Below are 288358 nucleotides of genomic sequence, written 5' to 3'. Positions count from 1 at the left end.
CATAAGTTGTAGACTCCATTAGTTCTTGCCCCACAAATTAAATAAACTTGAGCTAATGAGCAGAACTGACCCAAAAATAGAAAAGCTAATTTTTTGAGTACCTGTGTTGCAGTCATGACACATATTTTACTTAATCAATATAAATAACAACCCTGGGTAATATTCAACTCATTTTACATTTGAGCTACTTGAAATTTGTAGAGATGCAATGTTTTTCTGGGGCTACATATCTGGTGAACAGCAGAGCTTGACTCAGATCTCAAAATTTACCCTCCTTCTATGATATCAAATACTGCTCTCAGTCTTCCATACTATTTTCTGTTTAGAGATATAAAGGAATGCTTATTAGAATAATACTTTTTTTCAGAAATAGAGCCTTATATAAAATTATCATGCATCTGAAATATAAATGCACAACTAACAGACTTTAATGTGCATTGCAAGAAGTGACAACTTAGAAAAGTTTTATTCAAAAAAAGTAAGAATCTCCTCCAGAATGATACATAATAAGGTATAATTTCAAAATCTCCTTCTTTATTAAAACATATCAAACAAACATATTTAGGACATTGATAACAGTAACAAAATAACACAGACATCTAAATAAGTTCATTAAAATGCTTAAATAAATCTTTCAGAGCTAAAAATCAACAACGCATATTTCATTGATATGTATGTTTATGTATGTATGTGTGTGTGTGATCAATTTGACAACCTAGAAGTACAGTTATTCCCCTGGGAGATTTGGGAAACAGCTAAAATTGTCTTACATAAGCAGAAGATAGCATGGTGGCCAACGCACATTAGGAATACTGAAGCCCAAACTTGATTAACACCACCACAATATCTGAAATTCAAAGGTTCTATAAAATAAAGTGACTATGAAATGACTAGGTATAAAATTCCAAAATACTGAGAATAACTTCTCTACTGAATACAGGTTTAAGTTGGCATAGTTGAATAATAATAAAGTTAAAATTTTCTATCAATAAGTTCTGTCTATTCTGAAATACTATTTCACCAAGCTAGAGAAAAGAAATGAATTGTTCCTTTTTCTTTTAATATTGCCCTGTCTCAAAAGATCTTCTTCACAGCTACCAAATTTTGCTTCGTGTAATTTTGAGAACATTTTGAAATACAGATACAATTTCTAACGTGAACTGTTAAGAAACAGTGCACCCTTTGCAATATAAGCTCTTGTTCAATTTACGTCTTTGGTTTCATTGCAATCTCATTGGAAGCAGACCTCAGATTATTCAATGCCACTAAAGCAAAATTTCTTCAGGATTTTCTGATGTGTTTTGTGTTTATAAAGTCTCTTTCAGCTTGTGAAAACATCTTTAGACCCTGAGCTATGTAGTGATTAAGGGATAATTGTTAAATAAGAATTTAAATATTAATGGATATATCATGATAAATTTTTCCAATGACATCATCTGTACCATGCAGTTCCATCTTCTGACAGTAGAGACTGGGTTCCATAACTGATCGTCTAATTCAAAACAAGTTAAAATGATAAGTAAAATATATTTTTAAATCTTTTCAAATGCCTAAGTCCAGCAGGAAAGTAAGGAATATTCAGATGCCAAAAATTAAGTGAGGGCAGAAACCCAGCTAGGTATTAAGAATTTAAAACAGGTTATTCCTTGAAGGAAGCCTATTTCTGAGCTTAGGAATTTTAAGCTTTGGTTTCCATGGTTTTAAAGGTGCAGGAATAAAAAGTAATGCCCTAATAAAAGAGTTCAATACAAGGAGAGGAGAAAGAGAATGAAGTAAAGACAATATATGAAGAAATAATGACTTCAGCTTTCTAAAATTTATGGAAGACCCCTCACCACAGAATCAAAAAACCTCACAACTCTCAAGCAGAATAAAGAGAAATCCACATCACAGTGAAACTACCAAAAATCAAAGAAAAAAAGGAGGCTTTAATACAATCAGAGGGGGAATAAAAGACAGATTACCCTAAAGAGAATCATAATTACTAATAATTACATTGACAGCTGATTATCATCTATGACAATAGAACCCAAAAGACAGTAGAATTACATGTATAGAGAGTTCCCAATTGATGACGATTTGATTTTTGATTCTTTGACTTTACAATGGTGTGAAAGCAATCCACATTCAGTAGAAACCATACTTTGAATTTTAATCTTTTCCTGGGCTAGCGATATGTGATACCACACTCCCTTGGGATGCTGGGTAGTGGCAGTGAGCAGCAACTCCCAGTCATGAGGTCACAAGGGTGAACAACCAATACACTGACAACCATTCTGTACCTGTGCAATCATTCTTTTTTTCACTTTCAGTAGAGTTTTCAGTAAATTACATGAGATATTCAGTAAGTTTTGTGTTAGATGATTTTGCCCAACTGTTGGCTAATGTAAGTGTTTGAGCATGATTAAGGGATGCTAGGTTAAACTATGATGTTTGGTAAGTTAGGCATATTAAATGAACTTCAATTTAGGATATTTTCAACTTATCATGGGCTTCTCAGGTTGTAACCCCATCATAAGTCGAGGAAGATCTATCTGCTAAGAAAAACTAGCTGTTAGAATTTGAAACCCAATTTTAAAAATTAATCACATTTATTGATGTAGAATGTATTTAAAATGAACTGTATACATTTAATAAAAACCCAACTCAGTGGGTTTTTATAGATTAGCACAACTGTAAAACAACTGCCACAACTACAGAACATTTCTATCACCCCAGAAGTTTCCTCAAGCCCTTTTGCAGTATATCCCACCCTCCACCAGTAGCACCTGATAACTACTGATATATATTTTTCCTAATATAGCATTTTCTATTCTTTTTTACATGAATGGAATCATACAACATGTATTTTCGTATCTGGACGCTTTAACTTAGCATAATGATTTTGAGGTTGACCCATGTTGTATTGTGAATCAGTGGTTCATTCATTTTTATGTCTGAGTAATACTCAGTTGCATAGATATACCATATATTTTTTTATTCATTGATAGACACTTATGTTGTTTCCACTTTTTTTTTTTTACTGTGATTCCTAGCATTAAGGAATTTTATTATCAGGGGTTTTGTTTGTTTGTTTGTTTGTTTAACATCTTTATTGGGGTATAATTGCTTTACAATGGTGTGTTAGCTTCTGCTTTATAACAAAGTGAATCAGTTATACATATACATATGTTCCCATATCTCTTCCCTCTTGCATCTCCCTCCCTCCCACCCTCCCTATCCCACCCCTCCAGGCGGTCACAAAGCACTGAGCTGATCTCCCTGTGCTATGCGGCTGCTTCCCACTAACTATCTACCTTACGTTTGGTAGTGTATATATGTCCATGCCTCTCTCTCGCTTTGTCACAGCTCACCCTTCCCCCTCCCCATATCCTCAAGTCCATTCTCTAGTAGGTTTGTGTCTTTATTCCTGTCTTACCCCTAGGTTCTTCATGACATTTTTTTTTCTTAAATTCCATATATATGTGTTAGCATACGGTATTTGTCTTTCTCTTTCTGACTTACTTCAGTCTGTATGACAGACTCTAGGTCTATCCACCTCATTAAAAATAGCTCAATTTCGTTTCTTTTTATGGCTGAGTAATATTCCATTGTATATATGTGCCACATCTTCTTTATCCATTCATCCGAAGATGGGCACTTAGGTTGTTTCCATCTCCGGGCTATTGTAAATAGAGCTGCAACGAACATTTTGGTACATGACTCTTTTTGAATTATGGTTTTCTCAGGGTATATGCCCAGTAGTGGGATTGCTGGGTCGTATGGTAGTTCTATTTGTAGTTTTTTAAGGAACCTCCATACTGTTCTCCATAGTGGCTGAACCAATTCACATTCCCACCAGCAGTGCAAGAGTGTTTCCTTTTCTCCACACCCTCTCCAGCATTTATTGTTTCTAGATTTTTTGATGATGGCCATTCTGACTAGTGTGAGATGATATCTCATTGTAGTTTTGATTTGCATTTCTCTAATGATTAATGATGTTGAGCATTCTTTCATGTGCATGTTGGCAGTCTGTATATCTTCTTTGGAGAAATGTCGATTTAGGTCTTCTGACCATTTTTGGATTGGGTTGTTTGTCTTTTTGTTATTGAGCTTGATGAGCTGCTTCTAAATTTTGGAAATTAATCCTTTGTCAGTTGCTTCATTTGCAAATATTTTCTCCCATTCTGAGGGGTGTCTTTTCGTCTTGTTTATGGTTTCCTTTGCTGTGCAAAAGCTTTGAAGTTTCATTAGGTCCCATTTGTTTATCTTTGTTTTTATTTCCATTTCTCTAGGAGTTGGGTCAAAAAGGATCTTGCTGTGATTTATGTCATAGAGTGTTCTGCCTATGTTTTCCTCTAAAAGTTTCCACTTTTTGACCATTGTTATAATGAAGGCTTCTAAAGGAAGTGAGTTGCAGTAAGGGGACAACTAAGTAAAACTGTTGCTTTTTAAATAATTAAGGCATAATCTACACACAGTAAAACCACCCTTTTTAGTGAACAGCTCTATGAGTCTTGACAAGCACATATAGTTATGCAATTTGCACCACAATCAGATATAGGACAGTTCCATTACCACCACTCCCAAATTCCCCTTCCCTCTTTGTAGTGAATTCTCCCTGCACCCCCAGCCCCTGGTAACTACTGATCTATTTTTTGTCTTTTGAGTTTTGTCTTTCTCAAAACATCAAGTAAATGGAATCAAACAGTATGTAGCCTTTCAAATTTGACTTCTTTCACTTAATTTAATGTATAGGAGATTCAGCCACATTTTTATGTGTATCAGTTAGTTTGTTTCCTTTATTGTTGAATTATACTCCATTATATGTGAAACCAAAATTGCAATTCATAAAGGAAAAAATTTGATGAATTAGACTTCAAAATTAAGAACTTCTGCTATCTAAGGGGATCAAGAGGTACAAACTTCCAGTTTTAAGACAGATAAGCCAGGATATAATGTACAGCATGGAGAACGCAGTCAATAATATTGTTTTAACTTTCTATGGTGACAGATGGTATCTAGACTTACTGTGGTGATCATTTCACAATGTATATAAATGTCGAATCACCACGTTGTACACATGAAACTAATATAATGCTGCATGTCAATTTCACCTCAATTTAAAAACTTATAACCACATAAAAAAGAACTTCCACTCCTTGAAAGACGCTTTTAAGATATTTAAAAGACAAGGCATGGACTAAGAAGAAATATTTGCAAATAACATATCTGACAAAGGACTTGTATGCAGAATATATAAAGGGCTCATAAAACACAATAATATTTTTAAATTATTTAATGGGCAAAAGACTTTAACAACTACTGCACCACATAAGATATATGGTTGGCAATAAGCACATGAAAGGATTCTCAACGTCATTAGTTATCAGGGAAATGAAAATTAAAACCATAATGAAATACCACTAAACACCTATAGAATGGCTATGATTTTTTTAATTAATAATAACAAGTGATCAGAAATATGCAGAACAAATGTAACTCTCCTCAATTCCTAGTGGGAATACAAAATTTACACCCACCCAATTTAGAAAACAGTGTGGCAGTTCCATTGAACTTAAATACACATTTACTGTACAACCCAGCAATATTTATCCAAGTGAAACAAAAACTTAGATTCACTTTAAAAGCAGTATAAAAATGTTTATAGCAGCTTTATTCATAATCACCCAAAACTGGAAACAACTCAAATGTCCTTCTACTGAGGAATAGATAAAAACTATTATTTTTCAATGCTAAATTAGGCCATTTATTGGTATATAACAAGGGTTCCAAAGTTTGGTATGTGGACAAGTTATCTCATATGAAACTGTAACCTTAGTTCTACACGACTGTTTTAGAAAGTAAAGTTTGCTGTTTTGTTTTCAATTTCTCATTTTGTTGAACTATCACTTCTCTTCAAGGAAACAATAGAAAGAAGAGAAGAGAGTAGATATCTGGTGGGAATGTGTGAGATTGAAATATATGTTGGGCTAAGAAAGATGGTGAGACAGATTACTCCAGATGAGACAGTCAGCCACTGGCACTAAGCAAGTCAGCTGTGCCCTAGATTCCAAAAGCAAAGTCAATACTCAGTACACTTCTTCAGAAGTTCATGAAGGTCTTATTGACACCTGGGCTATCACAGTGTGTATCCATTTCCCAATCATTAGGCCAAAGTTGCATGCTATTAATACATTCTTAGTTCAAGACAATATTATATGTGAGCCATTCAGAGTTTCGACGTACCTAGGCATAAACCTAAACAACTTGGTTTTAAAGAAATGCTTATTGAATGCTGTCTTTGTCACCCTTAAGTTTATTTTTTTTTGAGTTGTATTTGACATATAACATTAATTTCAGGTGTATAACATAATGATTCAATATTTGTATATATTATGAAATGATCACTGCAATAAGTCTGGTTAACATCCATCACCATATATAGTTCCAATTTTTTTTTACCTGTAATGAGAAATTTTAAGATCTACTCTCTTAGCAGCTTTCAAATATGTGATACAGTATTTTTAGCTACAGTCACCATGCTGTACACTACCTCCCCAGGACTTATAACTGGAAGTTTGTATGTCACCCTTAAGTTTAAGTGCTATATTTTTTGTTCATTTCCAATTTTTAATTATTTAATGCTTCATTTTTTATAATTAATTTTCTCTAATTATTATAGAAATTCCCAATTTAATTCTCCACAACCTACTTACAGAAGTCTATGTTATACATTAGTAAGTGCAAAGCTTGTCACCTATGTGTTGTAAAAGCTTTGACAAGACCTATGTCTCATCTGGTGACAGAATCCTAGGGAGGTGGTTGGCCAGAAATATAAGGAAAAAAAGGACCAGATTTCAGGGAAGCGGGGTTGATGCAAGATAGAAGGTTCTCAACCACATCTAGGGATCATCAGAATGGTTCAAGGACACACGCTGGTGGGGGGGGATCAGTTTCACATCCTAAAAGGAGTTCCCACAGCACAATGAGAATGGGAAAACATAAAGCCGTCATCACCCACTTCAGGAGACAGAAGTCAAGCCATCTCGGTGCCTGGTCTCAGGTAACCACATGGAGGCCTCTTGCATAGATAACATGGGCAGCTGAGCTGTGGAGAAATGCTTGACTGGCACAAGCTCCAGGCTTCAGGTTCTTACGGGGCTCCTTAGTTAAGCACTTCAGGAGTGTGACATCCCTGACATCAATTGGAACACGGAAGGTACATGGCAGTTTGTGTATAACGTCTCAAGGACCACCAATCCCACCGTGCCCAGACATAGAAAGAACTGTATAGAGAGGCTAGGTTCCAGCGACCCCTGGAGGAGACAAACTGACCTGCATGGTACCAGGTTCATACCTGATCCCTGGAGTCTCAAAATCCTGCAACCAGGACAGACAGCCATCAGAAGAGTAATATTTTATAGCTTTTTAGTATTCAGCAAAGAGCAGACAGTTCATTAAAGTATTTACCCTATCTATATGCATGGTAAAGAGCTCTCAGAACATGTCTCCCAAAGCAACCTTGGGCTTATCCTCACAAGCAAATGAAGTCCAGATTTAAAAAGAGATAGTATCCAGTGTTCATTTTCCCTTGTCACTCTTATATTCTTATTTTAACCTCTATAATATAATTGTAAACTAATTGCACTTTAATGGTGAAAGAAATTGAGTCACAGGCAATCGATTCTATTTTGTCAGGTTGAAAACATATTTCCTGAGCGCACAAGATGAACGGGAAAGGTTAACACACTATTTTGATCTTTCTTAAAAATCAACTACACTGACTTAGGTTTCTCCACAGATTACATAACAAATGTTTTCCTACCAAGGTTAACTTTCTCTTAGAATTTACTAGGTAAAAATTATAGGAGAAAACAGAAGGAGAATTCCCTGGATGGACCAATCTTTTAGAAATAAAAATGGATTGTCTCATATTGTCAGAAGAATTTGAAATTAATTCTAAATTGCATCCATGTTCTAAAATAAAATGGTATTTGGAAATAGGAGTCAACTGAATGACTCTTTTCTTTGGATAAAACCATCAGAAAAGCAACATTTTGAGGAGGTAATATACCACAACAGTTAATGACAGTCTTTAAGGTCAGTAAATCTGAGTTGAAATCCCACCTCCTAATAACACCTCAAACTACGTATGTCTTCTTTAGCAATTTCCTTCTTTGCTCTAAGCTTCACTTTCCCACCAACAAGGAGACAGTGTTAATACCTACCTCTCAACTGAGCAAGTCCATTAATCTTTGTGATCTGCAGTTCCTCTAGCTATAAAAATGGACTGTTAATGCTGGTCTCAGAGACTTATTGTTAGAACTGAATGAAACCGGTTAAAACACATTAAATATAAAGAACTATATAAATATCATAATTGAGTTGCTTCCTATGATTTGTGGAACATGGTGTTATATAAATTAGTAAGTAATTAAATACTGTTTAAATATAAAATAGATATCAGACTTGGAAATTCTCTTAGCAGACAAATATTTGGGGGGATGGGAGAGTGGAGGGGGAGTAGGGAATACCTTGAGACAGTGTAAAATCCTACTTCTAATTAAACTTTTACCCACTAGTTTTAACACCCATTGATGAGTATTACCTGAAATTATTTTTCCTTTTTTTTTGCCACGCCACATGGCTTGCGGGATCTTAGTTCCCTCACCAGGGATTGATTCCAGGGCTATGGCAGTGAAAGCACAGAGGTCCTAACCACTGGACCACCAGGGAAGTCCCACCTGAAATTATTATTAATGTGGTGGTTACCAAGTGGTGATTTTCAAAAATTTTTTATCAGTCCTTCTATAATTCATTAACTTGAAATTAATTTGTAATATATGTAAACCTGGTTGATTTTTTTAAGATATCACAATAGGTTTATTGATTTTTTGAGAGATAAGTTACATTTAAAAATTTTTTACTGAGATATAATTGACATATAACACTGTATTAGTTTCAGGTTTACAACATAATGATTCAAAATTTGTATATATTGTGAAATTATCACCACAATAAGTCTAATTAACATACATCACCATAGGTAGTTACAAAAATTTTTTTGCTTTGTGATGACAACTTTTACAATCTACTTTCTTAGCAACTTTCAAATATGCAAGACAATATTAACTATAGTCACCATGCTGTATATTACAACTTCATGACATTTACTTTATAACTGGAAGTTTCTACCTTTTGAGCGCCTTCACCCATTTCACCCACCCCCCCAAACCCCCACCTCTGACAATCACCAGACAAAATCATTTAAGCCATATAAGCAAAACTAAATCTAGTTTATTTCAACATAAGTGAAACTTAACTTAGATTATTTCTTGCAAATACCTCTGATAATCATGAAAGAAACTTAAATCATCATCCTAAAAATGGTATAAGATAATCACTTTCAACCAGTCTCCTGCCATATGGAGACGCCCTACTGTGATAACCAATCATTGTACAGTTTAATGGACTTCCTGATTTTCACTTTATAAGCCATCCTGTAACTCCATGCCCCTGAACTTCATATCAGTTTTGAATTTCAAAGCTCCCAGTCGAAAACTGGTCTTACATGCACAGTAAACTTTTACTAAATACTATTTTATTGATCTGGTAGTTTTAATTTTGCTACTTCTGGAGTTTTGACAATACATATAATTATTAACATAATTAGCAGAATTATCTAGTCAGTTGTCAGACAGGGCCTTATGCAAAATAGAAAAGCTGATTTCCATTTGGAAATGGCTTGTTTGCACTATTCTTGTCCTTTCATCATTCAGTGGGTTTGTCATGGAGATAAATGTTTACCAGGCATGAACAGACAAACACATTTTACCTCCTGACCTAGTCAAATATGAATGCAGGTGGGCATGTGAGGTAAAAATGCAGCTGAACCTTGGCATTCACTAGTCCTACTTCATCAGTTTTCACCTCACGTTTCTCCCAAAAGAAAGTTTATTTTTTATTGCTTCATCTCTGCTTCCCAAACCCTAGAGTATAACATTTCTAGAGGTTTCTGCACAGCGATGAGGATTTTTCCCACACACAAAAAATGTCTCAGACTTCTGTTGTTCTGACATGTTCTTTAAATATATTTCTCCTTCAGACATCAATGCTAAACTCGAGGGTCACTTTATTTAAACTTTAAAAAAATATTTCACAGTCATGCAGAAAATTTTAATACACTTATAATGTCCCTTAAATCTTCATTTTTAATACCCCCATGTGATAGCATTCACTACTCTCACTTTTATTACAGTTGTTAAGGATGGGATGTTATTCTTAAATGGGACTTTAAGGGACTATATTACTATATATTATATATATCTATATTATATATATAGATACTACTATATTACTTTAAGGTACTATATTACTATAGACCTTAGACTTCATTGTGTTCAGGAACTGACAAATTCCTGATATTTAAGTATTTTTATGAGCCTCTGCCTGAGCATGTTGTCATCTTTGGAACTTGTATAAGGCAGGTGTAATAGCATACATAAAGGCAGAATATTTTTAATTTTTATAATAAAATATTTAATACATACAAATGTACTATATATACAGTGTAAAGAATAATACTAAAATAGGCACAATATAGCCACCACCCTACCTTTTTTTTTTGTTTTTGTTTTTATTGAAATATAGTTGATTTACAATGTTGTGTTAGTTTCAGGTGTACAGAAAAGTGATTTTGTTTATATACATATATATATATATATATATATATATATATTCTTTTTTAGATTCTTTTCCATTGCAGGTTATTACTACATATTGAGTAGAGCTCCCCATGCTATACAGTGTTCCTTGTTGGTTACCTATTTTATATATAATAGTGTGTATCTGTTAATCCCAAACTCCTAATTTATCTATCCCACCACCACCCTACTTTAAAAATAATATCAATATTTTAAAATTTTCCTCTTTGTCCATTTCATGTATCAATTACATATCCCTCCCTCCTCAACAAAACCTCTGAATTTTATAAACTGTTGTATTTATATTTAAAAGGTTGTGTTATGAATAACTTATTGAAAAACACTTGAAATACCCATGGAAAAAGAATATAATATCAAAACTAATATCTAAAAGGTGCCACTTTCTAAAGTAATTTTACATTTTATATTGAAATCCAATTTTAATATTATAAATGATATGCAGAAAATGTTGAAAGAGAGGGAAAATTACTCACAAGATAAAACAAAATTTACAGGAAAATATATTTCTTAAAGGCAATTATTTTTCCCCAGCTTTATTGAGGTAAGATTAACAAATAAAAATTGTGTATATTTAAGGTGTACAATATGATAATTTGATACACATATCCTTTGTGAAATGATTACCACAATCAAGACAATTAATACATCTATCACCTCACATAGTTACCTTTTTGTGTGTTTGGTAAAAACACTTGAGGTCTACTCTCCTAGTGAATTTCAAGGATATAATACCTCATTATTAATTATAGTCACCATGGTATACATTAGGGGTCCAGAAATTATTCTAATTGTAGTATTGGGATAATGCTGACCTTATAGGATAAGTTATAAAGTCGTGCCTCTACTTCTATCCTCTGAAACAGTTTGCAGATAATTAGTATAATTGCTTCGTTAAATGTTTGTTAGAATTCACCAGCGGGCCCATGTTGGCTTGGTACTTTCTGTTTTGGAGGGTTATTAGTTATTGATGTAATTTCTTTCATAGATATAGGCCTATTCAGATTGTCTATTGGTCTCTCTTTTTTGACTGTTCTTTATTAGAACTTTAGAATTTTCTTATCAATTTGCAAAAAGTTCTTATTTCTTTTCAACAGCTACTATACTCTGGGCCATTGGAAGCACTGATTTTCATGCATGCAGAACTTAACTGGCAGCTTATTAACTCTAAATTATCACAGGTACGTTCTCTAGAAATCTCTTTTTTTAAAATTTTGGCTGTGCCGCGGGGCTTGTGAGACCCTAGTTCCCCAACCAGGGATTGAACACGGGCCTCGGCAACGAAAGCCCAGAATCCTAACCACTGGACCACCAGGGAATTCCCCTAGAAATCTTAATATTAAAGTTATAATGGACCACACCAACTGATTGATCCAATGCCTTCAGGTTCCAGATGAGAATAGGTCACAAGGCCAGGCCAAAGAAAAAATATAAAAGAAAAGTAATATTTGATGAATACTATAAGGGAAACAATTATCACTTACTTATCCAACAAATATTTCCTGGCAGTATTACATGCCAGGCTCTGTGTTAGATGCTGGGGATTCAGACAGCTCTCCCAGACCTTATACAATTGTGGACATGACAAACAACAAACATGTAAACAGGTAGTGTGTTACAGTAATTTTAGTTTTTGGTATGTGCTCTGAAGAAAATTCAAGCAGACTAGAGGGATAGAAAGTGGTTGGAGAAAGAAGATGCTATTTTGGAAAAGGTGTCAAGCTGGGTCATCCTAAACTGATGACATTGAAAGAGAGATTTATATGAAGTGAAGGAACAAGCCATCTTATTTCATCTTAAAAGAAATAGCAAGTGAAAAAGCAAAATTCCTGTCCCAGGAATGAGCTTAGTAAGGTTGGAGACAGCTAGAAGGCCAGGGAGGCTATAATGGAATTAAAGAGAACAGTGGAAAGAGAGATGTCTAACCATTTAGAGACAAAGGACACCAAGCAATTTAAGATTCGTGGCCCAAATATTAGCAAGAGTATAATGGTCACGTGTCAAATTTTTCCTAACAGAGCATGTATCTCAGTTTTCTGCCTGTAGGCGAACGTACTCTGCCGGGACCTGAATCTCCCTGGTCACACTTTTGTTGCTTTTCAGAAGAGAAGCTTCAGGTCAGAGAGAGGTTCCCATGAGTTGTCCCACCCTTGGGGCAGGACTGTCCAGCAACATTGTTGTTTTTGTTGCACTTTTGAGTCCTGCCACTCAAAAGCAAAATTTCTGAAGCTAATGGAATACAGAGGAAGGCATCTTTTAAATCTAATACAGAATATCAGGTCCTGGTGGATGGTAGAGTGGCCAGCAGGGTGTAGGGATTAGGGACCACTGGATGTATATCCCTGGTGGCTTCGTTACTGCCCTGAGGTCCTGTACCATCCAGTATTCCCCAGTGGGTATCTTTATGGGGAGAATGGGGGTATTACAGGCTGATTGGCCTGGTCTAATAAGGCCCTGCTTAATTAGGTCCTGTATAACAGGGGCAATGTCCAACAAGGCCTCTGGATAGGGTACTATTTTCTATTGGGCCATGTATGTCTGGGTTTTAAATGGACTATCAAGGGACTGGCTCTTCCAGCTTGTCACACCCATCCCTGGGCCCAGACCCCAGGATTTACTCTGGGGAGATTGACTTATTCTGTCTGGGGAGGTTTGTCCTCAGTCATTAACATTATCATTTGTGCCCTTTATCTAAAGGGATGCCAATCTCCAACTTGTCTCCCATTAGGTGGATAGTAGCCCCCAATTTATGTGATATCTCTTCTTATGAGGGGTAGAAGGCATTCAGGGACACACAGGAAGGGATGGGTGAGTAGTGTGTATTCGTCTAATTTGCATTCTAACGACTCTATGAACGCCCGTTCTTGGGCCTTCCTTGATAGTTGCATAATTTTACAACTCTTGTGACTGAGTTTGCCAGGATCTGGTGTTCAGAATGGAGTAATGGCACCAGCGTAGACTAAGAATTTGACAGGCTCTCCCGCTACGTCCAGTGTCAGCCAGGGCTCTTCCACGGTCAATCAGAGTGCCTGCTTAGGAGCCCCTGGCCCAGCCATTCTTCATCTATTTGGACCACCTGCCTTTGAGGGTAGTGGCCGGGATCTGTTGTTTCTGTCCCCCTTCGGGGGTGGCAAGGACAATCTCCCTTCCAGTGTCCCTCTTGCTTACATATGATGTAACGATTGGGTCCTAGTTTCCTTGGCTTGCTGTCCCTCATTGGGGGCCGGGGGTCACTCAGCAGAGTTGAGAGTCTCCGTGGGCAGTTAGTCCAGATTCCCATGCTGACCGGTTGAAACTGGAGGACAACAGCCCAGAGGTGGGTTTGCCTCCAGGCCTTTTGATCCCCTGACCTTTCCTCCTCTAGATCTCGGTTATTAAACACCTAACAGGCAAAAGTATCTGGTTCCATTTCTAGTTTCTGAAGTTTATGCCTAATATCAGAAGTGCTTTAGGAAATGAAATACGACCTCGTGATTGCATTCCCTTCCAATGACTCGAGGTCAGCAGTAGAATAGATTCAGAGGCATGCCCGGAGGTGCTCCAGGAATGCCGAAGGGTTTTCTATTGGCTCCCGATTGACTTCCCTTATCTTATTCCAACTGGTTTCTTTCCAGCTGCCTGGATTCCCTTTGGGATCATATTTTGATCAGCCTGTCTCCACCCCTTCTCCATTGTCTTGGTGGTTCGTTAATCTGAAACCGCTTGATCTCCTGGTCTGAAAACAGGATGACCTGCATTGTTTCTGTTCTTTGTCGGCTTCCTCTTGGTGGCTTTTCTTCCTCTATTAGGGGTACATTGAGGAGGCTCTGCATGTTAGCCCAGATGGGGTCATGGGTCTGAGAGGTGCCCCTAATCAGATACAGGAACCCCTCTGGATCTTCCCTCAACCGCTTACTATGACTTTTCCAGTTATATAGATAAGAAGTGGTAAATGGGATGTGTACCTGGATGAGGCATCCTTCTCCACTGGGGACCTGCCTCAAGGGGAATGCTTTTCCTGGCAGGTTGTTGGATGCTGGCTGGTAATTAATCCTACTTCATATACTTGCTGGTCTGGGCTCTGGGGAAGGGGGCTGGTATGGAGGGGGGGGCCTCGGACCTGTGGCCCAAATCGGGTTATATAAAGGGAGGAGGGAGGGAGGGAGGGAGCAGTAGGAGGAGGGTTAGGGAGGAGATCAAGAAAGTCCTCAGGGGACGGCAAGGACTGGTGTTACTATTACCGCAGTGGGGGAGATCCCACACCCCTTCTGAAAGCCCTTGTTCTGATGTAAGGACACAAAACTCTGAACATGGGGAATTTCATCCATTTATTTTGTCTCTGGCATAGTAGGCCCAGTTATAAAATGGTGTTGTAATTTAGACACCTACTGATGGGCCAGCTTTCTCCATCTCCCAGCAGGTATTGGGCTAGGCTGTATTATATAGGATTTCTGGTTTGGGAAATTGGGGACCAGCACCAAACTGTTAATGGATTCCTCAAAAATCCAAAATAAGAGGCATCCAAATGGCATGAACTCTGATATAACTGGGGGTCCCCCTTGAGTTTGCAAACAGCCTGTGCTTAAGATAGGTAGTCCCTCCTCAGTCAGAATAACCCACAGGAGGTTAGAGAGGACTTGCCTCTGGCCCAGGGAAGCTTAGACATGTCGGCTCCTGACCAACTTGGTCCGTTAGGGAGAGGCACCCCAGATCGAAGTGCCAGGTGCAGTATCTCTGCACACACATCATCACCATCTTGAAATGAGTGTCGTGCGAAGCACTTCGGCACGCAGCCCGCCAAGTTGAAGTGTTGGGCGCAGCCATTTCATGTTATAAACTCTGGTTTGAAGTGCTAGGTGCAAAGCATCTGCACACAGCACCCTATGAGCAAGTGAAAGTAAGCACAAAGGAAAAGAAAAAAAGGTTAGACTTTGTTGTATTACCCAGATTCTATTTTTATTTCCCAGGAATTGTTTTTGTTTTTTTTTTTTTTGGCTGCATTGGGTCTTGGTTGCGGCACACGGGATCTTTCGTTGTGGTGTGCGGGCTTCTCTCTAGTTGTGGCTTGAGGGCTTCTCTCCAGTTGTGGCTCACGGGCTCCAGAGTGCATGGGCTCTGTAGTTGTGGCGCACGGGCTTAGTTGCCCTTCGGCCTGTGGGATCTTAGTTCATTGACCAGGATGGAACCTGCGTCCCCTGCATTGGAAGGTGGATTCTTAACCGCTGGACCACCAGGGAAGTTCCTCCCAGGAGTTTTTAATGGGCTTGGCTAATGACAAGACTGAATGGAACAGGTAGCAAAGGGAATGGAAAACACTGGGGTCATAGTTAACAGACAAAAAGATAGCACTTCCTTAGCTCCTTTTTTTCTCTCTATGGTTGTATGTACTACTTAAAAAGGAACCATGTCAGGTGGGAGAAAATAGACACAATACATTGTTATGTAAACCGCTTTTACAGATTAGATATTATATAAATTAGACTAGCCATTTGATGCTTTCATAAAATGAGTATTCAGTAAAAATTTTTTGATAAAATGAAAACACGGTTTTACATTTGTACACTTTATCCTCGCAAAAATCCTCTGAGATAAAGAAAGGGTAAGTGGCCCCCAGAAGTGATTCTTTCTGATCAAGAGATGTTATCTTTCAATTTACTAGGGGTAAGGGAATCATTTCTAAAATTTTTGCTTCAAAGACAAAGGCATTATTTTTTCCTACTGCTTATGGCATAGTTTCTTTCATATCAAACAGACATAAAATTTATCGTTTTATAATGTGATGCTCTTTTCTTTGATTAGGTTACTTCTGGGCTTCTCATAAAGGAATAATAGAATGACACTTGGGTATAATAAATGACATCAATTTTCTGATTAAAAAGTGTGAAAGGAAAATAAAAATGGAGTCGGTATTGCTAAGAGAGCTGTCCAAAGTGGAGCCAGGAGGCATTGAGAGAGTGTAGCTTACACACATCTCAGCCTGGATGGAATCTGAACTTTGACCACTTATTGTCTTAATGCAGGCATCCAGAACATCTGCCCAATGTTCCAGAAATGTATTGAATGCTTACCCTAAAATAACTCATGATAGCCTATACCCTAAGGACAAATATTTCCTTTCTTGAATCAAGGTCAGTCATAATTCTTGCCAGACAACTCTAACAACCTTGCGACTTTTGCTCCTATAAGCCCCTGACTTTCTCTTCTGCAGAACAGTCTTCTGGTTTTACCCAAATCTGTGTCTCCCAAACTGTGATTATTAGACCCCATATAAACTCTTTTCTTGTTTGCAGCCTTTTGCATTTCTTGGTTGACAAAAGACACTAATTTTCTATTAAAAAGAATTTCAGTATGCATGCTTATACATTTATGAAATACAAAATTATAATGGCTTAATAATAAATCACTTTGTAAGATTAGTGAGTTTTTCACTTAAAAACCTTCAGAATGACAACAATTGATAAATATTAGCCTGATTACTATTCTCTGGTTCCTCAGGACACTTCATACCCTGCAAATTCTTAGAGAAAGGAAAGCGCTCCAACCAGACCACTGTCCCACGTGGTTTACTCAAAACTCCAGGTCAACATTCTCACCATGGAAGGAGAGTCCACTTATTTTTGAGAATATTTTGTCTGACTGATTCCAAATATCATCATTAAAGTTTGAGATTTGGGGAGCCAATAAGTCCATGAAGTTTGTTCAGATACTTTTCAGAGGGTTCCCTCACAGAGTAAGCAATCTTGATCGGATACACACCAAAACTCTAGTTTACAAAAAAATTCACTCCCTAGTGGCCTGAAAGAGTCACTTCAGCTTCCAAATATGATTAAATTACTCCCACTATCAACACTGGGAAAATTATAACTGATAGGATTTCATGTCTTGAGATCTTTTAAGTAAAGGTTTTTATTTTTATTTTAGAATTTTAATATCTGAATGGATTCTGAATCACTTAATATTTCTTGTCTTGAATTCGCTACATTAAATTTAGACAGATTCAAATAGATACCTGAGTCACTAGATAGCTGGCTTCTGTCCCACGTTGTCCCTATATGAGGTAAACAGTTCCTATATAAAACTGTATATAAATTTAGTCACCTTGAGAATGGTATTAGAAAAGCAATCTCTGGTTTGACAAAGTTCCCCTAAATCTATCCAAAACATCATAACTAACAACATAATTTCATGGGATTTTCGAATTTGTAATGTATAAATGAATGGCTTTCTAAGAGTAAAATGTTCTAAGAAGGTAAGGTTATGACTAAAGATATTATGGTTTAAACTGAAATTTTCATTTTAAAAATACATAAAGGGGGAATTCCCTGGAGGTCCAGTGATTAGGACTCAGCACTTCCATTGCCGTGACCCAGGTTTGATCCCTGGTCTGGGAGATAAGATGCTGCAAGCTGGGTGGCATGGCCAAAAATTTTTTTAATTAAAAAATAATAATAAATAAGGAACTAGACCTTTCTGATACAGTAATTATTTGGCATAAGCAAAATGGGCCTTTAAATTCTAGAATTCTGGCATGAGGGGTGAGTGAAATGGGTGAAGGTGGTCAAAAGGTACAAACTTCCAGTTATAATAGATAAGTCATGGGGATGTCATGTGCAGCGTGGTGACCGTAGTCAGTAATATTGTATCGTATATTTGAGGCTGTTAAGAGAGTAGATCTTAAAAGTTCTCATCATAAAAAAAAATTGTAACTATGTGTGCTGGTGGATGTTACCTAGACCTATTCTGGACACCAATTTCTCATGGATGGTGTATGTATGCGGGTAAATGCATACCTACAGCTCTCTCTCTTTCTCTCCTTGGCTCTGATAAGCGATAGGTTTGCTGTCTGCTCACGTTTACAGTCTGTTGGAAAGTGAGTAATGCAGATTAGTCTCACCACTGGCCGTACATGATCTTGAGAAAAATAGCAAAAATCCTCAAAGAAATTAATACTGGAAAGTAAGAAAGTAAAGTCCTTGGAAATCAGATTATTCGGCTCTATGATGACCTTTCTAAACTTTTCACATTCTGAATGCTCCCTGGGTTCTGGGAGGCATCAGTAGCTAAAGTGAAGCTGAGAACGACGTGGTGATGCAGACACTTGGGACTAGAAGGTGACAAGATCTTGACACCTAGAGATCAGCAAAAGCGTCAGAGCACAGGAAAGGCTTGCTGTAGATGCACTGAGCCAGGGAGTGGCATGCCCCAGGGAAGGGGGGACAGAGTTTGAGTGACAGCTGGCTTCTGGATGTAAGTCCTGTCTTATCAGATAGTAACTTGGAGTGAATAGCCCAAGAGGTCTCCCAGAAAGAAACTGGGGTGCACATTTGAAGGTGTGTTGGGGCTGATAGGTTTCAGCCCCCCTTCGAGGAGGAGTGTCAGGGAAATTGAAAGAAACTCAACTGAAGTGAGACAGTTGGTAGGAAAGAACAGGGTCGAGGATTTTCAGCTTCTGCTGGGTCAGATGAATGGAACCAGTTCTCTTTTTTCTATTTTAAATAGGTCATTTTGTTTGATATAAACTCATTGGTGTGTGTGTATATATATATATATATATATATATATATATATATATATATATCTTTTAAATTCCCACAAAGTACAAAAAGAAAAATTCTCTAAGCACACAAATTGACCCAAAGGTTACATAGCTCTCAGAAAAGAAAAGAGTACGTGTTTCTTATCTATTATTGAATAGGGTGTTCTAGTTTCCCATCTTATCTTTCCAGGGTAAGTAAAGGATAACATCATTGTATTTGTGAAATCTGATTTTCCCAGGATATAGGCAACTCCCTGGGTTAAGAGACATGAACTTGTTCAGGCCTAGGTGTCAGTGCTTATTTAAAAGCCTCCCTAATGATTTTTTAAAATTAATACATCATCTGCAAATACCAAAATCACTAACTGAATTTGAGGAGCCACAAAAATGTCTTGGTACTTGTGATGTTGGGCTAGAACAATGCATTCTACCCAATAACTCAAAGATGCTGAGCCCAAAGCTCCAGGACAAAAAGCATCGGACGTTTTAGAAAGAATTTCCAATAAACACTTGTGAGTTTTCAGACAATAGTATTTCACAAAAAGTAGTTGTTCCATCATTCTAAACGGCAACAGTAATTGTAGCTACAGGCCCCCCAAGTCTTTTGTTAGCACACCATCGTATATCTACCACAAAATGCATATTCACGATGTTTTTGTGCTTACAGTGAGAGTCAGCATCCATTGACTTTTTTTAAACAAGGGTAAGAATTTAAAAAATTGTTTTTCCTGGGCTTACAGTAGCATAAAAGAACACAGGGAAATAACACACTTTCAAAAGCACTTCCGTCACACTTTCAGCTTCTAATAGTAGCATCTGCCCACGAAGATGACATTTTTGTCTTTGCTTCTCTACTCTAAATTGTTTGCCATCACAGTGTCAATCAAAAGCAAATTTTACACCCCAGGAAGATGCACAGCATAGCTTTTTCCATAGTATTTTCGAAGCCAATGAGTCTTGTCTATCAGCCAAAGTCTATATACAGTCTTATTCACACTGCAACAGGAACTTGCTTTTCAGAGTTGCTGATAGCCGTAGTTATTTTCTGCGTAGCAGGATCGCTCCCTCCTAGACTGTAGAAAGGCTTTTTTACCTTTACCAAACTGTAGAATGGCTTTTAGTTCCAATTTTGCCCCCTTGGATCCCCTTGCTTGTTACTACCTGAGCGATTTTTCTCATAAAAAGTGTAGCATTGGCAAAGCCATCCAGCAGAGGATCTTGCTTTTTAAAAAATCTCAGATTCCTTTGAGAATGCAAGAAAAACTTACGAATAATTCCCTAGAAATAAAGACACAAAGGGGATAATTGCAAATGTGTACGTGGTTTCAGGACTTCACATATTCCTGAAGTTCACCTGTTAAAACTCAGTTCGCCTGGTTAAAACTCTTGCCCACAGCTTTTGAAATGGGGTCAGTTGCCCAGGGAGGTTATTGTGCATCTGTTTTATGCTCCCCGTGTCTGCTTAGTGGCTTAAGAAGGTGACCAGTGGACAGAAAACATTTCACTATGAACTACTGTTCAAAGTGGCTGGAGTTTCATTTCCCTACAACCAGTCCCGAACACAGCATTCCATTTCTCACCCATAATTATCATTAAGGACCAAGTTTGAGATAGCCTCTTTCTCCCTCTACACACACCTTTATTTTTAGAAACTTTTCCACCCTTCCAGGAGGCCCTCAGTATCTATTTTAGCTGTGTTTTACCCCCTAGGCTACACACACAGAGACTCACTCTCTAACCCTCTGTGAATTGCTCTACCACTGCTTCCCCAACGTTCTTTTGTGGAAAAATTTCCCTTACTCTAGATTAAGTGCTGGTTGAACACAGAGATTGGCTTTCTTGCTGTGTGTCCCACATAACTCAGTTTTCCTGGTACATCTAGAAAGCATCAAAGAAGTCACTGCCAAGCCCTCCGTCAGTGTCCTTTCCCATTCTATCTTGAGGCCTTGACATTGAGAATAAGGATTCTCTTGGTTAATCTATATATCAGGTCTACCCTGCAACCTCTCTTGAACTCCCCTCATAGCCTTCTTTTTAATTTGTACTGTATTATATTGTATTTAATTAGTGATTCGTATTGTCTGATTGACTAATCTGAAGAGACTATACTCTGAATAAACCAGCAGCATTTGTTTTTTCTATACACAAAGGTCTACTCTTAGGTCAAAAGCCAGAGAAACCTGATCTCCTAGGAGTTGATGACGCTAATTGTCAAACTCTCTTCTTTACTACTGTGCAGTATCTGTGGGTTATCAATTAACCATCCAAGAAAAGAAGAAAGAATTTATTCATTTACTCATTCAAGAAATATTTATGTAGCTCCAGACTGTTATTAGACTGGAAGTATGGGAGTAGAGGGTGGGGAGATAGACAATGGCCCTTCTCTGTGGAGGTTACATTCTTGTGGAGGGAGAACAAAAATTAAACAGAGGATTGAATAGGATAATTTCAGATAATGCAAAAAAATATTTAAAAATAAAGGCCAGGGCTTCCCTGGTGGCGCAGTGGTTGAGAGTCTGCCTGCCGATGCAGGGGGCACGGGTTCGTGCCCTGGTCCGGGAGGATCCCACATGCCGTGGAGCGGCTGGGCCCGTGAGCCATGGCCGCTGGGCCTGCGCGTCTGGAGCCTGTGCTCCGCAATGGGAGAGGCCACAACAGTGAGAGGCCCGCGTACCGAAAAAAAAAATTATAAAAATAAAGGCCAGGTGACGTGCCATTAACTGGGATCGAAGTTACCCTTAGGTTTGGAAAGCAAGGAAGACCTTACTGGGGAGATGACATTTGAGTGGAGACTGATTAAACAGCCATTCATGCAAAAATCAGGGAGCAGGGCTTTCAGGGCGGTGTGAACAGCAATGGCAAAGATCTAAGACAGGACTGAAGCAGGCCGTTTATCTAGAAAGATGGTCTGTATGATTAGAACAGAGGTTAGAAAGAGCCAGTGGGAAAGTGTCATGAGATGAGCTTGGAGAGAAAGGGTTCATTCTTTTCAGCTTCAGAACAAGCGTAAGGGAGTTCCAATTTTAAATACAAACCGATGGAAAGTCAAAGCAGAGGGTGACATAATCCTATTTACGCTGAGAAGATTACTCTAGTTGTTATATGCAAATAGACTCTACTGGGGTAAGAGTAGAAACAAGAAATTAGAGAAAACGAAACACAACTACTCTGTACTAAGGAGAAACTATTATTCCTCACCCAATTTTTGAAAAGTGAACTTGCTTGGCCTCGTAACAATACAGATCCATAGAACAAAAGTCACCACCAAATCAAAACATTATAAGGATAAAAACTCCAATTGTCACTACTGTCTAATGAAATTTGTTATTCAACATATTCCTAGACAGTAGTGACAAATTGGAGTTTTTATCCTTTAATGTTTTGATTTGGTAGGTGGACCCTTTTGTTCTATGATCTGTATTGTTCGAGCCAAGCAAGTTCACTTTTCATAAATTGGCTGTGAGGAATAATAGTTTCTCCTTAGTACCCAGAGTTTAGTTGTGTTTTGACTATAGATTTTAAGCTTTTAATAACAGTAGATTGCTTATAATATTACATAATTGGATACAAACTTTTAGGAGTTTCCAAATTTTATGCAGAACAGGGATCTAAGTCTGGTAAAATGGTTTCTACTGCTATTACCGTTTCAGTCATATTAATTGCATTTTGAATAGAAGAAACTGCAGGCACAGCAAGTAGTGAAAAAAAAGAAAAGAAAATGCAAGAATGTGTTGATATGATAAAAGACCTATTTTTCATTCAACACCCCTGAATATCAGAATCTTCCAGAGCCACAGTGGAGCTCTTGCTCTAGAAGGTTTAGTATATTTATTTTTGTCCATCCTTCCACTTTCAGCAGAAGTAGTCCCACCTTTTTCATCATTGCCTACTGCCCAGTGCATCCTCATCCTGTTTTAGTGAGTTTTTCTCACTGCTGGGAGGAAAACCGGTAATCTAGAATTTTGATGGTTATTAATGTTTAAGATATTCCTCTGTCCTGATAACAAGAGCATTCAGCAACGCAAATTATGATGCAAAGACATGTGTCATTTTAATAACAGAAACTGCAGACATCACTGAATATTCCAGAAGCATAGTGATGGAAGAGGCCCCCCACACTCTGCACAGATCCTACCTCTAAAGCCCTAACCATGTCCTGCATGGAAGGTTACCTCTATCACTTGCCACGGCCATCACTGTCATTCCCACACATGGAAGAGGCTCAGCATTTGAACGTGGATCAGCTAGAGGAGAATCACCATGCAACAAGCACTGCCATATTTTTCTTCCTTACAGTTCAATCTTCCCCCAAAGTGCTATCTTTGTAACTTTAATGACTTCTTCCTCTTACCCAGTCCTTTTCCACACATCCCTGTTCTAAAATCTCAGCTCTCACAATGCCAAACAGCACTGTAAATTTTTTAGCTAATTTGCTAGTATTTTCATCATTCAGATCCAACAGGCCCAAATAAAAAAATTTAATTTCTGTCTCTGATGACATATAAGAAAAGCCAAAATATGGTGAAACGGTGGCTTTGTCAGTGCTTAATGAATACTGCACGAAAGGAATATCCTGATTTTTTCCCCATCAATCAATAGGCACACTCTCCATTTTTATATTAATCCACTCTGCATTCAGACCTAGAATTGCAGATTGAGGCTTTCAAGCCTCTATACTCATTTCCCAACGTGCTCTATTGGGTAATGTGTTTTTCCTAGACATTGAGCAATTGTCAGTCATCCCTACATTTCACTAGCTCTCTGCTAATAAGTTATTTGCTGACATGCTGATCTTTAAGTAATGTATGAAGAGAGGCACAAGTATGTGTTTTCAATGAGTCACAGAAAGCTTGAGAAAATCCAACAAAGGGTGGTGAGCAAAGGAACACTAAATTAGTTCAAGCGAAACTGACTCAGAGAAAAATGCTAATTTACTGACCCTACCAGGATCCGATTTGCTTGAGAACAGACTTCCGTGGCTGTTTCATCTAAGCTAACTTTTGACTTTTAAATTACATTCGTGACTATAGACTGTCACAGGCTCCACCCTTCAGAGCCAGGATTGGCATGGGGTTGATGACAGAGAAGAGCATCCGGGCAGGAAAGCCAGGCCTGGCTCAATAGGGGCTGTTCTCATGGTCAACCCCAACAGGGCTCCTACTTGGGGGTAGGGGGGAATGTCACCTACAGCTGAGAAGACATAACAAGCAGATGGGAGCAGCTGAGAAGGCATAACAGGCAGATGCCAGAGTTGGTCCTAATCAGGATGTCAAAGTGCAGGTCTGGGCTAGTTGGTGAAACAAATAAAGGGGTCAATGTGAGGCGGGTTGTGTCCATTTCAGATGCTGCTTGGGGGCGAAAGGTTTTCTTCTACCCACGTTGAGGTGACTTTAGGAACCATGGGTCAAGTGAAAATTGCATTGTGATCTGAAGGAAATTCTTCCCAGGATCTTTGAAGAAGCACCTGCCTTGATAAATGAAAGTGTCTTAGGGCAGGTTGACAGGCGAAAACCTGAGGCTCCAGATAAAAAATATAACGAACATTTTTCTCAGAGCCTTCATGGGAAAAACACATTGCCTGGGTGGTTTTCAGTTCCCAGGACTAAATCCCAAGATGGCTGTGTGGGTCTCTCTGGAGTCTTGTCTGTTGAAACACGTTCTTCAAAATAGCAGGCTCCTCTCCTCCTTCCCCTTTTCTGTGGGGAATTAGCAGCACTGAGGCCTTTGAGGGAAGAGGTGCAGAAGTGGTGGACTGGGGAGACAGCAGTGCGGTCAGGAGATTGGGATCGTAGAAGGGGGTTGAGCAAACAAGTCAACCTATCGGGGTTAATGGAAGCCAGGTTTCTCACTATCGGACAAGGAATTTACAGATAAAGTTGGAAAGCCATAAAGAACCCAGGTGTTGAGTTGGAATAAGGGTTATTGGTGTCAACTCATGACTTTTAACATGTACATACATGAGAAGAGATGTAGAAATAGACACTGCTGTATTTGTGTGTATGAGTGTGCATATATATGTATACACATTTTTTCTAGCCAGTCCTCCGAATGTGGGGCAGGGAAGATATAAAATGGGCATCTTTTGAGGCTAGAGTGTAAGAAAGTACTCGAGATGAGTTTAAAAAAAAAAAAATGCAGCAGGATGGGGACATGTGAACGGGATACAGGAGACAACCTTAAAGATCTCCCAGTGCCCAGAGCTGGGAAAATTTGAGCAAAGCAATAAACAGTAGTAGTAGATGATAACACAAAGAATAAAATAAATATCTATGACATGAGTAAATGATTGAATACATAAATAAATGGGAACAAAACTTTTTTTACAAAAGGATTCCAAAAATAAATGTAGCAGAAATGACAGAAATAGAAAACCATCATTAGAATGCCACAGTTGTTATTGCTGCAGGAAAATTCCACTGATGGATACTAAAATTAGTGAGCAAAACTTTTAAGGAGAAACAGGATATTAGCATAGCCTCAAAGTATCACCCCACAGTATTTATTAATTATTGTGGTGCCTGTTAATTACTACGGTTCCAGGAGGTGGAATGGGGTCCAGATTTAGTGACTAGCCTCTAATGAACAGAACGTGGAGTGGGAAATTTTGTAACTTTACAGGAGAGAAACCTGGCAGACACCACCTTAACCAAATGATCAAGGTTAATATCAACAGTATGAGTCATGTTGATGTCGTGTCCCCATTAATATGTCAAGATCAGAAGGTCACCTTACCTCTGTGGTATTCTTCCCCAAACTCCATAACCCCAGTCCAATTAATCATGAGAAATTGAGACATATTCTACAAAATACCTGACTGGTACTCAGGTAAAAGTGTTAAAATCATGAAGTACAAGGAGGGACAGAGAAACCATAAAAGACTGGACACTAAGGAGATGTAACAAATAATGCAATGTGATGTCCTCTGTGGTATCCTGGAATGGAAGAGGACATTAGTGGGAAAGCTGGTCAAATCCTAACAGTCTGCAGTTTAGCTAAGTGTTGTTCTGATGTTAATTTCTTAGTTGTGATTATGTATCAATGTTATGTAAGATGTTAACATTAAGGGAGGCTGGGGGGAAGGGTAAACCAGGACTCTGATAACTTTGCAATTCTGCACATCTAAAATTATTTCAAAATACAAATCTTCTTTAAAAGACTAGAAAAGCGGGGACTTCCCTGGGGGTCCAGCGGTTAAGACTCCACACATCCAATGCGGGGAGTGCAGGTTCGATCCTGGACCTGGTCGGAGAACTAAGATACCATATGCTAGCGCAGCCAAAAATTTTTTTTTAATTAGGAAAAAAAGGGCTAGAAAAGCAATCAAGCCACTTAGTATTTTTCAGCAAAAATTTAAAAATATAAACCACACCCTTCTTTGGTTGTTCAAATGTTGTTTCTTGTCACTCTGTTTTAAGTTTCTAATTTAATGTTTTTCTAATTAAAAACATTTTTTTTAATTTAAAAGATTGACTTAGGTCAGGAGAAAGAGAAAACAAGCCACAGACTGAGAGAAATATTTGCATAAGATATACTTGATAAAGGACTGTTATCCAAAATATACAACAAACCCTTAAAATTCAACAATAAGGCAAATAAACTAATTAAACAATGAGCAAAAGAATAGACACCTAACCAAAGAAGATATGCAGATGACAAGTAATCATATGAAAAGGTGCTCAACACCTTACATCATTAGGGAATTGCAAATTAAACAGCAATGAGATACCACTACAGATCTATTAGAATGGCCAAAATCCAAAACACTGACAACACTAAATGCTAACAAGGATGTGGGACAAGAACTCTTATTCACTGCTGGTGGGAATGTAAAATGGCACAGACACTTTGGAAGACAGTTTAACAGTTTTTATAAAACTGAACGTACTCTTACAATACAGTCTAGCAATTGTACCCCTTAGTATTTATCCAAATGAGTTTAAAACTTATGTCCACACAAAAGTCTGCACACAGATGTTTATAGCAGTTTTTATTTTTATTTATTTATTTTTATTTTTTGGCTGCATTGGGTCTTCACTGTGATGCACGGGCTTCTCGTTGTGGTGGTTTCTCTTTTTGCGGAGCACAGGCTCTAGGCGCACAGGCTTCAGTAGTGTGGCACATGGGCTCTAGAGCTCAGGCTCAGTAGTTGTGGTGCATGGGCTTAGTTGCTCCGTGGCATGTGGGATCTTCCTGGACCAGGGTTCAAACCCATGTCCCCTGCATTGGCAGGTGGATTCTTAACCACTGTGCCACCAGGGAAGTCCACAGATTTTTATAGCAGCTTTATTCATAATTGCCAAAACTTGGAAGCAACCAAGATGTTCTTCAGTAAGTGGTTAAGGATTTAGTAAACGGTGGGCATCCATACAATTAACTATATTATTCAGTGCTAAAAAGAAATTAGCTGTCAAGCCATGAGAAGATATGGGGGAAACTTAAATGTATATGACGTATTAAGTGAAAGAAGGCAATCTAAAAAGACTGTATGATTCCAACTATATGACATTCAGGAAAAGGCAAAACTATGAAGACAGTAAAAAGATCAGTGCTTGACAGAGAGTAGGGGGAGGGAAAGATGAAAAGGTCTGGCATAGAGGATTTTTTAAAAATGGACTGTATTTTTTAGAGCAGTTTGAGGTTCATAGCAAAACCGAGAGGAAGGTACAGAGATTTCCCATATACACCCTGCCCCACTCATGCCAGCTTCCCTCACTGCCAACAACCCCCACATCTGTTTCAATCAATAAACCCACATGGGAGGTTGGTTCAAGATGGCGGAGTAGTAGGACGTGCACTCACTTCTTCTTGCGGGAGCGATGGAATCACAACTAACTGCTGAACAATCATCAACAGGAAGACACTGGAACTCACCCAAAAAGATACCCCACATCCAAAGAAAAAGGAGAAGCCGCAATGAGACAGGATGAGGGGCGCAATCACAATAAAATCAAATCCAATAACCGCTGGATGGGTGACTCACAAACTGGGGAACATTTATACCATGGAAGTCCACCCACTGGAGTGAAGTTTCCGAGCCCCATGTCAGGCTTCCCAACCTGGGGGTCCGGCAACTGGAGGAGGAATTCCCAGAGAATCAAACTTTGAAGACTAGCAGGATTTGATTGCAGGACTTCGACAGGACTGGGGGAAACAGAGCCTCCACTCTTGAAGGGCACACACAAAGTAGTGTGCGCATCAGGACCCAGGGGAAGGAGCAGTGACCCCAGAGGAGACTGAACCAGACCTACCTGCTAGTGTTGGAGGGTCTCCTGCAGAGGCGGGGGGTGGATGTGGCTCACCTCGGGGACAAGGACACTGGCATCTTTACTCCAATAAAGATGTTAAAAGAGAAAAAATAAAAGAAATAGTGTATTTCCAATATAGGCAATTTGAACATCACTAATCATTAGAGAAATGCAAATCAAAACTACAGTGAGGTATCACCTCACACCAGTTAGAATGGGCATCATCAGAAAATCCACAAACAACAAATGTTGGAGGGGGTGTGGAGAAAAGGGAACCCTCTTGCACTGTTGGTGGGAATGTAAATTGATACAGCCACTATGGAGAACAGGATAGAGGTTCCTTAAAAAACTAAAAATAGAACTACCATACGACCCAGCAATCCCACTACTGGGCACATACCCTGAGAAAACCATAATTCAAAAAGAGTCATGTACCACAATGTTCATTGCAGCTCTATTTACAATAGCCAGGACATGGAAGCAACCTAAGTGTCCATCGACAGATGAATGGATAAAGAAGATGTGACACATATATACAATGGAATATTACTCAGCCATAAAAAGAAATGAAATTGAGTTATTTGTAGTGAGGTGGATGGACCTAAAGACTGTCATATAGAGTGAAGTAAGTCAGAAAGAGAAAAACAAATACCGTAAGCTAACACATATATATGGAATCTAAAAAAAAAAAAAATCGTTCGAAAGAACCTAGGGGCAGGACAGGAATAAAAACTCAGACATAGAGAATGGACCTGAGGACACGGGGAGGGGGAAGGGTAAGCTGGGATGAAGTGAGAGAGTGGCATGGACATATATACACTACCAAATGTAAATAGATAGCTAATGGGAAGCAGCCACATAGCACAGGGAGATCAGCTCGGTGCTTTGTGACCACCTAGAGGGGTGGGATAGGGAGGGTGGGAGGGAGGCTCAAGAGGGAGGGGATATGGGGATATATGTATATGTATAGCGGATTCACTTTGTTATAAAGCAGAAACTAACACACCATTGTAAAGCAATTATAATCCAATAAAGATGTTTAAAAAAAAAAGAATTATTATATGACCCAGCAATCCCACTACTGGACATACACCCAGAGAAAACCATAATTCAGAAAGACACATGCACCCCAATGTTCATTGCAGCACTATTTACAATAGCCAGGTCATGGAAGCAACCTAAATGCCCATCGACAGATGAATGGATAAAGAAGATATGGTACATATATACAATGGAATATTACTCAGCCATAAAAAGGAATGAAATTGGGTCATTTGTAGAGATGTGTATGGACCTAGAAGCTGTCATACAGAGTGAAGTAAGTCATGATCAGAAAAACAAATATTGTATATTAACGCATATATGTGGAATCTAGAAAAATGGTACAGATGAACCAATTTGCAAGGCAGAAATAGAGACACAGATGTAGAGAACAAACATATGGACACCAAGGGGGGAAAGTGGGGTGCAGCAGGGGGGTGGATGAATTGGGAGATTGGGATTGACATATATACACTAATATGTATAAAATAGATAACTAATAACCTGCTGTATAAAAAAATAAAATTCAAAAAAATAAAATAAAAAAATAAAGCTACATGAACACATCATCACCCAAAGTCCATAGCTTGCGTTACGGTTAGCTCTTGGTGTTGTATATTCTAAGGGTTCAGACAAGTGTATAATGACCTGTATTCACTATTACAGTATCATACAGACTAGTTTCACTGCCATAAAAAATCCTGTCAATGTAGGTTCATCGATTGTAACGTATGTATCATATTGGTGGTGTATGCTGGTAGTCAGGAAGGCTGTGCATGTGTGGGAAGGTGGTTTTGGGAGAACTCCCTATGCTTCTGGTAAACATTCCTATAAATCTAAAACTGCTCTAAAAAAAAAAGTATATTTTTTAAAAAAAGATTGAAGTTGGGTAATGAATGAATAAAATTTACCGAGTAAAGAAAACAACTTCATCTTTATTGATAAAGTAGTAGATTTACTGGCACACAGAGTTTGCTATATCAGGCATATTCAAAAAGCTTAGTATACATAACTTACTTAATAATCAAATTTACTTAATCATCACATTTCGATGAGGTAGCTACTTTTATAATTACTCCGGTACAGACAAGGAAACAGACCAGGGAGGTTAAGAGAGTTGCTGAGGAGGCAGAAAAATACGGAAACAGGTGAAGTCTGGTTCATACTTTCTAAGGAAACAAGAAGACAGAACTGAGGTACATTAAATTTACAAGAGATTATTTGAGCAAACAACCATTTGAATCAGGCAGTGCCAAATAGAAAGCGGTTAGGAGCACTCCATGGATAGAATCTAGGTAAAAGGCTTTTCTAGGACAGAGCAGAAGTAGAGCAAGGAAATTATCTGATTGGCTATAGTGTACTTGGCTGCTTTATTTGGGAAAACCTAATTGGCTGTTTGTGATCGGTTGTTCCTAAGTTTCCTTTCCTTAGATTCGAGTGCATTGCCTCTGGCTTAGGTTTCTGTTTGCTTACATAGGCTCCCAAGGTATTAGAGCCACCTCAGTCTAATGGTCTCCTTATTTGATTACTTTAATAGAATACAGCTAAATTTGGGGGCATTAAATAGAGTCCTACTCAAGCAAGAGTTTGGAAGTTTTATATTTTTATACTAAACTGTAATACTGACCAAAGAATCAATTTACATGGAAATACAGTTGACCCTTGAAAAATAAGGGTTTGAATTGTGAGTCCACATATACGCGGATTTCTTTCAATAAATGTATTAGAAAACTTCTTGGAGATTTGTGACAATTTGAAAAAGTCTGCAGACTAACCGTGTAGCCTAGAAATATCAAAAACATTAAGAAAAAGGTTTGTCATGAATGCATAAAATATAGGTATACACTAGTCTATCTTTATACAGGCATAAAGTAAGTGATATTTAATATAAAATTAATAATGCGTCTGTTTTTTACTGTTTTGTAACTATGCCTCCAGAGAATCACATTACCAGACATTATGCCTCTGTCTCATAATTAGAGAAACTGCTTATCAACCGATCATCACAGGTAAGTGATTTTTTTTTTAATGTAATGATATTTCCAATACTGTATTATGAATATGACTGTAATGCTGTCTGCCATAAAAGTTTTATAACCATTCATTAGTGTATAAGCTACAGTGAAGCAATCATACCAATGACACCAGGCGACCATAAAGCAAGCATATTGCTGCCTTTTTGTTATCAATGCATGAATCATTATACCTGTAAACAAATATGAATTTCTTTTTCACATTATCTTTTCATTTTTATTGTCTAGTGTTGTAATATGTACAACATCTACAGTGTTTTGTATCATATAAGACAATATTGATGTAGGTACAGACAGAATTCATCTTATAAACAGGCTTGGTAAACTTATGGTATCAATAAACACAGTACAGTCCTGTAAATGTATTTCTCTTCCATATGATTTTCTTAATAGCATTTTCTTTTTCCTAGCTTATTTTATTGTAAGAATACAGTATATTATACATATAACATACAAAACATGTGTTAATTGACTGTTAATGTTATCCGTAAGGCTTCTGGTCAACAGTAAGCTGTTAGTAGTTAAGTTTAGGGGGAGTCAAAAGTTATATGTGGATTTTTGACTGTGCAGGGGTCAGCACCTCTAACCCCTGTGTTGTTCAAGGGTCAACTGTAAAACAGAAAAGCTCATTGTTTTTTGTAGATTCAGAATGCAGTTTTCTTTCCATATGTAGTGACCTTAAACCTGTGCTTGTTTTAGAGTTGTAATGCGAGTACTCAAAAAGGGAACACTATTTCAAAAGAATGCCTATTTTATGCTAATATAAACCAAAATCCACTAATTAGTTTACATTATCAACATTTGACCCAAGGCCAATTTGATCTACAATGTTTTTATTCAAAAATTAATCATTGAAGAAGCTCAAGTCATTAGAATATGTATTATCGAGAATGTTCTTTTTGAATCTGTCACTGAGAATATGTAGATGTAAGTTAATATCCCCAATGAGAGTAAACAACCTTAACAGAGGATACAGTGCTCCCTGTGCAGAGAGTTATGGCAAGTCTAGTGAGGCAAAGAGAAGGACTAGGTGGGACTGACCTAGTGCTTTAACAAAAAGCAACCCTTTAATCAGTGTTGAAGACGAAGAAGGAACAGGAGAGGGAATAGAACGGAAAGAAAGAAAAAACAATGAGCTATTTTGCCCCTTCTTGTTCTTAACTTTTGATGGCCTCTCATTAAGAGTAAAATAAATTTCAAAGTCCTTAGCATGCCATGCTAATTCTCTAGGAATCACTAATTCCTAGGCTGCATTGCCTACCATCATTACATAGGTTCCAATTTCAAAGAATTACTCAACTTTGTTATAAAGCAGAAACTAACACACCATTGTAAAGCAATTATACCCCAATAAAGATGTTTAAAAAAAAAAAAAAAAGAATTACTCAAATTCTCCACACTCATTCTTTGCTTTCCGGCCTCAGTGCCTTTGCTCACATGTTCCGTCATCTTAAAATGTCCTCATTCAAGTTCTAATGCAAAGTCCACTCTGGCTGAAAAGCTTTCCTGGATTATATTTCATTCTCCTATTGAAATTTATCTTTCCTCCCTCTTCCAGTATTACCAATGCATTTTATACTTTTGTAAGAACCCACCACATTCTGCCTAATGCAGCAATTAGCTAAGACTGTCCTACCTCCTTTGCAGGGCTGTAATCGGAGAGTAGAGAACACATCTTACTACTCATCTTATACTTCCCAGCATACCTATTGTAATGCCTGACATGTAAAAGAATCCTAGAACCTTAAGCTCATAGTTGGAGGGAAACTTAAAGATCAAACAGTAAATGTTATAAGGTATTTTAAGAAATGTTTGATGCAAGAGTGATGGAGAGCAGATTGAGGAGAAGGGTTAGGAAAAGAAAACTAGAAAGGGCAATAGTAATAATAAATATTTATTAAAAACTTACTATGTGCCATGCAATTAGTGTATATTATCTGATTTAATTGTCACAATTCAACAAGGTAGGCACTGTTATCGTTCTCATTCTAACAGAGAAGCAAACCATGACACAAAGAGGTTAAATAATTTGCCCAAAGTTGAGCAGTTAATGAATGATGGAGCCAGAATTCAAATCCAGGCAGTTTGACTCTAATGTCTATACTTGTCAGTAAAATACAGTTCAGTAAAGGGGCTTTTCACACGTGCCGCAAGGAGAAGGAACCTTCAGGAACTGGCGAATGAAATGTAGTTTCCATCTTGCTAACCTTTGGATGCCCACACTAGGTACAATGGGTGTAATTATCTTGATGTTAAAATCCATATCCAAAATGGTCAACATTCACATAATGTTATAAAATATTCATATAATATGACATATTCAGAGAACACCTTTCTGTGGTTTTTAATACACAAATCTCCATGAAAGCGACACATTTAGTAACCAGCTCAGGATTGTAGCCACAACAGAGGAAACGCAGTGAATTTAATCAAAAGCATGTACCCAGCCATCAAGGCCCCTTCGGGAATGCTTCCTAGAAAAACCACATGTAGCTTTCGTTTTCTATCATCTGGACCTAACATAGCCCTTGTTTTTTTTCTGCTCTGTAATAATTCAAAGCACGTTGTTTGTAGGAACAATTTTTAAAAGACTAATTTTTTATAACTTTGATGCTAAGCAAATTTTTTAAATTTTCCCATTCTAATCAAATCTCAATAAAATATTCATAAACTATTGAGGCTGATAGTTTATATTTTTCCTTTTTTAACCAAATGGAATAATGCTGAGTATTGATGTCAGGTATGTTCTCTGTGGTCACAACATGGAGAAATTGTTAAGATTATTTGACGGTAGGGAATATGTAGGTCAGCTCAGGTTTCAGAAACCTTCTTAAATTCAGCCCAGTGTAATAGTAGGGCAAATTTTAAAGTTGAGCATGGAAATGCCTCAAAAACTGCAATAAGAAGTATTTGACAAGGAAGCAAAATATGTCCTCAGGTCATCTTCAATTGAACACAAACACACAGACACACACACATACACACACACACACACTTTGCCCCGACTCCCTGCCCACCACCATGTTGGGCACTTCTGGGCACACCACTCACATTGTAGTCTAAATAAATGCTCCTACTTTGTGTGCCTCCTTTTCTTTCTTGTTTATAGCCTCTTCCACTCTTTCCCAGTGCCCCCTTTTCCTAGGAAAACTAGATCTCTTGCCTTTCGTTCATATTATACAAATACCATGACAGATTTAGAGCTTAAAGATCTACCCTTCCTGCATTATAACAGGAGGAAAAAAAAACACTTTGACAAGATTAGAGCCTGAGACTGAAGGCTTTGGAATTTCAAGCGTCAGTTAGCAGGTAGAAGAAAATATCTGGGGATGTCCAAGCATCTCATCTGTAGGGAAGCAAAACTTGCCACCCCAAAATGTCTCTGGCATGTGGATTATTTTGAGCTGAAAACAAACAAGGCCCAAAAGACTCAGAAAGAAACTTTGACCTTCCCCCTTAGCTGCCTACAGAATTTAGATTAAGGGCCTATTACTGGACTAGAGCTATCACCATAGTTAACTATAGCATAAACTAGGTGTGGTAGACAGAAAGGAACCTAGCAAAGTCTGTTTGTTAAAATTCCTCTGTGTGTCCCACTGTCTCTGCCAGGCCCAGCAAACATTTGTTTACCAAACATTTGCTTTTCCATGTCAATTGCCTTCCTCCCCGTTAAAGTCCCAAATCTCTACCTCAATGTCCTCTTTGTCTTTAGCTGAAGATGGTACCTAAGGGTGAGGGTTTCAGCCATTTTGGTGAGTTAATCAGTTTTTCTGGGTCTCTCCCATGTAAACAAGCTATTAAACTTTGATTTTGTCCTGTTAATCTGTCTCAGTTCAGTTTAATTCTTAGACCAGCCAGAGGAAGCTAAAAGCGTAAGAGGAAAATTTCTTCCTCCCAACATATCCTTGGTAAAAACTCATACAGATGAGCACCTAGTCCTCTTATATTTAGCCAGCCTTTTGCTCGCTATTTTTCATTGAAACTTCAGGGTCCTCCTCCCCTTGGTTTCTTCCTTCCTTCCTTCCTTCCTTTTCTTTCTTTCATACTGAGAACAATTTTTTTAGAGACTTTATTTATTTTATTTTTGGCTGCACCATGCAGCATGCCAGATCTTAGTTCCCTGACCAGGGATCAAACCCGTGGCCCTGCAGTGGAAGCACAGAGTCTTCACCCCTGGATCACCAGGAAAGTCCCTGTCCCCTTGGTTTCTGTTGGTGAACTGGAAATATGGTGCAGGGTAAAGAGATACGGGTGGAGAACCAAAAGACCTGGGTCCAGTGTCACTGTCAGTCACTCCAGCCTCAGCCTCCCCACATCCTTAGGCCCTGTATGGGTGGTTGATTCATTGATTCATCCCCTGTTTCTAAAGCTCCAAATGTAAAATGAGAATAAGAATGACTCTCATGGGGCTGTAGTGAGTTTTGGAATTCACACCTGTAAACATTTAGCACCATCCCTGTGGCACTCCATAAATGCTAACTAGTATTGTTAAAGATCTACGAAGTTATTCGGAATTTAATCTCTAAAGAAAGTGCCCCACAACTTCTTGTTTACAACAGCTCACATTTACTCTCCCCCAGGTTTTCGTTACTCTGTTCCACTGAGATGACAGGACTCCAGATGTTATTTCTCTTCCTCAGATTACATGATACCTTTGACAGCTCACTTTCAATCAGGACTAATATGCTCTAATTGCAGACATTATCGATGCGAATGGCACTGCTTCCTGATAAATGAGCTGCCGGCACAGGGTGTCTGCCACAACATGTAGATGAGCCCAGGGAGAAGCAGTGTCATTCTGCAAATCACTCTTGGCACCCAGGATTTGGTGGATGGCACCTGGCAGTCTCCATGTTTCAGGTCACATGGCCTTGCCAATCACTGACTGTCATCAAACAAAATACCCTCATATTATTCTGCGGTTTGCTTTTGCAAAGAGATCCTTTCTAAAACAGTCCAGTTGATCCATTTCCAGGCCACTAGCAAACATAGTCACATAGTGCAGACAGAATAATAGAACATTTTGGTAGCTCTCCTGTTTTCCAGAATGAAATCAGGAAAAAGTGAAAGACCGGGTTTTGACTAAAGTTTGAGGATGAGAGTTTCCAGGGTCAGAGGAGAGACACAAACACGGCTTTAGAGTGAGAATTTTACAAGGACTTTGAATCCTCTGATTAACCTTCACAGTGAAAAGTAAGCATCATCTTTACCACAGAATTTATTCTACACCTGTTTAAAGCTTGACCATTTAACCTCTCAACTTCCCCAGCGTGTTAATATGTCACTGATGCTTCTAAATAAATAAAATGTCCAGGAATGGGGAGCTTGAGCCAAGTATTGATACAATCAGCTCAACCATCAGTGAAACTTGAAAAAGAAAAAAAAGAAAAGAGTGCATTTGATCAACTTCATTTTCGAGAACACGGACAATATTAAAGAGAGCAGTCAGAATCAGAAAGGAAAAAATTCTTTCATTTTCTCTGTTGAATTTGGAAACTTCTAGTCAGGAGTCTATTTCTTCCGCAAAGCTTCTCTGACCATGATAAGATGCTGTTGGCAGTATTAGGCCCTGGAAGATCCACCTGCCTCCATCCCGGTCTTATTTCAGTTCCTCTAACTCATTCAGTTTTTCCTCACCTCAGAGCCATCACACTGGTCCTCCTCTCAACCTGGAACATTCTCCATGCTCTCCCCCCAAAAGCTAACTCCACTTCTCCTTCAATTTCAATTTAAACATCACTCCCTCACAGTGATTATCTCAGACAGCGCCCCCTTACCCAGGTTTCCTTCCCTCACACCCTTACACTTTCACTATTGCCCCCAGGCCTCCTCTGTAATGCTCTTCATACTTGTAATGGTTTTTCAGCACGTCTCTTTCCCATGACCTATATGGTCCATGATGGCTGAGACCCAGTCTTCTTTATCTTTTCATCCCTAACCCTTAACATAGGGCCCGTCACATTTTAGGCACTTGATAAATATTTGTTGAATTAGTTGATGAAACATGAATGGATGAATTCAAGCATGTTGATGCACTTTTACAGGTGGTTGTGAATTGGCACCAGGAGACAGTTGCTTTTAGAAACATGATATCATAGGGCTTTCTCCATAGAACATTCCATGTCTAGACACCCAGGTGTATAAATGTGGCCTAAAAGATAAAAGTGAAACCAAAAGCCCCACCTTTTATATGGGGTTGTTTCCACACCAATCAAGGCTAGGAAGGAATGTTCTTTGTTAAAGCACATAGCTCCCGTGCCTTTGGCAGTGAAAGTGCAGAGTCCTAACCACTAGGCCACCAGGGAATTCCCTAAAGCACATGATTCTTTATTAAAGCAGATACTTTGACCATTTGTCAGCTTCTAAAGAGCTGAAGCGATCCAAGAATTTAACTATATCCTAAAGGGAAAGCAAAGAAGCACACAGAATAATATTAAAAATCCAGAAGTTTCATATACAAGTAAACCAGTTGTCAAGTTTAGATGGAAATGAGCAGGAAATGCAAGTGACATCAATTTCCATGGCACAGACTGCATCTCAGTCCCCTCTGGACTATGTAACCAGATCATTGTGGAGGACGAGAAGAGCCTTCTCAATTGGAGAAAAATGAAAATACACAATCTGTCCTACAAATTGGACTAGTGATAACTGTATCCACATATAGATCAGTCAGAATACTGAGAAACTGCATTGTGGCTATTCCTGGGTATAGTAACCAGGACCTGCAATAGGCTACACTATGGTAACAAATAAAACCTGAAATCTTAGTGATTTAATTCAAGTTTATTTCTCCCTCTTGCCACATGCCTCTTCTATCCTGGAGTCTTGCCATCTTCTGGCTTAAAGATTAGTTGAAATATTGGGGGAAGAAATAAACCCAGAAGTAAAACAGTTTACTTCTACTTACATTCCATGGGACAGAACTCATAACATGGTGAATCCAACTGTAAGAAAAGATGAGAAATGAAGAGGGAACATGTGGATACGAGTGTTAACTGTTTCTACCACAGTACAGTTTGGTCTTATCAAGCAATTCTGCTTTTTGACACATAGTCTTGATGGTTTAGCTAAAAGGACTATTTCCTTTATGATAATTGGATTTAGTCCAGACACTTTTTAAATATATGCTCAGAAACCCATAGCTTTGCATTTTTATTCTTTGGCATTGTATGCTAGGATATACTTAAAGTATTGTATTGTTTATTTCTACGTAACAAATGACCTTAAAACCTAGCAGCTTGAAACAGCAAACATTCATTATCTCACAGTTTCTGTGGATCAGGAATTTGGATGTGGCTTAGCTGTGTGCCTCTGGCTTAAGACCTTTCCTGAGCTTGCAGTCACACTGGCGCCTGGGGTGAGGACACATTGAGAAGGTCTGATTAGAGGAGGGTCTGCTTCTCAGGTCACTTACATGGTGATTGGCAGGATTCAGTTCCTCTCAGGTTGTTGGGCTGAGGATCCAAGTTCCTCACTGGCTGTGGGCTGGAAGCCTCCCTCAGTTCCTTGCTAAGTGTGTCACCATAGGACAGCTCATCACACAGGCGCTGGCTTTTTCCTCAGAGCAAATGAGGGCAACCAAAGATGGAAGCCACAGTCTTTTGTAACCTAATCTCAGAAATAGCAGTCACATATGTCACTTTCTATTCATTAGAAGTGAATCCCTAAGTCCAACCCACGATCAAGGGGTGAGCATTACACAAAGGCATGAACGCCAGGAGGCAGTGGTCACTGGGGGGCCATCCTGGAGGCTGCTTACCACAGCTGTTCTTCCAGGCCATCTTATTTGGGGTTATCCTTTTTCAACTCTTATATTTTGTTTCATATTTTCTTTTCAAGTTTAGGCCAGTAGGGTCACTTAAGTGCTATGAATCAGTTAAGTTTTGGAACCTCGGGTGTGACTTTCTTTTCTGGTCATGATGTTGAACGTGGCCCAAAGATGACGGAAATAGTGAAGACTCAGTCTTTGAAAACTGCAGTAGATCCAAGTTGTAAGTCATCTAAAAAGTAAGAAGTAGGGCTTTTCTTCAGCTATCTAGTGCTGTGTTATGTTATAGATACTTTCCTAATAACTCTCTTACAGGACTTGATGGTTTTTAAAATCCCACCTGATAACAGCTCTGTCAATAACAGTATCTTTGGATAAGTGAGAGGGCCTATTAGCCAAATTGAATGAAAGTGTGACAATTTATTAGCAATAACACTTAAATGGTATTTCCACTCATAGAGAACTTTGTTGCCCCTATTAGGATGTAGGTTATATGGACTAACAAGTAATCTTAAATTTTAAGTGGCATAAAACTACCAAGATTCATTTCCTGTTCCTACTATATGTCCTCCAGAGCTGAGATGGAGGGAATGAGGTTGGGCAGGGGGGTAGAATTTGCTCATTGTTGCTGCTATGAGACTCAAGCTGATTGGGAAACACTACCCCAAGCACTGGTCTCCGTGCCAGACGAAACAGCTCTGGAATATCTTGTATGAGCATTAAAGGTTTGGCCCAGAAGTGATGGGCATTATTTCTACTCTCAGTTCATTGGTCAGAATTACTAATGTGGCTTCCCAATCACAAGGAGTCAGAAAGTCCCATTTTTCTCATGTGCCCAGAATGGGAATGAACTAGAAATATTTGCAAATAACACTAATGACAACATTGCCCCCCTACTCCCAAAACCTCAGCAAATATCGCTGTGAGGAAACTTTTATCTTTGTTTTCCAACTTGAAGGTCAAATAATCCTACTACCATGTTCAAATTGGGGGTTTGTAATAATAACAATTAATATTCTTTCTTAACACCCTATATATTCTTGGAACTGCCAGCCAAACTGCTTAGACCTTCAGGTGCCCAGATGTAGGTTTTGTTGAGGCCTGGACATATTTTCTCTTGTCCCCCGTAATCTCAAACTGAGCATCATTGGTGTCTATGCAGTCTGGTGAAGGGCCTGGGTGTTTCTTTTGTACCTAAATTAAGAAATTACTGGGGACTTCCCTGGCAGGCCAGCGGTTAAGACTCGATGCTTCCACTGCAGGTGGGTGCGGGTTCGATCCCTGGTCAGTGAACTAAGATCCCACATGCCACATGGTGTGGCCAAAAAAAAAAAGGAAGAAATCACTGTTTTTTATATGTTCTTTAAATTCTAGAATATCATGTGATATATATATAGATGTTTGAGTTAGACAACATAAGACAAGGGCTAGCAAGCTTAGAATTTCTTAAAAAGTGTGTGGATTTAACCTCTAAGTATTTTGACAATAGTATATATATAATTGTATATAAAGTATTAAAATATTTTAAAATAGAATTTTATGATAATTTTTATCACTCTTTACAGTAGAGTTTTATTATCTGGTCTCCATGCTTACTCTCATTTCCTCCCTGGCCTTTACTCTATCGATGTGAATCTTTTAACACAAATTCAGATTGTACCATTCCCCTGTTCACAACCCTCCAATATGCCCCAAAAGGCTTGGAATAAAAGCCAAAGTCCTTACCATGGTTTCATATCTGGCTACATGTCTAATTTGTTATCTTACCACTTCCCCTTAGGGGCTCAGCAGAATTGGATCACGTGGCTCCCTCCATGATCATTGCACTCACCCAGCGAGAACCTCAGCTTGTACTTACTGCCCCTCTGCACTCTTCCACAGGTTCTCAAATTAGGTGTCTCCTTCACTTCATTCATATCTCTGCTTAAATTTAAAAAATCCACAGAGAGCCGTTCCCTGACCAGTTTTCCACTCCTGTTACCTTCTCCTGTTTTTCTTTATAGCGTGTATCACTGATATTACACCATATGTATATTCATTTATTCTTTCCCCTAAAATGAAAGACTTAGGAAAGCAGAAACTTTGTCTGTTTTAGTCACTACTGTGTTCACAGCACCTAGAATAACTGTTGGCACATAGGTTGAGTAAGTGGACACAGAAGAGCCATTCAATGAAGTAATTTTAGAGGAGCTCAAATCGAAAAGGAAACTCCAGAAGGGCAAGGGTGTTTTTTCCCAGCGCTGTGGATCCCTCACCTAACAAAGCGCCATGCCGCATAATAGTTTTGAAACAAGTATCTGTGGCTGAGATGAATGACCAAATTCCTCAACTGAAAAGAATCAGTGCTACTGGTCCTTAAAATGTGTAATATTTTCCCCAGCTAATACCTTCTACCTGCCTGCTAACCAGGGAAGAACAAAAAAACAAAACCGAGCAATTGGTGAGAAGCCTGACAAAGCCTTCAGAAAAGCATAAGGAGATTAGAAATTTGGAATTGTTCACCTCTAGCCTAAACTATAAGCAGAGTGGACTCAAAAAGACCTCTTAGTGGAGCTAGTCTAATCATGCAGTCACATTGTTGAATTCCTTTGAAGAAATGAACTTGAAATCCCTCTGATAATGCAGCCAGAACCCAGACGAGAAGGCAAATTTGTGTTCCTGTCCCTCCTCCCTACTCTTTCACATGACAGAAAATGCTCATCAATCATAGTGTCCTTTCCTTCTGAAGCCAGACTTGGCCCCAGAATCCTCAGCAACGCTCTCTTAAACGCCATAGCTGTCATTACTCTAGATGACATTTATGTGTCGTTTTTGCTTATTTTAGCCAGTCTTGGGCAAAATTATCAGAGACTGAGAAAGCACTGTTTTACTACCTAAAACAAAAAATACAGAACGCAGACCTCAATATACGTAAAACTAAAATCCAGAAATTAGCCTTTATTACTTTACCTCCCTATTAGTGGAGAAAGAATGATCTTCATTTGGGAAACGTGAGATCCAAGCTTTCTGTGGCAGAAAGATGATCCTCTGTAAAAGAAAGATTAAACTCGAACTCTCAAGTACATCACCTTGGATATTTCAGATCAAAGCTGTGAATGTGACGTGTATTTAAGTCTGCTCATATGTATAAGTATTTATTGTGTCTGCTGTGGAAAATATATTCCCTGGTAGGAATAGGTTATTAAGAGATGGGAAAGCTAATAGTCCCTGATGGCAACTGTACTCAGAGATGACATTTCATAATATCATAAACTCTTATAAATGATGATTGCTTAAGGAGCCTTATGTAAATTCCATCTTTTGGATGTGACATCCAAAATTCCTAATAACTAAGCCAGGTCTATTCTAAAGTTTAGTTTTGAAATTTCTTTGGGGGAAAAAATGTGTCAGTGAGCAAATTTGCAACATAAAGGGAAATGTAACAACTTTTTTTTTTACATCTTTATTGGAGTTTAGTTGCTTTACAATGGTGTGCTAGTTTCTGCTTTATAACAAAGTGAATCAGTTATACATATACATATGTTCCCATATCTCTTCCCTCTTGCATCTCCCTCCCTCCCACCCTCCCTATCCCACCCCTCTAGGTGGTCATAAACCACCGAGCTGATCTCGCTGTGCTATGCGGCTGCTTCCCACTAGCTATCTATTTTATGTTTGGTAGTGTATATATGTCCATGCCACTCTCTCGCTTTGTCACAGCTTACCCTTTCCCCTCCCCATATCCTCAAGTCCATTCTCTAGTAGGTCTGTGTCTTTATTCCTGTCTTACCCCTAGGTTCTTCATGACATTTTTTTTCCCTTAAATTTTTTCCCTTAAATATATATGTGTTAGCATACGGTATTTGTCTTTCTCTTTCTGACTTACTTCACTCTGTATGACAGTCTCTAGGTCTATCCACCTCATTACAAGTAGCTCAATTTCATTCCTTTTTATGGCTGAGTAATATTCCATTGTATATATGTGCCACATATTCTTAACCATTCATCTGATGATGGACACTTAAGTTGCTTCCATGTCCTGGTTATTGTAAATAGAGCTGCAATGAACACTGTGGTTCATGACTCTTTTTGAATTATGGTTTTCTCAGGGTATATGCCCAGTAGTGGGATTGCTGGGTCCTATGGTAGTGCTATTTGTTTTTTAAGGAACCTCCATCCTGTTCTCCATAGTGGCTGTACCAATTCACATTCCCACCAGCAGTGCAAGAGGGTTCCCTTTTCTCCACACCCTCTCCAGCATTTATTGTTTCTAGATTTTTTGATGATGGCCATTCTGACTGGTATGAGATGATAGCTCATTGTAGTTTTGATTTGCATTTCTCTAATGATTAATGATGTTGAGCATTCTTTCATGTGTTTGTTGGCAGTCTGTATATCTTCTCTGGAGAAATGTCTATTTAGGTCTTCTGCCCATTTTTGGATTAGGTTGTTTGTTTTTCTGTTACTGAGCTGCATGAGCTGCTTGTAAATTTTGGAGATTAATCCTTTGTCAGTTGCTTCGTTTGCAAATATTCTCTCCCATTCTGAGAGTTGTCTTTTGGTCTTGTTTATGGTTTCCTTTGCTGTGCAAAAGCTTTGAAGTTTCATTAGGTCCCATTTGTTTATTTTTGTTTTTATTTCCATTTCTCTAGGAGGTGGGTCAAAAAGGATCTTGCTGTGATTTATGTCATAGAGTGTTCTGCCTATGTTTTCCTCTAAGAATTTGATCGTTTCTGGCCTTACATTTGTAACAACATTTTTAACCTAGAGAGTAAGAGAATAATTTTCAAGGACTCCAGTGATGTTCATTAAGTCGAAACAATAAATGTCGATTAACAACAGGTCTTATCTATCCTTTAAAGCTGGTAGAGCAGGATCTACATTTTGGCAAGATAATTAGCAATTTATTCAAGATAACATGCAACTTGAGAACATCAAATATTTTGGACTTTTAAAAAATGTATTGTTCAGGGCTTCCCTGGTGGCGCAGTAGTTAAGAATCCGCCTGCCAATGCAGGGGACATAGGTTCAAGCCCTGGTCCTGGAAGATCCCACATGCCTTGGAGCAACTAAGTCCATGAGCCACAACTACTGAAGCCTGTGCTCCTAGAGGCTGTGCTCTGCAACAAGAGAAGCCACCGCAATGAAAAGCCCGCGCACCGCAAGGAACAGTAGCCCCCACTAGCTACAACTAGAGAAAGCCCTTGTGCAGCAATGAAGACCCAATGCAGCCAAAAATTAATTAAATAAATAATTTTTTTTTTAAGTAATAAAAATAAAAATGTATTGTTCAGGTTTTCCGTTAATGTACCTTGCCTCTCATTCCTGTGACTTTGGATAGGTGAGATGTTATCTGTAAGAAAAGAAATTTTTAAACTCATATTGAGTCTTTCAGTTACCAAATAACTAAGAACTTTCTGCAATAGGAAACTTCAATTAAATAGCCAAGAGGATTCAACAGTGCAAAATGAAATCCTTTTCTGCCATCTAGAGGACACACACTAATGGCACAGAAAATATGTCTTTAACGGCCCCTAAAGCTTAAAATAAAAAAAGATATTCTGTTTTAAAAAAGGGTGGAGGGGAGTATTTTGCTCTACGACATTATATCAGATTTCACCATAGAGAAGAAAATAACATTTTTAAAAGCAATTAAAAAAAACCCTGTGGATTAGATATGCACCAAATTGAGGTTTTACACTTTACCAAATTTGCTTGGCCCCATCTGGCCTCCAAGGCGTTGGCCACTTGCAAATGCAGCACCCAGGCCACAGCTACATCCCCTAAGAACACATTCCTGGCCACCATAAGGCAAAGAGCACAGCCTTCGTTGTGCCTGCCAGGGTGTTACCAGAGTTATCTGGGGCATCCAGGTTTGACCTCATCAGACTCAGTCAGGAATCTCAAATATTTCTGATAATATTCTAACTTGACTCTCTCCAAACGATTCATCCCAGAATTCTGCAGTAATTTCTCGTATTGCTAAGTGCAAAAAAACAAGGTGTGCCTGTACTCAGAGAACTTTATAACTGAAACAACAGTAAACATGATCTACTTTAATTTCTTCATTTTTCAGTAGAAGAAACTGAGATCAAGAGACTCTATAACTCTAAGATCACACAGTAGTTATTAGTGGAGTTTTCATGATAACACACATTGCCTACTCTTAAATCCAATGTTTTTCATTTCGTGTATCCGTTCATCCAAAAAATACTTAGCGCTTACCTACTAAGCTAAGCATTGTGATAGACACTGAGCAGGAAATGCCGCGTGGAAAAAAACACACAGCCCCTGCTCTCTAGAATCTAACAGTCTGCTGGGGATGAAACATTAATCAGAGCCATATGAAATTATGAAAGTACAGGGGACAAAGAAAGAATTTAGTGGGAACAGAACTTGGTCTGGTCCAGAAGAGCAGGTATGATTTCTGTATAGAAGTTTCTTTTTTTTTTTTTTTTTTTTTTTGTGGTATGTGGGCCTCTCACAGTTGTGGCCTTTCCCATTGCGGAGCACAGGCTCCGGACGTGCAGGCTCAGAGGCCATGGCTCACAGGTCCAGACGTTCCGTGGTATGTGGGATCTTCCTGGACCGGGGCACGAACCCGTGTCCCCTGCTTCGTCAGGAGGACTCTCAACCACTGTGCCACCAGGGAAGCCCTAGAAGTTACTTTCAAATAGAGATCCAAAAGGTAAATAGTTGTTATCTAAGCAAAGCAGGAAGAAAAGTGCATTCCTGGCAGAGTAAACATCACTTGCAAAGGCCTTGAGGTAGGAGGGAAGCTTGATGCTCTGGTGGAGCTAAAATATCAGTGAGAAACAGGTGTGAGATGAGTCTCCCTAGGCTGCATGGGGTCTAATCATCTGGCGAGGAGGAGGCCAATCACAGACAACGAGCAAGCTTTGGAGAGTTTCAAGAAGAGGATTTAGATAATCGGATTTGTGCTTTTGAAAGATTGCACTGGATCCAGTGAGTGCAGAGAGAAAGAGAACAAGAATAGACTGTGCACACACCCAATTAGGGGACAAATATGACAATAGCTTGCACTACGGCAGTGCCTGGCGCTGGAGAGGCACCATGGGATTGTGCTCTACATTAGCAGTGTCTCCTGGACCGGGCAGCACACTCCCTGCACTGTGGCACTGTAGCAAAAGGACAGACTTCTTTTCTTGAATCTGGAGCATGAAACCTTTTTATTCTCACCTTCATGGGCATATACGCAGATTGTTCCTCCCCTTTCAAAAGGAGGGGTGTCTGGTTTCTCCCAAAAAGATGTGCGTCGAAAGTTGTCTCTTAGCAGAAGATATCACCAAGGGGCTCTCATTAGAAATGCAGGGGTCTACGTGCAGATGGAATCCAGTGGGGGTCTTTGGAAGTCATAACTCACTGGCATCCACTGCTACTGAGGATTTCCCCATTAAGTAACATTTATCAGTGTCAATTGTTTTGATTCTTTGTTTTTCTCTGTTAGCTCAGATCTGAGTTATCTCCATGTCACAAGCTCCAGGAAATAAAAGGGGCGAATAGGAGATCAAAGTCTGTTAGATTTCTCCTTATCCCTGTATCTTATACCCATCACTGGGGAGCTCTGTGGGTTCTTTGCGGGGAGGATCAGTCACAGCCCTAAGCCCACCCTGGGAAAACTTTGGAGGTAGAAGATGGTCTTAAACACATTGAATGAGAGTGGTAGCCATGGCCATATGAAGGTGTTTGTTTCCAGGGAGGAATTCTGCATGGACCAAGAGGACAATGACAGGATGTGGGTACATATGTTCATTCTATTAAGTTGTGCGCATTGTTTTATGAACTTTATTAAAGTTAAGAATTCACAAAAAAGGAAATTATAACATTGAGGAAGGAACAAAAAAGACCTGGCTTACATCTGCTTTTTGTTTTGTTATGAAGCAGAAGAATCCAGAGTCCCTATTTAGCTCAGTCAGGGATACAACTGATTTATCCCCAGAACATGAAATCCTTCTCCAAGCGTCTTCTGACCACAGGGTCTCTTTTTTGAATCCAAACTCTCTTGGCTAGACAAGGGGTTTCCATCATGCCTATGCATCTCCTGAACCTTCTTTCTGGACAAAGCATATCTGCAGGGAATTCTTTCATTTCCCCTTTATTCTGTTGATAGGAGAAAATGAATCCAGAGCTAAAGTTTCTAGAACCTTCTCCATTGATAGTTAACAGCTTTAAAATGGCATATAACTCTTTTGAATCCTGGCTCTGCCACTTACTAAACTTGTGACTTTGGGCAGGCCACTTTCCCTCTCTGAGTCAGTTTCCTTATTACAGACTAGGAATAAATACATTTACCTTCATAAAGTTATTGTGGAAAAATGAGTTAATGTAATAGAGTGGTTAGCATAAGGCCTGGTGTGTGGAATGCTCAAAATAGTAGATGTCATTGTTAACTTATGACAGTTATCAGATCCTCTCAACACATTCTTAAATACTGTGGCTTGCATCTCATCTCTCCACCAGTTCCACAGTAACTGGCTATATTTGACTTCCCATCTCCTGTTGGCTCAGCAACTGGATCCAGTGCCAGAAATAATCTCATTTTCTAGTTAGGCAGAATTCAATAGGCTCTAATTTAAATGGAATGTGAAAATAATTCAGCATAGAATCAAGCAATAGATAGATTAGATGATTCCTATCGAGTTAAGATGTACCCTGACTTTGAGTTATACCTCACCTACCAAAATAAAGTGATTAATTTGAAAGAAATGACGAAATAACCAGCCCCATTCGGAGGGCATTGATTCTCTGTCATAGAACTCATGTTGCCTTTGCTACTGTTGCAGAAGAATCCTCCTAGATGACTACAGCACCAAGTCTCCAAATCCCCACAAAAATCTCAGGTCAGAGATCTCAGCCCACTGAAATGATAAATCAGCTTTGCTTAGGATTATATAATTGTTTTCTCAGTGAGAAGGGTCTTTTAAACCAAGACTGAATATATGAAGGATTAAGTAAATCAAACCCATAGTGTAATGCTTTCGTGTTAGGTTTAAGAATATTCCATGCCTATTTAGTATGTAAAACAGATGTAATATTTAAGATTTGTTATATTAGAGACTCTAACATACTAATTTATGATTCTAACTTAAAATACATAAATGGATGATTGATGTTAGATTTGTTGATTTTAAGGTAAAAGTTATTAGAAAATTTGCTGAGTGCATATTTAAGAAAAGGAGGATCTATTACATTAAATACATGTTAGATTTACTAGAATTATCTAAATATGTGAGAAGGTTTAGTAAGATTTGAAGTATTTACAATATTCAAATAATTTAAGAGTACATTTTAAAATTATTTAAGACAACTCAACTATGTTTAATAATGGGATAAATAATAATCGTGAAAATAACTGTTAATAGGTAAATAATTTAGTCCATTTTAACAGTCATTTAGAAGATGAACTTAAGATTTATAAGTGGAACTTATAAAAGTGGACAAAAGGTACAAACTTTCGGTTATAAGATAAATGGGTACTGGTATTTCTTCTTTTTTTTTTTTTTTTTGTATCTGTATGAGATAATGTTAACTAAACTTTCTGTGGTAATTAAATAATTACCACAATACATGTAAGTCATTATGCTGTACACCTTAAACATACAGTGCTGTGTGTGAATTATATCTCAATAAAACTGAAAGAAAAAAATAGTTGAACTTAAAGATGTAAGGAGCAATTAGGTTTTAAAATTTATAAACCTCAATGTAATACCTACACAGCTTTTTCTGTGAGTAAGAGCTATGGAAACCACAAATTGACTGCTTCACCCCAGTAAAACCTCTGCTAGACCTTCTAGTTCACGGATCTCAAATCGTTTGGGAAAGCAGATGTGGTCCTCTTTTAGTGTCCTCCTGCTGATGTAACTGATCACCACAGATTTAGTGATTAAAAACAGCAAAAATTTGTTCCAGAACTGTATTCTAAAATCAAGGTGCCAGCAGGGCTGCATTCCTTCTGCAGACTTCAGGGGACAAGCTTTCCTTGCCTTTCTCAGAGGCCTCCAGCATTCCTGGGCTCCCGGCCCCTTCCTCACCTCACTCCAAAATCTTGCTTCTTTCTTCACTTCTCCTACTCTTTTTTTTTTTTTTTTTTTGCGGTATCCAGGCCTCTCACTGTTGTGGCCTCTCCCATTGCGGAGCACAGGCTCCGGACGCGCAGGCTCAGCGGCCATGGCTCACGGGCCCAGCCGCTCCGCGGCATGTGGGATCTTCCCGGACCAGGGCACGAACCCGTGTCCCCTGCATCGGCAGGCGGACTCTCAACCACTGCGCCACCAGGGAAGCCCTACCTCTCCTACTCTTGATCCTGATCCTCCCGGGCCCTTTTTTAAGGGCCCTGGCAATTACATTTAGGTTTACCTAAACCATCCAGGATAACCTCCCCATCTCAAGATCCTTTTACCATGTAAGGTAGCATAGTCACAGGTTCTGGGGAGTGAATCAGTACTTCATGTGAGCTAAAGGAATGTCCAGAATCAAAACAATCTATCGTGCTGGTACTTGGCCACTTTCTGACTCAATTGTAATTTGGGAGAGTGTAGGTTAGTAACCAAACCACTGACCAGAGTTCTCTAGTTTGATTTCCCAGCAGCTATTGGTTGCAGGAGATTCTCTGCATAATCAGCCTAGTTTGAACCATCCTGCACTTTGAAATGGTAAGTCAGAGAACCTGTTCTGCCCTAGTTAGTATTTACATTGGATTTCAGGAGCCAAAAAAGATCTGTCTCTGGTTGGTTGATTCCCTTCTTTGCAACCCACTTTGTATTCCATATTTTGATGGACCAGAGTTTTAATAAAATGAAAAAAAATTTTTTTAAATTAATCCCAAACTTAGAAATAAGGCAAAAAGATTACCATACTCTTTCAAAGTCATACTAGGGCACTGTCCACCAAGTCCACTGAAAGATCATCTGATTTTTCTAGAGGAAGATGTAACTGACTTCTGCTTACTATCACTTAGGCCCCAGACTCCATAAAGTTCGATGGTAATGTGTAGAAAATTAGTTTGCAAGTTTTTCAGATTTATACTCCTTTGAATCAGCTTTGGAGCCTTCTGGTTCCTTAATCCTGACTTAAATAAATCTTTAAGTGATCACGATATAATTACATAAGTTGTTTTTAACTTTTTAAAATTATACTTTGACATCAGGCTTCCCTGCTAAGGAAAAACAAAAAATTTTGCTCCTATGAAGTATGTTCGAAGCCAGCTTGGGTTAACTATTAGAAAACCTCATGGCTATTAAGAGAACTATATAAAAATTACATGTGGAGGCTATATAGGTATCTGTTAGGTAAATTTAACCATGTGATTAGCTATAATCCACATACTGATGCTTTTATATTTGGTCATCTGTAAATTAAGAAGTAGTGTTAAAAATAGGCAGAATGTTAAAAAAAGATATTAAGAGAATGAAAAGGCAAGCCACAGACTGGGAGAAGATTGCAAATAATATATCTGATAACGGCTTCTGTGCAGAATAAACAACTCTTGAAACTCAATCATAAGAAAATCCAATTAAAAAATGAGCAAAATATTTGAACACTTTGCCAAGATCTAAAGATGGCAAAAAAGCACTTGAAAAGATGTTCATCATCATTAGTCATTACAGAAATGCAAATTAAACCCACAACGAGACACCAATTAGAATGTCTAAAATCAAAGAGTGACCAGATCAAATGTTGGTAAAAATGTAGAGCAACTCGGACCCTTATGCACCAACAGTGGGAAATGTGAAATAGTACACTTTGAAAAAGTTTGCCAGTTTCCTAAAAAGTTCAATGTACACTTACCATATGTCCCAGCCATTCCACTACTAATTTTCTTAGTTTACCCAAGAAAAGTCAAAGTAAATGTTTATACAAAGACACATGTAAAACATTCTAGCAATCCAGCCTCTTCATTTGTAATAGCTAGAAACCGGAAACCACCCAAATGTGCACTAACAGGGAGTACATAAACAAATTGTGATACATCTATACAATGGAATACTACTCAGAAATAAAAAGGAATGAACCATTGGTACAATGAAATGAATAAATCTCAAAATAATTGTGCTGAGAGATTATATACAATTCTATGAAAGCAACAGAAAGCAACTCAATGGTTATCTGGAGGTAGATAGTGGAATTGAAGGGAGGGATTACAAAGGGCACTAGGAAAATTGGCATGATGGATATGTTTACTATCTTGATTGTGGTGATTGTTTCACAGGTGTATACACACCAAAGCTTTTCAGTTTGTTCACTTTAGGAATTCCCTGGCGGTGCAATGGTTAGGACTACAAGCTTCCACTGCAGAGGGCACGGGTTCAATCCTTGGTCGGGGAACTAAGATCCCACATGCCGTGTGGCTCAGCCAAAAAAAAAAAAATTGTACACTTTAAACATGTACAGTTTAATATGTGTTAGCTACATCGACATAAAGCTGTTAAAAAACAGGCAGGATGAAACCTTATTTGGGTATGTTTCTCAGAAGAAATCGGAATGTTCAGCCACTGAAGTCCTAGAGCATAGCATAACTCGTAAGTTGAAGTACCTGAAATTCCTAAACTTCCATACAAAATTTGAACTTTGTACATATGTGTAATTCTCCAACGTAGGTATCATTCATCACATTCTCAAAGAGGTTTTTGAAAAAAGGAGTTAAAAATCACTACTTTAGAGGAATCTATATAAAGAATATAATGAAAATTGCTTATCCCACACAAATTAGAGTACCTCTCAACTTTTTAAACAAGAGCACAACTTAAGTACAATGTGTAGATTATCCCAATTACCTGTCAATGGAGTACATACTCCATTGTGTTTTTTTCCAACACCACCAAGCAATTCTCCACTTCTCAGCAGACACTGATTTGATGTCCTATAATGTAACTCAATTCTGACACTATTTACTTGGATATAGCATCAGATCCCACAGCTTACAGGCTGTACCAAAAACCTTCAACACCCACTCCCCCTCACATGCTAATCCAGAGTTCAGATTGCTACCTGTGCTTCCAACCGAACATAGGGGCTACTCTTCATTGCAGTGCACGGACTTCTCGTTGTGGTGGCTTCTCTTGTTGAGGAGCACGGGCTCTAGGCACACGGGCTTCAGTAGTTGCAGCTCATGGGCTCAGTAGTTGTGGCTCGCGGGCTCTAGAGCACAGGCTCAGTAGTGGTGGCGCATGGGCTTAGTTGCTCCGCGGCATGTGGCTCTTCCCAGACCAGGGCTCGAACCCATGTCCCCTGCACTGGCAGGCGGATTCTTAATCACTGCACCATCATGGAAGTCCCATCTCATTCTTAATCATAAAAATTCCTCTCTTTGTTTGCCTAGGTGAGTTTCTATCACTTGCAGCAAGATTGTTAAAACAAATTTTATCTTAAAAAAAAAAAACACGGTTCACGTCATATTGGAAAAGTAATTATTTATTATGACAAAAATAAAACTGTTGACTGAAAACAAATGAATGTTACACTGTATTGCACCATGACTGCAAATGAGCCAAAACCTGTCTAAAAGATGAACATTCCAGAGCAAACAGCATCCTTTCACTTGGGTAAGTAGGCATGCAAGCAACTCATTACAGCATAATTGCAGAAATAAAAAATTATGAGTACCAGTAACCTAAACTTAACATATAGAAGCATTTTATGACAGTAATAAAGTTATTAAAAATTTAAAACATGTCTTTTCAACAACCCACCATTAGAAGAACGTGCTTTGAACCACTTTCAAAAAGTGATGATGTGAATGCATTGATTTGTTTGTTCTTTTAATTTTATTAATGCTTATATGTTGAACCAACAGCACACATCTCAGTTGTTTGGTTGGGTTTAAGAAGCACAGTTTGTGGCTCTGAAAGACATTTTTTTCCTCTGTACAATACCAGGGGGCCCCCAGAGAGATCCAATTCGTAATTTGGGGCTTATTAACACCATCTTCATTTGACCAAGCTGATTAGCTAAGATACTGTTACAGTGTTTGCAGAAAGCCTGAAGCTTGATGGATAACAATAATTTGTATTTAAACCTTAAGAAATGAACATAAATATAAATAGACACTTTAATGTAGTTTTACATTCTGAGGCAAGAAGTATATAGGGCCTGCTGTTTCCTCTTTAATGCTCTAAAGCACCAATTTATGTTAAGATGGCAATGTGTAATTATAATCATTATATTCTGATAGAACAATCGCAAGAGCAAGGCTGTAACTGCTTTTAGTTTTAGTTTTTGTTTTTTTAACCATGCTCTGTACAATAGATGAATAGGGTAAAATTTATAACTATTACATAATTGGAAATATCATAACCGTCATTTTATTTCACACTTTTAATGAAATAGCAGCTCAACTTTTTTAAAAAGTCAAAATGAAAAGTTTTCATAACTACACTGAACAGTTTACTCCAAGAGAACAAAACAGGGGTTGTAGAATCCCTGCATTTCCTGAAGGAAAATGTAAGAAGATTAAAATGATTATAGTCTCTTCTGAAAAGGGCTAAAATATGCAAATAAATTATAAACATAACCAACACCAACTGATAGTCATTTGATATCTTACCAACACTGATGGAAATATATTCACAGTATAATAAAATCAATCAAATTTTAGAGTTTTTCCTTTCCCTTACTTGATTTTAATTAAACTGATTAAATATTGACTATGCACTTGCCCATGTGCTTTAATGAAGACAGTATGTGGATTTGCTACACCATGTTAGCCCTGCGAGTGGTAAACAAGAGTAAAAGAAAACAAAATCTCCAAGGAATGCTATCTCTTAGTTGTGAATTTTGCATATTTCAAATACAGTTTGGGTGAAGGGGATTTTTATGGGATTGTGCAACATCCCACAGACTGGAGCAAAGCACCGTATGTATGGACTGAAAAATGAGGTAATTTTTTAATTAAAATTTTACAAGTTTGTGCAAGAGAACATTTCCATTCTTCTAGAATTGTGTTTTCTATTCCAAAAGATATGCACAGCACATTTTATTATTTCTCCATTTCTAGGGAAGAAGGTAGATTACTGGTTTATAAAAATGCAAAAGGTGCCACTCTCTGACTACGCTCCCAAATTCTAGAAACCTGATCAGTCTTCAGCCCTTTGGTCACATTAAAAATAATATAGGCCATCCAGTTTTATAGTAAAAGACCGAATTTTCTAGTAATTTTAAGTCCTTGAATGGGGGCAATTCAGTGTTTTCATTCAAATTTTCTATTGGAGATTTTTTATCTCATATTAATCTTTACTGTCAAGTTCTTTGACTTTTGTTTCTAGGTATGCCTCTAAATCTCCAATTAACATTTCCCAAACATTTCACTAGACCTTATACATTTAAAGCTGATTTTAGGTCTGTGGAACACAATATTTTTTCTACTTTAAATTTAAAACAAAGTAGCTGAAAAAAGATTATTTTTATTGGCCTTCTCTATTTAGCTCTGGTTACCTGAAACTCTTAAAAAATACTTTTTGGGAAACTGCCTTTTAGATTTCAGTCTTCACAATAATGCTAAATGAATAAGGATGAGACATTACTGAAAAAAACTAACCTTGAATATAAAGTACTTCCAGATTTATACAGACATTTGTAAAATATTGACATCCTCACTGCACTATCCTTTTCACTACTGGAAAGTCAAACAGAACTGGAGCTTGGGGCAGCCTCTAAAGCCAATAAACTCTGAACAAACTAACCACTTGCATCCAGTTAGTAAAAGCCAGGAAAACAAGCAAGATATTTTCTAGAAGAGAGTATTTCCAATATACACTGGTGTTTTATAAGTAGATTAAATATCATCTTCTTAGCAATATGGCTTATTTTCTTATTTGCATTGTCATTAACTATTAGCTCAATTTAAGTGGAGTAGCACTTACTAGTTGATGCTTTGTTTTCTTATTTGTATTCATATACTAAATGAAATGATAATGAGGTGGCAATCAAATAATAGATAAAAATAAACGTAATTTCATATTACATGTCTTTCCCTCATTTGGTTTGGTTTTTTTTGTTTTTTGTGTTTGTTTTTTAGTTTTTAGTAGTAGTGTATAAAGGTTCAGGATTTTAAAGCCAAAAGATGTTTTGGTGCTCTAGTTTAAGTTCCTCAGTATGGGAAAAATAGTAGGAAGGCCATGAACAATAGTAATTGTCTAAGGTAAAACAGGTCACGGCCAAATTAAGATTCAAACCTACTTCTTTAGATAGCCAGCACAATATTCTACTGGATACAAGTCATCATGCTGTATCTTGAAGTGACTTTATCCTGACAAAATATAAAAGATCCTTTAGAAGGGAACTAGATATGAAATGTTTTGGATCCAAAGCCATAGATGAAAAGCTAGGCTCATTAAGTTGGTCTTCAAAGATAAATGTCAATGGAATTCATCTATTCTAGGTATAATACCAGTACATTTTTTCTACTGGTATTGTTTTACATAGTTAAGAATTTAAATGAGTGCTAGTCAGAGACAATTCCATTTATAATTTGTCCTAGGATACTACATCAAAAATATTTTTTTAAAAATAAAGCTTTTATTGTTTTAAAATTTTCTTTGCCTTGTGACTCCCCATAACTCTTCAGAGAATAATGTTTACAGCACTGCCTATATCACTCACTGTTTCCATAGGAAAATAATTATTTTCTCTTTATGCTATAGGTAATGAAAGTTAATTTATACTTAATCAAAATGACTACAGCTACAGAAGTAGCATCCATTTCAAAAGTGATTTTTAACAATGAAATTTCAATTTATTATCATTCCTCTAATGAATATAGAATAAAATTATACCTTTAAGCTACTACCAAAGAACCTAAAAGCAAAACTTTGTGTTTAATCGTGTTATTCAATAGATTATAGATATATTATTTCAAATTTTAAGGAATTAAATTAACTAACAATACAAAATATGCAGTATGTTCCCATATAAAAGGGCTTATTAATTCTAAAAGAGTTCTCAGATGGGCTTCAATAAGAAAGATGGTTAAATATGAAGAATGCAACACGTTCAAAATTAAGAAAAATGCCTTGAACTTACAAGGGTAGCAGTTACATTTTAGTTATAACAAAAGGTTTGTTAAAATTTAGTTTCTTTATCTTCAAATTAAAAACAAAATGTAGAATAATCTCCTGAAAGTAACACGGGTGGATCCCCTGCTTTCCACCACTTAGAAACTTCCGCTAGGCAATTGAGGGATTGATTAGGGAGGGTGAAAGCTGAACTATTTCATTGTTAAATTAATTACCTGCTAATATGACTTCTAAAGAACAGGTATAATACAAAATTGAGAACTTATATCAAAATATGAATAAAGGCACTAATCACAAATTTACATTTTTCATCAGACAATATCTTATAGCTGGTTGATTTTCAATAAATGTCAGAATCAATGCTTTAGTGTTAGATACGTGCTTGAGTCAAAACATTCTCTTGGAGTAAAGGGTAATCAGTTTTCATATTACTGTAAGAGGAAATATCTAATGAGAACCTATAAAATACTTTTTAAAAGTCTTACATGAATTTCCTAATTGAACTTTTCCCAATCGTTGGCACAAAACCTAGTTGGATGTTGATTTCATCTTCAACACACAGCTAACATAAATTATTTCTAATCCAAAAACAACAAACTGTTTTTCAAAAAGGATTTAGAAAATAAAATAAATTGTATTTTAAAAATCAAATTGAAAACTTGAGTTTATACTAGTAGTTTGACAAAATACAATCGACTATTAACACTTTCAATATAATGCTGATGCGGTAATATAAAAAAATAACCATATAATTTGACAGAAGAAAATGGAGCCAGCCAATCTTATTAGATACAAGAAAGATTTCATAATAACAACGAATACAGGAATATTAAATATGATTTTTCTCAGGACAGAATTCAGAGAATTATCCTCAGTATTCATGGCTAAACTATACAACCAAGATAGAAATTCTGGCAAAGTGTACTATCATAATTTCTCCTGCCCCACCACCACATACACAACACAAAGCATCCATATTGATTCATGTCTGCTTTTCTCTCATGTTCTTGATTATGCATTGTATTAAAAACAAAATTTATCCTCTACCTGGTATAGAATCACTAAGAAAAAGGTTCAGAACAAGTTTAATGAACAACTGCTTCCCAAAGCCCAGAAAGCTTTCCTCTGGTCATTTCCAGTTCCAGGGTGTGCTACCACTAAACAGAAATCAGAAAAATGCTACCACATTCAACTACATTAATTAGGCTAAATAGAATAAATCAAGTATAACTGAAAACAGCAAAATTTAAACCAACTTACGATAAAAAATATTAAAGTATCACTTTTGAACAGGTACTGATGTTCTTATGAACACTGAATCCTATTTTTGACCCAGATGAAAGAAAAATACTGCAAAAATAAAGTATTATTCTCTATGTGTGTTTTATCCCTTTCATAATAGCAAAATCACACATTTGAAATAAAGAGGATCAAAATTACAATACCTGTCCTCCCTCTTAAGGTATGCACTATTTAGATTATTGTTCATATTAGACGACTGCCTTGAAAATGTTTTAATGCTATCCAATAAGTATACTTTTGCTAGATTATGAGTTTTTAACTATTTAAAAAATTTTTAAGTTGTTAGTGTATTAAACTTGAGTCTCATAGTAATATTCTAAAACATGACTAAATTCAGCAGTTTCCTATTATCCAGCAAAAGATCTTAGAACATGAGGCATAATTATACAAATGTCAGTTGTTTCAAGCCTATTACACTACAACCTCTAACAAATTCAAGGAAAGCCATATGGTTTTTTAAGTAATATACTGCTGGTGATAGAAATGCTGTAATAGACACGATTTCAAATTCTAAGAAATAAAATGAACTGTTTGCATTCCTGCTTTAGCTATTGCCCCAAGCAGATGCGGTGCCCCTTGCAAATGGAATAGTTGAAATTTTTGCTGATAATAAAGTTGTTTGTAATTGATAGTAAAATATATTCCAAGTGTCTTGGTTTAATTTTAGTGCTGGTATGCTTTAGTAACTTCCAATTGTTATATATGCATTGAATAATGTGACATTCTTAAAAATACCAGATTTATTCAAAATATTTACTGTCAAAGTTGGGCTTTGAAATAAATATTTTATTTTGATTCATTTTTAACCAAAACGAATCCTGTGCTGCAGGAAGAAAAGTGAACTTAATTCTTTTAGATAAATAGCCTACTTAATTTCCATGCTAACAGAAACTTAAAATTATTCCATGACTTGCAATAATGTGGGGGAAATTAACTCATTTAAAGGCAGTTCTCGTGATGTTTCATCCTCCCCCTTAAATATATATCTTCTAGGCATATTTCTTTCTCATTTACAATAAGTTCCGCCCAAAAGATAAGTAGTTTACAGAGGGAGCAAATATTTAGTGCTGGGTAAGTTTGCAAACAGTACCTGATAATTTCCACTACTGCTCTGCCAAGCCATTGGTGGGGTGAGGGGGCAGTCAAGAAATGAAAGGAACTGGTCATTAAAGTTATTACAATACTTCAGAAAACATTAAACATATGATAAACATTTCTTACAAGGCAGTCGTTGAATAATTAGAATAAGCAGTCAGAAGAATTCTGTTGCTGAAAACAGTTACACATTATGTTCATCCAACTGAAGATTAGTGCATTAAAAAAAAAAAGTTAAGAAAAAATCTTTTATGTTCCAGTTCAGCTGCACTTGATTCAAGTGTTGCTCATAGAGGTTTGTGTTGTTATAAATTAAACATGCTGCTGCCTTAGCAGCCAAAGGTACTAGGAAAAATGTTCATGTCACAGAATAAATAGAGAGTCTCTTTCGAGCAAAAAGTTATCTCACACCAATCCGGGAGGTCATCCACTCTAGACCTTGGCATAACCTGAAACAAAAGACAAAAGTATTTTCAAAATGAAAAACTTTATACTTAAAAATTGAAAGTATACTTATTTTTAAGTCTTAATGCAAAAGTCGGTACTACAATAATTATTCATACATTTAACTGCCAACATTCAGGTAACACTACAATAAGTAGACTTTCTAAGTGTAAGATTATCTAAACAAAATGATACTAATCAGTTGAGAATTGTGGGAAACTGCTTTAGTCTCATCTTGAAGATACAGCTTTGGGGGTTTTGCCATTAAGACTATAACTATCCCACCCTCACCTTAAGATTAACTAAACTGGGGGCGCGGGGTTCGGGGGTTTCTGCTCCCACTGGTGAGGTGTGCCTGGAATGGTGGATGTCGCACTGCGTGCTTGGTGGCTTGGTGAATGGATGCGGGAGAAAATGGTGGCCACGTGGCTGAATGACCAGCCGGAGGTCTCCCACGCTGCAGCCACCTTGCCCAGATCAGGCCTCTGCTGATCCTGATGTGATGCCGCCTCCCTGTTCCTCCTCCTTGGAAACTTGTGCAAAGAGCTACAGCCATTCCATGGCCAGAAGATGGAGGCACCAAGATTTGGACGCAGTATACATTTTTACACTGACACTTCTCTGTCTGGCCTGATTCCCCCTTTTTTTTTTTTTTTTGCGGTATATGGGCCTCTCACTGTTGCGGCCTCTCCCGTTGCAGAGCACAGCCTCCGGACGCGCAGGCTCAGCGGCCACGGCTCACGGACCTAAATGCTCCACTGCATGTGGGATCTTCCTGGACCGGGGCACGAACCTGTGTCCCCTGCATCGGCAGGCAGACTCTCAACCACTGCGCCACCAGGGAAGCCCCTCCCCTTTTTAAAAAATTTACTGAAGTATAGTTGATTTACAATGTTGTGTTACTTTCTTCTGTACAGCAAAGTGACCCAGATATATACATATATATAAATTTTTTCATATTCTTTTCCACCATGGTCTGTCACAGAATATTGAATATATAATAGTTCCCTGTGCTGTATACAGTAGGACCTTGTCGTTTATCCATCCTATATATATCCATCCTATATATATTAGTTTGCCTCTGCTAACCCCAAACTCTCATTCCCTCCCTCCCCCTACCTTGGCAGCCACAAGTCTGTTCTCTATATCTGTGAGTCTATTTTTGTTTTGTAGATATGTTGATTTGTATTGTATTTTAGATTCCACATATTAGTGATATCATATGATATTTGTCTTTCTCTGTCTGACTTACTTCTCTTAGTATGATAATCTCTAGGTCCATCCATGTTGCTACAAAGGGCATTATTTCATTATTTTTAATGGCTGAGTACTATTCCATTCTTTAAAATGGCTGAGTACTATGTACCACATCTTTTTGTCCATGCATCTGTCGATGGACATTTAGGTTGTTTCCATGTCTTGGCTATTGTAATGTTTCCCTTTTTTGAACCATCAGACTGTGAATTCATCAGACTGTGAATACAGATGATATCTTATTCATTTTGATGATCCCAGAACCCAGAGCTAGCACTGAGTATTTATGTTGAATTGGTTCAGCCACTATGGAGAACAGTATGGAGGTTCCTTAAAAAACTACAAATAGAATTACCATATGACCCAGCAATCCCACTACTGGGCATATACCCTGAGAAAACCAAATTTCAAAAAGAGTCATGTACCAAAATGTTCATTGCAGCTCTATTTACAATAGCCCGGAGATGGAAACAACCTAAGTGCCCATCATCGGATGAATGGATAAAGAAGATGTGGCATATATATACAATGGAATATTACTCAGCCTTAAAAAGAAACGAAATTGAGCTATTTTTAATGAGATGGATAGACCTAGAGTCTGTCATACAGAGTGAAGTAAGTCAGAAAGAAAAAGACAAATACCATATGCTAACACATATATATGGAATTTAAGAAAAAAAAAATGTCATGAAGAACCTAGGGGTAAGACAGGAATAAAGACGCAGACCTACTGGAGAACGGACTTGAGGATATGGGGAGGGGGAAGGGTGAGCTTTGACAGGGCGAGAGAGAGTCATGGACATATACACACTAACAAATGTAGTAAGGTGGATAGCTAGTGGGAAGCAGCCGCATGGCACAGGGATATTAGCTCGGTGCTTTGTGACAGCCTGGAGGGGTGGGATAGGGAGAGTGGGAGGGAGGGAGACGCAAGAGGGAAGACATATGGGAACATATGTATATGTATAACTGATTCACTTTGTTATGAAGCAGAAACTAACACACCATTGTAAAGCAATTATACCCCAATAAAGATGTTAAAAATAAATAAATAAATAAATAAATAAAATGCATAACTAATATAAAAAAAGATTTATTAATAAATAAATGCTTATTTATGAAAAAAAAAGATTAACTAAACTGAAACCACTATAGAAAGACGGCAGGAATTTCACCCTACTCTCCTAAATGCTAAAGAATGGAGTGCTTATGGCCTAGTCTTAAAAGTACAGATCAAAAAACTCAACATACAGCTATTATATTACAAGCTATTTCTAGTATGAGAAATAATGAGAAGGTCAGTTTGATTTGAAGATAAATAAGTTCCTAGAGGGCTTCCCTGGTGGCGCAGTGGTTGAGAGTCCGCCTGCCAGTGCAGGGGACACGGGTTCGTGCCCCGGTCTGGAAAGATCCCACATGCCGCAGAGCAGCTGGGCCCGTGAGCCATGGCCACTGGGCCTGCGCGTCCGGAGCCTGTGCTCCGCAACGGGAGAGGCCACAACAGTGAGAGGCACGTGTACCGCAAAAAAAAAAAAAAAAAAAAAAGTTCCTAGAAATAAACTGGGTAAACCATATATAACACACTGGGTTCTCCTTGGCCTACTATGTCCAAACTCAAATTCTTAGGAAAGGAGGAATACATTAGAATGGCGTTTATCTTAAATGTTTGTTGTTTAGAAGCATGCCTCCAAAAATGACTTCTGATATATAAAGAAGATGCACTCTTGTGGAAAGCTGGGAGTTTAGGCTTAATTAAGCTCTTGCAGAAAACGTGAAATTTTTTTGAAGCTTCCTCTTTCATTCAGGTGACATTACAGTTTTTTCCCAGTTAGTGAATGATAAAAGCAAGAAATGAACAACTGAAAATCTAGACTGTGAAAACTTAATTCAAAAGTTTGTTCTTGCCCTTTTGTGGTGAAACATTCCATTTACACGAAACGTTACAAAAAATTTGTCAGTAACTTTGTTAAATTGTAATTTAACAATAGTAATTGACTAAAATTATTCCAACCTTGTAAGCCTGAGACACAATATAAAGACTATCTTTAAAAACAAAAATGGAACAGGATTAAAAGAAGAAAGAAAGTTGGCCGAAAAAAGTTGCAAGAAATTTGAAAGAAGTCATACCTCCGCTCACACGGATGAGTACTTACCCTTCTCCTGTTAAAGCACAGCAGGACTGAATGTGCCATGGATGATCCTTAATTGAACTGAGGGTGAGGTATTTAGAGATTTCAGCTGCTGTCATACACCCTTTCATATCCTGTTTATTGGCGAAGATAAGGACTGCAGCTTTCCGTAAATCCTGCAATCAACATGAAATATTTCTAATATGTGAAATATCACAATTCAAATTAAAGTAATGAAGCAGGAGGATAAAATATGCCCTACTGAACAATTATAATGAAATCTTTCTACTTTAAAATAATCAGGCACTACTATGTAATATAAAAATTTTGTTGAAATAAAAATAAATGACCTCAAATAACCATGATTTAATGATTTACTCTAACAAAGACAGATTAATATAAACTAGATATTAAAAATTATTTTTCTACTATTGGGCCAAATGGGTCAAACTAAAAGTAAAATAAACCTGAATCTGAAATAATGACTTAAAACTATACGAGCAATATTCTAATAGGCAAGTATAGTATACACTGCCAAATACTACAGAATTTCTCCAAAATTTAAAGGAGAGTACTGAAGGTAAGGGCTGAGCAATACTTACTACTTAAAGTCTTTGTACAACCTAAGCTCAGTGATTAATGTTCACTGCAGAATTGTTTATATTATCAAAACATTAGAAGTAACTTAAATGTTCATTAATAGAAGAACAGATCAAGTGTGGTATCTTCTTACAGTGAAATACTATGTAGTTGTTAAAAGGAATGAACTAAAGTTGTACATACTACCATGGATAAATCACAGTGTTGTGCAAAAACCCTCCAAAACCAAGTTACAAAAAGATTACACATACACACACACACACACACAGACACAATACCATCATATAAAGTTTTATGAACATGAAATATAATATTCTGTAGAACTGACAAGTACATAAAAATGTAGCAAAAAGATCAAGCTACGCACAGGAATAATAATCACTACTTTTAGGATGGTGGAATTCTTTTAGGATTCCCTGAGAAGCAAGGGAAGGAAATCAGATTGAAGAGGTCTCATAAGATAATTAATATCTTATATTGACTAGTGGGTGCATGAATGTGTTTTATTATCTAAGTCTTTCGTATATATGAACTATTTAGAATTAAGTGATCCCAAATTATTCACTAAAGAATTTTCAGTTATTATAAACTGTAGGGAGGAAAAAAACCTTAAATTTTCCTTTCTCTTGCCTCAATTTATCAGACTTTTAAAGGCATGACTAAGTAGTTTTAACTTAGAAAAATATTTTCAGTAATGGTATTAGTCTCCAGATTAATGTGTTCGGTTTTCTTAAGTTTGAAAAAAGTATTAAAAATTTTTGACCTCATGACTTTCATCAATTTGATATATAAAACTTTGTTAATGATGAAATAATCAACAGCAGAGGACATTAATCTTTGTGAAAAAGCTAAACCAGTGTACAGATACCTTACTCCATTTGTTTTACGTTTGCTTTTCAAAATTTACCTCGTGAGCCAACATTCTATATAATTCTTCTTTCGTAATAGCTAGTCGTTCCCTGTCAATGCTGTCAACCACAAGAATGATGAACTAGAAGACAAGTAAAAAGAAAGAAAATTAAATGGGATGTTGAAGTTTTCTGCGAAACTACTCTAAGTGCTAGAAGTACTTTCTATTATGACATCATCACTATAAAATGTCCACTGCTTTTTCATCATAGTTTATGTTATACTGAATCACATCAAGCAGTAAAATCCAAATGTTAATAAGAAAAATAACTCACAACTTCAACAAATAAAAACCATGCTGGTAAAGGTGATGTTTGAATATACAATACGCCCTAATATGTACTAAGATTTATTTTAAAATGCAGGTAAAAAAACTAATTTTTAAAAAGAAAGTTACAGTAATTTATTCTTTCACTAAAACTTAAAAGTACTCTGTAGTGGGCTTCCCTGGTGGTGCAGTGGTTGGGAGTCCCCCTGCCGATGCAGGGGACGCGGGTTCGTGCCCCGGTCCGGGAGGGTCCCACATGCCGCGGAGCGGCTCGGCCCGTGAGCCATGGCCGCTGGGCCTGCGCGTCCGGAGCCTGTGCTCCACAATGGGAGAGGCCACAACAGTGAGAGGCCCGAATACCGCAAAAAAAAAAAAAAAAAAGTACTCTGTGGTCATTCAAGCAAACAATAATTATTTAAGACAGTCTCCTGCCTACTAGAAAGAAGTTAATTTCAAAGAAAAAGAGACACATTTTTAAAACAACCAATGAATAAGACATTTTTACATAAAATATCAACAATAAAAAGGCAAGAAAAATGTGCTAAATAGAAATATATATATATACTTGGGTGTTAATAATACTCTAAAGAAGATGCAGGTGAAATTAAAGAAGAGCACAAAGAGAACAGGAGAAAGCTATTGGTAATGGTGTAAATGAAAAAAGGTGTGTTACACATTCAAAATAAAGCATCTTTGTGGGCTTCCCTGGTGGCACAGTGGTTGAGAGTCCGCCTGCCAATGCAGGGGACACGGGTTCGTGCCCCGGTCCAAGAAGATCCCACATGCCACGAAGTGGCTGGGCCCGTGAGCCATGGCTGCTGAGCCTGTGTGTCCGGGGCCTGTGCTCCGCAACAGGAGAGACCACAACAGTGAGAGGCCCCGGTACCGCAAAAAAAAAAAAAAAATCATCTTTGTTAAGAAAAATAAGAAGATACAATGAGAAAGGGCCCCTAAATTGAACATTTTATGCAGAAGAAAAAGTTAAGAAATGAGATTAAATGGTTTTGAGGGTTATAGAAGAGGAGTGAGTAAAATAAACAGACAGGAAGGGTAGAATCAGATTGTTCAAATGACTACAATTTGGGAAAGAGACAACTCGAGTAACCTGAATATAAACTAACAAGGGCTTAGAAAGAGATACAAGGAAAGAAAATAGAGGGGATAAATATAAGAAACATGGCAAAGTCAGAATAGACAGAATATGGGGAAGTAACTCTGTAAGTTAATGAGAGGAAGATGTCAGAAATTAGTCAACAATTGTAACTTGCTGTATTAAAAGGGAGACTTTTCAGCTTTTGGATGATGCCTCCATGCAAAGAATTTAAGAAGCGAGATAAGTAGGGTGAACAAAGTGGTCGGAGAAACACCACATAGATAAGATCCCTACCTGGAATCTAAGACTGCAAATGCTATGTGCCATGCTGGTGTGCTACATGAAAGGTCAAAGGATCTTTGTAGTAATTTTGATATTCTTGTAGAAATAGTTTATAAGAACATTTCATATAAATGGCATCACTAACAATGTATGTCTTTCTGGACCCATGTGAAATCTTCTAGAGTGTTGACAATTTCAAAAAACTACCATTTAGTAATGCTATCAATATACAGGGATCAGTTAGAACCAACTTTGACCTATTCACCAAAGATAACTGGTCTTTTCACACTTGGGGTTAATTCTGAGCTCTGAAAAAATAACAACAGCTATGCTAAAATGTTGTTCTTCCCTCACTCTCTAACACATTTTAGTTTCAGAATGTTATTTTACTGTAGAAATATATATTAAACTAACCTATAACCATAAATATTAGCTTACCAACCTATCCTCCCCCGCAAATAGAAAAACAATTAAGTGCGGCCACAGCTGCTGCTTATCTATGATATGCCGTCTGGTTTGACCAGTCATACACTGCACTGGAACATATACACACATACACATAGGCTATTACAATGTAAATCTAGAGGAATGCATGTTTTTTTATTTTAAAAGGCAACTTATTCACCAAAAATTCCTTGCATCAACACTTCCACCTCCTCTGCAATCCCCCTCAAAAAAAACAACCTCAAATTTTAAGAGGTTTCATTATAGAAAAAGTAATTGGCTTGGTACCTCTTTGTAAAGAAAAATTATGAATGCAATTGTGCATTAGTATTCCTGAAGATAAACCTCTCTCAATAGCACTGCATGGTTTAAAAAAAAAAACTGAGAAGAAATAAAAACAGATATAGAAGATATTCCAGATTTGTTCCCCGGGTTGACTCCAATGATGAAAATAAGTGACAAAGAATGCTAGGGGGATGGCTTGCAAATCATTTGCTTTTTAACTATAATCTCACCAAAAATTTGAATGTGCAATTCATGTTATTTGAAAATCCTATATTAAATTATGCTTAAAATATTTTATTCCTCCTCTAACTAGGGCCTCTTATAAAGTTGGGAAAGGTTATATAATTTATCTTAGTGTCTGCTTTCTCCAACAATGGAGATATTATAGTATTGCCCTGAGGATGAATTGAGAGAGCCTGACAACAGTAAGCACTCCACTAATAATAGCTCCCATTACTCTTCAGACTTGCCTTTTTTCTTTTATTTGAAAACCTCAAATTCCTTACAAAAAACGATCTTATTAAAAGGGAACTGTCACTATGCCTTATGTACAGCCTATCTGTCTTCTGGGTTTACCCGTTAATTCTTTTCATTCAGATTCCGAAGTAACTTTAGTATACCTCTGTGTTTGAGTAATACGTGTTCCAGGATGATCGCAGTGACTCTTGACCACCAATATCCCACATAAGAAAATGAGTGTTCTTCACAACTATTTCTTCAACATTGCTTCCTATGGTTGGAGATGTATGAACCACTTCATTCATTAAGCTGTTAAAAGACAGACACCATAAAAGCTCTTTTGTAAATCTTGAGAACCTGAAGCAAGTTTTATCTCTGTATTTTTATACGAATCAACCTTCCTTACCTGCACCAATGATGGTAATCACTAGCAACAAAACTAGAACCTTGGAGAACATTTGTGCAGACAAATACCTAGACAAAGAACAACTCCTGAAGAAAGGCAGTTTTTTTGTTCTTTTAATGGAATAAACTACAGACTTGATCTGGACAGAAGGGAACTGTGTGGTGTGAGTTTGCATTTTCGTGGCCAAAATGCCAATAACCCCATGCCCTGTTATCGGTTAGAGCAGAACCAATCCCCCATCCTGAAAGAGCAAGTTTCCAGGGTACTGTGTCATCAACACTTGCAAAGTAGTAACCACTGAATAGTAGGCTATCATTTTAAAGACTGTCTATGTGAGAAAAGACACTTAGCTCAACCATAAAAATCAGTGCATGCCTATTAACGAAAACTACAGTCTATGGGCAAATGAAAAGTTATTTAGAACACTGATACTCATATCACATGTATTATCATACTCATTGGTTAAGCTACATTAATTAATTCAACAAATACCTATTTGCCTATAACATGTCAGTACTATGTTGGAAGAAGTCTGCAACTCTCCCTTGGGTTTAATATATGTATTTTTGAAGCTGTGTGCAAAATTATTTCAACAATGATGACAGGTTTCTGAAATGTTCATTTCTAATGTCCAAAGGCTGTGTCATATTAAATTACACAATGGCCAATGAATGAATGTTTTAAAGAAAAATGAGTAGTTATTCAACTCTGAAACAACAAGCCATAAGTTTGTGGCTTTTTAGCAGAGTAGCTGAAAAAAACATTAAGCACTGCTTAAGTGAAGTATTTCTGGAGAGCTGCCAGCTGATGTACTTAAGATGAGGTGGGAAGAGATAAGAAGCACACAATGGAGCACTGTATTTCATAACTATTTGTTAAATGCCTGGGACACAGATCCATTTCCACTGTTTAACAAGGGTCATTTCACTGGCACTGAAAGGATAACGGGAGGTTGTCTGACAAGTGGCTGCTAAAAAATTTCCTTAAAGTATTAATGTATTTCTCTGAAAGTCTCAAGCCTCTCCCTGTTGCAAGCTGCCAAAGCAATATTTTCAGGGGCGATCTTCATTTCTTTTGATTTGACAAGTCTGGGTATGTTAAAGAATTCCAGAACTATTAGTCAGGAGAGTAGCAATAGCTTCCTAGATCGATATCAGTCTATTTTACATGGACTTCAGAGGGGGAAGAACTAAGCAAAATGTACTTTATTCCTTCCTTCCAGCACTAGAATGTGTGCTTCATTTATTTTTAGTTTAATATTAATTCTTTCTTTCAAGGCTGGAAAAAGATGAGTGTTTTTGACTGTAGCAAACATATGGCAGTTTACCTTACTCACTTTTTAATAAATTTTGTGTTTGGTAAAACACAAAACCATGTGTTTAAGTTTTCCCATTATATTATAATGGTGTCTCATTCTTATTAATGATACAAAATTAGCTCCAATAACAAAAATAATAAAAACTGTTTAAATAAACACCCATACTTACAATTGATAAAGAATGGTGGTTTTCCCTGCGTTATCCAGTCCCACTATAATTACTTTGTGTTCTACAAAGAGAAAGCAAACCATAAGCATTTAACACTGCTGCATACTTCAATTACATGCTTTCAACAATGATTATTAGTTAGCCCTCTAATGAGAATCATTCACTGGATATTTACTCCTGGAATAAGATACCAGAAATAAAGAGAACTTCATGATGTCAAGGCTACTTGCCTTAAGTGAGGCAATCTATTAGGACGTTCTCTATCCATCCCTTATAAAAGAATGAGGGAGATGGCTAAGAGGGAGGCACAAGAGAACTTTGTCACTTTTGCTGAATTTGGGGGGAAAAACCCAAATACTAAACTTGATGAGACATTATGACTTAAAATGTAAGTAAAAATAAGTGTTTTACACACCTGCTTGCCCTCTCTACCAATCACATTAGCTTTTTATCGAGTTGTTTTTACAGCCAGATGTTTTCCTACCTAAATGTACCAAGATTTTTTCTTTTCACTTTAAAATACAATTGAAAACATAAAATAAAGAGTTTTCCCTGTCAATAATAAGACACATAATTTCAACCAGTTTTCATTCCTTCCATTAATTTACAGATAAATAAGCAATTACTTAGTCTTCAAGGCTTTTTCAATCTGGGTTTTATAACTCTTTTGAGCAGATACTGTTTTCACTCTTTGTATACAACAAAAACCTCTTCAGTTCCCTCCTCTGGTGCCATCGGCTAAAAGTATCATTTCTTTCATAAGGATTTTTAAGGCCCATCTAATTATTCTGTTACTTGGTAGATATTTTGAAACATCCTTAGAACTCACAGGTCATCTTTTCTATATTTTAAACTATACAGAATATATTGAAGATTCCTTTTCCCCAGGACAGAATGCTTAAAAAGTTACTAGTGAAACTCAGCAGGGTATGCAAGGAAGTCACCATAAGAACCTCTGCACATAATCAACTGATTTGTAGTGTATCTGACACATTTCATACCAGATCCCTGCTGCTCTTGTTAACCTCTGATGAATATCAAAATTCTGATTATACATCTAATCAAATATCAGCTGATATTCCTAAAGTATCAATATTACATCAGTCAAAAAGAGGAGCCACAGTTCACAGACAAGTTCTTATATGACAAACCATCTTTCTATCTTCTCATGACCTGCATGCTATAGGCACTGTCTATATTAATGCAGGACAAATGACATGGTCCTCTGGAAGGGCTATTTTCACTATGGCAGGAGCTACTTTGTAAAAAAATAAATAAAACTTGTTTGCTTATTATAACTCAGTATCATTCTCTCTTTCTGACTCTTTTGATTTGTATCCCCTAATTTCTAATGGAGCCAATCGAAGTGTTGCCCTGTTTCTGTCCCTTACAGTGTAAGAATGAGAGCACTCTTACCAGTGGAGGAACAAACATTCTAAATTTTGGTGACAGCTGGAAACTCCACCCACCCACGATCTGGAGACCACGTGGTCCCAGCGGCTTGAGAAGGAAGCCACTAGTATAAAGGTAATCTCAACCTGGGTGCAGATACTCCTGCTGGGAGGAGGGAATGGAAAGATAGTACCAAGTAGTACCATCATTGTTGAACTCAAGTGAACACCAGGGCCATTTTCAAACGTGCCTGCCCCTGGCTTCACATTTGTATTATAATGATGATCACAGTACTGAAGGCCTGTGATGGTAAAACTCATAAATAATACATCATTTTGAAAGATTGGTCCCCCGTTTAAACTAAGTCAGGAATGACAAACCCTGAATGTAGATAGAGTATGAATTTCATTAAAGTTTCAAATGTTTGATTAACTTAAGGTTTTTTAAGGTGACTTTTCCTCCTCATTGATAGGCAAGTCTAGGAATTAAGACAAAACACAAAATTTCAACTCTGTCTTATGATGAAGTATGGATATCTATCCTTCAGGTAAACTGAGACCTATCTTCTGATGTTAAAATTGAGTTTATATAAAAAAGTAACAGTAAAGGAACAGCTAAGTGCTTAAAAGCATGAAATAAACAGAAGTTTATTTTAAATCTTTTCTTTGAAAGCTGTCTTTAACATTATCTATACAATAAGAGTAAAGTCAAGTTCAAAGAGCATTTACTAAAAAACCAAGTACAAAATAAGAGCTATTTGTACTCTATGCACAACTGTAGTTCTTCCTTCTTTTTTCAAATGCCTCTGTTGTACTTAGCTGCTACTTGAGTATGTCAGTGACCAAAGACTTCATTCAGTTCACAAATGTTAGTAAAGTTTTTACCTCTTCAAGGAACAATGAGAAAAATATGGTAAGTGACACATATTCTCCTGTTATTGAAAATAAAATTAATGTTGCTTTAAATGTCCCCAAGTGGTGGTATCTAGATTAATCAAGTATAAAGTTTCTTGAAGGTATTATTGAATCACAGTGCTCTATCAAATGTTCACATCAATACATACCAAAAGCATAACTACGATCACACAGTAGTGCATATTACTTGATGTTAAAAGGGGGCCCTCATGCTTGAAAAACATGACACAGGGGTGCTTGTTCTGTACTGCTGTCTTTCTGGTTGGGCATAATCAACAGGCCATATACAAATCTTATCTTATGTACTGAAACACAAAAGATCAACTAAGCTATGTAACTGTCAGAGTGATTTCCTATAGAGTAGCTTTGATAAAAACAATTTCCTTTGCCTGTCATAATTAACTAAAGCAGATGTGGAAAGATGGTTTTATTATGTATCTATCTAATAGGTTAAAAAAAAAACTTTCAAAATATATCAGTTATGGTTCAAGTCAGTCTCAAATTAAGGTGAGAAAGGCTTTATGCCAAAGGTAAAATTGAATTGAATTGCTGCCACTGAGAAGAACATGAACCGTTTTAACATCATTTTTATTTACAGAGCAGGAAGCAGAGATTTCCATTTCACTAAAATTGACATTTCTAAAGTTATGAGGAGAAAATTATACAATTGTATACTTTTACAACTTCAACTGCTCCTCAATATGTATATCTAAGCCATATATTCTTAACTTCCAACTCTTCAAATTACTCTCCATGAAAACAAAATATTTAGTTGACAGACTGAAACAGTTATTTCTCAGTTAACCTTAAAGAGGGCAAACTATAACATGGATAATACTAAATTCTTTATTTAGAATGGACTTCACAAATGTAATTATAGAAAATTTATTTTTTCCCAATGTTTACCAATAGCATTATTAAAAAATATATGATGTTAGAGTAATAGGCTGACCATGCTTAGGGGTAGGAATGTGTGTGTTAGGGACGGGGTGTGTACAATTTAAGATGATTTGTGGATAGCTAAATAATTTGGGGTTAAGCATTACCATAAGAATCAGAGTTATAAGGAATCCAAATGTTATACAAGTGTCTGCACACCACGAGATGGTCACTTTGGGCATCTTATTTCACGAGAAATCTCTTCCAGGAGACCAAGCTGCACCTCTCCTCATAACAAAGGTGTGAGAAGAGTATTTCCAGTGTTACTAATGATGCATCTTCAGAGCCCAACACAAAGCAAGTTTATTTACATCAAATGAAGGAAAAGGTCCCATCACAGAGCTTTTGTTTAATTTTGACCAAGTGTTTACACATAAGTTTCTCTATTGGCTTGGCTTTGGTGTTTATTCTCTTGGATTTCCTTAAAAGCCGGCTTTACTTTTCTTTTCTTTTCTTTTTTTTTTTTTAGGGAAGGCATAAAGACATGCCTTTACAGGATGAAGCTTCAAAGCAAATTAGTAAGCTCACTTGCTTGTAGACAAATACAGGTTAAATGGCTAACAAGAAAAATGATGAAAAAGGAACTTGAAAAAAAATAAGTAGAAGAAAAAAACAAGAAAAAAAAGTTTCTCCCTCTACCCAATTAAAAAAATTTTTTTTATAAACTCAGTTTGTAGTTTTAGTACAGATACCAAACAAATAGAATTTGTAGTTTTAGTACAGAATACCAAACAACGAAAACAGACTCACATGAGAAAAGCATTAGAGAAGCACTAAATATTGGCAGCGTTAATAAACTGTGAAATAATATGTTAACATTTATTTTATTATGTTAAAATTGGATATTGTTAAAATGTATGACAAAATGACTAACTTTTAATTTTGGGATATAAGATAGCCACCCAAATATCATGAAATAGGGATTGCTACCTTCTAGATACATAATACCTGCACTAAAATTGTTATATAATGAGGACAAGCCCTATGTGAACACAGAGTATGTAAACAACTATATAACTAAACAAATAAAAATGCCCTATGCCAAATCTGGTGACTTAAAATTTGAAATACTGCATTTACAGAAAATAAGTTTGCATTATTGCAATAGGTAGGTAGTAAAATGTCAGAGGATGTGATGTCACAACCTGAGACCTGAAGGCCTGGACAGCAACGAGGAGCAGTCTGCCTCTTGGAGAGAAAAGAAAGAAAAAGGAGAGCTATAAAAAACTCTGTCTTATATTATACTAATTATAGAATCATAAAATACCATAGCTTAGAAGAGACTGCAGAACGTGAGATCTACTCCTTCTCTCCCACTTCTTCATCAACAAATGTGTTACCTATATGGCAACTTTGAGGAACCCAGGTCTCCAAAAATGCACAAAACTACTGACCTGGGCCACCTTGCATATTTTACAGATAGAGAAATTACAGGCCTATGAAGTTAAAAAAAAAAAAAAAATCAACCCAAGATGCTATTTTCAGCAAAAATACACTTCAGGAATGAAGGGGAAAAAAGACATTTTCAGATAAAAGAAAACTAAGAGAATTCATTTACCTGCAAAACCACACTACAAAAATGGTAGAGTTCTTCAGCTTGAAAGGAAATTCACAAGACGGAAATTCAAAACATGAAAAATAGTAATGTGGGTAAATATAAGAGAAAATTTTACCCTCTCTTAAAACTTTAAAGAACATGTGATCGTCTATGGCAAAAATTATAACACTGTATTGTGCAGTTTATAACATATGTAGATACAATACAAATAACATGTAAGCTGTATGGGTATAAACGACAAGGAAGGAGAGTATGCAATTACATATACAGTTTCAAGGTTCTTACACTTTACAAGTGTTACATTATTAACTCTAAGTAGACCGCAAAAAGGTAAGAACGCATGTTGCGATCCCTAGAAGAACCATAAAAATAATGTGAAAAGGAATTGCTTAGAAAGTCAATAAATAAATTAAAAAAGAATTCTTAAAAAAATTAACAGTCAACCCAAAAGAAAGTGGGAAAGGAAGAATAGAGTAATAACAAAACAAACACAGATGGGACAAACAGAAAACAAATGGTAAAACAGTATACCTTAATATTTCACCATGCCATAAATCTAAGCACACTAATAAATTGGATAAACATTCCAATTAAAAGGGAGAGAATTTCACACTAGACAAAATAAACAAGATCCCAACATATGCTCTCTATAAGAGATGCACATAAAGATATAAAATATCTAAACAAAATTAACAACCACCTTAACCTAATAAACATTTATAGAACATTGCAGACAAATGCAGGATGCACATTCTTTTCAAGCACAAATGGTATATGCACCAAAACAGACCATTTAGATGAACTATAGAAAGTCTCAATAAATTTGGGGGGAAGAAAAAAAGTAAAGCTTACAGAGCATGTTTCTGACCACAATGGAATTAAATTTGGAACCAAAAATAATCTATAAAGAAAAACAAGTATGTGGAAACTATAACAACACTCATAAATAAGCCATAGTTCAAAGAAGAAATTAAAAAGAAAAAATTTAAAAAATGTTTCCAACTGAATGAAATACAATATATTAAAATCTATGGAATAAAGCTAAGGCAGTACTTAAGAGGAACATTTACAGCCAGCTGTTTATATATGAAAGGAAAAAGAAACAAAAACAATGATGTTTATATATGAAAGGAAAAAGAAACAAAAACAATGACACCCAGCTAACCCTTGAGAAGGTGGGGGGAGGGGAGTAAAGCAAACTCAAAGTAAGCAGATGGAAGGAAATAAACAACAAGAATTAGTAAATTAGAAAACAGAGAAAATTAAAATCTTTTCTTTGAAAAGATTAACAAAACAAAGATGGGACTGACACCACCTTTAAAATTTACCATGAAGTCACTGCAAGAGAAGAGAAAGTCTAGAGATGAGAATCATCTGAGTTTCAACAAAGACTCCAAAGTAATTCACTGGTAAAAAAAAGTCTTCAGTAAATTATACTGGGACAAGCAGATACCCGTGTAAAAAAATAATGAAGCCCAACCCCTATTCACATCATAACCTCAAAATAATCTGAGATGGCTCACAGACCTAAGCATAAAAGCTAAAGCTTCTAGATGAAAGGAACAGGACACAGAAAATAACAGCCATTAAAGAAAAATAATACAGAGAGAAATTGAGACTTCACCAAAACCAAAAACTTCCACTCAGCAAAAATCGCTATTAATAAAATGAATAGGGAAGCCACAGGATGGGGGTGGGGATGGAGGTATATTCACAAAACATATCTGACAAAAGACTCAATTCCGGGATATAGAAATAATTATAAAGAATAACTTTTTAGACCCCCCCCCCAAAAAAAAAACTGGCAAAGGATTTGAACATTTTGCAAAGGAAGATATACAAATGGCCAATTAGCACATGAAGAAGTGTTTAACACCCAAAAATCATCACAGAAATGCAAATTAAAACCAAAATGAGATAATAACAGTACACATCCAACAGAATAGCTAAAATTAAAATACTGGCAACGAAGCCTCAAATGTTGCTGGTGAAAGTACAAAAATGGTATAACCACTTTAGAAAACAATCTAACAGTTTCACAATATTATAACTCATCATGATGCAAATGAATAGACAACTGTGGTATATTCATGCATGGAATTACTTATAACAGATCTATGGGGAAAGCTTCCAGTGTGAAGGGCTAATATAAAAATAAATAGAAACAAACAAAAAAAAAACTAAGACACTTAGAAGACATAGCATTATGAAGCAACACCACAAGAATAAAAAAATGTAGCAAATAAAAAGTTTTTATAAATTAGAATTATGATAGCTGAAAATAGTCAATAGGATTGGAAGACAAAGGAAATATCCCAGAACTCCAAAAAAAAGAGCCAGAAAAATGGAAAAGGATAATTGATAATCAATTTAGTGCCATATGACCAATAATATTTCCAGAAAAGTAGAGGAAGAAATCCTAAATTTAAGAAAGGAAGGGAGGGAGGGATGAAGGAAGGAAAGAATTCCTACAATGGAAAAAGGTGCAACTTTGTGTTGAAAAGGTCCAATGAATGAAGACACAACAAGGCACACCTCTTTCAAATTTAAAAATACCAGGGATAAATGGAAAATTCTAATATCTACTACAAAGAGAGGGACAAAAATCAGAAAAGAATGATACTGGTCTTAACAACAACACTGGAAGCTGGAGGACAATGACAGTACCTTCAAAATTCTGAAAGAAACGTTTTCAACTTAACTATATCCAGCCCAATTATAAATCAAAAGTGAGGACAGACCAATATATCTTCAGATATTTGGAATCACAAAAAAAAATGACCACTTTGGGCAACTTTGCAGGAAATTTCTGAAGGATGTACTTCATCAAAGTAAGAGTAAAGCAAGAAAAACGTTAAGTTCTAATAAAACAGAAAAGCAAAGGAAATTTCTAGAGTGATAGATAGGAAGGACAAGTCCAGAACAGCTGTGTGGCGGGCACAGAGGAAAAACAGGTCCAATTTGGAGCAGGATGGAATACTGAGAGGGCGGGTAGGAAGGATAAATCATCTGATAGGTGTGATGTGTGTAAACTGTACAGAGAGCTTTTGGATGGCACGAAATGACTTAGCCAAATGTACAAAGAAAACTAAGGCAATGAGATATGATTATTTACTCTAGGGGGGAAAAAGCTGTAGAAAAAAGGGAAACATAATTACAGCACATTGTGGCTCAGTAGTAACAAAACTTTATAGTCACAAAAATGAAAAGATAGAGTGTGGATTAAGCCAAAATACTATACTGGGATAACAAATATAATGTTATATGTTGATTTATATCTCAATTCTTAAAAAAAAAAATTACAGTGTTTAAAATTTCCACATACGTATATTATCCAGAAATGTGGAAGTATATGCTGGGAAAAAAGTTAAGAGATTAAAGAGAGCTGACGAACACACATCATTTTCAGACTTTAGCATTATATAACTTTTTAAAAAGAATATGTATGTGTTACTTCAATATAAACTTTTTATGTTTGAAAAACAAAACAAAAAATTGAACAAAAGCTTTTGTAATGAGGATACAACAGCGAATAAGACAAAGTTCATGCCTCAAGAAGTTTATTTCTATTGAAACAGACAACAAGTAAACAAATAAACTTATCATATGATTACAGGTAGTGATAAACGTTACTCTGAATGTTGGGGAGGTAAGAGTGGTCAGGGGAGGAAAGGGCTCTCTGAGGAGTGACATTTGATCAGAAGTCTGAACCATTTGAAGGTATGAATAAAGTGGGCTCTGGAAAACAGGGAGCAGACAGTGGTAAGTTTAAGTTTGGTGTGTTTGAAACTAGCAAAAAGAACAGAATTAAGAGCAGAATACTAACAGGAGACACCAGATGTAAGCCATCAGAAGTGAAGAACAATAACGATGACATACACATTGGATATCAGTGCTCAAAATGATACCATGAAATTCACCAATGAGAAAGAAATGATGAGATAATGAAATTAAGTTAAAATGTCATAGTTTTTGGTTCTGAAAATGAACTACAATTAAAATCATATTCCATTCATTCTTAAGTCTGGATAAAACAAGAAATAGCTGACAGAAAAAGACCAAGGTCTATGAAAGTTTAAAAAGAAGTTTAAAAAAAAGGAACACTCAACTTCTGAGGTGAATCTAAAGATAGATATACACGTATGTATTTTATATAGGCATAACCTCATTTTATTGCACTTCGCAGATATTTCGTTTTATACAAATTGAAGGTTTGTGGCAACCCTGTGCTATCAGATGATAGTTAGCAATTTTTAGCAATAAAGTATTTTTAAATTAAGATATGTACATTGTTTTTTAGACATAATGCTATTGCACATTTAAAGACTGCAGTATAGCCTAAACATAACGTTTATATGCACTGGGAAACCAAAAGAAATTGTGTGACTTGTTTTATTGCAATATTCGCTTTATTTTGGTAGTCTGGAACCGAACCCACAATATCTCTGAGGTATGCCTGTACAACACACATAAACAAACACAAAGCTATATACAATAATGTCTAAAAAGATGATCAGATTTGAAATTATTTCCTTCAATTGATAAGTGCATTCAAGTAATCAGTCTTCTAGCTTAAAATCAAGCAATACAAAATCACAGAGACTAAGAACATAGTTTGTGACAGCTTTATTGAGAGGATACATGCTTTTAGTATACTTATTCCCAGAAAGGTATCAAATTTATAAGAAGATGCTTGGTGCTCTAAAATACTACAGGGAAAAATGTTGGAAGAAAGATAAGGGAAAGGAGTATTTAAGGTAATATAAGCCGTCGTCAACTCTGCCTGTACATTTGAGTCATCTTGGCATTGATGCCCACGGCGCTCCACCCCATTCTGATTTAACTGATCTGAGGTGGGGCATTGGGCATACTATGCGACCAAGACTGAGTGATTAGATGTGTCACTCTAATCACTGGATTAGATGTGTCACAGTGGTAAAAATGGAAAATGCTGAGATTGTCAGGTGATACATATAGAAAGTAAAAATACAGGACTAAAGTATCAATCTGATCACATTATTCCCCTGCTTTAAAACAACATACATGACCAAACTCTAATGGCTCGGCTCCCATGGCTTGCAGTTCAACGTCTTAGTCTCCACGCAAGGCCCTCTGTGATCTGGTTCTCCTAGCTACCTCTTCAACCTCATCTCCTCTAACTCCCCCACAGGCAAACTAAAATACAGCCAAACTAAACTATTTTCAGCTTCCCTCAATGCACCAAACTATTTCATTCCTCTCCCATTTGCGTATTAGTCCTTCTGCCTAGAATAACACAGAATGCCTTGTAAACACCTACTTATCGCTAAAGTCCAAGTATACCTTTTTTTGTAAAGTCTTCCAGGAACCACCTGAGAAAAAATTAATCACTTCCTTCTTGTTGACCATCACCATGCTTTTATACATACCTGTGAAATAATTTACCATGCTACATCTTTTTTTTCCCCAATCTGTCTCATTTACTGTTTCTTGAGTACTTTGAGAGCAAGTTATATGTAACTTTTCTGTATTTTAACCTTTGCGTCTCCTAGGCCTAACTCTGATGACTGGGTTATGGCCTATGACTAAATGTTAGTTGCATGAATAAATGGGAATAAAATGACAGAATAACCACTATGTAGTTCTAAATTTTCAACAAGGAAGTTAAAGGGAAAGAAAAATTCTAAACAGTAATGGGGATTTAAGAGGACTAAACAATTGTGTGACTACAAAAGTAGCCCATGAATGTCTTTCATCATCTGCCGAATTTTCCCTCTACATCTTTCACTCCCTTCTAGTCTGATTAAGAAAGCCTAAAAAAAACACCGAAACCAAAAAGATACACAACAGTAATAAAACAGAGAGGAGAGAAAAGGGAATGGGACAAGTTACACAGGGAGAACCAACAACTTTGGTAATGTTTTATTTCTTAAACTATGGGAAAAGATAAGCAGGTGATTATTAATCTTCATACTTTTAAACATGTCTTAAAAAGCTGCTTTACATAGTAAATTCATGTACCAAGGATTAGAAAATATAAACTACTGAAAAAAATGTATTAAATTTATGGATAATATCTATATGGAAAAAAAATGTATGGAGTTAAATTCTGGCCACTTTGAAATTACTTGATAAGTGCTATCTGCAGTAATTTCGTTTATACACACACATGTATATGCGTATACGTGTATATGCATATGCATATATCTATCTTTATTAACTTGTAACTTTGAAAAAGGCTATTTTAGTATTCTTATCGACCTACGGAACAAGTGACTAAAACCATTTCATTCTGTTCATAACTTCTTAAATCCAAAGAAAAAATACCACATTAGCAGTAACAAATTGGTATCATCATAAAACACTGGCTTTTATTACGCCCGGATATTAAATGCAAAATGAAACTATTTGAGTTTTAAAACTAGTTTCAGTTACTGAGAAAACACTCTGTTAAAAGAATGCCTAAAACTTTACCTATTCCCGGCCCTTTTTATCTGGGTATTTTCTCTCTTCAGAAGCCATCACATCTCATTCACTCTGACTCAGAACAGGTTTTACAACTTCTTGGCCCTTTGGACTTGCAACTTTTAGACGTCTCAGAACCAGTTCTAGACTAATTACGGATACGCAATATCCTACATAGAACCAAAAGCATTTCGTTTTCCAACATCGAAGAAAGGAATGAAGGGTTTAGGACGAAGATTTCCAGAAACTGGTGTATCTCAATAGGACAACTCATTCCCGAGTCCTGGAAAGCAGGCGAAATCAGAGAGAACGTGAAGGCGCACTGGCTTAAAGAGCAGGGCGCAAAACAAAGCATCATTAGTAATTAAAAAAAAAAAAAAGTTGATTGCTTTCTGGGTGGACACTTATCCTGGGGCAAGACTTAGGATGCTTAATAGAGATGGAAAAAGCCCTCCAAGTGCCTCCGGGTATCATTAGGTGCTTTCCGCTTTCCTCCTCTAAAATCCCCAGATTCTTGGTTTGGATCCAGGGACACCAAATGCCCCCTTTTCTGACATTCCATTTCTCCCAACCATCACGTTGCACCTTCTTCCAGCCTAAAATAGTGAGTTTCTACCCACCTCCTCGACTAAGTCACTTCTCTGAGTCTCAGAACGTTTGTGTCCACCTAGAAACCTGTCTCCCCTCGGCTGTCCCCTTCGGCGGCTAGACCTCTGCCTCGGATTCGAGCCGTTGCGCAGCTCCATCCTTCTCACCTTGGTTACAGAAGAGGCTCCACAGTTTAGCGAAGATCAGCCCCATCATGAGCACCTGGGCGGGCCACGGGGTTCCCTCAGCAGCAGGTGCCGCTGCGCCGGGCCCCCCACCGCGGCGCTGGCCGTGGGGAACCAAGGAGAAGCCGACTGGGACCACGCGACGACAGCACTGGTTGGCGGAGAAGCCGCGATCGGCTGCTCAGCTACCCGTCAGAAAACGCCGTGCCAAGTCCCTGCCCGAGAGTCCTTTGTTCGAGTCCACTGAGCCCAACGCCGACCCGTAGTCCCTTCGGTCTGAACCCACCTACCCACCAGAGCCTCAACCAGCCTCAAGCCCCGCCTCCGCTCCGCCTCCCCTCCCGATCCCAGGACCACCCATCTCCGGAAGGACGGGGCCGGAAGTCGGCGCGCTTACGTCAGCCCAGTCCTTCGAAGTGGCGTTTCCTCAGTTTTACTTCCGGGGGGTGAGTTCCGAGCTGCCAGAGGGGTGGAAGGTGGGGGTGTGCGTGGGAGTCGCGGAGTTTCCCAGGGTGAGCATCTCGTCCTCCTGTTTAGAAGCGGTTGCTGGTTCCCTTTCTTGAGTTTCTGCTGTCTAGCAGGTGCATCCCTGGCCCCTAAACCAGGAGACAGACTGCAGTTACTCTGAGTAGCCGCCGTTTGCTACACGGCAGTGGGGGGTGTTTTTTCTCAACTCTCACCCAGTTCAGGCTGGCGAGCAGGCTTGGGCTTGTGCCGTGATTCTTAATTCTAGATAGAATTGATTGCGAGCCGATCCATGGAATGCCAGTAGCCACAGTTCAGCTATGTGATTAACTTAAGGTCCCCCAATTTTGCTGTTATTCGGTATTTTCTTGGATTCCTCAGTCCACAAAATAAGAAAACGTATTTTGTGAAGTGTTGATTGGAAATAACTTCCTTTAATTAAAATGGAATCCTAGGAATCGCTCTTTCCAGTCAACAAAATAGAAGAAAAAGCTACAAAGTGCAAAATAGAAACTGAAATTTCAACGAAAAAATTTGAACAACTAGGGAATTAAAAAATGCATATATATAATATTCTTTAGTAAGAACTATTGTAAACTAATTTCAGAAAATTCTTGGAATAACTGGCTGCACCTGGAATTGAATTCAATTTATTACTCGGTTAACTAAGAAGTCTGCATATATATAAGACAATTTGCTACGTAATAGTTTCGTTTCCATTTTCTTTTCCGTGGTTAGAGTTTAACAAATTTAAAAGCTTCACAGACTAGGATGGAACCTAACAAATTCCCCTGAAACCAGTTGAAGGAGAGATATTAATTGAAAAGACTATGGACGTAAGTCAAGTGGTAGATTTGAACCCTGGCAGCGTGGCCTTTTAACACCCCAATATCGTTACCTGTACAAGTAAAAGTGTATGACTTATGATGTCCTCCCAGTGTTACGGTTCAAAGACCCTTTAAGACTTATACGCAAGGTAGTGTGCTTCAACATTCTGATACTAAATATTCTGATACTAAAGGCAAGTATGTACTAAGCCTATGAAAATTAACATTCACGACCATGTATTGGCCCATATATTTATGGGCCAATTATATGTATTATATATATAAGTTTATATTTAATGATTTTGTGTTTGTGTAAATAGAGGCTTAAAGGGACATTTCTAGTCCTAGTTTCAAGAAAAAAAAGTCAAACAACTAGGGAATGAAAAAATTTTTTAAACTACGTATATCTAATATTCCTCAGAAGGAACTATTACAAACTATAGATAAAACTTCGAAGAACTGGCTACAGCTGGAATTGAATTCAATTTATTACTCAATTAAGAAACATTGCGTGCACACGTGGAATGTTCACTGTGTCTTTAGAATTCTCCATGAGTCTTTTCATGTTTCTGATTATCTTCTGATACCTTTTTGTTCTGGACTATCTTTTCAAGGATATTTGTATAGCAAGTAGTTTTGAAAAATCTAGCATCTCTCTCTGGGGCAGAGGACGGATTTATTGGCTGATCATGATAATAAAGACAATGTCTCCCACCGGAAAAATGATGAGAAGGTTTGCTAGCAGCGTTTTCAGAAAAGATTAAGGATAGGGTGGAGGGAAGCTCATGGGTGGGGCCGTGAGCTGAGTGGGTTTAGTCACTCTACCCCATGGCTCATGGGAAGGTGTGAGACTAGGGCCAAAATCGGCCCCAACAGGGCCCTCCTTGAGCTTAAGGGAGGTGAGTTCCCAGAGGGGAGGGGGGAGAAAGATCAGAGTTTGCTAAACAGGGCTCCTCTCAAGGAACCCAGCTCACTGAGTCTACAGGCATCAGCTGGCCACTGTTGCTTTGCTCTACAGGAGTCAGGGCTTCGGGAACCAGCACAAATGTTGTTACTCTGGCTGCTGCTATTGCTGTGATTAATAAACGGTTCTTTGTCTCTGGCCCAGGAGTCTCATATCTTCTGCCAGTGTCTATGATACTGTGGTAGGCTGACTTGTTTTCTAACAAATAAGGAAAACTGTAGACCCTTCACAGTTCTTGACAGTTTCAGTGACGAAGATGGAATACTGACACAACATGGCTTCCTGGAACAGGAAATACAAGAGCCTCTCCACAGTCCATTTAGTTCACTTAACATGATTTGAGGGAAGTCCTTGGATTTAATAACAGCCATATTATTCAATCCAGCAATAAATAATCCTCCACTCCATTCTCTGTCACTGAGGAGGAATTAGGGAGATGGCTGCAGGCTGAGTACTGGGAGGCAGGTTCATGACTTGATTCTTGTTATCTCTCCTTGGGGTGAGGGCTAGAGTGTCGATCTGATGGTCAGCCTCACACCCATCCGATGATTACAACCAATGCTAAGATCCACCGTGGGTTAGAGGAAAGTTCTGATCCTTTTCATCCAACAATTACAGAGATACTCACCAATGCTAAATGCAAAAAGAGGGAATTTTATGTCTGCTGTGGGCAGAAACCTTGCAAATCTATAGAACTTTGGCTGGTTAGCTTGGGAGATAAGGGGAAGGCACACACATTTGTTAAGGAGGGATGGGAATAGCTTGGCCCTCTTACAGCTCAACTTCTTCTGAATTCTATCAAGCCAATCTTATATCCTTTCAGAGATGACAGTAAAAAGTCAGAGTTTTCTTGAAGTGGGTTTTGACCGTAAAGGCACTCTCTGGCCCTCTTAGTGAGAGTTCCTGAGATAGAGAAAATCCCATGGGAAATCACAGGTGAAGCACTGAATAGCATTGGGGCACTTATTGCCCTGTGTTGCATCTATGCTCTCCCCTGTCCTGGCCCCCACAGGCTGAAAGATGGGGACATAATGGGTCTTTATAAGTTTTATGAAAATCCTCTTGTCCCTCTTGCTCCTGACTGATTCTTCCAGATGAAAAGTTTGGGTGAAAGTAAAGTATCATTGGAAAGAAATATCAATAGTTTTAGTTCCTGGAATGGGACACATTTATTTTGTGGCAATGGAAGGATAGAAAAAACAAGCACCTGGGGAGGGAGCACCTTAAACACTGGGAAGTACAGAGAAATGAAGGGACATTAATATTCTTTTGTCTTTTAGAACAGCTCCAAGACTCTTCCTCACAGAGGAAGATGCCTTAGTGCAGCTCTCCCAAACTATTGCAAGATCCTTGAATTTAACTGACTCCTGGGTTGCTATCTGATACACAGCTTTGATTGCAGTTTGATTGCTATTCTCTTAATCGTACTTCTCTGTATTGGAAATAGAAGCAAATGGCCCCAGCTTCTTCACCTCCCATGGGTATCTTTAAAATTCCATTTTAGCTCCTTTTTATTTTTGAGTCACTGGCTACAACTCTTTTCCGTTTTATTTTATGGTTCAATTTAGGTTTTAGAGCATACATCTTTAACTTATTACATGTATTAGTTTCTTATGACTTCTGTTACAAATTATTACTTGGTGGCTTAAAACAAAATAAATATATTCTCTCATGAAATGTGAAATATTTCATTGAGCTAAAGTCAAAGTGTTGGCAGGGTTACACTCCCTCCAGAAGCTCTAGAAGGGAATTTGCTTCTTTCCTCTTCCAGTTCCTGGTGGCTGCTGACGTTCCTTGACTTATGACCATGTCACTCCCGTCTTTTGCCTCCCTGGTAATATTGCATTCTCTTTTTCTATGTCAAATCTCCCTCTGCCTCTTTTTTTTTCTGGCTGTGCCACGCAGGATCTTAGTTCCCTGAACAGGGATCAAACCCGTGCCCCCTACAGTGGAAGCGTGGAGTCTTAACCACTGGACTGCCAGGGAAGTCCCCCTCTGCCTCTTTCTTATAAGGACACTTGTGACGCCCAGATTATCTCAGATCTCCTCATATCAAAATCCTTAATCACATCTGCTGAGTCTTTGCCGTAAAAGGTAATGAATGTTCACAGGCTCTAGAGTTTAAGACTTTTATCTTTGGGGGCCATTATCCAGCCTACATCACAGACTGCTTTCAAATGGTATTATAACAGTTCACATATAGAATAAGAACTTTACAATGTTATATTTCCATTTCTCCCAATTGGCTTTTGTGCTATTATTGTTATACATTTTACTTTCACCTATGTTCAAAATCCTTCATCACATTGTTACTGATTTTTCTTTAAACAATTACCTTTGAGGATTTAAATAAGAAAAATATCTTTATGTATACTCACATAGTTTCCATTTTTAGTGCTCTTCAATTCTTTGACAGATCTAGATTTGCAACTGGTATCATTCTCCTGGTTGAAAGACTTCCTTCAATATTTATTTAGTGCAGGTATGCTGTTGATTAATTCTTTCAGCTTTTGTGTGTCTGACAAATTCTCTGTTTCACCTCGTTTTCTGAAAGATAATTATTCTGGCTAAAGAATTCTAGATTAACCATTTTTTTCTTTCAGTACTTTAGTAATGTTGCGCTGTCGTCTCCAGTATAGCATTTTAAAATTTTTGAGGGAATTTCCTTGCAGTCCAGTGGTTAGGACTCTGTGCTCTCACTGCTAGGGCTTGGGTCCAATCCCTGGTCTGGGAACTAAGATCCCATAAGACGTGGGGAAAGGCCAAAAAAGTAAATAAATAAAGTTTTGAAACATTTATATATTGTAACATAATTGCCACTGTGGCAATATTTAGCACCTCTATCATGTTATATAATCATAATATTATTGTCTGTATTCATTATACTGTGCATTAGATCTCTATGGCTTATGTACTACTAAGTTTGTACGCTTAAACAACATCAAACTATTCCCCTATCCTCTGGTAACCATGATTTTACTGTTTCTTTAAAAGTTTGACTTTTTTAGATTCTATATGTAAATGATACCGCACAATACTTGTCTTTGTCTATCTGGCTTATCTCACTTAGCATAACGTTGTCTTGTACTGTTTTGGAAAAAAACTCTGTGGTCATCTTTGTCTTTGTTACTTTATTTTTGTAATGTGCCTTTTTATCCTTACGGTTTATTTAAAGATTTTCTTTTTTTCACTGCTTTTAAGCAATTTGATTATGATGTGTCATGCTTCCTGTGCTTGGTGTTCACTGAGCCTCTCAGATCTGTGGAGTTATACATTTCATCATACTTAGAAAAATAGTTAGGAACCCACATGCATGTATATTATGTCATTTGAAGTTGTTCTGTGGCTCACAGAAATCCTGAATTTTTTTTCCCCCCCACAGAATCTTTTCTGTATCTTTCTTCCTGGGTGGTTTCTCTTTACTATTAGGTTTATGAATCTTTTCTTCTGTGATTGCTAACTTACTGTTTCTCTTAGCCAGTGCATTTTTTCTTCTCAGACATTTTCATTTCTGGAACGTTGATTTGAGTGCTGTCATATCTTCTATGTCTCCACTTAACATGTTCAATCTTTCCTCTAGATTCTTGAATATATGGAATACAGTTGTAGTAATTTTTTTGTCCTGTCTACCAATGTTATCATCTGTCATGACTGGGGTCATTTTGACTGATTGATTTTTATCCCATTACATTAGTATATTGTATTTTCCTCTTTCTTTGCATGATTTGCAACTTTTTATTTTTTTGGTTGTGCTGCACAGCATGTGGGATCTTACTTCCCAGATCAGGGATCGAACCTGTGTCCCCTGCAGTGGAAGTGCAGAGTCCTAACCACTGGACTGCCAGGGAATTCCCCTGCAACTTTTTTTTTTTTTTTTTTTTTGCTGTGTTGGGTCTTCGTTTCTGTGCGAGGGCTTTCTCTAGTTGTGGCAAGCGGGATCCACTCCATCGCGGTGCGCTGGCATCTCACTATTGCGGCCTCTTGTTGCGGAGCACAGGCTCCAGACGCGCAGGCTCAGTAGTTGTGGCTCATGGGCCTAGTTGCTCTGCAGCATGTGGGATCTTCCCAGACCAGGGCTCGAACCTGTGTCCCCTGCATTAGCAGGCAGATTCTCAACCACTGCGCCACCAGGGAAGCCCCCCCCCCCCCCCGCAACTTTTGATTGGATACTTGACAGTGTGATTTTTACCTTGTTGGGTGCTGGATGTTTTGATATGTGTATAAATATTCTTGAGCTCTGTTCTGGGTCTCAGTCAAGTTATTGGAAATGTTTGATTCTTTCAGGTATTACTTTGAAGATTCATTTGTCAGGTCCAGAGAAGTGTTTAGAGTAAAACTAGTTTTGACCACCTCCTGTGGCAAAATCCTTGTGAGTACTTAGGGAGTACCCATAAATTATAAAGCTTTTCACTCTAGCTGGAGAGAATATAAAATATTTCCAGCTCTTTGTGAGCTATGAGTATTGTACCCTTTGATGCTTTTAGGTGGCTCTTTCCCTAGCCTAGCATGTATGTGCCCATACATGCATACGGTGACATTAATCCGCTGTGGACTTGAAGGGGGTCCCTCTGAGAATTTATGGAGCTCTCTCACTCTTTTTCAATCTCTTCTTTAGTATTCCCTCCTCTTAACTCGAATTTCCTTGGCCTTACTGGACATCTTTTCTTCAACTCAGGGAGACTTCTGGGGTCTCCCTGGGTTCCCCCCTCTTTGCATTATGATTTGGAAACTCCTCTCTTCAGAAAGTAAGTTTAGGAAATCACAGGGCTCATCTTGTTTGTTTCCTGTTACCCAGGGATCACTGTCATTAATTGCCTGATAGCCAATATCTTGAAATTCATTGTTTCTTATATTTTGTCTGATTTTTTAGTTGGTGAGCTAGGAGGATAAACCCAGTCCCTGTTACACCATTTTGGTTGGAAGCAGAAATCTTCTTATTATCCCTTGAAGAATAATGTAAGTGGTACATGTTCATGGTACGACATGGTATTTAACATATGTACCTGAATCACTTTGTTGTACACCAGAAATTAACACATTGTAAATCAACTATAGTTCGACAACAACAAAATATTTAATAGTCTAAAAAAAAAATTTTGACTCCACAACACCTCGCAGTGAAACATTTAGACGGTGTCAGAGGAGGGCCTGGGGCTCAGGCTTTGTCGGTGTAGCCCAAGCTCTTATAGCACTAAACGGGACGTTATTTCTCGAGGCCAAAAGCCTGTAATCATCTCCGCGTGTGAGGCGTCTGGAAGTAATCGCATAGGATACCGAGGGCGCGGTGGAGGCGCGCAGCCTCTCGAAGGCCCCGCCGTTGCCGGAAGCCCTCGCCCCTCTCCCCGCGCGCGTGGGATGGGCGGCTCCCGCCCGCGGCGTCTGACGTAGGACGTCGGCGTCGTGACGTGGCGTCAACGGCCGTCCGGCGGCTGGCGTCTTATCCTCGCTGCGGCCGCCCGGGGACGCTGAAGCCCGGCGTTTCCTGGCGGCACAAATGTCCGTTTGTAAAGCAGCAGGGCTGGAGTCTGCAGGATTTGCAGGCTTCCGTCTTGAAGGAAGTCTGGGAGGCTCAGAATTTCCAGCGTTTTCACCTTTGAGCCAGCCTCGCCACGGCCAAACCACCCAGTAGCCTGACTGCCAGCAGCCTCGGCAGGTATACCGAGTGGTGGGGGACTTACCTCGTCAGCTGTGAGCGTGTTCACAGATTCCCTGGCCAAAGCATCCTTGCTTCTCTCTTCATTTCCCCCCCCCCGCGTGACTGCCTCAGCTGCGGCTGAGCTTCTCTTGTCTTGATGGAGAATTTAAGGACCGTAAACCCTATGCCTCCCACCCCCACAGTTTTGTATAATGTGTCGTTAAAGGGCTTGAAATGGATATCAAGCTAATCCTTGAAGGGAAACCAGAAAACGTTTGTCTTCGTGGTGGAAAGTGACTGATAAACTTGGGTAATTTTATGGTGATAGAGTATCCACCTCCTGGCATTGTTAGGAGAGTTAAATGGAGCAAATGTGTAAAATCCTTAAGTATTTTTTTATGTGTTCACTGCATGTAACTTTTTTTTTTAAGTTTCTGTGAACTTTCATGGATCCATTTATTAGGCCGTTTTCTAGCACCTGGTGAGTGCCCCATCCTTTTCTGTTGGTTTCTTGAAGTAGCCCACATCTCTGCCTTCCTGTCTGCAGCCTTAGGTAAAGTTTCCCTGTTCCTGTCTAAAGTGAGTTGGCGCATTCGTGCCTTAAAACCCGTTTCTTCTTGTTTACTCAAGGGTATCATCACAGCAATTCCCTCTCTCCCAGTCATACTTTTTGCTTTCTACTGAATCATTTCCATCAGCAAATTAGTTTCCTAGGGCTGCCGTAACAACGTGCCACAAAAAGGGTGGCCTAAAACAATTTATTGTGAGAGAAATTTACTATCTAACAATTCTGGAGTCTAGGAGTCTGAAATCAAGGTGTTGGTAGGGCTGTGCTCCCCCCGAAGGTTTTTCCCAGCTTCTGGTGGGTGCTGGCAATCCTTAACATTCCTTGGTTTGCAGCTGCACCCCTCCAATCTCTGCCCTTGTCATTTCGTGGCCTTCTTCCCTGTACGTCTGTGTACAAGTGTCATCACATGGCTTTCTTATAATGACGCCAGTTATTGGATTTAGGGCCCACCCTATTGCAATATGACCTCATTTTAACCTGATCACATCTGCAAAGACTGTATTTTCAAATACAGTCATATTCCCAGGTACCAGGGGTTAGGACTTGAACATATCTATTTGGGGGACACAGTTCAACCCACAACAATGGGACTAGTCTATGTGTGGAGCACTGCAGACAACAGAGAGCCAATGCTATTCTATCTTAATTTTGCCAGTCTGTCAGATAATTCCCATGGGAGGAGGAATTGTTCTGCGTCTTAATCAGCTTTGGAAAGAGAGAAGTAGGAGAATGAAAGCTTAATAAGTCCTACCCAGTCTATACTTCCTTATTCTAGCATGACATTGGTGCTGCCCTGGTATTACTCTGCTGATACCCTGGGATCAGCAAATAATAGGCTATTACTGCTTATGGAAATAATGATATATATAAAGGGCCTATATTAGCTCAAGAATGGTGGGGAAAGGTAAAAATAAAATTTTAAAGTTTTCTAAATACGTTCTTTCACTACTGCCACTGTCTTCTTCCCTTCCTTCAGCTCCTGTGCTAAATGCCCACACATAAATCACATGTCTAGGGGTTTCTCATAGGTTTGGTTTTTTTTTCTTTGTTTTGTTAGGAATGTTTCCCTCTCCATTTTGTAATTTCTCCAGAGTTGATTTTGGGATTCACCATCTTCATGGCAATTGATAGTCTGGCTATCATTTTTTTTTCTTTTTTAAAATTTTTATTTTATATTGAAGCATAGTTGATTTACAATGTTGTGTTAGTTTCAGGTGTACACCACAGTGATTCAGTTTTATGTATATTTATCTCTTCTTTTTCAAATTCTTTTTCCATTTAGGTTATTACAGAATATTGAGTAGAGTTCCCTTTGCTATACAGTAGGTTCTTGTTGGCTATCTCTTTTACTTATTCATTTATTTTGGCTGCACTGGGGCTTAGTTGCCGCATGCGGGATCTTTAGTTGTGGCATGTGGACTTCTTAGTTGTGGCATGCGAACTTTTAGTTGTGGCATGCATGTGGGATCTAGTTCCCCCACCAGGGATCGAACCCAGGCCCCCTGCATTAGGAGCACGGAGTCTTACCCACTGGACCACCAGGGAAGTCCCTGGTTATCTATTTTAAATATAGTAGTGTGTATATGTGAATCCCAAAATTTATCTACCCTCCCCCCCGCCCACCTTTCCCCTTTGGTAACTATAAGTTTGTTATTCTAAGTCTAGGAGTCTGTTTCTGTCTTGTAAATAAGTTCATTTGTATCTTTTTAAAAATAATAATTTCCCCATATAAGCGATATCATATGATATTTGTCTTTTTCTGTCTGACTTGCTTCACTTAGTATGATAATCTCCAGGTCCATTCACGTTGCTGCAAATGGCATTATTTCATTCTTTTTAATCTGCCATCATTTTTAATCTGAAATCTTAATGTTTTATTTACAGGGAGGAATAAAATTTTTTCATCTATAATTCAGAAGCTAAGTAAATAACAAAATGAAGCCAGTAAAGCATCTGTTGGCATCTAGTAGTAAATTGTCAAATGTTCCAGAATTAACATATATAAAAGGAGTATTTAATTCACCATTGTCACCTAAACCAAAGGAAAAACATAGTGCAAAATTAGTACGTGATAAACTTGAACCAATGGTCTTAAGATCTCCACCAACAGGGGAATCCATCATAAGGTATGCTTTGCCCATTCCATCAAGTAAGACAGAGGAGTTAATAGCAGAAGATGAATTGATCAGGAAAATTACCAAACATCTGAAGATGGTAAGATACTTGTTGGTGCCTGGGTTGGGGGTCCCCATGACCATCGTCAGGTTTAGTGATTTCCTTTGAGGACTCACTGGACTCAGTATATAGTCATATTGATGGCCAAGATATATTATAGTGAAAGGATTAAAAGCAAAATCAGCAAAAGGAAAAGGCACATGGGGTGAAGTCTCGAGGAAACCAGGTGCAAGTTTCCAAGATTTCTTTCCCTTTAGAGTCACACAGGACTTGCTTAATTCCTCCAACAAGTTGTTACAGCACATGTGAAATATCTACCAGAGGAGTTCACTAGAGATTCAGTGCCCAGGGTTTTATTGGAGGTTGGTCACCTAGGTACTCTCTGCCTAGCATGTACCAAAATTCCAGACTCCCTGAAGGAAAGCATGTGTTCAGCATAAATCATATAGTTGGTACAATAAGTTTAGGGACAGTGAGCCACTGTCATCAGTCAATGAATAGTGGGAACCCTCCTGAAATCCAAGTTCTGAGACACAAGCAGATCTTTCTAAGGATAGGCTTTTCTCAGTCTCATGCCTGCTCTGTAGCTCTTCTCTGCACTTTAGAAACTCTAGCTGTTAGTGTTGGGGAAAAAATTTCTTCCTTTTTTCTGAGTTCCTTGCACAGTGATCCAGAATTGAGTTGTAAATGTACCAAATACCAAGTGAGAACAATGATGAATAGCACAAATATACAAAAAAAATATAGTTCATCAAACTTCCAAAATACAAGTTTGCCCTAAGTTCAGGGGGTTAGCTCAGAGAATTTCCTTTAAAAATGTATTGCTTTCTGGTCTCTATCTCCCTATTTTCCCCACTCTCTTCAAAGAGGAAAGCCAAGTCAATTAGATTTTGAGGTAAACTTTGATGGTAAGTAGAGTTGATGCTTCAGCTGTTCATAGACTCCCTTCAACACAGAAATGGAAGAGTCATAGGGCCTATCTTCATTGCTAGGGAGGGATCAAGGCCTATTGCTCATACTCCTTCTTCAGGATGATACGAGGTGGGGCATGAGATGGAAAATTTAAGTTTATGGTACTGGTAGAAGTAAGTCTTACTGCTAAAATGGTTCTGACATAGTTGATTAAATATCTTTTTAGATTTAATGTAATATTTTTACCCTATATAAGTACATAATTTGCTTTGATTTTTCTCATAGGTTGTTTCTACTTTGGAAGAAACCTATGGATTTAACATTCCAAGTGGAGAAGAACCAGTTGTGAAGCCTGAACATGAAGGATTAACCTTTCCTGTAAGTATATGTAATGCTAATGTAGAGACATTAATACTGAAAAGGGCTAAGATTTTCTTTTAGAGTCTGTATATGTTCCTCCTAGGAAACTTGAAAGTAGTGTACTGATTTTTCCATTCTCTGCCAACACTTATCTTAAAGTTTAATTAAGGCATGTCTATATCTTTTTTTTTATTACTGAAGTATTTATTGGATTTCAATTTTAAATTTGTTTTCATGCATTTGTATATGTTCTTAAACATTTTATTTATTTATTATTATTTTTTTTTAATTCTTGTTAGTCATCCATTTTATACACATCAGTGTATACATGTCAATCCCAATCTCCCAAATCATCACACCACCGCATATCTATATCTTGAGCCTACTTTTGTTGCTAATGCATCTCTTGTTTAATATGTAAGCTTGTGGTTGGCTGTTGGTTTGCAATGTATATTCTTTATTATGTTAAGAAAGTATTCTTCTATTTATGGTTTGCTAAATAAAAAACCCCCAACATTGAAAAGATTACTGAGTTTTAGTAAATGTCTGTGTTGTGTATATTGAAATGATATAACTATTAAGGTGATTATGTGCTTCACCTTCAGTCTATTGATGAGACGAATTATTTTTACATATTTCTTAATAGTCGACTATAATACACTGTACTCGTTGGTCATTCTTCTATTTTATAATTAGTTTTGTTAGTTATGGATTGAGTTTGGCTTCATGTAATAAAATACCTATGTTGGGTCTTTCAAACCATAAACATAGTATGTTTCTCCATTTATTTGATTGATTTCATTGTCCTGTTTGATTTCTTTCTTCAGCATTCTGTAATTTTCATCATAAAGATCCTGTATATTGTTTTTCAGATTTATACATTAATATTTCATGTTTTTTGGAATGATTTTTAATGGCATTATATTTTTAATTTCAGTTTCCACCTGTTTGTTATTAGTATATAGAAATATGATTGATTTTCGTGTGTTGATCATACATCTTGCAACCTTGCTCAATGTACTTCTTTATTCTAGGAATCTTTCTGTAGATGTTTTGGGGTTTTATACATAGACAATTATGTCATCTTCAAATAAGGACAGTTTTACTTCTTCTTGTCCAATCTGAATGTTTTTATTTCCTTGTCTCTCTCTTTCTCTTTTTTTTTTTTTTTTTTTTTTGGCTGTGCCATGCTGCTTGTGGGATCTTAATTCCCTGACCAGGGACCGAACCTGTGCCCTCTGCAGTGGGAGCATGGATTCTTAACCACTGGATTGCCAGGGAAGTCCCCACATATCTTTTTTTTTTTTTTCGGTATGGGGGCCTCTCACTGTTGTGGCCTCTCCCATTGCGGAGCACAGGCTCCGGACGCGCAGGCTCAGCAGCCATGGCTCACGGGCCTAGCCACTTCGTGGCACGTGGGATCTTCCCGGACTGGGGCACGAACCCGTGTCCCCTGCATCGGCAGGCGGACTCTCAACCACTGCGCCACCAGGGAAGCCCCCACATATCTTTTTGAATTAGAGTTTTCTCTGGATATATGCCCAGGAGTGGGATTGCCGTATCATATGGTAACTCTATTTTTAGTTTTTTGAGGAAACTCCATACTGTTCTCCATGGTGGCTGCACCAATTTACATTTCCACCAACAAGGTAGGGGGGTTCCTTTTGCTCCACAGCCTCGCCAGCATATGTTATCTGTAGACTTTTTAATGATGTCCATTCTGACTAGTGTGAGGTGATATCTCATTATAGTTTTGATTTGTGTTTCTCTAATAATTAGCGATATTGAGTATCTTTTCATGTGCCTGTATGTCTTCTTTTTCATATGCCTATCTGTATGTCTTCTTTGGAGAAATGTCTATTTAGGTTTTCAGCCCATTTTTTGATTGGGTTGTTTGTTTTTCTGATATTAAGCCACATGAGCTGTTTGTGAATTTTGGAAATTAATCCCTTTTTGGTAGCATCATTTGCAAATATTTTCTCCCAGTCTGTAAGTTTGTTTTGTTGATGGTTTCCTTTACTGTGTGAAAGCTTTTAAGTTTAATTATGTCCCATTTGTTTTTGTTTCCTTTACTCTAGGAGAGGGATCCAAAAAAATATTGCTACGTTTTATGTCAAAGTGTGTTCTGCCTGTGTTTTCCTCTAGAGTTTTATAATGTCTGCCCTTACATTTAGGTCTTTAATCCATTTTGAGTTTATTTTTGTGTTACAGTGTTAGGGAGTGTTCTAATTTCATCCTTTCACATGTAGCTGTCCAGTTTTCCCAGCACCACTTATTGAAGCGGCTGTCTTTTCTCCATTGTATATTCTTGCCTCCTTTGTTGTAGATTATTTGACCATATGTGCTTGAGTTTATTTCTGGGCTTTCTGTCCTGGTCCATTAATCTATATGTCTCTTTTTGTGCCAGTACCATACTGTTTTGATTACTGTAGGTTTGTAGTATAGTCTGAAGTCAGGGAGAGTGACTTCTCAAGCTCCATTCTTCTTTCTCAGGATTGTTTTGGCTATTCGGGGTCTTTTGTGTTTCTATACAGATTTAAAAATTTTTTTGCTCTAGTTCTGTGAAGAATGGCATTGGTAATTTGATAGGAATTGCATTGAAAGCATAGATTGCCTTGGGTAGTATGGTCATTTTAACACTATTGAGTCTTCCAATCCAAGAACACAGTATATCTTTCCATCTGTTTGTGTCACCTTCAGTTTCTTTCATTAGCATCTTATAGTTTTTGGAGAACAGGTCTTTTGTTTCCTTAGGTAGGTTTATTCCTAGGTACTTTATTTTATTTTATTTTTTGATGTGATGGGGTTGTTTCCTTAATTTCTCTTTCTGATCTTTTGTTGTTAGTGTATACAAATGTGACAGATTTCTGTATATTAATTTTGTATCCTGCAACTTTACTGAATTCATTGCTGAGCTTCAGTAGTTTTCTGGTAGTGTCTTTAGGATTTTCTATGTATACTATCATGTCATCTGAAAACTGACAGTTTTACTTCTTCTTTTCTAATTTGGATTCCTTTTCTTTTTTTTGTCTGAGTGCTGTGGCTAGGACTTCCAAAACTATGTTGAGTAAAAGTGGCGAGGGTGGGCATTCTCACAGTTGAGTATTATGTTAGCTGTGGGTTGGTCATATATGGCCTTTATTATGTTGAGGGTATGTTCCCTCTATTCTTACTTTCTAAAGAGTTTTTTTTTTTAATCATAAATGGATGTTGAATTTTATCAGAAGTTTTTTCTGCATCTATTGAGATGATCATATGGTTTATATTCTTCAATTTGTTAATGTTGTGTATCACATTGATTGATTTGTGGATATTGAAAAATCCTTGCATCCCTGGGATAAATCCCACTTGGTCATATTGTATGAACCTTTTAATGTATTGTTGGAGTAGGTTTGCTCGTATTTTGAGGATTTTTGCATCTATGTTCATCAGTGATATGGGGCTGTAATTTTCTTTTTTTGTGGTATCTTTGTCTGGTTTTGGTATCAGGGTGATGGTAGCCTCATAGAATGAGTTCAGAAGTCTTCCTTCCTCTCCAGTTTTTTGCAATATTTTCAGAAGGATAGGTGTTAACTCTTCTCTAAATGTTTGGTAGAAGTCACCTGTGAAGTCATCTGGTCCTGGACTTTTGTTTTTTGGGAGTTTTTACGTTACTCTTTTAATTTCAGTTCTGATAATTGGTCTGTTCATATTTTCTCTTTGTTCTTGGTTCAAGAATTTGTCCATATCTTCTGGATTGTCCATTTTATTGGCTTATAGTTGCTTGTAGTAGTTTCATGATCCTTTGTATTTCTGTGGTGTTGGTTGTAACTTTTCCTTTTTCATTTCTGATTTTATTGATTTGGGCCCTCTCCCTTCTTTTCTTGAGTCTGGCTAAAGTTTTATCAATTTTGTTTGTTTTTTCAAAGAATTAGATTTCAGTGGTCTTGTCTATTGATTTTTTAATCTCTATTTCATTTATTTCAGCTCTGATCTTTATGATTTCTTTTCTTCTACTAACTTTTGCTTTTGTTTGTTCTTTATTCTAGTTGCTTTAGGCGTGAGGTTAGGTTGTTTGAGATTTTTCTTGTTTCCACAGGTAAGCTTGTATTGCTGTAAACTTCCCTCTGTAGAACTGCTTCTGCTGCATCCCATAGGTTTTGGATTATCATGCTTTCATTTTCATTTGTCTCTAGGTATATTTTGATTTCCTCTTTGATTTCTTCATTGAGCCACTGGTTGTTTAGCAGCATATCATTTAGCATCCATGTGTTTGTGTTTTTTGCAGTTTTTTCTTGTAGTTGATTTTTAGCCTCATAGTGTTGTGGTCAGAAAGGATGCTTGATATTTCAGTTTTCTTATATTTAGCGAGGCTTGATTTGTGGCCCTGCATGTGATCTATCCTGGATAATGTTCTGTGTGCACTTGAAAAGAATATGTATCTTGATCAAATTGATGTTCATCGTCTATTTGTGGCACCTGAATGTGGGTGGAAGAAAATCCCCAAGTCTGCTAATGGTCTCACTTTATATTTGTGATTAGTAACTCTAGTTAATTCATTTTCCCACTCTCCTGAATGACTATTTTAGTTTCCCCCTCTGTCTCTTATATGATTATAGGTTTTACCATGATAAAAAAATATGAACCTCTGAGTATGTTTAAAATGTAATGTTGAGGGATCATATTTGTCCTGGAGAACATTCTGTCAGAATTCTAACTGTATATAAGCATCTGAGGTTTATTTATCTTTGGTCAATTCTCGGATTTACAGATCACTGCTCTACTAAAAGAGATTCAGTCGTTGTGACATTTTAATATGTAACTTTTTTTCCTCAAAATTTTCTATTGCTCATTAAGTAAGGGTGAAAGACTATTATCTCTTGGCAAGTATAGTTATAATCAGAAGTCATAATTAGCATTCATTTTTTAACACAAAGCATTATTTAACGTATATTTAAGTGTGTACTTTTTCTGCTACCCCTAAATTTCAGAAGGCTAAGGCTGGAATGCTTGATTTTCTACACCTGTGTAGAGGAGAATGTGAAGAGAGACATAGCTGGGTATATGTCATTACTGAGCCACTACCCAGAATGTACTTTCTTTCTGGGAAAATTTGCTGGTATAGCATTTGGAACATGGTTTCTCATTTTATGCATTTCAAGGGACAGAAATTACATACACAAAACTATTTTCAAAAGTAGTTAAATATTCTAAAATATAGATGGATATGCATATGAATTCTGAAATAAAAGTAACTTTCTCTTTTTTTCATAAGGTTGAGAATGAACTGAATTCATTCTTGGTATGTTGTTCACAACTTGCAGCTCAGTTAGAAGCAGCAGCTAAGGAAGAACGTAATGTACGTATTCTGTGGAAACTGCTAAGCATAAAATATTACTTAATATTTTAATTATAAGCTACTAATAATAATAAAACAAGATAAACTGATAATAATTACTATTCATTATTATTAACAATCATTTTAATAATAAAATATTTAAAGTTATATTGGTTGTTTGATCTTGAATATGATAATCCAGGCAGCAATATTAGTCTAGATATAGTGCCTTAAGTAGTTATAAAGAACATTGGAGGGCTTCCCTGGTGGCGCAGCGGTTGAGAGTCCACCTGCCAATGCAGGGGACATGGGTTTGTGCCCTGGTCTGGGAAGATCCCACATGCCGCGGAGCGCCTAGGCCTGTGAGCCATGGCCGCTGAGCCTGCGTGTCTGAAGCCTGTGCTCTGCAACGGGAGAGACCACAACAGTGAGAGGCCCGTGTAACGCAAAAAAAAAAGAAAAAAAAAAGCATTGGAAAGCATTATTTATCGTAGGCATTTATGTCTGTGAATTGTCCTTTATGTACAGCATTGACTGGGTCATTAATATTTTCATATGTAGTATTTATATTTTACTGTGTTTTTTAAGTAAGTACATTTATATTACAAAAGTAATGGCATAAATAATGAAAATTTAAAAATGAAGGCATACAAAAAGAAAATAAAAGTCATCATAATCCTGTTTCCCTGAGATAACTCTTGTCAACATATTTTTGTTTACCTTCTTATTTTTCCATAGTTATACATATTATTCTTTAGAAATTAAATAATGCCATATGTATTATTTGGTAATACATTTTCTTATTTTGTGAGTTTTGAAAAATAACATTCATTGTGTTTTAGCTGATTTTGAAAGTATTATTGTGGAACATTTAAAGAAGTATGAAAAGTACATAGGAAAATAAATTATGTGTAATGTTACTCTGATGCATAAGCATTAGTAACATTATAAAATATACTTTCTCGTGTTTTGCTATATATATACACACACACACATATATATATTTATATACACACTTTTTCTAATTTTTTAATTGGGAAATGAACATAAAGTATACTCTCTTAAGCATTTTTAAGTGTACGGTTCAGTGGTGTTAAGTACATTTATATTGTGTAACCATCACTGCCTTCCACTACAGAGCTCTTTTCATCTTGCAAAACTGAAACTGTATGCATTAAACAATAACTTCCTGTGACCCCCTCTGTTTGGCCCCTAGTAATCACCCTTCTACTCTCAGTTACTATGAGGGGTTGTTTTTGTTTGTTTTGATTTCATGTATAAATGGGGTCATGAAATATTTTTCTTTCTGTGTCTGGCTTGTTTCATTTACCATAGTGTCTTACAGATTCATCAGTGTTGTCACAAATGGCAGGTTTTCCTTCTTTTTTTAATGCCTGAATAATATTCCATTTTGTATGTATATCACAATTTCTTTATCCATTCATCCATTGATGGACACTTAGACTTTTTCTATATCTTGGCTATTGTGAATAATGCTGCAAAGACCATGGGAGTGCAGATATCTTTTTGAGATACTGATTTTGTTTCCTTTGGATATATACCTGAAAGTGGGACTGCTGGATCATATGGTACTTATATTTTTAATTTTTTTTTAGAAACCTACATACTGTTTTCCATAGTTGCTATATCAATTTACACACCCACCAACAGTGCATGAGGGTTCCCTCTCTCCACATCCTTATCAGTGCTTATTTTCTCTTAATACACATTTTCACAGGTATGAGGTGATATCTCATATGATTTTAATTTGCATTTCCCTGATGATGAGTGATGTTGAACACCTTTTCATGTACCCGTTGTTCATTTGTATGTCTTATTTGGAAAAATGTCTATTCATTTTTTTATTTCTTTGCCCATTTTAAAATCAGGTTATTTGTTATTTTGCTATTGAGTTGCATGAGTTCCTTATATATTCTAGATATTAAGCCTTTTTACAGTAATATATATGGCTTGCAAATATTTGCTCCCCTTCCATAGATTGCCTTTTCATTTTGTTGATGGTTTCCTTTGATGTGTGGTGACTTTTTAATTTGATGTAGACCCATTTGTTTATTTTTTTCATTCTTTTTCAAAGTTTTATTTTTTTCTATGTATTTATTTATGTATTTATTTTGGCTGCACTGGGTCTTAGTTGCGGCATGCAAGCTTCGTGGTTGTGGCATGCAGACATCTTAGTTGTAGCATGTGGACTTCTTAGTTGTGGCATGTGGACTCTTAGTTGTGGCATGCATGTGGGATCTAGTTCCCAAAACAGGGATTGAGCCCAGGCCCTCTGCATTGGAAGCGCAGAGTCTTACCCACTGGACCACCAGGGAAGTCTTGCATTAGTTTATTTTTGCTTTTGTTAAGCTTGGGCTTTAGGTGTCATGTCCAAGAAATCATTGCCAAATCCAATTTCCTGACGCTTTTCCCCTGTGTTTTCTTCCAGCAGTTTAATAGGTTTAGATCTTGTATTCAGGTTATGGATCCATTTTGAGTTAATTTTTATACATAGTGTAAGGGAAGGATGAACTTTATTCTTTGCATGTGGATATCTAATTTTTTCAGCATTATTTGTTGACGAGATGGTTCTTTCCCCATTGGTACTCTTGTATAAAATCATTTTGCCATATATAATAGGGTTTATTTCTGGGTTTTCAATTCTGTTCCATTGGTTTATGTATCTTTTAAATTATTTTTTATTTTTATTTTAAAAAATTTCGATATTGGGCTTCCCTGGTGGTGCAGTGGTTGAGGGTCCGCCTGCCGATGCAGGGGATGCGGGTTCGTGCCCTGGTCTGGGAAGATCCCATGTGCCGCGGAGCGGCTGGGCCCGTGAACCATGGCCCATGAGCTTGTGCGTCCGGAGCCTGTGCTCCACAGCGGGAGAGGCCACAACAGTGAGAGGCCCATGTACCACAAAAAAAAAAAAAAAAAAAAAAAAAATTTAGATATCATTCACATATAACCCTGTATTAGTTTTAGGTGTACATATGTATCTATCTTTATGACAGTGCAGCACTGTCTTAATTACTTTTGCTATAGGGTATCTTGAAATCAGGAAGGTTGAGGCCTATGACTTTGTTTTGATTTTTTAAGATTGTTTTGGCAATTTGGGGGCCCTTGATATTCCATATGAATGATAGTATTTTTTCTATTTCTGCAGAAAATGCCATTGGGATTTTGATAGGGATTGCACTGGCTATTATGTACATTTTAGCAGTAGTAAGTCTTCCAATCCATGACCATGGGGTGTCTTTCCATCTATTTGTATCTTGTTTAATTTCTTTTAGCAATGTTTTATAGTTCCCTCTGTTAAAATCTTTCATCTCCGTGGTTTATTTTATTCCTAAATATTTTTATGTTTTTTGATGCTATAGTAAATTGGATTATTTTCTTAATTTTCTTTTTGGATTGGTCATTGTTAACATATACGAATGCAACTGACTTTTTTTTCCCAACATCTTTATTGGAGTATAATTGCTTTACAGTGTTTTAGTTTCTGCTGTATAACAAAGTGAATCAGCTATATGTGTACATATATCCCCATATCCCCTCCCTCTTGCATCTCCCTCCCACCCTCTCTATCCTACCGCTCTAGGTGGTCACAAAGCACTGAGCTGATCTCCTTGTGCAATGCGGCTGCTTCCCACTAGCTATCTATTTTACATTTGGTAGTGTATGTATGTCAGTGCTACTCTCTCACTTCGTCCCAGCTTACCCTTCCCCATCCCCGTGTTTTCAAGTCCATTCTATACCTCTGCATCTTTATTCCTGTTCTGCCCCTAAGTTCATCAGAACCATTTTTGTTTTTTTAGACTCCGTATATATGTGTTAGCATACGGTATTTGTTTTTCTCTCTCTGACTTATTTCACTTTGTATGAGAGACTCTAGGTTCATCCACCTCACTACAAATAACTCAATTTCGTTTCTTTTTATGGCTAAGTAATATTCCATTGTATATATGTGCCACATCTTCTTTATCCATTCATCTGTTGATGGACACTTAGGTTGCTTCCATGTCCTGGCTCTATTGTAAATAGTGCTGCAATGAACATTCTGGTGCATGGCTCTCTCTTTTTTTTTTTGCGGTACGTGGGCCTCCTACTGTTGTGGCCTCTCCTGTTGCGGAGCACAGGCTCCGGATGCACAGGCTTAGTGGCTATGGCTCATGGGCCCAGCCGCTCCACGGCATGTGGGATCTTCCCGGACCGGGGCACGAACCCGTGTCCGCTGCATCGGCAGGTGGACTCTCAACCACTGCGCCACCAGGGAAGCCCCATGACTCTTTTTGAATTATAGTTTCCTCAGGGTATAGGCCCAGTGGTGGGATTGCTGGGTCATATGGTCTATTTTTAGTTTTTTAAGGAACCTCCATACTGTTCTCTATAGTGGCTGTATCAATTTACATTCCCACTAACAGTGCAAGAGGGTTCCCTTTTCTCCACAGCCTCTCCAGCATTTATTGTTTGTAGATTTTTTTGATGATGGCCATTATGACTGGTGTGAAGTGATACCTCATTGTAGTTTTGATTTGCGTTTCTCTAATGATTAGTGATGTTGAGCATCCTTTCATGTGTTTGTTGGCAATTTGTATATCTTCTTTGGAGAAATGTCTATTTAGATCTTCTATCCTTTTTGTATTGGGTTGCTTTTTTTTAGATATTGAACTGCATGAGCTGGTTGTATATTTTGGAGATTAATCCTTTGTCAGTTCCTTCATTTGCAAATATTTTCTTCCACACTGAGGGTTTTCTTTTCACCTTGTTGGTGGTTTCCTTTGCTGTGCAAAAGCTTTGTAAGTTTCATTAGGTCCCATTTGTTTATTTTTGTTTTTATTTCCATTTCTCTAGGAGGTGGGTCAAAAAGGATCTTGCTGTGATGTATGTCAAAGATTGTTCTTCCTATGTTTTCCTCTAAGAGTTTTATAGTGTCTGGCCTTACATTTAGGTCTTTAGTCCATTTGGAGTTTATTTTAATGTATGGTGTTAGGGAGTGTTCTAATTTCATTCTTTTACATGTAGCTGTCCTGTTTTCCCAGCACCACATATTGAAGGGGCTGTCTTTCTCCACTGTATATTTTTGCTTCCTTTATCAAAATTAAGGTGACCATAAGTGCGTGGGTTTACCTCTGGGTTTTCTATCCTGTTCCATTGATCTATATTTCTGTTTTTGTGCCAACCATATTGTCTTGATTACTGTAGCTTTGTAGTATAGTCTGAAGTCTGGAAGCCTGATTCCTCCATCTCCATTTTTCTTTCTCAGGATTGCTTTGGCTATCCGGAGTCTTTTGTGTTTCCATACAAATTGTGAAATTTTTTGTTCTTGTTCTGTGAAAAATGCCATTGGCAGTTTGTTTGGGATTGCTGTGAATATGTAGATCGCTTTTGGTAGTAGAGTCATTTTCACAGTGTTGATTCTTCCATTCCAAGAACATGGTATATCTCTCCATTTGTTTGTACCACCTTTAATTTCTTTCATCAGTGTCTTATAGTTTTCTGCATACAGGTCTTTTGTCTCCTTAGGTAGGTTTATTCCTAGGCATTTTATTCTTTTTGTTGCAGTGGTAAGTGGGACTGTTTCCTTAATTTCTATTTCAGATTTTTCATCGTTCGTGTATAGGAATGCAAGAGATTTCTGTGCATTAATTTTGTATTCTGCCACTTTACCAAATTCATTGATTAGCTTTAGTAGTTTTCTGGTAGCATCTTTAGGATTCTCTATGTGTAGTATGTCATCCACAAACAGTGACAGCTTTACTTCTTCTTTTCCAATTTGGATTCCTTTTATTTCTTTTTCTTCTCTGATTGCTGTGGCTAAAACTTCCAAAACTATATTGAATAAGAGTGGTGAGAGTGGGCAACCTTGTCTTGTTCCTGATTTTAGAGGAAATGGTTTCAGATTTTCAACATTGAGAATGATGTTGGCTGTGGGTTTGTCATATATGGCCTTTATTATGTTGAGTTAAGTTCCCTCTATGCCTAGTTTCTGGAGAGTTTTTATAAATAGATGTTGAATTTTGTCAAAAGCTTTTTCTGCATCTACTGAGATTATCATATGGTTTTTATCCTTCAATTTGTTAATATGGTGTATCACATTGATTGATTTGCATATATTGAAGAATCCTTGCATTTCTTTATCAAGTGGATAAACCCCATTTGATCATGGTGTATGATCCTTTTAATGTGCTGTTGGATTCTGTTTGCTAATATTTTGTTGAGGATTTCTGCATCCATGTTCATCAGTGATATTGGCCTATAGTTTTCTTTTTTTGTAACATCTTTTTCTGGTTTTGGTATCAGGGTGATGGTGGCCTCATAGAATGAGTTTGGGAGTGTTACTCCCTTGGCTATATGTTGGAAGAGTTTAAGAAGGATAGGTGTTACCTCTTCTCTAAATGTTTGATAGTATTTGCCTGTGAATCCATCGGTCCTTGGCTTTTGCTTGTTGGAAGATGTTAAATCACAGTTTTCAATTTCAGTGCTTGTGATTGGTCTGTTTATATTTTCTATTTCTTCCTGGTTCAGTCTCAGAAGGTTGTGCTTTTCTAAGAATTTGTCCATTTCTTCCAGGTTGTCCATTTTATTGGCATTGAGTTGCTTGCAGTAATCTCTCATGGTCCTTTGTATTTCTGCAGTGTCAGTGATTATTTCTCCTTTTTCATTTCTAATTGTGTTGATTTGAGACTTTTCCTTTTTTTTCTTGATGAGTCTGGCTAGTGGTTTATCAATTTCGTTTATCTTCTCAAAGAACCAGCTTTTAGTTTTATTGATATTTGCTGATCTTTCCTTTATTTCTTTTTTATTTACTTCTGTTCTGATCTTTATGATTTCTTTCATTCTGCTAACTTTGGAGCTTTTTTTGTTCTTCTTTCTCTAATTGATTTAGGTGGTTTATTTGAGATTTTTCTTGTTTCTTGAGGTAGGATTGTATTGCTATAAACTTTCCTCTTAGAACTGCTTTTGCTATATACCATAGGTTTTGGGTCATCGTGTTTTCATTGTCATTTGTTTGTAGGTATTTTTTTATTTCCTCTTTAATTTATTCAGTCATCTCTTGGTTATTTAGTAGTGTATTGTTTAGCCTCCATGTGTTTGTGTTTTTTTACAGTGTTTTTCCTGTAATTGATATCTAGTCTCATAACGTTGTGGTCAGAACAGATACTTGATACTATTTCAGTTTTCTTAAATTTACCAAGGCTTGATTTGTGACCCAACATATGATCTATCCTGGAGAATGTTCCATGAGCACTTGAGAAGAATGTGTATTCCATTGTTTTTGGATGGAATGTCCTATAAATATCAATGAAGTCCATCTTGTTTAATGTATCATTTAAAGCTTGTGTTTCCTTATTTATTTTCATTTTGGATGATCTGTCCATTCGTGAAAGTGGGGAGTTAAAGTCCCCTCCTATGATTGTGTTATTGTCGATTCCCCTTTTATGGCTGTTAGTATTTGCCTTATGTATTGAGGTGCTCCTGTGTGCATAAATATTTATAATTGTTATTCTTGGATTGATCCCTTGATCATTATTTTGTGTCCTTCTTTGACTCTTGTAGTAGTCTTTATTTTAAAGTCTGTTTTATCTGATATGAGAATTGCTACTCCAGCTTTCTTTTGATTTCCTTTTGCGTGGAATATCTTTTTCCATCCCCTCATTTTCAGTCTGTATGTGTCCGTAGGTCTGAAGTGGGTCTCTTGTAGACAGCATATATATGGGTCTTGTTTTTGTATCCATTCAACGAGCGTGTGTCTTTTGCTTGGAGCATTTAATCCATTCACGTTTAAGGTAGTTATCGATATGTATGTTCCTCTTACCATTTTCTTAATTGTTTTGGGTTTGTTTATGTAGGTCCTTTTCTTCTCTTGTGTTTCCCACTTAGAGAAGTTCCTTTAGCGTTTGTTGTAGAGCTGGTTTGGTGGTACTGAATTCTCTTAGCTTTTGCTTGTCTGTATACCTTTGATTTCTCCATCGAATCTGAATGAGATCCTTGACGGGTAGAGTAATCTTGGTTGTAGGTTCTTCCTTTTCATCACTTTAAATATGTCATGCCACTCCCTTCTGGCTTGTAGAGTTTCTGCTGAGAAATCAGCTCTTACCCTATGGGAGTTCCCTTGTTTGTTACTTTTCCCTTGCTGCTTTCAATAATTTTTCTTTGTCTTTAATTTTTTGCAATTTGATTACTATACATCTTGGTGTGTTTCTCCTTGGGTTTATCCTGTATGGTACTCTCTGCTTTTTCTGGATTTGGGTGGCTGTTTCCCTTCCCATGTTAGGGAAGTTTTTGACTATAATCTCTTCAAATATTTTCTCGGGTCCTTTCTCTCTTTCTTCTCCTTCTGGGACCCCTTTAATGTAAATATTGTTGTGTTTAATGTTGTCCCAGATGTCCCTTAGGCTGTCTTCATTTCTTTTTATTCTTTTTTCTGTTCCGCAGCAGTGAATTCCACCATTCTGTCTACCAGGTCACTTGTCCGTTCTTCTGCCTCAGTTATTCTGCTGTTGATTCCTTCTAGTGTATTTTTCGTTTCAGTTATTGTATTGTTCATCTCTGTTTGTTCTTTAATTCTTCTAGGTAAATATTTCTTGCATCTTCTCGATCTTTGCTTCCATTCTTTTTCCGAGTTCCTGGGTCATCTTCAGTATCATTTTTCTGAATTCGTTTTCTGGAAAGTTGCCTATCTCCACTTCATTTAGTTGTCTTTTCTGGGGTTTTGTCTTGTTTCTTCATCTGGTACATAGCCCTCTGTCTTTTAATCTTGTCTGTCTTTCTGTGAATGTGGTTTTTGTTCCACAGGCTGCAGGATTATTGTTCTTGCTTCTGATGTCTGCCCTCTGGTGGATGAGGCTATCTAAGAGGCTTGTGTAAGTTTCCTGATGGGAGGGACTGGTGGTGGGTAAAGCTGGCTGTTGCTCTGGTGGGAAGATCTCAGTAAAACTTTAATCTGCTTGTCTGCTGATGGGTGGGGCTGTGTTCCTTCCCTGTTGGTTGTTTGGCCTGAGGTGACCCAACAGGGGAGCCTACCCAGGCTCTTTGGTGCAGCTAATGGTAGACTCTGGGAGGGCTCACGCCAAGGAGTACTTCCCAGAACTTCTGCTGCCAGTGTCATTGTCCTCACGGTGAGACACAGCCACGCTCCGCCTCTGCAGGCAACCCTTCAACACTAGCCAGGTAGGTCTGGTTCAGTCTCCTGTGGCATCACTGCTCCTTCCCCTGTGTCCCGATGCACACGCTACTTTGTGTGTGCTGTCCAAGAGTAGAGCTTCTGTTTCCCCAAGTCCTGTCGAAGTCTTGTAATCAAATCCCACTAGCCTTCAAAGTGTAATTCTCTAGGAACACCTGCTCTCATTGCCAGATGCCCAGGTTGGGAAGTTTGATGTGGGACTTGGAACCTTCACTCCAGTGGGTGGACTTCTGTGGTATAAATGTTCTCCAGTCTGTGAGTCACCCACCCAGCAGTTATGGGATTTGATTTTACTGTGATTGGGCCCCTCCTACCATCTCATTGTGGCTTCTCCTTTGTCTCTGGATGTGGGGTATTTTTTTTGGTGTCTTCCTGTCGATGATTGTTCTGCAGTTAGTTGTGATTCCCAGAGATCTCACAAGCGGGAGTGATAGCCCATCCTTCTACTCCGCCATCTTGAACGCAGCCTCTCCTTTAGCTCTTGAGCATGTTTAAGGCGGTAGATTTAAAGTTTTTGTCTACTAAGTCCAATATGTGAGTTTCCTCAGGGACAATGTTTGTTTATTTTTCCAAGGAATTAGTCGTACTTTCTTGTTCTTGTGAATGCTTCATAAGTTTTGTTGAAAACTAGACATTTTTAATTTTATAACTGTGGATATCAGATTTTCCTCTCCTCAAATTTTATTCTTATTTCTTGCTGTGAGTATTGATTGTTTAGTGATTTTCCTAAACTATTATTTTATAAAATAGATTTTATTTTAAGAGCAGTTTTATGCTCTCAGCAAAGCTGTGCGGATAGTACGGAGAATTCCCATATACCCCTTTTTCCCACTTGCACAGCCTCCCCTACTATCAACATTGTGCACCAGAGTGATATCTTTTTTATGAATTATGAACCTATATTGACAGCATTATCACCCAAAGTTCATAGTTTACATAAGGTTTCCTCTTGGTGTTGTACATTCTGTGGGTTTTAACTAATGTATGATGACATGCATCCACAATGATGCTATCATACAGAATAGTTTCACTGCCCTAAAAATCCTCTCTGCTCCACTTATGCATCCTTTCCTGCCCCCTAAAAATCCTGGAAGCTTCTGATTTTTATGTTTCCATAGTTTTCCTTTTTTACCATGTTGTATAGTTGGAATTATACAGTTTGGAGTGTTTTTGGATTGGCTTATTTCACTTAGTAGTAAGGATTTAAGATTCCTATATGTCTTTTCATGGATTGATAGCCCATTTGTTTTTAGTGCAGAATAATCCATTGTCTTGTGCCACAGGTTGTTTATCTATTTACCTACTGAAAGGCAGCATGCTTCCTTCCAAGTTTTAGCCATTACAAATAAAGATGCTATAAACATCTGTGTGCAGGTTTTTTTATGTCTATAAGTTTTCAATTCATTTGGGTAAACACCAAGTAGTAAGTGTATGTTTAATTACTAAAAAAATCCCTCAAAACTTGGCCCCATCCCCAGAATTTTTAACTCTCAAGCTTGTCCATGCTGAGCCTGCAGCGATTCATCATTTACACTTTAGGTTTTTGTACCCCAGTACTGTGGAAGTTTGTGCTCACAGATTTCTGCTCCAGTAATTTGTGATCTTCTGTATTGCCTGTCTCTCTAATTTTGGAGGCCATGGTTTTTGCTCTGTGACTTTAGTACTGTGATAGATTTAAGAAGATTTGTTGATTTTTAATTTGTTCAGCTTTTTACTTGTTGTTAGGACAATGTGGTGGATCTAGTCTCCTTACATGCCAAATTGGAAAATAGAAATCTAAACTATTTATTTTTCAAGTCTGTAGTTTTTGTTGTGTTTCTTCTCTCAGGTTTCTGTTCCTATAGATGTGGTCAACTAGTGGGTTTGACAAGAGATTTCCTTAAGTGCCTGGAGCCACAAAAACATAAAGAAAAGGAGGAAAAAAATATTCTCCTGGCATTTGAAGACTGGCTCTGTTTTGAGGCACTTCTTTAAAACTTAGCCAGGCTGTTTACAGAACTGCCTTAGCCTTAATTTTCTACTTGTGTGGAGCTAAAGACGAGGCAGAGGTGAAAGTTTAGTGTCTACTACGATATTTTCTGAGCATGAGTCCTGCCCTGGGCAAGTGTGTAGCTTACTAGATTCCCCCTAATATATGGGAATTTCAAAATCCTTATTTTTCCAAAATAACTCTCTCCAGTTTTTACTTCTAGGCTTTGACATGTATATCGTTTGCCTCAGCTATAATCATTTTCTCCAGGGAGCAGTGGCTTGTTTAACTACCTTTCAGTTTTTTTGAGGAATACTCTCCACTTCGCTGGTTTTCTGCCCTGAGAGAGTTCTGAGATGAAACAAAGGTAAAAGCTACAAGTCCGTCAAGCAACCTCTAGACAGGACAAAATAGAAAAACACAATTCCTCTTTTTTCCTCCAGAACTGTAATATATACCCACACCAGGAATGGAGGCTGCTGTCTTTAAGACTGCCAGTGCTCTGGGGAAGTGGGTGGGGCAAGGCTAAGTTTAAATGCCGCAAAGGTCTCCTAGCATGTTTAACCTGCATTTTTCTTGATCCATCACTATTTGGCTCCTGTAAAGCCTTCACTGTTTCCCAGAGTTTTCACAAAGTTGATTGTAACAGTTTTTGCTCACTTTTTCTTCAGTGTTTTCTGTGAAGGATAGGCCCTTGGAACTCCCTACAGCCATTTTTGCTGTCATCACTCCCTAATTCCCCAAATAGGTTTATCTTTCTGGTGGAAATTTGCAACTGACTGTGAATTTTATATAGAAGTTAAATGGACCAAGAATAACCAAGTGAGTTCTGAAGACAAAGAACAGGTGAGAGGACTTGCCCTAGCAGATATCAAGACTTGTTAGAAAGCTATATTAATTATGGTTGTGTGCTTTTGGTGCAAGGTTAGATAGACCAATGGAATTGAATAAAGGCTCAGAAATAGACCCTTTTATATATGGAAAATTTTATTAATGATAGAGAAGTAGTAGCATAATAAATGGCCCTGGAACAATGGTTATTTATAAGATAAAAATAGTTTATTCTTTATAGTATATACAAAAATCATTTTCTGATGGACTAAAGACCTAATAAAAAATCAAAAGCAATAACATATTTAGAAACAGATATAGGAGACTGTCGTTATGACCTGGAGCAAGGAACAATTACAGAAGAATATATAAGTCATAAAGAGAAAGATCGCTAAATTCAACTATATTAAAACCTCTATTGTGTAAAAAATTCATAAAGAGAAGTGCAGGAGAAGTTTCAAATAGCGGAAAATACTTAGATCACATATATCAGACAGAGGAAATCCAGAGTATATAGATAACATTTACCTGTCAGTAAGTATAAGGTAAATCAATACAAGATGCTCAAAGGAGATAAAAAAGGTGTTTGCAAAGGAGGAAATACAAGTAGCCCATAAAAATATCAAGATGTATTCTACCCTTTTAGTAATTTTTAGTATCCAGGGAATGTGATTATGGATGTTAACATCATAAAAAAGTAAAATGTTGACTTTTAAACAAGGTTTTATAAAATTCTTCCATTGAGTGCATATTTCCTTCCAGTACTGACCAACATTGCTCTACCTTTTCCCACACAGTACTCTTCAAAAATATTCTTATACTTACTTCATATTTCTCCCATTTATCTGTACTTCAGTTTGCCTTCTGCCCCCAATGTCCACTGAACTAGCCATCTGAAGATAGTAATGACTCCCCTAGTGTTAAATCAAGTGTGCATCTTTCTTGACACCTCAGCAGATTTGACATTGTTGACCATTTTGTTCTTGAAGTGCCTTTCCCTTGGCTTCTGTGGCACCCTGTGTCTATCTGGTATGTCAGTTTCATATTACTATTATTTTCCTTTTTTTTTTTTAAACATTATGCTATCTATCTTCTCTTTAGGAAGCTTTTTATAACAGCTACGTTAAATGCCAGCCCCATTAACAATTTTGTAGAGTAGGGTATTTCCTTGTTACTTTGCTTATAGCTTTTTCTTGTGTTCACTTTTCTGAGATTAACTTATTGTTTTGCTAGGTTAGAATGTGTGGTAAAATAGTTTCTGAATCTCTGAATTCTTGAAAATAGTTGCATTTTGGCTTCACATTTAAATGATAATATCTTTAAAATTAGAATGGAGGTTTAATATTTTCCCCAAGAACTTTATAGACGTTGCTCCGTAGTATCATATAATTTTTTTTCTGTTTAGTGTTATGTGTCTAATGTTGGTTTTCCTCACTTCTGGGCAATTTTCATATTCCACTTATTTTTATCAATAATGTCCTACATTCAGCAGTACCAGTAATAATTGATGATGTGTTATTGATGGTTCAGTATTTAAGAAAGCCACTGTTCTCTAGGCTTTAAGTGGTTTAAGTAATTGTAGAACCCTGACTGCAATGAGTGGATGAATTGATACATACAAGGGATTCCCATTACGTTCCCAGACAGGAAAGGAGATTTTGAGAACCTTGGAATCTCTCCACATAGTGGAAAGAATGACTTTATTGCAAGGTAGTATGCCTTATTGGCATAAATCCTTACACAGCTGAAAATATTTTCCTTCAGACGTGGACATTAATTTGCTGTGGTATGTTTTCTTGAGGGTCTCAGCCCTTTTTGCTTAGATTTATGCTTTCTTATTACTTAGTGCAGTGATTCTTAAACTTTAGCATGCAAAGGAATCAACTGGAGGGATAGATAGTTTAAATACAAATTACTGGTCCTACTTCCAGAGCTTTGGAGTCAGTAGGCTGGGGTGGGGCCTAGTAATCTGCATTACTAACAAATATGGTTGTTTAGGTGATGCTGATGCTTTTGGTTGTGGTGTCACAGTTTTTGAACTGTTGATCTAGAGTTAGTGTCAAAGAAGAGAAATTTAGACTAGCCTGATTTTTTTCAGTTAAGCAACTTTTCTTCTGCCTGAATGCATGTAATACAATTTTTCTTTAATAATGTAATTCAAAACTTTTATTTGGTTGTAATAGAGTGGGTTTGGTTGTTTTTTGTGGCAAATGTAATCAGGTTAGCATTACATTTAGTAAATGGTAAATATTGGTAGTTCGGACCGTGTGATAGGTTTTGTATATTCATTTTCTCTCATAATCTCCCAAACCAGTTCTTTGCATTTTCCATTTAAAAAATCAAGTAGTAGTGTAATATTTTATATCTTGATTCTTAGACCTTTTAGCATAGCAAAGTTATATTGAAGAAATAGTGTTCATAAGATAATGCTTTTCATTATTGTACTCTCAGCTCTATGAAAAAAATAATGCTCTTCTGAGAACTTAAATTTTATTTCTTACCTATATTAAGAAAATATATGAAATCATATATGTGAATTATTTTGGGTTTTTTAATGTAGATCTGTAACAATGGAAGATTCTTTTTCTTTTCTAGAACTAAGATGTCTATGCAAGATGTACTAAAAACTCTGTAAATATAAAAATATTGTGATTGGATTATAGATTTATAGTTATATTTTAGAAACTTGTGTATTTTGGTGATTGAAAATTTCAAGAGACTTGAATTAAATATTATATCATACATTGTGAGGAATTTTATTTTTAAATGTTTTCATTAAAACTTTATTTTCAGATTTTGGAATCTCTTTTTAAGGTATGTTCAATATATTGCCTACTAAAATTTAATACAGAAATACATATAAGTGAAAAAGAGTTTTCTAAGTTTTGAGGAAGTAAAAATAACTCCCAAACTTGCTGCTATATATATTTAAAAATTTTACGTTTCAGTTACATGTTGCCTTAGCCCCATTCTGAACCCTAAGATAAAATGATGTTTGGTGTAGGACTAATATTTGATACACACACACACACACACACACACACACACACACACACACATACTCATTTATTTCACTGCAGAAATTGACTTGTCAATATTGTTTCCTTTCTGTTCCTTCTTTTATTTAAAGTGGTTTCAGCGACAGGTCAATCAGATGGAAGAGGTAAGTGTAGCATTTCTTGTTAATTAAGTTAATATTTTGTCTCATTTGAAAACCAGTTTGAGGTATAAGTTAAAAATTTTTAATAACCATTGGTTATAATCTTTTGATTTAGGTAAAGAAGGAATAAATGGGTAGACTAAAATGTTTCTTAGTGATTTATATACAATACTTCTGCATGTATGTGGTCTACTCTGAATTTGACCAATTCTTTCTCCTAAAATTGAAAAATGGAAAATTAATTATTATTCTTTCCATAATTTACACAAAATAGTAAATAAGTGGCAAGACAAAACTTATCAACTTAAATATTTCTCCTGTATTTAAAAAGTCATGCATAATATGCTTATTCATGAAATTATATATTTGTTCTCTTTAAATTTAATGTTATTTTAATGAGTTTTTTATACTTTTATGTTCACGTGCTTTGCCACCAGTTTGAGAAATACTGGTCTCTATCCTTATTTTGGAAAAGATTTTATGTATGCTGTTAATACAGCAGAATGATTTCCAGGATAGCCTTAGGGAATTAGAGAATTATTCTAGTTCTACCTTGGCTATGTTTGTGGTTTAGTCCTTAAAGTTCTGGGAGAAGCTGCCTGTGGGGAATATGCCATGCCAGGGACCTTGCTAGGAAACCATCCATAGGGGTGGTGCTATTGAACTTTGCTGGAGGTGAGTACTACTAGTTACACTGGGTACTGCCCTAGGATTAAGCAGAGAGAGATGACAGAACTTGGAAGAAAAGCTTCTTCCTCCTCTAGTGTCTAGGGCCCTCTGCTGACAAAAGTTAACATCATGCTGCCTGTCAAGATAGAAATGTTCCACTACTATAAACAGGACAGTGAAGAATGGATTTTAGATGAGAGGCAATAAATTGATAATTGTAGCGATTGCTCTGTCACTTTTTAGGTTCAGTTTATGATTGATGTCCTCTTATTAGGGATCTTGCCTTTGTCCATAGAGTATTCATACAATTTCAGCTTCCCTTCCACCTGTTCTGCATCCCACAGTCTCAGATTTCCAGTACATTACCCAGTACTTACTTCCTGCTGTTATATCTTAATCCCATTCAGGTAACCATTACTAAAGTGAAGTCTCTGTTTTAAATTCCCAATGTTAGAATTTCTATTTGCTATGTCCTAAGACTATGGCTTCACTACTTTTCTTTTTTCAGCTCTTCCTCCCATCATAAGGATTAGAGTTCTCTTTTAAATATTTTGAATTGCCTTTAACTGATCCTGTTATAATTGTTATTTAACTTGCTTAAAATTCTTATATATTAAAATAATAAACAGAAGATTGAATTTGAGCTCTGACATGTAAAAGCCAACACTTAGCTATAATTCTGTTGCTAGGCAATTGCTCATATAATTTCACTAATATTGTGAAATATTAGTATGTGATTATAGCTATAGATAGATAAGAATAATACAATATTTATTTATATATGATAAATGAAATGATGAAATTTCTTTGAGGTATGGGAGAAAAATGAGTATTTCCTAAGTAACTGGCTAATTTTATTATTTTAGATAAGTAAAGATCAAACTTTTCCAGCAGAGTTTCCAGCACCTGATAAAACAGTCAGTGTAAGCATTGCACAAATAGTAAAGCAGGTGCACAAACTTGAAGAACTGAAAAATCGCCTTAAAGAAAGGTCTAAATTCACCTTCAAAGACATGTCATCTAAACCCAAGTAAGTAAAATGTAAGAGTTAAAAGAATTAAACAGTAAGAGTGGGTATATAATTAGTAATGAATGGAAGATAATGGTTCAGATTTTATACTATACATAGAGCTTCTAAATCAAATCAGAAGATCTAGCCAGCTTGTTCCTGTTTGAAATTTTTAATAGTTTGAAATGGGACTAGGCACTTGTGGCTATGAAAATTAAAGTTCAATTAAATTTAATTAAAAAAACAATTCTTTAGTCACACTAGCCACATTTCAAGTGCCTAGTAGCCACATGTGCCTATTGTTTGAAAGTTCTATTGGACACTGCTGGCTTTGAAATATCTGGCTTATAAACTCTTCTCTCAGTTTGATTAGGTAGCTTCCTTAATATATTTAAGGTGTAGTGAAATAGTTCATTGTTCAAGAACACCGTCATTAAAAATTGCACAGGGACAGGGATATGTTCCAAAGATTAAATTTGTACTTTTTAGTTGAGAAAATCCTTTTTTTGGTAGGTGGGAGGAAGATTCAGATGAATGATTACAAGAATACTTCCATTATCTGTTGACACTCATGTTTGATATTTGAGGTTTATCTGTCTTGAAATTAAATAGATGAATAAATCATCATCATAGAATATCTTCAGTGATTTTTTTGCACCTCCATAGTTATTTTTTCTTGTGGTGAGAACTCTTCAGATCTACTCTTTCAGCAAATTTCAGGTATACAGTACAATGGTATTATGAACAGTAAACACCATGCTAATGTTCTAAACATTAGATCTTTAGAACTTATTCAACTTATAACTGGAAGTTTGTACTTTTTGACCAACATCACATTTCCCCAATCCCCCTCAGCCCCTGGCAACCACCATTTCTGCTTTCTGGTTCTAAGAATATATATATATATCTCATTTTGTTTATCCATTCATCTATTGATGGTTACTTTCATATCCTGGTTATTGTAAATAATGCTGCAATGAACATATGAACATTGGGGAGAATATATATTTTTGAATTAGTTTTTTTGTTTTCTCTGGAAAAATACCCAGAAGTGGAATTACTAGATCATATGGCAGTACTATTTTTAATTTTTTGAGGAACCTCCATACTGTTTTCCATAGTGGCTACATCAGTTTGCATTTCTATCAACAATGCATGAAGGTTCCCTTTTCTGCACATCTTGCCCACAGTTATTTTTTTGGTCTTTTGGATGGTAACCTTTCTGACAGTTGGGAGGTGACTTCTCACTGTGGTTTTTGATTTGCATTTCCCTGATGATTAGCAGTGTTGAGCCTCTTTTCATGTGCCTGTTGGACATCTGCATGTCTTCTTTGAAAGAGTATTTATTCAGGTCCTCTGCCCATTTTTAATTGAATTGTTTTTTTGCTATTGTATGAGCTCTTTGTATATTTTGAATTTTAGCCTCTTACTAGATATATCATTTGTGAATGTCTTATCCCATTCATTAGGTTGCCTTTTTGTTTTGTTTTGCAAAGCTTTTTTTTTTTTAGTTTGATATAATTACACACGTTTATTTTTGCTTTTGTTGCCTTTGTCTGGGGACAGAGATCCAAAAAAATATTACTAAGACCACTGTCAAAGAGTTTACTGCCTGTGTTTCTTCTAGCATTTTTATGGTTTCAGGGTTTATATTTAAGTCTTTAATCCATTTTGAGTTTATTTTTGTATGTGGTGTAAGAAAGAGGTCTAGTTTCATTCTTTTTCATGTAGCTGTCCAGTTTTTCCAGCACCATTTATTGAAGAGACTATCTCTTCCCTATTGTATATTCTTGCATCCTTTGTTGTAAGAAATTGACCATATAAGCATGGGTTCATTTCTGGGCTTTCTATTCTGTTCCATTGATCTATGTGTCTCTTTTTGTGCCAGTACCATACTGTTTTGATTACTATAGCTTTGTAGCATAGTTTGAAATCACTGAGCGTGATACTGCTAGCTTTCTCAAGATTGCTTTGGCTCTTTGGGTTTTTTGTGTTTCCATACAAACTTTAGAATTATTTGTTCTGTGAAAAATGCCATTGGTACCTTGATAGGAATTGCAGTGAATCCATAGATTGCTTTAGATTATTATGGGCACGTTAGCAACATTAATTCTTCCAATCTATGAGAATGGTATATCTTTCCATTTATTTGTGTCATCTTAAATTTCTTTCATCACTCTCTTAGTTTTCATAGTACAGGTCTTTCACCTCCTTAGTTAAATTTGTTCCTAGGTATTTCATTAGTTTTGATGCAATTGCAAACGGGATTTTCTTAAGTTCTCTTTCTGATAGAGCTTTATTAATGCATAGAAATGCAACAGATATCTGTATATTAATTTTGTATTCTGCAACTTTACTGAATTTAATTATTAGTCCTAATAGTTTCTTGGTGGAGTCTTTAGAGTTTTCTATGTATAGTATCATATCATCTGCAATCAGTGACAGTTTTAAGTCTTCCTTTGCAGTTTGGATTCCTTTTATTTCTGATTGCTGTCTGATTTGTGTCTGATTCCTGTGGCTAGAATGTCCAATATTATGTTGAATAAAAGAGGCTGGATTAGGCATCCTTGTCTTGTTCCTGATCTCAAACTATTCCAAACTTGAAAAGGTCCTGACAGGAAATAAATGGAAGACTCTTTAGGTCTTCTTAAAAAGAAATGGGTTTTATTCTGATTATCATTGGGGTGGGTTTTGAGCAGAGCATAACATGATCTGACATATGTTTCAAAAGGACCATTCTGACTGCTGTGTTGAAAATTGACTATACAGGGTCAGGAGTAGAAATGGGGAGTCTAGTTGGGAGACTTTTGCAGTAATCCATGGAAGAGATGATGGTGGTTCAGATCAGGGTAGTGGTTGCGGTGGAGTTGGTGAGCTTTGAGATTCTGGACATACTTTTTTTTTTTTTTTCTGCAGTACGCTGGCCTCTCACTGTTGCGGCCTCTCCCGTTGCGGAGCACAGGCTCCAGACACACAGGCTCAGCGGCCATGGCCCACGGGCCCAGCTGCTCCGCAGCATGCGGGATCCTCCCGGACCGGGGCACGAACCCGTGTCCCCTGCGTCGGCAAGCGGACTCTCAACCACTGTGCCACCAGGGAAGCCCCGAGATTCTGGACATACTTTGAAGGTGGAGTCAGTAAATTCTCCTGATGGATTGGATATTGTGTGTGAGAGGAAAAATAGCCAAGAATGAGTTCAAGACTTTGGACTTGAGCAGCCAGAAGGATGGAATTGATACTACCTTCACTGGGGTAGGCTGTAGGTGAAGCAAGTTTTGAGGAGGCAGATCAGGGGTTCTGGTTTGAAGATACTGGAAATTCTGAGTTGCCAGAAATGTTGTTAGGCATATTTGAGGGAGCCATTACATATATGTTTTGGTGTTCGGGAGATGTGAGTTGAAAATAGGAATTGGGATGCCGTTTACATATGGATGGGACTTAACGGTAGATATATAGTGAAGGAAGTGAGTGTAAATTGAGAAGAGAGGACCAGGGACTGATCCCTGGTGCCCTTCCAACATTAAGAAGTCTGGGACAAAAGGAGGGGCTAGCAAAGGGGAATGAGGAGTGACCTAGTGAGGCAGAAAGAAAACCAGTAAATGTGCTGTCCTGTAAGATAAATGAAGAAGGAAGACTACGCAAAGGGACTGTCAATGATGTCAGGTGCTGTGGGTCAGTCAAGAAGATTAGGACTAAGAACTGACTAGTGGATTTAGAAAGGATGTCATTTGTTGACCTTGAGAAGAGCAGTTGTTTTGAGAAATCTCTGGACAGAGGGCAGTTGGGGACAGTAACCATAGACAATGCTTTGGAGTGGTTTTGTTGAAAAAGGGGGAAAAGAATAGCATAGTAGCTGGAGGGAAGTGGGGACAAAATAAGGCTCTTATAAATTAGGAAAAATAACAGAATGTTTGTATGCTAATAGGAATGACCCATTAGACAGGAAAAGATTTATGATATAAAGAGTCAAAGAGGAATTGCTGGGACAGTATCCTTGAATATGTGAGTGGAGATGAAATAGGGGCTTGAATAATTATGTATGAAACCAGGTAGGAAGGCAGAGTATCAGGGTACAGATGCTGATATAGGGTAGATGTGGTGTAGAAGCCTGTGGAAGTTCTTTTGGTTGGTTTAGTCTTCTAAGGGAAGTAGAAAGAAAGGTTATCAGGTGAAAGTGAGGATAGAATAGGAGTTTTGAGAAGAGAGATGAGGATTTGTAATAGTCACTAAATGGAAGAGTGAATGGACAGGGACATATCTTTTGATTACCTGGTGATATTGAAGGCCTACTTGAAATCATGCATTTGGAGTAAGATGTCTCTTTAATACTGTTGTCTCTGTTCAACCAATTTAGTTACCCAGTTATTTCTAATATCCTGTCTGTTGTAATGAATCATTCATAAAATCACCCTTAGCCAGCCATATAGAGTGCAAGAAACTATTTTACTATGGTATCAGATATTTTAGGAAAATGTATAATTCTGTTTTACTTAGTTTAACAGGAATCTTCAGTATAGCTTTATTTCCTTGGTTTGCTGTAATTTTTATCCATTGCTTTGCTGCCAGCCTTTCTTAGTCTATTCCCTTCTTTATTTGACAGTTCTACTCTGCTTTTATTTCCAGTCCTTTTTTTTTTTTTTTTTTTTGTGGTACGCGGGCCTCTCACTGTTGTGGTCTCTCCCATTGCGGAGCACAGGCTTCGGACGCGCAGGCTCAGCAGCCATGGCTCACGGGCCCAGCCGCTCCGCGGCATGTGGGATCTTCCTGGACCGGGGCACAAACCCGTGTCCCCTGCATCGGCAGGCGGACTCTCAACCACTGCACCACCAGGGAGGCCCTCCAGTCCTTTTTAAAGTTTCCTTTTTAATGTTTTTTTGACACTAGAAAAAAAATGGTGTGCATGTGTACGTGTATGTAATTTATATTCTTCAGGCATATACTGTCTTGTTCTTGGTGGTAATACTAAAAATATGAAGAACCAGGATAATATGGGCACCAACTCATTAGAATAAATATTAGCAGTGAAGCAGGGTTCTGTATACCATTTGTTGTGCTAAAGATTACTCCTTTAGGTTCTGGATCCTAGGAAGGTCAAGGGGTGAGGGCAGTTGGCAGACACTTGATTGGCTATTTACCCATTTACCATGGGGCAGAGCTATTTACCGATTGGATCAGGAGAATTTCAGTGTTACTGTCATACTAGTATATGAATATCTGTATGAGTATCAGACCTTTTCTCCCTTAGCAAGAAGTCAGCCTGAACAGAATTCATATTTGAGATGTCTCACTTAGTAGATCTGAGTTATAATCTTTATAAACTTCATAATCTGCCCAATTCTTTCCAATTCATTCCGCTAAACTTCTTCGGTACTTTCTATCCCCTTTCATTGTTGTATCTTAAAAACTATTTTTTAAACATGCTTTTGTTTACATTATTGGCAAGCAGTCAGGCAGCCCCAAAGTGGCAGCACAGTGGCAGCTATACGATTGGCTTGTCAAACTTCCAAATATTAGGCTGGTATGGAGACAGTGGGCACAAATGGTGTTGAATTACTTATACAGACAGCAAGAACAAGGTCAGCGTGGTGTCAGCTCCCTGTGTTCCTGGTTCCACAGGACGACACAGAGCAGCAGGGACCAGATGACAGGCCACACAAGCGATTTGTTGCTCTGCCATGAAGGAGCAAAATGTAAACTACATCCATGCAGCTTTATAGGTTTTTTTAAAATTATTTTTTATTGGAGTAGAGTTGATTTACAATGTTGTGTTAGTTTCTGCTGTATGCAGCCTTATAGTCTTAACAGAGGGCTTCAACTGGGCTGTAAAGAAGAGTGGGGTAGAAAGCTCTGTGCTCAACTGAAATTAGGGAGACAGATGAGAAGTGAGCTTGTGTTAGTCTTCCACAAGACAGGAATGGAAAACTGCCTCATGGAGACTCTTCACCAGGCTTATCTTCTCTTTCTGCAGCAGAAATTTCAGGGCATTCTACTATGATTTGGGTCTGACTGCTGTCAAGCCTATGTGGATCTGTGTAATGTTGATAGAGTGCCATGTAGAGCTCTTCCCTTATAGCATTGATTCTCAAATGGGGGATACTTTGTGCCCCAGAGGACACTTGTATGTAGACATTTTGGTTGTCACAACTAGGAGTGGGAGAATGCTACTGGCACTAGGTAGAGGTCAGAGATGCTGCATTGTAAAATGCACAGGACAGTCTCCCACAACAAAGAATTATCCAGTCTAAAATGTTGGTAGTGCCGGGGTTGAGAAACCCGTCCTACAGTGATCTCTTCCTTTGTTACTTCTTTCTTGTCCCCTATTGGTTGGCATCAAATAATATACCTAATAATTTTATTATGAATTAATCAATAATTAGTTACCAATTTAACTTAATAAGCTATTAATTTAATCATTCACATGTAAGTTTTCCTGTCAAGACTGTCACTTCCTCAAGATCAGAACCAGTCACGCACATCTACATATTTCCTATCACATGTAATAAACAGTAAATAAATATGAGTAATTTTTATGAATACCTGAATTAAATCAACTCCAAGTCATTTGTTCCCCTATCCCTAACCATATCTAGTATAGTAACTTATCCAAGTAAAACTTTACATTTATAAACAACCTTTTTTTTTTGCATTAAACATACACAAAACCCTTTTATTTTACAGTTAAAATAGAAAGTACCCATAATTAGGATGGGCTACTATTTATTATGCAGTTACTTCATTGATCTCTCCATCTGTCAATGACTAGACTTAAAGGAATGAAGGCAGTGATACTTGAGTTGGCATCAGTGGGAGCTGCATAATAGAGCCTTGGTTCAGAGGTTCAAATATATTAACCTGAGCTATCTATTGTGAGGCGTGAAATTAATTTCAGGCCATATATTAATATTAATACCTGAAATTTACATGTCTGATATGTGCTAGGTATTTTCCTAGTAACTTTACGTGTGTTCTTTGGTCCTTACAACTATAATACTTTATGAAATAAGTACTCTAATACCCCAATTTTGATAGATGAAGAAACTGAGGCTCAGGTTAAGTGACTTACGCAAGGCCACATATTTAGTAAGTGGGTAATTTACAGCAGGTTTTGAGCCAAGCAATTTGACTCTAGAACTTGTGCTCTTAACAATTGATTACACCATTAATAATATATTGGTAAAAAGAAATCTCATGGTTCTACCAAATACAGTTTTATTATTTTTGTTTATGTTGTTGTTGGTATACCTAATTATGTTCATGGAATACACAGAATTCATAGAATTACATAGTTTGACTTTTTTACTTGTTTTCTTGCTACTAGATAATTTACCTTAATGTCTGTGAATAAAGGTTAAAGAACATGTTAAATTTTATTTTACAAACTGCATATGTCTAGAGCATATATTCTAGTTCTTAAGTGTAATTTAAATGCTTAATCTTTGATAATAAATAAGTATGTTTTATTTATTGAAATCTTAACAGGGACAGTGAAATTCCACCAGAAGAAGTGCAAACTTATGAAACTGTACAGCAGAAAATTGAAGGTGATAATATTTTATACAAGTCCAGCCTTTATACGGTTTCCTAAATGCACCAACATTTTGAGACTTAAAGTTTAAAAATTTATAGCCATAAAAATTATACAATGATAAATTCAAAGATATTCAATAGCAGTTGATATTTTCAATAAAAGTTCTTATTATGTTCCAGATTCTGGGAGTGTATAAAATGAATAACACTTGGTTGTTACCCTCAAAATCCACAACATAGTAAGGATACAAGCACATTATATATCATTTTAATATAGTGTAATGCATGATAAATGTATGTGTAATTTGCAGTGAGTCCATAGAAAGCCAGCTTGTTCAACCTGAGGGAGTTATTTAGGTTTTATGCAACCTTGAAGGATGAATAGGACTTTGTCAAGTGAAGATGGGAGATATTTGGTACTTTAAGAAGAGGGTATAGCATAAGAAACAGCATAAATAGGGAAATACCACTGGAATGGTTATAAAGTATGAAGTAATAGGTAGGGGTAAGATAAGAAAGAGCCTAGGCAGAGGGATTAAATGCTTTAGGAATACTTTCTTTTTTCCCCCATATATAATAGGGAATCATTGAAGATTTTTTCTAGGGAAGTGACATGTTGAATTTTACTTTAGAGAGATTATTCTGGCCACATTGAGAAGCTAGATTTGGGGATTGAGAGTAGGAGATGGAAGTTACTGCTGTACCTTAAATGTGTGATAGGTGCCTATATTAGAGCACAAATAAAGAGAGGAAAAGGGGAAGATTTGAGAAATATTTACTGGATAAAATTGGCAAAACATGGTGATTGGATATGAAAGGAAGGGAGATTAGATGATGGTAACATTAACTAGGAGAATACAAGAGGAAAAATAAGTTTTGTTGAGAAAATGATGAGTTCATATCACTCAGTTGTTACACACATTTTTTTAGATGTTACACTTTGTTGCCTGATTGGGAAGGTCTACAGTTGTGGACAGCTCAGTTGTTTTTCTTAAAATTTTTGTTCTCTTGAATGAGTTATTAAAATAAAAACTATAAAATTTAAACTCAGTTAATAAATATAATTCATATTGAAACTCATGACAAATTCACTGTTATTTCAGAATTCATAAAAACACACTCAACTGAAGAAATTACAGGTGTTTCTGCGACTGAGCCACGTAAGTTTCCACTCATTAAGCATCTTTGTATTAATAACTTCTGTTGAGTGTATTAATTTCTATAATTTTCTATAATTTAAAGTAATAATTATGAAGTTACAACATAAATTCCCTGGAGTTTGGAGCCATACAGTTGAGCTGGCGATCAAGCAAATACTGAAATTCCTAGTTAGCTACTTGCTACCAAAAACAGACTCATTTTTAAAGAGTAACATGTTATTACTAGGAATGGAGGATTTTTTTATTGTGATGAGAATATGCTACAAAAATGTTTCAGAGGTGGTAGGCCTTTGAGGTGGAGCAGTGATAAATTTAAGAGGTCATTTGCACGTCTTGTTACTATGAATTATAGATTATCTCATATATACTGGTGGTTTGACTGCAGCTGAGTACCTATCAGTTCGTGAATATAAAGAGCTGCTAGAACTCAAACTTCTAGAATTCAAACTTCTGACTACTTGTCAACAGAAAGGAGAAACTGCCTTGCTTATGTCTTAATACTGGAGAGAATTTTGAAACAATCATATAATGTATGCTGTGGAATATATTTTTAGAAGTAGAAAATAAGATTTGGTTGAAAAAAGTTGATGGAAATCCTTCCCTCTTTCAAATTCAGCTTTAAACCCTAACGTTGCCATGTTTAAATGAAGGGTAGCTATACATTCTACATTACTCCCAAGACCTATAGAGGCTTCTGATCTGAGGCAGCCCTGCCTGACTAGGTGGGGTAGAAAGGTGCCTAGAGCTTTGGAGTAGATAGTAAAAGCCTCTCTCTGCATCAAGGGGAACCCTCTGCACATCTGTGCAGCTCTCTCTCCCTCAATCTGTGCAGCTGTCTTCCGTCTAATACTGTGCCCTGTGAATTCTAGCTGCTTTGGCCTCCCCAGGCTCTAAACTTTGTCTCTGAACTCATGGAAACCAGTAAACTTTGTCTGGGTTTCCCTTCCTTATCCTGTGGCCTGGAAACTCCAGGCAGTAAGCTGGGGTCATCATAGAGCCATCCTTTGTTTTCCTTCTGTGAGGAATTACTGCAGTGCACCTTCTGTTTTCCAGTGTCTGAATATTGCTGTTTTATATATTTTGTCCAGTTTTTAATTGGTTTAAAGTGAAAAGGTAACTCTGGTCCCTGATGAGCCATCATGGACAAAAACAGAAGTCTCTGTGCCCACTTATAGGCCAGTGGAACACATTGTCCAATCACAAAACCAAGTTCTAAAATAATAAAGTATAATAGTAGAAATTTTACTTGTATTTTTTAAGGGAAGCAGAGGACAGGGTTACATTGTACAATGTGGAGAAAACCCTTTTGCAAATTCCTCAGTTTCTTTTCCCATGGCAGCTCAGTCCCTGGGCGCCACTGGTATATGTCTACTCTTTCTCAGTACTGCCTGTTCACTTGTATACTCTTTTTCTCTTAAAAGTACCCTTTTTCATCTTCTCCAGTGAAATTTTATTCTGTTCTTCCCTTTTCATTCCCTAAATTCTATTAGATTCCATAGCCTAATCAATAAGACAAAAGTTACCTTTGAATTTCATTCTGTTTTTTGTACTATCATTTAATCTTGATGTTGCTTCATTTCATAATTAATAAACTCTTGTTTTAGAGAAGTTTTAGGTTTATAGAAAAATTGAGCAGAACGTACAGAGTTTCCATATACCCATTTTCCACCCCACTCCTCGCACAAAATTTCCTCTGTTATTAAATTTTGCATTAGCGTGGTACATTGGTTAAAACTGATAAACCAGTAGTTATACATTATTATTAACTCAAGTCCATAGTTTACATTGGGTTCAATCTTTGTGTCATACAGTTCTATGGATTGTGACAAATGCATAATGTCATGTATTCACTATTACAGTATCATACAGAATAGTTTCATTGCCCTGAAAATCCCATGTTCTCCCTATTCATCTCTCCCTCCATCCACTGAATCCCTGGTAACCACTAATCTTTTTGTTGTCCCTAGAATATTGCCTTTTCGAGAATATCATATATTTGAAATTATGCAGTCTTTTACTTAGCAATACGCATTTAAGGTTTCTCCATGTCTTTTTATGCTTTTATAGCTCATTTATTTTTATTGTTGAATAGTAATCTGTTGTATGGATGTACCATAGTTTATCTATTCATCTGTTGAAAGACGTCTATGTTGCTTCGAAGTTTTTTCAGTTATGAATAAAGCTACTATAAACAAAGGTGTTTCTACAGACAGAAGTTTTTCAGTTCATTTGGGTAGATACTAAGGAGTACAATTGCTAGATCATATAGTAAAAGTATGTTTAGTTTTGTAAGAAATTGCCAAGCTGTCCTTCACAGGGACTGTATCATTTTGCATTTTTACTAGAAACGAGCATGAGAATTTCTGGTGCTCTACATCTTTGTCAGCATTTGATGTCAGAATTTTGGATTTAAGAGATTCTAAAAGGTGCATAGTGTTATATCATTTTTTAAATTAAATTAAATTTTATCTCATTGTTTTAATTTGTGATTCCCTATAATGTTGAGCATCCTCTCATATGTTTATTTGCCATCTGTATATCTTTGGTGAGGTATTTGTTCAGATCTTTTACCTATTTTTAAATGGGGGGATCATTTGCTTCCTTATTGTTGAGTTTTAAGTTTTTTGTATATATTTGACACAAGTTCTTCATCAGATATGTGTTTTGCAAAGATGTTTTTCTCAGTTTGTGGTTTATATTTTCATTCTCTTAACAGTGTCTTTTGCAGAGCAGAAGTTTTGAATTTTAATGAAGTTGAACTTTTCTTTCGTGGATTGTGCTTTTGTTGTTGTGCCTAAAAGTCATCTTCAAACCCAATGTAACCTGGACTTTTTCCTATGTTATTTTCTAGAAATTTCATAGTTTTGCCTCTTATATTTAAATCTATGATCCATTTTGAATTGAGTCTGTGTCTAAATTAATTTTTCTTGCGTGTGAATGTACAGTTTTTCTAGCACTATTTGTTAAAAAGACTAACCTTTCTCCATTGAAATGCCTTTGTTTCTTTGCCAAAAATCAGTTGATTGTATTTGTGTGGGCCTATTTCTGGGATCTCTGTTATGTTCCATTGATCTGTTTTTCTGTTCATTGCCAATACCATACTGTCTTGATTACTGTAACTTTTTTTTTTTTTAAAGCTGTGGTTTTCTTTTTGTTGTTTTTTTTTTTTGAAGATGTTGGGGGTAGGAGTTTATTAATTAATTAATTTATTTTTGCTCTGTTGGGTCTTTGTTTCTGTGCGAGAGCTTTCTCTAGTTGTGGCAAGTGGGGGCCACTCTTCATCGCAGTGCATGGGCCTCTCACTATCGCGGCCTCTCTTGTTGTGGAGCACAGGCTCCAGACGCACAGGCTCAGTAGTTGTGGCTCACGGGCCTAGTTGCTCCGCGGCATGTGGGATCCTCCCAGACCAGGGCTCGAACCCGTGTCCCCTGCATTAGCAGGCAGATTCTCAACCACTTTGCCACCAGGGAAGCCCCTGATTACTGTAACTTTATAGTAAGTTTTTGAAGTTGGATAGTGTCACTCCTCCAACTTTGTTCTTCAGTATTGTATTCTATTCTTTGGATCTGTTGCCTTTTCACTTAAAGTTTAGAATCAGTTTGTTGATACAGTCAAAATCACTTGCTGGGTTTTTGTTGTTGTTTTTTTTTTTGTTTTTCCATGCTGTGTGGCATAGGGGATCTTAGTTCCCCAACCAGGGATTGAACCTGCACCCCCTGAAGTGGAAGCCTGGAGTCTTAACCACTGGTCTGTCAGGCAAGTCCACTCCCTGTTTTTTTTTTTTTTTTTTTTTTTGCTTGCTGGGTTTTTGATTGGGATTGCATTGAAATCTACAGATCAAATTGATGAGAACTGATGTCTTAACAGTAATGAGTCTTCCTATCCATGGACATGGAATATCTCTCCATTTATGTGTATCTTCTTTGATTTCTTTCATGAGATAGTTTTTTTTCTTAATATAAATCCTGTACATATTTATTTAGATTAATACCTAAGTATTGAGTTTTTTGGTACTAATAATGTAAATGGTGTGTTTATAATTTCAAATTCTACTTGTTTATTGTTGGTATATAAGAAAGGAATTGCAATTTACTTCTGTATATTACTCTTGTATGCTGTAATCTTTCTGTAATCACTTACTCATTGCAGGAGATTTTTGGTGATTCTTTGGGAATCACCTTTTTTATACAGGCAGTCATGCCATCTGTGAAAAAAGACAACTTTACTTCTTCCTTCTCAAACTTTATATTTTTCTTTTCTTTTCTTGTATTATTGCATTAGCTAGGACTTCTAGCATGATGTTGAGTAGGAGTGGTGAGAAGGAACATCCTTGTCTTATTCCTGATCTAGGGGGAAAGCATTTAGTATCTTAACATTAAGTATGGTGTTAGCTGTGGGTCACAGACTTAGAAAACAAACTTATGGTTACCAAAGGGAAAAGGTGGGGGGAGGGATAAATTAGGAGGTTGGGATTAATATATATACACTACTATATATGATATAATCAACAAGGACCTAGTGTATAGCACAGTGAACTCTACTCAATACTCTGTAATAACCTTTATGGAAAAAAATCTGAAAAATAATAGGTATATGTATAACTAAATCACTTTGCTGTATACCTGAAACTAATGCAACATTGTAAATCAACTGTACTCCTATATAAAATAAAAATGTTAAAAAAGTATCGTGTTAGCTGTAGGTATTTCGTTTGATTTTCTTTATCAAGTTGAGGATGTTTTATTCTGTTTCTAGTTTGCAAAGAGTTTTATGAATGGGTATTAGATTTTGTCATATGCTTTTTCTGTATCTTTTGAAATGATCATATGGACTATTGATATGATAGGTATATTAGCTGATTTTCAAATATTGACCCAGCCTTGTATAGTTGGGATAAATTTCACTTGGTTGTGGTGTATAATTTGTCCCATACCTTGTCAGATTAAATTTGCTAATATTTTGTTGGGGTTTTTGCATCTGTGTTCATGAGAGATGTTGATGCGTGGTTATCCTTGTTTGGTAATGTCTTTGTCTTGTTTTAGTATTAGAGTAATAGTGGCCTCATAAAATGAGTTAGGAAATGTTTTTCTGCTTCTTTCATCTGAAATAGATTGTAGGTAACTGGTATAGTTTTTCCTATAGGTTTGGTAGAATTTGCCAGTGCAGTTATCTGATCCTGGTGCTTTCTGTTTTGTAAGGATATCAAATTATTGATCCCGTTTATATAAGATATATATTCTATTAAGAATATCTTTTTCTCCTTGTGTGAGTTTTGGTAAATTGTGTCTTTCAAGGAATTGGTCCCTTTCATCTAAATTATCAAATTTGTTGGTATAAGTTTTTCATAATCTTTTTTATTATTTTTTGATGTCCATGGGATCTGTTGTGATGTCCCCTCTTTCATTTCTGATGTTAGTAATTTGTGTCATATCTCTTTTTTCTTAGCTTACTTATTTTCTTGATTTTTTTCAAAGAATCAGCTTTTGGTTTAATTGATTTTCTGTAATTTCCTATTTTCATTGATATCTGCTCTAATTTTTATTTCTTTTCTTCTGCTTACTTCAGATTTAATTTGGTCTTTTTTTTCCTAGTTTCCAAAGGCAGAAGCTTAGATTATTGATTTAAGATCTTCCTTCTGTTGTGATGTATTCATTAAATGCTATAAATTTCCCTTTTACTGCATTTCACAAAATTTGATGTTACATTTTCATTTTAATTTAGTTCAAAATGTATTTTAGTTTCTCTGAGACTTCTTTGTCATATGCGCTATTTAGTAGTATGTTACCTAATCTCCAAAATATGTTGGGATTTTCATGTTGTCTTTCTGGTACTGATTTTTTTTTTTCCTGGGACCTAACTATATATTGTCTGCAACTTTAAATATAAAGTTAATAATAAATAATAATAAAGATAATGGTAACATTTACCAAAAGAAAGCAGGAGTACCTATATTAATTTGAACAGAGCAGACTTTGGAGCAAAAAAAATTTATTAAGAATAAATAGGGGCGTTTAATGCTAAACGAGTCAGTTCTGCAACAAGACACAATAGTCCTCAATGTGTATGTGCCTAACAACAGAGAGTCAAAATAAATGAGGCAAAAACTGATCAACTGCAAGGAGATATAGATGAACCCACTATTATAATTGGAGACTTCAACACCATTCTATCAGAAGTAGACAGATGCAGCAGGCAGAAAATTGGTAAGGACTTAGTGAACTCAACAACACCATCATTCAGCTGGATAAAATAGACCTCAATAGACTACTTCATGCAACAAGAACAGAATATACATTATTCTCAAGCTCACACGGTATGTACACCAAAATAGATCATATTCCAGGCTATAAAATACACCTTAACAAATTAAAAAGTAGAAATCATATAATGTCTGCCTTCAGACCTCAAAACAATTAAATTAAAAATCAGTACCAGAAAGGGAATTCCCTGATGGTCCAGTGGGTAGGACTGCATGCTTTCACTGCTGAGGCCACAGGTTCAATCCCTGGTCAGGGAACTAAGATCCCTCAGGCTGTGTGGTGTGGCCAGAAAAAAAAGTCTGACAACAGTAAGTGTTTACAAGGATATGTAACTGTGAGTGAGGTATACATCGGCACAATCACTTTGAAAAATAACTTTTCTTTATCTAATTAAGTTGTGGATGTGCATACCTTTAAACTCTTTTTCTTTTTAACAGCTTTACTGAGATATTATTGACATACAACATTGTACAAGTTTAAGGTGTTTATCATAACGATTTGATACACATATATATTGTGAAGTGCTTACCAAAATAAGGTTTTTTACATATCCTTTATCTAACATAATTACCATTTTGTTGTTGGCATTGTTATGGAGAGAATATTAAAGCTCTGCTCCCATAGCAGCTTTTAAGTATACAATACAGTATTAACTGTAGTCACCATGCTGTGACCTTAGGTCCCTGGAACTTAATCATCTTATAACTGAAAGTACTCTTTGACCAATATTTCCCAATTTTCTCCACCCCACAGCTACTGGCAATCACCATTATGCTCTCTGTTTCTATCATTTCAGTGTTTTTAGAGTCTACATATAAGGAAATTATACAGTATTTGTCTTTCTCTGTCTGACTTATTTAACTAAGCATAATTCCCTCAAGGTCCATCCATGTTGTTGCAAATGGCAAGATTTCCTCTTTAATGGCTGAATAATATTCCACTGTGTGTGTGTGTGTGTGTGTGTGTGTGTGTGTGTGTGTGTGTGTGTATTTATCCATTCACTTGTCTGTGGACATTTGGGTTGTTTCCATGTCTTTGCTATTATAAATAATGCTGCAGTCAGAGTTCCCTGGTGGTCCAGTGGTTAGGACTCATGGCCTGGGTTCAATCCCTGGTCGAGAAACTAGGATCCCACAAGCCATGCAGTTTGGCCAAAAAAATGCTGCAATGGACACAGGAGAGCAGATATTGCTTTGAGATAGTGATTTCATCTTCTTTGGATATATACCCAGAAGTGAGATTCCTGGATCATATAGTAGTTTTATTTTTAATTTTTCAAGGAACCTCCATACTGTTTTCCATAGTGGCAGTACCAGTTCACATCCCCACCAATGGTGCATCAGGGTTCCCCCTTCTCCACATCCTCGTCACCATTTGTTATCTCTTGTCTGTTAGATAATAGCCATTCTAACAGGTATGAGGTGATATCTCATTGGGTTTTCATTTGCATTTCTCTGATGATTTGTGTAGCTGAGTACCTTTTCATGTACCTGTTGGCTATTTGTATGCTTTCTTCAGAAAAATGTCTATTCAAGTTCTCTGCTCATTTTTTAATCAGGTTATTATTTTTTTGCTATGGAGTTTTATGAGTTCTTTATGTAGTTTGGATATTAACCCCTTATCAGATATATGGTTTACAGATATTTTCTCCCATTCGGAAGGCTGCCTTGTCAATTTGTTGATGGTTTCCTTTTCTGTGCAGAAGCTTTTTAGTCTGAAGTAGTTTCACGTTTTTAAAAATATGTATATTTCATTGTATTCTTCAGCTTGAAAAGTTGTTTGGTTCTTTTTTATGTTTTCTATCTCTTTGTTGAACTTCTCATTTGTTCTTGTATTCTCTTCCTAATGTCATTAAATTGTTTTTCTGTGATCTCCTAGCTCTCTGAGCATATTCAGAACAATTATTTTGAATTCTTTGTTGGGCGCTTCCTGTATCTTCATTTCTTTGGGACCAGTTACTGGAGGCTTAATGTATTCCTTTGTTAGAGTCATGTCTCCCTGATTTGTTGTGATCCCTGTGTCCTTGCGTAGGCACCTGCACATTTGAAGAAGCAGCCATCTCTTCCTGACTCTATGGAGTGACTTCAGTAAGGAAGGATTTCCAACCACAGGTGGGGGAGTGCCCAAGTACGCCATCACCCCACATGTAGTGCTGTGGGTGCCAGGTGTGGGGACATGTGGTGGGATTGGCTGGGGGCATTGTGACGCACTTGCTCAGGCCATTGTAGTCCATAGCACTGACAACCGTGTGGTCCTTGGTATGTGTCTTGGGGGTCTTCAGAGGCTTCACAGGCTATTGGGGTCCTCAGCATTGTCTGCAGGTACAGCAGCAAGGAACCAGGGCAGGCAGTGGGAGTGGCCAGAGCTGGTGGTATGCACACGCTCAGTTGTGAGGGCCAGCCGCAAGTGCCTGTGTAGTGGCAGTGGCCAGGTGCAAACACACACATTGTGGCGGGGGCCAGAACAGGCAGCAAGGGCTGGAGTCAACTATGGGCACACGGGCAGCTCAGGAGTCCTGGTAGTCAGTGTGCACCACTGTGGCTTTTGGGTCTCACTACAGGCATACAGCAGTGGAGGCTGGTGATAGGCCACGGGTGTGCAGGTGCACAGGTGGAGGAGCTAGCTGCAAGTGACTACAGTGATGCAGGTCGGTGACAGAAGACAGGGCCTGATCTGGGCCCACAAGCAGCTATGGGGATCTGGCTGTTGGTGTGCTCTCCTGTGGCTGCACAGTCTCCTGATGGGTATGCATAGGGCAGTGGTGATTCGTGACGAGCTGGGCTGGGAGCATGCAGGTGTACAGCTGGAGCGGCTTAGCCCTGTGTAAGCACGTGATGGTCTACGTGAGCCACAGAGGTTTAGGCTGGTGTCTCACACTCACTCAGCCACGGAAGCTTGGGCTGGCTGCTGGCATGGTTCCTGGGCTGCAGTGATGGTGGTGGTTGGGGCAGGGGAGTAGGGAGGGACTCAGGCAGCTGGCAGCAGCTGTGGGGTGAAAGCTGGTGAGTTTTGCGGGGGTCTGCAGTGGCTGTGCTGGCCATTGGTTTCTTCAGCCGTAAAAGCTGCTGGGCTCCTCAGTGGAGCAGTCACTGGGAACTGTTGATTGTTAATCTGTTAAACTGTCAATTGTTGATCTTTGTTGGGGGACAGAGGCCAGGGTCTCCTACTCTGCTGTCTTAGTGATGTCATGTTCTTAAACTCTTGGACTACTTTCATACAAGTTTTGTTTGTAATAGTCCCCAAATTGGAGCTCTCAAATATCTGTGATGAGTAGAATGGATAAGTAAGTTGTGGTCTATTCATATATTGGAAAAGCATATCATAATGAATATGTTTGAAATCTAGCTGCTGATAACATCATTCATCTTACAAACATATTATTGACTGAATGAAGTCCTAAATATGTAGAGTATTTTCATTTATGATAAATTAAAAGCCACGAAAACTTAACTGTGTTCATTAAGGATACTAACAAGGGTAGAAAAGATATAAAGATGAGAAAAAAAAGGATAGTAGGCACCTGTAGGGTGAAGGAAAGGGTTATGAATGGAGTGGGCCACATAGAGAGCTTCTAGGATATTGACAGTCCCAGGTGCCTAATTGTTGACCTTGAGTGGTGGTTGTGTGGATGTTTGCTTTGTAATTATTCATTAAACTATAAATATATTTTTATTTATGTTTTGGTAAATATAATATAGCTCATGATTATAAAATACAAATGAATATTAAGAGAATTTATTTATATTGGGACTTTTAAAGAATGAAGCAAAGCCTAGAAACTATAGAACAAAAAAATCAGTAGATTTGGTTAAGCATAAACATTCTGTACATTAGAAAATATCAGTAAGTATATAATTAATACTAGATTGTTAACTGTATTACACACTATATGCTAGTATTAATTGGCCCCTACAAATGAGTAGTAAAAAGGCAGACAACTCAGGAGAAAAATGGACAAACATACGAACAGGCATGTTACAGAAGAAGAAATAAAAATGTCCAAAATATATGAAATGATGCTTGACCTAACTAGTATCGGGGAAATGCAAATTAATGCATGAATGTATAAGAGGCTTAATGGCCATATAGTATTCCATTTTATGGTTATGCCATAATTTATTTACTGTTCTTCTGTTGATGTTCATATAGATGATTTCTATATTTCTATTTCCATAAACAGTACTACTGTTAGCATATTTGTAAGAGTAAAAACATAGTAACAACGTGCATTTTTAGGACTGGCTAAATGAATTACAGTACATTCATAGCAATGGAGTGCTGTGTAGCTTTTAGAAAGAATAAGATAATTTTATATAAAATGCTTAGAAACATTTTCCTTGATATTTAAAATGATAAAACAAGATAAAAACACTATATGTAAATTTTATCCCATTTTTATAATCATTCTATATAACATGCATTCTAGGTGCTGTCTCATATATTTTCCCAAGAGGAAAAACCTGTCCATTGATAAATAATATGCATGCATTATTAATATTTTTTACTTACTAATAAAATACTGAAGCTTTATTATAATAGAGAAAAGAGGTCCTCCTCCCTCCACAATACACAGCAAACAACTGGATCTCCCTTTACCATTTTGGCTTCTTCAGAATGACTGTATAAGCCACTTTGTTAACCAGAGGCACTCTGCTCAGGAAAGGGCCTTAACTAGAACAGTTCAATAAGGCATGGGTTCTCTGATCTCTTTTCTTCTGTTTTAAAGTTATTCATAATGAGAACTTGAGGAAGAAGCAATTGGACCCAAGCTGTTGCATTTGGCAATGGAAGTGTAATGTTCCCATCTATACATTCTATGTTACTGAGTTGTAATTCCCAAACTAGTAGAATCATAGAGATGGGCCTGTTTTAGGGGCCTCCATAACAAATTGCCATAGACTGAGTGCATTAAACGACAGAAATTTATTTCTCACAGTTCTGGAGGCTGAGAAGTTCAAATCAGGGTTCTAGCATAGTCACGTTCTGGTGAGAGCCTTCTTCCTGTATTGCAGATGGCTGTCTTCTTGCTGTGTCCTCAAATAATGGAGAGAGAGCAGGGAGAGAGCAAGCGAGCTCTCTTGTGTCTTATGTGGCTCCATTCTCATGATTTAATTACCTCTCAAAGACCCCCATCTCTAAATATCATCATATTGGAGATTAGGGTTTTAACATATGAATTTGGGGGAACACAAATATTCAGTCCATAGCAGGGCCTTTTCTCCCTCCTGCGAACTGTAATTTCAAATTGTGACAAGAATAATAGTTAATGTTCTTTGTAACCCTTTACTGTATACAAGGCATAATTTAAAATTATGTCCTATACTATTATCAGATTAATTTTAAAATATTGTTTATTGTGCCATATTACTTTTTATGCAAGTATTTTTAATTACTCTCTCTTGCCTGTAAGCAATTCTGAATTTGATTCTTTCTTCTAAAGCTGACTTCTCCCAGTATACTCTTTGACTATTTAGGGAGTACTGACCCTCCCAAAGCAAGGCCTCTGGTTTACTTGGTTTCTTGATATACTTGATTTATTTTGTCCCCTTGATATATGTTGCACATTTCTGTTGTCTCCTCTTTATCTAGTTCTCACATATAGCAGTGAGTTATATCAGCATACAGGTATAACTTCTGCCATTTATAATACCTTTAAATGTTTTCTTTTTTTTTTTTTTAAACAGTAGAAACTTCTACAATGACTAATCGATTGAATACCATGTTGAAAATATTTGAAAATCAGGCAGATAAATTAAAGAGGTAAGCTTTTAAAATAACTCCTTTTCATCATTATAAATACAGGTGCATATTTATTTCAGATAAATTGGAAACAGAAAAGAAAATAAAACCACTATTAAAAAATTTAGTGTTGTTAACTTTTATGATATATATAATTTTAAAAGTTAAAATTATAATCATAAAGAATGTGAAATTGTATAACCACAACGGAAAATAGTATGTTAGTTCCTCAAAAAATATGATCCATTTTTTGGATCATGGAATGGAAATCCAGCAATTCCATTCCTGGGAATATACCCCTCAAAATTGAAATCAGGGTCTTGAAGAGATATTTGTACAGCTATGTTGACTGTAGCATTATTCATAGTAGCAAAGAGGTAGAAGCAACCCAAGTGTCCAATGATGGATGAATGGATAAAGAAAATGTGTTATATACATACAATGGAATAGTATTCAGTCTTAAAAAGGAAAGAAATTCTGACATATGGTACAACATGGATGCATCTTGAGGATATTAATGCTGAGTAATTATAAGCCAGTCATAAAAAGACAAAATTGTATGATTTCACTTATATGAGGCATTTAGAGTGGTCAAATTCATAGAGACAGAAAGTAGAATGGTAGTTGCCAGGGTCTGGGAAGAATCAGGAATGTGGAGTTATTTTTAATGTGTATAGAGTTTCCGTTTTACAAGATGAAAAGAGTTCTGGAGATTGATTGTACAACAATGTGAATATAATTATCACTACTGAACTGAACACTTAAAAACGGTTAATATGGTAAATTTTATGTGTATTTTACAGTTTTAAAACAGTAAAAAAATATAATCATACAAAATGTAGTTTGCGTATAGATGTTTCACTTATAGTTCTTTGTAAACTCATAAAATTCTTTTTAAAATAAATGTTTTAAATTAAAGTAAAACATATTCAGACAAGCTCACATCACAGCATTTTCAAAGAACTTTCTTTAGCATTGAAAAATTGAGAAAGTTTACATGATCAGATTTTTAAATTATCAAGTCCAAGGATCAAGATTTAATAGAAGAATATAACATAAAATGTAAAGAAAAGGATATCCTGGGCAGCTGTTGAAAATGGAACTAAAGAACTTAATGGCTTACATTAATTGGTGGTCAGGTACTTGGTATGTAATCAAGTTAGGCCTTATTTTACTTTTTCCCTCTTCTATCTCATTAGAGTCCTCCCTATCAGAAGGGTAGGGTAAGAACTTTCACAAATTTGTCAGATGAAAGCTTTTAGCATGTTCTAGGGGCATTCTTAAAGTAGGAGGCTGATTTCCATGAATATTCTTTCCTTTGGAACAGGGTATTAAAGCAGTCATATGTATTACTATTATTTATTCTAGCTCCTCATATTAGACTATGGGTACTAGTTATAACTGGTTTTAAAATTCCTGGGTGTAAAAGAAAGCAGTGGGAAGGATTAGCTGAATGGATTACTATAAAGGTGAGGATTTCCAACTTGAATTGTCTTATACACAGAATAAGCTTTGTATAATTGTCTGGTCAGAATATGCTCAGTACGTTGCTTGCTTGTCGAGAAGCATCTTGAAAGTCATTGTGGATGACCTACAGTTCTTACAGGTGGCTATATTAGTTTCACAATTGTTATATTGAAAAGCATGTCGTGTAGAATAAAATCACAAAGCAACTTTTTTCAGACTCCTTATATTCATTTATATTCACTTACTGGGGCTAGTTTTCCCTCTGCTCCTAGAAAAAGACTAGGGCAGTACCATGAGTTTTCTGATCACTCTTAGGTGATTAATTTAAATATAATTATAAGCACTGTCCTGAATTGGAAATTAAAATCCCCTGTCGGATATTAGTCAATATTTTCATTTTCATTCAAAGTTAGGATTCTCTCCCCTTTCCCTAGAGCCTACTGGGGGATGTGGTTGGCTTTTCTCTTTTCTTACCTCCTTTCTCACTAACTATTTGTATTTTCTGTTCTCCATGTTTTTGGGAAGAAAGGTAAGGTACAAAAGAAAGGTCTTATTTGACTGTCACTGCCTTCCTTCTGCATAAATTCAAATAACATAAACCAGTTTTCTGAGTATTCTCCTTAAGGTGCCTCTCTCTAATAATGGCTATCATATCCACCTCTCCCTTAAGTATTTGAGTAGGTCTCAAGGCACCAGACAGCTCTCTGTAAAGAATATTTAGAAGTACTCTTTCTAAATCTTCTTTCCTGACCCTTTTATGTTATCCATGTGGGTGAAAGGTTTTAACACTCTCCCTTCCTTGGCTGCCTACTGTTTTCTTCAGTGGTAATGGTCACCTGCCTCATTTCTTCCTCTTTTTTTTTTTTTTAATAAATTTATTTATTTATTTTTGGCTGCATTGGGTCTTTGTTGCTGTACGCGGGCTTTCTCTAATTGCAGCGAGCGGGGGCTACTCTTCTTTGCACTGCACAGGCTTCTCATTGCGGTGGCTTCTCTTGTTGTGGAGCACAGGCTCTAGGCACATGGGCTTCAGTAGTTGTGGCACGTGGGCTCAGCAGTTGTGGATCGTGGGCTCTAGAGCGCAGGCTCAGTAGTTGTGGTGCACGGGGTTAGTTGCTCTGCGGCATGTGGGATCTTCCCAGACCAGGGCTCAAACCCGTGTTTGAGCATTGGCAGGCGGATTCTTAACCACTGCACCACCAGGGAAGTCCCTCTTTTTTTTTCTTTCTTCTTGTTTTTTTTTTTTTTTTGCATTTTTTTCCACATCTTTATTGGAATATAATATTCCTCATGATATAAGCAGTGGGCTTAGAGTCTTAGTTGATGCCTCCATTTAACAACCTGTTACAGTTGTATCCTTTAACAGGCTGTGGCAAAAGTCTTAGTGCAGTTTTAAGAATTAATAATTTGGAGACTATAATGATACAACTGTTCAAAAGACACCATTTTGAAATTTGATTATGTACATTTCTTTTGTACTTATTTAAAAATTTTTGAATAGTAAATTTTTTTTGGTTAAATTCTGTTTGGGTCAGCATTTTCCATATTCAGTCAGACTGAAAAAAATTTATTGTTTAAAATACACAAAACTAAATGTATTAAAGAATGGAAATAATTAAACTTTCAAATGTTTATTTTTGGGGGTAAGTCTGTAGCATTTATACTTCTGAAGTCATTGAAGCTTAAAACTACACTAACATTTTAAGAGTATCTTGTATTTATTGAACTTCTGTCATGTGGCTGAGTGCTTGGGACAAAATCCCAACTCAAATTGGTCTGAGCAAAAGATGAATTTTATTAAGAAGACAACAGCAATATGGCTCAATTTCAGAAACAAGTATAAACCAGAACTTGAACACTATCAAGACACTTTTTCCCCCTCTGTACAAGAGCTTCATTTTCTCCTATTGCAGATCTCTTTCTTCCTTCTATTTTCTTTTTTAACTTTTTGCCTATAGGTGGGAGGCCCTGATTGCTGACAATTCCTAAATCTAATCTTTCAGTTTTAGTTACTCTGAGGGATAATATTTGAATTTCCCAAGTCTAAAAGTCCTTGGTGAGAAAATTGTCAGTGCAGCCAGAGGCAGGTGCCTATTTCTGGACCAGTCAGCTCTAATCGAAGGCTTATGGTCATGTAAGCTTTCTTAGGAATTATACTAATTCAGAGGGGTGGGGTCAGGGGGTTCCCAGAAAAAGGAGTGGCGTCTACCTATGAGGTGCTTAGTGGTAAGCAGATGTGGTGGGATGAAAACCATAATATAGGATAACATTTAGAAAAAAGGATTGTATTTCGTTATTATGGATGAATTATATAGTAACAAGTTAGGGCAATCATGCTAGTCCTTGGGGAAAGCTAATATACCTTTTTTTCAGGATCTGGTCAATGCATTGTCTAGCCGTTTGGTCTGTGGATAGTGGGAAATGGACAAGTAATCATAGACTCAGAGGACCTTGAAAAGTTCTTTCTTCAATTATGGGCCATATTGGGATTACAAGTAGAGATTGGATTGCAGGGTATTTTTTCCAAGGCATAGTACCTCTTTGGTGAAGAGAGTGTTTAGATCTGGTGACTAATCTTGGGAATGAAGTTGTCAACATCGGTGACAATATTGCCCATCATCAGAAACGTGTAGTCCTGAGGGGACAGCAGGCCTATTAAGAAATCTATCATGATGTGTTTTCTAAAGAGGCAGAAGAGTCAGAAGGAAGGATAATAAGCTGTCTTGCCTTTCAAACTGTCTTTAGCCCAGGTACATGTATCACAGGTAGGTATGTTATGTCAAAGGTGGAATTATCATAATTCCAAGGTGGCAAATTCAAAGTCTTGAATGAATTTCAGTGACCAGTTAGGGCACTGGCAAGGCAAAAGGCATCCATTTGGTTAGAAGATAATGACAGAATCTTCACTCCATGCAAAAAGTTAAATTTAATGTTTATTACAGACATAAATGTCAGAAAACAGAATCATAAATATAGGGAAGGCATTTGACTATTGAAATTAAAAGTATCTTCAGAAATGAATCAAAGTTAAAAGGTAAGCAGTGGATGAGAGAAAATATGTGTGCATATAGAAGAAAGGAGTGATAATAAGAATATAATTCCACAAAAAGGCAAACAACCTTCAAATAATAGGCAAAGTACATATATATAGAGATATTTAAGGAAGAGACAAAAATGGCCAATAAACATTTTAGGAGATGCTCAATCTGATATGTAATCAGGGAAATAGAAAGCAAAGCAGCAACAATACATTTTTTTCCCCATCAGTTTAACAAAAAGTAGAAGTTTTCTAATATCAAGTCTTGACAGAGATGTAGTGTAATAAATACTCTTAAATTGCTAGTACCATAGAAATTGCCCACTTTCAAGAACAATTTAGCATAGTTTATTTAACAATAGCAACAAAACGTTTGCCTTATTCTTTTAATCTACCCTAGAGAAAGGACTATTCTCAAGGAGGCATATGTAAAAAGAAATTTATTATATCACTGTGATAATAGCAAAAATCTAGAAAGAATTTCATTTTTTGTTAGTAGGAGTATGGCTCAATCATCTCTGGTAAAAGGATTGTAAGGGAATTCTATGAGCAACTGTATGACCACAAATTAGACAACTTACATGACCTGGACAAATTTCTAGAAAGACAGACTATACTGATTCAAGAACTGGAAAATCTGAGTATAACTGAAACAAGTAAAAAGATTCAATTACTAATTAAAATATTTCCCAACAAGAGATTCTCAGATGGCTTCACTGATGAATTCTATCAGATATTTAAAGAAGAATTAATATCACTGTTTTACAAACTCTTTCAAAATGTAGAAGAGGAGTTAATACTTCTCAACTCATGCTATGAGTCTAGTATTACTCTGATACCAAAGTCAGACCACAGTGTCACAAGAAAACTGCAGACCAATATATTATGAATATGAACACAAAAATACTCAACAAAATGCTAGCAAATAGAATCCAACAACATATAAAAAAGGTTATATACCACAAGCAGGTGGGGTTTATCCCAGGAATGCAAAGTTGGTTCAAAATGCAAATATTGTGCTTCTCTGGTGGCACAGTGGTTAAGAATCAGCCTGCCAACACAGGGGACACGGGTTCGAGCCCTGGTCCGGGAAGATCCCACATGCTGTGGAGCAGCTAAGCCCACGCACTACAACTACTGAGCCTGTGCTCTAGAGCCCATGAGCCACAACTACTGAAGCCCGCACGCCTGCACTCTGCAACAAGAGAAGCCACTGCAGTGAGAAGCCTGTGCACCACAATGAAGAGTAGCCCCCACTCGCTGCAACTAGAGAAGGTCCGCATGCAGCAACGAAGACCCAGCGCAGCCAAAAATAAATAAAATAAATAAATTTATAAAAAAATAATAAAATGCAGATATCAATAAATGTAATACATGATATTGATTGAATAAAGGAGAAAAAATCACGTGATTAGCTTACTAGACAAAGTAAAAGCATTTGACAAAATCCAATAGCCTTTTATGATAAAAAATACTCCACAAACTAGGCATAGAAGGGAACTTTCTTAATCTGATAAAGACTATCTACAAATACCTATAACTAACATCATAATATATTCTCTCTAATATATTAAAGAAAAAACTTAATGGTGAGAAAACTTAATATATTCTCTCTAAGATCAGGGACAAAATAGGACATTCTTACCACTTCTGTCGACCATTGTAATAGAGGTTCTATCTAGGGCATTTAGAGAAGAAAAGGAAATGAAAACTACCTCTTTTTGCAGATGTCATGACCTTATCTATTGACAATCCTAAGGGATCTATTAGAACTATTAGAAGTAAATTAATTTAACAAGGTTGCAATATACAAAATTCATAAATAAAAATCAATTATATTTTAATACACTAGTTGTTATGGGTTGAATTGTGCCCCCCCCCGCCACCAAATACATGTTGAAGCTCTAACTTCTAGTACCTCAGAATGAACTTAATTGGTATAGGGTCATTGTAGATGTAATTAGTTAAGATGAGGTCATAGTGGAGGGGGATGGGCCCTTAATCCAGTATGACTGGTATCCTTATAATAATATTGTAGAAGGCAAATACACACAGAGGGAAGACAGTCATGGAGGCAGAGATTGGAGTTATGCTGGGAGTACTAGAAGTTGGAAGAGGCAAAGAAGGATTCTCCCCTAGAGGTTTCAGAGGGAGCATGGCTGTACCAACACCTTAATTTTAGATTTATAGTCTCCAGAACTGTGAGTGAATAAATTCTTGTTGTTTTAAGTCACCAGTCACCCAGATTGTGACACTTTGTCATAGCACAGGATAGTAATACACTAGCAAGGAACATTCCAAAAATGAAATAAAACAATTCCATTTACAAAAGCACCAAAGAGAATGAGAATAAATTTAACAAAAGAAGTGCTAGACTTGTGCACCGAAAACTACAAAACACTGAAAGTACTTTAAAGAATACTCAAAACAGGTAGGCATCCCATTTTCATCGACTGTTAGACTTAACTAATCTTAAAACAGCAATATTTCCCAAGTTGATCTACAGATTTAATGCAATCTCTATCAAAATCCCAACTTTGTTTTTGCATGAAATGGCAAGTTGCTTTTAAAATTCACGTGGAAATACAAGGAACCCAGAATAGTCAAATCTTAAGAAGAACAATGTTGGAGGACTCATACTTTAGTGATTTTAAAACTAAATACACCTGTAGTAATTAAGACAGTGTCATACTGGCATGAGGATAGACCTATGTAGATCAATGGAATAGAATGAATGGAAATGATGTCCAGAAATAAACCATTACATTTATTTATAGTTAACTGATTGTCAGCATGGAGGCCAGGATAATTCAGTGAGGAAAGAATAGTTTTTTTAATAACTGTGCTTGGAGAACTGGATATCCATATGCAAAAGAATTAAGTTGGATCCTTTCTTTGTGCCATGCACTAAAATTAACTCAGAATTACCAAAGACCTAAATTTAAGAGCTAAAACTATAAACCTCTTAAAGAAACACAGGAGTAAATATTTTTGACTTAGAGTTAGTCAATGGTTTCTTTCTTTTAAAAATTTTTTTGGCCATACTGCATTGCACATGGGATCTTAGTTCCCCAACTAGGGATGGAACCCAGGACCCCTGCATTGGAAGCGCGGACTCTTAACCACTGGACCACCAGGAAAGTCCCAGTCAATGGTTTCTTAAATAAGATATCAAAAGCACGACCAACAACAGAAAAAAAATAGATAAACTCAACATAAAAATTAAAAATTTGTGCTGCAGGTTCTTAATACCATTAAGAATGTGAGAAGACAACTCATAGAATGTGAAAACTATTCATAAATCATGTATCTGATATGGGACTTGCACCCAGAATATACATAAGAACTCTTACACCTCAGTAATAAAAAGGATAAGTAACCATGTTTAACAATGGGCAAATAATCCGAATAGACGTTTTGCCACACAAGATATACAGATGGCCAATAAGCACATGAAAAGATACTCAACATCATTAGTCATTAGGGAATCAAAACTACAATGATATACCACTTCACAACCACTAGGATGGCTATAATAAAAATGACAGACAATAACAATTGTTGGCAAGGATGTAGAGAAATTGGTACCCTCACACATTGCTGGTACATCATGTAAGTGGTACATCTGCTATGGAACACAGTTTGTCAGTTGCTCAAAATGTTAAATATTTAGTTAACATATGACCCAGAAATTCTATTCCTATGTTTATACCTAAGATAAATGAAAACATAGGTCCACACAAAAACTTGTACATGTATGTTCATAGTAGCATTATTCATAATAGCCCAAAAGTGGAAACAACCCAAATGTCCATAAACTGATGAATGAATAAATAAAATGAGCATATTCATACAATGTAATATTATTTGGCAATAAAAAGGAACAAAGTACTGATACATGATACAAACACTATGCTAGGTGTGAGAAAACAGTCTCAAAAGACCACATACTGTGCAATTCTGTTTGTATGAAATATTCAGAATAGGCAAATCTGTGGAGACAGAAAATAGACTGACGGCTGCCAGGGCTTAGGTAGTGCTGGGAGAAATGGAGAGTGAGTGCTAATGGCTACAGCATTTCTTTCTGGGGTAATTAAAATGTGCTAAAATTAAATAGTGGTGATAGTTACTCAACTTAGTGAATATATTAAAAGCCATTGAATTGTATATTTTAAATGAGTGAATTTTATTATATGTTAATCATATCTTAATAAAGCTTTAAAAAATTCTGATTATAATGAATAAAAAAAGTCATTAGTCAAAAAAATATTGTTTATCCATACTATGGAACAGCTGTCAGCAAACTGCAGTCCATGAGTCAAATCTAGCCTGCAGCTTATTTTTGTAAATAAAGTTTTGTTAGAACATAGCCATACCCATTCATTTACCCATCATCTGTAGCTGCTTTTGCAGAGTTGGGTAGTAGTGACAGAGATCACCTGGCCTGTAAAGTCTAAAATAGTTACTATCTGACTCTTTACAGAAGAAGTTTGCCAAACCCTGCTATGGAATAAGAAGTTGTATTTAAAGGGAGTGAGAGAAATCTATGCTTACCGATATAAATAGATCTCAGAAATTGTGTTAAGTGAAAAAGTTGAGAACATCATATACAATATCATTTATGTGAAAAAGAAAACAAAACAGACATCCAGCCCACTAACAAAAAGTATAGAATTGAAAGGGTACGTGAAGTGTTATGTAAATCCATGGAACAAGTTCTGGGAAGAGACACAGCAAGCTAACAGTATCTCTAGGAAAAGCAGTGAATTTTTGGAATGCTAGTCAAAGTTTACTCTAACCTTATTTATATTAAGGTTTTTACAAAGAAAATATATAAGCATATTACATAAAAATATAAATTTAAAATTATAATACATTATAGATATTTTTGGTTTGTTTTTCAGAGCTATGGATGAGCAAGTTTTATTAGAGGCTGTAAGTATAGTGCTTTTAGTTTGAAATTGCACTTTGTCCTTGATGTTGTTAATACAGTCTAGAAATTGTCAGGATATGTCAAGAGAGTCAGTTTATTCAAGAGATTTTTATGCATATGTGAGCTGGAAAGCTTTGTCTGTTCTTCTGATTTTATTAGATTTTATTGTCACTCAGAAACACTTCACTTCTAAAATACTGAACTATAACATCCCACAGTCTTTTTCTTTTTCTAACATCTTTATTGGAGTATAATTGCTTTACAATGGTGTGTGTTAGTTTCTGCTTTATAACAAAGTGAATCAGCTATATGTATACATATATCCCCATATCCCCTCTCTCTTGCGTCTCCCTCCCACCCTCCCTATCCCACCCCTCTAGGTGGTCACAAAGCACCGAGCTGATTTCCCTCAGCTATGCGGCTGCTTCCCACTAGCTATCTATTTTACATTTGGTAGTGTATATATGTCCATGCCACTCTCTCGCTTTGTCCCTGCTTACCCTTCCCCCTCCCCGTGTCCTCAAGTCCATTCTCTATGTTTACATCTTTATTCCTGTCCTGCCCCTAGGTTCTTCAGAAGAATTTTTTTCTTTTTTTTTTAGATACCATATATATGTGTTAGCATACGGTATTTGTTTTTCTCTTTCTGACTTACTTCACTCTGTATGAGACTCTAGGTCCATCCACCTCACTACAAGTAACTCAATTTCGTTTCTTTTTATGGCTGAGCAATATTCCATTCCCACAGTCTTTTTGTTTTTTTGTGGTATGTGGGCCTCTCACCACCGTGGCCTCTCCCGTCGCGGAGCACAGGCTCCGGACGCGCAGGCCCAGCGGCCATGGCCCACGGACCCAGCCGCTCCGCGGCATGCCGGATCCTCCCGGACTAGGGCATGAACCCACCTCCCCCGTATCGGCAGGCGGACTCCCAACCACTGCGCCACCAGGGAAGCCCCTCCCACAGTCTTTTGAAATTCCACTATCACTGATAGTTCCTTTGCCTCTTTCAACACCAATTATAACTTCACTATGCAGATTAATACCAATGGTTCATTATTTTTATGAGTTAATGAAGACTTTCTTACTTTAATAATTAAGTGCCCAAATAACCTCTCTATATTGATATGTTTGCTTTTCATTATTAATGAAGTTATAATATTTCTTTTAGAAAAACACACAGATTCAAAGTGACCTCCAAGTATTGTCAGAGGAGAAACTGATGCTGGAAAATGAACTACAAAAGTTGAAGAGTACAGAGGTTAGTTAATTTTAGTGTCTGAAAATGGTATACATACCAATATTACTAATTGGTAGCAGCTGTGCTTTAAAAATAAGATAATGCTATATTCTAAATTACCTTATATTTTTAAAAATTAATTTATTTTATATTTATTTTTGGCTGCATTGGGTCTTTGTTACTGCATGCAGGCTTTCTCTAGTTCCAGCGAGTGGGGGCTACTCTTAGTTGTGGTGTGCGGGCTTCTCATTGTGGTGGCTTCTCTTGTTGCAGAGCACGGGCTCTAGGTATGTGGGCTTCAATAGTTGTGGCATGCAGGCTCAGTAGTTGTGGCTTGTAGGCTCTAGAGCGCAGGCTCAGTAGTTGTGGCACACGGGCTTAGTTGCTCTGCGGCATGTGGGATCTTCCTGGACCAGGGCTGGAATCCGTGTCCCCTGCATTGGCAGGCAGATTCTTAACCACTGTGCCACCAGGGAAGTCCTAAATTACCATATTAGCTATCAAAACTGAAAGGATGCTAATGAAAAGCAGACATAAAATTGAAACATTCTGAAAGGTATGTCTAAGCCAAATATTTAACTTTATTAAAATATCAATAAATTAGGTTTACAAATATATTTTAAATGCATTTTATTGTATTCTTTGCAACTGTGTAATGTGTGTGTCCCAGTTCACTCTTACTACATAGAGTGAATAGAAATACCAAGGATAGAATTTGTTTCCTTTTTTTTCCCTCCTCCTCTGCCATTTTTGTATAGCTTATAAATTTCAAACTATATACAATGAAGTCAAATGGTGGATTAGAAGCAAATTTTTAACTATGTAAAAATATAAGATGTATGTTTTGACACAAAATTAACATAGAATGAAGAAAAATACTCTTGAATCTACTAATGTTGGTAACTTGGTATTTCCTCCTTAGCAGAGGAGGAAGCAGAAGTAGTACCAGATTTGCTACTTAATCAGTTAGAGAAGCAGTGATCCTACATAAGTGTCAAATGTAAGACCAGGGCTGTCACATAAGTTGAATTAGGAATAGCTTCATCTAGGTATAGGTCCCAGTAGGAATAAAAATAAAAAAAATAAAAATAAAGCAGTAAATTGTCATAGTAAATGATTGAATAGTCTGGCCAAGTGTAAGGATCCAACACTTAATCATGCACTGTTAGATCCACATTCAAAATCTTTGGAGCTTCGTACATGACTTGAAAATGTTGCAGCAGTTTCTGGTTTTACTTTCTTGTACTGTTTCTTTAGATTTTGTATGTGAAAACCTAAAGAAGTATGGAAGTGTGAATGAGAAATGTGGAAGGAGCATTACTGCATATACAGTAGCAATATTATATCCACACAAAGGTGGTGACCAAGAGATCTGAGAGATAGCCTGTTTTCAGAGAAGGGGATGGTAGGAAGAGAATAATGGCTACAGAATTATGTTAAAGTCAGGATTTCTAATAACAACTATATCAATTTTCTTCCAGAGTAAGCTTTCTTTACTAACTGATATTATCTCTTAATAATTTTATTTTCATAGGCAACCAACTTTAGTAATCAAGAGCCATGTCTGCCAAATGTTAATGTGTGTCTGTTAAGGGTTTTATTTTACTTTTTGTAAGCAGGAGAAACTGACACTATTTAAAGCAAGAAATTTATTGGATGGCTAGTAGGGTAACTCAAAGAATTGAGGGAAAATTGAACAACATGTTTGGTGAGAGAACCAGGACAACTCTTAGAGTTAAAATAACAGAAATTCATGGATAGCCACTACTTCTGTCCTTTCAGGGAAATTTTAGAGAGGGAGTTTATGACTGTTTTCTTCCCATCCCTTTGGATACTGGTTCTGGAATTACTAAGCTCTACTACTTCCCTTCTACAATGTCAGTTTTTAGATGATTGTATCTTATTGGCCTTGCTTGGGGTCAGATGTCACCAAGACAGTTTGAGATGAGGGAGTTGAAGAACACTTCTAAATCTGGTGCTGTTTCTTAACAGAATGGAAAAAGGATACTGGGCACAAATATCTGGTGTCCACTGTACTTGGTAATGTTTCCCTAATTAATATCTTAGCCATTTACTTATTTCAGGTGTCAGAAAAGTTTAATGTAAAGGCCAAGTATTTTAGGTTTTGTAGAGCATAGGGTCTATGTTGCAACTACTCAAGTCTGCTTCTGTGATATGAAAATAGCCACAGAAAATACATAACTGAATGACTATGGCTGTGTTACAATAAAATATTATTTACAAAACAGGCAGCAGGGCAGATTTGGCCTATACTTTGCTGACTCCTTATTTTCTCTTTTTTGAATTTTACTTTATTTTTTTAAATACAGCAGGTTCTTATTAGTTATTATTTTATGCATATTAGTCTATATATGTCAATCCCAATCTCCCAGTTCATCCCACCACCACCACCACCACCCCACCCCACCGCTTTCCGCCCTTGGTGTCCATACGTTTGTTCTCTACATCTGTGTCTCTATTTCTGCCTTGCAAACAGGTTCATCTGTACCATTCTTCTAGATTCCACATACATGCGTTAATATACGATATTTGTTTTTCCCTTTCTGACTTACTTCACTCTGTATGACAGTCTCTAGGTCCATCCACGTCTCTACAAATGACCCAATTTCGTTCCATTTTATGGCTGAGTAATATTCCATTGTATATACGTACCACATCTTCTTTATACATTCATCTGTCAGTGGGCATTTAGGTTGCTTCCATGACCTGGCTATTGTAAATAGTGTTGCAATGAACACTGGGGTGTAAGTGTGTTTTTGAATTATGGTTTTCTCAGGGTATATGCCCAGTAGTGGGATTGCTGGGTCATATGGTAACTCTATTTTTAGTTTTTTAAGGAACCTCCATACTGTTCTCCATAGTGGCTGTATCAATTTGCATTGCCACCAACAGTGCAAGTGGGTTCCCTTTTCTCCACACCCTCTCTAGCATTTGTTGTTTGTAGATTTTCTCATGATGCCCAGTCTAACTGGTGTGAGGTGATACCTCACTGTAGTTTTGATTTGCATTTCTCTAATAATTAGTGATGTTGAGGAGCTTTTCCTGTGCCTCTTGGCCATCTGTCTTAGACATGTCTTCTCTGGAGAAGACATGTCTTCTCTGGAGAAACGTCTATTTAGGTCTTCGGCCCATTCTTGGATTGGGTCGTTTGTTTTTTTAATATTGAGCTGCATGAGCTGCTTGTATATTTTGGACATTAATCCTGTGTTGGTTCATTTGCAAATATTTTCTCCCATTTTGAGGGTTGTCGTCTCATCTTGTTTATAGTTTCCTTTGCTCTGCAAAAGCTTTTAAGTTTCATTAGGTCCCATTTGTTTATTTTTGTTTTTATTTCCATTACTCTAGGGGGTGGGTCAAAAAAGATCTTGCAGTAATTTATGTCAAAGAGTGTTCTTCCTATGTTTTCCTCTAAGAGTTTTATAGTGTCTGGTCTTATATTTAGGCCTTTAATCCATTTTGAGTTTATTTTTGTGTATGGTGTTAGGGAGGGTTCTAATTTCATTCTTTTACATTTAACTCTCCAGTTTTCCCAGCACCACTTATTGAAGAGACTCTCTTTCCTCCATTGTATATCCTTGCCTCCTTTGTCACAGATAAGTTGACCATAGGTGCATGGGTTTATCTCTGGGCTTTCTATCCTGTGCCATTGATCTGTATTTCTGTTTTTGTGCCAGTGCCATATTGTCTTGATTACTGTAGCTTTGTAGTATAGTCTGAAGGCAGGGAGTCTGATTCCTCTAGCTCCGTTTTTTTCCCTCAAGATTGCTTTGGCTATTCGGGGTCTTTTGTGTCTCCATACAAATTTTAAGATTTTTTGTTCTAGTTTTCCAAAAGATGCCACTGGTAATTTGATAGGAATTGCATTGAATCTGTAGACTGCTTTGGGTAGTATAGTCATTTTCACAAAGTTGATTCTTCCAATCCAAGAACAAGGTATATCTCTCCATCTGTTTATGTCACCTTTGATTTCTTTCATCAGTGTCTTACAGTTTTCTGAGTACAGGTCTTTTACCTCCTTAGGTAAGTTTATTCCTAAGTATTTTAGTATTTTTGTTGCAGTGGTGATGGGATTGTTTCCTTAATTTTTCTTTCTGATCTTTCATTGTTAGTGTATAGGAATGCAAGAGATTTCTGTGCATTAATTTTGTATCCTGCAGCTTTACCAAATTCATTGATCAGCTCTAGTAGCTTTCTGGTGGCATCTTTAGGATTATCTATGTATAGTATCATGTCATCTGCAAACAATGACAGTTTTACTTCTTCTTTTCCAATTTGGATTCCTTTTATTTCTTTATCTTCTCTGATTGCCATGGCTAGGGCTTCCAAAACTATGTTGAATAATAGTGGTGAGAGTGGACATCCTATGGATTTTATTCTTCAGTTTGTTAATATGGTGTATCGCACTGATTGATTTGCACGTACTGAGGAATCCTTGTATCCCTGGGATAAATCCCACTTGATCATGGTGTATTATCCTTTTAATGTGTTGTTGGATTCTGTTTGCTAGTATTTTGTTGAGGATTTTTGCATCTGTATTCATCAGTAATATTGGTCTGTAATTTTCTTTTCTTGTAGTATCTTTGTCTAGTTTTGATATCAGGGTGATGGTGGCCTTGTAGAATGAGTTTGGGAATGTTCCTTCCTCTTCAATTTTTTGGAAGAGTTTGATAAGGATGGGTGTTAGCTCTTCTCTAAATAGAACTCACCTGTGAAGCCATCTGGTCCTGGACTTTTGTTTGTTGGAAGATTTTTAATCACAGTTTCAATTTCATTACTTGTGATTGGTCTGTTCATATTTTATGTTTCTTCCTGGTTCAGTCTTGGAAGGTTATGTCTTCTAAGAATTTGTCCATTTCTTCCAGGTCTTCCATTTTATTGGCATAGAGTTGTTCATAGTAGTGTCTTATGATGCTTTGTATTTCTGCGGTGTCCTTCTTTTTCATTCTAATTTTATTGATTTGAGTCCTTTCCCTCTTTTTCTTGATGAGTCTGGCTAAAGGTTTATCAATTTTGTTTATCTTCTCAAAGAACCAGCTTTTAGTTTATTGATCTTTGCTATTGTTTTCCTTGTTTCTGTTTCATTTACTTCTGCTCTTGATCTTTATGGTTTCTTACCTTCTACAGACGTTGGGTTTTGTTTGTTCTTCTTTCTTTAGTTGCTTTAGGTGTAAGGTTAGATTGTTTATTTGCGATTTTTCTTGTCTCTTGAGGTAGGATTGTATAGCTATAAACTTCCCTCTTAAGAACTGCTTTTGCTGTATCCCTTAGGTTTTAGGTCATCGTGTTTTTATTGTCATTTGTCTCTAGGTATTTTCTGACTTCCTCTTTAATTTCTTCAGTGATCTCTTGGTTATTCAGTAACGTATTGTTTAGCCTCCATGTGTTGGTGTTTTTTACGTTTTTTCCCCTGTAATTAATTTCTAATCTCAAAGCGTTGTGGTCAGAAAAGATGCTTGATATGATTTCAATTTTCTTTAATTTACCGAGGCTTGATTTGTGACCCAAGATGTGATCTGTCCTGGAGAGCGTTCCATGTGCATTTGAGAAGAAAGTGTAATCTGCTGTTTTCAGATGGAATGTCCTATAAATACCAATTAAATCTATCTGGTCTATTGTGTCATTTAAAGCTTGTGTTTCCTTATTCATTTTCTGTCTGGGTGATCTGTCCATTGGTGTAAGTGAGGTGTTAAATTCCCCCACTATTACTATGTTACTGTCAGTTTCCTCTTGTATAGCTGTTAGCATTTGCCTTAAGTATTGAGGTGCTCTTATGTTGGGTGCATATATTATATTTATAATTGTTATATCTCCTTCTTGCATTGATCCCTTGATCATTATGTAGTGTCCTTCCTTGTGTCTTGTAACATTGTTTATTTTAAAGTCTAGTTTTCTGATATGAGTATTGCTACTCCAGCTTTCTTTTGATTTCCATTTGCATGGAATATCTTTTTCCATCCCCTCATTTTCAGTCTGTCTTTGCCCCAGGTCTGAAGTGTGTCTCCTGTAGACAGCATATATATGGATCTTGTTTTTGTATTCCATTCAGCAAGCCTGTGTCTTTTGGTTGGAGCATTTAATCCATTCACATTTAAGATAATTATTGATATGTATGTTCCTCTTACCATTTTCTTAATTGTTTTGGGTTTGTTTTTGTACGTCCTTTTCTTCACTTGTGTTTCCCACTTAGAGAAGTTTCTTTAGCATTTGTTGTAGAGCTGGTTTGGTGGTGCTGAATTCTCTTAGCTTTTGCTTGTCTGCAAAGCTTTTGATTTCTCAATCGAATCTGAATAAGATCCTTGCCAGGTAGAGTAATCTTGGTTCTTCCATTTCATTACTTTAAATATATTGTGCCACTCCGTACTGGCTTGTAGAGTTTATTCTGAGAAATCAGCTGTTAACCATACGCGAGTTCCCTTCTATGTTATTTGTTATTTTTCCCTTGTTGCTTTTAATAATTTTTCTTTGTCTTTAATTTTTGCCAGTTTGATTACTATGTGTCTTGGTGTGTTTCTCCTTGGATTTATCCTGCCTGGGACTTTCTGCGCTTCCTGGGCTTGGGTGGCTATTTCATTTCCCATGTTAGGGAAGTTTTCAAATATAATCTCTTCAAATATTTTCTCAGGTCCTTCCTCTCTCTCTTCTCCTTCTGGGACCCCTATAATGTGAATGTTGGTGTGTTTAATGTTGTCAGAGAGATGTCTTAGGCCGTCTTCATTTCTTCTCATTCTTTTTTCTTTTGTCTATTTCATGGCAGTGAATTCCACCATTCTGTCTTCCAGGTCACTTATCCATTCTTCTGCCTAAGTTATTTTGCTATTGATGCCTTCTAGTGTGTTTTTCATTTCAGTTATTGTATTGTTCATCTCTGTTTGTTCTTTAATTCTTCTGTGTGTTTGTTCTTTATTTCTTCTAGGCCTTTGTTAAACATTTCTTGCATCTTCTCGGTCTTTGCCTCCATTCTTTTACCGAGGTCTTGGATCGTCTTCACTATCATTATCCTGAATTCTGTTTTCTGGAAGGTTGCCTATCTCCACTTCATTTAGTTGTTTTTATCGGGTTTTGTCTTATTCCTTCATCTGGTACATAGTCCTCTGCGTTTTCATTTTGTCTGTCTTTCTGTGGATGTGGTTTTTGTTCCACAGGCTGCAGGGTTTTAGTTCTTCTTGCTTCTGCTGTCTGCCCTCTGGTGGATGAGGCTATCTAAGAGGCTTGTGCAAGCTTCCTGATGGGAGGGACTCTTGCCAATTTTTTTATGGCATCTTCATCATTACACAGGGCAAAGTCTGGGAAAATAACAGGAGAGCTGAGACTGTACCTGCAGCTCCCCTTGGCTCTGCAGAGTGCCAACCACAGTTACATTAGCCTGACTCCTTATTTATTCCACTTCTGCCATCACCTGGCTTTCTACTATAGCTTCCTAAATAGGAGCTCCTAGATATATATATTTTGGTATGCTATTGCTAGAAAATATTACTGCATAAAAAGATTTGTTTCTGTTCTTTCTATTCTGTTCTATTGGCGTTGTGTATTCCTACACCAATGACTGAGATCTTTAATGATTATATATTTATAGTAAGTCCTGGTATTTTGTGGGCAAGTTAACCCACCTTGTAATATATGAGAATTTTTTTGTTTTTGGTCTTTGCACTTTCTTGTAAATTTTAGAGTTAATTTGTCAAATTCTACAAGTGCACTCAAGCTGTACATCAAATTTGAGAGATTTACATATAGGATATCAATATACATCTTTTTGTTTACAAACATTAAATGCCGCAATTTTGGAAAGTTTTGTAATGCTTACAATCAGTGTTTATGATTTTCTTCATAAAGCTCTTATTCATTTTTGTTAGGTTAATCTTAGGTACTTTGTATTTTTATGCTATGTTATTTGTATCTTATAAAATATTTTAAAGCTATTGCTAGAGAAATGTAACAAATTTCTGTATATTGAATTTTCCATCTACAAACCTAGCTACACTATCATAATGGTTAGATTTTTATTTCCTACTTTCATAATTGAAGTATCTGTAAATGATTGCCTAAATTTTCTTGCTTTCCAACTTGTAATACTTTCTTCTTCTTGCCTTGCTACACTGGGAAAGACCTCTAGAATTATACTGAATGAACAGTATGAAAGCAGGCATTTTGTTTTGTTTTGTTCCTGATATTAAGGGGAATGTTTTCTTGTTTCTTGTGATTAGTCAGCCTGCCTTTCTGTCTCTCTTTCTCTTTCAAAACCGTGTATCAGGTTAAAGGATGTTTCCTCTTCCCATAATATTTTTTCATGAATATTTGTTTTTATGCTTCCTAAAATTCTTCCAGCCTCTGCCACTATTGCCTTATTTCAAAGCCATTTCTATAGTTTTAGTTATGTGTTGCAACAGCACCCTACTTTCAGGTAGCAAAATCTGTATTACTTTTTAATTTGCTGCTCAGTGGGTTGCTTTATTGGCTGCTTTAGGGTTTACAGTCTTGTTTTTAACTTACTGTAGTTTCTATTCAAATGACATTGAATCACTTTATGTATAAGAATCTTGAAACATATTTTCATTTGTCCCTTTCTGGCCTTTGTGCAATTGTTTTTATACATTTTACTGCACAACACATTGTTATTAATTTTGCTGTAAAATATTACCTTTTATAGAGATTTAAATAACAAGAAAACAGTCTTTATATTTACCCACATAATTATCATTTGTTCTTCTTTGTGTATTTTCTTATTTCTGTCTGGTATCATTTTTCTTCTCCTTGAAGGATTCTTTATCTTTTTTATTGTGCAGGGCTGCTGCTGCTGAATTCTTTCACCTCTTTGATTTCCAGACAAAAAAAAATTTCTTTTGCCATCAGTTTTGAAAGATATTTTTCCTGGATAAAGAATTCTAGGTTGAGTGGTTTAAAGATATTGCTCCTTTGTCTTCAGGCTTGCATTATTTCTTAAAAGAAATCTGTTTTCTTGTTTATTCTTGTGTGTATTCTGCTTTTCTCCGCTGTCTGCTTTTAAGATTTTCTTTTTATTGCTGCTTTTAAATAATTTGATTATGATGTATCTTGGGGGTAGTTTTTCTTGTACTGTTGTGGATTTGTGGACGTACAGTTTTCATCAAAGTTGGAAAAAATTGGCCATTATTTCTTCAAATAGTTATTCTCTTTTCCCACCCCTTCTCTCCATGAATTCCAACTGTAAGTATATTAATCCACTTGAAGTTGTCCCACAACTTACTGATGATCTGTTCGTTATTTTTCAGTCTTTTTTCCCTTTCGTTATTTTAGTATGTTTTGATTGCCAGTATATTAGATTTTTCTTAATAGGAAATATGTACCAAAACTCGTGTTTAAACTGGAAAATTATTTGGCAACCTTAACAATTCTCATTAAAAATGTATTATTATACTTATTTTCTATATTTTATAGGAATTGTTACACTTGGGGTTTAACTTGTGAGAACTTTGCTACAGTTAATTTGGTATCTGTTGGAGGTTGTGGTCTGAAATAGGAAATGATCTCCCAATACCTAATAGTGTCTATTATTAAGCTCATCTAAAATTTTCAATACTCTAATTGTCAAAGTTTTTCTATCCTTTCTTGTAGAAAATAATCCAGTACTACATAGTAGTTGAAGAATACTTTAAAACCTGTGGTCAGTTCTGCTCTAATATTTGTTTTGAAATGCAGATTTGTTACAACATGACAGAACAGTTTGAGCATAATGTGAATTTTACATTTGCTTATGCACAAATTCATCTGAAAATAGTACTAGGTGAATGTAGAAAAACAGCTTCTACAAGCTTCTTTGGTTTACCATGTGTATTGTGTACCACACCAGTCCACATATGGTGTTACAACTTTTCATCCAATTTCAGATAGCCTTCCTTCCCATACTGCCTAATAACTCACAAGTTGAAATCTGTTTGATGCTCATTTCCAAAAACAAGCTTCATGTCTTATTCAAGATAAAGAGCTATGTTTCTTGTAGTATGTATTTCTTAATCATTTAACTGTATAAAGCTGGATTAATGTTCTTATTCAGTTTTTATTTTTTTAATGTATCATCGACAGTTTTTTTGTGTTCTGTGCACCTTACCCCATTTTCCTCATATATCCTGCAGTTTTTATCATATGATTTTTCACAGTGAGGTGATTTTCAGGATGTTGTATGCAATGTTATAGCAGAACTGACTGTAATTTGTCAAGGAATTTAATTGTTTGATATGTATTAGCTTATTTGCAACTTACATTCTGTAAAGCACTATAACAAACATTCAGCCTATATCATTAATTTTGTTTTGCTTTTATTCAGATAATTTCCCTTGAAATATAGTATAGTGATTCTCAGAGTAAAATGGCAATCTTAGTAATGTGTATTATCATGTATTTACCTATAATTTATGGTCTCCTTAACTGTTTATTTCTGGCTTATATAAAACTACATAGAAAACAAAGGCTACAAGTGAGCGACAAAAGAAAACTATGAAAATGGAGAAGAAAAAAGACGAAGGAATATCTGAAGATTCAGAAGAGTAAGACATAAAGATACTTGTTAATATTTTTTACTTATAAACTTATATTTTCATTTTATACAATTTAGGATCATATAAATATAACTTATTAACAGGTTTCTAAAAAAGCATAGCATTAGCAAATATATAGTTTTATAAGCAGACCAGGATATGATTATGGGAGAAAGCTGAGAAGGAAAGAGCAAAGAACTAAAAATGGGTTAGAGTAGAATAAATCACAAGATATTCAGGAATAGGTAAACAATTAAATACAAATAATTTTAGGGAAAAAAGGATTTACAGTGTTTTCTTGATGGTTTAGCTAATGATTTGTAATTTGTATGTTAATCCCTCTCCCCATTCTGGGCTCTTCCTTTTTACTGTACTTCTTGGTTGTCTTATTTTATTAAAAAAAGTATCTGTTTTTAATGTATATGGGTTATTGTAAAGTGGCCTTGCCAAGAGAATATTTTCTTTACTAATATAAAATAACTTGTGCAGTTGGAATTTGCTTGATCAAACCCTCATATAAATATATAGCTTATTAACAAAACTATGAATTCAAACTTTATAGAGTTCCACAAATTCTGAAAAGAAATTCATCAGACAAATGGCCTTTTCTTGAGAAAAGAAAAGATGACCAGAGAAGAAAAAATGACCAATGTACTTTGGAAATCCTTTTCCCATCTCAACGTACCATATTTTAATCATACCAACGAGATGTCAGTTTGAGAAATGTTATTCAATTATTTATCATTTAACCTTTATCAATTTTATGGCTTTTAAAAATATGAATTTCTTATGAAATTTTACTTTCTTTTTTATGCAAGTATAATTGGCTTATTATATTAGTTACAGGTATATGACACAGTAATTTGATATTTTAATACATTACAAATTGATCACCATGATAAGTCTGTCGCCACACAAAGTTATTATGATGTTAATGACTATATTCCCTATGCTATACATTACACCCCATGACTTATTGATTTTATAACTGGCATTTTGTATTTCTTTATCTCCCTTACCTATTTAAATTATTCCCCTTCCCTCCTCCCCTCTGGAAACCACCAGTTTGTTCTCTGTACCTATGAGTTTGCTTCTGTTTTGCTATGTTTGTTCATTTGTTTTTTAGATTCCATATATAAGTGAAATCATACAGTATTTGTCTCTTTGTCTGACAATCCATGTTGTCGCAGATGGCAAGATTTCATTCTTTTTGTTGGTTGAGTTATATTACAACATATATATGGTATCTATATCTATATCTGTATATACACACATACATACCACATCTTCTTTAGCCATTCATCTATTGATGGGTACTTAGGTTACTTCCATATCTTGGCATTTATAAATAATTATGCAATGAACATAGGGGTGCATGTATTTTTTGGGGATAGTGTTTTTGTTTTCTTTGAAAAAATACCCAGAAGTGGACTTGATGGATCATATGGTAGTATTATTTTTAATTGTTTGAAGAACTCCCATACTTTTTTTTATAGTGACTGCACCAGTTTACATTTCCACCAACAAAGCACCAAGGGTTCCTTTTTCTCCACATCCTTGCAACACTTGTTATTTGTTGTCTTTTTGATAATAGCCATCCTGACAGGTGTAAGGTGATATCTCATTGAGGGTTTTTTTTTTTCTTTCTTTTTTTTTTTTGTGGTACACAGGCCTCTCACTGTTGTGGCCTCTCCCGTTGCGGAGCACAGGCTCCGGACGCACAGGCTCAGCGGCCATGGCTCACGGGCCCAGCCGCTCCGCGGCACGTGGGATCTTCCCAGACCGGGGCACGAACCCATGTCCCCTGTATCGGCAGGCGGACTCTCAACCACTGCGCCACCAGGGAAGCCCCTCATTGAGGTTTTAATTTGCATTTCCCTGGTGATTAGTAATGTTGAGCATCTTTTCATGCACCTGTTGGCCATCTAGACACCTTGTTTGGAAAAATGTCTATTCAGGTTCTCTGCCATTTTAAAATCAGATTTTTTGGTTTTTTTGATGTTAAGTTGTAGGAGTTCTTTGTATTTGGATATTAACTCCTTATCACATGTATCATTTGGGAATATCTTCTCCCATATAGTACGCTGACTCTTCATTCTGTTGATAGTTTGCTTTGCTGTGCAAAAGCTTTTTTCAGTTTGATGTAGTTCCATTTGTTTATTTTTCCTTTTGTTTCTCTTGCCTGAGGAGACATATACCAAAAATATGGCTAACACCAATGTTAAAGAGTGTACCACTTATGTTACCTTCTAGGAGTTTTATGGTTGCAGGCCTTATAGTTAAGTCTTTAATCCACTTTGAGTTTACTTTTGTATATGGTGTGAGAATGTAGTTCAGTTTGATTCTTCTACAATACATGTTGCTGTTCAGTTTTCCCAACATCATTAATTCAAGAGGCTGCCTTTTTCACATTGTATATTCTTGCCTCCATTGTCTTAGATTCATTGACCATATATGTATGAATTTATTTCTGGGCTCTCTACTCTGTTTCATTGAACTGTGTGTCTGTTTTTGTCCAGTGCCATGTTTTGATTACTGTATCTTTGTAGTATAGGTTGAAATCAGGGCACATGCTACCTCCAGCTCTGTTCTTTCTCAAGATTGTTTTGGCTATTTGGGGTCTTTTTGTGTTACCATAGAAATTTTAGAATTATTTGTTCTAGTTCTGTGAAAAATGCCATTGGTATTTTTATAGAGATTGTACTGAGTCTGTAGACTTCTTTTGGTAGTATGTCATTTTAACAATGTTAATTCTTCCACTCCATAAGCATAGAATATTTTTCCATTTGTTAATGTTATTTTTAATTTCTTTTATAACTTTCTTACAGGTTTCCAGGTTCAGGTCTTTTACCTCCTCAGTTAGATTTATCCCTAAGTACTTTATTCTTTTTGATACAATTATGAGTGGGATTGTTTTCTTAATTTCTTTTTCTGATAGTTTGTTGTTAGTGTGTGAAACCCAAGAGATTTCTGTATATTAATTTTGTATCCTGCAACTTTACTGAGTTCACTTATTGTTTCTAATAGTCTTTTTTGGTAGCATCTTTAGGATTTTCTAAATGTAGTATCATGTCATGTGCAAACAATGACAGTTTTATTTTTTTCTTCTCCAATTTGAATTCCTTTTATATCTTTGTCTTGTCTGATTGCTGTGGCTAGGGCTTCAGTTTCAACATTATGTTGAATAAAGGTGATGGGCATCCTTGTCTTATTCTTGATGTTAGAGGAAATGTTTTCAGCTTTTTCTTGTAGAATATGATGTTGGCTTTGGGTTTTTCATATAGTACCTTTATTATGTTGAGGTATGTTCCCTCTGTATCTACTTTGTTGAGAGTTTTTCTCATAAATGGATTTTGAACTTTGTCAAAAGCTTTTTCTGCATCTATGAAGATGATCATATGATATTTATTCTTTGTTTTGTTAACATGGTTTATTATGTTAGTTGATTTTTGGATGTCAAATTATCCTTGCAACCATAGTTAGAATCCCACTTGATCATGGTGTATGATCCTTTTAATGTATTGTTGAATTTGGTTTGCTAATATTTTGTTGAGGATTTTTGCATCTATATTTATCAGTGATATTGATTTGTAACTTTCCTTTTTTGTGGTGTCTCTATCTGGTTTTCATATCAGGGTGATGCTTGTCTAAGAATGAGTTCAGAGTGTTCCCTCCTCTTTAAATTTTTTGAATAGTTAGAGAAGGGTAAGTGTTAACTCTTTCTTAATGGTTGTTAGAACTCACCTTTGAATTGATCTGGTCATGGACTTTGGTTCATTGGGAGTTTTTTGATTAATGATTCAATTTCATTTCTGGTAATCACTCTGTTCATATTTTCTATTTCTTCCTGATTCAGTCTTGGGAAATTGTACATTTCTAGGAATTTATCCATTTTTTCTAGGTTGTCCATTTATTGTATATAATTGTTTGTACTAATCTCTTATGTATTTCTGTGGTGTCAGTTGTAATTTCTCTTTCATTTTTTATTTTATTTATTTGGGACCGCTCTTTCTTTTTTTCTTGTTTAATCTGGATAAAGTTTTGTCAGTTTTGTTTAACTTTTCAAAACCAGCTTGTAGTTTCCTTGACCTCTTTTATTTTTTCTTTTAGTCTTTATTTGATTTATTTTTGTTCCGATCTGTATCATTTATTTTCTTTTACTAATTTTGGGCTTTATTTGTTCTTCTCTTTCTAATTCCTTTAGGTGTAAGGTGAGATTGTTTATTTGAGATTTTGTGTGTTTGTTTCCTGAGGTAGGGTGCCAGATCCTGCCTCATGTGGTGGTTGCTGGCCTGCTGGTGGGCAGGGCTGGGTACCCAGGCTGGGGGTCAGGGGCTCCTTGGGCTAGTGTCAGCCTGCTGGTGAGTGGGTAAGCCCCTGGTACTAATAGTCTAGAGGGAGGATTCCAAAATGGTGCTTGAGAGCACCTTGTCCTCATGGTAGAATGAGCTCCCCAAAATGGGTGCTGCCAGCCTTTGTGTCCCCAAGGGGAGTCCCAGTTGCCTCCTACCTCTCCAGGAGGCTCTCCAAAATCAGCAAATGGGTCTGACCCTGGCTCCTTTTAAATTACCACCACTACGCTGGGACTCAGCATGTGAGATTTTGCATGTCTCAGAAGAGTGGGATCTACGTTTCCTACAGCCCTCCTGCTCTCCAATATGCAAGCCCTGTTGGCCTTCACAGGCCAACAGGGCTTGCATATTGTTCTTGAGGCTCATCTTCTCACTGTTGGACCCCTGGGGTAGGGAGTCTGGTGTGGAGCTCAGACCCCTCACTCCTTGGGGGAGAACAACTGCAATTGTGATTATCCTCCCATTTGTGGGTCACCTACCCAGGAATGTGGGTCTTCACTATACTGAGTCTTTACCCCTCCTATCCATCTCATTGTGGTTACTTCTTAATATCTTTACTTGTGGACAGTCTTTTCTGGTAGTCTTCATGGCATTCTCATCAATAGTTGCTCTGTAAATAGTTGTAATTTTGGTGTGCCTGTGGGAGGAGGTAAATTTGGGGTCTTCCTACTCCATCATTTTGGGTACACCTCTCAAAATTTCATTTCTTTAAAATGGTTTAAGTACTCATCAAGAAAGCAAAGTAGTCATGCAAATATCATAAAATATCATGATATATTTAAAAACATTTTTTTTTTTCAGGAAGAAGTCTATAGTGAAAGAGCTTAAAGTAAAAGAAGATATGCCTCAAGTCCAGGTAACACAGAATCTCTCTCTGTGCATCTAAATGTGATTAATAAGGCTCTGATAATTGTATATATAGACAATATTAGTATGTATATGAATATAGGTGTGTATGTATGTGTGTTTGTGAGTGTATATGTGTACTAAATTTCTTCCTAAGATACTTCTTTCTTGTCAGTTGACTTTTCTCAGCAAGTTTCGAAAACCAAATGTTAAATTTAGACACACTTACTGTCAAGGTTATGAAAATTACCATAGTTCACTCAATTATAGGCAGTATCATGGAGGAAAGAACATCATATTATGAGTCAGAGCAGACTTACTAGTTAAGTGACATTAGACAAGTCCCTTTAACCTACTTGAACTTCATATTTTTCATCACTAAAATGGGTAAAACAATAACTTCCCTATCTATTTTAAGAAGGTATAAGAGATGCAAGAAGCAAATAGGAAAAATTTTCAGAGATTGTAAATATAGCCCACTCTTTTTTATGTGATCCAATGAAAAGAATACAAGTAACCCTTTGTTTCATCTTGTCTTTGGTAAACTTTCTTTTGCTACAAGTTAACTTCTTAACTATCAGAGCGTCATGTCACCCATTTGGTCACTCTCATCCCATGAGTGGCTGGACTTAAGTGTCCTACAAGTATGTACCTGCATGATTCAAGAATCAAATAACATAAATTTGCAAAGAAAATGAGAGTACTGCTTGAAATACTGAATATAAAATGAACAACTTTATGGTATTAGTTTTCTATTTCTGCATAACAAGTTACCTCACATTTTGCAGCTTAAAACAATTTAAATTGTCTCATAGTTTTGAATGGCTTAGGAGTCTGAGCATGGCTAATCTGTGTCCTATGCTCAAGGCCTCACCATACAGCAGTCAAGGCGTTGGCTAGGCTCTGCTTTTTTTGGTCACTTGGGGTCCTCTTCCAAGCTTAAGTAGATGTGGCAAATTTCAGTTCTGTGCAGTTGTAGGACTGGGGCATTTAGCCATGTGGCCTTCTCCATAAGCAGTTTACATTATAACATCTCACTTCTTCTTTAAGGCCAGCAAAGAGTCTCTCTTTCTTGCTAAGACAGTCTCATGCAATATAATATGATCATAAGAGTGACACCTTATCACCTCAGCTATATAGTTGATCCTTGAACGACATGGAGGTTAGGAATGCCATCCCCTCCCTCACAGTTGAAAATTTGCATACTGCTATCTCTGCCTCAAAAACAAAGGAATTGATAAATGACTCACCAAAGGGCAGGAAGGCAAAACAGCTAGGGTAGAGTCAGGACTCAAACCCTAGTTATTTTATTTTATTATTTTTTTTGCGGTACGCGGGCCTCTCACTGTTGTGGCCTCTTCCGTTGCAGAGCACAGGCTCCAGATGCGCAGGCTCAGTGGCATGGCTCATGGGCCCAGCCACTCCGTGGCATGTGGGATCTTCCCAGACCGGGGCATGAACCTGTGTCCCCTGCATCGGCAGGTGGACTCTCAACCACTGCGCCACCAGGGAAGCCCCAAACCCTAGTTCTTTTGATTCCACATATTGTGATCTCTAATCGAACACACTTTTCCCTATATGTAGTTGATATAAAGATCTGTAAAATGAAAATACAGGTACAGTATTCATTGAAAAATATCCTTGTATAAGTGGACCCAGGCAGTTCAAACCCATGCTGTTCACAGGTCAAATATATAATACAGTCTAGTAAGTGGATTGGCATCTCATCACTGTGCAATATTCTGTTGGCTAAAAGCAAGTCACAGGTTGTATTCACACTAAAAGGAGTGGATTATACAGAGCATAACTTTAGGGATGGAGGTCATGGAGGCCATTTTAGAATTCTGCCTACCATACCAGGTGATTTTATATAGAACAGCATTTTGTGTGTATTTTAAAAACATTTATTATAATTCCATTTTTTAATTAATATTGTAAGTCTTGAAACTAGTGTTTTAGTTCATTTGGGCCATGTCTTAGTCCCTTCAGACTGCTTTAACAAAATGTCAGGGATTGGGTAGCTTATAAACAACAGAAATTTATTTCTAACAGTTCTGGGGGCTAGATGTTCAAAATCAGAGTACCAGCATGATGGGGTGAGGGTCCTCTTCTGGCTTTCAGAATTCTTGTATTCTCATATGGCAGAAGGAGAGCTTTCTCAGGCCCCTTTTATAAGGGCGTTAATCTCATTCATGAAGGCTCTGCCCTCATGACCTAATCACCTCCCAAAGGCTTTGCCTCCTAATATGATCACAGTGGGCATTAGGATTTCAACATAATGAATTTGGGGGCAGGACACAAACATTTGGACCATAGCAGGCTTCTGTAACAAAATACTTTAGACTGGGTAGCTTAAATAACAAACATTTATTTCTCACAGTTCTGGAGGTAGGGAAGTCCAAAGATCAAGTCACCAGCAGATTTGGTGTCCAGTGAGAACCTGATTCCCGGTTCATAGATGGCCATATTCTTGCTGTGTCTTTACATGGCAGAAATGGCAAAGGAGCTCTCTAGAATCTCTTTTATAGGGTGCTAATTCCATTCATGAGAGTACCACCCTCATGACCTATTCATCTTCCAGTGGCTCCACCTCCAAATACCATTACATTAGAGATTAGATTTCAGTATATGAATTTTGGGGGGCACAAGCATTCAATTTGTCGCAGATAGTGTCATTTAAATTTTTTTTCTGAATTTAAAATTAAAATTTTCTGTGTGGGTATAATTTTTTCTGGAGAAGGTCTGTGGATTTAATGAGAATTTTAAAGGAATTTGGGAATTTATCTCCCTCCTCCAAAACTCCATTATGAACTATCACTGATCTAGACCATTTTACAGAGACCAATAGAAGCTAAAATGTGACTTGCTTAGTTTAGAGAACAAATTGGTACTGAAATCTGAACTGCAAACATGGCTCTCTGAATCCTGCTTAGCATTTGCAATTATAGTCAGTCCTTGAACAACATGGGTTTGTGCTGTGAGGGCCCACTTACACATGGATTTTTTCCAATAAATATGTACTGTAGTACTACACAATCTGTGGTTGGTTGAATCTGCAGGTGTGGAACCATGTATACAAAGGGCCAGCTGTAAATTTATATGTGGATTTTCCATTGGGTGGGTTCCTGTAACCCCCATGTTTTTCAAGGGTCAGTTATAGGGAAAATGTATTCGGTTTTGCTTCCTCAGGCAGGCATGGGTATTAGAATCAGTTGGTATTATTATCTATCTGTCCAAGTAAGTATAATGTTTGTAAAATTTTTTAATAAGTCATGTAAAACTATATTTTAGTTTTTTTACATGACATAGTTTTTTTATTAGTTGTTCATTAGGGTATGGATTGGATTTTGCAGTCAGGGAGAACAACTAGAGAGTTTTTGCAATAATTTAACTCAGTGATAAACTAGTTAATTATAAGTTAAATGTATTAAGATAGAAATGTAAATAACATTTCTTATAATCCAAATTTTACTGTTGCCAAATGGAAAGGTTTAATTTTATAAAAATATTAATCCCTTAAAATTAATAAATTTACTGCATTTCTAGTCAGAATTCAAAAAGGACTTTTTTAAAAGGGAGAAATGATTTGAAGATTATGTAGAATTTACCTGTAAAATTATCTAGGAGCCTTTTAAAAAATGGTAGTTCTTTGACCAGTTTCCAAATTCCTTTTGAGATTATTGGTGCATCTATTTTTGTAGTTTATATTTTCATATAAATTTATCCATTTCTAATGGTTTTTCAAGTGTACTGCTTGAATTTTACGTTATATGTTTTTTTCTGTATCTCTATTTCTAACTTCTTTTTCTATTTACAGAAGTATTTGTTGTTTTTTTTTCCTTTCCTTTTAATCAGGTTTGTTAGGGGATTATAATTTTTATATAAAAATAGGTTTAGAGTTTCACTTAGCTATTTTACTGTTTTATTTCTTGTTGCTGTTACTGTTTGTTTTCTACTTAATTACTCTAACCTTTATTGTTATTAATTTCTTCTGCCACTTCTTATCTTTGGTTTATTTTTAGTTTCTTTTCAAATCTGTATTAGTTATATAGGTAGTTTATTTATTTTTACATTTGTTTAATTACAGTAAACAATATTGAGGCTACACATTTTTCACTGAATACAACTTCATTTGTACTTTATAGGTGTTTGAGTTTTTCTTTGTTTCACAAAAATGTTTTTAGTTCATCTTTTCATCGTTGGTTTACCTTTTTATAGAATTAACATCAGAAAATAGTACATAGAAAGTCCATACTTTTTGAAAGTTTTAAAAGGTATATTTTGTGGTCAAGTGCATATGTTTATTTCAGTTTTCTATTACTCTATAACAAAGTACACTAATATTTAGAGGTTTACTACACCAATAGTTAATTATTTCTCATTGATTTTTGGGTTGGCTGGGCTTATCGGGATGATTCTTCTGCTCCATGTTGTCCTGGGGTCACTCATGTAGCTTCATTCAGCTTTAGAATGTTTAAGATGGCTTCCTCAAATGTCTGGTGGTAAGTGGAATGGCTAAGGGCTGAATCTTTCTTTCATGTGGTTGATCATCATTTAGTAGTCAAGCCCATGTATCATTACACAGAAGCTGGACTCCAGTAGGTCAAAAGAAACTGCAAGACCCTTTAAGACCTGCACTCAGAAGCCTTAGAACATAATTTCCCCACATTTTACTGGTTAGGGGCCAGCCCAGACTCAAAGGGAGGGAAAATATATTCTACTTTTTGATGGGAGAAAGGGCATATATAGGTAGGGGTGGTACAAATTATAGATGGTCATTTTTGGAAATAGTCTATGATAGTCTTCCCTCTGGCTACATGTTAATATTTCTCCCACATGCAAAATGTACTCACCTCTTCCTTCTAAAATCTCATTACATTCTAGTTTTATCTTGAAGTCTAAGATCTTATCATCTATACCAGGTCTAGATATGGATGAGGCTTCTTGGCACAGCTCCTTTTGATCTGGAGATGTGTTATCTAAAAAGGCAAGTGGTGCAACCACTGAGGAAAACAGTATGAAGGTTCCTCATAAGACTGAAAATAGAACTGCCACATGATCCAGCAATTCCACTCCTGGGTATATATTCAAAGGAAACAGGAATATTAATTTAAAAGATACATGCACCCCAGTGTGTTCATAGTAGCATTATTTACAATAGCCAAAATATGGAAACATCCTAAGTGTCCATCAACATATGAATAGATATTATTGATATATATATCAATAATATATATATACGTGGTATATATATACATGTGTGTATATATATATTTATATATAATGGAATACTATTCAATCATAAAAAAAGAATGAAAATTTGCCATTTGCAACAACATAGATGGACCTGAAGAGTATTATGCTTAGTGAAATAAGTCAGAGAAGACAAATACTGTATGTTACCATATATATTGGAAATCTAAAAAATAAACAAATAAATATAACAAAACAGAAACAGACTCACAGATATAGAGAAAAAACTAGTGTTTATCAGTGGGGGGCAGCATAGAGGTAGCGGATTGAGAGTTACAAACTACTGTGTATGAAATACATAAGCTACAAGGATATATTGTACAGCACAGGAAACGTAGCAGAAAAAAATAAACAAACAGGCAATTTATTGTATTTTTACCACCCTCCAACACATGCCTAACATGTTACTGAGAAAAGAATAAGATGACTGCAAGAGACACTATTATTCAAAAGAGGGGAAAACAGAAAGCACATGATTCAGGGCAATTCTGAAATCCAGCCAGACACTTGTCACTAGTTCTCTTGACTCTCAGGGTGGGGAAGGTACCTAGATTAGGGTCTAGTTTTGCTTCCTGGGAATGATTTCCTAATTCATTGTTATAAGTAGCCCTTGATTTTATGGTATGGTACATTGAATCCACTGTCTGACTCATCATTCTTTTTCTGTAAGAAATGACCCATGTTTGCAGTGGAATAATTCTCTTAGCCTGCTTTCTGCTCATAAAAAATTAGGGATCTGGAGATTTCATTTTGAAATGTCCCTGTCCCTTTTAGTCTAGTATGATGGTGTTTCTCTTAAAAACTGTTTTCCCTGTATGTTATTGTGGTGCATTCTTTTTTTAATTTATTTTATTGAAGTATAGTTGATTTACAGTGTTGTGTTAATTTCTGCTGTACAGCAAAGTGATTCAGTTATATATATATACATACATACACACTCATATATGTATATATATTATTTTTCATATTCTTTTCCATTATGGTTTATTACAGGGTATTGAATATAGTTCCTTGTGCTGTACAGTAGGACCTAGTTATTTATTCATTCTGTATATAATAGTTTGCATCTGCTAATCCCAGACTCCCATGGCATCCCCACCCCCACCCCTTGGCAACCACAAGTCTTTTCTCTATGTTTATAGTCTGTTTCTGTTTCATAGATAAGTTCATTTGAGTCATATGTGTATTCTTTTACCCAAAAGTCAACATACATGATTCTTTCTAAGATAGATCTTATTTTACTTAAGTTGTTTTAGGCTTCTGCAGGACAGTACCCTCAAGATTATAAGTTCTTTTGTCTAATTAGGAGCATTTTTGAAGAATATTTAAATCTTTCTGAGATTTTAACAAAGGGTTTTATAGCACACCCTTGATTTGACTTTTACTCTGAAGCTACATTTCATTGTCAATACCATGGTTTTGATCTTTGTCCTAAAGTAATTTCTTTCTTTGAGAACTTTTTTTGAGAACGAGAGATAGTGTCCTGGACCCTCTATATATTTTCTAATTTTTGCTTTAAAATTGATCAGTTCTTTCTTTAACTCTTCTTTCTTCTTTCAGTACCTTATTATATATCCAACCCTAATATAAGCGAAACAGTTCTTTTATCATTCTGGCTGGAAATTTCCTCAGCCACATCCACAAGTTTAGTAGGTATCTTTTTAACCTTGCAAGTTACTCCAGCCCCGAGTTTTGTGAGTTGTTCTGTCACTGTGTAAAAGAGTTCCTTCCCCCCTTTCCAGCCCCCAGTATCAGTTTTCCAACCTCACTGCCTTTTATAGCCTCCACTAACAGATTGTTTGCCATTCCTCCAGGCTTCACCTATAGCCTTCTTCCTACTTTTCTGGTATCCAACAATAGCGTCTTTCCCACCCTTCAACTTCTGCTTACCTGCTGGACCCAAAGCCAGTGCTAAATGTTTTTAGTTTTTGTTGTTGCATCACCTTGCTTGCAGGTGTTTCTATTACTGCATATCAAACTACCCCCAAATTTAGTGAATTAAAACAGTAATGGTTTATTATTTCTCACAATTCATGGGTTTGCTGCACTCAGCTGGGCAGTGTCTCTGTTTGATGTCATGTTGCTTAAGGTCTGTCAAGTGGCTGCATTCATGTGGGAGCTCAGCTAGAGCTAGAAATGTCCAAGATAGTTTTTCTCACATGTCTGTTGCCCTGTCATTCACTAGTCTAGCCCAAGCTTCTTTATATGGTGACTGGGAACCGAGCAGACAAAAGCAAAAACAGTTAAGCTTGTTACAGGCTGGGATTATAAACCCTTGAAGTTTTTTCAGCTTATTCTGTAAGGAAGTCCTAGTCATTAGGCTAGTCCGTATTCAGGGGGAGGAGTGGCATAGAGTAGGAGAAATTGTCTGCAGCCATTTATGAAAGTAATCCAACACAATATTCAGTTTTTGTAAATGTTCTAATGACATAGTGCACATTTTCTATTGCTAGATATACCAGTCAACTTTTCCTTAATAACAAATTGCTCCAAAACTTAGTGATTTAAAATAGCAGATAGTCATTATTTCTCTTAGTGGCTGGATAGGTGTTCTCTCTGGGCAGGCATGGTATGTATGGAATCCCAGCTGGGGCATCTAGGACAGATAGGACCTCTTTTAGTCTTATCTTCCAGGAGACCAGCCCTGGGTAGTCTACAGAAGGATTCTCAGTAGAAAGAGAACAAAACAAAGCTGGAAGACTTTCTTGAGGCCTAAACTCAGACCTCAGATAGTGCTATTTGCATTGCATCCTATTGGCCAAAGCAAGTCACAGGCTAGCCTATTTTCAAGGGGTGAAGAAATAGATTTCACCTTTGGGAGCTACTGCAGAGAATTTATGGCTATTTGTAGTCTACCACAGTGGGGTATATATTTTTTCCCTTTCTTTCTGTCCTCCTCTTATTTCCTCTCTTTACAAAATTCAATTACATCTAGGTTATTTTAATTCTCTGTACCTTTATTAGTTAGAAAATAGGCTAGACTGCTATATAAAGAGATCCCATATAGTTCAATGGCTTAAACAAGATAGAATATTATTTTCCTCTCATTGAAAGTTTGGGTAAGTGGTTTCAGGTGGGTATAATAGTTTGATGTTTCTGGGACCCCGTCTCTTTACTTCTTGCTCTTATTTCTCATTGAAGTCTAGAAATTTTTATTACATCTTAAATTTTAAAATTTATCTCAAGGAAGTTTTATTTACCTATTTATTTTATTATTGTTTATCTTTCTTCTTCTTTTTATCCCTCTGGAACTGATATTTCAATATTATAATTCCTAGGTCTGTTCTTTTATTTTTCCCCTTTCATTTCTCCTGAAGCAATTTGTATATGTATGTTTGTGGGGTTTTTTTTAAATTATAGTTGATGTACAGTATTATGACAGTTTCAGGGGAGCTACATGGTGATTCCACATTTACATACATTATGAAATGATCACCATGATAAGTCTATTAACCACCTGTCCCCACACAAAGTTATTACAATGTTATTTACCATATTCCTTCAGTGTATGTAACATTCCCCATGGCTAATTTATTTTTTAACTGGAGGTTTGTATCTCTTGATACCCTTCACCTATTTCACTCCCCCCAACCTGGTAATCACCAATTTGTTCTTTGTATCCGAGTCTGTTTTCATTTCATTTTATTTTGTCTGTTTGTTTTGTTTTTTAGATGATAATATAAGTGAGATCATATGGTATTTGTCTTTCTCTGTCTGACTTATTTCACTTAGTATAATACACTCTAGGTCCATCCATGTTGTTCCAAATGGCAAGATTCCATTTTTTATGGCTGGGTAATAGTCCATTGTGTATGTGTATATATGTGTGTGTGTTCATCTTGCATTTTCTTTATCCATTCATTTGTTGATGGACACTTAGTTTGCTTCCATATCTTGGCTATTGTAAATAATGCTGTAATGAACATAGGGGTGCATATATTATTTGAATTAGTGGGGTTTTTTGGCAGGGTAAATACCTAGAAGTGAAAATACTGGATCATATGGCACTTCGATTTTTAATTTTTTTGAGGAATCTCCCTGCTGTTTTCCACAGTGGCTGTACCAATTTACATTCCCACCAACAGTGTATTAGGATTCCCTTTTCTTCACATCCTTGCCAACCCTTGTTATATATATATTTATTTGTTTATTTTGGCTGCACTGTGCGGCATGTGGGATATTAGTTCCCCAACCAGGCATTGAACCTGTGCCCCTTGCAGTGGAAGTGTGGAGTGTTAACCACTGCATTGCCAGGGATATCCCCAACCCTTGTTATTTCTTGTCTTTTTGATGATCATTCTGACAGGTATAAGGGAGTATCTCACTGTGGTTTTTGTGTGTATTTTCCAGATGATTAGTGATGTTGAGCATCTTTTCATGAACTGATTGGCTATCTGTATATCTTCTTTGGAAGAATGTCTTTTTAGGTACTCTGCCCATTTTTTTAATAGATTGTTTGTCTTTTTGATATTGACTTATATGAGTTCTTTGTGTATTTTGGATATTTACCCCTTATCCGATATATCATTTGCAAATATCTTCTCCCATTCAGTAGATAGCCTTATTGTTTTGTTGATACCTTCACTGCGCAGAAGCTTTTTAGTTTAATGTAATTTCGTTTGTTTATTTTTGCTTTTGTTTCCCTTCCCTGAGGAGACATATACAAAAAATGTGGCTAAGAGCAGTTTCAAAGAGGTTACTGTCTATGTTTTCTTCTAGAAGTTTTATGGTTTCAGGTCTTACATTTATGCCTTTAATCCATTTCAGGTGGATTTTTTGGTATATGGTGTGAAAAATAGTCCAGTTTGACTCTTATTCCATGCAGCTGTCCAGTATTCCAAACACCAGTTATTGAAGAGGCAGTCTTTTCCTCATTGTATATTCTTGCTTCCTTTGTCATAGATTAGTTGCCCATATAAGTGTGGCTTTAGTTTGGGGCTCTCTGTTCAGTTCCATTGATCTATGTGTCTGTTTTTGCTCCAGTACCATCCTGTTTTAATTAGTATAGCTTTGTAGTACAGTTTGAAATCAGGGGATGTGATACCTCCAGCTTATTCTTCTTTTCTCAAGATTGTTTTGGGTATTCAGGATCTTTTATGTTACCATAGAAATCTTAGAATTATTTGTCTTATTTGTGAAAAATGCCATTGATATTTTGATAGAGATTACATTGAACCCATTGAATTCCTGGGGTGGTATGGTCATTTTAACAATATTAATTCTTCCAATCCACGAACACAGAATATTTTTCCATTTGTGGAAATTCTTTCATCATTCTTATAAATTTCAGGGTATGAGTCTTTTATATTTTTGGTTAGATTTATTCCTAGGTATTATATTCTTTTTGAAGCAATTGTAATTAACATTGTTTTCTTAAGTTCTCTTTCTGATAGCTTGTTATTCTGTGTACTGATTTTGTATCCTGCAACCTTAATAGTTTTTTGGTGAAGTTTTTGGGGGTTTTTATAATAGTATTACATCATTTGCAAATAATGACAATTTTACTTCTTCCTTTACAATTTGGATTACTTTATTTTTCTTGCATAATTGCTCTAGCTAGGACTTCCAACACTGTGTTGGATAATGTGGTGAGTATGGGCATCCTTGTCTTGTTCCTGATCTTAGAGGAAAGGCTTTCAGCTTTTCACCATTGAGTATTATGTTACCTGTATGTTTGTCATACATAGCCTTTATTACATTGAGGTACATTCTCTCTATACCCACTTTGTTGAAATTTTTTATCAAAAATAAATGTTGAATTTTGTCAAGTGCTTTTCTGCATCTATTTAGATGATTATGTAATATTTATTCCTTGTTTTTTTTTAATGTGGTATATTACATTGATTGATTTTTGGATGTTAAACCATCCTAGCATCTCTGTTTGGAATCCCACTGAATCATGATGTATGATCCTTTTAATGTATTGTTGAATTTCATTTGCTAATATTTTGTAGAGAAATTTTGCATCTATGTTCATCAGTGATATTGACCTATAATTTTCTTTTTTGGAGTGTTTTTGCCTGGTTTTGGTATTGGGGTAATGCTGGCTTTGTAAAGTGCATTTGGAAATGTTCCCTCCTTCTCAATTTGTTGGAGTAATTTGAGAAGGATATGTATTAACTCTTAAAACATTTGGTAGAATTCACCTGTGAAGCCATCACATTTGGAATTTTGTTGGGAGTTTTAGAATTTTTATTTCAATTTCATTATTATAAATTGGTTTATTCATATTTTCTATTTCTTTCTGATTCAGTCTTGGAAGATTGTATGTTTCTAGAAATTTTTTCTAGGTTGTCTAATTTGTTGGCATATAATTGTTCATACTGTTCTCTTATGGTTATTTGTATTTTTGCAGTGTCAATTATAATTTCTCCTCTTTAATTTCTGATTTTATTTATTTACACACTCTTTTTTTTCTTGATGATTCTGACAAAAGTTTTGTCTGTTTTGTTTTCTTTACAAAGAACCACCTCTTAGTTTCATTGGTCTTTTATGGGTTTTTTTAGCTTCTATTTCATTTATTTCTGCACTGATAATTATTATTTCCTTCCTTCTACTAACTTTTGCTTTGTTTGTTCTTTTCCTAGTTCCTTTATATATAAAGTTATATTGTTTATTTGTGATTTTTCTTGTTTCTTAAACTAGGCCTGTATTGCTGTGAATTTCCCTTTTAGAACTGCTTCTGCTGTGTCCCATAGATTTTGGAAAGTTGTTTTTCATTTTTCTTATTTCCTCTTTGATTTCTCCATTGGCACATTGGTTGTTGAAGTAGCATGTTGTTTAGTCTCCATGTGTTTGTGTTTTTATCTAGTTTTCTTCTTGTAATTAACTTCTGGTTACATACCACTGTGGTCAGAAAAAATGCTTGGTATGCTTTCATTCTGCTTACTTTTATCCAGACTTGTTTTGTGGCCTAATATGTGATCTATCCTGGAGAATGTTCCATGTGCACTTGGAAAGAATGTATATTGTTTCTTTTGAATGGAATGTTCTGTATATATCTAGTAAGTTCATCCGATTGAATGTGTCATTTAAGGCCTGTGTTTCCTTATTGATTTTTGTCTGAATTTTCTATCCATTGATGTAAGTGGGGGTATTAAAGTCCCCTACTATTATTTTATTGCTGTTTATATCTCTCTTTATTTCTGTTAATATTTGTTTTATATATGTAGGTGCTCCTATGTTGCATGCATAAAGTTTACAAGTGTTATATTCTCTTGTTGGATTGATCTCTTTTGTTACAGTCTTTTTAAAAGTCTACTTTGTCGGATATAAGTATTGCTACCCAGCTATCTCTTTGTTTTCATTTGTATCATGTATCTTTTTCCATTCTTTCACTTCCATTTGGTAGGTTTGAGTGAGTTTCCTATAGAAACTCAGTCACTGTTTTTTTTTTTAATCCATTCAGCCACCTTATATCTTTTGAATGGAGAGTTTAGTCCTTTTACATTTAAAGTAAATTTGACATGTATGTACTTACATGTATGTTTTTTAGTTCATTATAACTTCCTGTTTGGTATTTTCTTATATTTTTTGTCTCTTTGTTGAAGGTCTCACTATGCTCATTCATTCCTTTCCTGAAATTGGTGAGCTTTTTTATGATCATTACTTTAAAATCTTTTAGGTTGAAACTCTTTTAGGTTGGTCATCTCTGTTTTATTAAGGCCTTTTTCTGGGGATTCGCCTTGGTCTATAGTGTTGAACATATATTCCTCTGTCTCTTCATTTTGCCTATTCTCTGTGTTTGTCTATAGGTATTAGGGGAAGTAACTACCTCCTGTAGTCTTGAAGGAGTGGTCTTGTGTAGGAGCTGTTCTGTGTGGCCTAAAAGTGCAATCTTCCCTGACCACAAGAGTCAGGCACTTCATGGGCATCCCTCACAGTGGGCTGCATCAACCAGCTGTGATGCAACCAAGGCTGGTGCACAGGTTTGAGTCACTTGGCTGTCCTGGTTGTAGCTAGGTCTCTGTGTGGGCTAGGTAGAACTTGGGGCCCTTGCCTGGCCAAGTTGTGGCCTGTTTACTGCATGGGCAGAGCAGGGTTCAGAACGTTTACCCATCCTGGTTTTGTGGGGGGTGCTGTTTGATTAATTCTTGAAGTGTTTCTGTTATCGATGGTGTGCCATGCCCTGTCAGTGTTCCAAGGGGAGGAATCTGATTTAACACCTAGTTTCAGGTTGATTGGATGTCAGGCCCTCAGGTAGTAGCTTTTAAAGTGTGCAGATATATACTACGCTGTGGGGCCACAATTGTAATCCCTGCTGGTCTCCAGACCAGGAGATCTGGAGGTGTCCCCTGGACAACATTTGCAAAAAGCAAAGCTCCTGATGGGTATATAAGCTCCTTTCTCGGAAGTCTTGTCAAGCTGTGGTGAGGCCAAGGGGGTACACAAACCTGATGTCTCCCTGGTTACGTTTCCTGGGAGTGTGTCCTTAGCCTCCGAAAGTGTGGTAAACCTGAAGCCTGTCCCTCAGGGTGAAGCTCCAGGCTGAGGGTGGTGGCCTGCCAATAACTGTCTCCATGTTACAGTCCCATGGAAGTCAGGAACACCAGCCCCATGGGCCACTGGGGCTAAGTGATCAGGGGGTTTCCCTTGTGTGGATTGTGTACTCCCACTGGCTTTAGCTGGGTAGCTGGAGAGTGTAGGGGGTGGGTCTTGCTCTCTTGCTTCAGGAAGGCAATGGGAAAATGACCTGACTGCCTGCCCACAGGCTTTAGCAATGCAGCATTGAGAGTGCCTTGTCTGTGTGCATGCATTGGGTTTAGACCCTGACTTCTCAGTCTTGCCACCCTCAGTTTAGGGGGCAGGGGAGTGTTGAGTCAGATTTAGGCTGGGAGAGGGATAATACCATGACTGCTTGCATTCATCAGCCCCAGCCAGAGGGAGGGGGAGTATAGTAGTTGCCTGCACTTGCAGACTTTAGCTAGGTTGCAGGAAAATGCTGTGACCATTCGTTCCTGTCCATCCTAGCCAGGGAGTGGGGGAACACTGCAGCCTCTGGAGCTCTCTGGCTTCAGTAGTGCAGTGGGGTATTGCCATGATTGGCTCACCCCTGCATCCAAGCTGTAAGCCTGTGCTAGCAGGTTACGTGGGGAGTGCAATAATGGTGTCTGACAGTGCTTCTGTTTCTGGGGAGTGTTTCTGCTGTCCACCACCCCTCCAGCTGATGCTTTTAGATTTGAAAATGACTCCCCTTCACATATAATCATGACACTTTTCAGACCGCTGTTATTTCCCTGGGTCTCCAGGTGAGTGAGACCACATGTCAACCCTTTGCGGGGAGGGAGTTCTCAGTTTTCTATAGCACTTTGGGACCATTGGATGTCAGCCCCATTTGTTTTCAAAGCAAGGCATTTCAGGGGTTCCTCTCTATGGTGTAGATCCCAGGAGCCAGGGTGCTTGATATGGGAAGCATCCCTTGCTCCTCTGGGAAAAGTGCCTGTCTGGTGAGATCCCTCTCTAAAGTGTGCTGTCATGCTGGGGGTAGGGTTTCTGGTGAGAGTGTTTCTTTGCCTCTCCTACCTGTCTTGATATAGTCCCTTTTTATTCTTTGTTGTGGAGCGCTTGTTTGGCTAGTTCTAAAGTTCTTTTCAGAGGGAACTGATCTGTATGTAGGTATATATTTGCTGATTCCATGGTAGGAGGTAAGTCCAGGCTCTTGCTGTGCCCCATCTTTAACCACCTTTCCTGTAAATTTTCTTTTCTTTTAAGAGTAAGTCTCATTTTCCTGTTTCTTCAGATTCAAATAATTCTTAATTGTATCTTGGATATTGTGAATGTCATGTTGTTGAAGCCCTGGATTCTGCTATATTCTTCTTATGATTGGTACTATTTTTGTTGATTTATTTTGCTTTAATTTATTATTAACATGATTGGGTGCAAAATGAAAATTCTGTATTTAGGCAGCAGCTTAAATCACATTTAATTTCTTATAGCTTTTGCTAGGCTGTTTAGAATCTTCCTTATGCATATATGCTTAAGGGGTCAGGGGTAGATTTGTGTAGTTTGTACAAATGGTTTGGGGCACCCTGTCTCCAGCTCCCTTCTTTGTGTGATTTCCCCTAACCTTTCCAGTGGCTGTGGTTGCCCTGAACTCTGTACCCTGGTTTGTAAGGTCTAAAAACTCAGGTTTGTTTGTTTTTTTGTTTGTTTTAATTAGCTATTAGGGTTCTGCCTGGCTCAGTGGGTTTGCCCTCAGATTAGAAGCTGGGAAACAAGGATCTTATGTAGGACTCTTCCCTTCTTCCAAGTGTCAGCTTCTCTCAAGAATCTACCTACTCTTGTTTGCTCTCTAGTGTTGATATTTGTATTTTGTTTAGAGTTTGTGGTTGTTATGTGTGGCAGGGTTTGTCCAGTAGGAACTTGCTCTGCTATACCAGAATCAAAACCGGGGACTTTTTATTTTTAACTTTTTATTTTATATTGGAGTATAGTTGATTAACAACGTTGTTTTAATTTCAGGTGTACAACAAAGTGATTCAGCTACATATACATGTATCTATTCTTCAAATTCTTTTCCCAATTAGGTTGTTAATAGAATATTGAGCAGAGTTCCCTGTGCTAGTTCCTTATTGGTTATCCATTTTAAATATAGCAGTGTGTACATGTCAATCCCAAACTCCCTAACTATCCCTTCCACCCAGCCTTCCCTTATAGTAACCATAAGTTCGTTCTCTAAGTCTGTGAGCCTGTTTCTGTTTTGTAAATAAGTTCATTTGTATCACTTTTTTTTTTGCAAATGATGTGACAAGTGATTAATCTCCATAATTTACAAACAGCTCATGTGGCTTAATATCATCAAAACAAACAACCCAATCAAAAAATGTGCAGAAAACCTAAATAGACATTTCTCCAAAGAAGGCATACAGATGGCCAAGAGACACATGAAAAGATGTTCAACATCGCTAATTATTAGAGAAATGCATCAAAACTACAATGAGATATCATCTCACACCAGTCTGAATCATCAAAAAAAAAGGAAAGAAAGAAACTGGGGATTTTAGATATGGTTCCTCAAGCTGTCTTCCATCTGATGGAGAATTTTTGAGACTTTCCATGCATAGTAGAATCTACTCATTCTCACAAAATCAGAACTATATTTCTTTCGTGTTAAGAGTAGAGTTGCTTCTTTTCTTAAAATTTGAAATATTTGTATTTAAATATTTCAGGCCTTGAGAAAAGGAGTAATGAAATGTTTACTGTAGTTATAATTTCGTAGATTCAAGGTCACTTTTCCTATGGAAAATCAATAGGAAGCTATAGCTACAGAAGTTATCCACCATTCTGCCTGAGAAATGTGCAGTAAATGTTTATGCTCAAATCATCATCTTGGCTATCTGTGCACTTTAGAAGAGTAATAATTATGATAATAAATTAATAAAAACAAAAATACCAATGAATACTTTCCCCCCATATTACATCCTAGGAAGTAGCACATGCTCTGAAAATTGAGAACAGAGTTCTTCGGGAACAACTGAAACAAGCTTTACAGGTAAAAAGATATCATGTTCCTTTGAAATTGTTAACAAGGGAAGAAAATATCTATAAACAACTTTTTAAATGAATAATTTTAACTTTATAAACTAATAGGTCTATATATTGTATGATTTTGCCAGGTTTACAGTATTCTCATTTTATGCAATGGAAATATATTAATAAAATTTAGTATGTATTCTTTCCAAAACAGTAAGCTAGAAAGAAAATTGATATACAAGCTTAAAGCAATTTATTTCTAGATACAAATGGGGTTTTTTTTGAAATTAGCGTAATTATCATAGGATATATTGAGATAAGAAACTGGTGATTTCGCAGAAGAACAATTAAGGAGGATTTGCTCATCCAAAAATCAATATAAAATATAAAAACACAGTAACTAAAGCAGTGTGGTTCTGGATTTGGTACTGAATGAAAAGTCCAGAAACAGATTCAAATGAATATAGTAATTTTATAGTTTAAGTTATTAAAATTTTTTCATAGAAGGATAAAATAGTCACAAAAGTAAACTACTGTGAAAACATTGTTGAGTTTCTAGTTAATGTAATACACTAAAATAAGTTGCGGATTGCTTTAGGATCCAAAAGTAATAAATGAACTATTAATATATTGGAAGAAACACTGAGTAACAATTACATGTCTTGGCTAGAACAAGGCTTCCTAAGCATTATACCATAAAGGAATATGTTAATATATTTGGCTATATATAAAATAAAACTTTTTATGGTTAAAAAATTCATGAGATACAAAGATAAATGGAATATCTTTACAAAATGTTTTATATCAAGATCTTTTACAAATCTACAGGAAATATGGATATTCTTCCTCCTAAATAGGCAAAGGGCACAAATAGGCAAGTCATAATTGAGAAACACACATGGTCAATAAATGCATACAAATATATTCATCCTTACTAGTTATCAAATAAATGCATTTTAAAATAGCAGAGGGATACATATTTTTTACCTACCATTTTGTTAAAAATATAAGGAACAGAAATAACCAGTATTTGTGGATTTATGCTGCTATGAGCAGTCTTTCACATACTTCTATTGTCAGTATGGATTGATACTTTTCTGGAAGAAAATACATAACCAGAATCTTAGAAAGACATAGTCTTTACAGTGAACCATTCCATTTCTAAAAACTTATTGTAAAAAAGAAAAAAAGTACAAAGATTTTGTACAAGTATGTAGAATAGAAAAATTTTAATAGCAAATTTTTAAAAATTACCAATATGTCCACTGATAAGAAATTTGCTAAATTCATTAAGGTATATTATTAAAATATATTTCTGTTAGCTATTCTGATTTGGATGTATATTTATCATCATGAAAACATACCTTATGACGTTATTTAATGAAAAGAGCATATTATGCCTCTATGTATAGTATGATCCAATCTAGATAAAAGTTTAAAAATACACATATGCACTAGCTATAATTAGAAATACTTAAAAAGAGTATATATCAACATGTTAACAGTGAGCTTTCTGTTTGTGGTGAGACTGTGAACTTTTTTCTTTCTTTCATACAAATAACTTTTGTTAATATTAAAAGTGATATTAAAAAATTTATTCTAGAAGAAATAAATTACTTTTCACATTTTCTTTTATTATTTGGCATTACAGATCTTAATTATCTTGGGTACATTCTTGTATAATGTATGCATTTTATTAACTTTTATTGTACCTGTATTATAATTAGAGCCTTAAAAAACAGTGGCCAGTAGAACCTCTTATGTATAAAAATAGCCCTTTAAGTAGAAGAGGTTTCTTCATAGTTTTTAATTTTAATTTGGATCTGTTAAACTATGGATTATACCAGTGGTTTAACTTAGTTTCCTCTAACTCTGTAAAAATAAAATTAAGAACCAGTGTGGCCATGAATATATGAAGATTCCTGAAAGTTGTCATGTTGGCAGGAAAATGTCGTAGAAATAATGCTTGACAAAGTTACTTTTTTAAAAACAGGAAGCTGAAAGAGCTAAGGAGCAACTTGGCTATTTCCAAAATCAAGAAATGGAGTTACTTAAAAGTGAGAGAAAGACCAAGACAACAGCAGAAATGCGTATTGATAAAATAAAAGTTAAAGGTGAAGATTCAAAATATATACCATTGGAGAAAGACACAAGAAAAACACTAGTGGCAGATGCAGGTGGACAAAAAGAAAATGATAAAATTAAACATCCACAGGTAAGGAAATAACCAAAACAGTAAGTGTTGTAAGAAGTTTAACCTTTTATATTATTATTTACTTCACTTGTATATTATTATTATTATTATTTTTTTTTTTTTTTGCGGTATCCGGGCCTCTCACTGTTGTGGCCTCTCCCGTTGCGGAGCAACAGGCTCTGGATGCGCAGGCCCAGCAGCCATGGCTCACGGGCCTAGCCGCTCCGTGGCATGTGGGATCTTCCCAGACCGGGGCACGAACCCGTGTCCCCTGCATTGGCAGGCGGACTCTCAACCACTGCGCCACAGGGAAGCCCTGTATATTATTTAAAAATTTTTTCTATGCACTATCTTTTGCTTGGAATTTTGCCTTTTGCTTTTTGGTTATATCAGTTCATTATTATATGGAATTTGAATCTATAAATTAACTGTGTATTGATTTTTGTGGGTTTTTGGTAATCCAGATATTTCCTTTTTTGTTCAGGACAGCTGATCCAATACAGACTTGTCAGATATAAAATAATGTTTTATCTTTAAAAATTTTTTATTGAGGTATAATTGACATACATTATATTATTTTCAGGTATACAATATGATGATTCAGTATTTACATATATTGTAACTCAATCACCACAAGTCTGGGTAACATGAATCACTATACATAATTACAGAACTTTTTTTCTTGTAATGAGAACTTTTAACATTTACTCTGTTAGCAACTTTCAAATATGCAGTGTAGTATTATTAACTGTCGTCACTATGCTGTACATTACATCCCCTAGACTTATTTTATAAGTGGAAGTTTGTACCTTTTGACTCCCTTCACCCATTTTGCCCAGCCCCCACCCCCAGTTCCTGCCTCTGGCAACTACCAATCTGTTCTCTGTATCTATGCGCTTAGTTTTTGTTTTATTTTGTGTTAGATTCCACATGTAAGTGAGATCATATGGTATTTGTCTTTCCCTGTCTGACTTATTTGACTTAGCATAATCCTCTCAAGGTCCATCCATGTTGTCACAAATGGCAAGGTTTCATTGTTTTTCATGGCTGAATAATATTTTACTGTGTGTGTGTGCACGTATGCGTGTGTGTATGCACTTACGTATGTGTGCGTGTATATATATATATATAATATTTATCTGTTCACCCAACAGTGGACACATAGGCTGTTCCCATACCTTGGCTAATGTAAATAATGCTGCATTAAACATGGGACTGCATATATCTTCTCCAGTTAGTGTTGTCATTTACTTTGGAAAAATATCCAGAAGTGGATATTTCCTGGATCATCTAGTAGTTGTATTTTTAGTTTTTCTGAGGAACCTCCATACTCTTTTCCATAGTGGCTGTACCAATTTACATTCCCACCAACAGTGCACAAGGGTTTCCTTTTACCTATTCTCACCAACACTTTGTTATTTCTTGTCTTTATGCCAATAGCAATTCTGACAGGTGTGAGGTGATGTCTCATTGTGGTTTGGATTTGCATTTCCCTGTTGATTAGTGATTTTGAGCATCTTTTCATGTACCTATTGGCCATATATATGTCTTCTTTGGAAAAATGTCTGTTCAGATCATCTGCTCATTTTTTACTCAGATTGATACTATTTTTTTTTTTGCAATTGAGTTTTATGAGTTCTTTATGTATTTTGGATATTAACCCTTTATTAGATATATGATTTTCTCCCATTTAGTAGGTTGCCATTTCATTATGTTGATAGTTTCCTTTGCTCTGCAGAAGCTTTTTCGTTTGATGTAGTTCCACTTGTTTATTTTTGCCTTTGATGTCTTGCTTTTGGTGTCAAACCCCCCAAATTCAGTAAGACCTATGTCAGGGAACTTACCGTCTATGTTTCTTTTAGAAGTTTTATAATTTCATGTCTTACATTCAAGTCTTTAATTCGTTTGGAGTTAATTTTTTTGTATGGTGTAAGAAAGTGGTCCAGTTCATTCTTTGCATGTGGTTTTCCAGTTTCCCAACACCATTCTTCAAAGAGACTCTCCTTTCTCCGTTGTATATTCTTGGCTCCTTCATCATAAATTGATTGACCATATATGTGTGGGTTTATTTCTGGGCTCTCTACTCTGTTCCATTGATCGATGTCTGTTTTTCCCCCCATATCATACTGTTTTGATTTCCATAGCTTTGTAATATCGTTTGAAGTCAGGACACATGATGCCTCCAGCTTTGTTCTTCTTTCTCAAGATTGCTTTGACTATTCAGGGTCTTTTATGGTTCCATACAAATTTCAGGATTGAAATGGTCATGTTTCCTCTTTTATTTCTGATTTTATTTATTTGAGCATTTTATCTTTTTTTCTTTGTGAGTCTAGCTAATTGTCATTTTTGTTTATCTTTTCAAAGAACCAGCTCTTGGTTTTATTGATTATTTTTTGGTCATTTCTTTAGACTCCATTTCATTATTTCTGATGGGATCTTTGTTATTTCCTTTCTTCTACGAAAGTTGGGCTTTGTTCTTCTTTTTCTCAGAGTGTAAATTTATGTTATTTATTTGAAATTTTTCTTATTTGTGAGTTAAGCATTTATTACTATGAACTTTTCTCTTAAAACTGCTTTCATTGCATCCCCTATATTTCAGTATGTTGTATATCCATTTTCTTTTGTCTCAAGGTACTGTTTTAATTTTGGTTTTGATTTCCTTTTTGACCCATTGGTTGTTCAGTAGCATGTTGTTTCATCTTCACATATTTGTACATTTTCCAGTTTTCTTGTAATTTATTTCTATTTTCATAATATTGTGGTTGGAAAAGATACTTAATATGATTTTACTCTAATCCTAACTTTGTTAAAACTTGTTTTGTGGCCTAACATGTAATCTATCCTGGAGAATGTTCTGTGTGCACTTGAGAAGAATCTGTATCCTGTTTCTTTTGAATGGAATGTTCTATATATATCTGTCAAGTTAATCTGATCTAATATGTCATTTAAAGACAATCCTTTCTTATTGATTTTCAGTTTGAATGATCTATTCGTTGATGTAAGTGGGGTATTAAAGTCCCCTACTATTATTGTATTGCTATATATTTCTCCCTTTAGGTCAATTAATAGTTGGTTTATATATTTGTTGCTCCTATATTGCATGCATAATATTACATCCTCTTGTTGGGTTGACCCCTTTATCATTATGTAATACCCTTCTTTGTCTCTTGTTATGGTTTCTGTTTCAAATTTTGTCTGATAGAAGTATAGCTACTCTAGCTTTCTTTTGGTTTCCACTTGCATGGAATATCCTTTTCCCATCACTTCACTGTCTGTGCCTTATTTCTCTCTTCCCTTGTGGTTTGCTTTCTTTAGTGGTATGCTTAGATTCATGTCTTATCATCTTTTATGTATCTACTATAGGTTTTTGCGTGGTGGTTACCTTGAGGCTTTCATGTAACAAGTTATATTTATAACAGTCTATTTTAAGTTGATAACAACTTCAGTTTAAATAAATTCTAAAGCTCTACATTTTTACTCTCCCCCTGCCATGTTTCATGTTTTGGATGTCACATTTTACATCTTTTTGTCTTGTGTATTTCTTAACTAATTATTGTGGTTGCAGTTATTTTTACTGCTTTTGACTTCTGACTTTCACACTAACTTTATAAATGATTCATTCACTACGTTTACTATATATTTACCTTTGTCAGTGAGATTCACACTTTCACATGTTTTCTTGTTACTAATTAGCACCCTTTCTTTTTAGCTTAAAGAAGTCACTAAACATTTCTTGTTAGTCTTGTTTAGTGGTGATGAGCTCCTTTGGCTTTTGCTTGTCTGGAAAACTCTCTCTATTTCAATTCTGAACAAAGATGTTGCCAGGTAGAGTACTGGATGGGAATCTTTTTCTTTCAGCACTTGGAGTATATCACAACACTCTATTCTGGCCTGTGATGTTTCTGCTGAAAAATATGCTGACTCCACTAAGTGGAGGTGGGAGATGGTAGAGCTGAAGGATCAGAAATAGGAGAGGGAGGGCAAGCTGCATTTTCACTCACGCCTGACATTGATGACACAGGTTCTGGTTCCTTGCTGGATTCAAGTCTAACTATCCTCTTGAAAAACGGTTCCAGTGATGTCTAGTTAGTAGTTCTTTTTTTCTTGTCATAGATGACATGGTAGCTCTGGATTGCATTCTGAATGGCTGCTGCAACCTTCATGTGTACTGTTCTACATTCAGATCCTATGCCTCAAAAGCTAACATTGCTTCCTCAAATAAAGAAAATCCCCTTGCCATTTCCTGCATTGTGAATCTCTTCAGTTCTTCAGTACTTCTTCTTCTTGTCACTCCACTCAATTATTTTCACTTTTGTTTCCATTATTATCACTTGGTGCTTCTTAGCAGTACCAGCTACATCACCACTGCTTTTACACTTGCTTCCGGACATCCTGGGCTTGAAATAAAGATACTGTACTGCTGTACTCTATATAGTACTGTACAGTAAAGTACACAAAAGCACAACCACTTGTAGAGGATGCACGCACATGACAGTTTACACCAGACATGTGAACTAACTTACTTGATTGGACATGCAAACGCATGTTCACATCTTTGAAAGTTCGCAATTTGAAGGTTCATATGTAGGGGACTTACTGTAGTTGATTTACAATGTTTTGTTAATTTCTGCTGTACAGCACAGTGATTCAGTTATATGTGTGTGTGTGCGTGCGTGTGTGTGTGTATATATATATATACACACACACACGCACGCACACACACACACACACACACACGCACATACATTCTTTTTCATATTCTTTTCCATTATACTTTATCACAGGTTATTGAATATAGTTCCCTGGGCTATAAATTAGGAGCTTGTGGTTTATCCATTCTGTATAATTTATCCCTCCCCTACCCTCTTTCCCCTCTGGTAACCATAAGTTTGTTTTCTGTGTCTGTGAGTCTGTTTCTGTTTTGTAGATAAGTTCATTTTTGTCACATTTTAGATTCCACATATAAGTGATATCATATGGTATGTCTTTCTCTTTCTGACTTCACTTAGTGTGATAATCTCTAGGTCCATCCATGTTGTTGCAAATGGCATTATTTCATTCTTTTTTATGGCTGAGTAATATTCCATTGTGCATATGTACCACATCTTCTTTATCCATTCAGCTGTCGATGGACATTTAGGTTGTTTCCATGTCTTGGCTATTATGAATAGTGCTGCTATGAACATAGGGGTGCATGTATCTCTTTGAATTATAATTTTGTCCAGATATGCACCCAGGAGTGTTCTGCTGGATCACATGGCAACTCTATTCTTAGTTTTTTGAGGAGCCTCCATACTGTTTTCCATAGTGGCTGCACCAGTATGCATTCCCACCAACAGTGTAGGAGGATTCCCTTTTCTCCACACCCTCTCCAGAATTTGTTATTTGTAGATATTTTTAATGATGGCCATTCTGACCAGTGTGAGGTGATACCTCATTGTAGTTTTGATTATCTTTCTCTAATAATTAGAGATGTTAGCTCTATGACTTCTGTTTGGATTTTTCTTGGATTTTTCTTACATTTTCTTTCTCTTTGTTGAAGTTCCTACTGTGTTCCATTCTCCTTAGTTTGGTGAGCGTATTATTATGACCATTACTTTGAACCCTTTCTCAGGTGTTACTTATCACTGTTTCATTAATGTTTTTTCTGTCTATTTAAAATTGAAGTATAGTTGATTTATAGTATTGTATTAGTTTCAGATGTACAACATAGTGATTTAATATTTTTATAGCTCATAATCCATTTAAAGTTATTACAAAACAATGGCTATATTTCCCTGTACTATACAGTGTATCCTTGTTGCTTATCTATTTTATACATAGTGGTTTGTATCTCTGAATGTTATTTTTGTTTGGATGGCCTTGTGTAAGGTGACCTTGTCGTTCAACCCTGCCTTAGGTCTGGGTTGTCTCTCAAACCTTTGTTGTTGTCCAAGCAGCCTATTTTAGTTGTAATAATTCTCAGTTATTGAGGGTGTTCCTAGACCAGCGTCTTAGAGAAGAGATCTCATTCCTAGATTCAGGCTGATTTGAAGTGAGACCCTCCGCTAATAGCTTTTAAAGGATGCAAATATGTACAGCCCCATGTGACTGCAAGTGTAAGCCCTGCTGGCCCCCAGAACTGGGCAAACTAGAGGTGTCCTGGGCAGCAGTCAAAAAATTGGGGCTCCAGACAAGTGTACAGGCTCCTTTCTGTGAGATACTGTTGCTGACCAGGGTCCTTGGACTCTTTAATGAATAGAAATTGATGAGGTCAGACAAGAAATTGAGGCAAGGCTTTATTGGGACTCATGCTGCAGCATGAGGGAGTAGAAACAAGTCCATGTGGTCTAATGTAGTGGTGGTCTAATGTGTAATCTAAGGCAGTGTTTCTGTATTGGTTTTCTGTCTGGATTGTCTGTCCATTTATGTGAGTGGGATGTTAAAGTCCCCTACTGTTATATTGTGTTACTGCCAGTTTCTCTCTTTATGTTTATTAATATTTGCTTTACGTATTTAGGTGCTCCTATGTTGGGTGCATATATATTTACAATTGTTTTACCTTCTTGGGTTGATCCCTTTATCATTATTTAATGCCCTTCTTTGTTTCTTGTTATAATCTCTAAGTCTATTTATTTTTGATATAAGTATTGTTACCCCAGCTTTCTTTTGCTTTCCATTTTACATGGAATACCTTTTTACATCCCCTCACTTTCAGTCTGTTGTATGTCTTAGATCTGAAGTGAGTCTCTTGTAGCCACCATATATATATATATATATATATATATATATATATATATATATATATATATATATATATGTACATAGTTTTTGTATCCATTCAGTCAGTCTGTGTCTTTTGATTGGGGCATTTATTCTGTTTACATTTAGTGCGATTATTGATTAGTATGTTCTTATTGCCATTTTGTTAATTGTTTTGGATTTGGTTTTGTAGGTCTTTTTTCCCCTTTCTTCTTTTGTTCTTTTGTGATTTGATGACAGTATTTAGTGTCATGTTTGGACTCTTTTCTCTTTGTGTGTGTGTCTATAATAGGTTTTTGGTTTGAGGTTACCATGAGATTTATATATAGGAATCTCTCAATATATATATGATTATTTACAATTTCTGATTTCTTAATTTCAAATGAATTTTAACAACCCTGTATTTTTACTTCCTTTCCCCCATGATTACTGTTTTAGACATCATCTTTTACATCTTTTTGTTTTGTGTATGCCTTAAATGCTTATTGTGAATATAGATAATTTTACTACTTTTGTCTTTTAACCTTCCTGCTAACTTTGTCTGTGGTTGATTTACTACCTTTACTGTATATTTGCCTTTATCAATGAGCTTTTTCCTTTTGTACTTTTTATGTTTCTAGTTGTTGTCTTTCCTTTTTCACATGGAGAAGTTCCCTTAACATTTCTCATAATGCTAGTTTGGTGATGCTGAACTCTTTGCTTTTACCTGGTTGTAAAACTTTTGCTCTCTCCATCAAATCTGAAAGAAAGCCTTGTGGGGTAGAGCATTTCTTGTTGTAGGTTTTCCCTTTCATCATTTAAAATATACCATGCCACTCCCATCTGGCCTATAGAGTTTCTGCTGAAAAGTTAGCTGATAGACTTACAGAAGTTGCCTTGTACCTAACTTGTTGCTTTTCCCTTGCTTTTAATATTCTCTCTTCATCTTATGTTTTCTCATTTTAATTACAGTGTGTCTTGGTATGGTCCTCTTTGGGATGATTGTGTTTGGGACTCTCTGTGCTTCCTGGACCTTGATGTGCATTTCCTTTCCCAGGCTAGGGAAGTTTTCAGCTATTATGTCTTCAGTTATGTCCTCTGCCCCTTTTTCTCTCTTCTCCTTCAGGGCTGCCTCTAATGCCAATGTTAATAGACTTGATGTTGTCTCAGAGGTCTTTTAAACTGTCTTAATTTCTTTTTTATTCTTTTTTCTTTTCATTATTCCTTTTCCAGCTCACTGTTCCATTTCTCTGTATCATTTAATCTCCTATTGATTCCTTGTAGTGTATTTTTCATTTTAGGTAGTGTATTTTTCAGCTCTATTTGGTTCTTCTTTTTATCTTCTAACTTTGTTAAGCTTCTCACTGTGTTCATTCTTCTCCCAAGTTGTTTGATTATTTTCATGATTATTACCTTGAACTTTTTGTTGGGTAGATTGCCTATTTCCATTTAACTTAGTTCTCCCTCTGGGACTTTATCTTGTTCCTTCGTTTGGAACATGTTCCTCTGTTGCCTCATGTTGCCTAGTTTTCTGTTTTTCTTTCTGTGTATCTTGGAGAAGGAGCCTTTTGTAGGAGACGTCCTATGCGTCCCAGCAGCACACTCCCCTGTGGTCACCAGAGCTGTCTGTTCTAGGAGTGACCCCTATGTGGGCAGGCTGACTACCATGAGTAGTCTCCTAGGTGTGGCTGGGCCCTGGTCTGGTTGGTTGCCAGGCCTTGCCATGTGTGGAGGCTCTCAGCCATTGGTTGACAGGGCTGTGTCATGAGGTAGCTGGCTATGGAACCCTGGGGGCTTTTAGGGCTAGTCCTGGCCCACTGGTGGGCAGAGCTGTGTTCTGGGGTGGGTGTTTGCTGGGCTGGTATTCCCAGATCTAGTGTCAGCATACTGCCACATGGGGCTGGTTCCTGACAGGGCTGGCTGAGGGGTCCAAAGTATCTCATAACTGGTGTTGGCCTGTTGGTGGATGGCACCAGGTCTTGGGGTCCTGGAGCTGGTGTCAGTGTGCTGATAGGCAGGGCTGGGGCCCAAGGTGTCCTAGGGCTAGTGCTGGCTCACTGGTGGGCAGAGCTGAATCCTGGGTAAGTCCTGGGTCTCTGGCTGTAGGTCCCTGGGAGTCCCAAAGCTGGTGTTTACTCACTGGTAGGTTGGGCTAGATCCCAGAGCCACTGGCTATGGAGCCCATGGTGTCCCAGTGCTGGTGTTGGCCTGCTGGTGAGTAGGTCCAGGGCCTAGGGGGTTGCAGCACAGGTGCTGGCCTCCTGGTGGGCAGCTGAATCTTGATAAGGTAGGCTGCAGGGTTGTGATGATCCTGGACTGGCATTTGCCCACTGGTGGTGTGGGTCAGGGCTCAAGGGGTCCCAGGGCTGGTGCCCACCCACCAGTATGTGAATCCACATCCTGGGCCTAGTTCTGACTCACTGGTAGGTCCTGGTGTCTCTGGCTGTTGGACCTAGGGGTACCGGAAGTGGTGTCAGACTGCTGATGGGCAGGGCTGGTTCATGACATAGCTAGCTGTAAGATCTGGGGTGTCCTGAAGCTTGTTTCAGTCTGATGGTGGGTGGAGCCAGTTGTCTGGGCAGCTGGCTGATGGGCCTGAGGTGGCTAATACCTGGTGTTCGTCTGCTAGTGGGTGGGGCTGGGGCCCAGGGGGTCCCAGGGCTGGTGTCTGCCTGCTGGTGGATAGGGCTATGTCCCAGGGTGGCTGTGGGCTCAGGGCATCTTAAGGCAGCTAGTGGGTATGTCCCTGCCTGGCTAGTTACTTGGCCTGAGAACCTTGGTTCCAGTTCTGACAGACTGGTGGCCAGGGCTGGGTCCCAGTGCTAATAAGCTAGAGGGAGTATTCCAAAGTGACATTTGTTCTACCAGTGTCCATGTGGTAGAAAGAGCTCCCCAAAATGGCTGACACCATTTGATGTGTCCCCCATGGTGAGCTCCAATTTCCTCCTGACTTTCTGGTAGGCTCTCCAAGATCAGCAGGTGGATCTGACTCAGGCTCCTTTCAAATTATTGCTTCTGCCATGACTCCTGGACCACGTGAGATGGTGTTTGTGCCCTTTAAGAGTAGAGTCTCTATTTCCCATAGCCTTGTGACTTTCCCGAAAGTAAGCCCCATTGACCATCAAAGCCAGATATTCTGGGGGCTTGTCTTCTTGGTGTAGGACTCCTGGGCTGGGAAGCCCAGTGTGGGGCTTGGACCTCCTGTTTCTCAGGGATAACCTCTGCCATTGTAATTATCCTCCCATTGTGGGTTACTCACTTGGGGCTATGGATCTTGACTGTACTGTGATTCCGCCCCTCTGACCTGTCTTGTTGTGGTTCCTTCTTTGTATCTTTAGTAGAAGATCTTTTCTGCTAATCATCCAGTTTTTCTCATCAATGGTTGCTCTGTAAATAGTTGTCATTTTAGTGTGCCCATTAGAGGAGGTGAGCTCAGGGTGTTCCTACTCTGCCATCTTGGCCAAGCTGAGCCTCTGTGTGCCTTTTAAAACCCAGGAGATATATTATCCTTAGCTTGTTATCTAGCATCAATTTCACATTTGTATTACTATTACTGAATAATTATAATTGCTTATTTACTATTCTTATAGATTATGAAAATGATTCTTTAGTTACAAATAAATGTTGTTCATATAATCTAATAGCAGATGTTTCGTAATTCTAAAGCTCAGAGAAGGAAAGGGCTAGCCCTGCTATTTCAGATCTTTCACAGATCCTCAAGTCTCAAGATGGATCACCTTTTTTAAACACTTCAAATGAAATTTTAACTGATGAAGATCTGTCCCATCTACTTTCATCAAAGACCCATGATAAATCACTTACAAGAATATTATTGAGCAAAGAAATTCAAAATTCACAGTCTGTTGGAACATTGCTTCAAGGGAATGAAACAGCAACAGCATCATTCATTACACCCCCTGTTGTCAAAATGAAGACTCTGGCTGCTGACATCTCAAAGGTAAGATACAGTAAAATAACTTGAAAGCTACTTATTTTAATTGCTATACTCCTTCAATATTTTGAATAAATGTTAATTAAAAACATCAATATTTTCTTATTTAAGTGGAATAAAAAGTTTGTCTTTTGATACAACCTGTTTTATATTTAGGATTTTTTTTTTTTTTTTTTGAGGTACGCAGGCCTCTCACTGTTGTGGCCTCTCCCGTTGCGGAGCACAGGCTCCGGACGCACAGGCTCAGCAGCCATGGCCCACAGGCCCAGCCGCTCCGCGGCATGTGGGATCTTCCCGGACTGGGGCACAAACCCGTGTCCCCTGCATCGGCAGGTGGACTCTCAACCACTGCGCCATCAGGGAAGCCCTAGAAAATTCTTATTTTAAAATTTGGGGAAAAAGGGAAATGATCAAATTGCTGTACATATTTAACATATATTCACAATTTTTTTATCATGGAAGTTATTAAAGTGGCCTTATAAAAATAATTTTTTAAAGCCATTTGAGTTTCTCTAGAGATTGAATCAGGTGAAAATATAAATCTAAACTAGAATCATAATAAAAAATTATTAACATGATGTATTTGGAATTATTTATGAGGAAGAATCACAATATTGCTTGGTGGGTCCCTCCACACCATTAAGTGTTCCCAGATGTCTCTCAGATCCATTAATTGTTCTCATTTTTAAATTTGATACATTCAGGAAATAATGAAAAGTAAAATGTTGCTGTAATGACATTGTAGATATAAAAGAAGGTAATTAGAGTTCTAAGATGTATGATTTTTAATTACTTATTTTAACTTTTGTAATTAAGGCTGATATTTTAGAAGAGAATTTACGAAGTAAGATTAAAAAACAAACTTACGAAGAAGCAAGAGAATTTCAAGGTAAAAAGATTTTCTGTTTTGTAAGATAAAAATGTTAATGATTGTGTGTTCCCATATTATAAGTAAATTACTAAATGTAATTTAATAATAAGTAACATTATAACACACACATATATTCTTTTCTTTTTTAATCTATTTTATTTATTTATTTTTGACTGTGTTGGGTCTTCATTGCTGTGCACAGGCTTTCTCTAGTTGTGGTGAGTGGGGGCTGCTCTTCATTGTGGTGCACGGGCTTCTCATTGCAGTGTGCGGGTTTCTCATCATGGTGGCTTCCCTTGTTGTGGAGCACAGGCTCTTGACGTGTGGGCTTCAGTAGTTGCAGCACGCGAGCTCAGTAGTTGTGGCTCACAGGCTCTAGAGCACAGTTCAGTAGTTGTGGCACATGGGCTTAGTTGCTTCGCAGCATGTGGCATCTTCCCAGACCAGGGCTCGAACCCATGTCCCCGCATTGGCAGGCGGATTCTCAACCACTGCGCCACCAGGGAAGCCCCACACATATATCCTTTTTCAGATTCTTTTCCATTATAGGTTATTATAAGATATTGAACATAGTTCCTTGTGCTATACAGTTAGCCCTTGTTTTTGGCAGTACACGGGCCTCTCACTGTTGTGGCCTCTCCCATTGCGGAGCACAGGCTCCGGATGTGCAGGCTCAGCAGCCATGACTCACGGGCCCAGCCGCTCCGTGGCATGTGGGATCTTGCCGGACTGGGGCATGAACCCGTGTCCCCTGCATCGGCAGGCGGACTGTCAACCACTACACCACCAAGGAAGCCCAGTTAGCCCTTTTTTATCTATTTTATATATAGTAATGTGTATCTACTAATCCCAAATTCCAAATTTATCTCTCCCTGCCTTTTCTCTTTGTTAACCATAAGTTTGTTTTCCATGTCTGTGAGTCTGTTTCTGTTTTATAAATAAGTTCATTTGTATCATTTTAAAAGATTACACAAATAAGTAAGATCATATGATATTTGTCTTTCTCTGTCTGACTTACTTCACTTAGTATGATAATCTGTAGGTCCATCCATGTTGCTACAAATGGCATTATTTCATTCTTTTTTTATGACTAATATTCCATTGTGTGTGTGTGTGTGTGTGTGTGTGTGTGTGTGTGTGTGTGTGGATACATATATACACACCACCTCTTTATCCATTCTGTCGATGGACATTTAGGTTGCTTCCATGTCTTGGCTGTTGTAAATAGTGCTGGTGTGAACATTGGGGTCCATGTATCTTTTTGAATTAGAGTTTTTGTCCTTTCAGATATATGCCCAGGAGTGTGATTGCTAGATCATATGGTAACTCTATTTTTAGTTTTTGAAGGGTCCTCCAGACTGTTCTCTATAGTGGCTTTACCAGTTTACATTCCCACCAACAGTGTAAGAGGGTTCCCTTTTCTCCACACCCTCTCCAGCATTTATTATTTGTAGACTTTTTGATGATGGCCACTTTGACTGATGTGACATGATACCTCATTGTAGTTTTGATTTGCATTTCTCTAGTAATTAACAGTGTTGAATATCTTTTTCTGTGTGTGATGGCCATCTGTATAACTTCTTTGAAGAAATGTCTATTTAGGTCTTCTGCCCTTTTTTGTTTAGCTTGTTTGGTTTTTTGATATTAAGCTATATGAGCTGTTTATATATTTTGGAAATTAATCCTGTGTTGCTTGCATCGTTTGCAAATATTTTCTCCCATCCTGTAGGTTGTGTCTTCATTTGGTTTATGGTTTCCTTTACTATGCAGAGACTTTCAAATTTAATTAGGTCCCATTTGTTTATTTTTGCTTTTATTTCCATTACTGTAGAAGACAGATCCAGAAAAATATTGATGCAATTTATGTCAAAGAGTGTTCTGCCCATGTTTTCCTCTAGGAGTTTTATAAATAGTATCCAGTCTTACATTTAGGTCTTTAACAACATAATGATTTGATATTTGTGTATATTGTGAAATGGTCACCACAATATGTCTAGTTAACATCCATCACCATGCATAGTTACGAAACATTTTTTCTTGTGGTGAGGACTTTAAAGATCTACTCTCTTAGCAAACTTTCAAATATTCAATACAGTATTTTAATTATAGTCATCATGCTGTACGTTATGTTGTGGTTTTGATTTGCATTTCTCTAATGATTAGTGATGTTGAGACTCTTTTCATGTACCTTTTGGCCATCTGTATATCTTTTTAGGAAAAATATCTATTCAGATCCTCTGCCCATTTTTTAATCAGATTAGTTTTTGTTGTTTTGCTATTGAGTTGTATGAGTTTTTCACATATATTACATATTAACCCCTTATCAGATACATGATTTGCAAATATTTTCTCTCATTTGATAGGTTGCCCTTTTGTTTTGTTGTTGGATTTTTGCTTTGCCAGAGCATTCCAGTTTGATGTAGTCCTACTTGTTTATATTTGCTTTTTTTGCCTTTGATTTTATTGTCAAACCCCAAAAATCATTTCCAAGACCAATGTCAAGGAGCTTACTGCCTATGTTTTCTTCTAGGAGTTTTATCATTTTAGGTCTTACATCAAGTTTTGAGTTAATTGTGTATGGTGTAAGATGGTAGTCAATTTCATTCTTTTGCACATGGCTTCCAGTTTTCCCAGCATCATTTATTGAAGAGACTGTCCTTTTCCCATTGTATATTCTTGGTTCCTTTGTCATAAATTAATTGACCATATATGTGTGGGTTTGTTCTACTTTCCCTTTTGGCTTGTTTTTGATTTCACTGGTTGTTTAAAAGTGTGTATTTAGATTCCACATCTTTGTGAATTCTCCAATTTTTTTGCTATTAATTTCTGTCTTTTTAATATTTATTTATTTATTTGGCTGCCCTATGTCTTAGTTGTGGCATGCAAGATCTTTTGCTGTGTGGCATGTGGGATCTTTTTAGTTGTGACATGTGGGATCTTTTTAGTTGCAGCATGCAAGATCTTTTAGTTGCAGTACACAGGATGTTCGTTGTGGCATGTGGGATTTTCGTCACAGCATGCGGGCTCTTAGTTGCAGCCTGCGAGATCCAGTTCCCTGACCAGGGATTGAACCCAGGCCCCCTGCATTGGGAGCACTGAATCTTAATCACTGGACTACCAGGGACCTCCCTTTGCTATTAATTTGTGGTGTCATTCCAGTGTGGTAGGAAAATATACTTGAAGATTTTAGTCTTCTTAGATTTGTTAAGACTTGTTTTTGACCTAACATGTAATCTATCCTAGAGATGGTTCTGTGTGTACTTAAGAATAATGTGTATTCTGCTGCTGGGTGAAATGTATGTACATTTGTTGGACTATAGTGGTGTTGAAATCCTCAACAACTTTATAGAGTTGTTTTCCAGAGACTTCTTTTGTTCCTTTTTTGGGGTCATATTTCCCTGTTTCTTGTTGTTCCTCGACACCTGTGTTGCTATCCGCATATTTGAAAAAACTATTTCCTCTCCTTCTCTTTACAGACTGGCTTTCTATTGTTTATTTTCTTGACTGATTTTCTTTAATTTATTTATTTGTTATTCAGGTATGATTAACATATAAGACTTCTGTTTCCTTTATTTTCACCCTCTTACACCCCCCAGCTTTATTGAGATATAATTGACATGTAACATTTTGTAAGTTTAAGGAATAAAACATGGTAATCATACACACATATGTTGCAAAATAATTGCCACAATAAGGTTAGTTAACACATCAATCATCTGAAATATTTTTTGTGGTAAGAACATTTAAGATCTACTCTTTTAATAACTTTCAAGTATGTAATACACTGTCATTAACTATAGTCACCAGGCTGTACATTAGCTCCTCAGAACTTATTTATCTTTTACCTGGAAATGTGTACCCTTTGGCCAATATCTTCCCATTTCCCCCACTTACAAGCCCATGGTAACCACCATTTTACTCTTGGTTTCTGTGAGTTTGGTTTCTATGATGTTAATATGGGCTTGTCATATAGCTTTTATTATGTTGAGGGATGTTCTTTCTATGCTCAATTTGTTGAGAACTTTTCTTGTAGTATTCTTATCTGGCTTTGGTATCAGGGTAATGCTGACCTCATAAAATGAATTAGGGGGTGTTTTCTCATCTTCAGTTTTTGGAAAACTTTTTGAAGCGTTGGTATTCTTCTCTAAATGTTTCATAGAATTCACCAGTAAACCATCTAACCCTGGGTTTTTCTTTGATGGGAGGTTTTTATTACTGATTCAGTCTCCTTAGTATTAATTGGTTTGTTCAGATTTTCTGTTTCTCCATGATTCAGTGTTGATAGACTGTATGTTTCTTGTAATTTATCAGTTTCTTCTTGATTATCCAATGGTGATGTACAATTTTTATAGTATTCTTATCCTTTTTATTTCTGTGGTGTCCATTATAATTTCTCCTCTTTGATTTTTTATTTGCTTGAGTCTTTGTTTTATTATTTCTCAGTTGAAAGGTTTCTCAATTTTGTTTAACTTAAAAAAAAACAGCTGTTACTTTATTGATTTTTGTATTATTCTTCTAGTCTCTATTTCAGCTTTGATATTTATTTCCTTTCTTCTGATAACTTTGGGCTTGGATTTTTTTCTTCTTTTTCTAGTACTTGTAAAGTTAGGTTGTTTTTTCTAAATATAGATGTTTATTGCTTTAAACTTTCTTCTTAGAACTGCTTTTGATGCATCCCATAAATTTTGGCATGTTGTTTTTATTTTCTGTTTTTTCAAGATAATTTTTTATTTTATCTCCATTTGTTCTTTGACTCACTGGTTATTTGAGAGTGTATTGTTTGAGTTGCTCTTACCTGTGAATTTTCCAGTTTTTCTCCTGTTATTGATTTCTTTTCTGCAACCATTGGGTTCAGAAAATATACTTGGTATGATTTCAGTGTTCTTAAATTTGCTAAGATTTGTTTTGTTACCTATCATATGATCTACTCTGGAGAATGTTCTGTGTGTTCTTGAAAAGCATGTATATTCTGCTGCTGCTATTGGTGGAATGTTTTGTATATGTCTGTTAGAGCTCGCTGGTCTAACGTATAGTTGAAATTCAATGTTTCCTTATTGATTTTCTGTCTAGATGATCTATCCATTGTTGAAAGTGATGTGTTGAAGTCCCCTTCTTCAACAGAACTATTTTCTCTTTTTTCCCTTCAGATCCGTTAGTATTGCTTAACATGTTTAGGTGCTCTGATGTTGGGAGCATTTATATTTATTGTTTTATTTTCTTGATGAATTGACCCCTTTATCATCATATAATTACCTTCTTTGTCTCTTGTTACAGTTTTTGAGTTAAAGTCTATTTTTTCTGATATGAGTATAGCTATACCTGCTCCCTTTTGGTTTCCATGTTGCATAGAATATCTTCTTCATCTTTTCACTTTGAGCCTATGTGTCCTTAAAGATGAAGTGAGTCTCATGGAGGCAGCATGTAGTTGAATCTTATTTTTTTATTTATCCACTCAGCCACTTTGAACATTTTGATTAGTGAATTTATTCCATTTACATTTAAAATATTTATTGAGAGGCAAGGACTTGCTAATGTGTCTTATTGTTTTCTGGTTATTTTGTATTTCCCATGTTCTTTTCTTCCTCTCTTGCTGCCTCCCTTTGTGAATTAATGATTGTCTGTAGTGGTACACTTTGATTCCCTTTTCTTTATTTTTTATGTATCAACTGTAGGATTTTGCTTGTCATTTTCATGAGGCTTACATAAAACATATTGCAGGTATAACAATCTTTTTAAGCTGATAATGTCTTAGCTTTGATTACATATAGAAATGCTACCCTTCTACTACCCCCCAATATTTTATGTTTTTGATGTAACAGTTTACCTCTTTTTGTATTGTGTATCCACTATCAAATTATTATAACTATACTTATTTTTAATAATTTTGTCCTTTAGCTTTCATACTAGAGCTGAGTGATTAACACACCACCATATTACAGTATTAGAGTTTTCTGAGTTTGCCTATATATCTATCTTTATTAGTGTTATTATATGTTCATGTGTTACTAATTAGCATTCTTTCATTTCACATTGAATAACTTTTTTTTAGCATTTTTAATATAATGCAAGTCTAGTGATGATTGACTTCCTCAGCTTTTGTTTGTCTGTGACAGTCTGTCCTTCAGTTTTGACAGATACCTTTACCAGTTAAAATATTCTTGGTTGCAAGTTTTTTTTTTCTTTCAGAACTTTGAATATATTATCCCACTATCTTCTGGCCCACAAGGCTTCTGCTGTGAAATCCACAGATAGCCTTATGAGGACTCCCTTGTATATGAGGAATTTTTTTTTCTATTGCTGGCTTTAAAATTCTCTATTTGTCTTTGATTTTAGACATTATTTAGATAATGTCTTAGAAATGATCATTTGGGGTTGAAATTTTGGGGTGACTTATTAGCTTATGAACCTGGATGTCCAAATCTCTCTCCAGATGGGAAGTTCTCAACCATTACTTTAAAATAAGCTTTCTACCCTTTCTCCCACTCTTCTCCTGAAATTCCAATAATGCATAGATTCTTTTAATGGTATACCATAGTTCAGGTAGGCTTTCTTCACTCTTTCTTATTCTTTCGTTGTTGTTGTTTTCCTTTTACTGGATAATTTAAAACAATCCATCTTCTACTTCACAGATTTTTTTCTTTAGCTTGATCCATTCTGATGTTGATACTCTTTATTACATCTTTCATTTCATTAATTGTATTCTTCAGCTCCAGAATTTCTGTTTGATTCTCTACTATGTTTTCTGTCATTCTGTTAAACTTCTTATTATGTTCATGTGTTGTTTTCCTGATTTTATTGGATTGTCTGTCTGTGTTTTCTTGTGGCTCACTGAGATTCCTTAAACATTTTTTTGAATTATCTTTCAGGCTAAGTGTAGATATTCATTTCTTTGGGGTTGGTTACTAGAGAATTATTTGTTTCTTTGATAGCGTCATGTTTCCTTGATTTTTCATATACCTTGGCATCTTGCTTTCCTGGCTTTGCATTTGAATAAGCAGGCACCTCCTTCAGTCTTTACTTATTGGCTTAATGAGAGACATACCTTCATATGTCCAATCTGCTTGGTATTCTGGGGCTTTCTCAGGCTTTTTCTAGGGATGTGCCCACTCCACACTTCTTGTCACATTTTTAGGGAGGGGGAATTCTTAAGATTATATGCCTTCTCTCAGTCCTACAAAGCCAGGCTATGTGCTGACACCCTCCCATTTGTTTACTTTCCCCAGAGTGGTGCTGAATGATAAAATTTTATGTGCTTCCTCCCAATATGGCAGAATTGAGGAAGCTTTCTGAACATGCTCACTATCTACAAAGGCTCAATCTTGCTCCCACTGAGTGTACACAAAGTGATCCAGCCATGTGGTGTGTGTGTGTGTCTGTGTGTGAGGTACACTTAGTGTTGATGGTGCCCACGGCAACTTGAGGGTATCCACAGGTGAGGCTTTCCCAGTGGCTTGTGGATGGGCTTCCTGATGATTCCACAAAGTGGTTAGTAGGATTAACATCCCTCTGATGCCTCCAAGAGTCCTGGATGCTGTTCTCCAAGCACCTCCCTACCTTCTAGTTTTTCAGTAAACCTCACCTTTCTGGATAGGGTAAGAAAGAAGTTGGGCTCTTTGGCAGCATCCTGAAGAGCTGGGAAAGCCAGTCACTCACTCACATGCTCTCACTTTCTCCCATGGGAGAAATCATAGGCCAAGAAAGTCTCTCTTGGAACTGAGCTTTGCTTCCTTGGAGTGATGTGGTTAAAGAGAAATTAGTCTTCTTATCCTCTTTATTGCATCAAATCTTGGATTTTTGTTGTTGTAGTTGCTCCAACACTGTGCCAGAACTTTTCTGCTATACTCCCAGACTTCCACAAAGACACTTTCATCTGTGGGTAATTGTAAAACTTAGTGTCCTTTGGGGAGAAGAGGGTAGAAAAGTCTTATTTTGCCATTTTGATGATATCACTCCTCTGTTTTCTTATTGATATTTTGTTTGGATGTTCTATCCATTGTTGAAAATGGGTATTGAAATCCACTGTTGTGGATTTTAGTTGTCAATGTTTGCTTCATATGTTTGGAGGTTCTGATATTGGGTGCACATATATTTATAAGTGTTATATCTTCTTGATGAATTGGCCCTTTTACTATTATATGATGTCCTTCTTTGTATCTTTTGATAGTTTTTGTTTTAAAGTCTGTTTTGTCTGATACAAGTTTTGTCACTCTTTCTCTCAGTTAGCATTTTTATGGAATATCTTTTTCATTACTTCACTTTCAGCCTGTTTATGTCTTTAAACATAAAGTTATTTTCTTATAGATGGCATATAGATGGGTCTTTAAAAAAATTGATTCAGTTTTTAAAAATTGGTATCTTTCTGTGTGTGTGTGTGTGTGTGTGTGTGTGTGTGAAAAGTAGGTATCTTTTGACTGGGGAGTGTATTTTTATTTAAAGTCATTATTGATAGGGAAAGATTTACTCTGATCATTTTGTTAATTTTTTGGGTCTCTTTTTAGCTTTCTGTCTCTGTTTTCCTCTCTTGCTCTTTCCTTTTTGTTCTATTGATTTTTTTTTAATTTTCATTACTTTCTTATTTTTTCCTACATATCTTCTATAGATATTTTCTTTGTGGTTACTATAGGGCTTACATAAAGCATTCTATAGTTATAACAGTCTATTTTATATTGACAACAATTTGATTTCAATTTCACACAATAACTCTACTGTTTTACTCTCCTTTTAATGTTCTTGTCACAAATTATATCTTTTTTACATTTTGTATTTATTAACATGTTTTTATAGTCTGTGTTTTGTATACTTTTGTGTTTCTGTTTAGATTCCATTAATTTCAGTTTGAACGACTCTCTCTGGTATTCCTTATAGGGCAGGTCTAGTGGTGATAAGCTCTCAAGCTTTTGTTTATCTGGGAAAGTCTTTATTTTTGCTTTGTTTTTTAAGAATTGTTTTGCTGGATAGAGTATTATTAGTTGGCAGGATTTTTTTTTTCTTTCAGCACTTTTAATATATCATCCCACTCCTTTGTTGTCTTCAGGGTTTCTGCTGAGTAATCTGTTGGTAGTATTGTAGGGGTTCCTTGTATGTGAGAAGTCACTTTTCTCTTACTGATTTCAAAATTCTCGCTTTGTTTTAGACTTCTGATGCTTCGATTATAATGTACCTTGGTGTGAACTTCTTTAGGTTTCCTTTTTGGAGACATTTAGGTTTCTTCAAACGGGGTATCAATTTTATCTCCCAGATTTGGGGAGTTTTAAGCGATTATTTTCAAATAAACTTTCTTTCTCTTTCTGTCTTCTTCTGAGACTCTGTAATGTGTATACTGGTTTGTTTTATAATGTACCATTTGTCCTTTCAGTTCTTTACTTTTTCATTTTTATCTTTTTTCTTTCTATGATAGGATAATTTCAAATGACCTGTCTTCAAGTTTGCTGATTCTTTCTTCTGTTTTATCAAATCTCGTATTGAACCCCTCTACTGAATTTTAAATTTCAGTTATTGTATTTTTTAGCTCCAAAATTTGTGTGGTGTTTTTTAAAGTATTTTCTCTCTCTTTGTTAAAATACTCATTTTGTTCTTGCAACATTTTACTGAGGTAGTTAAGAGTTTTTATGATGGGCATTTTGAAATCTTTGTCAGGTAATTCATATACATACATTTCTTTAAGATAAGTTTCTGGAGCCTTTTATTGGGCCATGTTTCTTTCTTCTTGCTCCTTGACACTATGTGTTAATGTCTGCACACGTGAAAAATCTACCACCTCTGTACAGACTGGATTCATACGGAGGAAAACCTTCTCCAATCAGCCAGGCTAGAGGTTCTGGAGACCTGTCACACCTATTGTGTTGATGTGTCTTCCCTGGACTTGTGTATGTAAATTCTTAATTAGAAGGGGTTCTCTTTTTTACAGGAGTTCATGATCTCTTGCTCCCTCTGGTATCTCTCTGCTGTTCTGCAGACCCTGTGGAGCAGCAGCCTACCACCCAACTCTTGTTTGTTGGTTTTGTTTTCAGCAGTCCCCAGGCTTGTAGTGTATGTGGAGGCTGGTCAGTGCTCTGAGAGATACAAGACAGGTAACAGTCCCTTGGCATAGTTCTTTGAAAAGTCTGAACATTGGACATATATTTGAGTCTTCTCCTTCCTTCCCCAGGGAGAATCTTGAAACTGTTTCTCAAATGCATTGTTCTGAGCTGGGGAGAGGAGCTTTGACTTTTGAGTGCATTACTAGTCTAAACTGTCATCTTTGTTCTTAGTGGTCCCTAAACAACTAGAATATTCTGGGTCCCATTAGTACATCAAGACAGGCAATACAGAAGCTAGGGCCTCAGGCATCCCCCTGAAAAGCTGAAATGTGGGTGAATGTTCCAATTCTTACCCTCCCCAGGAAGAAGCTGGGATTGGGGGTGGGGGTTGCCTGCTTGTATACTAGCTCATATTGAGTATACTCATTGAGTGTATACTAGCTCATATTATCACCTTTGTTCTCAGCAGCTCCCAACCTTGGGCCCTTTCCTTTCAGTGTTGAGATTCAAGCCAGACAGAAACCAGTCCCACAGTAGCCCCCCAAAAAGTCTGAGCTTTGGACACATGTTTTAGTCCTTTTCTTCACTTCCCAGGGGCAAGCTGGGAGCTGACATTTTCCTCCTGATTAGTGGTGCTGAGATAGGAGGAAGAATTATTGCTAGAGAGCGTCACAAATTTACCTTCTGGCTTCTGTGTTGCTGGTTCATCTTTGACCCATTCTGCAGGAACCTCTCACCTGGTCTCTGCATTTCTCACAAAGAGAATTGGTCCTTGTATTGTTGTTGAATTGGTATCTCCATGGGGAGGAGAGTCTAGGGTTTTCTGTTCTGCCATCTTCCTGATGTCACCGTCTTGACTTCTTAACTTAGATGTGGCCATGTGATTTCCTTAGGTCAGTTTAGCATGAATTGGTCATGTGTGGAAGCATTAGGGGCCAGTATGTGCTTCCCTTCATTCTCTCTTTTCCTTTGCTGCTGTGGCTAGGAATGTTGCAGATAGTAAGATTTATATCAGCCCTAGTTCCAAAGTGATAATGTTGAGCAGAACCTCTAGGTAAACTTTAATGAACATGGAGTAGGGACAGGAAATAGATCTTTGTATTTAAGCCACTGGAATTTTACAATTGTTTGTTACTTCAACATAATCTCACCTATCTCAGTTTATACAGTTTGCAATGATACAATCATAAATGATATGGCCGATTTTTTGTTCTTCTTTAGTTTGGGCATCAGGGTACTGTTAGCATTGTAAAATGAAATGGAGAAAAATGTGTCTTTTTCTAAATTTTTTATAGGTTATATAGCATAGATATTCTGTAATCCTTGATGGTTTCATAGACATTTCCCCTAAAACTCTTTAGCCTTATGACATTTTTAGCAGTAGATTTTCAGTATTTTCCCCTGAGGATATTAGTCTATTCAAGTTTTTTTGTATTTCATTAAATATATTTGGCAATATATTTTGTGAGAATGTTATTTACTTTGTCTAGACTTATATCACTTTTGATACAAAGATATATAAAATATTGTCTTATAATTTTAAAATATCTTCTATTTTCTATAGTTATATTCTTTTTGTATTTCTTGTATTTACTGGAAGAAGTAAAAGTAGTAGTTTAGAGCTCAGGCTCTGTAGCTGAACTTCTTGGGTATGAATTCAAGCTCAGCCAGTTATTAATCATATAACTTTGGTTAAACTAATTACCTTCTCTGTCCCTCACTTTTCTCATGTACAGATGAAGGAATAATATTTTGTGCTTCAAAGAATCATTTTGATAATTAAGACATAAACTCGAGAACTTAAAGTGGTCCCGGACAGACATTTTCACAAGTTTCTGATGGAATCCAACCTAGTTCCTTCCCTTTTAAAAAATTCAGCTTTTTACAGAACAATAACAACACTGATAACAATAGTACTGTGTTATTGACAGGCTTCTAGTGCTTCTTCAAATCCCAGAGCAATCATTCTCCTGAAATCAGAGTAGACAGAAATCATGAATTCTAATTCTAACTGGTGAATAGTGGACTGTGCCCTTGGCACTCTCTTCTTTTAAACTTCTAATTAAATTACTTTGTATGATTTTATAACTCATACTATTCTTCTTTTTTTAGTTCTAAGATTATCCTAGCATTAGCAAGTAGGAATTTATCCAAGATAATTACTATGGCTTTATGACATGACCCTAGTATGAGTAGTCATTGAGAAATTCCCTACCGTTTAGTTTAGTATGACAAGATGTCCCATGCTGTCTTGCACATTTCCTGTCTTGCACATTTCCTGTCTCATAGCTGGAATCAGCTCTTTTTCCTAGGAACCATGATTTTTTAAAATGGGAAATGTTATTAGAAACCAAGATCTGAAAACTACTTGTGCCCATTGGTACTGGGGTAGCTTTGAGGTACATTGAGCAGTCAGACTAGAAAATACAAATACACGTGTGTGTCTATATGTGTATATATATATATATTTATACACACATACATATACGTATTCATACATACATATACCTACAAACACACACATGTGTGTATGTGCATGCATATATACATAGACATATTTAGAAATTACGAGTTACTTACAGATACTTTCAATTCTAATCTGTCCCCTCAAGGCTTGTTCTTCCACTTCTGTGTGCATGTCCCTTCTTTCATAGTGTAAATCCTGACTTCGCACAACATCAGCCTATTTACTTGTTTGCTCAATCCTGTAAAACTCTAAAAATGTTTTAGAACTGACTGATTAGCTTATATCATTAGAAAAATAAACCATGTAAAATATTTCATGATTTTATTTCTCTTACCCAAGATTGAGAGTGTAGTACTGTATTCATGAGTTAGTTGGATTAGTGCCTTTTTAATTTAAGTTCAGTTGATTTATTTCTTAAGTTGCTTTCCTGTTTAGTGTACTCGTCATATTCTTGTTAATATAATTTTTTGGAATATATAGAATATCAACCTACTTTCAAAAGAGACCGAGAGAGAGGGAGAGGGAGAGGGAGAGGGAGGGACGGAGAGAGAGAGAGAGAGAGACCATCTTTTCCTGAATCCCTTCCCCTACATTCCCCAGTTTACCCCTTCTGTTGCAAGTAACCATCTATTATATCGTTTTCTGGTTTATTATTTCTGTATTTCATTTTGTAAATGAAGTGTCTCTATTTTTCTTAATTTTCCCCCTTCCCCTTCTTTCTTACCTCAGAGGTAATATGCTAGATATCTGCTTTTTCACTTTTATTTTTCACTTAACATTCTTTCTTGGAAATTCTTTCATGTCAGTTTCTAGAAAACTTTTTCATTCATTTTTACAGCTGTATATTTAGTTTATAGTATATTTCTTAGGTTATTCAAGCAATAGTCTGTGAATATTTAGCTGGTTTTGAATATTATGCAATTACAAATGATGCTCTGGTAAGTAACCTTGTGCATATGTGTCTTCATTGTTTGGCCTATGATTGTAACCTAAAGTATAAATAACCGAAGAAAACTAGAGACTAATAGAAATATATTCAAAACACTCATTAAAACTTTTCTCACAATTTTCATGTCATACCTAGCATTATGGTAATTTATTTTTAACTTTATCAAAATGAAAGAAAGTTCTGCTGTACACTTGTATAAAGTTGAAGTTTAGGTATTTCACAATAGATATATATTTTCTATTCAGTGGGCTAAATGCATTTCTTGATGTAGGTTATGATGAAGCATCAGATGAAAAGCTTATGCTTAACCATCAGGATTCAGTGTCAAAAAGCCAAACACAAGTAAAGAAACAAAGAACTTTCAAAAGGGAAAGACTCTCTAGTAAGTACAGTAATTATAAATAACTTCATATTATTTTAAATTAAACTCATCAGAAGATCTTTTTTCTTTGCTTCCTGAAGATAATATCTCAGCATATGTTTTGCAGAAATTTTACATGTTGATTTTCTTTTTCTGCGGTACGCGGGCCTCTCACTGTTGTGGCCTCTCCCTTTGCGGAGCACAGGCTCCCGACGCGCAGGCTCAGCGGCCATGGCTCACGGGCCCAGCCGCTCCGCGGCACGCGGGATCCTCCCGGACCGGGGCACAGACCCGTGTCCCCTGCATCGGCAGGCGGACTCTCAACCACTGTGCCACCAGGGAAGCCATACATGTTGATTTAAAGTATGAATACCCTAAGACAACTAGAGAGCAAAACTGAAATTATTGATACAATTTGGTTGGAATTTCTGATCATAAGACCATTTCATTCTCAGTATCCATTAAGGGCAATAATAGGTCAATAATTGTCTCACTAAGGCTGTGTACCTTTCAGCCAACCTGGGAAATTTCTGCTCCAAAAGATCAGTGGTTGCCTCTCACCTATGTCAGTGTCTTTTTGCTATAGGCTTCGATGGGTGAAAAGAGGTCAGTAACTTAAAAACCAAATGGGGATCAGGTGGGTCCGAGGGAAGGCAGCTTGAATGGCCTGATGGAAGTCCTCCAGAGCATCCTGTTGGTTGGGTCTCCACTCAGAGGTAATAGCCTTTATGCTAACCCCACAGATATGTGCCATCAAACCCCTGTGAGCAGAATGCAAATGTGTTAGTAGTCAGAGAGTCCCATCAATATTCAGACTTTTTTTTTTTTTTAATAATTTGGGGAAGGGAGGGCCAAAAGATATGCAAACATCTCCTCTAGAGTAAGATTTTTATCTGCTACCCTGGAATTTCACTTGGATACTAAGTCCTTGTCTATATTAATGACCCAGCCATGTTGCCACATATGGATCAACAGGGTGTGCAGTCCTGTGGGATGGTGCCTTTGCCTGGGCCCACCAGAAGGATGTCATCAATATAGTAGAAAGCTATTATTCCCTCTGTGAGTGGGACTTTTTCTAAGTCATGCTCTATCCATTGAAGATAGGCAGATGGGGAATTTAGGGAGCCCTGTGGAAGGACATTAGTGGCATATTCTAATTAATTCTACATAAGGGTGAACTGATCCTGGTCATTTGCACGGAGAAGGATGCTGAAAAGAGAGTTCAAGTTGTTGGTTGCTGTATATCAAGTTCCTTCACCTTGGGCAATAGCTTCTGTGACAGTCACAGTGCCAGGTTGGTACTAACACTCTGTGCAGCCTTAATTACTTAGTCTGTAGGCACCTGACGTTTTGTGCACAGGCCTGTTAAATGGAGAAATAGTCTATGGAATTTGTTGGCTTCTTTAAGCTCAGCAACAAGGGCAGTTATTTCTTTTTTACACCCAGGGAGTCAGTATTGTTTTTGGTAGATACAGGCACTAGGTTCTGGTAGTTGGGTCGCTCAAGATCTTCCACCTGCCCCATTAAAATATCCTAACTGCAGCAAATCCCGTCACAACATGAGAGTGGATGCGAGTGGTGGGTCACGTAAATAATACATCTATACCGACAATATATTCAGTAGTAGAGGCCGTAACAATGCACTGTACGGTAGTGTGGGCTGGAAAAGGTTTCTGTTTGTGGTGGTGGCCCCAAACCAGACAGCATTATCTGTTTTCCCCTCATCCTGGCGCCAGGGCTTGTGGGGATTACAGTTATCAGTGTACCGCCATCCAAAAGGCCCAAGAAATGTAATTCTCGCCTGCCTGCAATTTGTACTGGAATAGGCCCTCATATATCTTCACTGGGGATGTAGGAACCTTGGTATAACCCTATCTTGTTTTTTATTTATTTTTATTTTTTTTGTGTGGTATGCGGGCCTCTCACTGTTGTGGCCTCTCCCGTTGCGGAGCACAGGCTCCGGACGCGCAGGCTCAGCAGCCATGGCTCACGGGTCCAGCCGCTCCACGGCATGTGGGGTCTTCCCGAACCGGGGCACGAACCCGTGTCCCCTGCATCAGCAGGCGGACTCTCAACCACTGCGCCACCAGGGAAGCCCTTGTTTTTTATTTTTGAAAGCTGTGATCAGGGTCAGTGTATGTGGAGTTCTTTGATCCATCTCAGAATTCACTGATAAAGGTAGCGAGAATAGCACTTGCATTATTCATAGTGGCCACCACAAAGTGGACTGTAGTGGGGCTACATGCTGGGTCCTCATGGCCCATCATCTAACAATGAGTACCTTGGTGGAGAGCATTAGTTTACCACTGTATGGTAATCAGGCCCATAGATTTTTAGGTAAGGTCATTGCCCATAACATCCAGTAGAGGGAGCATTATTACCATTTTTACATCACTTTTTCTTTCTGGGCAGCAATTTCTGCATGCCTGAAAATTTGCCAATTAGGATCTGCCTGTGTCACAACTGACTGACACAACTTATGAGGAAATTTGATTGAGCTTGATAACCAATAGGATTCACAAAAGTGAACTTAGAAATCTGAGTCTGGTAAGACCCAAGTCTAAGTTCTCTCCAGGTCACTGGGCAAAGTGATTCCAAAGTCCTATACATTCTTTTATATTAAAGGCATGAGTCTCGGTGTCAGGACTTAGAACTAACAATAGTCACAGAGTATAACTCAGCTTTCAGGGTCTCTGATGACTTTTAGGTCTGTCTCTGGAGAACCATAGCCATTAGCTAGGGAATTGTTTCCCTAGCTCTCTTAAGAGTCCCTCTGTTAGATCTCTAATTTGACTCATCAGTGGAACTTGACCAGAGTTTGGAGGCTAAAGTGAAGGTCCAATGTTCCCTTCAAACTGAAAGTCTTATTTAACAATTTGTGAGAACTTCCTAAGAGTGCTCTGTGGCCTCCACCAGCACTTTCTGAGGCTCACAGGCTAAGTGTCCCATTGGATCCTCACACTCTTGCAGTTGATCCATTTGCAAAGTCCAAGGGTGGCCCAAATCTCTCACACCTCCTAAAAGTGTGTAGGATCTACAGCATTTGTAGGATCTACAGCATTATATTGATCACTTTGCTCACTGTACCAGTTTCTCAGAGAGCTAGAGAGCTGCCGGTTGTCAAGTTGGCCAATTAAGATAACAAACTAAACAAAGTAAAATTCTGCCTTTTTTCACTTACTCTGATAGTATAAGCAAGAATCTAAACAGAAGAGGGCTGAAGCTCTACCAGTCTTCCATTTTCCCCACAGAACAGCACTAGGCAAGGGTCAGGTGTATCATTATAGACAGGAGAGAGTGGGGGCAACATCTCACTGCCCCAAACAAAAGGCTTCTGCTGTTTTAAGGACACTGGGCCCAGGGGAAGGATGAGGAGGCAGAGTTTGGAGCAGATAAGTACTTTACACCGAATCAGACTGAGAACAGTGTCTTCCAGATCTATCTTTAAGGTGGTGTAGGTAGAGGCATCTGAATAGTACAGGTTCAGTACATCTGAACCTCTGAATGGAGGTTCCTAGGCCAGAATGCAGATAAATGTAAGATCATGGTCATCTAGAAGTGGAGGTTAAGGGTCAGCCTGACTGCAGCTACTTCTAGTGCCTGCAGTGTATACATCAAGTCAGTGTGGGGTTGGAAGCTTTTCCCTATAAGAACTGCCAGGTAGGTTTGTAATTGCTTCTGGGGCTGAAGGATCATATACAGGGTTTTGACTTGCAGTTGGAACCTCAGTGTATGTATAACACACACACACACACACACACACACGCACGCACGCACACATTCATACGTACCTATACCTACATACACATAAAAGTGAACATATATATGCATATACACATACATAGGCATATTTAGAAATTATGAGTTCTTACAGGCACCTTCAATTCCAGTTAATACCCCTAGGGCTTGTTTTTGCCTGCCTTCATTTTATATGTGGATGTCCTTCCACAGTGAGAATCCTGACTTTGAGTAACATCAACACATTTATATATTCATTCCATCCTATAATGCTTCTAAAATTGTTTCAGTCACTTAGCTGATACTAGGGAAAAAACCTACTAAATTTTTTGTGATTTTTTTTTTTTTTTTTTTTTTGCATCCCACTCTACCAAGTCTTTTACAGAAAAGGTTTCTTTTTTGTGTGTGTGGTACGCGGGCCTCTCACTGTTGTGGCCTCTCCCGTTGCAGAGCGCAGGCTCCGGACGCGCAGGCTCAGTGGCCATGGCTCACGGGCCTAGATGCTCCGCAGCACGTGGGATCCTCCCGGACTGGGGCACGAACCCGTGTCCCCTGCATTGGCAGGCAGACTCTCAACCACTGCACCACCAGGGAAACCCTAGATATTCTTTATTTCAGTTTTTTTTTCATTTATTGTTGCCTCCTAGAAATCCCTCCAATTCGTTTTATAGAGACCTTTTGCATTTCTTTTACAGTAGTAGGTACACTTGTTATACTACATCATATACCATAATTTATACTTCACCGTAGTTTATAATATATACTTTAATTTATTCAACCAATCTTCTATGCTTATATATTTTGTTGCTTTTAGCTATTTTGCAATTACACATAATACTGTAATGAAAAACTTGTACTCACACATTTTCTTTTTTTTTTTTAAGAAGTCAACATAGGTTTGTGTTTTTTTTAACATCATTATTGGAGTATAATTGCTTTGCAATGGTGTGTTAGTTTCTGCTTTATAACAAAGTGAATCAGCTATACATATACATATATCCCCATATCTCCTCCCTCTTGTGTCTCCCTCCCACCCTCCCTATCCCACCCCTCTAGGTGGTCACAAAGCACCAAGCTGATCTCCCTGTGCTGTGCGGCTGCTTCCCACTAGCTATCTATTTTACATGTGGTAGTATGTACACGTTTTCATTGTTTGGCCTATAAATATGTATTTACCTAAAGTATAAATAACACAAGAAAACTAGAAACTAATATAAAACATATTTGATGCCTAGGAATGTTTATGAAACACTGAGACCGTTTCAACATACATCTATCAAAAATGATCTCGCAATTTTCATGTGGATCTAGCATTGTGGCAATTTACTTAAAACTTTATAAAAATGAGAGAAGATGCTGCTGCATAATTATTATAAATTTGAAATTAGAGATTTCACAATAAATCTATTTTCCCATTTAAGTGGAGTGAATGTATCTCTTTTTGAAGCTCATGATAAAGTACCAGATAAGAAGCTTATGCATGAGAATCAAGATTCAGTGTCAAAAATCCAACAGCAAGTAAAGAAAGAAAGAAATCTCAGAAGGGAAGGACACACTAGTAAGTATAGTAATTATAGAAAAATTTTCAGTATTTTAAATTAAACTCATCAAATGAGCTTTTTTGTTTGGTTCATGGATATGTATTTGGGCATGTATTTTATTTTATTTTATTTTTTAAATTAAGTCAATTTATTTATTTTTAATTTTTTGACCTCACTGCATGGCATGTGGGCTCTTAGTTCCCCAACCAGGGATCAAACCCGCACCCCCTACAGTAGAAGTGCAGGGTCTTAACCACAGGACCAGCAGGGAAGTCCTGGGCATATATTTCATAGAAAATTTCTACTTTGACCTAAAGTGTTAATACCCTAAGATAATTAGAGAACAGAAATAAAAGTATTGATACCTTTTGATTGAGATTTCTAGTACTAAGATTATTTTAAGGCCTTGGGTTATGTACTCAGTATGATTCAATAACAGACCATCAACTGACTCTTAAAGGGTGTACACACTTCTGAGCTCTCTCCAGGAGATTTGGGTCTATAAGTTCAGCAGTTAACTGACCTGTCTTTTTGGACAGGTCTTTAAAGGACACTAAAGGCAGTGTCCTTTAGTCATAGTTCATAGTTGGTGAAAAAAGAAGTGCTGAGACCTGTAACTCAAACAGGAGATGTGGATCACAGGGACCAAAGGGAATGGTCAAATTCAACATCATGAGATTTTTCCATATGTTTTCTTCAAGAAATTTTATAGTTTTAGGTCTTAAGTTTCAGTCTTTAACCCATTTTGAATTAATTTTTGTGTATGATGTAAGGTAAACATCCAACTTTATTGTTTTACATGTAGATATCAGTTTATTCACCTATTTCTTGGAGACACTGTTCTTTCCCCATTGATTGGTCTTGACACCCTTATTAAAGGTCATCAACTATACATGTGAGGGTCTAAGCTCTTTAATCTATTCCATTGGTCTGTATGTCTGTCTTTATGCCCCTACCACACTATTTTGATTACCTGTGCTTTGTAATAAGTTTTGAAATTAGTAAATGCTAGACGTATAAATTTGTTATTCTTTTTCAAGATGTTTTGGCTATTTGGGATCCTTTGAGATCCTGTATAAATTTTAGCATGCGTTTTTCTACTTCTTCTGCAAAAAATGCACTTGGACTTTTATAGGGATTACACTGAATCTGTAGATTGCTTTAGGTAGTACTGAGACCTTAACTATATTAAGTTTTCAAATCCAGGAACATGGGATGTTTTTTCATTTATTTGTCTCTTCTTTAATTTCTTTCAGCAGTGTTTTTTTTAATTAATTTTAATTGGAGTATAGTTGCTTTACAATGTTGTATTAGTTTCTACTCTACAGAAAAGTGAATCAGCTATACGTATACATATATCCCCTCCTTTTTGGATTTCCTTCTCATTTAGGTCACCACAGTGCATTTAGTAGCGTTCCCTGTACTATACAGTAGGTTCTCATTAGTTGTCTATTTTATACATAGTATCAATAGTGTATATATGTCAACCCCAATCTCCCAATTCATCCCATCCCCTTCCATTCCCCCTTGGTATCCATATGTTTGTTTGCGAGTCTGTGTCTCTGTTTCTACTTTGCAAATAAGATCGTCTATACCATTTTTCTAGATTCCACATACATGCGTTAATATACGATATTTGTTTTTCTCTTTCTGGCTTCACTTCCATGTTGTGGCTATCGTCAGTAGTGCTGCACTGAACATTGGGGTGCATATAGCTTTTTGAATTTTGTTTTTCTCTGGGTATATGCCCAGTAGTGGGATTGCTGGGTCATATGGTAGTTATATTTTTAGTCTTTTAAGGAACCTCCATACTTTTCTCCATCATGGCTGTATCAATTTACATTCCCACCAACAATGCAAGAGGGTTCCGTTTTCTCCACACCCTCTTCAGCATTTACTGTTTGTAGATTTTTTTGATGATGGCCATTCTGACCAATGTGAGGTGATACCTCATTGTAGTTTTGATTTGCATTTCTCTAATAATTAGTGATGTTGAGCATCTTTTCATTTGTTTGTTGGGCATTTATATGTCTTCTTTGGAGAAATGTCTATTTAGGTCTCCATTTTTTGATTGGGTCGTTTTTTTGATATTGAGCTGCATAAGCTGTATATTTTGGAGATTAATCCTTTGTCAGTTGCTTCATTTACAAGTATCTTTTCCCATTCTGAGTGTTGTCTTTTCATCTTGTTTATGGATTCCTTTGCTGTGCAAAGGTTTTAAGTTTAATTAGGTCCCATTTGTTTATTTTTGTTTTTATTTCCATTTCTCTAGGAGGTGGGTCAAAAAAGATCTCACTGTGATTTATGTCAAAGAATGTTCTGCCTATGTTTTCCTCTAAGAGTTTTATAGTGTGTGGCCTTACATTTAGGTCTTTAATCCATTTTGAGTTTATTTTTGTGTTATGGTGTTCTAATTTCATTCTTTCACATGTAGCTGTCCGTTTTCCGAGCACGACTTATTGAAGAGGCTGTCTTTTCTCCATTGTGTATTCTTGCCTCCTTTGTCATAGGTTAGGTGACCATAGGTGCATGGGTTTATCTCTGGGCTTTCTATCCTATTCCATTGATCTATATTTATGGTTTTTTGCCAGTACCATGCTGTCTTGATTACGGTGGCTTTGTAGTGTAGTCTGAAGACAAGGAGCCTGATTTCTCTGGCTCCGTTTTATTTTTATTTTTTTACTGTTCCTTTTTTTTCTGGCTCTGTTTTTCTTTCTCAAGATTGCTTTGGCTATTTGGGGTCTTTTGTGTTTCCATACAAATTGCAAAATTTTTTGTTCTAGTTCTGTGAAAAATGCCATTGGTATTTGATAGGGATTGCATTGAATCTGTAGATTGCTTTGTGTAGTATAGTCTTTTGCACAATATTGATTCTTCCAATCCAAGAACATGGTATATCTCTCCATCTGTATCGTCTTTGATTTCTTTCATCAGTACTTTATAGTTTTGCTTGCACAGGTCTTTTGCCTCCTTAGGTAGGTTGATTTCAGCAGTGTTTTATAGTTTTCAGTTTACATGCATTTTGCCTCCTTGGTTAAGTTTATTCCTACATATTTTATTATTTTTGATGAATTGTTTTCATAGTTTACTTTTCATATTGTACATTAATAGTTTGTAAAAATGTAACTGATTTTTACATGTTGATTTTGTACCCTGAAACTTTGCTGAATTCATTTATTAATTCTGCTGGGGTTTTTTTGTGTGTGTATGCATGTGTGAATCTTTAGGGTTTTCTATGTATAAGGACATTTTATCTATGAACAGATAATTTTACTTCTTCCTTTCTAATTTTTATATCTTGTATTTCTTTTTTTGCCCAGTTGCTATTGTTAGGACTTCTAGTACTATGTTGAATAGAAGTGGTGAGAGTGGGCATCCTTGCCTTATTTTTGATCTCAAAGGAAGTTTTTAGTTTTTCACCACTGAGTGTGATGTTAGCTGTGGGCTTTGCTTATATAGTATTTATTATATGTGGGTATTTTACTTTTAATCTTAGTTTGTTGAGTGTTTTGTTTAATCATAAAAGGATGTTTAATTTTCTGTATCAGTTGAGATGGTCATGTGTGGTTTTTTTTTCCTTCATGCTATTAATGTGATGTGTCACATTAATCGATTTTCATGTATTAAATCAACCTTGCATTCCAGGAATAAATCCCACTTGGATGTGGTATTTAATCCTTTTAATGAGCTCTTGAATTCTGTTTGCTAGTATATTGTTGAGTTTTGCATCTGTGTTCATCAGGTATACTGGCCTGTAATTTTCCTTTCGTATAATCCCTTTGTCTGACTTTGGTATCAGGTTAATACTGGCTTCATAGAATGAGTTTAAAAGTTTTCCTATTCATTTTTTTGGATGAGTTTGATGAGGACTAGTGTTAATTTTGTTGTTGTTGTTGTTAATGTTTGGTAGCATTCTGCAGTGAAGCTGTCTGGTCCTGAGTTTCTATCTGTCGGGAGGTTTTTGATTACTGATTTAATCTACTAGTTACTGTTCTTTCAGATATTCTGTTTATTCATGATTCAGTTAGTAGGTTGTGTTTCTTAGAATTCATTTTTTTCTAGGTATTTCAGATAGTTGGCATACAGTTCATAATGTTCTCTTATAATAAGTTTTATTCCTATGGCATTGGTTGTAATGCCCCTTCTTTCATTTCTTATTTAATTATTTGAGTCTTTTCCCTTTTTTCTTAGCTATCTAACTAAATGTTTTCAATTTTGTTGGTCTTTTCAAAAAACCAACTCCTGGTTTTATTCATTTTCTTTATTGTTTTTCTCTTCTCTGTCTCACTTACCTCTGCTCTAATCTTTATTATTTCCTTCCTTCTGCTATCTTTGGGTATAGTTTTATCTTCTTTTTCTAGTCCCTTGAGTTGTAAAGTTAGGTTGTTTATTTGAAATATTTCTTCTTTTTTTTTTTTAGTTTCTGCCCTTTTAATTTTTTTTTTTTTATCATCTTTATTGGGGTATAATTGCTTTACAATGGTGTGTTAGTCTCTGCCCTATAACAAAGTGAATCAGCCATACATATACATATGATCCCACACGTCTTCCCTCTTGCGTCTCCCTCCCTCCCACTCTCCCCATCCCACCCCTCCAGGCTGTCCCAAAGCCCCGAGCTAATATCCCTGTGCCTTGCGGCTGCTTCCCACTAGCTATCTACCTTACTATGTTTGTTAGTGTGTATATGTCCATGACTCTCTCTCGCCCTGTCAAAACTCACCCTTCCCCCTCCCCATATCCTCAAGTCCATTCTCCAGTAGGTCTGCATCTTTATTCCTGTCTTACCCCTAGGTTCTTCTTGACATTTTTTTTCCTTAAATTCCATATATATGTGTTATCATATGGTATTTGTCTTTTTCTTTCTGACTTACTTCACTCTGTATGACAGACTCTAGGTCTATCCATCTCATTACAAATAACTCAATTTCATTTCTTTTTAAGGCTGAGTAATATTCCATTGTGTATATGTGCCACATCTTCTTTATCCATTCGTCTGATGATGGGCGCTTAGGTTGTTTCCATCTCCGGGCTATTGTAAATAGAGCTGCAATGAACATTTTGGTACATGACTCTTTTTGAATTTTGGTTTTCTCAGGGTATATGCCCAGTAGTGGGATTGCTGGGTCATATGGTAATTCTATTTGTAGTTTTTTAAGGAACCTCCATACTGTTCTCCATAGTGGCTGAACCAATTCACATTCCCACCAGCAGTGTAAGAGTGTCCCCTTTTCTCCACACCCTCTCCAGCATTTATTGTTTCTAGATTTTTTGATGATGGCCATTCTGACTGGTGTGAGATGATATCTCATTGTAGTTTTGGTTTGCATTTCTTTAATGATTAATGATGTTGAGCATTCTTTCATGTGTTTGTTGGCATTCTGTATATCTTCTTTGGAGAAATGTCTATTTAGGTCTTCTGCCCATTTTTGGATGGGGTTGTTTGTTTTTTTGTTATTGAGCTGCATGAGCTGCTTGTAAATTTTGGAGATTAATCCTTTGTCAGTTGCTTCATTTGCAAATGTTTTCTCCCATTCTGAGGGTTGTCTTTTGGTCTTGATTATGGTTTCCTTTGCTGTGCAAAAGCTTTGAAGTTTCATTAGGTCCCATTTGTTTATCTTTGTTTTTATTTCCATTACTCTAGGAGGTGGGTCAGAAAGGATCTTGCTGTGACTTATGTCATAAAGTGTTCTTCCTATGTTTTCCTCTAAGAGTTTGATAGTTTCTGGCCTTACATTTAGGTCTTTAATCCATTTTGAGCTTATTTTTGTGTATGGTGTTAGGGAGTGATCTAATCTCATACTTTTACATGTACCTGTCCAGTTTTCCCAGCACCATTTATTGAAGAGGCTGTCCTTTCTCCACTGTACATTCCTGCCTCCTTTATCAAAGATAAGGTGTCCATATGTGTGTGGGTTTATCTCTGGGCTTTCTATCCTGTTCCACTGATCTATCTTTCTGTTTTTGTGCCAGTACCATACTGTCTTCTTTTTTAATGTAAGCATTCATAGCTATAAATTTCCCTCTTAGCACTGCTTTCATTGCATTGCATATATTTTGTTATGTTGTGTTTTCATTTTCATTTGTCTCAAGATAATTTCTAATTTCTCTCGCAATTTCTACTTCACCCATTTTTTTTTTGAGAATATGTTTTTATATTTCCCACATATTTGTGGATTTTCAAGTGTTTCTGCTACTATTAATTTCTAGTTTCTTTCCATTGTGATCAGAAAAGTTATTTTGTGTAATAACAGTATCCTGGAGAATGTTCCATGTGTACTTGAGAAAAATGTATTCTGATGTTGTTAGGTGGAGGTTTTTTTGCATATATCTATAATGTCCAGTTGGCCTATAGTGTTGTTCAAATCCTCTAATTTTCTTATTGATCTTTTTTCTGGTTGTTCTTTCCACTATTGAAAATGAGGTATTGAAGTCTCCTACAATTTTTGTTTTATGGTCTATTTCTCCATTCAATCTGGTTAATGTTTTCTTCATGTATTTAGGAGTTCTCATTTCTGATGAATATATGTTTATATATATAAACACTATAATGTTTATATTTATAATGTTACATATTCCTGGAGAATTGACCTTTTTATTATCATATAATATCTTACTTTGTCTCTTTAACAGGTTTTGACTAAAGTCTTTTCTGTCTGATATTATAGTATAGCCATCACTGTTCTCTTTTGGTTATCAATTGCATGGGGTATCTGTTCCCATCCTTTCACTTTCAGTCTATATATGTCCTTAGACCTAAGTGAATCTCTTGTAGACAGCATTATAGGTGGGTCTTATTTTTTATACGTACAGCTACTCTGTGTCCAGGGAGTTTAACCCACTTGCATTGGTAGGTTGTGTGTTTCTAAGAATTTATCCATTTCTCTAGGTTATCCAATTAGTTGGCATACAGTTGGTTAGGAAAGGACTTACTTTTGCCATTTTGTTAATTATTTCCTGTATGTCTCATAGTTTTTTGCTCCTCATTTCCTATTTTACTTTCTTCCTTTGTCTTTCACTGATTTTTTTTTGGCAGTGGCATGCTTTAATTCTCTTCTCGTTTCCTTTTGTGTATTAATCTTCTCAAGCTGCCATAACTGAAAGCCATAGACAGGGTCACTTAAAAAAAAACAAAACAGAAAATTATTTATTACAGTTCTGTAGGTGAAGTCCAAAATCTAGGTGCCAGTAAGTTAGATTTCATTCTGAGATGTCTTTTCTTGGCTCATAAGTGTCCACCATCTATTGTGTACCCACATGACCTCTTTGTGTGCAAATGGAGAGAGAGAGAGAGGGAGAGAGAGAATGAAAGCTCTGATGTCTCTTTTTATTAGGGCAACAATCACATCAGATCAGGGTCTTACCCTTATGATGTCATTTAACCTTAATTACTTCCCTCCCCCCATCTCCAAAACCATCACATTGGAGGTTAGAGCTTCAACATATGAATTTTGGGAGATACAAACATGTATCCATAACATGAATAGTCTATAAATGTTTTCATTATGGTTACAATAATATATTTTATAGCAGTAACAAGTTAACTTCAAACACATACATAATTCAGTCACTAAACTGTACTCCTTTAAACCTCTTTCCCCTCACTTTATTTATTGGTGTCACAAATTACATCTTTGTATACCTGTGTGCCCATTAACATAGATTTATAGTTATTTTATGCTTTTTCTCCTAATTCTATATAAGAATTAAAAGGGAAGTTGTGCCTCAAAATTTCAGTAATATACGTTTCTACATTTGTCCATATATTTATCTTAACCAAAACCTTTATATTATCATACAGCTTCATGATGCCATCTAATATCCTTTCATTTCAACTTGAAAGACTTCCTTTAGTATTTCTGGCAGAGCAGGTCTAGTGGTATGAACTCCACCAGCTTTTGTTTATCTGTGAAAGTCTTAATTTCCCCTTCAGTTTTGAAGGACAGTTTTGCCAAATATCGTATGCTTGGTTGACAGTTTTTTTCTTTTGGCACTCTAAAAGTATCATCCCACTGTCTTATGGCCTTCAAGGTTTCTGAGAAATTCATTTATAATCTTATAGAGGCTCCCTTGCACATGACAAATTGTATTTCTCTTGCCTCTTTTAAGATTTTCTCTTTTTCCTTGACTTCTGACAGTTTGACTACATTGTGTTTCGGTGTTGGTCTCTTTGGGTTTTTCCTAGTTGGACTTTATAAAGCTTATTGAATTTGTATATCCATTTCTTTTTAAAATTTGATAAGTTTTGTCATTTCTTCAAATAAACTCTCTGCTCCTTTTTTTCTTTCTTCTCTTCTGGGACTTTCATAATGCATATCTTGGTCCACCTGATAGGGTCCCATAAATCCTTCATGCTCTCTACACTTTTCTTAATTCTTTTTTCTTTTTGCTCCTCAGATACAATGATTTCACATGACCTGTCTCCCAGTTTGCTGATTTTTTTCTGCCTGATCAAGTCTGATGGTGAACCCCTTTAGTGAATTTTTCAATTCAGTTATTATATTGCTCAGCACCAGGGTTTTTTTTTAATAGTTTCTATATCTTTGTTGATACTCTAATTTTGTTCATGCTTCATTGTCCTGATTCATTTAGTTTATATTTCTTTCAGCTCATTGAGAATCTTTAAGGCAGTTGTTAAAATTCCTTGTGAGGTAATTCACAGACCTGTGGTTTTTTAGGGTTGGTTTCTGGAACTTTATTTTCTTCCCGTAATTGGACATGTTTCCATGTTTCTTTGTATGCTTTGTCATATTTTGTTGAGATTTGGGAATTTGAAAACATAGCTGTCTCTCTCAGTCTTTTCAGATACAGGGGAACACCTTGACTAATCAGCCTGACATGGAGGTTCTGATACTTCTCAAACCTTCGCTGGGGATGTATCTTCTCTGGGCTTGTGTGTACTTTTATTCTAGTATATATGACTTTTTAATTTTTATTTTATTTTTTTTTTGTGATACGCAGGCCTCTCACTGTTGTGGCCTCTCCCGTTGCGGAGCACAGGCTCCGGACGCACAGGCTCAGTGGCCATGGCTCACGGGTCCAGCCGCTCCACGGCATGTGAGATCTTCCCAGACTGGGGCACAAACCCGTGTCCCCTGCATCGGCAGGCGGACTCTCAACCACTGCGCCACCAGGGAAGCCCTATATGACTTTTTTTTACTCTCCTAATTTCCCTAAGAGGATCTCTCCTGTTTCTTCTCAGGAGATTTTTGTTTTGGTTTCTATTGTATTCCTCTACCTGTAATCTCTTGCTCCTCCATCATTTGCAGAACTTCATAACCCCTACAGCTCTAATGTGTGACAGCACTTGCCTTTGTTTTCAGCAGTCTCCAACCTGGTATCTAACTATGGAACTGTCCCCATCAGCTTTCCAGATCAGGCAAGACAGCAACCAATGAGTCAGACAGTGCCTAGACATGCCAGAAAGTTGGATGCAAGTTTCACTCTTTTCATCCCAATGGAGGATCTGGAAATTGCGAGACTTCCTTGTGACTGTGGCACACTGTGGCACACTCTGCCAGGGAGATGGTGGGGCTAACTAAGCTGGGCAAAATGCCATGACCCTTCCTACCCTCTTTGGTACAGTTTTTCTTGGTTAGTAATTCACTTGGATGATGCAGCTTCTTAACTGGTTTCTAGAGTTCTCATAATGATATTTTGGTCTGTATATTGTTATTAACTTAGTGTCTCCATAGGGTAATGAGGGTCTGGAACTTCCTAGTCTTCCATCTTCCTGATATTTTATCCTATAATTAAGTTTTAACTTAAGTATAAAAGTCCTACGTAGGAAATATAGAGAATGATAGAAAGCACATGTGATGCCTAGGATTATTAATGAAATAATGAGACAGTTTCAATGTATACCCATTAAAACTCTTCTCTTTTCATATTAGGTCTAGCATTATGGTAATCTACTTATAAGTATATAAAATTGAGAAGAATTTATGCTGTACATTTGTTATAAATTTGAAAGTTAGGGGTTCACAATAGATCTGTTTTTCTATTTATTTGATTATATGCTTCTCTTTATGTAGCTCAGTTTGAAGTACCAGATGGAAATCTTCTCTGTGAGGATCAAGACTCAATATCAAAAGCACAAATGCAAGTAAATACACAGAGAACATTCAAAGGTAAAACATACCTTAAGTAGTATGATAATTACAGATAACTTTAAATTATTTTAATTAAACTCAGTAGAAAATATTTTTCTTTGGTTCATGAATATGCATCTGAGATTATATTTTATGCAACATTTATAGTTTCTTTGATGTTAGTTGTAAATACCCTAAGAAAATTAGAGAGCAAAAGTCGAAGTATTCATAACTTACATTGGTATTTCTGGTTGTAATATTATTTCACAGTCATAGGTCATATACTCAGACACCAAGGCTCAATCATAGGCCAATAATTTTCTCACAAAAGATGCATACCTTTCAGCAGACTGGAAGATTATAGGTCCAAAACTCCAAAGGGTGTCTGTCTGTGACCTATGGTAGTAGCCTTCTACCACAGACTGTACTTGGTGAACAGAGATGTTGCTGAGAGCTGTAACTCTAACAGCAAATGAGGATCAGAGGGCCCCAAGGGAAGGATAGCCTGAGAGGCCTGGTGGAGGGCCTCAAGTGTGTCCTCTTGGTTGTGGCCCCACTGAAAAGAGTGGCCTTTGAAGTAATCTAATAGTAATGGATGTAATGGATGCCATCAAGAACCACACATGGGGACTATGAGAGTGCAAATATCCAAATAGTCCCACCAATAGCTGGGCCTCATTTTCAGTTGTTCAAGTAGAGTGTGTCAAAGCTTGGCAGTCTTCTCCTTTGGAATGAGATGTTGTGCCCCTCACAGATTTTGACCAGTGATTTCAGTTAGGTACTGGGTAACTATGTCTTATCTGTAATAATGGTCCAGCCATGTTGCTACATATTGGTCTGTAGGACGTCTAGTTCTTGTTAAGTGGTGCCCTTGTATGGACCTATTTGGATGATGTCATCAATAGACTGGAAGGCTAGTGCTCCCTCAGGGTGTAGGACATTTCTAGGTCAAGACTGTTTGGTGAAAGATAGTTGGGGAATTTATGTAGCTTTATGGAAGGACATTAGTGAGGCATTGCAATCTATTCCCCATATGACGAACTGACCCTAATCATCCATGTGGACAGAGATACTGCGTAGGGTATTTGCACTGTCTATTACAGAATACCAAATTCTCTCACTATGGACAGTAGCTTCCATGACAGTCACAATATCAGATATAACTAGTGCCTGGGGACTACATCACTGAGCTGCCAATTATCACTGGAGTCTCTACACACACAAGGACATATGCCCAGGTCCACTGAGCTACTGAATGAAGAAACAGTCTCAGGGAGAATTTTTGCTTCATTAAGCTCATCAGTAAGGACAGTTATTTACTTTTCTTCTTCAAGCATTTGTTTTTGAGGAACAAAATACTAGATTCTGGTAGTTGAGTAGTTTCACAGTCTTCCACTTGTCTTGCTAAAGTGGTAATTTCTATCAGGGTTTGGGGTGAATGCAAGTAGGGGTTCATGTAAACAGTACTTCTATACCAATAATGCATTCAACAGTGGGGGCTATAACAATGGAGTTTTGAGGTGGCCTGAGTGGGTACACTGTTGTGGGGTCTGGGTAAGTTTCCCATTGGTGGTGGCCGTGGAGTACCACCTCGGCATTATCAGTGTCCTCCTCATCCTGGTGTCAGGGGTTGTGGTGATCACAGTCACCTATGCACCCACAGGCTTGGGAATGCAATTCTGCACATCTCCATCGAACTCTAACTTTATCATAAGTCCTCACATTCCCACTGGATATATGGGGCCCAGCCTAACCCATAGTCTTGTTTATCTTGAAAGCCGTAAAGTCTTGGTAAAAGTTGGCAGAGCATTTTGATTCATGGCAAGGATCACTGAGAAAAGCAGAAACATAGCACCTGTGTTAGTCATAGGCCACAGTAGTGGCCTGTTGGGCCTCCCTTATCCCACTACCTGGCCTTCGGGTCCTTGGTAAATATCCCATCAATCTACTCCTTTGAGACCCTGTTTTGGGGGTAACACACCCTTTGATCTCTTTAAGGCCTTTGCCCAGATGGTCCGGGGTGGTTACTAGACTACCATTTTTACATCATTCTCTCTTCTGGTCAGTCATTGCTATCTTGGCATTATTCACTATTTCTTGTCCAGAAATTTGTCAGTTAAGGTCCAGATTGTGTCGTAGACCAATTGCCCTGACCTTATTAGGGTGTTTATCGAGCTTGATGTCCAGCAATAGTGGCACAAATGAACCTAGGAACCTGAATCTGGTAAATAAAAAAAAAAACAATCTCATCATCTGCTGTCCTCATTCCCTCATTGTATATCTTAGGCACCACCAGGGTGGCTCATGGAGTCACTATTGCCTTTTCACGTATGGTTAAAACGTGTTTTACAAAGGCAAGGATGAGCCATCTGTCAGATCCACAACAGTACCCAGCTGAGGAAAGAGAGTCTTGGATGTCTGTATTTTTTCATACTCCTTTATTCCACCTCCTTGTGCAGTGTGGCCATTGTCAAGGTTCTCCAAGAAGTTTCTGTATTAGCAACCCGGCAAGGTTACATGATTACTTCTTTAACAAGATACTCCTTTAAATGTGAAGATGAACGACCCACGTCTATAAGGTCTCTTCAGGTCACTGGGTAAAGTGATCCTCAACACTCTACATTCCTTTTCATTAAATCATGAATTGCAGTAACCACTATAGCAAAGGCTGAACACAAGTTCCAGAAGCATTAGATCTAACAGTAGTCATTGAGTGCAACTCAGCATGCAGGGTCACCAACAACTTTTGATCCCATTATTTTTTTTTTTTTGCGGTACTCGGACCTCCCACCGTCGCGGCCTCTCCCACTGCGGAGCACAGGCTCCGGACACACAGGCTCAGCGGCCATGGCTCACAGGCCCAGCCACTCTGCGGCATGTGGGATCCTCCCAGACCGGGGCACGAACCCGCGTCCCCTGCATCGACAGGCGGACTCTCAACCCCTGCGCCACCAGGGAAGTAGTCAAGGAATTGCTTCCCCAGTTTTGTCAAAATCCCTGTTTGATGTTTAATTTGACCCACCCACTGGGCATCTTGGCCAGCAAAACAGGACTATTAAAATAGAAGGATCATGGGGCTTCCCTGGTGGCGCAGTGGTTGAGAGTCCACCTGCTAATGCAGGGGACACGGGTTCGTGCCCCGGTCCGGGAAGATCCCACATGCTGTGGAGCGGCTGGGCCTGTGAGCCATGGCCTCTGAGCCTGCGCGTCCGGAGCCTGTGTTCCGCAACGGGAGAGGCCACAACAGTGAGAGGCCCGCGTACCACAAAAAAAAAAAAAAAAAAAAAGAAGGATCATGTAAACAATGAAATAACACTCTCCTAAGCATGTCACACAATCTGTCAGCAGTTCCTGAGACACGTTGGCCTGAATGGTCATGTGCCCTGTGGGAACCTCAGACTCTAACAAATGACTCAGTAGTGCCCCCTTAGAGAGCCCTGAGTACTCACTAGTGCTCCTTCCAGAAAGGAATTGTGCTTCATTGACCACATTGCTCACTGTGCTAACTTGTCAGGGAGCGAGCTGCCAGTTTTTGAGTTGGTCAAGTAAGACAGCAAGTAAATTGAAAGTAAATTTAAGAATTTATTCACTTACTGTAATAGTATAAGAGTCTAAACAGGAAAGGTTCCCAGCCATACCAATATTCCATTTTCCCCCACAGAACATCATTGGATGAGGGTCAGATACATCAGTGCTGACAGGGCTGGGGTAGGGGAACATCATCTCACAACCAAAGGAGCTCCAAACAAAAGGTTCTTGCTGTTCTATAGATCTGAGAGGAGATGGAAGTGGGAAGTCTAGGAGGAGTGCAGAAGTACTGAAAACAGAGTCAGAGATAATAAAAAGGTCTACAAGGTCCAATGAAAAGGTGGTCTATATACAGGGTCTCAGCTGAGTCCTCCCCACATAAGAATGCTTCAGAATTGAGGCACTCAGACTAAGAATGCAGATATGGCCTTAGTCCATGACTGCACTAATTCCAGTGTCTGCAGTGCACTGGCTATGTCTCAGAGTGTCGTGTGGAGTATGAAGATTTCCCCCATGACAGCTGCCAGATCAAGCCTTTGTAATTGTCTAAGGTTGGGCCTGACAGATCACGCAGAAGATTTTGGCATGTTGTCAGTGCCTCAGTGTAATACATATGCATGTCCACATACAGGTACACATGATATACATATATGGATATACATATCCATATAGTCATCTTCACGTATGCTTACATACATAAACGTGCACATATATGTGTATATGCATATTCACAGACATATTTAGAAATCATGGTTTCTCAAAGACACTTTCAATTTCATTCTCTCCCCTCAAGACTTGTTCTTATCTTTCTCTATTTCCGGTGTGTATATCTTTCCTTCCACAGTGTGAATCTGACTCTGATCAACATCAGTACATTTACTCATTTGCTCTACCTTATAATGCTTCTAAAATTATTTCAGAATGTAGAACCCTAGAAAAACAAATCTACTAAAAGGATTCTGTGATTTGCAAACATAGAGAACAGATTTGTGGTTGCCAAGAGAGTGGAGGGTGGGGGTGGGATGGATTGGGAGTTTGGGATTAGCAGATGCAAACTATTATATATAGGATGGATAAACAACAAGGTCCTACTGTATAGCACAGGGAACTATATTCAATATCCTGTGATAAACCGTAATGGAAAAGAATATGAAATATATATATACATATATAACTGAGTCAATTTGCCATACAGCAGAAATTAACACAACATTGTAAATCAACTGTACTTCAATAAAATAAATTTAAAAAATAAATTCTTCAATAAACATCTTAACTTACAGTTGAAAAAGAGGAAAAAGATTTTGTGATTTGTTTACAGTTCACCCCTCTACTCTTTTGCCGAGGAGTGAGGGTGTACGTCAAATACTATATTGATGATTTACTTGCATTAGTGCTTTCTTATTTCCTTCAGTAGATTCAGTTCTTTAAATTTAGTTTCAGTTTTAGTTCCTTTTCTTACCCTTTGTAATTTAACTTTTCTGTTCATACATAATTGACACATAACATTAGTTTCATATGTACAACATACTGACTCGAGATATGTATATATTACAAAAAATATCACAATAAGTTTAGTTATCATCTATCACCACATATAGTTAAATTTTTTTTCTTGTGATGAGAATTTTTAAGATCTACTCTCTTAGGAACTTTCAAATATGCAATGCAGTATTAACTGTAGTCACCATGCTGTACATTTTATCTCCAGTACTTATTTATTTTATAACTGCAAGTTTGTACCTTTTGACCACCTTCACCCATTCACCCACCCTCTACCCCCTGCTTTTGGCAACCACCAATCTGTTCTATGAGTTTTGATATTGGTTTTGTTTTTGTTTTAATTCCACATATAATTGAGATCATACAGTATTTGTCTTTCTTTCACTGAGTTCACTTAGTATAGTGCCCTCAAAATGCATCCATGTTGTCCCAAATGGCAAGATTTCCTTCTTTTTTATGGCTAAATAATATTCCTTTGTATATATGTATACTACATTTTCTTTATCCATTCATCTGTCCATGGACGCTTAGGTTGTTTCCATGTTTTGGCTATTATATTATTATTATAAATAATGCTGCAGTGAACATAGGGGTTTAGATATCTTTTCAAGTTAGTGTTTTCATTTCCTTTAGAAAAATACCCAGAAGTGGAATTGCTGGATTGTAAGGTAGTTCTATTTTTACTTTTTTGAGGAACCTCCCATAATGTTTTCCACAGTGGCTGCACCAAATTCCCTTCCCACCAACAGTGCACAAGGGCTCCCTTTTCTCCACATTCTCACCAACACTTATTTCCTGTCTTTTTGATAACAGCCATTCTAACAGGTATGGGGTGGTATCTCATTGTGGTTTTGATATGCATTTTCCTGACGATTAATAATGTTGAGAACCTTTTCATGTACCTGTAGGCCACCTGTAATGAAACATGTCCTTTCAAATCCTCTATCCATTTCTTAATCAGATTTTTTTTCTGCTTTTGAGTTGTATGAGTTATTTCTTTATTTTGGATATTAACCCTTTGTCAGATATATGATTTGCAAATACTTTCTTCCATTCTGTAGGTTGCCATTCATTTTGTTGATATTTTCCTTTGCCGTGCAGAAGCTTTTTAGTTTGATGCAGTCTCACTTTTGGTGTCAAATCCAAAAAGTCTTCACCAAGACTGATAATGTCAGGGAGCTTACCGCTTATGTTTTCTTCTAGGAGTGTTATGGTTTCTGGTCTTACATTCAAGTCTTTAGTTGATTTTGCATTGATTTGTGTGTGTAAGATAGTGGTCCAGTTTCATTCTTTTGCATGTAGCTGTCCAGTTTTCCCAACATCATTTATTGAATAGACTATCCTGTCTTCACTCTGTATTCTTGGCTGATTTGTCATAAATTAATTGACCGTATATGTGTAGGTTTATTTCTGGAATCTCTGTTCTCTTCTATTGATTTATATGTCCATTTTTATGGCAATACCGTACTGTTTTGATTACAGTAGCTTTGTAATACACAACTGACCCTTGAACAACACAGATTTGAACTGCATGAGTCTACATATACACAGAATTTTTTCAGTAAATACATGCTATGGTACTACATAATCTGTCGTTGGTTGAATCTGTGGATGCAGAGCCATGGATATAGAGGGCCAACTGTAAAATTCTGTGTGGATTTTCGACTGTGTAGGTGGGAAGGGAGGTCAGTGCCCCTAACCCCCATGTTGTTCAAGGGTCAGCTGTAGTTTGAAATCAGGAAGTATGATGCCTCCACCTTTGTACTTTTTTCTCAAGATTGCTTTGACTATAAAGAATCTTTTGTGAGTCCATACAAATTTTAGGATTTTTTTGTTCTATTTCTGTGAAAAATGCCATTGGAAATTTAATAAAGATTGCATTTAATCCATAGCTTGCTTTGGGTGGTGTGGACATTTTAAAAATATTAATTCTTCCAGTTCACGAGCATGGAATATCTTTGCATTATTTTTGTCTTCTTTAATTTGTGTCATCAATATTTTATAGTTTCAGTATATGAATACTTTATCTCCTTTGTCAAATTTATTTTTTTCTTTTTGATGTCATTGTAAATGGGATTATTTTCTTATTTTCTCTTTCTCATAGTTTGTTGTTAGTGTATAGAAATGCAATTGATTTTTTATTTTTTTATATTGATTTTGTATGTTGCACCTTTACTGAATTCACTTATTAGTTCTAACAGCTTTTTGGTGGCGTCTTCAGGATTTTCTACATATAGCCTTTATTGGGTTGAGGTAAATTCCTTTTATCCCTAATTTATGGGAGTTTTTATCATGAAAAAGTATTGAATATTTTCAGATTTTTTTCTGCACCTGTTGAGATGATCATGTAATATTTATCCCTTGCTCTGTAATGTGGTGTATGTGTCACATTGATTGATGTTAGACCATCCTTGCCTGAGTAGAGTAAATACCATTTGGTCATGGTGTATGAGCTTTTTAATGTGCTGTTGAATTGTTTGCTAGTAGTTTGTTGAGAATTTTTGCATCTGAGTTCATCAGGGATATTGGCTTGTCATTTTCTTGTGGTGTCTTTGTTTGGCTTTGGTATCTAGGTAATGCTGGCCTCATAAAATGAATTTGGAAGTTTCTATCAGTGAATGTTTGTGTCCCCCCCATAATTCATGTGTTAAAATCCTAATGTCTAATGTAATTGTATTAGGAGTGGGGAGGTGCTTAGGTCATGAGGATGGAGCCCTCATGAGTGGGATTAGCCCATTCATGAATGGGCTAAAATTTTAGAAAAATTTTCTGCTTTTCTGTTTCATTTATTCCTGCTCTAACCTTTATTATTTCCTTCCTTCTGATAACTTTGAGTTTAGTTTATTTTTCTCTTTCTAGTTCCTTGAGGTGTAAAGTTAGGGTTTTATCTGAGGTCTTTTTTCTAGCTGCCCACAGACAATCCAGCTATGTTGATTCCTTCAGTGTTCTAATTAAGGTGAGATAGAAGTGGGCCTCTCAGGCAGCACCCTGAAAGGCTTTGAGAGCCTTATGCTCACTTCCCTCTCTCTTTCTCCCATGGGAAAAATTGTGGGTGAGGGAATCTCCCTCTGTGTTGAGCTGTGCTGACTTGGTGGAGGGGTGACATAGGTAAAGCAAAACTGTTCTTCTTACCCTTTTTAATGCAGCTGTCTAGGATGTTATGTTCCACCAGCATGCTGGAACTTCTTGAGTGGACTCTGAAGCTCTCATAAATGTATTTCATCCATGAATTGTTAAATCAGTGTTTCCATGGGCTACGGGACTGCAATCTCTTACCCTGCCGTTTTGCTGATGTCACTCCCTAAGTTATTTTAAATTAAAGTGATCAGAAGATATTTTTCTTTGGTTCATGAATCAGTATTTAAGCATATATTTTATAGCAGTTTTACACTTAGACTTCAAGTGTGAATACCCCAAGATAACTAGAGAATAAAGGCCAAAATATTCATAACTTTTGGTTGGTATTTCTAGTCATAAGACTATTTCATGGCCATGGGTCATATACTAATTATTCACCAAGGCCTTATAGCAGGCCAATAGTAGTCGCTTAAAGGGTTTGTACCTTTCATCTGACTCCAGGTGACTATGATACCAAAAGCCTAATGGGCGCCTCTGGCAGTGTCCTTCTGCCATAGGCTCTAATCAGCAAACTGAGAGTTTGCTGAGATCTGTAACTCAAACACAAATGTGTATCAGAGGAGCCAAGGGGATGGACAGAGTCAGAAACCTGTTGGAGGGCCTCTAGGACATCCTGTTGCCATGTCCTACTCAAAGGTAGAGACCAAAAATGGTATCCTAATAGACAAATGCCATCAAGATGACCACATGGTGAATGTCAAAGTACTAGTAGCTGAAAAGTTCCACCAATCTTTGGACCTCCTTTGTGTTTGTGGGGGCTTAGAGGAACTAAAGCTTGGCAGTTGTCTCCTATGGAATGACACATACTGCCTCTTCTCAGTTTACTCCCAGAGATTTCACTTGGGTACCAGGTCCTGGTACTTTTTCTATATTAATGGCCCAGACTTAACTCACATGTAAGTCCACATGCTTTCTGTGTTTGTTGGGTAATTCCCTTGCCTAGGCCTAGTGGAGGTTATTGTTAATATAGGGGGAGGCTAGGGCTCCATGTGGGAGTGGGACTTTTTCCAGGTCATGGCCTTATGGAAGGACATTAAAGGTACGTTGCAACCCATGACACGTATGGCAGACTGATCCTGATCATCCCTGTGGACAGGGATTCTGAAAGAGACATTTGTAATGTCAGTTGCTTTGTACTTGCCTCAGCTTGGGCCACAGCCTTTATGGCTGTCATAATTTCAGGTAACACTAGTAGTGCTCAAGCTGCGTGACTGCATTGAGCCTCTAATAATCAATTGAATCTCCATACACCTGAAGCCTAATCCACAGGCCAGATGGGGCTACTGAATGGAGAAATAGTCTTACAGAGAATTTTTGCTTCATTAAGCTCAGTAATGAGGAAGCTGTCTCTTTTCATCTTCTAGGGAGTTGCTTTGGTAGTCAAAGGGACTAGGTACTGATAGACTGTTAGGTTCAGACTACCTAACAGACTACCAGAGCCACTGAAATGGCCTCAGTTGTAGTATTTATGATCATGGCTTGGGGATAAGGATGGGGTGTTAAGGACGCACACTTAGACTATATAAATATACATACATATATATATATATATTGTTTTCCCTCATCTTGGTACAAAAGGACCAGGGAATGAAATTCTTCCTCACCTCCCCATTGAACTGTGACCTTGGCAAACGTCCTCATGTTCCCAGTGAGGACATAGGGACCTTGGCCTAACTCATAGTCTTGTTTATTTTTAAAGTTAAGAGGTTTGGATACAAGTAGAGAGATTTCAGGTCAAGATTCACTGGGAGGGTTGGAAGGAATATTATTTATATTAGTCATAGGAGTTGTCAGTATGTGGACTCTGTTGTGCCCCCAGTGGCCATTATCTAGTCACAAGTATCTGAAGGAGAGTCTATCAGTCTCCTCCTTGAGACCCATTGTTGGGTAACAAGACCCATAGATGTCTTTGGGAAAGACCTTAACCCAATGATCCAGGAGTAAGTACCCAATTACCATTTTTACATCACTCTGACTACTAGTGAAAAGTTAGTGTCTTGCCAGTAGCTGCTTTTTCTTTGCTTGGAAATTTTTCATTTCACACATGGATTGTGCCATGAACCAAGTGACATCACCTTATAAGAAGGTTTAATTGAGATAGGTGACCAGTGAGAGTGGCAAGAATGAACTTAAATCTGAGTCTGGTAAACAATCTCATCATTTACTTTTCTTACTTCTCATTGTCAAATCAAGAAACTATCAGGTGGCTTGCAGAGCCCCTTATAGGTGGCCGTAAGAGTAGACCAAAAAAGTTTTCCAGTGTCAGAGAGCTCACCATGATTGGACCAAACCAGTCCAAGAACAAATAATAGCTAGTAAAGGAAGGAGAAGGTCTCAGGTGTACATGACATTTCTCCCACCTACCTCCTTCTTCATCCTCCTTGGGCAAAGTAGTCATGGAAGATGTTCTGAAAGAGGGGGTTCTGCAGTAACACACCAGAAAAGGTGCTTCTGTCCTTAAATAATTTTAACAAGATTACTTTCTTTGTGGTGGAATCAAACTATCCAGATCTCTTTGGTTTCTTTGGGTCACTGGGCAAAGCAATCCTGAGGGCTCTACCTACTTTCTCATTAAATATGAGAAACATTTGTTGCATCAAGGATGTCATCACTGCCCGGGACATGTTTAGATTTAACAGTAGTCCTTGTGTCCTATTCTGCATGCAACTTTAGGTGACCAACTACATTGTTTTCTGGTTTATCTTTCCTGTATTTCCTTTTCTAAAGGTAAGTATCTTATATTTTCTTTTCATTTCCCATTCTTTTCTTTCCTAAAAGATAGCATACTTGATACCTTCTCTTTTCATTTTTTCTACAATTAACCTATCACCTAACAGTCCCTCCAAGTTAGGTTATAAGTATCTTTTTATAGCTTTATGTGTAACTCTTTGTACCACATCATACACCATAATTTGTGTTACCCTAATTTATAGTATGTACCTTGTTTTTCAACCAGTCTCACATGCTAGTACATTTAGGTGCTTTTGAGTATTTTGCAATTAAAAATGTGTAATGAATAACCTTTACATATACATTTTCATTATTTGGTCTATGAGTATATATTAACCTAAGTTATAATAATCTAAAACAAGTAGGGACTAATATAAAATATATTTGATGCCAACAAATATTTATGAAACAGTGAGTCTTACACACATTAAAATTTTCCTCACAATTTTTATGTCAGGTCTAGCATTATGGTAATTTACTTATATTTTATGTTTATAAAAATGAAAGAAAATACTGCTAAACGTGTATAAATTTGATATATAGGGATTTCACAATAGACCTGTTTTTCAGTTTAATGCACTAAATGTATCTCTTTATGTAGCTCATGATCATGTGTCAGATGAAAATCTTATGTTTAAGCATCATGACTCAGAAACAGAAATGCATGCAGAGAAACAAAAATCTTCTGGAGATGAAAGTCTCATTAGTAAGTTTAATAATTATAGATGACTTTAAATTATTTTAAATTGTACTCATCAGAAGATCCTTTTTCTTTGGTTTGTGAATATGTATTTGGGCATATTTTTTTTGAACTAGTTAAAAGAATCCTTGTATTTATTTTTTACACAGCACAAATGCAGGTGACACAGTAAGTCCATAATTCCTCACAAAACTTATTAACTTATCAACTGAGAATCTATGTTCTTAAAATCTGCATCATTCATAGCTATACACTCTATGGAATCCATTCCATAGTAGCAGAGGAGAACCTTAACTCAAGGCACCAAGTTTCCAGGCATTACTGCAAATGTCTTGTTTTCATTCTCTGATACATGCAGTCAAACTGCCTATGAAGCAAATACCAATTCACCTTAAACGCCAATGGATAAGGGAAAACAATTGGGAAACCAACATTATTCTTACATCTAAAACTGATTCTACTTGTTTACCGTGTTATATTTCTTTCCATGAACATTTTAACTTTTAATGTAGCTATAATTAATATGAATATAAATTGAAACTTAAACATAATCTCTTTCAGATTCATCTAACAATTTAGGACGTTCATATCTGTTTCATAAGTCCTAAGGAAAACAAAATGTGACCTCTAATCTAGAATATTCTTGTAATCTTTATTAAAAGTTAAATTAGAATTTTATAGCAAAGTAATATGGTCTGTATGTCCAAATTATGGATTTAAAAATTCCTTAATTTATTTAGATTAAGATACAAAGCTGATTCCCAGTATATTTCATAGAAGTGTGTTTTCATTTTTTGAACAAGCAGGGTTCAGTGGACATTTTAAGGATCTTGCTCGCATCAGCCCTGTGTATACCCAGAGATTACTGGATCCACTAAATGGACAATGAAAATTGGTCGAGGGCTTCCCTGGTGGCGCAGCGGTTGAGAGTCCGCCTGCCGATGCAGGGGACACATGTTCGTGCCCCAGTCCGGGAAGATACCACGTGCCGCGGAGCGGCTAGGCCTGTGCGCCATGGCCGCTGAGCCTGCGCGTCCGGAGCCTGTGCTCCGCAATGGGAGAGGCCATAGCAGTGAGAGGCCCGCGTACCGTAAAAAAAAAAAAAAAGAAAATTGGTCGAGGCTGTTGATGAAAGCTTCAACAGGAATCTGATACACAGACACAGACTTTATTGTTATAGTCAGTGGAACTGAAGTCTTCCTTAAAACTGTGCTTCTGATAGGCTGAAGATAGAGTAATGGACTGTTAGTTCTTTAAGCCAAAAATGCATGGATCTGTTCTACAAAGGCTTCATTCTCTGCCTGTGGTCAGTAACTTGAGGGTCTTCTGTGGATTCTGCACTGCTGACATCTTCATACTGCAAAGCTCTGCCAGCGTTATTTGCAGTATTTCTGAGGTCTAGCAAAGTCCTCTGATGTTAGTTGGGTACCTCCCTGGGAAACTGTACTGAAAAGTGCAGGATCAATGGCCGTAATAGTCTGTGGAGTAGGCTGGATAGTGTTACTTGTTACACCTGTGCTGGGAGGAACTTCTTCTGGGGTATTAGCAGGAATGTGGGCACCGGGAGGAATTTGTATTCCAGTAAAGCTGCTTGATGTCATGTTGCTTGGGTCATAAGTTGAAGATGATGGCTGAGGGGCTGAGTGGGCAGAGAGGTTGCTCCAGAATTTTCATTTTCTCCAACATCATTATCTTCTTCAATCCCACCAGGCCCTGCTTGAGGAGTCTCTCCATTCTTTAAAAAATTATGAATATATGTTGCTTTCCACCTTGCATACTTTCTGTGTTTGACATTTTCATTAGTGAGTTCTCCAACTGCTATTTTGACATCTATTAAAAGACTTTCAGTGTAGAAGAACTTGATCATGTTTCTGTGAAATCACCCAGCATGATCTTCATTATCTACATACAAAAACATTTTCAAAGCATAATTCTCCAAATGGGCAGAGCCAACTATTTCTTGAGTAACAGCTTCATTATCACCCAGCTGTTTCATAAGAGCTAACTGATCCATTAGCTTTGGTGAAAACGTCCGACATTCAGGAGTTTTACTATCAACATTCATTCCTGTTTGCATTGCATACAAATGACAGTAATAAGCCACCACAGGGGGTCCCCGCTTGTCATGCTCCTGAGCCGTCCTCAAATGATGCTGTACGCTCTAAAACTGTGGGGGCAGTGGGGGCAGCGGAGCAAGCATGGACATCTCCACTCCAGGAATCCTATTTGGGCATGTTCTTATAGAAATTTTGCACTGACGTAAAGTATGAATGCCCTAAGATAATTAGAGTACAAAAGCAAAACTGTTGATAACTTTTGGTTGGAATTTGTCGTCTTGAGACTGTTTCACAGTCGTGGGTCATGTGTTCAGTATCCCCTGAAGCCCAATAGTGGACTAATAATTGTCTCTTAAAGGGTGTGTACCTTTCAGCGAGCTGTTCCTAGAGATGATGAATTAAAAACTCCAACAGATGCCTCTGACCTGTGGCAGTGTCCTTCTGCCTTAAGCTCCAGTTGGTGAATAGATAGTTGCTGAGATCTGTAACTCAAATGGCAAAATGGATCAGAGGGGCCAAAAGGAAGGGTAGCCTAGGTGGCTTGTTGGAGGGCTTGCAGGTCATCCTCCTTGCTGTGGCCCCACTGAAAGGAAATGACCTTTCTTGTAACCCTTTAGATGGATGGCATTAAGAATGCAAGTAGATGAAGAGTTCCATCAGTCCCTGGGCTTCCTTTTTAATTGCTGGAGCAGAGAGGATCAAAGCCAGTCTTTTCCCATGGAATGAGACAATGAGACTCCATACCCAGGTCAAGCCCAGGAATTTCACTTGCGTACTTGTACGGTTTCTGTAAAAGTGGCCCAGCAAGTTGCCACTTGTGTGTCAGCAGGGTGTCCAGCCCTTGTTGGGCTGTTGTCCAGCTCCCTTCTCTGGACTCAATAGGATGACATTATCAGTAAAGTAGAGGGCTAGTCCCTCCTCTGGAAAATCTGGAGATTTTCCAGGCTTTGATACATTGATGACAGATAGGAAATTCAGATAGACTTGTGGAAGGATATGAATGGTGAATTGTACCCATTCCACATAAAGATGAACTGACTGGAATCATTCCCATTCAGAGGGATACTGAAAAGGGCGTTTGTGATATCCATTGCTGAATAACAAGTTCCCACACTCTGGACAAGTTACTACGACAGTCACACTGTCAGATACCACTGATGCCAAGGTTGTCCTGTTGATTGAACAGCCAAAATCAATTGAGTATCTGTGAACTCAAGATCAGGTACACAAGTCAAGTGAATTATTGAATAGGGATATAGTCTCAAGGAGCCTTTTGCTGCGTTAAACTCAGTAAAGAGGGCAGTTTTTCCTTTTTCTTTCCCAGGCAGATTTTTGGGAGATAGAGGTACTAGGTGCTGGTAATCGGGTAGGTTCACAATATTCTTATGCTCCTCTAACATGGCCTTAAGTGCAGTAATTTCCACCAGGGCTTGGAAGAATGAGAGTAAAGTTACGATGGTACTCTCCTGGAGAGCCCCATGGTGTCCACTAGCACTTCTGGAGGCACATTAGCCTGGCTGGTGATGTGCCCTGTGGGACCCTTTGACTCTTGCAAATGATCCAGCAGTATGCCCTGAAAGAGTCTCACTAGCACCTCTCAAAGTGCTCCTTCCAGAAAGGAATTTTTTACTTTATTGACTACTTTGTTCTCTATGCCAATCTGTCAGAGAAAGCTGCCTGTTTTGACTTGGTCAATTAAGATAGCAAGCCAAACTGAAAGTAACAATTAAGCTTTTATGTACTTCCTATAATAGTATAAGCAAGAGTCTAAACAGGAAAGGGCCCCAGCTCCACCAGTGTTTCATTTTCCCCGTGGAACCAAACCAGGCAAGGGTCAGATGTCAGTGCGGATGGGAGTAGGGGTTGGCGGAAGATTATCTCATATCTGAAGGAGCCCCAAACAAAAGGCTCTTGCCCTTTTATGACCTCAGGAACCTTGTGGATATTGATGTAGGATGGCTAGGAGTGTAAAGTCCTGAATACTGTGTAGTAACTGAGGAAAGTATCTTTAGGTTCCCCCAGTAAAGTGGTCTACACAGAGGCACCTGAAAAGCACAGTGTATCAGCTGACCCCTCCCCCTTTCACAAGGAGGCCTCTGATGGAGGCACCTGTATAGGAACCCAGAATGCATAAGAGCATGGTATGGATGGATGGGCCTTAGTCCTCCACTGAAACTACCTCCAGTGTCTAAAGTTCACTGGGTATGCATCAAATTTGGTGTGGGGTGAGAAGTATTCCCCCATGAGAACTTTCAGGTAGAGACCTTGTAATTGTCTGTGGTTGGACCTGCAAAATCAAGCAGGATTTTGAACTCCTGTATATACATATGTATACATATATATGCACATATATATACAGATATTCATACACACACCTACACTGAGTATCCTTTGTGTTTGTTGTGGTAGAGATAGAAATAAGCTTGGCTCTTTGGAGTGCTTGAAAAAAGCTTGGCCTCCTTTGTATCTTGGTGGAGGATGGAGAAGGAAAACTTAGTTTCCTTGGAGCTTGGAGTGACAGTGAACCCCTTTCCACTTTGCCCCCAGGGATTTCAGTTGGGTATTAGATCTTTATACCTTGTTTACATTAATGACCCAGCTGTGCTGTCACATGTGGGTCATCATAGAATCCAGTCTCTGTTGGGTAGTACTCTTATCTGGTTCCAGTGGAGGATGTCATCAATATAGTGGAAGTTTTAGTACTCGATCTTGGAGCAGGGCGTTTTCTAGGTCATGGGCTTGTGGAAGGACATTAAAGGTATGTTGTAACCCATTGCACATAAGGTAAACTGATCCTGGCCATTTGTGTGAACAGGAATGTTAAAAAGGGCACTTGTGATATCAGTTGCTGCATACTTACGTGACTCACCTTGAGCAGTAAACTTCTGTGAAGGTCACAGGACCATGTGATGCCAGTGTCTGGAGCTGTACTATGGCATTGAGCCAGCGGTAATCAATTGAGTCTCTAGGCACCCAAGGCCTTACACACAGAGCGCAAGGGCTTATGAATGGAGAAATAACCTCATGGAGAACTTTTGTTTCATTAAGTTCAGCAATAAGGGCAATGAGTTGTTTTTGGTTGGTAAAGGTGCTAGGCACTGGTTTTCCACATGCCCCCCTAAAATGGCCCTAAAATGCAGTAGTTCCTATCAGGCCTTAGGGGTGAGATGCACATAGAAAATACATCTAAACCAGTAATACATTCAGTCATGGAAGCCATAACAATGGAGATTTTTAGTGGTGTGTAGGGACATGCCTATAGTTGGATTTGGATAAAGATCCCATTTGGTGAGCTCAGACCAAAAACCAGTGAGCATTATCTGTTTTCTCCTCATCGTAGTGTCCGTGGTTATAGAGATCTTAGTCATATGTGCATCAGTGGCCAAAAGGCCCAGATATGCAATTCACACCTATCTCTCCATTGAACCTTAGCTCATATCCTCATATTACAACTGGGGAGATAAGAATCTTAGCCTAACCTTAATTCTTATTTATATAGAAAACGGAGAGGTTGGGTAAAAGTAATGGCAGGGGGATTGTGTCTCGGGTTCATCTCAAGATTCACTGGGAAATGCAGAGGGAAGAGCACTTGTGTTAGTCATAGGTGTCATCATCATTTGGACTCTAGAGTGTCTGTGTGTTGGGTCACCTATGAATTCCTTGGTGGAGAGTCCATCAGTGTTCTCTGTGAGTTCCCGTTGTTGAGTAACTAGACCCAGAGATTTCCTTGGGAAACCACTTAAACAGGTCATCCATAAATGGGTTCCTGATTACCATTTTTAGGTCACTTTCTTCACTGGCCAGATGATATCTATCTGTTGCTGGTTCTTCCTTTCCCTGAAATTTGTCAGTGAAGATCTGGATTGTCTTGTAAACCAATTGACATCACCTTATAAGGAGGTTTAATTGAACTAGGAAAACAGCACAGGTGGCACAAATGACACTGGAAATCTGAGTCTGGTTACCAGTCTCATCATCTACTGTTCTTGCTGCTCATTGTTGAACAAAAGGACCATCAGAGTGGCTTATCAGGCACCTTCCAGATGGTTATACGGGTGGTTAAAACACCTTTTTTCACTGTCAGGAAACTCATCATAAGTGGGCCAAACCTGAGAAAGGAGCTGGGGAAGGAGAGGGAATCAAGTGTTCACATCATTGCCCTCCCCACTTCCTTGGGCAGAGTGGCCGCTGTCAAAGCACTCTGAAAGAGGGAGTCTGTTGTGACACATCTCTTCACCAAGTTTCACAAATTACCTCCTTTTTTTTACTGGGGTATAGTTGTTTTACAATGTTGTGTTAGTTTCTAATGTACAGCGAAGTGAAGTAGAGTTCCCTGTGCTATACAGCAGGTTCTCATTAGTTATCTATACATATTAGTGTATATATGTCAATCCCAATCTCCCAATTCAGCCCGCCCCCCATTTCCCCCCTTGATGTCCATACATTTGTTTTCTGCATCTGTGACTCTATTTCTGCCTTGCAAACAGGTTCATCTGTACCGTTTTTCTAGATTCCACATATATGCCTTAATATATGATATTTGTTTTTCTCTTTCTGACTTACTTCACTCTGCATGACAGTCTCTAGGTCCATCCACATCTCTACAAATGACCCAATTTTGTTCCCTTTTATGGCTGAGTAATATTCCATTGTATATATGTACCATGTCTTCTTTATCCATTCTTCTGTCTGTCGATAGACTTTTCTCCAAAGAAGAAATACAGATGGCCAAGAGGCACATGAAAAGATGCTCAACATCACTAATTATTAGAGAAATTCAAATCAAAACTACAATGAGGTATCACCTCACACCAGTTAGAATGGGCATCATCAGAAAATCTGCAAACAATAAATGCTGGAGAGGGTGTGGAGAAAAGGGAACCCTCTTGCACTGTTGGTGGAAATGTAAATTGATACAGCCACTATGGAGAACAGTATGGATGTTTCTCAAAAAACTAAAAATAGAACTACCATATGACCCAGCAATCCCACTACTGGGCATATACCCAGAGGAAAACGGTAATTCAAAAAGACACATGCATGCCAATGTTCATTGCAACACTATTTACAGTAGTCAGGTCATGGAAGCAACAAATAACCTCCTTAATGATAGAGGAGAAGTACCCCGGTCTAACTGGTCTCGTCAAGTCACTGGCAAAGCAATCTTTTTTTTTTTTTTTTTGCGATACACGGGCCTCTCACTGTTGTGGCCTCTCCCATTGCAGAGCACAGGCTCCGGGTGCACAGGCCCAGCAGCCATGGCTCACGGGCCTAGCTGCCCCACGGCATGTGGGATCTTCCCGGACCGGGGCACAAACCCGTGTCCCCTGCATCGGCAGGCGGACTCTGAACCACCGCGCCATCAGGGAAGCCCTGGCAAAGCAATCTTGAGAGCTTTACATTCTTTTTCATTAAAAATGAGTCTCAAAAAATCACTGCATTATAGGCTGTCTTATCAATGCCAGGGACAGACTTAGCACTAACAGTAGTAGTTCAGTGAGCATGGTCTTCAGTGTCTTTGGTAACAAACTATTTTGTTTTCTGGTTTATCTTTCTTATGTTTCATTTTGTAAAGGTAACTATCTCTCTATTTTTTTTGTTTTCTTTTTGTTCTTTCCTAAAAGATAATATACTATTCTATCAGTTTTTTATTTCATTTAACATTATATACTAGACGTTCCGCCATGTTAGTTTATGGGATCTTTTTCATTCCTTTTACAGTTGTATGTACAGTTGTTTGGACCATACTGTACAGCGTAGTTGATATTACCATAGTTTATAGTATATACCTTGGTTTATGGAACCAATCTCCTACATTTCCACATGTAAGTGGTTCTGAGTATTTTACAATTGCAGATATGCTGTAATGAATAATCTTGTGCATATACCTTTTTGTGGTTTGGTTTATGACTGTGTTTTAACCTAAAGTGTTAAGAAAACTGGAGACCAAACTGGAACATATTTGAAACCCATGAATATTAATGAAATGATGAGACAGTTTCAGTACACATCCATTAAAACTCTTCTCACCATTTTCATATCAATCCAGCATTATAGTAATTTACATACAACTTTTGAAAATGTGAGAAAATGCTGAGGTACATTTGTCAGTAACTTGAAAGTATAGGATCAAACAGTGTATCTATTTTTCCTTTTATTGGACTAAATGCCTCTCTTTGTGTAGCTCATCGTAAAGTACCAGATGAAAATCCTGTGCTTGAGCATGGAGACTCAATGTCAGAAACTCAACTGGAAGTAAAGAAACAAAGACCTTCTAAAGGAGAAAGACTCAATAGTAAGTATAATAATTATAGATAACTTTATTTTAAATTAAACTATCAGAAGATTATTTTTCTTTGGTTCATGAACATGTATTTTATAGAAATCTTATACCTTGACTTAGAGTGTGAACACCCTAAGGTAACTAGAGAACAAAGGCAAAATTATTCGTACCCTTTGGTTGGTATTTCTGATCCCTTGGTCGTAGGTCAGCCACTCAGCATCTACCAAGACCCTATAACAGGTCAATAAATGTCTCTTAAAGGGTGTTTACCTTTCAGCTGACTCCTAGAGATATGGGTTTGAAAGCCGAAAGGGGTGCCTCAAGACCCCTTGTGTCAGGGGTCTTCTGCCACAGCCTCCAACTGGTAAACAGAAATGTTGCTGAGTTCTGTAACTCAAAGAGCAAATGGCGGGGGGTGGGTGGGGAAGGGCAGCCTGGTGGCCTGTCTGAGGATCTCCACGTCATCCTCTTGGTCGTGACCCCACTGAAAGGAAGAGGCCTTTCTAGTTACTCCATAGATAGGTGCCATCACGGACCATACATGGGGAATGTGACAGTGTAAGTTGCTTAATTGTCCCACCAATTGCTAGGTCTTCATTTCATTTGTGGAAGTATAGAGGACCAACGCTTGGCACACTTCTCTGGAATGAGATATCATGACCCTTACAGATCATGCTCAGGAATTTTATTAGGGTGCCAGATTACTACCTTTTCTATAATAATGACCCCACTGAGTTGCTATATGTGGGTCTGTGAGGCATCCAGTCTTTGTTTAATAGTACCCATGTTGGGCCCTAAGACAATGTCATCAATAGAGTAGAAGTCTGTTGCACCTCTGAGAGTGGGATGTTTCCATATCATCACTTTTGTGTTGATGATGTATTTCGAGAATATTGGTAGCCTTGTGGAAGTATGGTTGTGGTGTATGGCAGACCAACCCGCAAAAAGGTATACTGATCATGATCATCCACAATAAAGGGAGGCTGAAAATGGCTTTCGTTATATCAACTGCTGCATACCAAGTTCCCTCAACTTCAGACAATAGCCTGTATCACATTCACAATGTCAGATACCATAGATGTAAGGGCTACACTATGACACTGAGCTGTGTATATCAAATGAGTCTCTGTGCATCTAAAGCTGTGGGCACAAGTTGACTGAGTTATTGAATAGTTAAATAGTCTCATGGAAAACTTTCACTCCATGAAGCAGTCATTTTTCTTCCTCAGGTAGGTATTTGGGGAGAAAAAAGCACTAGGCACTGGTAATTGGATTGGTTCACAGTCTAACACATGCCAACTAAAATGGCCCTAACTGCAGCAATTCCTGTTAGGAGTTAATACAAAGCAGGGATTCACATTGACAATTCATTTATAGTAATGATAACGTATATTAATGGGGCCATAACAATGGAAATTTATAGTGATCTAAAGGGAAACACCCATCGTTGGATCTGGATAAGGATCCCATTGGTAATGGCCTCAGACCCAATGACCCGTGACCCTTACCCAGATCCCTCACCCTTACCCAGTGAACATTATGTGTTTCTCCATCATGCTGGTGTCAGGAGTTGTGATCACAGTCACATAGCCCCAGTATCCAAAAGACCCAAGAAATGCAGTTCTTTCCTACCTCCCCATTAAACGCTGACCTTAGCATAGGTCCTCATGTTCCTACTGAGGACAAAGGGACTTGGTCTAACTCATAGTCTTGTTCATTCTTGAAAGCAGAGTGTTCTTGATAAAGGTTGCTGGGCTCTCAGTCTCATGTCAAAATTCAATGGAAAGACCTGAGCAATAGCACTTGTATTAGTCATCACCCCCGCGTGGACCCCAGTTCAGCTTCCTTTCAGGCATCCCTTGGCCCACTACCAGGCCATGAGTTCCTTGGTAGTGAGCCCATCAGCCTACCTCTTTGACACCTCGTTATTGGATATTCACCCATAGATCTCTTATAGAGATCTAGGTCTAGATTGTCCAGGAGTAGGTTATTGATTACCATTTTCACATTGCTTTTACTGTTGGTCAGTCACTGCTACCTTGGCAGTAGGTGCTATTCCATATCCAACAGTTTTTGCAGTTAATGTCTAAATTGTCTAGTGCCAAATGACCTGACCTTATGAGGAGGCTTACTTGAGCTTGATACCTATCTAGCAAGGGTGGCATGAATGAATCAAGAAATCTGAGTCTGGTTAAGAATCTCACTCTCCTCACTCTATCAGTGTAGACCCTGGGACCACCAGCGTAGCACAGAGGGACACTGTCACTTCTGCAGTGGTGATCCAAACATGTTTTTCAGTGGTATAGAACTCATCACAGATTGGTCATTCTGTCAGAGCCAAAATAGTACCCAGATGAGGAAGGAGAGAGTCTCAGATGTTTGCTTTTTTTATTCCCCACTTTTCTTCCACCTCCTCAGCCAATATGACTGCTGTCAAGACTCTCTAAAGAAGTTGTTTTGTAGTGACAGGCCCAACAGTGTGTGTGACCTTCTCCTTCACCAAGTTTAACAAGATTAATCCCTTTAATATGGAGGCAAACTACCAGGTTTCTAAGATTTCTTTTGCTACTGGGTCATGCAGGGTCTCCCACAACTTTAGATCCCATCACTGGTGGACCATAAGCAGTAGCCACAAATTGCTTCCCTAGCTTTCTCAGAGTCCCTCTGGTGAATCTCTCATTTGATTGACCCAGCAGTTGTCTCAGCCAGTGAATCGAGGTCTAAAGAGAAGGAACTTTGCTCCCCCCTCAGAACTGAAAAGCCTATAAAAATAAAATAGCACTCTCCTAGAGCACCCTGTGTGGTCTGTTAGCCCTGTCCAAAGCACATTGGCCTGGCTGCCCCAGGGGGCTCTCAGACTTCTGTCTAATGATCCTATGGTACCCTCTCCCCCATCACTCCAGAAATGTCCCACTGATTTACTGAGCACATCCCAAAGTGTGCCTTCCCAAAAGGCATTGAGCTTCACTTACCCTGCTTGCTGCTCCAATCTGTCTGAGAGAGAAATGCCAGTTTTTGAGTTGGTCAATTAAAATAACAAGCCAAACTAAAAGTAACAAACCTTTGTTCACTTACCTCAATAGTTCAAGCAGTAAAGGACCCCAGCTCTAGCAATGTTCTGTTTTCCCACTTGAAACAGCAGTGGGTGAGGGTTAGATGTATCAGTGCAAACTGGTATGAGATGTAGGAGAGGATCATCTCACAGCTGAAGGAGCACCAGACAAAAGGCTCTTGCTATTTTATGGGTCCTACGCCCTCAAAAGGTAGTGGTGGGAGGGATGGGAGTAGAAACATCCTGAATACTGAATCATAACTGAGAAAAGTTTCTTCAAGCCCCGCCCACCCCCCATAAGGTAGTCTAGGCAGTGGCAGTGCCCGAACAATACAGTGTCCCAGTCAAGTCCCACCCCCGCCTCCATTTGACGGTGACTGGGCTAAGAATGCAGTGTACTTGAGAGAGTGATGGGGGCGGGAGGCCTGTGTCCCCTGCAGTGCACTGGCTATGCATCAAGTCTCTGTGGGTTGAGAAACTTCTTTTCCCCATGGTAACTGCCAGGTAATGCCTTTATAATTGTCTGTGATTGTGCCTGAAAGATCACACATGAGATCCAGCCTGGCGTCAGGTTTCTTAAGTATATTCACACTTTTATATATGTACTTGTATATACATATGTAGTTATACACATATGTTAGCCTGTATATCTACACGTGTGTATATAAACCTGCATAGACATATTTAGAATTTATGATAAATATTAGCCTGTATACCTACACGTGTGTATATAAACCTGCATAGACATATTTAGAATTTATGATAAATCTTGGAAACCTTCAATTCTACTTCATCCCCTCAGGGCTTGTTCTGCCTACTTCCATTTCATGTGTGCATGTCCTTTCTTCCACTTCGTGAATACTCTCTCTGAATAATATAACACATCTACTCATTTGGTCCATCTTGTTATGCCTATAAAATTATTTTGGAATTTCTTCGCCTATAGGTATGGAAAAACAATCCTCCTGAAAATATTTTGTCATGTGTTTACAGTCTCTCCACACTTCTGCCCATGAATGAGCATATATGTCAAATATTGTATTGATGAGTTACTTGCATTAGTACTTTTTTTCTTTCAGTAGGTTCATTTCTTTAAGTTTGCTTTCAGTTTTAGTTCCTCTTTTGTTATTTAATTTTATTTTTGAAACATGTGGAACCTGACCCTGCTTCCAAAAGTAAAAACTATACAAAAAGGTATACTTAGAGGAGTAGCATTTCTTCTTCAGTTCTCTCCCTTTTACCCTATGGGTAACCAACTACATTGTTTTCTATCTCACTTGTTTTTCATTTTGTAAAAGTAAGTATCTCTCTAATTCTCTCCCTCTCTCTCTCTCTCTCTGTCTCTCTCTGATTTCCTTATTTTCCCTTCTTCCTTACCTAGAAGGTACCACACAACTTTTCACCTTTGGGTTTTTTTTTTCCACTTGATATTATCTTCTTGAAATCCCTCCAAGTCAGTTTATAGAGGTTCATTTGATCCTTTTTACATGTCTACATACAACAGTTTGTACCATGTTATTTACCATAATTTACCAAGTTTATAGTATATGTATTAGCTTGTTTATTCTCCCATGCATGAACATTTATATGCAATTACGAATAATGCTGTAATTAGCAAATTGTACACTTGCATTTTGTTGATTGGTCTATGAAGTCTATATGATCTGTAAAATATAAATAACCTAAGAGAAATAGAGACAAATGTAAACTATGTATAATGCCTGGAAATGTTTATGAGATAATGAGAAAGAGTCAAAACACATCTATTTATTAAACTCCTCTCACAGTCTTATCAGATCTAGCATTATGGTGACTTCACTATAACTTCAGAAAAGTGAGAATGTTGCTGTATTCTTATTATAAATTTGATATATAGGGATTTATAATAGTTGTATTTTTCTATTCAGTGGACTAAGTATATCTCTTATGTAGCTCATGATAGAGCATCAGATGAAAATCTTATATGTGAGCATCAAGAACCAATGTCAAAAACCCAAATGCAAGTAAAGAGAGAAAAGACACAGTCAGTATACTAACTACAGATAACTTTAAGTTATTTAAAATTAATTACAGCTAAAGACCTTCTTCTTTGGTTCATAAATCTGTATTTTAATGGATATTTTGGAGAAATTTTATACTTTAACCTAAAGTATAAATACCCTAAGATAACTAGAGGATAAAAGCTAAAGTTATGAAACTTTTGGTCAGTATTTCTGATTGTAATATTTTTCATAGTCATGGTTCATGCACTCAGTATCCACTAAACCAATAATAGGCACATAATTGTCTCTCAAAAGGTGTGTACCTTTCACCCTACTACAGGAAATTAGGCATACAGAAGCCTAAATTAATCCACTATCTTGTGGAATTGCCTTCTTCCAAAGACTCTAAATGATGAACAGAGAAGTTGCTGAGAGCTGTATCTCAATTCATTATCAGAGGGGCCAAGGAGAAGTGTGACCTGGGAGGCCTGTTGGATGGCCTCCAGGCCATCCGCTTGAGATCCATTCAAATGTAGGTGCATTTTTGGAAACTTAATAGTTGGTTGCAGTCAGGATCCCACTGAGGGGAATGTAAGAGTGTCAGTAGCAGAATAGCTCCACAGATTTTTGGGACTCTTGTATTTGTTGTGAGTAAGAGGACAAATATTGGTGGTTATCTCCTCAAGATGATACGTATTGTGCTTTCCCACACAGTCCTTGTCCATGTCCCTGTTAATGACCCAGCTGTGTTGCTGAGTATGGGTCAACATAGCATCAGTCCCTGTAGGGTAGTACACATGCCTGGGCCCACCAGGAGGATGCCACCAATATAGTGGGCAGCTAGTTGGGAGTGGGTCTTCTTCCTGCTCATGGCCTTGTGGGAAGGACATTAAAGGTGTGTTGCAATCCATTACACAAGAGGCAAACTGATCCTGATCATCTGTGTGGACAGTGATGCTGAGAAGGGCATTTGCAATGCGAATTACTTTATACCTGTTTCCCTCAGCTTGGGCAAGAGCCTCTATGGCAGTCACAGTATCCAGTAAGGCCAGTGTCCTGATCTGTACCACAGCATTAAGCTGCCTGTAATCCAGTGTGTAGGCATGTTAGGCCATATGCACAGGTTCATTCAATTATTGAATGGAGAGGTAATCTCACAGAGATGTTTGGCTTACCTAAACTCAGCAAAGAGGGCAGGCATTTGTTTTTCTTTGCTTAGTAGTTGTTTTTGGAGACGAATCTCTAGGCACTGGTAGTCTGGTAGGTTTACAGTCTTCCATATGCCCCACTAAAATGACCCTGAGTGCAGTAGCGCTCATCACGGCTTGGTGCTGATGTGAGTTGGAGTTCACATAGAAAATACACCTGTACTCGTTAAATATTCAGTAGTGGGGGCCATAAAATAGAGGTATATAGTGTCCAAAGGCACCCCCACCATGGCCAGGTGTAAGTCTACGTCAAAAAGCATTAACTGTTTTCCTCTCATCCTGGCGTCACAGTTGTGGAGGTAACAGTCATTGGTAAACTAGTAGCCAAATGGCCCAAGGTATGCAGTCTCCCCCCACTGCCCCTATGAACTCTGAGTTGGTATATATTCTTAGGTGCCAAAGGGGACATAGGGACTTGGCCTAATCCCTAATTTTGTGTAATTTTATAAGCCAAGCATTCTGGGTAAAAATAGAGTTCTCCATTTCATCTTGAGACTGCTGGGAGGAGCAGAAGGAATAGCATGTGTATTAGTAATAAGTGTCATCACCATTTTGGTTCTCGTGGGGCTGTGTGTTGGCCCCCATGGCTCAGTACCTGTCCACAGGATGCTTGGTAGAGTCCATCCATCCCTTCCTTGAGCCTCCATTGCTGGGTAACTAGACAGTGTTTCCAGCAGCAGGGAACTCACCATGGGTGGGCGGAAATTTTCAGAAACCAAATGTCAACCAGAAGAGGAAAGGGAGTGTCTTAGGTGTTTGTGTCTTTTCTTCCCCACCCCCTTCCTTGTCCTCCTTGGACAAAGTGCTCCATGTCAGGGAACTCAGAACCAGGGGTTCTGTTGGGACACCGCCAACAAGGTGCCACTGTCCTTCACGAAGTTAACAAGAGTAGCTCCTCCATGGTGGAGTCTCTGTAGTCTCCTCAGGTTGCTGGTCAAGTGAAACTGAGAAATCTGGATCCTTTTTCATTAGACATGAGTTTCAAAACCTCACTGTTTTCATTAGACATGAGTTTCAAAACCTCACTGTATCACGGGCTATCCATCAGTGCCAGAGACAGGCTAAGAGTTAATAGTAGTCACTGGGTACAACTCAGCCAGCACTTTCTGCAGTGACTTCTGTAACCCTCCAGGTTGTCTTTTGGTTTATATTTTCTCTGTTTCATCTTTTGAAGATAAGTTATCTTTTGTCTTTTTTTTTTCCCTTTTCTTCTTTCTTTCTTAAAAGTTAGCCTGTTAAAATTCTCTCTTTCAGGTTTTTTTCCTTCATTAAGCCTTACATCCTAGAAATGCTCCCAAGTCAGTTTGTCAGGATGTTTTTCATTTCCTCTTATACCTATTTGTACAGCTGTGTGCGCTACATTATATCCCATAGTTTATATTTTCATAGTTTACATACACTACTTTAGCTTACCAATTCGTATGCTTGTATGCTTAAGTGGTTTTGAGTATTTTGCAAATACAGGTATGCTGCAGTGAATAATATTGAACATATCTATTTTCCTTGTTTGATCTGTCAGTGTGTATTAACTGAAAACATCAGGAAAACTCAGAAAACGAGAGACTAATATAAAACATATTTAAAATTAGGAATATTAATGATATGAAAAAATACTTTCCACACACACTCATTAAGACTCATAGTTTTCACATCTGATCTCGCATTATGGTGATTTACTTATAACTTCATGTAAATGGGAGAAAATACCACTGTTCTCTGCTTTAAATTTGAAATCTAGAGATCTCTTTTTTTATTTAATGGACTAAATCCTTCTCTTTATGTAGCTCAGGGTGAAGTACCAGATGGAAATCGTATGCTTGAGCATCAAGATTCTGTGTCAAAATCAGAGATTCAAGTGAAGAAACAAAGCCCTCACAAAGGGGAAAGACATATTAGTAAGTACAAAAGCTACAGAAGACTTCAAGTGATTTTAAATTAAGCTCATTACAAGACGTTTTTATTTTGGTTCACGGATACATATTTTTTGAGCATATGTTTTATAGAAATTTTACACTTTGACTAAAGTGTGAATACCATGAGATAACTAGAGAAAAACAGCAGAAATATTGAACCCTTTGGTTGGAATTTCTGTTCTTAAGATTATTTTATGACCAGAAGATGAATGCCCCAAGGCCCAATAGCAGGTGAATAATTGTCTCTCCAAAGTAGTGTGCCTTTCAGCTGACTCCAGGTAATTATGGGTACAGAAGTCCAATGGATTCCTCTACGTTTCACAGCAGGCTTTTGCCATAGGCTCCAATGGCAAACAGATGTTTCTGAGATCTGTAAATCAAGCATCAGATGGGGGTCATGGGACCTGTTGGAGGGTCCTTAGGGCACCCTCTTGGTTGTGTCCTCACTGAAAGGAAGCAGCCTTTCTGGTAACCCCATAGATGGGTGTCATCAAGGGCTCCACATGGGCAAATGAGAGTGCAAGTGGTCAAAGAATGTCACTAATTGCTGGACCGCTTTTTATTTATTGGAGTTGATTAGCCCAAGTGTGGCAGTCTTATCCTCTGGAATGAGATGTCATGCCCCTTAGAGGACATGTCCAGGAATTTCACTAAGTTACCAGGTAACTAACTGCACCTTGTGTGTACTGATGGCCCAGCCAAGAGCTACTGGTGGGTTCACAGTGCATCTAACCCTTGTTGGGGGTGTCCTTGTCTGGGCCCACTTGAATGAAAACTAGTCCTCCCTTTGAGAGCAGGCTGCTTAGACGTCATGGGCTGTGCCCTGATTATAGATATTTGAGCAATTTGGTGGCCATGTGAAGGACATTAGTAGGATATTGCAACTCCTTTCATATAAGGTTAAACTAATAACTGGGATCATTTATGTGGAGAGGCATGCAGCAAAGGGCATTTGGTTTGCATATTGAGGTCCTTCAGTTTGGAAAACAGCCTGTATGACAGTTACAGTGTAGGTACCACCGGGTCTCACCGCTGTACTATAGCACTGACCTACCAAAATCAATTGAGTCACATGTACTTGAGGCTGTGTGCAAAGATCATGTTAGTTATTCAAATGGGAAATAGTCTCATGGAGAAATTTCTGTTTATTAAGCTCAGCAGTGAGAGCAGTTTTTGTCTTTTTCTTCCCAGGAATTAGTTTAGGGAGACACAAGTGGGAGGCACTGTTTAGTCTGGAGGTTCTCAGTCTTCCACGTGCCCCTCTAAAATGCCCCTAAATACAGCAGTTCCCATGAGGGAACTGAATTCGAGTGTGGGTGCACATAGAAGATACATCTACATCATTACACATTCAGTAGTGAGGACCATAAAAATGGAGTTTTGTGGTTGCCTGAAAGGATACACTCACAGTGTAGTGTTTGACCAAGGGTGTCCTTGGTGGTGGCCTCAGATGAAAAGCCAGAGAGCTTTATCTCTTTCCCCCAGCACCTGGTGTCAGAGGCTATGGAGATCATGGTCACCTGTGCACCAGTAGCCTAAGGGCTGTAGAAATGCAGCAGTGCCCCACCCCACTTTGAATTCTGACCTTGGCATACATGCTCAGATCACCACCCGTGGCAGGAATATTTTGTGTATGTATGTGTGTGTGTATATATATTTATATATATATATATACACACACACACACACATACAACAGATATATATATAGATAGGTAGATCAATAGATATTGCCTAGAAATGTTAGTGTTACACCTTCTTTAACAAATGCCCATTAAAAATATCCTCTCAAATTTTATGTCACATCTGACATTATGGTAATTTACTTATAACTTTATCAAAATGAGAGAAAATTTTGCTGTATATATGTTATAAATTTGAAATCTAGAGATTGCATACTAGATATGTTTTTCCATGGAGGAACTAAATGCATCTCTTTATGTAGCTCATGATGACACACCAGACAAAAATCCTGTGCTTAAACATCAAGAGTCAGTGTCAGAACTCCCCACGCAAGTACAAAAACAAATAACTTCCAGAGGAGGACAACACAGTAGTAAGTATAACAATTATAGGTACCTTTAAATGTTAAAAAAGTAATCACATTAGAACTTATTTCTTTAGTTCATGAATATGTATTTGAGCATATAATTTATAGGAATTTTACACTTTGATCTAAATGTGAATACCATAAAACAACTAGAGAAGAAGAAACATTTAACATTTGGTTGGAATTTCTTGTTATAAAACTACTTCATGGTGGGACTTCTGCACTCAGTGTCCACCAAGATCCATAACTGGTCAGTAGTCTTTCAAAGGGTGTTTACTTTCAGTCAACAATAGAAGATTATGAGTCCAAAGCCAGCTGGCACCTCTGATGTGTGGCAGTGTTCTTTTGCCACAGGCTCCAATTGGCAAACAGAGAGGTTGCTGAGACCCGCAACCTAAAAGGCGGTAGATTCAAGGGGGCAAGGAAAAGGGTTGCCTGTGTAGCCCGTTGGAGGGTCTCTGGGGTATCCTGTTGTCAGGCCCCACTCAGGGTAAAGGTCTTTTTGGTTACCTGATTGATGGGTGCTGTCATCAAGGTGGCCTTGTAGGGGAAGTTGTGAGTACCAGTATCTGAATACTCCCACAAGTCATTGGGCATCCTTTGCGTTTGTTGGGGCTGAGAGCCTGAGCATGACTAAAACTAGGCAGTTATTGTCTCCGGACTGAGAGCTACTGTCCCTTCCCAGTTTATTCCCAGAAATTTCCCAGGATTCATAAGCCCTTGTGCCTTGTCCATAGTAATGTCCTAGACATGTTGCTACATGTGCGTCAAAATGGCATACAGTCCTGGTTGAGTAGTACCCTTTCCTCAACCCACTAGGAGGCATTCATTAATATATGGAAGGCTAGGGCTCCATCTGGAAGTGGGACTTCTTCCTGCTCATGGCCTTGTGGAAGGGCATTAAAGGTGTATTGCAACGCATTGCACCAAAGGCAAACTGATCCTGATCCTCTGTGTGGACAGGGATGCTGAAAAGGGTATTTGCAATGTGAATTGCTTCATACCTATTTCCCTCAGCTTGGGCAAAAGCTGTGTCAGTCAGTGTCAGGTAATGCTATTGCCATAGTTGTACTACATCACTGAGCCTGATTTTTGCTTGAGTTTCCAGGTACCCAAGGCCTTTTGCAAAGCTCAGATAATGAACCTTGGCTTCCTTAAGCACAGCAATGGGGGCAGTTTTGTTTGTTTGTTTTTGAATTCCTGAGGCAATTAATGCTGTTTTTGAGAGACAATACTGCTAGCAGGTAATAGTTTGGTAGGTTTACAGTCTTCCATATGCCCCACTAAAATGGTCTTAAATGCAATAATATCCTTTAGGCTTTAGAGTAAGTGTAATCTGGTATACATATCGATAATATATCTATAACAATAATCCATTCAGTAGTGGTGCCACAATAATGCTATGTTACACCTGTAGTCAGGCTGGGTAAGGATCTTGGTGGTGTTGGCTTCAGACAGAAAATCAGAGAGCATTATCAATTTTCTCATTCTCATTCCAGGGGATTGGGGGTCACCATCAACTGTGGACCATTACCAAAAGGCCCAAGAAATGCAATTCTCCCTCATGTGTACTCTGAACTTTGACCCTTGGCATAGGATCTCACTCCTTCACTCTGGACTTAGGAACATTGGACATTTCATAGTCTTGTTTAATCCAAAAAGTTTGGGTAAAAGTTGGTAAGGCTCTATGATTCATTTTAGAATTTACTGGAAGAAGGAAAAGAAATAGCACTTCTGTTAGTCATAGGGGTCATTATTACCTGGCATACCCTATAGGGGTTGCCATTTGGCCCCTTAAGGTATGCTACTTGGCCATGAGTTTCTAAGTAGAGAACCCATTAATCTCTTCCTTTGAGCTCCCACTGTTTAAAAAACAGACCCAGAGGTATTGGGAGAGCACTACCCAAATTCTCCACTAGTGTGTTCCCAGTTACCATTTTCATGTCACCTTATGTGATAGTCTCTCTCTGTTATTTTGGCAGTAGTTACATTTTCCCTGCCCAGGAATTTGTCAGTTAAGTTCTGGATTATGTCACTAACAGACGGACCTGATGTTATGAGGAGCTTTAATTGAGCTTGATAACCAGCAGGAGTGGCACTAATGAACCTAGAGTCTTGTTAACAATCTCATCATCCACCACTGTCACTCTCTCATTGTAGAACCAAGGGACCACCAGTGTAGTTTGCAGGGCTGCTATCCTCTGGAAACTTGTTCTAAACATGTGTTTTAGTCATAGAGAACCCATCACTGGTGGGCCAAAGCTGTCACAGCCCAAATGGTTTCTAGCTGAGGAAGAAGGACTTGAGTGTTCCTCTTAGCCTCCTTGATCAAACTTTCTGCTGTCAGACACTCCTAAGGAGGTCCACCCACGAAGTGCCACTGATCCTCACTAACTTTAAGAAGAGCTAACACCAGTCCTTCTCAAACTCTTCCAAAATTGCAGAGGGAGAAACCCTCCCAAATTCATTCTACGAAGCCACCATCACCCTGATACCAAAACCAGAAAAAGGCATCACAAAAAAAGAAAATTATAGACCAGTATCACTGATGAACATAGATGCAAAAATCCTGAACAAAATACTAGCAAACAGAATCCAACAGCACATTAAAAGGATCATACACCACGATCAAGTGGGATTTGTCCCAGGGATGCAAGGATTCTTCAATATACACAAATCAATCAGTGTGATACACCACATTAACAAATTAAGGAATAAAAACCATATGATCATCTCAATAGATGCAGAAAAGGCTGTTGACAAATTTCAACACCCATTTATGATAAAAACTCTCCATTAAATGGGCATAGAGGGAACCTACCTCAACATAATAAAGGCCATATATGACAAACCCACAGCAAGCATCATACTCAATGGTAAAAAACTGAAAGCATTTCCACTAAGATCAGGAACAAGACAGGGATGTCCACTCTAACCACTCTTATTCAACTTAATTTTGGAAGCCCTAGCCACAGCAATCAGAGAAGAAAAAGAAATAAAAGGAATCAAATTGGAAAAGAAGTAAAACTGTCACTGTTTGCCAATGACATGATATTATACATAGAAAATGCTGAAGATGCCACCAGAAAACTACTAGAACTAATCAATGAATTGGGTAAAGTTGCAGGATACAAAATTAATGAACAGAAATCTCTGGCATTCCTATACACCAACAATGAAAAATCAGAAAGAGAAATTAAGAAAACACTCCCATTTACCATTGCAACAAAAAGAATAAAATACCTAGGAATAAACCTGCCTAAGGAGGCAAAAGACTTGTATTCAGAAAACTGTAAAACACTGTTGAAAGAAATCAAAGATGACATAAACAGATGGAGAGATATACCATGTTCTTGGATTGGAAGAATCAGTGTTGTGAAAATGACTATACTGCCCAAAGCAATCTACAGATTCAGTACACTCCCTATCAGACTACCAATGGCATTCTTCACAGAATTAGAACCAAAAACCTTACAATTTGTATAGAAACACAAAAGACCCCGAATAGTCAAAGAAATCTTGAGAAAGAAAAACGGAATTGGAGGAATCAGGCTCCCTGACTTCAAACTATACCACAAAGCTACAGTAATAAAGACAGTATTGTACTGGTGCAAAAACAGCCATTCTGGCTGGTGTGAGGTGATGTCTTATTGTGGTTTTGATTTGCATTTCTCTCATAATTAGTGATGTTGAACATCTTTTCATGTACCTCTTGGCCATCTGTATGTCTTCTTTGGAGAAATGTCTATTTAGGTCTTCTGCCCATTTTTTTTTTATTGGGGTTGTTTGTTTTTATGCTATTAAGCCACATGAGCTGTTTGTAAATTTTGAAGACTAATCCCTTGTTGGTTGCTTCGTTTGCAGATATTTTCTCCCATTCTGTGAGTTGTCTTTTTGTTTTGTTTATGGTTTCCTTTGATGTGCAAAAGTTTGAGTTTAGTTAGGTCCCGTTTGTTTATTTTTGTTTTTATTTCCATTACTCTGGGAGACGGATCAAAAAAGATATTGCTGCCATTTATGTCAGAGAGTGTTCTGCCTATGTTTTCCTCTAAGAGTTTTATAGTGTCCAGTCTTACATTTAGGTCTTTAATCCATTTTGAGTTTATTTTTGTGTATGGTGTTAAAGAGTGTTCTAACTTCGTTTTTTTACATGTAGCTGTCCAGTTATCACAGCACCATTGATTGAGGAGACTGTCTTTCCTCCATTGTATAGTCTTGCCTCCTTTGTCATAGATTAATTGGCCATAGGTGCATGGGTTTATTTCTGGGCCTCCTACCCTATTCCATTGATCTATATTCCCATTTTTTTCCAGTACCATACTGTTTTAATGACTATAGTTTTGTAGTATAGTCTGACATCAGGGAGCTTGATTCCTCCAGCTCTGTTTTTCTCTCTCAAGATTGCTTTGGCTATTCGGGGTCTTTTGTGTCTCCATGCATATTTTAAGATTTTTTGTTCTAGTTCTGTGAAAAATGCCATTGGTAATTTGATAGGGATTGCATTGAATCTGTAGATTGCCTTGGATAGTATAGTCATTTTGACAATATTGATTCTGCCAAGCCAAGAATATGGTATATCTTTCCGTCTGTTTGTGTCAACTTCTGTTTCTTTCATCAGCATCTTATAATTTTCCGAGTACAGGTTTTTTGCCTCCTTAGGTAGGTTTATTTTCAGGCATTTTATTCTTTTTGATGTGATGGTAAATGGGATTGTTCCTTTAATTTCTCTTTCTGATCTTTCATTGTCAGTGTATAGATATGCAACAGATTTCTGTGTATTAATTTTGTAACCTGCAGATTTACCAAATTCTTTGATGAGCTCTAGTAGTTTTCTGGTAGCATCTTTAGGATTTTCTATCTATAGTATTATGTCATCTGCAAACAGTGACAGTTTAATTTCTTCTTTTCCAATTTGGATTTCTTTTTCTTCTCTGACTTCTGTAGCTAGGACTTCCAAAGCTATGTTGAATAAAAGTGGTGAGAGTGGACATCCTTATCTTGTTCCTGATCTTAGAAGAAATGTTTTCAGCTTTTCACCGTTGAGTTTGATGTTATCTATAGGTTTGTCGTATATGGCCTTTATTATGTTGAGGTATGTGCCCTCTATGCCCACTTTCTGGAGAGTTTTTATCACAAATAGGTGTTGAATTTTCTTAAAACCTTTTTCTGCATCTATCGAGATGATCATATGGTTTTTATTCTTCAGTTTATTGATGTGATGTATCACACTCATTGATTTGTGGATCTTGAAAAATCCTTGCATCCCTGGGGTAAATCCCCCTTGATCATGGTGTACAATCTGTTTACTATATTGTTGGATTCAGGTTGCTAGTATTTTGTTGAGGATTTTTGTGTCTGTGTTCATCAGTGATATTGGCCTGTAGTTTTCTTTTTTGTGTGGTATCCTTGTTTGGTTTTGGTATCACAGTAATGGTGGCCTCATAGAATGAGTTTGGGAGTTTTCCTTCCTCTGCAGTTTTTTGGAACAGTTTCAGGATAGGTGTTAACTCTTCTCTAAATGTTTGATAGAATTTGTCTGTGAAGCCACCTGACCCTGGACTTTCGTTTGTTGGGAGTTTTTTAATCACAGTTTCAATTTCAGTACTTATGATTGGCCTGTTCATATTTTCTGTTTCTTCCTGGTTCAATCATGGTACACTGTACGTTTCTAAGAATTTGTCCATTTCTTCCAGGCTGTCCATTTTATTGGCATATAGTTGCTTGTAGTAGTCTCTTATGATTCTTTGTATCTCTGTGGTGTCACAACTTCTCCTCTTTCATTTCTAATTTTAGTGATTTGAGTCCTCTCCTTTTTTTCTTGATGAGTCTGGTTAAAGGTTTATCAATGTTGTTTATCTTTTCAAAGAACCAGCTTTTAGTTTCATTGATCTTTGCTGTTGTTTTTTTCATCTCTATTTCATTTATTTCTTCTCTGATCGTCTACTAGCTAGGTTTTGTTTGTTTTCTTTCTCTAGTTCCTTTAGGCATAAGTTTAGGTTGTTTAATTGAGATTTTTCTTGTTTCCTGAGGTAAGATTGTATTGCTATAAAATTCCTTCTTAGAACTTTTACTGCCTCTCATAGGATCATTGTGCTTTCATGTTTATTTGTCTGTAGGCATTTTTTGGTTTCCTCTTTGACTTCTTCAGTGAGCCATTGGTTGTTTAGTTGCATATTTTTAGCCTCCACGTGTTCGTGTTTTTTACAGTTTTTTTTTCTTGTAGTTTATTTCTAATTTCATAGTGCTGTGGTCACAAAAGATGATTGATATGATTTCAGTTTTCTTAAATTTACCAAGGCTCGCTTTGTGGCCCAGCATGTGTTCAGTCCTGGTGAATGTTCTGTGTGCACATGAGAAGAATGTGCTGCTGCTTTTGGATGGAATGCTCTAGAAATATCAATTAAGTCCATCTGTCTAATGTGTCATTTAAGGCCTGTATTTCCTTATTAATTTTCTATCTGGATGAGCTGTCCATTAATGAAAGTGGGGTGTTAAAGTCCCCCACTATTACTGTGTTGCTGTTGATTTCTCCCTTTATGGCTGTTAGTATTTGCTTTATATATCAAGGTGCTCCTATATTGGGTGCATATATATTTACAGTTGTTATATCTTATTCTTGGATTAATTCGTTGATCATTATGTAGTGTCCTTCTTTGTGTCTTTATTTATTGTAGTGTCCTTCTTTGACTCTGTAAAACAGTCCTTATTTTAAAGTCTATTTTGTCTGATAGGAGTATTGCTATTCCTGCTTTCTTTTGATTTCTATTTGCGTGGAATATCTTTTTCCATCCCGTCAGTTTTAGTCTGTATGTGTCCCTAGATCTGAAGTGGGTCTCTTGCAGACAGCATGTATATGGATTTTATGTTTGTATCTATTCAGCCAGTCTGTGTCTTATGGTTGGAGCATTTAATCCGTTTATGTTTAAGGTAATTATTGATATGTATGTTCTTATTGCCTTTTTGTTACTTGTTTTGGATTTGTTTTTGTAGATCTTTTTTCTTCCCTCCCTCTTTTGTTCTCTTTGTGATTTGATGACTAACTTTAGTGTTGTGTTTGGATTCCTGGCGGGTATGGGATTTGATTTTGTGATTGTGCCCCTCCTACCATCTCGTTTTGGCTTCTTCTTTGTCTTTGGATATAGGGTATCTTTCTTTTGGTAGGTTCCAGCTTTTTTTCATTGGTGGTTGTTCAGCAGTTAGTTGTGATTTTGGTGGTTCTGTAAGAAGGGGGTGAAATCATGTCCTCCTACTCCACCATCTTGAGCTAATCCCAAGTCCTTTTCTATAGAGTTTTAAATTAAATACATCAGAAGAACTTTATCTGGTTCATAAATGTGTCTTTGTACATATATTTTATAGACGTTTTAAACTTTGACATAAAATATGAATACCCTAACAAAGCTATAGAACAAAAGCAAATGTATTCTATGTTTTGGTTGGAATTTCTTGTCCTAAGATTATTACATGACCAAGGTCATGCTCTCAAGGCCAATAACAGACCAATAATTGTCCCATAAAGGATATGCACCAACTGTCTCATAAAGGATATGCAATTTTTAGCCAGCTCTGGCAGATTGTGGACCCAAAGTCCATTGAATGCCTCTGATGTATGGTAGTGGCCTTCTGCCATAGATTCCAGTAGGCAAAGAGAGATGTTACTGAGAGTCCTAACTGAAATAGCAAACGAAAATCAGAGGGGTCCGCAAAAAGGACATCTGGGGTAGTCAGTTGAATGGCTTCCAGGGGATCCTGTCCATCAAGGCCCCAGTCAAATGTAGTCATCTTTATGGTAACCTGATTGTCGGGTGCTGTGTGATCCCTGTGAGAGTGTGGTGGTATCCGTATAGTCCCACCAATTGTTCAGATGGTTTTTATTTAGGGGGACAGAGAGGGCCGAAAACATGACAGTCATCTTCCCTGGATTATGCCCTTACAGATCATGCCCAGGAATTTTACTTCATTTTTAGGTCCATGTACCTTGTTAATAACAGCCTAGCTACATGATACTTGTAGGTGAACAGGACATCCAGTTCTTTTTGGGTAGTGCCCTTGTCTGAGCCCACTAGGATGATTTCATCAATAGAGTGGAAGGTTAGTGCTCCCTCAAGGAGCAGGACTTTTTCCAAGTCTTTACCTATGCATTATTACAGGTAGAGAATTTAGGGAGTCTCATGGAAGGACATTAGTGGTGTAATACAACCAATATTGCGTACAGCAAACTAATTCTGAACATGCATATGGAGAGGGATGCTGAGAAGGGCATTTGTGATGTCAACCACAGGACACCAAGATTCTTTATCTTGGATGATAACCTCTATAACTGTCACAATGTCAGGTACCACTGGTGCCATAGGTAGCTCTAATGCTTTGTATAACCCTAATCAGTTTAGAGTCTGGGCACCAAAGGTCTTGCACACAGTCCAGGTGGAGTTACTGAATGGAGAAATAGTTTACAGATATTTGTTGGCCTTTGAAAGCTCAACAATGAAGACAGTTGCCCCTTTTTATTACCAAGGCCTGTGACTTTGTTTTTGGTAGACAGAGGTGCTAGTTGCCAGTAGTTTGGTAGATCATAATCTTTCACATACCCCACTAAAATACCCTAACTTTAAATCTTATCTTGGTGGGGGGTGGTTAGTGCTGCTTGATATAAAAAGTACATTTCTACCAATAACATATTCGGTGGTAGAAACCACAGTAATGGAGGTTTGTAGTAGTCCAAAGGGTATTCACTCATAGTTGGGTTTGGAAAAGAGTCCTAGTTGTGGGTGGACTAAAACTACAGAGAATTAACTGTTTCCTCCTCATCCTTTTATAAGGGACTGTCGAAATCCCAGAAATTTATTCACCAGTATCCAAAAGACCCAAGAAATGCAATATTTCCCCTCCACAGTTTGAACTCTGACCTTAGCATATGTCCTCAGTTCCCCACTGGCAACATAGAGACCTTGTCTAACCTCTAGTCATGTTTATTTATGAAAGCTTAGAGGTCTGAGTAAAAGTGGGAAGGATCTGTATTGTTGGATACCACCAGGCACCATTCTTGCTAAGTTTATTAATAAGATTACTTCTTCATTAAGGAATCAAACTACCCAAGGCTCTAAGGTCTCTTCAGGTCACTGGATAAAGTGATTCCAAAGGGCTCTACATTATTTTTAATTAAAGGGACAAGCTTTAATAACTGCTGTGTTCTGGGCTCTGTTTTGGCACCAAGAATGTGCTTGTAGATAACAGTAGTCATTGGATACAGTTCAACTCACAGAGTCTCTGATTGTTGGATCCATCATCAGAGAACAATAATCAGCATCTAGGGAATTGCTTCCCTAGCTTTTTTAGAGTCCCTCTGTTGGTTCTGTAATTGGACTTACTATGGGAACTCAGCCAGGGAGTTGGGAGCTCAAGGGAAGGACCATTCCCCTGAGAACTGAAAATCTTATGTAAACAATCCATTAGCACTCCCCAAGAGTGTTTTGTGGCATCCACTGTCACTGAGAATCACTGGCATAGCTGATAATGAGCCCTGCTGGACTCATGCAGACAATCCACTAGTACTATGTCAGAGCACCCCCAAAGACTTTTTTCATATCTCCCAAAATTGCCCAGTAGAAGTTTCAGTATTTTGCTTTTCTAGAAGAGCATTGTGTTTCATTGACCGCCTGCTCAGTGTGTCAGTTTGTCAAAAAGTGAGCTGCCAGTTTTTAGTTGGTAAATTAAGACTAACTGAAAGTAACAATTAAGTATTTATTTATTTACTGAGATAGTATAAGCAAGAGCCTAAACAAGAAAGGGCCCTAGCTCCACCAATGTTTTATTTGCCCCACAGAATGGCCCAGAGGTGGGTCATGTGCATCAGAGCAGATGAGAGGAACATCTTACTGTGGACTAAGTTCCCCCAAAAGCCTCTGATGTTTTATGGACCCAAGTGCCATGAGGAAGTAGAGGAGAGAGGGCTTAGAATGGAAAAGTGTTGAACCAGAATGGAGAAAGAGTTTTTAAGGCCACCCAGTGAGATGGTCTAGGCAGAAGTTCTGAACAGTATAATGCCTCACCTGAGGTCTCCTCTGCCTCATAAGGAGTTTTCCCAATGGATACACTTGGGCTAGAATGCAGATATGCCAGTCCGGATGGATCTTAGTCCATGACTGCAACTACCTCCAACGCCTGCAGTGCACTGGCTGTGCCTCAAATATAGTATGGGGTGTGAAGTTTTTCCCCATGACAGCTGCCAGATAATTGTAATTGTAATTGAGCCTGAAAGATCACACATAGAATTTTGGCCTGGAGTCAGGCTCTCCCCAGTTTTTATATGTATACTTATACCTATTCCTATATCTATACCTATCCTGATCATCTGTGTGGACAGTGATACTGAAGAGAGAGTTTGAGATGTCGGTTGTAGTACACCAAGCTTCTCCATCTTGGGCAGTAGCCTCTGTGACAGTCCCGAAGTCAGTTAGTGCCAGTGCCCAGGGCTGCACTACAGCATTGAGCCACGATCAGTTGAGTCTCTATGCGACTGAGGCCAGGTGCACAGGTCAAACAGGGCTACTGAATGGAGAATTAGTCTCAGAAAACTGTGGCTCCATTAAGCTCAGCAATTAGGATAGCTATATCTTTTCTCTGCTAGTCCATTGATACCTTACTGGTAAACAGTAGAACTGCACAGTGTTAGGAGGGTAGGTTTATGGTCCCCACATGCCATAAAATGTCCCTAACTGCAGCAACTACCTTCAGGACTTTGGAGTGAATTCAAGCAGGGATACACTTAGACAGTACATCTGTACCAATATATATTCAATAGTGGGAGCCATTACAATGGTGGTCATAACAATTGTAATGCTGCAGTGGGGCCCACTTATAGTTGTATCTGGTAAAGGTTCTGATGGTGTTGGACTGAGACTCAAAACCAGAGAGCATTGTTTGTTTCTTCTTTGTATTAGATTCCTAGCACTGCTGTAACAAAGTACCACAAACTCATTGACTTAAAACACAGAAATTTATTGTCTCAGAGTTCTGGAGGCTAGAAGTCTGATATCAGGGTGTCAGCAGGGATGGTTACTTCTGAGGAATTGTTATTGATAATCTGTTCAATACTTCTGTTCTAGCTTTTGGTGGTTTGCTGGCAATATTTGGTGTTCTTTGGCTTCAACATTTTAAAGTATTTTTTTACAGCAGTAGCCCACTTCCCAGTACCAGAAATCTATATGAGTTTGCTTGGACTGCTATAACAAAGGACCACAAACTGAATGGCTTAAAAAAATATTGTCCTACAATCAGGATGGTAGAAGTGTGGGATTAGATATTGGTAGGGTTGTTTTCTTCTGAGGACTCGAGCAAAAAACTGTTTTTTGCCTCTGTCCTACCTTCTGGTGGTTTTCTGGCAACATTTGACATTCCTTGGCTTGTAGATTCATCACCCTGATCTATGCCTTCATCTTCACAAGGTGCTCTCCCCATATGTTTGTCTGTCTCTGTGCTCAGATTTCCCATTTTTATAAGGACTAGGACCCACTCTAATAACCTCATGTTAACTTGATTACCTCTGTAAAGACCCTATTTCTAAATAAGGTCACATTCTAAGGTACTGTGGGATTAGAATTCCCTCTTGGTAGAGGAGAAGTGGGAACAATTTAACCTATAACCTCCTCATTGTAGTGTCAGGGATTGTGGAGGCCATAGTTAACTATGCACCAGTATCCAGGAGACCCAATAAATGCGGTTCTCCCCTAGCTCCCCATTGAACTCTTAACCTGATATAGGACCACTGTTCCCCACTAGAGACATAGAAACCTTGGCCCAACCACTAGTCTTACTTATTTTTAAAAGCTGAAAAACTTGGTTAAAAGTTAATAGGGGATTTTAATTCCCCACCCCTACCCCCAGGTTCACTGGGAGGAGCAGAGGGAATAGCACTCGTATTAATCGTAAGGCCATGACCTTGCAGACTCTAGTGGAGCAGCCTAGTGGATCCCATGGCCCACTCACTCTATGACCATAAGTTCTTGGTGGGAAAGTGCATCAGTCTCCTCTTTGGGAAGCTTTTGTTGAGTAACCTAGATCCAGAGATCTCTTTGGGAAGGATCTAGCCCAAATGGTCTAAGAGGGGGAACAGGCTTACCATTTTTACATTGCTCTTTCTACTGGTTGGTCTTTGCCTTCTGGGCAGTAGCCACATTTTTTTAACTCAGTGATTTGTCAGTGAAGATCTGGACTGTTACAGAATGGTCAACGTGGCCTTGTGAGGAGGTTTAATTGAGCTCAGTAACCAGAAGAAGTTAATGTGAACAAACCTGGAAATCTGAGTCTTGTTGACAGTCTCATCATCTATTGTTCTTACCCCACATTTGTACATCTAAGACACCACTAGGGTGGCTCACAAGGAAACTATATTCACTGGAAGTATAATTCAACCATGCTGTTTAGTGGCAAGGAACTCATGGTGCATGGGGTCAAATCTCTCAGAGCCCAAATGATCTTGAGTGCTTGTATCCTTTCATCCCAGTGCCATCTTCTTCTTTAGGCAAAGTAGCTGCTGTTTTGTACTCTGAAAGTGGGGGTCACATACCAGAGGTACCATTCTCTTAGTAAGTAAAACAAGATTACCTCCTCCATCTTGGAGGCAAACTACCCAAGTCTCTGAGAGCTTCAGATTGCTGGGGTGAAGTAATCCCAAAAGGCTCTTCATTATTTTACATTTTAGGCATAAGTCCCAACAAAAATCCACTTTGTTTTAGGCTGTCTTTTGGTGCCAGGGACATGCTTACAGTTAACAGTAGTATTGGGATGCAATTCAGGGTCTCTGACAAATTTTGTTCCCATCACTGGAGGAACGAATTTTGTTCCCATCAGTAGCTAGAGAATTGCTTCCCTATGAGTGTCTCTTTTGGATCTGTAATTTGACTCATGGAGTTGAGTCAAGTTTGGGCAAGGGGGTGGAAACTAAAGGGAAGGACCGCTGTTCCCCCTTATACCTGAAAAGCTTATGTAAAAAGTCACTAGCACTCCCCAAAGAAACCCCAGGGTCCACTAGTCCTTTTTGAGACACATTAGCATGACTGATGAAGCACCCATGTGATCCATTAGTATCACTTGAGAGTGTCTGATGGACCTCTCTAACACCTCTCAAAAGTGCCCCATGGGATCTTCAGAGTTTTGCTTTCCTAGAAAGGCACTGTGCTTTACAGGCATACCTCATTTTATTGCATTTCGCAGATACTGCATTTTTTACAAATTGAAGGATTGTGGCAACCTTGCATCAAGCAAGTCTATCGGTGCCATTTTTCCAAAAGCATTTGCTCACCCCATGTCTCTGTGTCACATTTTGGTAATTCTTACAATATTCAGTCTTTTTCATTATTATTATATTTGTTATGGTGATCTGTGATCAGTGAGCTTTGATGTTATTATTGTAGTTGTTATGGGACACCACAAACCACACGCATATAGATGGCAAACTTAATTGATAAGTGTTATGTGTGTTCTGACTGCTCTACCGTCTCTCTCCCTCTCCTCCAGCCTCTCTGTTTCCTCAGACAGAACAATATTGAAATTAGGCGAATTAATAACCCTACAATGGCCTCTGTATGTTCAACTGAAAGGAGGAGTTGCACGTTAGTTTAAATCAAAAGCTAGAAGTGATTAAGCTAAGTGAGGAGGGCATGTCAAAAGCTGAGAAAGGCCAAAAGCTAGTCCTCTTGCTCCAAACTATAGCCAAGTTGTGAATGCAAAGGAAAAGTTCTTGAAGGAAACTAAAAGTGCTACTCTAGTGAACACACAAATAATAGGAAAGCGAGACAGCCTTATTGCTGATACGGATAAAATTTCAGTGGTCTGGACAGAAGATGTGAAACCAGCCACAACATTTGCTTAAGCGAAAGCCTAATCCAGAGCAAGGCCCTAACTCTCTTCAATTCTGTGAGGGCCAAGAGAGGTGAGGAAGCTACAGAAGAAAAGTTTGAAGCTAGCAGAAGTTGTCTCATGATGTTTAAGGAAAGAAGCCATCTCCATAACACAAAAGTGCAAGGGGAATCAGCAAGTGCTTACGTAGAAGCTGCAGCAAGTTACCCAGGAGATCTAGCTAAGATCATTAATGAAGGTGGCTACACTAAACATTAGATTTTCAATGTAGATGAAACGGCCCCCTATTGGAAGAAGATGCCATCTAGGACTTTCAGAGTTAGAGAGGAGAAGTCAATGCCTGGCTTCAAAACTTCAAAGTACAGGCTGACTCTTGTTAGGGGCTAATGCAGCTGGTAAGTTGAAGTTGAAGCCAATGCTCATTTATCATTCTGAAAATCCTAAGGCCCTTAAGAACTATGCTAAATCTACTCTGCCTGTGATCTGTAAATGGACAGCAAAGTCCAGATAATAGCACATGTGTTTGCAAAATGGTTTACTACATATTTTAAGCCCACTGTTGAGACCTACTGCTCAGAAGATTTCAAAATATTACTGCTCACTGATAATGCACCTGGTCACCCAAGAACTCTTCTGGAGCTGTGCAACAGGATTAATGTTTTCATGCCTGCTAACACAACATCCATCCTGCAGCCCATGGATGAAGGAGTAATTTCAATTTTCAAGTCTTATTATTTAAGAAATACATTTTGTAAAGCTATAGCTGCCATAGATAGTGATTCCTCTGATGGATCTGGGCAACGTAAATTGAAAACCTTCTGGAAAGGATTCACCAATCTAGATGCCATTAAGAACATTCACGATTCTTGGGAAGAGGTCAAAATGTCAACATTAAGGGAAGTTTGGAAGGAGTTGATTCCAGCCCTCATGGATGACTTTGAAGAATTCAAGACTTCAGTGGAGGAAGCAACTACAGATGTGATGGAAATAGCAAGAAAACTAGAATTAGAAGTAGAGACTGAAGAGGCAACTGAATTGCTAAAATCTCATGAGAAGATTTTAATGAATGAAGAGTTGCTTCTTATGGTTGAGGAAAGAAAGTGGTTTCTTGAGATGGAATCTACTCCTGGTGAAGATGATGTGAAGATTGCTGGAATGACAACAAGGGATTTAGAATATTATATAAACTTAGTTGATAAAGCAGCAGCAACTTTTGAGAGGATTGACTCTCATTTTGAAAGAAGTTCTGCATGTTATCAAACAGCATTGCATGCTACAGAGAAATCATTCATGAAAAGAAGAGTCAACCAATGAGCCAAACTTCACTGTGGTCTTATTTTAAGAAATCGCCACAGCCACCCCAGCCTTCAGCAACCACCACCCTGATCAGCCACCAGCCATCAACATCGAGGCAAGACCCTTCAGTGGCAAAAAGATTAGCACTAGCTGAAGGCTCAGATGATGGCTAGCATTTTGTAGCAATAGAGTATTTTTAAAATAAGATATGTACATTGATTTTTATAGACATAATGCTATTGCACAATTAATAGACTACTGTATCGTGTAAACATAGCTTTTATATGTGCACTGGGAAACCAAAAAATTCGTATGACTCGCTTTATTGAAATATTCGCTTTGTTGCGGGGGTCTGGAACTGAACCCATGACATCTCCAAGGTGTGCCTGTACTATCCATCCTGCTCACTGCACCAGTTTGTCAGAGAAAGCACTGCCAGTTGTTGAGTTGGTCAATTATAACAAGCCAAACTGAAAATAACAATTAAACCTTTATTCGATTACTGTGATAGCATAAGTATGAGTCTAAACAGGAAAGGTCCCAGCTTTATTATTCCATTTTTCCCCACTGAAGGCCCCAGGTAAGAGATGTTTTATCAGAAATGGTTGGGGGGTTGTCTCATTGCCAAAGGAGCCCTAAACTAAAGGCTCTTGCCATTTTATGGACCCAGGAGGTGGGGAATGCAGGAAGGTCTAGGAATGGAAAAGTAGTGAAAACTGAGTCAGATAGGAGAAAATTGTCTTCAAGGCTCCCCAGTAAGGTTGTCAAAGCAGAGTCACCTGAACAGTACAGTGTATCATTTGAGCCCTTAACTGGGGCTGTGTAAGACTGTGGTTGGCCTGGAGGGGCCTGAACCCATGAATATACTGGCTGTGCAGTCGGTCTAGTGTGGGTAGGAAGCTTTCTCCCATGGTAACTGCCAGGTAAGATGACACATAGGATTTTCACTTGGATCCACACTCCTTAGTTTTGACACACATGTACATATATTCATACACACATACATGTGCATGTGCACACATATATGCATATGTTATATGCACATATATTTTAGAAATCATGAGGACTCTCAGACACCTTCAGTTCTAGTCCCTCAGGTCTCCTTCTTGCCTTCCTCCATTTCATATGTGTATGTCCTTTCTTCCAGGGTGTTAATCCTGACTCTTAAAACATGAGCAGAGTTATGTATTTGCTTAACTCTACAGTGCTTCAACCCTTGTTACAGAATTACTTAGCACATACCACTAAAAAAAAAAGCCTACTAGGAAGATTTAGTGATTTGCTTTCTGTCTGTACCCCATACTCTTGCCCAAGTCTGAGGGTATGTTTCAACACTATTTATGACTAATTTGAATCAGTTTTTTTTTTCACCCTTCAGTAGGTTCATTTCATTATGTTTTTTCATTTCTTCTTCTTATCCTTGTTGATTTAGTTTTATTTTTGGAATGTATGGAACATTGACCTACTTCCAGAAGTAAATATTATACCAAAGGTATAATTAAGAGCGTCATTTCTTCCCCAGTCCTTCCCATGCATTCCCCAGTCCTTTCTCCCACCCTGTCTTCTGGCAGGTAACCAACTACATGATTTTTTTGCTTATCTTTTCTGTGCTTCATCTTGTAAAGTTAATATCTATTTCTCATTTCTTCCGATTACTGCTTTCTGAGCCAAAAGTTAGTGTACTAGATAACCTTTAAAATTTTTTTTCCACTTAACATTACCTCCTAGAAATTCCTCCATGTAGTTTATAAAAATCTTTTAAAATTTTTTACATAAATATGTAAAATAGTACCACATTATATACCATAGTTTATACTATACTGTAATTTATTGTATACACCTTGGTTTATTCAACCAATATCCTATTCTTGAACATTTAGGTGGTTTAAAATATTTTGCAATTACAAATAATACTGTAATGAATAACCTTGTACGCATGTATTTTTATTGTTTCATCTACTATTGTGTATTTATGTAATGTATACATACCCCAAAAGTAGAGATTAGTATGAAATATATTTGATTCCTCAAGATATCTATGAAATAATGAGACAGTTTCAGTAACACCCATTAAAATTTTTCTTACTTTCATGTAAGACCTAACATTATGGCAGTTCATTGATAACTTTAAAAATGAGAGAAAATGCTACTGTACACTTGTTATAAATTTGAAATCTAGAGATTTCACAATGGATCTGTTTTCCCATTTAGTGGACTAAATGGATCTCTTTATGTAGGTCATATTGGAGTACTGGGTGAAAATCTTATGCTTGTAAATCAAGATTCAGTGTCAAAACCCCAAATGCAAGTAGAGAAACAAATACCTTACAGAAAGGAGAGGAGTCATAGTAAGTATAATAATTATGGGTAACTCTAAATTATTTTAAACTCATCAGAAGATCTTTTTTCTTTGGTTCATGAATATGTATTTGAGTGTATATTTTATAGAAGTAAAAATAAATGACCTAAACTGTGAATACCCTAAGATAACTAGAGAACAAAATCAAAAGTGTTAATACCTTCAGATTGGAATTTCTAGTCATAAGATTATTTAACAGCCATAGGACATGCACTCAGTATCCACCAAGGACCAATAACTGTCCAATAGTATCTCAAAGTGTGTGTACCTTTTAGATGATTCTGGGTGATTACAGGTTCCAGGAAATTATGCCCAGTGGGCACTTCTGTCCAGTATCATTATTATTCAATTGACCATAGAAATACATGCTATATAGTGTATCGTATATACATATAGGTATACATAGCATATACAACGTGTTTGTGTATGTATTCTCCATTAGGTGAAGTTAATTATGTTTCTAAAGCTTTATTATAAATAAAAATATACAGACACATAATCTGTATTACATATAGATTATATATTACATAGAGATATATATATAATAAATATACACATTTTAAATTGTTATCTATTCTTAGTGAACTGAAATTTCTGTCTTTATGATGGACATTTTGTAGTAATTTTTTTGTGCCTTTAGTCTATTTTGTCTGATGTTGGTGTGGTATCTTTCTTTATGTAACTACTTGCATAGAATAATTTTTTCGTCACTTTATTTTTAACCTTTTTCTATTATTATGACTTAGCTGTATATAATTGGTTATTTTTTAATCCAATGTAACACTCTTTGTGCTTTAAATGGAGCATTGAATACATTTGTATTTACTGGAAGTATGGATATTTTGGAGGTAAGTATACCATTGCCTGTATTTTCTGTCTTTCCTACCTGATCTGCTTTTGAATCTTCTAAATTTATTTTGAATGTATTATTTATCATTTCTTTTTTTTCTCACTCATATCTGTTATGAAAATATTGCACTTAATCTTAAAATGTGAATACCTTATAAAACTATTCTTTTTGAACAGTACTCCCATTGTCTCTACACTTCACATACTCACTCTGTAATTCACTATCTCAATAATGTGGTATTTGACTTTATTGTTTCAAACCTGAGAAGAAATATTCCTGGATAATTGACATGTGTTTGAATTACAGAGGATTTTCAATAAATCCAGTTCTCTATTTAATGGATTAAAAGCATCTTTCTCGTAGCTCAGAAAGCAGAAGACGTATTACCCGAGGATGAAGTTGAATTGTCAAAAAGCCAATCTCAAACTAAGAAACTTAGAGCTGTCACAATGAAAGCACTAAATAGTAAGTACGATAAATTTCAATATTATTGATTTATTTTTAATTAAAGTAAGTGAAAAAAAAACCCTCTGTCTTAGGTTTATGAATGTTTACTCATATCTTTTGTATAAATCTATTAGATCAAATATATTTACTGTGTTAGTCAATTCTTTTTCAATTCCATTGAAGTTTCATTTATTCTGTGTTGCTAAGAGATGTATGTTAAATTTTCCCACTGTGATTACGGACTTCTTTGTGTTTACGGGTAGTTTTGCCAGATTGGTTTATATATTTGGAAATGATGTTATTAAATGTGTACAAATTTATACTTGTTATATCTTCCTGGTAAACATGAGCTATAAAAGTACACTGTTTATCTCTGTAAAAGTACACTGTTTATCTCTAAAAATACATTTCTTTTGCCTAATGTTTATTTTGTTTGATAATAATATAGCCATGTTTGCTTTCTTATGATAAGTATTTACACAGTCTTCTGTAAACAATTCAGACAGAAATTCGTGGTGTTTTGCATGGTCTCAGTAATTTTTTCATAATGATCCTAAACCACAAGAGAAGCCCAACAGTTTCTTTATTAATTAGTTGTGTAGAAACAACTTAGTACCTGTTGGTTACTGCATAACTTTTGTGGGAACATAAATTTTCAACACTGTTAGATAAGTACCTAAGAGCACAATTGCTGGATCATATGGTAAAACTATAATTTAACTTTGTAAGAAACTGCCAAACCGTCCTCAAAGTGGCTGTAGTGTTTTGCATTCCTACCAGCTACGAATCAGGTTTCCCATTGCTCCACGTTCCTGACATCATTTGTTGTTTTCAGTGTTTGAATTTTAGCTATAGGTATGTAGTGATATCTGACTGTTGTTTTAATTTACAATTGCTTAATGATTTATATGCTGAACATCTTTTCATATGCTTATTTGCCATCTAAATGACTTCTTTGGTAGGTTATTTGTTCACATCTTTGCCCACGTTGTAATTGTGTTATTTGTTTTCTAATTGTCAAGTTTTAAGAGTTCTTTGTATGTTTTGGATAACAGATCTTAGATATCTGTTCTGTAAATATTTTCTCCCAGCCCGTGGCTTGTATTATCACTCTCTTAACAGTGTCTTTCACAGAGCAGAAGTTGTGTGTGTATTTTTCTTAATGAAACCCAGCTTATCAATTTTTTTTTTGGATTGTGCTTCTGGTGTTCTATCTGAAAAATAAACACCAAACGTAAGATCACCTAGATGTTCATCTATGTTACCATCTAGGAGAATTATAGTTTGCATTTTACATTTAGGTCTATGAGCCATTCTGTGTTAATTCTTGGTAAGGTGTCAGGTCTAGATTCACTTTTTTTTTGCATTTGGCTGTCCAGTTGTATAAGTACTATTTGTTGAAAAGACTGTCGTTTCTCCATTGAATAGCTTTTGCTTTTTTGACAGAGATCATTGACTGTATTTTTATAGGTCTATATCTCTTTGTTCTGTTACAATTGACTTACTTATCTATTCTTTCACCAATTGTCTTGATTTCTGTAGGAAGCCTTGAAGTTGGGTAGCATCAGTCCTCTGACCTTGTTTTTCTTTCTTCAATATTTTATTGGCTAATGTAGGTATTTTGCTTTTCTATATAAACTTTAGAACCAGTTTGTCAATATCCACAAAATAGCTTATTGGAATTTTGCTTGGGATTGCATTGAATCAAGTTGGAAAAAGCTAAAGCTAACAGCTTAACAATATTGAGCCTTCCTATCCATGAACATGGAAAATCTCTACATTAAATCTTTGATGATGCTTGTGTCTGAAGAGTTATACTTAAGTATTTCATTTTTGGTGCTAATATAAATGGTATTGTGTTCAATTTCAAATTTCACTTGTTCACTGCTGACATACAGGAAATCAATTGACTTGTGTATATTAACCTGTATCTGGAAACCTTGCTATAGCCAGCTTATAATTCCAGGAGTTTTGTTGCTGTTGTTGTTCAACAAGAATAGTTTTGTTTATTTTTCTCAATTTATATACTTTTTCTTTCTTTTTCTTGTCTTATCACATTAGCTGTGAGTTCAAGTACGATGTTGGATAGGAGTGGTGAAAAGAAACATCCTTGATGTATTCCTAATCTGAGGATGACAGCATTTAGTTTCTTACCCTTAAGTGTGATGTTATCTGTTGGTTTCTTTGTAGATGTCCTTTATCAAATTGAGGAAGTTCGCACTATTCTTGGTTTGCTGACAGTTGTATCATGAATGGATTTTGGATTTTTCTGAATAATTTTTCTGCATTTCTGATTGATCAAATGATTTTTTCTTTAGTCTGTTGAGTTACGTTAATTGATTTCCAAATATTGAGTCAGAATTGCATACCTGGAATAAATCCTCCTTGGTCATCATATATAATTATTTTTATACATTGTTTCACTCAATTTGTTAATATTTTGTGGAGGATTTTTGCATCTTATTTGTGAGGGATATTTCTTTGCCTAGTTTTGGCATTAGAGTAATATAGTTTAAATCTATTGTGATCTGAGAGTATACTTCATACAATTTCTATTCTTTTAAATTTGTTAAGGTATGGATTTTCAGCCTGTTGTATCTGTCTGTTACTGATAAGATGGTATTGCAAGCTGCAACTATAAAAGTAGATTTGTCTGTTTCTCCTTGCAGTTCTGTTTTTGCCTCATGTATTGATATTCTGTTGCTCTGTTGTTAGGTGCATACTCATTAAAGACTGTTATGTTTTCTTAGCTATTGACCCCTTCATTATTATGTAGTGCTCTCTTTACCCCTGGTAATTTCCTTGCTCTGAAGTCTGCTTTGTCTCAGATTAATGTAGCTTCTCTGGCTTTACTTTGATTAGTATTAGCATGATATACTTTTCTCCATCCCTTTATTTTCAGTCTACTTTATCTTTATATTTAAAATGAGTTTCTTGTTGACAGCTTATAGTTGGGTCAGTTTATTTAATCACTCTGACAGTCTCTGTCTTTTAATTAATAGACCATTCACGTTTAAAGTGATTATTGGTATTTCATTTAATATTAATCATATTTGTAACTATTTTCTCTTCAATGCCCTAGTACTTTTTCACCTTCCACTCTTTTCCTACCTTCTCTGGCTTTAACTACATGTTTAATATGATTCCGTATTCTTTTCTTTCTTAGCATATCAATTATATTTCTTTAAAAAAATTTTTAGTGATTGTCTTAAAATTTGCAGTATACATTTACCACTAATCTAAGCGTACTTTCAAATAACACTATGCCACTTCATGGGTAGTGCAGGTATCTGATAACAGTGAAATCCCAATTCCTTCCTCCTGTCACTTATAGCATTGTTGTCATTCATTTCACTTACCTATAAGCTATAATCACTGAATACATTGTTTCTATTATTATTATGAATAAACTGTTATCTGTTATATCAACTAAGAGTAAGAAAAGTTTATTTTACCTTCATTTATTTCTTCTCTAATGCCATTCTCTTTATATAGATCTAGGTTTCTGATCTGTATCCTATTCCTTATAGATATACAGATCTATTCTGATCTGTATATCTACTCCTAAAAGAACTTCTTTTAACATTTTCTTTCACTGCAGGCCTACTGGCAACAAATTCTTTTTTTTTTTTAATCTGAGGAAATCATTATATCTCTTTCAGTTTTGAAGGATAGTTTTTCTGGATACAAAATTCTAGGTTGGTTTATTTTTTTCTTTCAACACTTTAAATATTTCTCTCCATTCTCTTCTTACTAGCTTAGTTTGATGAAAAGTATAAGATATTTTTATCCTTGTCCCTCTATAGATAAAGTATATTTGTGTTTTGTTTTTGTTTTTCTCTGGAGTCTTTCAAGATTTTCTCTTTGTCTTTGATTTTCTGCAATTTGAATATGATACGAATAGGTGTAGCTTTTTTTTTGGTATTTATCCTTTTTGGTGTTCTGTGAGTTCCTATGATCATTGATTTGATGTCTGTTATTATTTTTGGAAAACTCTCAGCCATTATTTAAATATTTATTCTGTTTCATTGTTCTCCTTCTGATGTCCTCATTATGTGTATATTACACCTCTTATTATTGTCCAAAAGATCTCTGATATTTTGTTCCTTTTTTTCCATTTATTTTCTCTTTTCAATTTGGGAAGTTCCTAATGTCATATCTTCAAGCTCACTGAGTCTTTCCTTGACTGTATGCAATATACTGATGAGCACATCAAAGAAACTCTACATTTTTGTTGCAGTGTTTTTGATTTCTAACATTTCCTTTTGATTTTTTCTTAGAGATTCCAGATTTCTGCTTACATAACTCTTCTGTTCTTGCATACTGTCTCTTTTTCCATGAGAGCTGTTAGCATATTAGCCATAATTACTTCACATACACAGTATGATAAATCTAAGATCTCTGTCATGTGAGTCTGGTGCTCATACTCTTTAGACTAGGTTTTTACTTTTAGCGTGTCTTGCATTTTTGTTGTTGAAATCCAGACATGATGTATTGTGTAAAAGGAACTGAGGCTTATATAGGCCTTTAGCGTGAGGCTTCATGTTTATCTGGTTAGGTATTAGGCTGTATTTTTTGTTTACTGTAGCTGTAGGTATCAGATGCTAAAAGTTCCTGTATTATCCCTTTTTTTGTCTCCCCTGATATCTTTGGGTTTCCCTTTAGATTCCTTAAGTAGGGTCTGAGGCTTGCTGTCCTTTTAGCTGTAACTTGCAATTATATAGGAGGCTTATTAATGTGGTGGTAAGGTGTCAGGGAAGGGGAAGCATTCTGTAATCCTCTGATTAGGTCTCAGTCTTTTAGTAAGCCTGTGTCTCTAGGTTTCCACCTTCACAAGTGTTTCTCATGTCTCTCCTACTTGTTTGGTAAGACAGGAAGGCTAGAAGGGGCTGAAATTTTATATCTGCTCACCCCCATATTGAACATTTCCCTTCCCTAAGGTCTGTTAGGTTCAGGTAAACCGCGTTTTGGTTAAGCTCTGGTAAAATAGATTCCCTTGAGGGCAGTCTTTTGTTAAGGAGAACAGAAAGCTCTGGGCATGATTAAAAACAGTTACTTTCCCCTCCCCCTGTTGGAAGCATGTGGCAGTTTTCCTCTGATCTTCATCCTGAGAACCTGGTTGGGTTTCCTAGACATGAAACTCATAGTAACATGGGGGTACCAGTAAGATTCAAGCTAGTATATACTGAACTTTCAGCAATTCATCAATCACAGTTTAAGTGTTCCTACTAGTCCTGACTCTGTCAGTAGTGGGCTTCTACTCCTGGGGTTCAGCTGCCAATAAACTATGCTTCTTTTATCCACCTCTCTCTCCAATTTGGGGGGCAGCATTTTGCCTTGACTTTGATAAGAAAAAAAATGTTTAATTTAAAAAGTTTGCTAGGCTTTTTTCTTATTGTGAGAGTGGAAGTAGTGACTTCCAAGCACTTTACATGTCATACAAGAAATAGAAGTCCTCTCACTACTATTATTTTAACATTTCAACATCCTGTATGATTTAAACTCTATTATTTATGATTTAGCAGCCCTTCATGTACACATTTTTTTGTTTTTCATTTATTGTACATTTGACATAAAACTGTACATTTAAGGTATAAAACATGTTAATTTGATACATTTATATATTGTTATATGATTGCCATTGTAGTGATAATTAGCACCTGTATCACATTACATAGTTATTCTTTCATTTTATTGGTTGGAATAATTAAGTTCTAGCCTATTAGCAAGTTTGATGATTTTAGTACAATATTGTCTATATTCGTTATACTATGCATTAGATCTCTACTACTCACGTTTGTATACTCTTAAACAACATTGATTCTGTCACCCCACCCCGTGTCCTGTGGTTAACCACAATTTCTTTCTCTGTTTTTACAAGTTTTGCTTTTTTAGATTCCACATGTAAATGATGTCATACTGTATTTTCCTTTCTCTGTATGACTTATTTCTCTTAGCATAATGTACTCATGATTCATCCATGTTGTCTCAAATGGCAGGGTGTCCTCCTTTCACATGGCTGAATAATACTCCATTGTATATATATACACCACATCTTCTTTATCCACATCCACTGATGGACTCTTAGGATGTGTCCATATCTTCCTGTTGTGAATAATGCTGCAATAAAAATATAAGTACATATATCTTCTTAAAATCCTGTATTTATTTCCTTTGGGTATGTACTTAGAAGCAAAATTGATGAATCAGATGGTAGATCTATTTTTAATTTTTTGAGGAACCTCCATATTGTTTTCCATGGTGGGTAGACCAATTTACATTCCCAGTAGCAGTGTACAGAGATTCCCTTTTCATTATATTTTTGCCAGCACTTGTATCTCTTGTTCTCTTGATGATAGCCATCCCAACATGTGTGAGATGATATCTCATTGTAGCTTTGATTTGCATTTCTCTGATAATTAATATTGTTGATCATCTTTTCACATATTTGTTGGCCATTTGGTTGTCTTATTTATTTATTTCAATTTATTTTATTTTTGGTTGCGTTGGGTCTTCATTGCTGCACACAGGCTTTCTCTGGTTTCAGCGAGTGGGGGCTACTCTTCGTTGCAGTGCACGGGCTTCTCATTGCAGTGGCTTCTGTTGCAGAGCATGGGCTGTAGGTGCACGGGCTTAAGTAGTTGTGGCATGTGGGCTCAATAGTTGTGGCTCGTGGACTCTAGAGTGCAGGCTCAGTAGTTGTGGCGCACGGGCTTAGTTGCTCCGGGGCATGTGGGATCTTCCTGGACCAGGGATCAAACCTGTGTCCCCTGCATTGGCACGCAGATTCTTAACCACTGCGTCACCAGGGAAGTCCAGTTGTCTTTTTTAGAAAAATAACTTGTTAGTTCTCTGCCGATTTTTCAATTGGATTGTTTGGTTTTTTGTTATTAGGCTGTATGAATTCTTTATATATTTTAGATATTAACTCTTTATCTGATACATGGTTTCCAAAATTTTCTCCCATTCCAAAGATTGCCTTTTCACTATATTAATTGTTTCTTTTACTGTGCAGAAGGTTTTAACTTTGATGTAGTCCCATTTGTTGAGTTTTTCTTTTGTTGTTTGCGCTTTTGGTGTTATATATTAAAAAAAAAAAAAATCATTCCCAACACCAGCGTCAAGGAGCTTCTTCCCTACATTTTCTTCTATAGTTTCATCATAATTTCTGCTCCATATATTTATCATACCAACTTCACCAGAACTAGGTAATTGTTAAAATGATAATGATTCACATTCTGGTTTTGTTTATAATTTTAATAAGAATATTTTTTGGTGCTTCACCATAAATCAGGGTGTTATCTGTTGGATTGAGACAGAAATATATTCTATATTAAGAGAGTAATGTCTAGGAGTATATCTATAGTTCTAATTTTTCACAGTTTTATCAAGAGTAGATATTGAAATCTATTAAATGAACTTCTGACATTTATTGAGTAATCATTTTTCTCTTCTCACTTGATGTAAGAATATCTTCCTAACCTCTAGACATTATAATCTTCTTGGAATTAGGCCGCAGTATGTGGTTTTCAGTAGTGTTTCTGTATTTAGTTTACTGAAAATTTTCTTCATCTTGGTAGATCAAGATGCGAATGAACTCTCAGATGAGAATTTTATACTTGAAGATCTAGTACTAGCTAAAGGATACAAGGATAAAATTCAAACAAGTGGAGTTTATGAGTCTCAAAAATTGAGAGGTATGAATGATATTGATAAACATATTTTACAAGTCATCATAGAATACTTGACAATTTAAAAATATATTTTAAATGTGCATCAATTAATTTATGTTTTATAGTTGAATTTTTTCCTTAGGTTAGATATTTTAGAATACAGTTTAACAAAAATTGGAATTCTGCCGAACTAATAAATGCTGTAATGATATTAGCACCCCCCATTCCTTCTTGTAGTCTTTAATATTCTAATTATTATACTGTATTTCTTAAATTTATTGAGCAAGAAACCTTGCCTTTCTCTTTTTATGGAGCAGTGTTTCATAGAGAACAAGTTTAGGACATGCTTTTCTAGGAATCTTATGGAGCTATTACAGTTATTTCATTTTTAAAAGTATGACTTATATCCAGCATTCACATTTCAATTCTTATCAAGTACATTATCTGCTAAAAATATTTGTTATTATCCAGTAGACCTATTCTTTATATTGTTATATGGTTTCAAGAAGAGAAAAGGAACATTTGTTTTTTATCTACTGGATCTTACTCTTGATATCATTATATATTTTCTACTATAGTTCTTTGATATTAGTGTATTTTTTGTTGTATATTTTAAATAAATTTATCTGTTTATTTTTTCTGTTTGCTTAAAAAATGGATTTGAGGAAAGATGGACATTATTAGAAAGATTGGAAAATTTTTATTTGGATTTTTGACTTAGTGTAACAGAAGATTTGGTTTATCTTTGTGCTTCTTAATTGGAAGATTGGGATTGACATATCTACACTATTGATACTATGTATAAAATAGATAACTAATGAGAACATACTATGTAGCACAGGAAGCTCTACTTAATGCACTGTGGTGACCTAAATCAAAGGAAATCCAAAAAAGAGGGGATATATGTATATGTATAACTGATTAATTTTGCTATACAGTAGAAACTAACACATTGTAAAGCAACTATACTCCAATAAAAATTAATTTTAAAAAAAGAATATTTTCAAGTGAAAGAGAACCAAATAAAACCTAGGTGTTTTAGGTTGTTTCTGTTACTTTTAATTTATTTTGAAATATAGAAAGGTATGATAAGAGTTAATGTAATGAACACTTGTGTGTCTGTTTCCCAGTTTAATGAATATAATATACGTTAAATATTGAAGTCCGACCCTCTCTATTCCTCTCAGATTATTGCCTCCTTCTGTTCTGAATTTGATGTTTATCATTACCATATATATTTCTTTATACTTTTGTTAGGTATGTTTTCATCTGTAAAGGATTTATGCTATTGTTTTGTTTGTGGTATGCTGTATGCTTTCTTAAGCAACTGGCTTTTTAGGTTCAAGATCACTGTTGATAATTCTAGTCCTTATTTATTTTTATTGCTGTATATTGACCTGGTTTATGAATATATTATAATAAATTTGCCCATTCTCCTGTGGATGAATATTTGTGCTGTTTCCACTAGGAGATGCCTATCTTCTTATGAGAGGTAATGGTAGGGGTAGTGTTTAAAAGTACGGATGCTGGAAATAGACTGCCTGTCTTTGGTGCCTACCTCTGTCTCTTACTAACTGTGTAAGCTAGTTAATCTCTCCATGTTTCAGTTTCTTCATCTGAAAAATAGGGCTAGTAATAGTATGTACCTCACAAAATAATTGTGGGAATTATATGAAATACTTTAAAACAATGGATGCCTGAGAACCACCAGATGGTACTGAACCCTGTATATACTGTGTCTTTTCCTGTGTTTCCTGTCCATAATTTATTTGATGGTCAATAGGTCATTATTAGTATAATAAGGGTTACTATAGCAGAAGCACTGCAATACTATGATGCTCAATCTGATAACCAAGATAGCTACTAAGTGTCTAATGGGCAGGATATACAGCATGGATACGCTGGACAAAGGGATGATTCATGTCCCAGGCAGGACAGAGCAGGACAGTGTGAGAGTTCATTACCCTACTCAGAACAGCACGCAATTTGAAACTTATTGTTTATTTCTGGAATTTTCTGTTTAACATTTTTGGACCAGGGTTGACCACGGGTAACTGAAACTGCAGATAAGGGGGGACTACTGTATTTTTGACCTTGTGAAAGAAATAGAAAATTCCATTTTTATGTGCTATAGCATAGGATTTAATTCTTTAAGATTTATGAAGAATTCTACCCATGAAAATATTTGTTCTTGGCAGTTTTCAAAAGTGATTAATTTAATTGCACATTTTAATTTTTAATTGTTCTTTCCATTTTTTTCCTGGCATATCTTTTTTTTTTCTTCTTTTGAAAGTACCAATTTAATCTAGATTTTAAATCTTATTTCTGTTCCTAGATGATAGAGATATATTGGTGGATAAATGATGATGTTTTCCAAAGAAATATAACCAGTTATTGGCTTTCAAATCCCACCCACGTGTTAGAATTAATCCTTTCCCAAGTTAGGTAATTCTCTTGTGTCAATAATTGATGATTTGTTTTATCCTACGAACATGCTTAAAACTTTTTAATTACTTGCAGATATTTTAAAATCTTGGAGTTCTTGTAACTAACTACCTTTCTAGGTTCTCTTGCGAATTTAGATGACCCAGGAACCTCAGACCTACATTTGTAACAATCAATGGGAGTAATAACTTTATATAAGATATGTACAGGCATACCTCAGAGATATTGTGGGTTCGGTCCAGACCTCTGCAGTAAAGTGAATATCACAATAAATTGAGTCACACAAATTTTTCATTTTCCAGTACATATAGAAGTTATGTTTACACTATACTGTAGTCTATTAAGTGTACAGTAGCATTATGTCTAAAAAAATGTACATACCTTAATTTAAAAATACCTTATTGCTAAAAACTGCTAACGATCATCTGAGTCTTCAGCGAATTGTAATCTTTTTGCAATAGTAACATCAAAGATCACTGATCACAGATCACCATAACAAATATAATAAAAATGAAAACATTTGAGTATTGCCAGAACTACCAAACTGTGACACAGAGACATGAAGTAAGCAAATGCTGTTAAAAAAACAATGGCACTGAAATATAAAGCAGAAACTAACACACCATTGTAAAGCAATTATACTCCAATAAAAAAAAAATGGCGCTGATAGATTTGCTCCATGCCCAGTTGCCACACACCTTCAATGTGTGAAAAACGCAGTATCTGCAAAGTGCAGTAAAGGTGAAGCCAATGAAATGAGGTATGCCTGTACTCTCCATTTCATTTCTGCTATTCATGCCACTCCAAACATCATCAGGTTTATTTCACTCATATTACATTCTCAATCTCAGTAGACATTTGAGTTTACTAGCTAGAGTGTAGGTTTTAGAGTCTAAAGGAACAAAATTCATTTCAAACTTTGTGCTTAATAACTAAGTGACCTTCCAGGGCTTCCCTGGTGGCGCAGTGGTTGAGAGTCTGCCTGCCGACGCAGGGGACACGGGTTTGTGCCCCGGTCTGGGAGGATCCCACATGCCGCGGAGCGGCTGGGCCCGTGAGCCATGGCCGCTGGGCCTGCGCGTCCGGAGCCTGTGCTCCGCAACGGGAGAGGCCACAACAGTGAGAGGTCTGCGTACCGCAGAGAAAAAAAAAAAAAAAAAAAAAAAAGAAACTAAGTGACCTTCCAAAATATGCATAATCTCTCTAAGCTCTATTTTCCTCATCTGTTAAATGAGAATAAAAATACCTACTTCCTAGAATTCTTATGAGGATTAAATGAGATAATATTTGAAAAGTACAGATATAATAATATCTGGCAACTAGTAGCTAGTAAATTTAAAAAAATTTTTAGACATATTTGTATTTAATTGAATAAGCAGTATGTTAAATTGTTAATTAAACAAAATTAAATAATTATACGGTAAATCGCTCTTACTAACTTTATAATTTTACCCCAACAAAATGTTAGTTTTAAATCAACTAATCTGGCAATCTATTATTATTACAGTTAAAAATGAAGCAGCCTCAGAACATCCAGATACAGCAGAAAATCTTCCAGCAGTGAATCCATCAGTTAATGACCTAATATTTCAATTAGGTTTAAACAAAGTGGTAGGTAAGTAGAGATTTATAATGTTTGGGCACAGCAGAACAGTTACTAAGAGTTAAAGTATTTCAACTGTGTAGTACGGTTATTAAAAAAAACAAGAAATTCAAACATAGGACAACCTTTCTCAATTTAATACAGTTGGCCCTCTGTATCCATGGGTTTCACATCTACAGATTCACTTGACCACAGATCAAAAATATTCTGAAAAGAAATTTTCAGAAAGTTCCAAAAAGCAAAACTTGGATTTTCCATGCACTGGCAACTATCTACATAGCATTTATGGGTATTTATATAGCATTTACATTGTATTAGGTATTATAAGTAACCTAGAGATGATTTAAAGTATACAGGAGAATGCATAGGTTATAGGAAAACATTACACTGTTTTATACAAGAGACTTGAGCATCTTCAGGTTTTGGCATCCACAGGGGATCCTGAGACTAATCCCCTGCAGATACCGAGGGACAACTGTAATAATTTCATTATTTTATTAACCAATCGATATATCAGTTAATATGTATCTTTTTTTCTTTTTTTTTTTTTTAGTGGTACACGGGCCTCTCACTGTTGTGGCCTCTCCCGTTGTGGAGCACAGGCTCCGGACACACAGGCTCAGTGGCCATGGCTCATGGGCCTAGCCGCTCCGCCACATGTGGGATCTTCCTGGACCAGGGCATAAACCCATGTCTCCTGCATCAGCAGGCGGACTCTCAACCACTGCGCCACCAGGGAAGTCCAATTAATATGTATTTTAAAAGAATTTATCATGTGCTCATTACTCCACCAAACAAACATTAATTAGGTAATGCTTAAGAGTTTATCTGCTCATAAAAAATATATATATAGGCTTTTCCCTACATTATGAATTTTCATGACATAGACTAGATGCTATATTATCAGTTCCTCAGAGAACACAATTTTCGTTACTTATATCATCTTTTATGATAACAAGACAATGAAAAAATGGAATTATCACTAGATAGGCAATATGGCTGCTTTGTGATCTTCCTATCACAAAGTTGGCAAATTTCTAATAGTTAAAAAACCTGTGCTAGGGAATTCCCTGGTGGCCTAGTGATTAGGATTCAGGGCTTTCACTGCCATGGCCTGGGTTCAGTCCCTGTTTAGAGAACTGAAATCCCACAAGCCATGCAGCACGGCCAAAAAAAAATTATGTTAAAGCTGATGTGGCCAAAGGACTAAGTACTTAAGTACTTTGCAATAAGATAAATTTAAGTGTTCTGTAGCAGCTTTCAAACAACCACTTTAAAGCAGATGTCAGCAAAATGGCAGACTAGGAGGCCCTAAGCTCTTGCTCCCTGACAGAAACATTAAAAAAAAAAAAAAAAGAGGGCTTCCCTGGTGACGCGGTGGTTGAGAGTCCGCCTGCCAATGCAGGGGACATGGGTTCGTGCCCCAGTCCGGGAAGATCCCACATGCCGCGGAGCGGCTGGGCCTGCGCGTCCGGAGCCTGTGCTCCGCAACAGGAGAGGCCACAACAGTGAGAGGCCCGTGTACCGCAAAAAAAAAAAAAAAAAAAGAAAGAAAGAAAAGAAAAACAAAAAGCAGAAAGCCATCAGAACCAACTTTGTCAGAGTACTGGGAAACAGTGAAATGTTTACAGTAACCAAGAGAATGCATAATTAAGAAAAAGCCATCTTCAAACTGGTAAGAAAATTTTGTGGAAATGAGAAGCAGTGCCCAGCACAAAAAAAATCTACAAAGAATAGGAGCACTCCTAGCATCGAAGGGATTACCACTAGACCTGCTCTATAGAAAATGCTAAAGGAAATCCCTGAGGTTGACGTGAAAGGATGTTAGACAGTAGGTTGAAGTTGAAGAAAGATCTACGGTATAGGTAAGTACATGGCAAATATAAAAGCCAGTATTATTGTAATTTTAGTTTGGAGCTCTACTTTTAATTTTATATAATAGTTTAAAGAAAAATAATTATAAGTCTATGTTATTGGGCACACAGTGTGTAAAGATACGATTCATAACATCAGTATCAAAAAGAGAGGGATTGAGCCGTATAGGAGTACAGCTTTTGGATGTTATTGAAGTTAATTGGCATCAATTTAAACTAGATTTTTTATAACTTTACGATGTTGTACATAATCCTCTTGGTAACCAAAAAGAAAATGTAGAATATACACAAAGGAAATGAGAAAGGAAACAAAACTAGTCCCTTAAAAAAAATCAATTGACAGACTTCGCTGGCCATCCAGTGGTTAAGAATCTGTGCTTCCAAGGCAGGGGGCATGGGTTTGATCTCTGGTTGGGGAACTAAGATCCCACATGCTGCATGACACAGCCAAAAAAAATCAGTTGAACACAAAAGAAGGCAGTATTAGAGGAAATGAAGAAGAAAAAAAAATAAGAAATACAGAAAACAAATAGCAAAATGACATAAATAAGTCCCTTAAATATAAATGGATTAAACTTTCTAAACAAAAGGCAGAGATTGACAGAATGGATAAAAAAAAAAATATCCAACTATATGCTATCCATAAGAGACTCACATTAGATCAACAAAATTGACAAAACTTTAACTAGACTGTTGAAGAAAAAAGAAAGAAGACTCACGCTATTAAATCAGAATAGAAATTGGGAACATTACTGCCAATTTTACAGGAATAAAAAGCATTATATTTATTGAATAAGGAAAAAAAATCATTAAATCTCAATAAAACACTCTTCATAATATTTCCTTATTCGACATTTGTATCTTTAAAAAATACAAAAGAATTTTAGCAATTTTATAGTAAAATATTTCCTCCAATATTGGGAATGAGATAAACGTGTATTATCACTATTTCTACTCATTTTTGTACTGGCAACCATAGTTATTACAAAAAATTAATAAAACTTGTAAGCATTCAAAGAAAAATAAAACTCATAAATTACAGACGATGTAACTGTGCAGGTATGTAATCTAAAAGAATCTGTAGTCTACAGATAAACTCTTAATCAACTGGATTTATTAAAATTACTGAATATAAAGTAAAAATGTATAAAACCCAGTTTTATTTCTATATACTAAGAACACAAAATTAAAAAACGAGCATTTTTTAGGAATGATGAAATTTTGTATTAGCACCAAAACAAAAAATCTAGGAATAATTATTTTTTTAAGATATGCAAGACTTCTGTCTTCCACTTTAACATGTAAAGAACTTGGAAGTCCTCACTTCTGCACTCCAAACCAGTAAAAGCTGAAAAAACAGATAGTCAGCAACTCTTCTTAGCCCCATCAGAGAATTGAAGTCACAGGGCAAACTGCCACTCTCAATCTGTGGAGATAGATGAATACTGAAAATTACATACTCCTGGGAATAGAAACCAACACTGGAGCCAGCAATTAGGAGGAAAACTTAAGAATAATTGAATAATTGCCAGAAACTGAACATGAACTAGGTTGAGCAATAAAAAAGTTCTAGGACACAGCCTTGGATATGCCATACACTTTCATGAAATTTGCCTCCAGGAGCCCTACCAGGTACCTTAGCTGAGTATCAGAAATAAAATCTACTCATGCTTTCAGCAAAGGGAGGAGAAAAGTAAACATTTGAAATACACCAATAGCATTCTTCTTAACAAAGGCCTGCCTTCAAGAAAAACTACTTTACTAGAACCTAACAGATGTGAGGTAAAGGAAATACCAAACTCCAGCCTCTTGGACTTTAAACATTGGGGAAGGGAGATATCCAAGTCCAGCCTTCTTTAGCCTTTCTGTCTAAAGAATCTTGAAGAATCAAGAATCTCGTTTCTGGGGGAAACAAGCTGAGAAGCAATTGTGAAAGTCACAGACCAGAGGAGACTGCCAATAAAAGACCAAGATCTAATCATAGGATTATAGAATGCTTTTCTGCTCCCACATACCTTACCACCACTTCACCAAGGCCCATGGATAATGGGTTACAGATGGAAAAACTGCAATTCTCAGCTTCCATTAAAGAAGTATTTTCTAGGGAAAGCCAAAGACAATAGGGGAGACCAAAAAAGGAAAATAAAGGAAATTTTAGCCTGTGACACCAGCTACAATAAAACAGAAAACACAGTCTAACTCGTCTCCAGTTGAACATAAAACATCATAATAAAACGTATATACTTCAGTTCTTTTACCTGATATATCATGTCTAGCTTTAAACAAAAAATTATAAGGCATGATAAAAGCAAAACACACAGGCTGAAGACACAAAGCAAGCATCAAGACCAGATGCAGATGTGGCAGAAATTTTGGAATTTTCAAACTGGGAATTTAAAATATAATAAGGGCCCTAGTGAAAAAGTAGACTACATGAAAGAACATATACATAATGTATGCAGAGATTAAACCTCTAAGAAATAATCAAAATGAAATGTTATAAATCAAAAGCACTATAACAGAAATTAAGAATGCCTTTGATGGGCTCCATAGTAGACTGGACACAGCCAAAGAAAGAAATCAGTGAACTTGAAGATATGGCAATAGAAACTTCCCAAACTGAAAGGCAAAGAGAAAAATAACGAAAAAAGTGGAACAGAGTATTTTAAAAACTGTCAAAAATCAAAGGTATAACATACTCGTAATGGGAATACCAGATATATTGCAGAATAAGGAGACATGGAGGGAAAAATAAATATTTGAAGTAATATAGGCTGAGAATTTTCAAAAATTAATAACAGAAACCAAACCACAGGTAGAGAAAGCTCAGAGAACATGAAGCAGGATACATACCCAAAAGTCTACACCTAGACATATTTAAATTGCAGAAAATCAAAGACAAAGAGAAAATTTGGAAAGAAGCCAGAGGGAGAAAAACCCACCTTAACTGTGGAGGAACAGGTAAAATATTACGTAGGACTTCTCTTCATAAGCCATGCAAGCAAGAAGAGAATGGAGTGAAATATTTAATGTGTTCAAAGCAAACAAACAAACAAAAAACCTCACCAACCTAAAATTTTTATACAGCAGAATTATACTTAAAAAAAAAGAAAAAATAAAGACTATCTGGGTCAAGTAAAAAGTGATTAAATTTCTTGCCAGTAGAACTGACTTGCAAGAAATTGTAAAAGAAACTTTTTTTTCAAGGAAAAGAAAAAATGTATCAGTCAGAAACTCAGATCTACATAAGGAAGAGAATTAGAGATGTAAGAAGTGAGGGTAAAATAAAATTTTTCTTTTTTTTCTTCTTAATTGATCTAACAGATAAAATTTTGCTCAAAATCATAATAGCAGCAATATATTGGGGAAATTATTGCTTATGAATAATTTCTATTACAAGGTTCCTGACTACCCATGAAGTGCTATAGTGTTATTTGAAAACAGACTTGGATTAGTTGTAGAAGTACACTTCAAACTCTAGGAAAACCACTTAAAAATATAAAAAAAGAAGTATAATTGATAAGAAGAGGGAAAATGTAATATTTTAAAAGAGAAACAGAACATGGGCCTGCATAGAAAGCAGTAACAAATATGGTAGATATTAATCCAGCTGTAACAATAATCACTTTAAGTGTTAATGGTCTAAATACACCGATTAAAAGACAGAAATGTCAGAGTGCATTGAAAAAAAGATCCAACTATATGTTGTTTATGAGAAACCCACATTAAATATAATGACACACGTAGATTTAAAATAAAGGGATGGAGATAAGGGAACATCAGCAAGATGGCAGAATAGGAGGCTTATTACTTTCCCTCCTCCCAGAGATTGCACTGAATACAAGCCTACATACAGATGAATTCCCTCTGGAAGAAATCTAGTAACTAGTTGAGGGACTCCTGTACATCAGTCAACTGAGAAAATACCCACATTGAAACAATTAGGAAAAGCTGATACATAGCTCATGCTATAAATCCCACCTCTGGCACAGACACTTACAACTCGGAGGGAACAACTGGAGGGAGCAAGGGGTCTGGATCACACATCTAGAACCCTAGCTTGTAGTGCTGCCACCCAAGTGCCTGGCTCCCTAATTACCTAGCTTGGAGAGCCAGTGTGGCTCAGAATTCACAAGTTCTTCAGAAGCAAATTTTAAAAGGGGGCTATTTTGAAATGGGTGCATGAGCACTTCACACAGCTGTCCCCCTGGGCTCAGTACAGAAGAAATAGGCAAAAATGCAAGGCTTTCAGTTTCTTCC

General features: G+C 37.1%; 2 protein-coding genes and 1 pseudogene across 2 annotated transcripts; 1 reads left to right on the top strand and 2 right to left on the bottom strand.

The window, feature by feature from the left end:
• Positions 1–59111: 59111 nt before the first annotated feature.
• On the bottom strand, positions 59112–68827 carry ARL5B (ADP ribosylation factor like GTPase 5B). Its single transcript, XM_065872441.1, has 5 exons — positions 68772–68827; positions 67040–67187; positions 64046–64129; positions 62563–62714; positions 59112–59160 (listed from the first exon to the last, which is right to left on the bottom strand). Exons 2-5 carry the CDS (start codon positions 67181–67183, stop codon positions 59112–59114), a joined length of 429 nt encoding a protein of 142 aa, XP_065728513.1. The 5' UTR covers positions 67184–67187; positions 68772–68827.
• Positions 68828–91185: 22358 nt separating this feature from the next.
• On the top strand, positions 91186–233758 carry CCDC7 (coiled-coil domain containing 7). The gene is made up of 26 exons (XM_065871794.1): positions 91186–91464; positions 92623–92715; positions 97952–98035; positions 112795–112815; positions 113132–113164; positions 114697–114860; positions 122319–122380; positions 123470–123526; positions 135474–135546; positions 144934–144964; positions 146131–146220; positions 156652–156737; positions 161882–161936; positions 178605–178670; positions 180645–180866; positions 189480–189646; positions 191232–191523; positions 192334–192406; positions 206095–206165; positions 207357–207478; positions 211344–211440; positions 220730–220839; positions 224011–224148; positions 225535–225710; positions 233052–233156; positions 233712–233758. Exons 1-26 carry the CDS (start codon positions 91186–91188, stop codon positions 233756–233758), a joined length of 2814 nt encoding a protein of 937 aa, XP_065727866.1.
• A 682-nt stretch (positions 233759–234440) lies between these two features.
• LOC136119168 (vacuolar protein sorting-associated protein VTA1 homolog pseudogene) lies at positions 234441–235356 on the bottom strand (annotated as a pseudogene).
• Positions 235357–288358: the final 53002 nt, after the last annotated feature.

Source organism: Phocoena phocoena, chromosome 2 (genome assembly GCF_963924675.1).
Source record: "Phocoena phocoena chromosome 2, mPhoPho1.1, whole genome shotgun sequence".
NCBI classification, from domain to species: Eukaryota; Metazoa; Chordata; class Mammalia; order Artiodactyla; family Phocoenidae; genus Phocoena; species Phocoena phocoena.
Note: the sequence above shows the minus strand (reverse complement) of the source record. Positions and strands in the feature narration are given on the sequence as shown.

Coding starts and splice junctions, on each gene's coding strand:
- CCDC7 (XM_065871794.1), top strand. CDS start 91,186: ATGAAGCCAGTAAAGCATCTGTTGGCATCTAGTAGTAAATTGTCAAAT. Junction 114,861..122,318: donor GACATGTCATCTAAACCCAA/GTAAGTAAAATG, acceptor AAATCTTAACAG/GGACAGTGAAATTCCACCAG. Junction 144,965..146,130: donor AGCAAGTTTTATTAGAGGCT/GTAAGTATAGTG, acceptor TATTTCTTTTAG/AAAAACACACAGATTCAAAG.
- ARL5B (XM_065872441.1), bottom strand. CDS start 67,183: ATGAATGAAGTGGTTCATACATCTCCAACCATAGGAAGCAATGTTGAA. Junction 64,130..67,039: donor CGTATTACTCAAACACAGAG/GTATACTAAAGT, acceptor CTTGTCTTCTAG/TTCATCATTCTTGTGGTTGA. Junction 62,715..64,045: donor ATAGAATGTTGGCTCACGAG/GTAAATTTTGAA, acceptor TGTTGATTGCAG/GATTTACGGAAAGCTGCAGT.